The sequence below is a fragment of the Sus scrofa genome, chromosome 6 (genome assembly GCF_054392235.1).
Source record: "Sus scrofa isolate SSC_HxYL_T2T_F1_AM1 chromosome 6, Sscrofa_HxYL_maternal_Yorkshire_Landrace_v2.0, whole genome shotgun sequence".
NCBI lineage: Eukaryota > Metazoa > Chordata > Mammalia > Artiodactyla > Suidae > Sus > Sus scrofa.
In genome coordinates this window covers 100864220-101081765 of record NC_139388.1, presented here as the reverse complement: position 1 = coordinate 101081765, position 217546 = coordinate 100864220, and the positions used below count along the sequence as shown (strand labels likewise).

The following is a 217546-nucleotide window of genomic DNA, read 5'->3' as shown; positions in this document are numbered from 1 at the left end:
GGGTTTTTTCTCCATTATACAGTTTCGTTTTCTCGTGAGAAATTCCTTCTTTGTCTTTTGTCTCATCATCCAGAGAAGAAAGGGAAGCTTCCTTTCAAAGAAACTTTCTCCAGAGTAGGGACATCTCTGTGTTCTGTGCAGACATGTTGGAGAGGCTGAGGATGTATTTTCAGAGAGCATTTATTGAAATTAAGGCTGGACGGGCAAACTCCAGGGTCCAGTGTGAAGGCGTCACAGTCATGGCAGGTGGGGAGAGGGTGCTTAGCTAGGCCGAGCCCTCCTGTGCTGACACCTTGAGCTTTGGGAAGGTGGCACGTTCCCTGGCTTTACCAGGAGCCTGGCTGATAGCTCTTCTTTGGGGCAGCAGACCCCAGATTGTGCAGCAGTGTTGGGGGCACTGCTGGGTGTTGGGGATGCAGAAGGACCACAGGGCTGCTGGGGTGGTGCCAAACCCACCACCTTAAGAATCAAGACCTGAGCCTGAGCTGCACATCAGCCACATGGGTAAATAATCACAGGTGAAGAGTAGAGACTCCAATGACCATTAGTCCTTTGCGGCTAAAGCTGATCTCTTTCCATCTTAAAGTGGACATCATCCTGAGATGTTTAATTTTATGCCCAGGTTAAGATCTGGAGCTGTCTTATGAACTGAAGACCTGGAGACCAGTTTGCTGCTGGAGCCAGGCTCACTTTCTTCCCACCCCATCCTGGCCCCTTTCATGCACTTCCAGGGGCCTGCGCATCCCCAGTGTTAGCCCCCCAGCTCCTCCCCGGAACGAGCCCCTTGCTGACCCTTATCTGCTCCCTGCAGTGGACCAGCGGTGTCCTGAGGGCAGGGCCCAGACTGGTTCCCCTCTGAAGCCTCTGCGAAAAGTTCAGCCCAAGAACAAAGGGATGCATCACTCCTGGGCTTTCTGTATCTGTTTCCATGGAAATATCTAGAGCCTGTGGATACTGTCTTAGGAGTGGATGACACTTGTTTAACACAATTAGGAATTTATATCTCAAGTCAAAAGCAGATCCTGCACATGGAGGAACATGGGAAGGACTGAGTCAGGGACAGGCTGGGACCACTTTCCTCACAGCCACCATGAGGTAGGGCCCCAGGGCACCCTAGCAGCCTGCACAAGTAGACAAGGGGAGATGAGACAAGATAGCGACGTCATTGACCTGGGATTCCAAGAGAATTTCCTTTAGAAATCATGAGAATTAATGAGACTGATTCACAAAAATCAAGTCGCTCTATGTAAGAAAATAGGGATGGAAGAAGAGAGAAATATCCTGGGAATAAACATAAGAAATGTGTAAAGTTACATGAGGAAAACTAAAATCTCGCTGGAGGGCACAGCAGTTGGACGAGGAGTTCACCTGTTCCCATGTTGTCACTGGGTGCTTCTCTGCAGTGTGAATACCCAGGATGCTGCTGAGTCGTGTTTGGGCCTTCAGGTGCTAAGAATGGGAGTTGGAGATGCCAGGTGAGACCAGGTGGTATACAGAGCAGTGAGTAGAACGGACCGGGAAGACCCAACACTTAGGGAAATTCTGTGCAGGGTGAATGTACATCAGGAAAGTTCGGAATATCTTCCAGGTGAATCACATGGTAACAAAATCTCAGAAGAAAACACAGAAGATGATTGAAGTTATTAATTTCTAACTTAGAAATAAAATCTGTTGGATGACTGGCTCCAAAACAAAGACTATTCACCAAGTCACATAAGGAAGAGAACAGTTCAACCACAGAGAAATTAAAATGTTCTAGGTGGGGAGTTCCCGTTGTGGCGCAGTGGTTAACGAATACGACTAGGAACCATGAGATTGCGGGTTCGGTCCCTGCCCTTGCTCAGTGGGTTAACGATCCGGCGTTGCCGTGAGCTGTGGTGTAGGTTGCAGACGCGGCTTGGGAACCGCGTTGCTGTGGCTCTGGCGTAGGCTGGTGGCTACAGCTCCGATTCGACCCCTAGCCTGGGAACCTCCATATGCCGTGGGAGCGGCCCAAGAAATAGCAAAAAGACAAAAAATAATAATAATAATAATAAAATGTTCTAGGTGGAAGGCTCAGCGTTTTAACTGAGCTCCGGGCTCGTCCGTCCATCCCAACTTGGTGGTAGGGAGCTGAAGCTAAGGGTCTTTGTCCTCAGGGAGCTCACAGTTTCAAGAAAAAAAAATAAAAGACATGTAAATCAAATGTTCTAGGTGGAAAATCATAACCAAAAACAAATGCCAAACGGGAGAAACATGCAACGCTGAAGTAAAGGGACTGTAGTAAAGGTGACAACCCACAGAAAAGTAGGCAGGCTTGATCCAACAGTTGATAGAAAATACAAATAAGTTTCAGGAGTTCCCGTCGTGGCTCAGTGGTTAAGGAATACGCCTAGGAACCATGAGGTTGTGGGTTCGATCCCTGCCCTTGCTCAGTGGGTTAAGGATCCAAAAAAAAAAAAAAATTAAAAAGTAAGTTTTGCGTTTTTTGTTTTGTTTTTTGCTTTGTTTTGTTTTACTTTTTCAGCTGCACCCCAGCATATGGCATTCCTGCGTGAGGGATTGAATCCAAGCCATAGCTGCAACCTGCATTACAGCTGTGGCAATGCCGGATCTTTAACACACAGCACCAGGCGTATTTGTAAAGTGCTTGGAACAGTGTGTCTGACACAGAAATGATATGAAAGTGTTATATATGACACTATATTTGCTTTTTTTTTTTTTTTTCTTTTTCTTTTTCAGCCATACCTGTGGCATATGAAAGTTCCCAGCCTAGGGGTTGAATCTGCCTCCTCAGGAAGACAGCATCAGGTTCTTAATATGTTGAGCCATGGTGGGAATGCCTAATTTTTTTTTTTTTTAACTTAAAATTATTTCTTGGAGGGAGTTCCCATTGTGGCTCAGTGGTAACAAACCAAATATCCATGAGGACCCAGGTTCAATCCCTGGCCTCATTCAGTGGGTTAAGGATCCAGTCTTGCCATGAGCTGTGTTGTAGGTCGCAGATGTGGCTCGGATCTGGTGTTTCTGTGGCTTGGTGCAGGCCAGCAGCTGCAGCCCAATTTCAACCTCTAGCCAGGGAACTTCCATGTGTCTTGGGTTCGGCCCTAAAAGGCAAAAAAAAAAAAAAAAAAAAAAAATTAAAAATCTTAAGAGTTCCTTGGAAATCACTCAGTATCAGCACAGAGGAAACTCCCTGTTCAGCCTAGTGGTTCATCTCTGGCCGTTATTTAACAGTCTTTAGTTGATGGGCACATTGGGCATTTCAGTCTCTTTCTGCTACAAACAGTGCGGCTGAGACAGCCTTTTGCTACATATGTCCACCTGTAGGGTGAGACTTAGGGCCTGGGCTTGGGAGTGGGTGGGTGGGAGCAGCTGTAAACGGAAAAATGCCAGCTGCCCTCCTTAGCACTGTACAGGCTTTTCCTCTCACCATTTCTGCAGAGCACCTGTTGCTCTACATCCTTGTTCGAAAACACTTATTTTTCCCACTTGTTGACTAAAAAACCTGGAAGTTGAGAGTTAAGTTTTATTTGGGGTGAAATTAGGATTTAAGCCTGAGAGACAGCATCTCAGGGAGCCCTGAAAAACTGCTTTGAGGAGGTGGGAGGGGAAGCTAGGATACAAGAGTTTTTGCAACAAAAGGAAGGTAATAGGAACAGAAGATGTACAGATAACTGAATTTACAGAAGATTTATAGAAAACCCATGTCTGTGGGAAGGCCTAAGGGACTGGGCTTGCTGGCATCACTCCTGTGACAGGCACCGCAGCTGTGGGCCGGAGGTCTTGGTTTCTTCCCTGAGTTCCCTCCGGGCTCACTGGCCCACTCTTGGGAGTGGCTGTTCTCGCAAGTGACCATGACATCTTTTGTTTTGCCAACTAATTACGGCCCAGGAGGCAGTGTTTCAGAGCTGAAATACCGCTCCAAAGAGGAAAGGGGGAATATCAAGATACAAGTCACAAAGGCAAAGGGGGAAAATACACGCGTTTCACAGAAATTTGCTGCTGGTCTTGTGAAGGTCACTACTAGTCACAGACGTTAGTCATCATTGATGGATTTTTGTGTCTTTCTAGATATGAGGAGGTGCAAGAATTGGGCTCATAAAATCTTCTCCTAAAAATATCTGTCTGAAGACCTGTTCTTGCAGTTTTCCCAGAGCACAGAGGGCCTCGCTCCTGGTCTCCACCCTGAGCTCCACTCAGGGGTGCTGTGGGTCGGCAGCTGCAGCGGCTCATGTTTTACTCCATGTAGAGGCTGGTGGCAAGTTCCAGACTTCAGCTCACACACTCTTAATAGGTGAGTGATTGTGTCTGGTCTGATGTTCAGGACACTGACCTCTGGGAGCTGCCCCTTCTCCTCTCCTCCCACCAGGCGCCTCCAGCAAAGAGGCCTGACCAGACAGGACCTCTCCCTGTCCGTTTCTAGAGAGATGTACCTCCTTCTGCAGAACCTCATGGATGGACATCCCTTGGGGTCCTCAAGATGCCTCCACGGAAGCATGGAAGTTGGGGCCTCCTGTTGCCTTCCATTTTGTGTGGTGCCCTGGGGGTGGTGGTGGGGTTTGGGGCGGGGGCTGCCTGGGAGGGGTCTTGGGTGGTGCAGTGTAGGACAGGAAACAGGGCTCCCCCCCTCCAGTTTTTTGTTGGAGCAGGACACTGGCCTGAGAAGGTTTCCTGTCAACCTGGCCTGCAGGCTGGGAGGACACCTTCCACCACAGTTTGCCTGTCCCTTTGTTATTTAATGTCGCCCTTAAACCAGTTTCTGCTGTTGAACCCTAGAGGTGAGGAAAGCTCTGTGTCTGCAGGGGTTCGGGGCAGGGTTGTAGCCAGGCTGGTGCTGCTAGGGCTCCAGTGGGCTTCCCCTCAAACTGATAAAGATAAGCCCTGAAGACGACAGTCCATCTACAGAGATACCCGAGGGGTGAAGAGGGATGTGGGCCGTGACCCAGCTCCTTGCTACCCCTTTGCTGGGATGAGTTTCCGCTAACGTGGGGGTGCATGGGAGCGGGTACCTGTTCCATGACAAGCATGTATTCTTGGGGGGTTGCCAAGGAAAGTGGGGAACAGAGCACCATGGGCCGGTTCCCTGCGGTCCCTGCGTGAGTGGGGCTGGGCTCCTTCCCACCCAGGGCAGGGAGCAGGCGGGGTGATGGCTGGGGCCATGCCCTCCCTTCCTGGTGAACTTATCCCACAAAAGACACCTTCTCTCTGGGGGCCCTGCCACCAGCTGGAGCTCTCAGCTAGTCAGTCATGTCGCTTAGTGGCTGTGTCATCAGATAATTACGAGCCCTGACTGAGGTGGCAATTGCATTCAAGGGAAAAGGCTTTCCTTTCTCACAAGGCTGTGAAAGAAGTGACAGCTGGCTCTTGGGAGCTGGGATAAGACAACTGTCCTGACAGTCTGTGCTGATGAGGAACAGCAGATCCTCCGTGCGGTGTAGCACTGGACTCCACTCACGCCAGAGCATCCACAGGGCCTTCTGCAGAGTTTAAATCCAGTCCCTGTGGATCTCAACAAGCCAACCAACATCCTGGAGAGTGGCCACGTCCCTGAGTCCCCTCCCCACGAGGAGGTGCCTCCACTGCTCTCGCTTCCAGGAGGGAAGCTGGCCACGTGCAAGTCCATGGGCAGAGGGAACTGGTGGAGCGTGCAGACAAACCTGGGGAAAAGACAACCTCTTTCCTGGTGTGAAATGAGTCAGTTAAGTCACAGAAAGGTGCCCACGCTTTTTAGGAGTTCTTCCCGGGAGCGTCTCTCTCTTTTTTTTTTTTTTTGTCTTTTGTCTTTTTGCCATTTCTCGGGCTGCTCCCACAGCATGTGGAGGTTCCCAGGCTAGGGGTCCAGTCGGAGCTGTAGCCACTGGTCTACACCAGAGCCACAGCAACACGGGATCCTAGCCGTGTCTGCGACCTACACCACAGCTCACCTCATATTTCCAGTCGGATTCGTTAACCACTGAGCCATGATGGGAACTCCGGGAGCGTCTCATTTAGGACAGAATTTTCTATCCTTTTGAGTGAGGTCCAGGCAGAGGCCTGAGCAGATTGTTCTACTCCTGAGGCTGTTGGATGCCCAACTCCAAAACAAAGACTATTCACCAGACAGCTTGTTTGGCTGTTTGGTACATCTTACATCTGGACACATAGAGGGTTGACACGTTTTGTGGCTCACGTTTTCATCACAATCCTTATCAGTCCTTCAGACTTCCTCCCCCTTCCCTTCCCTCCCTCCTGTTCACAACTGCTGTGGCCCTGGAACTTCCACATGCCATGGGAGCCGCCAAAGTTCTCCTACCTCCCAAACACATGGAATTCTGTCATTGGCCTGGGGAGGCCTGACCCGCTTCACGGTTCTCCGGTGCTGATGGAGCAGAGTTACCACCCAGCCCTGTGTCAGGATCCTAAAGCAGAGGGACAGAGCCACGTTGGGGGGGTCCACGCTCCCTCACACTGTAAACTTGGGGGCATGAAGGCTGGAAGAACCCTAGGACTAGGGTCCAGGGCCAGAACAGTGTCCCCAGGAGGCATGAAGAGGGCATGGTAGGGACTCCACCTGGGGATTGGTGGGGAGAAAGAGCCCTTCCACCCTCCCCATGTGAGAAACACCTCAGCGGCTCCCCTCCTAGGAATTTGGAAGAAGGGATAGAAGGATACGCATCTTGTTACACACTGCAGCCCGTAGCTTCAGGTGGCTCTTACTGTAGGTGTCAGTCAGGCCAAGCACAAGAGAGAGGGTCATAGGTGCTCATGGGCCAGCTTCTGGAGCTGAGTGGGCACTGGGGCTGCCTGGGGCCCAGCTCTGCCCTAAACGGGGGAGGAGCCCGCCAGCTGCATCTCCAGCCGGCCCAGGGCTGAGGGTCAGCCTGCCTGCCTTCCAGGTGGACACCACCACCCAGCTTCCGCCCACCTTGCCTTTCAGCCTCCGACCCTCCGCCCTTGATCCTTTTCTCTGTCCTCCAAATCCTCCCGCAACTCCCCATCACCCGCACTAGCCCCCACCCCGTCCCCGCGCCTGTGTGTGCAGAGGACCACCCCCCAAGGGTCCGGCCCGTCCGACCAGGCCCAGGAGCCCCCACTCCGCCGCCGGGTTCCTCTCCCCGCAGCGGGGGCCACAGGGGCGGGGAGGGGGGCTCCCTCCTCCGGTTCCTCGTTTCCGCAGCGGTGTGGTTTTGCCCTTTTGCTTGTTCCAGGGGAGTTGGCTGGGGAGGCTGCTAGTTCGCTAGGGTGGGCGGGCTGTGCGGGGCGCCAGGGACCGAGTGGGGAAGGCAGGGGTCCCTGCGCCACCGGTCCGCGCTCCGCACTCTGCACGCCCGCCGGTTCCCCGACTCCGCGTCTGACACTGAGCGCGGGTCCACAGGACGTGGCGACTTGGTGGCCAGTCCCGGGCTCCCTGAAGCTGCCTCTCAGAGTGGGGAGGTGGATGTGCCGCAGTGTCCCAGGTGGAAACGCAGCACAGACGTCGGGAGGGGCAGAGGGACCGGACACAGTGCCACAGAGTGAATCCGTGTTGAAGACGGGGCATGAACCTCAGCACTTTAGCTCCAGATTCAAACAGACCACCTGCAAAAGACACTTTGAGACAAGAGAAATCGACAAATGGACGGGGATTTGACATTATGAAGGTATTGGTAATTTTATTGAGTGTGATCATGATAATTTAAAAAATGTTCCTTGTTAGTGGTGTAGACGGTAACATTCATTTATAAAATAATATAAATAACATCTGAGACGTTTTAAATACTCTAGCAAAGCCACAGACCAAGCCAAACTAGGAGAGTGAAGCAAAAACAATGTTGGTAAAATTACTGAAGTTGATGGAAGCACAGGAGCTGGTGTCTTCCATCCTTTCCATTTTTGCCTGTGTTTACAAATGTCTGGAATTAAATATGTAACATTGAAGAGTACATCAGAAAATTCTCTTTGGATGTAGCCACCTTCTCTTGCATGATGCCAAGCCATGTGCCCAGCGCCTGCCTTCCTTTAAAAGTGCTGCTAGGGGGAGTTCCCGTCGTGGCGCAGTGGTTAACGAATCCGACTAGGAACCATGAGGTTGCGGGTTCGATCCCTGGCCTTGCTCAGTGGGTTGACGATCCGGCGTTGCCGTGGGCTGTGGTGTAGGTTGCAGACGCGGCTCGGATCCCGCGTTGCTGTGGCTCTGGCGTGGGCTGGCGGCTACAGCTCCGACTGGACCCCTGGCCTGGGAACCTCCATATGCCACAGATGCGGCCTAAAGAAATAGCAAAAAGACCAAAAAAAAAAAAAAAAAGTGCTGCTAGAAGGGAGCCATCCGAGATGAACCTGCTGTGCACAGCACCTCGGAGGCTTGTAGTCGATCCACCTGCCACCAGTGGTGCCAGAGCTGGGCCAACACACCTACTCCTCCAGGCTCCAGCCCAGCTTTAGATTCTCCGGCAGAGCTGCAGGGGACTCTAGGTGCAAGGGGCACATGGCCACCAACTCAGGAGCAGGCCTGGCCAACCACCTAGGTTTCTGCATTTGCAGAAGCAAACCAAGCAGAGCAGCCAGCCCCTCCCTCATCACCAGGTGAGCTGCCTCTGTCATTATGTGGCTGCAGAAGGCCTCAGGGTGGGGCCTCCCTCTGCTGCTACTTCCGGCCCCACCAGAGATGTGGACCCAGAACGGCTTACCTCTCTTCTCACAGGGAGTTAACATGACACAGGTATGTGATAATATATATTATAATTTTAAAAATTAATTTTGGTTTTCATTCTACTTTATCACTTACATAAGATGATTATTTTTAGCACGTTGTATTTAGGCATAACTTTTTTTTTTTTGCTTTTTAGGGCTGCACCTGTGGCATATGGAGGTTCCCAGGCTAAGGGTCGAATCAGAGCTACTGGCCTACACCACAGCCACAGCCACACCAGATCCCTAACCTACTGAACGAAGCCAGGAATCAAACGTGCAACTTCATGGATACCAGTCTGTTTTGTTTCTGCTGAGCCACAACGGGACCTCCCTTGGAGTAACTTTTAGAAGTAGGTAAAATAGGAATTCCCCTGTGGGGCAGCAGGTTAAGAATCCGGTGTTGCTGAAGCTGTGATGTAGTTTGCACTTGTGGCTTGGATTTGATACAGAAACTTCCATGTCCCGTGTGTGTGGCTGAAAAAGGAAAATAACAAAAACACACCAAACCACCAAAAAACAAACAAACAAAAAACATAGAAGAAGAAGTAGGTAAAATAAAAGCAATAAGTGACCTGAAATGTAATAGAATCAGTCCTCGGGTGGGGCTCTTTTCACTCACCATGTTTCCCCAGGACCATGGAGGCCTTGTACTGATTTCATTATTTGTCACAGTTGAGAATAATGCTTCATATAAGGACATAGTTTAAAACAATAGTAAAGTTTACTTTGCTTTTGTTTTTACAAAGAGCTGATCTTTCTGCCTTTTATTTTACCCAAAACTCGGTCATAATCACTGAATTAAATATTGATTGTAATTTAAATGTAGAGACTCTGTTTGTCTCCAAAGTTCATGACAATGGTATTTAGATGATTCTCAAATGCATGTCAATCCACAAGATTTCTCCAAAATGTGTTATTCTCCAGCTTTCCAGAAGCAGGGAATATCCCTCAACTGAATATCCCTCAGCAAGGAGACAGGGACTTCAGGCATAAAAGCACAAGGCCCTGAGCTCCGCCAGCCACCAAATCAGTGAGGAAACACACTTCTGAGAAGGAAGGCAGCCTGCCTGCACCTCGATTTTAGCCAGTGAGACCCAAACGGGATTCTGACACCCAGAACTGTAGAATACATTTGTGCTGATCCAACTGTTAAGTTTGCGATGAATTTTTTCCCCAGGTAAATCATTTAATATTTTAGTACAAGTATGTACTAAATGTATATACACAGTCATTGCAAAAATCATCCTATGGATTTGATCTGTGACCTTAGAAAAATTATAAAATTGCTTTGGGTTTAGTTTTTTTTTTTTGTTTTTCCACTAAATGAACAGATGATAACAAATCTTCAAAATGGGACAGTATTACTACTTTAGAAAGAGAACATTCTATAATAAGAGCATAAAATTTAGAGCTTTGGAATTCATTAATTTATGCAGGACATATTTATTGAACAACTACTATATGTTAGCACTGTGGTAGACCCTGGGGATATGGGCAAGGTCTTCCTCATAGAATTTATCTTCTGTGTTTTTTTATTATTATTGTGGGAAAAAAACACATAAAATTCACCACTTTTAAGGGTACAGTACAATTGGAGCTCCCTTCGTGGCTCAGTGGTGAACAAACCCAACTAGGATCCATGAGGATGCTGGTTCAATCCCTGGCCTCACTTAGTGGGTTAAGGATCCAGCGTTGCTGTGAGCTGTGGTGTAAGTCACAGACTCCACTCGGATCTGGCGTTGCTATGGCTGTGGTGAAGGCCAACAGCTGTAGCTCTGATTCGACCCCTAGCCTGGGAACCTCCATATGCCATGGGTGCGGCCCTAAAAAACAACAACAACAAAAAAAGGGGGTACAGTACAATTGTGTTCATTATAACCACTGGTTGTGCAACAGATCTTTAGAAATTTTTCATACAGAACTGTACATCTTAGAGATATTGCAGGACCATTTCCAGACCACTGCAATAAAGCAAATATTGCAATAAAACAAGACACGAATTGTTGCTTTCCCAGTACATATAAAAGTTATGTTTACAATATACTGTGGGTTATTAAGTGTGCACTAGCATTATCTCTTTAAAAAATTAAAAATACTGTATTACTAAAAAATGCTAACTGTCATAAGACTTCAGTGAGTCTTAGTAGTAAAATCAAAGATCACTGATCACAGATCACCTTAATAACTATAATAATGAAAAAGTTTGAAATATTGTGAGAATCACCAAAATATGGCTTAAAGACATAAAGTGAGCAGATGCTATTGGAAAAATGGTGCCAATACATTTGTTTGACATGGGATTGCCACAAACTTCAATTTGTGAAAAATGTGGCATCTGCCAAATGCGATAAAGTGAGGTGAAAAAGAGATATGCCTGTATGGTGGCTTGGTAATATATTTTGAACTGGGGAAGCATGAGGCCTCCAGCTTTGTTTTTCTTAAAATTGCTTTGACTATTTGGGGTCCTCTGAGATTCCATATGAATTTTAGACTGTTTTTCTCTATTTCTAGAAAATATGCCATTGAGATTTTGATTCAATCTACATTGAATCTCTAGATCACCTTGCATAGTCTGAACATTTTAACATTAAGTTTTATAATCTGTGAATATGAGTGTCTTTCCATTTATTTGGTTTTTAATAATTTTTATTACAGTTGATTTACAATGTTCTGTCAATTTCTGCTGTACAGAAAAGTGACCCAGCCATTCATATATATACATATATGTTCTTTTTCTCACGTTATCCTCCATCAAGTTCTATCACAAGTGACTAGATACAGTTCACTCTGCCATACAGCAGGATCTCATTGCTTATCCACTCCAAATGCTGTAGTTTGCATGTACTAAACCCAAACTCCCACTTCCTTCCACAACCTCCCCCTTTCAATTTATTTGTATCTTCTTTAATTTCTTTGTTTTGTATTTTTCACTGAAATGTCTTTCACCTCCTTAAGTTTATTCTTTTTTATGCTATTGCAAGAGATTTTCTTAATTTCCTTTTCAGATTCTTCATTGTTGAAACACAAATGCTTTTTGTGTGTTGACTTTGTATCCTGCAACTTTGCTGAATTCATTTATTGTATCTGACAGCTTAATTTTTTGTGGAATCTGTAGGCTTTTCTACTTATAACATCATGTCATCTTCTAACAAAGATAGTTTTAATTCCATTCTGATTGTGATGCCTTTTATTTCTTTTTCTTGCCTAATTACTCTGGCTAGAACTTTTAGTACTATGTTGAATAGAAGTGGCAAAGGCAGGAATCCTTGCCTGGTTCCTAATCTTAGAGGAAACATTTAAGTCTTTCACCATCAGGTGTGATGTTCCCCGTCGGCTTTTAATGTACAGCTTTAATTATGTGGAGGTAGTTTCCCTCTATTCCAAAATTTTTAAGTGTTTTTATCATGAAAGGATATTGAATTTTGTCAAATGCTTTTACGGTACCAGTTGAGATAAATGTAATTGTTGTTTCTGGTAGTATTAATGTGTATTTCATTGATCGATTTCCTTATGTTGAACCATCCTTGCAATCCAGGAATAAACCCCACCTGGTTGAGATGTTGCTGAATTTGTTTTACTAGTAATTTGTTGAGGATAGTTGCATCAATGTTCATAAGAGATCTTGGGCTATGGTTTTCTTTTCCTAGAGTTTCTTTGTCTGACTTTGTTATCAAGTTAATTCTGACCTCATAGAATGAGTTTGTGGAAGTGTTCCCTCCTCTTTGACTTTTTGTATGAGTTTGAGAAGTACTGTTATGCATTCTTCTCTAAATGTTTGAGAGTATTCACCAATCCCTGGGCTGGGATGAGGAGGGGTGTGGCTTACCCTGCACTCCCCAGTTCACCCGCCTGGAGCCTTGACCTTACCTCCAATTTGGTCCCTGCTGGACCGGAATCCCCAGGGTTTTGCTCGGCTCTTCTTGAACCTTGAGGCTCCACGCTCCTTTTCTGCACAGTGAATAGCTGGGCGGATCTACCCTGTTCATTTGGCACATTTTAGGGCATTTCCCGCAGCTCAGGCTCTGTGCTGGGTGCCGAAAATGCTGATGAACTAGGCACTGTGTGGTGGGGAGGCTGACCCCACGTGGTGGTCAGATATAGCACCGTGGGAAAGTCCGAGGGTGTCGGGCGGAGTGGGAAGCAGATGCGGCAGTAGGTGTGGCGCATGCGCACTGCTGAGCCGGTGGCGGCCCGGCCCTTTTGGGCGCATGCGCAGTGGCGAGAGGGCACCCGGCCTCCCCACTCGGGTGCACGTGTAGCAGCGGGAACGCGGAGAGAGCGCCCGCAGCGGCGTGGCGTGAGGACCTGGCTCCTGCTGGGCGGCTCACACAAGTTTCATGGCCACTGGGGCATGTCTCGCACACCAGCCCATGGTTCTGGGCCCTCAGGACCGACGGAGCTTGCCGGAATGTCAGGATCCTCCTCCTCTCAGCCTCACTCGCCCGCAGCAGAGGCCCATCTTCGGCTGCTCTCCTGTGATGGGGAGCACGTCTGAGCGCTGGCTTAGTGCGTTAGTGAGGCCCCAGCAGGATGATAGAGCGGGTGACAGCGTGTTCGTCACTGAAAGGGGGTTGATGTAAAATTGCCAAATCACACACGAAACTGGCCAGTGTCCCGGGGCAGTCAGCCTGCAACCTTTCCTTGGACGTGACGCGTGTGTCATTGCACCTTGCAGGGCATAGCGAGTCAGCACCTGCTCTAGGAGGGCGGTGAGTTACCCCAGTCGGAGATATGTTGAGTGAAAACACCGGTGCGATGCTCCAGCATCGCCTTAGCCCTGGGCAGCCCGTTAGTGCCCCAGGATGACGGTGAAAAAGCAGGCTGCCCGCCTTTCCCCTGTCTCCACATTGGGTTTTTTTTGTGTATGTGTGAGGCAATTAAGTATTTATTTAAAGAGAGAAGAGAGAGAATAAGTGTGGGGGGAAAAATACAAACACAGGTGGGGTGGGGGGGAGAGGAGGGAGGGAAAAACAGACACAGGGAGGAAAAGAGAGGAAGAGCTCCTGTTTCCAGCTTTGATAGAGTTCTTCTGTTAACACTTTCCCCTTGTAATTGTAAATAGTCCCCCAGTAGTTTTCTTAACAAGGGCAGACTGGTCTCACTGTGGTTTTGATCTGTTTGCTTGGGTAGAACTGAGCCCTCAGTAAGCCAGGTGAGTCTCCTTGCAGCAAGGTCAGGGAGCTGCAGCCAAAGTAACAAGTGAGGCCTGAAAATTTGCATTGGTTTGAAGATTTCATAGGGAATCAAAGATTGCATTTTTCCAGAGTATGTACCATTCCATAGATTTTAAAACTTCTGTTATATGTTCTACTCTGAGGCTCGGACACAAAACCCAAGAGATGAATGAATCTTGACCCAGTTTTGCCTGCAGAACCTGAAAGAGGGTGAATCCCACTCTCCTCAGGCCCTGAAATCACTAAGATTGGCAACTCTTCTTCACTCCCTGTAATCAGAGGAGCACCAGGCCTTTTCCTCTGGAGGACTTAAAAGTATTAACACTGTGTGTGATGTCCAACCTCCATTCCTCAGGGATGGGTGTGTCATACCTGTTCAGACACAATTTATCCTCAACTATAACACTGCAGAAGATTCAGACAAGGTCATACTATCGATTTGTCCAATTATGTCATGATGAAAAGGACAGATTCCTATTGAACCTATGCAAATAATGCCATTCAGAACAAACTCAATAAAACATTTGTTTATGAATCCTAAGAAGTACTTACAAATAAGGTATTAAAGACTCTAGTTTTAGCTTGCAAAATCATAGTCTCTTAAAGCAAAGGTTAGAGATAGACTGAAAAGAAAAAGGATTTCATATACTGATCAGAAAACATAATTTCTTTCCTTCATCCATTCATTCCTCCTTAATTAAATCTTATTCCAAAGGATCTGTTATCTGAGGTTATCTGCCTCTGGGGGTCCCATAAACCCTGCTCAGCTCCCTGTACTGTCTGACAGTATCTAAGCAATGTCAGCTCAAAAGCCTGTATCCCTCACTGTTCCTTGACGTATCAATAGGCTGATCTACTTGCAGAGTCTTTTCCGGGAGCCTCACAGGCTTTTTCTGTTGAGGAAATAAATTCTTCCCTGGCTTGGCCTGGTGTCCACTGGTTTGGGCAGAACCGTATTTACCAGAATCCCTTTTCTGCATGACTGGGGGAGGCACCCAAAGAGAAAGGCAGGGAAGGCCAGGCTGGGTAGCAAGAGAAGCATGACACCTCACTGATCTAGCTGGTTTTTTTTTTTTTTTTTTTTTTTTTTTTGCTTGGTCCTGAAGCATATAGAAGTTCTGGGGTGGGGAATCCAACCCGCACCTACAGCAAAGACCCGAGCCACAGCAGTGACAATGCCGGAATGCTGGATCCTTACCCTTCTGCACCACTAGGGATCACTGATCTAACTCTTAAACCAGTTCTCCTTTCTGGGGGTCCCATGCATCCTTTTTTTTTTTTTTTTTTTTTTTTTTTTTTTTTTTTTTTGGCTGCCCCGCTGCATATAAAATTCCCAGGCCAGGAGTCAAATCTGAGCCACAGTTGCGACCCAAGCCACAGCTGTGGCAGCTCCTGATCCCCAACCTACTGTGCCAGGGATTGAACCCATGTCCTAGCGCTCCCAAGACACCACTGATCCCATTGTATGATGAGCTCCCACATCAAGCCACTGCTCACTCCAACCAAAAGAAAGAAAAAGAATAACCAGCAAGTTTCCTGGTGATGCAGTGGATTAAGGATCCGGAGTTATCACTGCTGTGGCACAGGTTTGAACTCTGGCCCTGGAACTTCCACCTGCCATGGTGCAGAAAAAAATTAAAAAAGGAGGAGTTCCTGTTGTGGCTCAGTGGGTTAAGAACTCAACTAGTATCCATGAGGATGCAGGTTAGATCCCTGGCCTCGTTCAGTGGGTCAAGGATCTGGCATTGTGGTGGGCTTCAATGTTGGCCTTGGATGTGGCTCAGATCCACATTGCTGTGGCTGTGGCTTAGGCCAGCAGCTACAGCTCCAATTCGAGCCCTAGCCCGGGAACTTCCATATGCTGTGGGTGTGGCCCTAAAAAGACCAAAAAGAAAAAAAAAAATGTGGTGAAGAAAATAAAAGCATAATGCCACTATTCAAGAATGATTATGTCGGAGTTCCCGTCGTGGCGCAGTGGTTAACGAATCCGACTAGGAACCATGAGGTTGCGGGTTCGGTCCCTGCCCTTGCTCAGCGGGTTAAGGATCCGGCGTTGCCGTGAGCTGTGGTGTAGGTTGCAGACGCGGCTCGGATCCCGCGTTGCTGTGGCTCTGGCGTAGGCTGGTGGCTACAGCTCCGATTCAACCCCTAGCCTGGGAACCTCCATATGCCATGGGAGCGGCCCAAGAAATAGCAACAACAACAACAACAACAACAAAAAAAAAAAGACAAAAGACAAAAAAAAAAAAAAAAAAGAATGATTATGTCATGTCTGCAATATAAAAATTGAACTGAATTTTTATAGTTGTTGTCAGTTTGTGAAAGTGAATAATTCAAGCCTTAACACATTTTGTTGTATCATTCATATTGATTAATTGCCAAATTTCAACTTCATTTTGGTTACATAAGTGCAGACTTTTAGCAAAATACTCTTAATTATATATTTAGAAGAGTAGGAGCTAATTATCTAAAGGATAACTTTATTGGGAATGACTTAATTTATACGTGTGTGTGTGTGTGTGTGTGTGTGTGTGTATTTAGTTAAGAAGAATAGAAGTGCTATCAACTATAGAAACATCACAGTCTGCTTAGAGAAAATAACTTGTGACATCAGTACAAAAACAGGCAGCAGAAATTTCTTTTCTTTCCCCCCACCCCCACACCCTCGGTGTATGGAATTTTCTGGGCCAGGGGTTGAATCTGAGCTGTAGCTGCAACCTACGCTACAACTGTGGCAATGCTGGATCCTTAACCCTCTGTGCCCCAGCAGAAACTCCCAGCAATCTCCTATGATTATGTTAAAATAAAGCCAGAAAACAGACCTAGTAATGGAAATAAAGAGAAATGTCAAGATGCTATACTTGACAAATGGCTGGAAAACCACTACCTCGTATCATATTTACATGTAAATTCCAAATGGATTGAAATTTTTAATGTAAAAAATAAAACTATGTGGAGTTCCTGCTGTGGTGCAGTTGGTTAAGAATCCAACCACAGAAGCTCCAGTTGCTGCAGAGGTGTGAGTTTGATCCCAAGCCCAGCACAGTGGGTTAAAGGATCCGGCATTGCCACAACTGTTCCCTGGTCCAGGAACTTCCATAGCTGTGGGGGGGGCCAAAAAACTAAAGTATTCATTTAACCTCTAGGAGAATATTTCTATAATTTTGGGTCAGAGAGAATTTCCTAAGCAGGAAAGGAAATCCAGAAGTTATAAGGAAAATCAGATGAATTTCTTTTAATGATTGTGAAATGCACAAAACATAGCATTTACCATCTTGGCATTTTTAGGGATAGTGTTCAGTGGCATTAAGTACATTCACATTGCTGTGCAGCCATCGCCAATGCCCATCTCCAGAACTTTCCATATTCCCAACAGATGTATCTTAACACATAAATCTAACACATTGGACAGAAAAAAGCATCAAAGACAAGAGACAAACCATATGTGAGTAAAAACATTTATAACACTTGATGTTTCTAGCACCCCAAGTGCTAGAAATCCTAAAAATTGATAAAGACATTCCAATAGAAATGTGGATGAAAGAACATAAACAGAAATTTTACAGAATGAAAATTTTAGATGGCTAGTAGACATGTGAAAATTGGTTGAGAAAGTGCAAATGAAGGCAAGAATGAAATACCATTTTTTTTTTTTTTTTGTCTTTTGGCCTTTTCTAGGGCCGCTCCTGCAGCATAAGGAGGTTCCCAGGCTAGGGGTTGAATTGGAGCTGCAGCCACCGGCCTACACCAGAGCCACAGCAACACGGGATCCAAGCTGCGTCTGCAACCTACACCACAGCTCACGGCAACGCCAGATTGTTAACCCACTGAGCAAGGCCAGGGATCGAACCTGCAACCTCATGGTTCCTAGTCAATTCGTTAACCACTGTGCCACGACGGGAACTCCTGAAATACCATTTTTTTAAACCCATGAGATTGAAAATTAAAATGCATCTACATCCCTACATTGCTGTTGAGTGTGAACTGCTGGAAATTGGCATGGGAAATGCAAATCAAAGCAATAATAAGATACCGTTTTATTTAATTCATCAACAAAAATTAAAAATGAATGAGAAGCATCCTTGCTTTGCTGGTAGGTGTATAATTGCTCAAACTTTTGGGGAATGTCATCTGAAAATATCTATTAAAAAATGAAAGCCCTGTGGGAGTTCCCCTGTGTGGTGCATCGGAAAGGAATCCGACTAGGATCCATGAGGATGTGGGTTAGATCCCTGGCCTCACTCAGTGGGTTGGGAATCTGGCATTTCCATGAGCTGTTGCGTAGGTCGAAGACTCAGCTCAGATCCCACGTTGCTGTGGCTGTGGTGTAGGCCAGCAGCTGTAGCTCCAATTCGACCCCCAACCTAGGAACTTCCATATGCTGCACCTATGGCCATTAAAAAAAAAGAAAGAAAGCCCTTTGACCCAGCAATCAGCCTTTGGGGGCCTATTTTATTTAAAAAAAAAAAAAGAAAGCACCATTATGTATAGCTGTACATGTGTATACATGTACATATATGTATATGTGTGTGTGTGAGAGATACCATGTAAGAAATGCAAATATCCTAAAAACATCCCACCATAAGAATCTCTAGAGGTGAAAAGTCGAGTGGGGAGAGAAGTGTGGGGTCGCAGGAGGAGGGCTGAGGGGCCAACAGGTGAGCAAAAAGCCATCTGGTCCTTGGGTCCTAGCCCTCCTCATCCCGGCTGAGCCCTTCCCGGGTTCCTGGTCCACAATCATGTGCATAAAATGAAGTGGCGCCTTTAAATTTCCAGCTCTAGGGAGCCCTGTCCTGCAAAAATCCCTGAGCACAGTGCACAGTAGCAGGCTTGGTTTTGTAGGGAAAAAGCCTCATTCCTTTATGTCCTCACACAATTCTTTTCCTTTTTATAGAACACATTAAGGTACTTTACTTCTGGGGTTTTTCTAAAACCAAAAATCTATCTCCATTCACGAATAGAGTCAAATAAGCAATTTACTTTAGGAAACAAAGGAAAAGAGTTGTTAAGTTGTATGTAAAAAGTATTACAGTATTGATATTTTGGGGAAAAAAAACCCTCATAACCAGAGGCAACAATTTTCTTTTTGCAAAATAAGCTACATGGCAGTACTTTGTAATTGCTTTGCTTTTATTATCTTTCTATATGTTTTAAAAGCAAAGCTTTATTAATACTGCTGAGGAGACGTTTTTCCTGCTTACTTGGCAGAGTTTGTGCTCTGAATAAAAAAATAAATAAATAAGGAAAAGTTGTGTTCAGTTTCCTCCTCTCTGCTCCCGTCTCTTGAGCCTCACTTCTTCCTCTTTCTTTTTTCCTCCTTCCCTCTTCGCTCCCCCCTTAATCTAGCAGCCAGAGTTCTCATGTGCCAGCAGCACCTGACCTGACCCCTGTGCTCTTTGCACGAGGGGACTTAACTGGCGCGTGTTCTCAGTGGTGGAGCAGAGCCAGGTTTGGACACAGAAGTGCCCGGGTGGGGGACGAGGGCGGGGGGCTGGGTGTGGGGGACACCGTGGGGGCTCTGCAGACCCACCCCTTCTGTGACGTGTTGGAAGTCCAATAGCTTCCGCCTCCTTGAACCCTGATGTAAGCCCTGTGAGAGCACCTGGTGGGCCCCGCCTGGGGTAAATGTCTCCCTGGAGTTTGGGGGCTGGGGTCAGGGGGAAGGACCTCCAGCAGGAAGCCCCTAAAATGGCACTTTGGATACAGTTGCAGTCATAAGTATTGGCTGAATGAGTGGCTGAATCGGTCACTCTGTCTTGCTGGCTTTAACACCAAGCCCCTCTCCCGGGCCTTGGCTTGGTGCCTGTGGTGCCACATCTCAGAGGATGAGCCTTGGTCTCTAAGGAGGAGCCGGAGGAGGACGCAGCTGCTCCAGGTGAGGAGGGGGCTGTGGGCCACACCACTCTCTCCACGCTCCCAGTTCACGCCTCTCTTGTCACCCCAGGTTCCTCCTGGTTCTTAGGGGCAAACCACCTACCCCCATCTGTACCTGCCCGCCCCCCCCAATCTGTACCTGTCCCCGCCAATGGGTACTTGTCCGCCCCAGTGTTCCATAAGCTCTGTCCCCTTCTAATCTCCGAGAACCCACTGGAATCTTGTGTGTGCAGCTGGTTCTATCTCCTGTTGTCTTTGATCATTTGGGTTCATACCTTTTCTGCCTTTTTACTATCATTTAGCAGGACTTTTGGGGGCAATAAACACAAGCTAAGCATGCTTAGCTGGAGGCCCATACACCTCTTTTTAAGGGCCTGTGTTACCAAGTTTGTGACAGGTTGAACTTGATAATCGAAGCAAGTGTGTAAACAATGAACCCAACATCCCAGTAAAATGACTACGAATCACAGTGACGGTCTTGGACCCACCTCTGTGTGTAGCCTGAGATGCCCGGGCATTCATCCTTTGAGTCCTCAGTGCCAGTGAGATCTGGATAAATGTCTCAGTTTCTGGACCACTCTTCACCCCCACTCACTCGTGTCTGGCTTAAGTCTCCTGTTGATCAATTTTGTGAGGTAGGTAGAAAAACTAGCAGTTTTATTTTAATGGATAAACTTTACTTTCTTGAGCAGTTTTGGGTTTACAGAAAAATTGAGGAGAAAGTATGGAGAATTCTGATATATGTAACCCTCCCTCCCAGTTTCCATGACTAATTCCTTACATTAGTGTAGTGACACTGTTACCACTGATGAGCCAATATTGATACTTTGTTAACTTCAGTCCATTGTTGCATCAAGGCTCATGCTTGGTGTTACACATTCCATGGATTTTGACAAATGTATGCTGATGTGTCACACAGAATAGTTTCACTGCCCTAAAGGCCGGAGTTCCGCCTGCCCCCACCCCCAGTCAACCACTGATCTTTTGACTTTCGCTATAGTGTTGCCTTTTCCAGAATGTCATAGAGTTGGGATCACACAGTGATAGACTTTTTAGACTGATTTCTTTCACTAAGAAACACATTTAAGTTTTCTCCATGTCTTTCCATTGCCTGATAGATTTTTTTTTTCTTCCTGGATAATGTTCCCTCCTCTGGGTGGACCACACTTTATCTCTTCAGCTACCAAAGCACATCTTGATTTCTCCCAAGTTTTGGCCGTTATGAATAAAGCTGCCACAAACATGCATGTGCCTTGCATTTACCAAAGAGTGTGATTGCTGGATGGTATGCTAAGAGCAGTTTGGCTTTTAAAATTGCTTGTGAAAGTTTCATTTAGCTACAATTTTGTATAATTGCCCTTACCTTAGTTTTTGGATAACTCTATCCCTAATTTTAATACATTTTACCTTAAAACTAACAAAGAAAATAAACAATGATTCTCACAGACCAGTGCGAGTTGCTTGTTTTATTTAGCAATACCTTCAACATTTTAGAAAGGACATTCTTTTTTTTTTTATAATTTTTTTAATTTTCCCACTGTATAGCAAGGGGGTCAGGTTATCCTTACATGTATACATTACAATTACAGTTTTCCCCCACCCTTTGTTCTGTTGCAACATGAGTATCTAGACAAAGTTCTCAATGCTATTCAGCAGGATCTCCTTGTAAATCTATTCTAAATTGTGTCTGATAAGCCCAAGCTCCCGATCCCTCCCACTCCCTCCCCCTCCCATCAGGCAGCCACAAGTCTTTTCTCCAAGTCCATGATTTTCTTTTCTGAGGAGATGTTCATTTGTGCTGGATATTAGATTCCAGTTATAAGTGATATCATATGGTATTTTTCTTTGTCTTTCTGGCTCATTTCACTCAGTATGAGATTCTCTAGTTCCATCCACGTTGCTGCAAATGGCATTATGTCATTCTTTTTTGTGGCTGAGTAGTATTCCATTGTGTATATATACCACATCTTCCGAATCCAATCATCTGTCGATGGACATTTGGGTTGTTTCCATGTCCTGGCTATTATGAATAGTGCTGCAATGAACATGTGGGTGCACGTGTCTCTTTTAAGTAGAGTTTGTCCGGATAGATGCCCAAGAGTGGGATTGCGGGGTCATATGGAAGTTCTATGTATAGATTTCTAAGGTATCTCCAAACTGTTCTCCATAGTGGCTGTACCAGTTTACATTCCCACCAACAATGCAGGAGGGTTCCCTTTTCTCCACAGCCCCTCCAGCACTTGTTATTTGTGGACTTATTAATGATGGCCATTCTGACTGGTGTGAGGTGATATCTCATGGTAGTTTTGATTTGCATTTTTCTTATAATCAGCGAAGTTGAGCATTTTTTCATGTGTTTGTTGGCCATCTGTATATCTTCTTTGGAGAAATGTCTATTCAGGTCTTTTGCCCATTTTTCCATTGATTGATTGGCTTTTTTGCTGTTGGGTTGTATAAGTTGTTTATATATTCTAGAGATTAAGCCCTTGTCAGTTGCATCATTTGAAACTATTTTCTCCCATTCTGTAAGTTGTCTTTTTGTTTTCTTTTGGGTTTCCTTTGCTGTGCCAAAGCTTTTCAGTTTGATGAGGTCCCATGGGTTTATTTTTGCTCTTATTTCTATTGCTTTTGGAGACTGACATGAGAAAATATTCATGATGTTGATGTCAGAGAGTATTTTGCCTATGTTTTCTTCTAGGAGTTTGATGGTGTCCTGTCGTATATTTAAGTCTTTCAGCCATTTGGAGTTTATTTTTGTGCATGGTGTGAGGGTGTGTTCTAGTTTCATTGCTTTGCATGCAGCTGTCCAGGTTTCCCAGCAATGCTTGCTGAATAGACTTTCTTTTTCCCATTTGATGTTCTTGCCTCCCTTGTCAAAGATTAATTGACCATAGGTGTCAGGGTTTATTTCCGGATTCTCTATTCTGTTCCATTGGTCTGTCTGTCTGTTTTGATACGAGTACCACACTGTTTTGATGACTGTGGCTTTGTAGTATTTCTTGAAGTCTGGGAGAGTGATGCCTCCTGCTTGGTTTTTGTTTCTCAGGATTGCTTTGGCGATTCTGGGTCTTTTGTTGTTCCATATAAATGTTTGGATTGTTTGTTCTAGTTCTGTGATAAATGTCATGGGTAATTTGATAGGGATTGCATTGAATCTGTAGATTGCTTTGGGTAGGATGGCCATTTTTACAATATTGATTTTCCCAATCCAGGAACATGGAATATCTTTCCATTTCTTTACATCTTCTTTGATTTCTTTGGTTAAAGTTTTATAGTTCTCGGCATATAGGTCCTTTACCTCCTTGGTCAGGTGTATTCCGAGGTATTTGATTTTGTGAGGTACAATTTTAAAAGGTATCGTATTTTTGTATTCCTTTTCTAATATTTCATTGCTGGTATACAGAAATGCAACTGACTTCTGAATGTTAATCTTATATCCTGCTACTTTGCTGAATTTATTAATCAGTTCAAGTAGTTTTGGGGTCGAGTCCTTAGGGTTTTCTATGTATAGTATCATGTCATCTGCATACAGTGACAGTTTGATCTCTTCTCTTCCTATATGGATGCCTTTTATTTCTTTTGTTTGTCTAATTGCTGTGGCTAGGACTTCCAAAACTATGTTGAAGAGCAGTGGTGAGAGTGGGCATCCCTGTCTTGTTCCCGATTTGAGTGAGAAGGCTTTCAGTTTTTCCCCATTGAGTATTATATTTGCTGTGGGTTTGTCATAAATGGCTTTGATTATATTCAGGAATGTTCCCTCTATACCCACTTTGGCGAGGGTCTTGATCATGAATGGATGTTGGACTTTGTCAAATGCTTTTTCTGCGTCTATTGAGATGATCATATGATTTTTGACTTTTTTTTTTGTTAATGTGGTATATGATGCTGATTGATTTGTGTATGTTGAACCATCCTTGTGAACCTGGGATGAACCCAACCTGGTCATGGTGTATAATTTTTTTGGTATGTTGTTGGATTCGGTTGGCTGAGATTTTGTTGAGAATTTTTGCATCTATATTCATCAATGATATTGGGCGATAGTTTTCTTTTTTGTTGGTATCTCTGTCTGGTTTTGGAATGAGGGTGATGGTGGCATCATAGAATGTCTTTGGGAGTATTCCTTCTTCTTCAAACTTTTGAAAGAGCTTAAGGAGGATGGGCACCAATTCCTCTTTATATGTTTGATAAAATTCACCTGTGAAGCCATCTGGTCCTGGACTTTTATTTGTAGGGAGTGATTTTATGACCTCTTCAATTTCATTTCTAGTGATCGGTCTGTTCAGTTGGTCTGTTTCTACTTGATTCAGTTTTAGAAAGGACATTCTTTGACAACCACAAGATGAGTTTCCCTCCTCATTGGGGACTTGGTGATTTTCCGAGGATTTCCGACTCTTCCAAGGTGGGGAGGGGGAGAATAATTGTTGGGCTGTTGCTCTAGGCCTTGGGTCTCTGAGTCCTGGCTCTGGGCAGTACTGGGGAAATGGGGGCCCACTGTGCCTGTGACGACAGAAGCAGAATCCCTTCAAAGTGCATGAGCTCATCCTGATGTTTCTCATTCAAGTCCAAATTTACTAAGCTACTTCATTTTGTTCTAAAGCTAGACTATTTAAAATTAAATTTTATCCTTCTTGGAGTTCCCTTCGTGGCTCAGCGGTTAACGAACCCGACTAGGATCCATGAGGTTCAATCCCTGGCCTCACTCAGTGGCTTAAGGATCCAGCGTTGCCATGACCTGTGGTGTAGGTTGAAGGTGCAGCTGTGATCCACTGTTGCTATGGCCGTGGTGTAGGCCAATGGCTACAGCTCTGATTCAACCCTGGGAACCTCCATATGCTGTGGGTGAGGCCCTAAAATGGCAATAAATAAATAAATAAATAATAATAATAATAAAAGAAAAAGAAAAAAAAATAAAATTCTATCCTTCTTGAACGCACATAGATTTTGTTTGCTGTTGCCTCTTCCAGAATAAATTTAGAGGAACTTCATACCAGTTAAGTGTTTTCAACCACCCTCTAAGAAGTTGCCTTTCCTAAGCCAACAGCCATTTCTAAGACCTGGAGACCTTCAAAGTCAATTTTTAAAGTTCAGTTAATTATAATACATTCATACAAATCACACAGCCTCAGGTCCCAGCTCACTGGCAGAAGGTACCCTTGTCTGTAAAAGCAGGGTCTTAACTCATGTACTGAAACAGAATTACTCTCAGGCAACACTGATAATGTTCAACCAGAGTGGCCGTTAAGATGGCATTTTCCTATAATTGGTCTCTCTTTTGTGGTATATGGGGAGGATTTGATCTCTGAAAATACGCCTTTTTCAGCTTTTCTCCTCCTCCCCTGTCTTCACCAAGGAGGATGCTCTCAGTCATTTTGCGCTGTAGGCAGCCCTCTGCAGCATCCTGGCTTCACGGAGGTGGATGCTGGACTGACCCACATGCTTGCACGGCACTCAGTGTCTGCTGCCCTGTGTGTGTCTCTGTTCTGGCCCCTCACCTCCCGGCTTTGTGAGACAGTGCTTGGCTTTCATCTTTCTTTCTCTCTTCCTTCCTTCCTTCCTTCCTTCCTTCCTTCCTTCCTTCCTTCCTCCCTCCCTTCCTTCCTTCCTTCCTTCCATCCTTTCTTTCTTTCTTCTTTTTGTCTTTTGTCTTTTTAGGGCTGCACCCGCAGCATGTGGAGGTTCCCAGGCTGGGGATCTAACCACAGCCACAGCAACACCAGATCCAAGCCGTGTCTTCAACCTACACCACAGCTCACAGCAATGCTGGATCCTTAACCCACTAAGCGAGGCCAGGGATTGAACCCTCACCCTCATGGTTCCTAGTTGGGTTCGTTTCTGCTGCACCACAATGGGAACTCCTTGGCTTTCATTTTCAATCTCTTTCCACATCCAGGGCAGCAAGTCTCGAGGACTGTGTGGTTTGACTGTGCTGAATTTTCTAGAAGCCCCAGGTTCCTGGGCCGCCAGATGTCAATGTCTCCATCAGGCTGTCTGCAGGACCTCGTCCTCCTTTACATCATTTCCAAAGCCCATCCAGCTGCCCCTGCCGTGAAGGTGCAGGGGACACAGCAAGGTTTGAATCTGTCAGAAAAGCCCTGCCTCCAGAGTTTAGAGAAAGAGAGGCTTTATTTTTTATTTTTATTTTTTTAAATTTTATTGGAGTATAGTTGACTTGCAGAGTTGTATTAGTAAATCAGTTATACATACACATGTATCCATTCCTTTTCAGATTCTTTTTTCATATATAGGTTACTACAAAGTATTGAGTAGATTTCCCTGTGCTGTCTGGTATGTCCTGGTCACCCATCTATTTTATACATAGTAGTGTGTGTATGTCAGTCCTAACCTCCTAATTTATTCCTCTCCTCCAGGTTTCCCCTTTGGTAGTTTGGTTTTGAAATCTTTGAGTCTGTTTCTGTTTTGTAAGTTCTATTGTATCATTTTGAACAGGTAGCATATATTAGTGATCTCATGTGATATTTGTCTTTGTCTGACTTACTTCACTTAGTATGATAATTTCTAGGTCCACCCATGTTGCTGCAAATGGCATTATTCCATGCTTTTTTATGGCTAAGTAATAGTCCCTTGTATACATGTACCACATCTTCTTCATCCATTCGTCTGTTGATGTGACATTTAGGTTGTTTCCATGTCTGGGCTGTTGTAAATATTACTACAGTGAACATTATGACGCATGTATCTTTTTTTTTTCCTTTTGTTTTTAGGGCAGTACCATGGCATGTGGAGGTTCCCAGGTTATGGGTCAAATTGGAGCTGTAGCCACTGGCTTATCCCATAGCCACAGCAACGCCAGATCCAAGCTGTATCTGCGACCTACACCACAGCTCACAGCAGCACCGGATCCTTAACCCACTGAGCAAGGCCAGGGATCGAACCCATGTCCTCATGGATACTAGTTGGGTTTGTTAACTGCTGAGACATGACGGAAGCTCCGCATGTATCTTTTTGATGGTTTTCTCTGGATATATGCTGAAGAGTGGGATTGCTGGGTCATATGGTAGTTCAACATTTCGTTTTTTTAAAGAGAAAAACTTTACTTTTTAAAATCTTTTAAGGCTGCACCTGCAGCATATGGAAGTTCCTGGGCCAGTGGTCAAACCAGGCTACAGCTCAGCCTATACACCAGCCATGTGGATCCTGGGCCACACAGGATCCTTAACCCACTGAGTGAGGTCAGGGATCGAACCTGCGTTCTCACAGAGACATCAGGTCTTTAACTTGCTGAGCCGCAATGGGAACTCCAGAGCAGCTTTACTTTTTAAAGGACACAGGGCATTGCTGAGCCAGCTGGCCAGTGGGGGCACCAGCTTCTCAGAGCGCCTCTTTCTTCTGAGTTCAGCAGTCTGAGGGTAGCAGGCTCACCAAGGGTGAAGATGTCTCTGGCTAATCCTCTCCATCTTTGCTGCTGGATGCAGGCAGGGCAGCTGCCAGGGTCCTGACATCACCCCTCTGTGGGGCTTCTCTCATGCCCCTTTCTCCAAACAGGAAGATCTCAGAGTGACGTTAGAAAGTTAATCAATATAGGAGTTCCCATCATGGCTCAGTGGTTAATGAATCCGACTAGGAACCATGAGGTTGAGGGTTCAATCCCTGGCCTTCCTCAGTGGGTTAAGGATCTGGCGTTACCATGAGCTGTGTTGTAGGTTGCAGATGCGGCTTGGATCCCACGTTGCTGTGGCTCTGGCGTAGGCCGGTGGCTACAGCTCCGATTCGACCCCTAGCCTGGGAACCTCCGTATGCTGCAGGAGTGATCCAAGAAATGGCAAAAAGACAAAAAAAAAAAAAAAAAAAAAAAAAAAAGAAAGAAAGAAAGAAAGAAAATTAATATAGCTCATGCTTCCTGCACATGTCCACCACCTGAACCTGAACTCATGGCCTAGGCAGGATAGGGAGCTCTTTTCAAGTGGGTGTCCTTTTTCTCCTCTGTCCCAAGGAGCAGGCAGTGGTCAGCTGCTGCTTGTCAGGTGAGGCCTCAGATGGTGAAAGACATCACAGCAGAAACATGTGTGGCCTCCCCACCCTGAATCCCCAAACACCCCAGAACTGTGCTGAAATCTGGGGAGAGGACACCCCCCAAGGACTGAGGGTAAGTTCACCACCAGGTCTGCAGAATGGAAGCATGGGGTCAGAAATTACACTGAGATGTAGAAAATAAGATTAAAATTATTGCTTATCTAGGTGTGGCCTGGGATTCCTGCTCCCTCTATGATAAAAAGAATGGGATGGCATTTCAGGGAAAATATATTAAAGATGATATGTAACACCTACAGATGTGATAAATTCATTTGAGTAGTAAAAAAAAAAGAATAAAAAAATAAAAGTTTTTTAAAAAAAGGTGATATATAGATGTGTAGATTCAGAAGGGTGTGTGTATGTGTGTCAGGAGTGTGGTCTTAATGCACATATACATGCATTATTATTGCATATATACTTTATACATATGCACTGTTAATGCACATATACACATATCAGTATATAACACACACTGATGTCAGCAGGGCTGTATTTAGTCCATGCATCCGTCTCTCCACCTCCATGCTGGTCCCATTCTGGGCATGGCCCTGTTCCTGAGTGACTCCACCTTCAAAGGTCCTCCAACATCCAATAAGTGCCTCCTTTTCTAAATTTTTCCGCATTAACATATAACACACGTAAAGTGCGCTGACTGTGAGTGCACAGCTAATGATTTTTGTGCATGCATGTACTCCTGTGACCAGACCCGCATTAAAATGTGAAACAGTTTCTACCCACTCCCAGTCCCAGGAGCTTCTTTCCCGCCTTTTCCCACTTGGAACCATCCAGAGGCAGCCGCTCTCATTGCCATCACTTCACTCAAGTAGCTTCTCCTGCTTTGAAATGCCACATAAGTGAAACCATACGTCATTATTATTATTATTATTATTTTTAGTGTTTTGGAGGGAACACGCCCTTAAAGAAGCTAGACTGGGGGTTGTGTTTTCCACATAGCTGATCTCTAGCCGAGCTGAGGACATACCTGGGCCCGTGGTGCTGGATCGCTCAGACATGGATCACAAAATCAGAATCTGTAAGTGACATGGTCGGCAATGGTGAACAGCCTGCAGGAGGCCATTGCATTAGGTCTGGTGGCCTGTCAGGTGGGCAGGAAAACTGGCTGTGAAGTGAGGACAGGGCCAGCCTGGGGCCCTCAGACCAGATGAGCCCCATCTGTCTGTCGTCCCTCCAACCTAAACAGCACAGGTGACCTGCGGAATAGCCTGGCATCCTTTGCCAGGGGATATGCATGCACCCCCAGCCAGGACGAGGGGACGAGGGCATGAGCGGTCGAGCAGGGCGCAGGTCAGACTGCTTGGTGCTTGGTACCCTGTGGGCCTGATAGGTCCTGGCCACTGCTCTGATGTCTCCTTTCATGATGCCCCCAACTTTTACTGTGGCATCCCTAACCTGTCTTAAAAAAAAATATTAAAGAAGACAATTTAGGAGTTCCCGTCGTGGCGCAGTGGTTAACGAATCCGACTAGGAACCATGAGGTTGCGGGTTTGGTCCCTGCCCTTGCTCAGTGGGTTAACGATCCGGCGTTGCCGTGAGCTGTGGTGTAGGTTGCAGACTTGGCTCGGATCCTGCGTTGCTGTGGCTCTGGCGTAGGCCGGCGGCTACAGCTCCGATTAGACCCCTAGCCTGGGAACCTCCATATGCCGCGGGAGCGGCCCAAAGAAATAGCAAAAAGACAAAAAAAAAAAAAAAAGAAGACAATTTAGGTGATACAGCCTTTGACATTTCATGAAGTGGACCTGACAAACTGCAAACTGAAGTGGAAAGCAGGGAGCTTTTCCTGGATTAAGAATAGAGAAAAGGAAGAGACAAGAAGAAGATACATGATTGGCTGGGGCCACAGAGTGAACCTGGCTTTGCCTTTGGGGAGGGCAGCCTGGATACACTGCATTTCTGGCTAGTGCTTATAGGGACACGAAAGTCCTCTACATTTTTGTATCTGACATGGCAGCCTGGGGTGGGAGTGGCTCTGTCTTAGGCCAAGAAAGTTATTTCAACAGCTGGAACCCACAGCAAGGGGGCTCTGGGGAGCCTGGACCCATGCCATGCTCAACCAGTACAATCACCAGAGAGCCTAATGCTGCTGGCAAAGATGAGAAGGGGTGGAAGGAAGCTAATATTTATTGAGGATGTTTTGGGCCAGGTTCTGTGCTGAACACTGAACCACTGATAATTCATACCCCAGCAGGTGCTGACAGACCATGTGTGGGCAGGCAGTGGGTTGGGGGGTGGCTGGAGCGGCCATTTTGCACCCGCTTGCTGGTCACTGCAGCAGAGAGCAAGCTCCATACTCAGGGAGGTCTCAGGGAGCCCTGATGTGCTCTGCTGGGCATGGGGAAAGTTGGGGTCACCTGGACACCAGAAGAGGCAGAAGCTGTGGCCTTAATAGACAGAGGAGATTTTTACTATTTGTAGATGGTTTGGAAATAATGCTCATTGCTCAGAAATGGCTCCATCTTTTTTTTTTTTTTTTTTTGTCTTTTGTCTTTTTAGGGCCACACTTACGGCATATGGAGATTCCCAGGCTAGGGGTCAAATCAAAGCTGTTGCTGCCGGACTATGCCCGAGCCACGGCAATGCGGGATCCAAACTGCATCTCTGACCTACACCACAGCTCATGGCAATGCCAGATCCTTAACCCACTGAGTGAGGCCAGGGATCGAACCTGCAACCTCATGATTCCTAGTCGGATTCGTTTCTGCCGTGCCACGACAGGAACTCCAGGCTCCATCATTTTTGATAACTAATGTATCGAACCCAGACCTGATGTGTGTGGATGGACAGTCTCTGAGGTAATCATTTATATCTTTTTCTTGCTTATTTTCTTCAAGGGGAGAGAGCAGATGCTGTTTCTGTTTTTGTTTTTGTTTTTGTTCTGCTCAAGGAGAGTGTTGTAGCAAGGCTGCAAGCAGAAGTTACCTGCAAGATACTTTCCTTTCTGTCTTTGGTAATTTAATCTCCACCCGTAGAAGGGGGTTGAGCTTTGTGGGTGCTAGAGTGGTGGGGGCAGCTGGACCCCGGATGGGGTGTTTGCATGGTGATAGGGACACGGCCAACCTCACAGCAGATCCCGTGAGGCAGGATTACTGTTTCCAGTTACAGGACAGACACTAGACAGTAGGACAGAGCCCAGTGATGTGATGAAATGTGCCCACGACTAGAGGCCCCTGTCCTCGCACTAAGTTCCTTGTGTTGTCCTTAGGTGTCATCCAGATAGGGCTCTCACTTCCCACAGACGTACCCTCAGGGTCAGCTTCTCTGGCTCCTTCAAGGTACAAAGAGTAGGGTGGATCTTTCTGGATGGCTTAAGTTTCACCCAAATGTTATCCATGAGATCCAAATAACTGAATTGTATTCTTTGATTCACATTCATCTTGTGGTCATTTGGGGCCCTCAGAATCTTTTCTCAACATTTGCTCATGTTTACCCTTCTGTTTTTGTCTCCTTCATGAGTGATCTTCTGTGGACTAAATTTGGTTGGGAGTCAGTGGACACCAGGAGAAGTCTATACTGAGAACACTTCTCACTTGCCATGCCTCAAAACCACTTTCAGCTGGAATTTCCGTCATGGCTCAGTGGTTAACAAAACTGACTAGGAACCATGAGGTTGCAGGTTTGATCCCTGGCCTTGCTCAGTGGGTTAAGGATCCAGAGTTGCTGTGGCTCTGGTGTAGGCTGGCGGCTACAGTTCCGATTGGACCCCTAGCCTGGGAATCTCCATATGCCTTGGGAAGCAGACCTAGAAAAGGCAAAAAGACAAAAACAAACAAACAAACAAAAAAACCAAAAAAACCCCCCCAAAACCCAACTACTTTCAGTTGATTTCCACCCAAGTTAGTGATGTTTTACCTCAATGTGATTTACTGGTCTATATACCACTGTGTTCTGTTCATCCTCCAACCTCTCTGGAACCCTTCATGTCAGGCAGGCACAGTCCTGTGTGCTTGGGACACACGTGCTCTGTCCTGAGTTAAAGGAAGTCCAGCTTTCCTGGTTTCCCCACAGCGTGAAGGAGAGGTTACTGATGGTCAGTAAGCCGAAATGTTGTGCTGGATTTGACAGAGAGCGAAGGTACATGGAAATGCCTCCGGCTCTGTCACTACTGTGATGAGTGTTTGTGCAGGGGTGGTGGGGGTGGCAGGGGAAAGCTGACATGAGAACAAACATGAGGACAGACGGAGGGGCAGGGGGGCTTCTTCCCGGGGTTCTTTTCCAGAAATAGGAACAGAAACCTGCAGTTTCTAGTTATAAATGAGGACAACGAATGACAACAACAGAAATTGGAATGTATGAATACGAGTCATTACAAATGGTAAAATGGATGCGATGATTTAAAATTAGGTCTCTCGGAGTTCCCATCATGGCACAGTGGTTGATGAATCTGACTAGTAACGATGGGGTTGCGGGTTCAATCCCTGGCCTTGCTCAGTGGGTTAAGGATCCGGCGTTGCCGTGAGCTGTGGTGTAGGTCTCAGATGTGGCTCAGATCCCGAGTTGCTGTGGCTGTGGCGGAACCTGGCGGCTACAGCTCTGATTAGACCCCTAGTCTAGGAACCTCCACATGCCATGGGTGTGGCCCTAGAAAAGGCAAAAAGACCAAAAAAAAAAAAAAAATTAAAATAAGGTCTCCATTGAAGAGGGTTAAACCACACATGAGGAAATTATTTACAAGTGAAATAGAAAGCAAACTGTTTCCTGTTCTTGAAAGGAGCATTTTCTTCACTGGCCATGGGCAGTTTCAAGGTTAGAAGGAAAAAGCCATTTCTATTCTGATCTCGGGAGGGGGAAGAACAGTTCCTTCAACCTGTGGCTGCTATTCCTGTGGCACATGAATCATCACTGCACAAGTGGATGCTTGTCAGGCTCAGGTGACCCGTGCTGAGCACCTGCCAGCTTATTGCTCCCTTAAAGACACGCTCCTGGTGAGCAGAATCACAGCTGTCCCAGGAGTCCAGAGACGCCTCTGTCCCTTGCTGAGGCCAGGTGGACTGCAGGCATGTCAGCGCTGCCTCACGCAGGCAGGTGGCAGTGTGGGCCAACTCCAGCTTCCTGTGCCGCCACTTAGGACTGCCAAACCCATCTCTGTAGTCTGGGGACTTAATCTTTCATGGCCTCGATTTTCTCATCTGTTAAACGGGAGAGTAATAGCTGCCACCGTCATTCTGAGCATTGCATTAGATACTCTCTGTAAAGGACTTAGCACAAGGCTTGGCTCCAGGCTTTCAGTAAGTGGTAGTTAGCATTGTATTACCTATAAGGACTCATCAAATCCGACGGAGCAGTTATCTTCACAGTTTCAGAGACCTGGGGACACTTTAAGGGAAGTTGAATTAGGCCAACATTTCACATACAAACAAGTTATTGACAAATTAAAGTAGATTACAAAAGATCATTTTCTCTGATACTATGGAAGTATGAGCTGGTCAGCTCTGGGTGGAGGTGTGAAAATCAGCTGCTTTAATTAGCTGCACCTCTGTTAGACTCTCCCTGAATCGCCAGGTTGGTATATTTTAGTGTGTCTGTCTGCTGGGGTCTTAATGTTGGCAGGGACACCTGTCTAATTGCGTGGCTGTAATACAGCTGGGTTAGAATGTCTGTACACCACGCAGTTACCAGCCCTATGGTCAGGTTGGCGGATGTGCGCGCTAGTATTTCTGACAACACGCTCATTGTCCGCTCTCAAGGGGACTTGGTGTCTGAACCCGCCTTCAGAGGAAGACAGAGGTGAGTCCTCCACGGAGAACGGGTCGCAGCGGGAAGAATCCAGCTGACCTTCCCACCTGGAGCCATTTCCCGTATAAAGGGCCGGGATCCTAAGGGGCTGATTGGGGGGGGTGCAGTCCTACTGTGCGTCTCGGGCGGTGCCGGAAGGCCGGTTGCCTGGGGCACTCGCAGCCGCGTGGTACTTGCGCGCAGACCCCCTCCCCGCCAGCCCTGCAGCGCCCCAGCCGCTGTCTCCCGGCTCCTGGATGGAGTTCCCCGTCCGGCCGGCGGTGGGCGCGCGCCCCGCAAGGCCCGAGCCGCGGCTTGTGCGCAGCCGGGGGTCCCGCGGCCTGGGCGCCCGCTCGCCCCGCTCGGTGCCCGCGGCCCACGGAGGTCGGCGGGGCCCGCGCGGGGTCCTGCCGGCCCACTCCGCCCCGCCCCGCCCGGCCGCCGCCGGTCCCGCTCGGAGGGGGATGGGGAGGGCGGAGAGACCGGCGGATTGCGAGGCAGGCGCTGCCGCGGCGAGCGGGCCGCCTGGAGACAGACGGCGCGGAGGCGGAGGCTGTACCCGCCGCACCGTCTCGCTTCCCCGCCCGGTGCTGCGAGCTGGCCGGCCGGGCCGGGGATCCCCTGCGAGCCGGCAAGAAGCCGCCGCCGTCACACCGGCTGCGCGTCCAGGGAGACTGGAAGGGGGCGGAGAGCGCGGGGAGCTCGGTCCGATCCCGGCCCTTAAAGCCGCCTGGCCGCGCCCCGCCACCCCCGCGCCACCGGCCGCTCGGGGGGCGCCGGCTGCCAGCGCTCCTGAACCGCAGACGCAGGTGAGTGCGACCCTGTGCTGCGGCGCTCGCGGCGTCGGGCCAAGTTCCGCGCCGCGCGGGCCAGGGGTGCGGGCGGGGGGGACAGGACGTCCGCGTATGGGCGCCGTCGGCAGGCCGCCCGCCCGAGAGTCGGGTCAGGGTGCGGGGTGGGCACGGCGGCGTCCCGGGCGCTCCTTGGGGGCGGGCGCCGCCCCCACAGCGTTGCCTGTTTCTCGGTGCCCCACGCGGTTTTGCCCCCCGCGGTTGTGCGCCGCCGCGGGTCGGGGACGCGCTGGGCGGGCAGATTGTGCGGGACCTGTCTGAGTTTGCGGGGAGGGAAGGGCGGAGGGGAGTACGCTGGACCTCGCGTCCCCCGGCACCCCGCGCACAGAGTCGGGCGTGGGCGGCAGGGAGCTCTCGGCGTTAGCTGGGAAGTCGTCGTCCCCGCGCCGCTGGCTCTCAGGCTGCGCCCCGAGCCCGCAGGAAGCGGGCGTGTACAGAATTTCTGTGACCCTCGCGGCGGAATAAACAGGAAGCGACGAGCACCCAGCCGGGCCGCCCCTGCCTGCCTTTGTTGTGCGGTCTGCCCGGCGCTGCCCTGAGGACACTTCTCGGACCCTCGCCGGCCGCCCCGGGTCTGGATTCGCCCGGTAAGTGCGCCGCGGGAGACCTGGGCTCGGTGCTGAGCAGCTAGCAGTGCCGGCCCCCACGGCATTGGCTTGTTTTCAAACTTTTTTTTTTTTTTTTTTTTTTTAACTGGAAAAGGAGGAGGACGGGGACCGTGGCGGGTGGGTGGCACCTGGAGAGGGCAGGTGGGCCGGGCCGCTTCCCGGGTGAGCGCGCGCGCGGGTTGGCACAGCCGGAAACTCACAACACGCAGGCACCCTGGCAGGCGCAGAAGTGACTACTGAGTGCGGGTGGACACAGAAACTAGCTCCTTTTTTGTTTTCTCTGGAGACTCTCTTAATTAGCTGAAATTGGATGATTTTGATTTGCTTCTTTTCTCTTCCCTTCGTGTCCCACTTATTCGCTTCTCTTTCTCCTTTCTTTCTGGTATCTTTTGGCGACTTCGCACCCCTGAACCCCTCTATAGTTGGCCGCTGCTGTCGAAATGTTGACTGTGATTGTGATAACTGGTTTTGATGAACCACTGTGTGTAGGTTTTGTAGGGGGGGGGGAGGTGAGGTAAGCTGTTGATTCCAGAGCTGCTGTTTGTAGCCTTCTTGAAGTGGAGGTGGGTGGCGGTGGTGAGTGCCCTGGCTCTTGGAAATATGTGGTCCTGTGGCTGCCACGGAGGTTGGCGCATCCCTGGAGGGTGGACCTGGGAGATTCCTTTTAAAGTGGCCCTCCACCTGTTTGGCAGCCAAGAAGGTATACTCCCAGGCTGCGGCCCTGGAGCCTCAGCACAGGAGGGGCTATAGGAAGGGTTCTAGAGGGTCTGCATAGAGACCCTGTCTTTGTGTCCAGCCCCATCTGCTTTTGCGTGAGTATTTCATCTTCTGTATTGTGTCTACTGTCATCTGCCCTTGTACTCTGCACAGTTCTCTTGGAACATGTTATATTCACTGAAGGGTCCTAGTGTCAAATTTGGGTCATTCCATGGACAAAGGAGTGGATCTGAGTATTATCCATGTACATTTAATGAATTATAATATTTGCTTTCCTGTCAACCCTTGGATGCCCTTTGATTGCCCTTGCAAAGAAGTGCTTTTTAAAACATGGCAGTATATTCCTCATGGTCTTTGAAAGCTTAATTCTTTTAAGAGCTTCAATTTGCTATTGACATTGAACACAGTTAGGAATTAGGGCCGAGACGTAAGTGCCAGTAAGGGGTTTGCTGCAGTGGACTTGCAGTTGCCTTCCTCCCTTGTTTTAAAAGCCCCTCTAATTTCTTAACATTCTCCTGTTACCCTTGGAAGAGTCTTGGCTGTGGTTCTGGATCATGGAGGCTTCTATTTACCATGGAGACGACTTTTCTGAACAGGGTTTAAGGCTGTCTCTCGAATCCACTGTGGGGCTCAGTGTGCACCACCACAGTCCCACAGAGGAACCCAGCCAGTGCCAGCTGCTTATTAAGAGATTTGGTGCCAATTTGCTGGCACATGATTTGAAAGTCAAAGTCTCCCGCTCCCACCCGCCAGTGTATATATATACATAGACAGATATTTGTTCCCCCCACTGCTGACAGTGTTCTAAGAATAGCTGTCTTGCCTGGCGCTGAGAGCAAACCCGCCCGCCTGCGGAGGTGTTTACAGTTTGGGCCTGTGCTGCAGTCTTGGTTGACTTAGCAGCCTGGCAGAGCAGCCGCAGTTCGCCGGGCGCTGTCTGCTTCTCTAGGCTGCAGGAGGGCCCCTCCCAGCCGGGCAGGAGAGTGCAGGGAGGTGAGGGTGGCCTGGGGCCCTGTGCCTGTTTCCTGGCCTGCCCCCTTGCTCTTCTGTGCCCCTGCACAGCCAGCCTGCAGTCTGGGCAGAAGGTGGTGGCTTTTTGTCCTCACATAAAACCCAAGCACTCAGGGCTCGGGGTAGGGATGCTGGCAACCGTGACTGGTCAGATCTTTCTGGAGGCCCTTGCCAAGCTTCTTCGCATCTTTCTTCTGAATCGAATCTTATGGAGTCTCTTTGATGTCTCTGTCCTTTTGAGTGAGAGGTAATACAGAAGAAAGAATAGAAAATCATGCCATGGGAACCTGGAAAATTTTTAGAAATGTTTGACATACTTCACATAGATGTACGGCTCTTAAATGTGAACCGCTCAGAATGCTGCCTCTCCCTTCTTCCTCCTTTTCTAAGTCTCAGAACACCCTCTGGGAAGCCAGCGTTTTCTGATGTCAAAGTGCCTTTCTGCCTGCATGGGATCCGTCAGTCTGGAGAGTTACACCGTGACCCAGGCTATGGGTGTGCGTGGATGGCGAATCTTGAGTTTTAAAATAGTGATGTATAGCTTCTGTCTCCATCTGAGGATTTAGGCCACAAGACCTGCCCTGTCTTGGGGAGGTTTTGTGGTGGCATCGTTAGCTTCTTTTTGAGGCAGCCAGAGGACAGAGGTGAACACCTGTACTATGCATTGCTGTAGAAATATTTGATCTGTATTTCTAATTCGTACTGTTTTTCTCTCAACCACAGGGGCACTTGAAAATGATGTTTGTGTTGTCTCCTATTCATGTGATTTGAGTATGGATTGCTTTTCTTTGAATTTCCACTAAAAATGGTACTTTGGCCTTTAAAGCTGTTTTTGTAAGGACTTTTCGTCCAACCCAGCTTGTTTTCCAGATAGATCTTGGAAATTACGAAGAACATAGCTATAATTTCTCCCTTGATTGGCAGCAGAGAGCTTTCCCGGACAAAAATAAGGCTGCTCTGTGCCAAATGGTTGACTTTTCTAGAATAAAAACTCTAAAGGGTTTGCAAAGAGTCCTCTGGTTAATATATTGGCATTCCCAGAACCCACTAAAACCCCGGCCGCCTGCCAGTCACCACTTAATGAGGACGCAGAGTGTCTGGCTCAAATCCCCCTGCGCAGAGTGGGGGGTGGGGGTTGATGTCCGCACCCTTTATTAATTTTTAATGACTGTACTTTTGTTTTGCACATTTTGCTCTGCACCTCCTCATGACCAACAGCCACCATGCCACCCCTCCCTCGTTCGTTTATTTACTCATTTACTTGGCATCAGAAAAAAAAAGTTGAGATTTTCAAGGTTAAGACTCCTGCTGAGGATCAATTCTGTTTGCATGAGTTCTCTCGTGGCTGGCTTTCTTTTTTTTTCTTATTCTTTCTTTTTCTACAGCTCTCTCCCCCCGCCCCCCTTTTTTTGGAAGAGGAAAAGAGAAAAGGAGCAGGAAAGGAGATGACAACTTTTTTTTTTTTTATAATGATGTTTTATTGTCTGCCAGAAAGGAGAAGCATTTATGAAACAAAGTTTGTCTGACAGTTTATATGACAGTGCAAGTTGGTGCTTGCCAAGCTCCAGACAGATTGCTAATGTTACAGGACAGGCATAAATAAATTACCTCTGTCGGCACCACGCCTGCCCTGCAAGCACACCCTGCGGCTGGTCGGCTGGGCGCGGGTACCCAGGAGCCTGCTGGTGTGCGTGTGTGGAAGACCTCTGCCTACTGCCTGGGATTCTGTGACTTGGCTCAGAAGCCAAAAGGGCGTGTCTCCTGCATTTATTTTTGGCAGGACTGCAGGGCACTTTCCCTGGCCCGTGACCCTGCCCCTTGCTGGCCCCTCGCACCCCCACATCCCACCCCCTGTGTCAGGGGACATGGCACCTCGTTTTCCTCCCAGGGTCTTGCTTCTGACGGACCCACACTTTGTTCTTAGCTGCTCAGGCTCTTGGGGTTCTCAGAGCCCAGTCTCAAGCCATTTAGGGCTGCGTTCTGTCTACAGGTGCAGACGTTGAGAACAAACACCCTGAGATAAGTGTGTGCTGCAGGGGGTGGGGGTTGGCACGCCGTGGGCACAGTGAACTTTCACCCCCGGCCGTTTGGCTAGTCAGCTGGCAGAGTGACAGGTGTCATGAACTTAATGGTCTTGCTCTAGTTGTTGGCAGACACGCTGCTCGTATTACAAAGCCACCTCCTAAGTTGGGCTGCTGCCAAGTGACTCGCAAGATCTTGGCTTTGCAGGCAGGATCTGGGGCCTGGATGGCTCGATTGACGGGAAGGTCAGGAATCGGGTGGGTGTGTATGACATCTGTGTCCCCTTATCCACATGGTCCCTAAGTGGGCCTGGAATTTCTCTTCAGAGTAGGGCTGTTCAGGTCCAGGTGCCACAGAAGGGAACCTGTCCCCAGCCCGCTCCGTCCCTGCGGTGGGGAGAGGCCAGGTGGGGACTCAGGTCCAGGGCCCCCTCCTTGGTTCTGCAGAAGCACCCCGCCAACCTCTGTGCAGAGATTGGGGGACACTTCCAGAGTGAAGCCCCCTGTTCAGAAGGGCACCTCCGGCAGGGGTCGCAGCAGCAGTACCACCTGGCACCAGACCACTCTTGGCATCTCGTGAACTGACTTAACCCTTCCAGTGGCCCTGGGTCAGGGATGCCACCACCACACTGACAGACGGCAGTGAGAGGCCTGAAACACCAAGTGAAGAGCCGCTGCCCTGTGAGCAGAGGTGGAGGCAGCTGTGTGCGCCGTCCTCTGGGGCCGGGCTGTAACCCTGGGGCTCGCCCCGAATTGGGGACCATGCACAGCGGGCGCTGGGTGGGGGCACCGTGGCGTGTCTCGCCCCATCCCCATGCAGGGTTTTAGACCCCTCCTCCCTGCCACCTCTGCTGGTGACTCTGATTTACACCCCTCACCCCTGCTTCTGCCCTCTGTTTGGTGCCTGGCCTGCCTGTGGGCCCAGCCTCGCATGGGAGGCTTGGGCTGTTGCTGGCTTGTGTTGTGCACGTAGAACCTCTCGCCCCTGGAAGGAATCCGAGGGGACGGTTGCCAGGGGTCCTCGGCTCCTGGGAAGCCCCTCGGCTGGTCCCTGGGTGTCGGGTGTTGGTCCCGACTTCTGGGAGGCAGGGGGTGGACCAGGCCTCCCTGCTCAGTGAGACCCGGCAAGGCCCGACCCTGGGGGGATGTGAAAAGATGAGCACGTCCGCAGGGTCTCTGTTTTGCTCATGGGCGTGGGTTCCCCTGTTCATCCTCACCAGACCCGAGTATCTGACGTCTGGCACCTGAGCAGAGGCCCCAGAGGTGCAAAAGTCCTGACCCTGCAGGATGGCCCCTCTCCGCCAACAGCTGCCAGGCAAATGTGAGCATGGCCAGTTGGGCAGACGAGGACCTGGGGCTGGCCTAGACCAGGCTCTGCCCTCTATTTGACCCTGACTTTTAATTCCAGAGTCTTTCAGGCCTGGCTGAAACCAGGGTCACAGAACTAGTCTCTGAAATCCTTTTTTCCCCTGATTATATGCTTATTGGAGATAATTAGGAAAACTAGGAAACAAAGACGAAAAAAGAAACAGGAAGAAAATAAAAATGACTAAATGGGAGTTCCTGTTGTGGCTCAGTGGTAACAAACCTGACTAGCATCCATGAGGACAAGGGTTTGATCCCTCGCCTCGCTCAGTGGGCTGAGGATCTGGCATTGCTGTGAGCTATGGCGTAGGTCACAGACATGGCTCAGATCTGGTGTTGCTGTGGTGTAGGCTTAAGCTGCAGCTCCCATTCCACCTGTAGCCTGGGAATTTCCATATGCCGCGGGTACGGCCCTAAAAACAAAAATAAATAACCTGTAATTCTACTACCTTTAGAGATGACGTATATAAACAGCTTTGTAGATCTTTCCAGGCTTATTTATTAATTATAACACTGTGCACGGAACTTATAGACGTTTCATAAACTTAGCCTTCCATCTGGAATATTTTCTCATGTGATTTAAATATTCTCCAAACATATCACTGCTGACGGCTGTAATATTCTATGATATGCTTATATTGTTTGTTTTTAACCCTGTTTTGGGCATTGAGGCCGTGAGCAATTTGTCCTGTTCTAAATAATGGTGCGTCCAACACTGATTACATCCTCTGGCAGATCCCTAGAGGAGAAGGTGGGTATAACTTTTAGCAGGTTCTCCAGAAGTATTGCCACTCACTTTGCAGAAAGGATAGGGCACTGGACACAGACCCGAGGGTGATGGCACTGCTGCCAGTGCTGGACGTTTTGCTGAGCAAGACCTGTGCGCCTTTGGCCATAAAGCGGTGTGATATTTACCCTTTCCTCCTTACCTCCTGTGGTGATGCTCAGGGTGCACCCCCACGTCACAGGTGCTGGAGTTCTGCTGTGGGCAGTTGCAACAGTGTTAGTGGACGCTTGTCACAGACATAAGACTTTGTGCTGTTTTACACTCCAGTTAAATCCTACTCAGATTGGTTAAGGACACAAAACAGTCTAATCATACATTTTGATTTTTTTATTTAAAAATATTTTTGTGCTTTTTAGAGCCACTCCTGCAGCATATGGAGGTTCCCAGGCTAGGGGTCAAATAGGAGCTGTAGCCACTGGCCTATGCCACAGCACAGCAGCGTAGGATCCAAGCCACGTCTGAGACCTATACCACAGCTCATAGCAATGCAGGATCCTTACCCCATTGAGTGAGGCCAGGGATCGAACCTGCAACCTCATAGTTCCTAGTTGGATTTGTTTCTGTTGTGCCACAATGGGAACTCCTAATCATACATTTTTAAAATTAAAAAAAAATTTTTATTGTTATTTCCCCAATACAATTAATTTTTTTTTCTATTGTACAGCATGGTGACCTAGTTACACATACATGTATACATTCTTTTTTCTCCCATTATCATGCTCCATCATAAGTGACTAGACATAGTTCTCGGTGCTACATAACAGGATCTCATTGCTAATCCATTCCAAAAGCAATAGTTTGCATCTATTAACCCCAAGCTCCCAATCCTTCCCACTCCCTCCCCCTCCCTTGGCAATCACAAGTCTCTTCTCCAAGTCCATGATTTTCTTTTCTGTGGAAAGGTTTATTTGTGTCGTATATTAGAGTCCAGATATACGTGATATCATATGGTATTTGTCTTTCTTTTTCTGACTTTCTTCACTTAGTATGAGAGTCTCTAGTTCTGTCCATATTGCTGCAAATGGCATGATTTTGTCCTTTTTTATGGCTGAGTAGTATCCCATTGTGTATATATACCACGTCATCCTAATCCAATCATCTGTCAATGGACATTTAGGTTGTTTCCATGTCTTGGCTATTGTGAATAGTGCTGCAATGAACATATGGGTGCAGGTGTTTTTTCAAGGCAAGTTTTGTCTGGATAGATGCCCAAGAGTAGAATTGCTGGGTCATATGGTAGTTCTAAGTATAGTTTTCTAAGGTACCTCCATACTGTTCTCCATAGTGGTTGTACCAGCTTACATTCCCACCAACATTGCAGGAGGGTTCCCTTTTCTCCACACCCCCTCCAGCATTTGCTATTTGTTGACTTATTAATGATGGCCATTCTGACTGGTGTGAGGTGGTATCTCATGGTAGTTTTGATTTGCATTTCTCTAATAATCAGGGATGTGGAGCATTTTTTCATATGTTTGTTGGCCATCTGTGTATCTTCCTTGGAGAAATGTCTTTTCAGGTCTTCTGCTCATTTTTCAATTGGGTTGTTGGTTTTTTTGCTGTTGAGTTGTGTAAGTTGTTTGTATATTTTAGAGATTAAGCCCTTGTCAGTTGTATCATTTGAAACTGTTTTCTCCCATTCTGTAAGTTGTCTTTTTGTTTTCTTTTTGGTTTCCTTTGCTGTGCAAAACTTGTCAGTTTGATTAGGTACCATTGGTTTATTTTATTTTTGCTTTTATTTCTGTTGCTTTGGGAGACTGAGTTGAGAAAACATCTGTAAGGTTGATGTCAGAGAATCTGTGTCTTGCCTTATGTTTAAGTCTTTAAGCCATTTTGAGTTTATTTGTGTGCATGGTGTGAGGGTGTGTTCTAGTTTCATTGATTGATATGCAGCTGTCCAGGTTTCCCAGCAATGCTGTCTTTTTCCTGTTTTATGTTCTTGCCTCCTTTGTCAAAGATTAATTGACCATAGGTGTCTGGGTTTATTTCTGGGTTCTCTATTTGGTTCTACTGGTCTGTCTGTCTGTCTGTTTCGGTACCAGTACCGCACTGTCTTGATGACTGTGGCTTTGTAATATTGCCTGAAGTCTGGGAGAGGTATGCCTCCTGCTTGGTTTTTGTTCCTCAGAATTGCTTTGGTGATTCTGGTTCTTTTGTGATTCCATATAAATTTTTGGATTATTTGTTCTAGTTCTGTAAAAAATGTCTTTGGTACTTTGATAGGGATTACATTGAATTTGTAGATTGCTTTGGGTCGTACAGCCATTTTCACGATATTAATTTTTCCAACCCAGGAGCATGGAGTATCTTTCCATTTCTTTACCTCTTCTTTAATTTCCTTGATTACTGTTTCATAGTTCTCAGCATATAAGTCTTTTACCTGCTTGGTCAGGTGTATTCCCGGGTATTTGATTGTTTGGGGTGATATTTTAAAAGGTATTGTATTTTTGTATTCCTTTTCTAATATTTCATTGTTAGTATACAGAAATCCAACTAATTTAGGAATGTTAATCTTATATCCTGCTACTTTGCTGAATTCGTTGATCAGCTTGAGTAGTTTTTGGGTTGAGTCCTTAGGGTTTTCTATATCTAGTATCATATCATCTGCATACAGTGACAATTTAACCTCTTCTCTTCCTATTTGGATGCCTTTTATTTCTTTTGTTTGTCTGATTGCTGTGGCTAGGACTTCCAGTACTATGGTGAATAACAGTGGTGAGAGTGGGCATCCTTATCTTGTTCCAGATTTTATGGGAAGGCTTTCAGCTTTTCTCCATTGAGTATTATATTTGCTGTGGGTTTGTCATAAATGGCTTTTATTATATTAAGGTATGTTCCCTCTATACCCACATTGGTAAGAATTTTTATCATGCAGGGATGTTGGACTTTGTCAAATGCTTTTTCTGCGTCTATTGAGATGATCATGTGGCTTTTGACTTTTCTTTTGTTAATGTGGTGTATGACATCGGTTGATTTGCATATGTTGAACCATCCTTGTACACCTGGGATGAATCCCACCTGGTCGTGGTATACAGTCTTTTTTATATGACGTTGGATTCGGTTGGCTAAAATTTTGTTGAGAATTTTTGCATCTATATTCATTGAAGATATTGGCCTATAGTTTTCTTTTTGGTGGTGTCTTTGGTTTTGGAATTAGGGTGATGGTGGAGTCATAGAATGTCTTTGGGAGTGTTCCTCCTTCTTCAAACTTTTGAAAAAGTTTAAGGAGGATGGGTATAAGTTCCTCATTGTATGTTTGGTAGAATTCACCTGTGAAGCCATCTGGACCTGGACTTTTATTTGTAGGGAGTGTTTTTATGATATATTCAATTTCATTTGTAGTGTTTGGTCTGTTCAGTTGATTTATTTCTTCTTGATTCAGTTTTGGCAGGCTGTAAGTCTCTAGAAAATTGTCCATTTCTTCTAGGTTGTCAAATTTGTTAGCATACAATTGTTCATAGTATTCTCTCATTTTTTTTTTTGTATTTCTGTAGTATCAGTTGTGACATTTTAAATATAAAATCACAGGATTTTTATGGCCAAGGATGTTCCTTGTCTTTCCCTGCCATCCTAGCCCTGACAGCTGGAGTAACATGGATTCGAGGCCAGGGGCTGATGCCAGGAGAGGGAGCAGGTGTGGTAGAGCTGCCTGAGGACCTGTGCAAACTCACTTGGTCACTTCTCTCTGTTTTGAACCATCGCTTTTTGAGATCAAACTCTTCTTTGGCCTTTCCCCTAAGGATGCCACCATGAAATTCATTCTCTTAGACTTAAAATTTCAATCAACTGAATCCAACAACACATAAAAAAGATCATACATCACTACGAAGTGGGATTCATCCCAGGTTCACAAGGATGTTTCAACATATGCAAATCAACCGATGTCATACACCACATCAACAAAAGAAAAGTCAAAAGCCACATGATCATCTCAGCAGATGCAGAAAAAGCATTTGACAGAATCCAACATCCATTCATGATAAAAACTTTTATCAAATTGGGTATAGAGGGAACATATCTTAGCATAATATAAGCCATTTATGACAAACCCATAGCCAATATAATACTTAACGGAGAAAAGCTGAAAGCCTTCCCACTAAAATTGGAACAAGACAAGGATGCCTACTCTCATAACTTCTGTGTAACATGGTATTGGAAATCTCATGGTATAGGAAAAGAAGAAGTAAAATTGTCACTATATGCAGATAACATGATACTATATATAGAAAATCCTAAGGACCCCACACAAAAACTGCTCATACTAATCAACGAATTCAGCAAAGTAGCAGGATACAAGACTAACATTCAGAAATCAGTTGGATTTCTGTATACTAACAACGAAATATTATAAAAGGCATATATATTGGAGTTCCCATCATGGCGAAGGGTAAACGAATCTGATTAGGAACGATGAGGTTGCCAGTTTGATCCCTGGCCTCGCTCATTGGGTTGAGGATCTGGCGTTGTCATGAGCTGTGGTGTAGGTTGCAGATGGGGCTCAGATCTGGTGTGGCTATGGCTGTGGCGTAGGCTGGCGGCTGTAGTTCTGATTGGACCCCTAGCCTGGGAACATCCATGTGCTGCAGGTGTAGCTATAAAAAGACAAAAAAGGAAAAGAAAAGGCATATAGAAAAAGTACCTTTTAAAATTGCATCCCCCAAAATTAAATACCTAGGAATAAACCTGACCAAGGGGATGAAAGACTTATATGCTGAGAACTATGAAACATTAATCAAGGAAATTAAAGAGGATTCAAAGGAATGGAAAGATATTCTATGCTCTTGGGTTGGGAGAATTAATATTGTTAAAATGGCCATACTACCCAAAGTAATTTACAGATTTAATGCGATCCCTATCAAATTACTGATGACATTTTTCACAGAACTAGAACAAACAATCTGAAAATTTATATGGAACCACAAAAGACCCAGAATTGCCAAAGCAAGCCTGAGGAACAAAAACCAAACAGGAGGTATAACTCTCCCAGACTTCAGAGAATATTACAAAGCTACAGTAATTAAGACAGTGTGGGACTGGTACAAAAACAGACATACAGACCAATGGGACAGAATAAAGAGCCCAGAAATAAACCCAGACACCTATGGTCAATTAATCTTCGACCAAGGAGGCAAGAACATAAAATGGGAAAAAACAGTCTCTTCAGCAAGTGGTGGTGAGAAAACTGGATGGCTGCATGTAAATCAGTGAAACTAGAACACACCTTCAGACCATGCACAAAAATAAACTCAAAATGGCTTAAAGACTTAAACATAAGGCAAGACACCCTAAAACCCTAGAAGAGAACATAGGCAAAACATTCTCTGACATCAGCCATACAGACGTTTTCTTAGGTCAGTCTCCCAAGGCAATAGAAATAAAAACAAAAATAAACCAATGGGACATACTCAAACTTAGAAGCTTTTGCACAGCAAAGGAAAACATAAAAAACAAAAAACAAAAAATGAAAAGACAACCTATGGAATGGGAGAAAATAGTTAACAAGTAATGGAACTGACAAGGGCTTAATCTCCAAAATATACAAACAACTCATACAACTCAACAACAAAAGAACAAACAACCCAATTGAAAAATGGGCAAAAGACCTAAATAGACATTCCTCCAAAGAAGATATACTGATGGCCAACATGTACATGAAAAAATGCTCAACATCACTAATTAGGGAAATACAGATCAAAACTACAATGAGGTACCACTGGCACACTGGTCAGAATGGCTATCATGAGTAAGTCTATAAATAACAAATGCTAGAGAGGTTGTGGAGAAAATGGAACCCTCTTCCACTGTTGGTCGGGCTGTGAATTGGTACAACCACTGTGGAAAACAGTATGGAGATTCCTCAGAAAACTAAATATAGACTGAGCATATCATCCAACAATCCCACTCCTGGACATATATCTGGACAGAACTTTCATTCAAAAATACACATGTTGGGAGTTCCTGTTGTGGCTCAGTGGTAATGAATCCGACTAGTATCCATGAGGATGAGGGTTCAATCCCTGGCCTTGCTCAGTGGGTTAAGGATGTGGCGTTGCCGTGAGATGTGGTGTAGGTCACAGACATGGCTGGGATCCCGAATTGTTGTGGCTGTGGCATAGGCTGGCAGTGATAGATCTGATTTGACCCCTAGCCTGGGAACTTTGATATGCCATGGGTGTGGCCCTAAAAAAGAAGACAAAAAGATACATGCACCCCTATATTCATTGCAGCATTATTCACAATAGCCAAGGCATGGGAACAATCTAAATGTCCATCCACTGGTGAGTGGATTAAGAAGGTATGGTACACATACACTATGGAATACTACTGAGCCATAAAGGAGAACAAAATAATGCTATTTGCAGCAACAGGGATGCAACTAGAGATTCTCATACTAGGTGAAGTCAGAAAGAGAAACACAAATGCCATATGATATCACATATATGTGGAATCTAAAATATGCACAAATGAACCTATCTACAGAACAGAAACAGACTCAGGGAACAGAGTTGTGGTTGCCAAGAGGGAGCGGGGGGAGTGGGGTTTGTAGATGCAAACTATTACATTTAGAATGAATAAGCATTGAGGTCCTGTTGCATAGCACAGGGAACTATAACCACTCACTTGTGATAGAACATGATGGAATATGAGAAAAAGAATGTATATGTATGTATGACTGGGTCACTTTGCTGTACAGCAGAAATTGACAAAACATTGTAAATCAACTATAGTAAAAACATAAAAAAACCCAAATATATATAAAAAGTTCATTCTCTTATTGCTTTACTGGACAGCTGAGGCCAGACCCCTGACCCAGGCACCTTGTGCTGAGGGCGCCTCTCCTCTCCCCTCCACTTTGTCAGATTTCTGCTCCCACTGAGGCCTCAGCGGGTCTTGAGTCCTTGCCACCCCTGGCAGTGTGGACCGCCCACCCTCTCTGCCCCTGAAATTCCGCAGAAGAAAACCATCTCAATAGGTTGCGGTTAACTAAAGCTGGTGATGTTTTCCTCGAAAGGCAGCCTTTTTGGTCAAAAGGTTGGGATCAGCTGGAGGGAGCAGAACATGACACCTGCGTCTGGGGGTAATTGGGTCCCAACTAGCTCATTCTGTTCACATGCAGCCGGGGGCATCGCTGCTCGGCAGGTGTGGGTGCTTACCGCGCCTGGGTGCCTGCTGCGCATGCGCTCTGCTCAGGGCGTGGCCTTGTGATCCCTGAGCACAGACCAGGGGACCAGATGGGGCAGCTCTCCCCCGCCTCCAGGCACAGCTTGTGGGGGGCCTGCATTGCCACCGTGTTGGCCACGTGGGTAGCTGCATCTTCAGCGTGGCTGGGGGGGCAGGCGGGGCGAAAACCTTGGAGATGGTGTGTGCAGAGGACCCAGCAGGTAGGCGGGCCAGCAGGTGGCCACCCAGGTGTCTGAGCTTGGCCCATATGGGTCTCTCCGCAGGACTGGTCGGAGGTTCCCAGGGGAGTTGATGCCAGCAGTATCATGGAACAGGTTGCTGGCACATGGTGCCTGAAAACACCTCTGTGTACCCTTTCCCATTTGCTCTTGGCTGATACATGCCGAGCTGACAGACTGGTTTCATCTGACCTGGCGTGTTCCTTCAGTGGGATGATTAAGTGCCAGAATCTTCTAGTTGCAACACAGGGCCCTTCTGGACATAATACAGCATCATTTCAAGGGTAGGTAATGTTTACAGTTGGATGGCTTGGTTGAATGATTGTATTTCAGTGACTTTGGCTATTAAGATAAATTTTGCGTCCTTACAGAACTTAGCTTTTTTTTTTTTATTTATTTTTTTTTAATGGCTACAGCCTCAGCCTATGGAAATTCTGAGGCTAGGGATTGAATCTGAGCTGCAGCTGTGGCAACGCCAGATGCTTAACTCATTGCGCTAAGCCAGAATTTAACTGATGCCTCTGTAGTGATCGGAGCTGCTGCAGTCAGATTCTCTTTCTTTGAAATCCTTCTTTGATCCTACTTGTGTGTCAATATGAGAACCATAGTCTTTTACTTCTAAGCTAGAGGTCCTGGGATTAAAATTTTTTTTTTCATCTGAAGAGTGATGTAAAAATAATAAATATTGTATGTGTGTGTGTGTATATGTATATATACACATGCAGTCATAACTACATATGTAGTAAATTTTGTCCAGAATGAAGTTGGGTGTTCCGAGGACTGGAGTGTTTGTTATTTGATGAAACTCTTAGTCATTGCTTGGTAATATGAATGCTCCCCCTTTTACTGTTGTAACATTCCTATACTGGATTTTAAGATTTGGGCACATTTATGTGCCTGAAGGAACAGCTTCCACGGTGTCCTTGGCTGTGGATGGGCCGCCTCACCTTGGCCGCCCAGCGTTGGGCTCACACCTGGGCTTGACGCCCAGGGACTTGCTGTCTGAGGCGCAGACACACCACCTCCGGGTTTTGAGGAAGGTTTTGCTGTAAAAGGTGGCTTTCATCTGCTGCTTCCAGCCCTTGCGCCTGGCCGTGCCCCTGGGAGGCTGTGTGACCTTGGGAAGGTCAGTGTGCCTTACCCTGAAACAGCCATTTGCCTGCCTCCGTGGTCTTGAAGGGGATGCAGACCACATGGGAGCCCCTCGCCCCACCCCCAGTGTACGCTTGATGGAAGGGCAGCTGTTTTAAGGCAAAGGGCTGAGGGGAGGCCCTTTCCAGCCTGTGTGGTGCAGACCCCACTCCTGCCTCGTGACTCCAGAATCACTGAGACGGCAGTCTGGGCACAGGGAGCGGCTAGCAAGGAAGTCCAGGTGGAGAGCTGAGCCCATCAAGGGAGACTACGTGTCTGGGTGAGTGGGGTGAGAAGCTGGACCTGCAGCTCTGATGGCCTCGTGCCCCCTTCCCTCTTCCTCTGCTCCACAGTCTTACGGGGCCCTCAGCCTGTGCCGGCCAACCCAGGAGGGCTTCGGGGAGAGGCTGGTTTTGGGCCGAGAGGTGGCTGGGGAGCAGTTTGTGTGCAGGCAACAGGGAGCGGGGTCTCTGTCTGTGGCTTCTCCAAGCCGTGTGTGCTGGGGTGAGAAGGCACAGGCCACCGCCTTAGACCTGTGTGTGTAGCGTGCAGTGTCGCCATAGTCACGTGTGTCATGCATAAGTAAGTGCATGGGGCCGAGCTTGGGGGTGTGAACATGTGTGCAGGACAGGGCGAGGGGACACACGTGGGCCTGAGATGCGAGTGGTCCTGGAGGTGAGGTTGGATGGGGCACAGAGACCCCGATGTGGCGTGTTGGTGTGTGAGAGCTGCCGCTCCATGTGCCATGTCTCCCCACTTGGCTGCCCTGGCTCTCAGCCCCTTTTCCTGAGTGTCCAGGCTGTGTTGGGGGCAAGGGGTGAATTCTGACATGGTTTAGGGAATGTGAAATGCCGGGCGGATGACTTTGTCAATCAAGAACTGTCTAGAAGGAGAGATTATTCATTCTGTCTAGTGGGAGTAGTGACGGTTGGTGAGTATTGGCGGAGGTCGCTGTGCTGGTGTGGAGGCTCCGGCTATGCTGGTGTGGAGGCTCCGGTGGTGCTGGGAAGGGGGCACGTGACCTCGAGGTGGGGAGGGAGGAAGGAATGCTGGATGGCTGGGAGCAGAGGCAACTCCAAGGTGAGGCCTGGCCACTAGCTGTTGTCATCCTGGCTCTTCGGTCCTGGCTCAGGGTTGAGGTCAGCCACCTGGTTCTGTCTTGGTGTTTCTGCCCATCTTTGCTGAAAACTGACTCAACCAGCTTATGACTGGGAAGAGGAACTGGTTGTTGGCCCTGGAGTCTCTGACTTGCCCTCACCTCTTCAGTAACTGGTACTTGTCCACATGGCACATGATACCCGTGCAGCTCACGCCAGCAGGCCAGGCTGAGCACTTTGACAAGGTGGCAGTAGCACCTTCAATTTGTAGAACACTTCTAACTTTTTAAAGCACTTCATAGACAGCCCCTAACAACGTGGGATTTCATGATCCTTGGCTTTAAGGAACAAATAGTGAAACGTGTGCAGATATGTAAGTGATCCAGATCAGAGGTTATTTTCATGTGCAGGACCTGATGGAAGAGGTGCCTAGCCATTGTCCAGGCCACGTGGCCAGTGGTTTTCTGGGGGGGTCTCTGGGCAGTACCCCGGGGGCATGCTTTTGAGAGGTGAGGGCTAAAGGCAATTTCGCCTTTTCTTTTTCTTTTTCTTTTTTTTTTTTTTTTTTTTTTGCTTTTTGGGGCCGTCCTTGAGGCATATGGAAGTTCCCAGGCCAGGGGTCTAATCGGAGCTACAGCTGCTGTCCTGTGCCACAGCCATAGCAGCACAGGATCTGAGACGCGTCTGTGACCTACACCATGGCTCGTGGCAACACCGGATCCTTAACCCACTGAGTGAGGCCAGGGATCGAACCCACAACCTCATGGTTCCTAGTCAGATTCGCTTCCACTGCACCACGATGGGAAATCCCTAAAGGCGACTTTGAAAGTACAAAGGTTGAAACAGCTCCTTGTGGGCTGGCCAGTGGGCATTTCCCCACAGTTGGTGGAGGCGTTGCAGGGCAGATGCGGGCTTGCCTTCCCTGTTGTTAGAGGACCGTTTGCTGGTGGCTTGTGGTGGCGCCTATACCTCAGCAAACCTGGAGTGTTGCCTGCTCAGCAAACCTAGTCGTGGTGGAGCGGGCGTCCAGCTGTGTGTCCGTGTCCTTCAACCCTGGCTCCTCTTCCCCAGTGGTTTGGCTGTTACAGTGCGAGTTCACCACAGTTCTGTCTCCCCGCTTCTAGCAGAATGTTTTTTGTGCGGTGTTGGGGCCGTGTTGGGTAGCCGGATACTCAACACAGCCCAGGCCTCCCAGTGGACCCCTCAGCCCTCCTCCCCCCTCCACTGCAGCTCCTCTTCCCGCTCATTTCACCCCTTCTGTGGGTGCCACGTGTCCCACCCCCTTCTTGGACCCCAGGCAGAAGTCACGCTTGCTCTGAAGTTTTCTGCTCCCTCCTCCTCGGAGCCCAGAGGTGCTGCATCTCCCTGGGTCTCGTGCCACCCAAGGTGGCCGAGGGGGCAGGGGCTGTGTGTCCTGCCTGGATGCCCACTAAACCATGAAGGCACATTTGGTGTCAAGTTTAGGGCCAAGGAAGTGCTTTCTGAACTGCGCAGGGCCGCTTGGAGCTCCTGGGGGTGACCCTGAAGGATAGTGTGCGTGAGACGCCCTTTGTGGCTGAGAAGGGAGCTCGTCTGTGTGCGTTCGGGTGTTTTCTGCTGTTGGACGGAATGATGGCTGGAGAGAAGAGGGAGGCGGTCAGTGGGCCTTCAGCGACCTCAGATGTGACCAGGATGGTGGTGTGGCCAGGAGGTGGGGTCAGCCTCAGAAGGGCCTCCGTGGAGTCTCACCTTCATTTGTCACTTCTGACCCCAGAACCTTCCATCCATGTCGGGAAGCTTAGAATTCTGTTGCCTGCATTGCAGTTGGTTCTGTATTTACACAGAGGCTCTGGCCCCTGACCTTTGACTCCACACTCATGCTTGACTGCCCAGTGGGCATCTCTGAGCCTGTGTCTGAAATCATGTCCTGACCCCTCCCCCTGGCTCCGCCCAGTGATTCGGTCCCACGTCCTGGAACCCTCCTGGACCCCACCTCACTCCACTAACAAAACCTATTTGTTTGGTCTTCAAAATCTTTCCCAAATCTGGTCACTTGTCACCATCACTAGTAGCTGGATATGTCCCTTCCCTGGGCTTACACAGGGGTCTTCTGACTGGCCACTCACCTCCCTTCCCCACAGTCTGGTTTCAGCCCGGTGGTCTGAGGTTAGGCTGCTCTGCCCGGCCTGGGGGTCTGGCTGCTGTCCCCAGCGGCTCCTCACTGTCCACTCTACCTCACAGGGCCTTGGGGTGGGTGCTGGGGTCCTCCCAACCCCCCAGGGGAATGCATCTGTCTTGCAGGCCTTGGTCATCTGCTGTCTTACCCAGACCCTGCCCTGTCTGGGGGGGAGGCACCAGGTGGAGAGTGTTGGACCAGAGCATGTGCCAGGGCTGAGATGCAGGAGGATGGTCCTGGGAGGCGGGGGTGGGTGCTGGGTCCTGCCGTAGTCGCCAGGGTCAGGCCAGGCCTCTGTGCAAACAGATGGTCCTGCCAGAAAGGCTGAAGCGTAGCTGCAGTCTGGAAAGGATATGGGGTGGGGATCTGGCACAGCTCAGCATCCACACGTCCCCCTCCCCTCACCCCTCAGGTGTTTCCTCATTTACATTAACTTTTTTTTTTTTTTGTCTTTTTGTCTTTTCTGGGGCTGCACCCACAGCATATGGAAGTTCCCAGGCTAGGGATCTAATCGGAACTGTAGCCACTGGCCTACGCCAGAGTCACAGCAACGCCAGATCTGAGCCACATCTGCAACCTACACCACAGCTCATAGCAACACTGGATCCTTAACCCACTGAGCAAGGCCAGGGATCGAACCCACAACCTCATGGTTCCTAGTCAGATTTGTTAACCACTGGGTCACGACAGGAACTCCTACGTTAACTTTTATTATACTGTTTTCCCCCAAAGGGACATGAGAGAAGCGATGGTTTCCTGACCCGCTCTTGCCCTCCATCCCCTCCCCCAATGTAACTCACTGGCCAAAGAAAGTGTGGACGATGAAATAGTATCTGTATTTTTCAAGCAAAGTAATCAAACTGGAAAGATTGTCAGATTTATTAACTTTATTAAAATCATCATTGTTAGAGATTTTCCATTTAGACAGTTTTTTTTTTTTTTTTTTTAATCTTAATCTTGGTTTTTCTTAGCTGTTTTCTTTTGTTCTTGGGATCAGGAAATGTTCAAAATAGTGAAAATTATGATCTGTGAGTCATTTTTCCTTTTTTTTTTTTTTTTTTTTTTGCTTTGCTTTTTAGGGCTGCATCCATGGCACATGGAAGTTCCCAGGCTAGGGGTTGAATCGGACCTGTAGCCCCTGGCCTACACCACAGGCACAGCAACACAGGAGCTAAGCTGCGTCTGCAAACTACACCACAGCTCATGGCAGCACCGGATCCTTAACCCACTGAAGGAGGCCAGGAATGGAACCCGCGTCCTCATGGATACTAGTCAGATTTGTTTCTGCTGAGCCACGATGGGAACTCTAGTTTTACCATCTTTTGAAAGAAGGCCAGGTCCGTGACAGGATTTTGGAGTCTGATCATCCTCCCAGCTCTGACTGTGCTTTTATTCTGGGGCTGACTCTGTCTTAAGTGTTATATTGTTGCCTTGGATTTAAAATCCATAAGGATGGGAAAAACTAAGTATTTAATGGAACGAGAGAAAAACCTGAATAAGACAAATTCCAGTTAGTGGCGAATAATACAGCAATTTGTTTCCACTGATGAATTTCAGACCATGTAAAGTATCACCACGCTTCTGGGTCTGCGGGTGGGGTCAGCATCTTGCCATGTCCAGGCACACATCTGCGGTCCTGCCCTGACAAGCGTGGGTGGTTTTCTCAAGGGCCAGGGTCTACCCTGCCTCTGTTAGGAATCTGGGTGGAATGACAGAAAAACAGACTGCGAGGAAATGCTCAAGAACCTTAAAGACACACACGTCCAGTGTAGCGCCGAGGGTGATTTTAAAATCCCATGTTTTAATCTTTTCCATACCTCCCACAATGATCATTTTTGTAATGAGAAAATTACCCATGAACTTGATTTTTTCAGGCTGTGGAACAGAAGAAACTCAGTTTCTGGAAAACAATGCGATGTGTCTTCTCAAGCGTTTTGGAAGCACAGAGGGAGTTGCTATGGGGATGGTGGGGTTTACTGTGCATGAAGGGTGGTTCCATCTGGCCTCACACCTGCCCGTGTGGCTGTGGACGCAGGCCTTCCTCTGGGATGTGGACGCAGTTACACACAGAGCAGTTTGTCCTTCCTTGTACATCAACCCTTGGCTTTGATCTCAGAGCATGAACAGGATCTGAACACTTTTTGCGGCCTCTGCCCTCTCGGTGCCTGCGGTCACCTGGGGTTACCTGTGAGGCCAAGTTGCTCACGTTCTGAGGTTCCGTCTTTGCTGGAGGAGCGTGCTGGCTGGGTGCATGGTGTCCTGCTTTGGTCACAGGTGGAGTTAGTTTCTTCTGCATGGGGGCTAGAGGTGCCTTGTCCCTCAGGCATATGCTGAGCCAACCTTGGTGAGAGGAAGCTTGTGTGGTTCTGACCTGGGCCTTGGTGGGGACCTAACACGGGCAGTGACGCTCATGTCACATTTGATGGAGAACAAGGCAAAGTGATTGGGACAAGCCCCGGGTTCTTCCGGCTACCGTGCAGGTGGATACGTGCTTGGTCACCCAGCAACCAGCAGGTTGCAGCCAGAGTGTCCTAGAGCCCTGGTAGGGACCCCGTGTAGGCACTATGCCTGCTGTCCATTCAGGCTGCAGTCTTAGGGCCCCCTGGGAAGATGGGGCAATTGTCGCTGTTGGGTGTCCGCATTGTGGGGCAAGGCCTGAGCTCCGGAGGTGTGTTGTCCCATGTCCTGCATGTCCATGGGCTCCTCCCCACTCTGCCCTGGTGGTACCCACACTCCCACATGGCCTATGGGCAGGGCAGGAACTGGCCAGCATGGCTTCACTCCTGCTTTGGAGATGAGACATCCCGGGCCAGGTGGAGCGAGCATGATGGGAGGAGCAGCTGGAAGACGTTCAGAAAACATAGATTCTGGCCCTGAGCATCCTTGTGTCCTGGGCCCCCAGTCCCTTCCTGTAATGGACACTCTTTCTTGACCACCTGGGGGAAACACCGGTCACTCCAGGCCCCTGGCCTCAGTTTCCCCACCAGGATCCGTGTGCCAGCATGTGCCTGCACTGCCCACATGCTATTTTTCTTAACCCATGTAGTTCATTTGCGGGGTTCTATTTTGTTATGTTTGTGCTCCTTTAACAGATGAGGTAACTGAGGTCTGGAGGCCTTGAGCAACTCGTCGGAGCTCACAGGTTGTTAATTTGAGTCTCCACAGTGAGTGACTGGCATGTAGCCTGGGTCCTTGGAAGCTGGGGTTCCCAGGCTGTTTGGGTTGGAATGGAGCTCCAGGAGTTATTCCTTCTTCCTCTCACTGGACCATGACTTCACAACCACCCTGGAGCTAGGACCTGCTGGGAGGTGTGAACACAACCTCACGGCCCTCATCAGAGGGCGTTGGTCACATTTGCATGCAAGCTCTGGGCTGGAGCCAGGATTTCTGTCACTTTCCAGGACAGAGAGCAGAGGCAGACCTCTGGCCAGTTCACAGCGAGGGCACCGCCTGTCTGCTCTGGAGATACCGCTCTTGGGCTGGTTCCCTGATGCGTCATGTCCTGGAAGTGCCCAGGGAGGACACTGGACTGGCCGCCCCTGCAGCCCTGTCTGTCTGTCGGGCTCCTCTGGGCAAGACTGAAGCTTCTTGCTTTGGCTGCTGGTTTTCACACAAAAGGAAGACCTCTGCATCTTTCTTTGTCCACTGAGTTTCTGTGATCAGCTGGGTTATTTCAGGGTTGTTGGGTAGTCGAGAGCAAAGGTGAAAAGAGAGACCTCGAGCTAGCCTGCAGCGTGTGTGTGTGTGTGGGGGGGGGCATGGAGCCCTGCAGCCAGGTTCCTGTTCTGCTGAAATGTGCACCCAAGTATTGTGCTGCTCAGGGCCCTGGAGAGACTGAGCAGAAAGATGCTAGAGGACTGACACGGCTCTGCTTGGAGTGTGTACATGTGGCTATGTCCCACTGCCCAGCGCAGAAGCTGCCAGGAGCTGCGCTGGGCAGTGAGACAGCGTTATAGGAAAGTCTTCACCCTTTAGTGTGGTCGCAGCACATCGGGCTGGGGATGCCTTGCTGTCCTTGGTGATCCTGGAGGGAATGCGGACCGTTGGTGGCTGGTGGGGCTCCAGTGTGCGCTGTACACCCCCAGACCTGTGGCGCAGGCCCTCCCCACGCTGTGCTGGGGGGCTGCTCCTAGTGGGCCCAGAAGGGGCTTGCAGGGTATCAGTATTTTTTCAGCTTCACCGTGCTCCAGACGGCCTTGCCCTGTGTTTACAAAGGCTTGTGTTTTGAAAGACCCAACCTAGACCTATTTTGGTGACGGAGACGAGTCACGGGCCTGGCCAGAGAAGGTGCTGTGGGAAGTCAGATTCATTTACGAGCAGAGCAGCAGGGCACCTGGCCTCCTGTGGTCCAGCTCATGGCTCGTCTGTGGATTTGTGAGTTCCACCAGCCTGCTCCTCAGGACTGAGCCCCCAGCAGGCACAGCATCTATTGTCACTCTGGAAAGCAAGTGTTTTTTTGTGTTTTAGTGGAAGGCAGATGCCACATTCGCCTGTATCTGGAGTCTTGGAAGCTTGACTGCCCTATGTTCTCCTACAGATGGACCTGAGAGCTTGTTGGGAGGTCCTAGCAGAGGGCGCAGCTAGTCATGCACCCTTGACTGAAGATCGGTCCTTCTGCCTCCAGAAAGGTCCTCTTGGTCTGAGCCTATAGCTCGGGAGGGACGTGCATGGAGTGCTGAAGGAGGAAGGGGGCACTGCCCTGCCAGCTGGGTCAGCAGAATCAGCCCTGCTGCTCAATGGGGACAGGTGTCACAGTGCGATCACCGTTGTATCTGGAAAGGACATTGGTACTTTGAGAATTGAGATGGGGCAGAGATCCCGCCCAGAAACAGAGATGAAGTCCACTCCCTGGTCAGACTGTGTCTCGGGACAGATTTTGGGACCAGAGGGAGTGGCTGGTGGATTCAGGCCCCGAGGTCTTCCTGCCAAGGGCTGCCGTTTGTGGGCCTTGATGGTCAGCCTGCCCACCCTGGCTAACTGATGGGCAGGTGCAGGGCCAGCCCTCTGAACCTGGGTGTCCCTGAAGTCGGTGCAGCCAAGGGCACTTCCTGCAGCTCCCACCACCCTCCCTACAGCCCATTTTCCTCAAGGTGGGGCCCCTGGGAGTCTGGTCCTGGGACGGTACTGAGCACTGCCTATGTTGTGAGCTCGCTCATGGGGCGCCCGGTTGCAGAGGCAACCGCCTGCCTGCACCTGCAGGAGACGGGTGTCTGGAGGCTCCTGCAGCCTTTGCCCTTTGCTGTGCCAGTAGGGCTCAGGCCCATGGTCTAGTTCCGTCTTGCTGGGGAGAAGCTCAGGCCCTTGCCTCCGCCAGAGATTCTGGGCTTGTTCCTCCTTCTGTTTATTTCCTTTTGCTTGCCAGCTTCCTTCCAGGAGGTATTTAAAGATAGCTACAAAATTACATATACTTTTAAAATAATGATAAAAGATTGGGGGTTTTAGGAGAGAGAAAATAGGAGTCTGCACAGGCTTTATTAAATCAGCAAAGTACTTCAGACACGTTGGCTTCCTAGAACCCTTTATTTACAAGCGTCTGGGAAACTCCACTGAAATAGTTTTGTTCAGGATTCTAATATTTCACGTTTTACCTGAAAGGAGGAAATTTCAAGTCCCCCCCCAGTGTCACCCTGTGGTCCCTTGCCCTCGAGGGCTGACTGCACTCGGCCTAACCCCAGGGTGGGAGCAAGCCTGATCCCACCCAGCCCAGCCCTGGTAGTCCCTGCTCAGTACCAGAATCACCAGGGAGGGTCTAGGTAAGACAGACCACGTGCTGGTCAGTTTGGGGACCACCTGCAGTTTTGGCTGAATTTAGCCTCGCAGGAAGTACCACCACCCCGATTTAATACTCACTCAGGACTTTGCCAAATGCTTGCTGCATGGACAGCATTGTGACCCTCGCTTTCCAGATGTGGAAGCTGAGACCAGGCTGAGTCCACCAGCTGGAGGTGCTGGAACTGCCCCCAGTGCACGTGCTGGTCCTGCCAGCCCTTCTGTCTTGCTTTGTAGAACTCCCAGCAGGCACAGTGCTGAAGGCAGGCCTCCCAGGTCCCCTGCCTCCTACAGGGCGAGGGGATGAGCCCTGATGGCGTGCGTGCGTGGGCTGCAGGGCCTGTGCCTGGTGGCATGTTCCCTGTGTGTCACCCCAGTCTCCCTCCTGAAGCTCCTGAAAGCAGTGTGGGTGAGAACCCAACCTGAACCTTCCCTGCTTTCTGCCAGTTTCCAGGAAAAATGCTCCAAACGCGAGGGGCCTGCAGTACTCGCTCCAGAGCCTCGCCCTGCTCTCAGTTCAGCTTTCTTGCTCAGCGTGAGCCCCTCCAGGTCTGGGTGACTCCGCTCTGTGGTGTGGTTGTAGGAGACAGACTGCAGCTTGGTGAAGCAGGAGCAGCACAGCCTGGCTTCTGAGCCCACCATCCCTAGCAGCAGGACTGCTGTGTCACCCTGGAGACTGGAGGACTGAGGACCCAGCCCTGGGCCTCCGGGGGCTCCTTCTTCCCAGGAGCATCTTCCTTGTGCTTTTTAGGTGTGACCTAGTAACTGTTTGTTGGGTGGATGAACCACCAGCCTAATAAATCAGTTTGCGGGTTTAACTGCTACACGGGCATCACGCCAGGCTGGTAACAGCCGAGCATGCACAGGGTTGACCCAACGTTTGGTCCTGCTCATGGCCCGGCGTCTGCAGGAAGCTGGCGCTTTTCTTACTGATCTTCAAGGCAGGTTTGTGCTTGTAGCAGCACTCAACTCTGGTGACCAAAGGAGGCAAGTTGAGAAGAATGTGACTCTTTTTTTGGTTCCGTGGGAATAGGGTGTCTGAAGGGGACTTGGGTCTTCCAGTGAGAAATGGTGCATGTTGCATGTCTCCTTGTGTTGGAATAAGTCTGCTGCCGTGAGTAAGGTTTTGAGAGCGGCCCATCACTGCTGAAGTTCAGATGCGGGCATGCGTTTGCTTCCCACCCACCCTCAGTTGTGTGCTGTGTTGGGAACCCAGGCAGTGCCCCAGCTCTGTGCTGACTGGTGGGCTGGCCTCGGGGCCTTTGACATCCACCATGCGCTTGTGTAGGCCCTGCCGATATTGCCATCATGGGCAGAAACCCACACAGTCCTGGGGTGGATGCCTGTGGGAACCTGGTGGGTCCCAGGGCATCAGGACAGGGGTGACTCGGGCCGGCTTCTGCACTCAGTCATCTGAAGCAGCAGGAGGTCATTGCAGGGAGATCCTATCACACAGGAGTGTGAGTCACACTGTCCTCCTGTGACCTGGTCCACACTGCTGGGGGAGGGGGAGCCTTGGGCGATCTGAGGCCTGTGGCAAGTCCCTGAGTTACATGGGGTGAGAAGCCGTGACGCCACTGGCCGGGATAGGAGCCAGGCTCACGTGAGATCTGGAAGCCACCGCCTCCTGTTTTCCCTGTGTCCACGGGTGTGCGTGGGGGTCTGCATGGGATGGGGTGGTCTCCTGCTGTTGTGTCTGTGTAGTCTTGTCAGGCTTTTCTTCTGCTTACTTTGTATCTTGGCATTTTGTTCATTTTCCAGACCGCTGCCTGGGGCACTAGCAGACGTATGCTGGGGGTGGGGCGATGATGAAGGGGAGCTGTGCAGTCAGGGTCTGGGGTCCAGGGTCCCAGCCTGGGAGCTCCTGGCCACCACCTCTCCTGGCCTGGACCCCATCCTGGGGGGTACCCTCTAGAGGCACCGCAGGAGAAGGAAGGAGGGAGGAAGAAGCGACAGGTGTCGGCCTTGAGGACATGGTGTGTGGGGGTGTTGCGTGCTGGGGAAGGGCTTCCTCTCTTGGGACCTGTGGTGCTTGCTGAGTCTTTTTCTCTCAATTGACTTCTGTGTGGAAACGGGCCAGGGCTGCAGAGAGGGTCTTCTGGGCACGGACGAGACTGAACCAGGCCTGGGACTCCAGCTACAGAGTTTGCTCCTGCAGAAACATCCAGAATTGTCTTTCTCCCGGCCATGGTGGAGCTGGACCTGTCCCTGCCCTGAGCCAGAGGGACCCTCAGCACACAAATGAGATGTGATGAGATGTCACACATGGTGATGAGATGCGGGTGGGACACTTAGAGGAAGTCCCTGGTTCTTTTACCGTAAACTCTACCATGAATACAAAGTGGGTTCCCAGGGCTGAGGGTCAGGGGCAGCCTCATCAGTGAGATGATGCTTAGCAGGGACCTGAACACAACCCAGCTGGGCGTTTGGGACGATTTCCAGGCAGAGGGAACTCTGTGCGAAGGCCTGGAGGCCTGAGTGCTCAAGGTTGTGCTGTGTGTGTGTGGTGGGGGGCGGGATGGCATGTGTGCATGGCGGGGCGCTGTGGAGAGAGCCCTGGGCCAGACCGGGGGCTGCAGTGTCTTGGCTCAGCATTCGTGGGGCCTCTGGGGTGATGGGTGTAGGGTGGGAGGCTGTCCCATCTGAAGTCCCTGGAGGCGAGGCTCCTGGCCGGGATTGGGTGTTGAGGGAACAGATCGGGACTTTCTGGGGGGCTGAACATCGGAGGCCCCGCCTGGGCAGTGGGTAGTGGGCAGTGTGTGTCAGGATCATGAGGAGGCAGTGGGCTGCCGGTCCTCGTGAGGACAATTCATGTGATTATTGCTGGTGGTGTCCTGGTGGTGGTGGTGGTATCATCAGTGTTTTTTGGTCAACTCTAGGGCTCTGCTCTTTGCTGTCATTTTGTTTCTTCCTGACCTTTGTGCTCAGACCTGTCTAGGAAACCACGTGCTCCTTACTTAGGACATCGTGCATGCCAGTCACTGTGCAGAAGGCAGATGAAGATTCTTTGTGAGAAAGAGCCATCAGAATGCACGCTGGGTCCCTGCGCAGCTCTGCTGCCCACTGTTCTGTCCTCATGTTCTGTCCGGATGTGGCAGTGGGCCGTGGGCTGAATTTGTTTCCTTCCTCTGAAAACATCCTCCTCTGCTGGAGGTGGTCCTTCTCTGGGGAAGTAGAAATTTCAGCCCCCTTTCCCACTTCTGTTATCTGAATGCACAGATGCTGTGATGCTGCCTGGAAATGCAGACGCGGCTCCACCCTGACCCTCGTGTCAGGAGCTGCCTCTTCCCAAGGTCCTGGGGGCCTGCAGGCCTTTCCGGCTACAAAGGACCTTTGGCTCCAGGGCAGGATCTCATCAGGGTCCTGGGATTAACGTCCTGGTCACCAGCGGGCCTGTGGCTCTGTGAGGCCCGGTGCTGTCTGCTGTCTTAGCGAGCCCTATAAGCTGGAGGGGGTACTGGCATGCAATAGGGAGCCCACTTTTCTAAGGAAAGGGCCCAAGGGGAGGTGGCTGGAGGGACCCCAGGTGTTGGCACTGGTGTTGCAGCCGCACCTGCTCAGGTTTGAAGGCATCGTTGAGTGAAGAAGCTGTTTGATGTACGTTGGTGGCACTTGTTTGGAAAATATCGCCCGTGGATCTCACAACTGTTGGTTGCATTTTCCTTAAACATTTCTCTTCTCAGAATGATGAGAAAATTGCCTGTGTGGGAACTCAGAGGTGCAAATTTGTTAGTCTCTCCTTTGACAGTGCTTTGTGTTCAGAGCTGTAGATGAGCTGCCCCGGATCATTTCCAGGTAAAACTGCCCTTATGAGGAGGAGAGTGGGAGAGTCCTGGAGAAGCTGCAGGGCCTGGGCCGCAGTGCCGCCCTGGCCTGGCATGCATCTGCCTTTGAATCCGTGACTTAGATTGTAAATGGTGAAATGGCCTGCTTCCTGTGGGAAAGCCCTGTTTTGAAAACCTTCCCCCTTTCAGGAGCCTGGGTGTGAAGGTGCGTGTTTGAGATGTAGCCCTTCTGACGGCCAGCACGGAGGAGCCTTGGCCACTGCTGTTTTCCTGTGGTGCTGGTTGTGCTGGTCGGGTTCGCCTTGGGTAGGACCTGCCCACTCGTGGTGGCGGCTTTGCCCTGACCCGTCCACCTGCTCATGGCTGGCATCTGCCAGATGGTGCACTGGTATCCAGGCTCATTCCAGGTCCCAGGCTGTGAGAAGGGAACAGTGTGGGGTGTTCTTCTGGTGCTGGGGGCGTTTCCAGCCCTGGTTCTCCGTGCAGGCGATTCTTTCTCCCAGGGCACGGTGGGCAGAGTCGGGAGACGTTCTTGGTTGTCACACTGGGAGGTATCTGGTGGGTAGAGACCAGGGTGCCCATGGTGTCCTACAGTGGCACCAGCAAGATCCAGCCCCGGGGTCAGTACTGCTGAGGCCGCAAAGCCCTGCTTTACAGCTGGTGGCGATTTTGATAGATGATCATGGTGGGCAAAGGCTAGAACTCTACCTTGGCCAGGTAGTGGTAGAAAAGATGTGCAATCTCCAGTGTCTGCTTCCATTCCTTATTGTTTACTTAGGATTAAACAAAAATTCCATTATCCCAAACCCACTTTATTTTTATTTTTTTGTCTTTTTAGGACCGCACCCAGGCATATGGAGGTTCCCAGGCTAGGGGTCCAATCCCAGCTGTAGCTGCCGGCCTACACCATAGCCACAGCAATTCAGGATCTGAGCCGCGTCTGTGACCTACACCACAGCTCACGGCAATGCCGGATCCTTAACCCACTGAGCAAGACCAGGGATCGAACCTGTGTCCTCATTGATGCTAGTCAGATTTGTTTCCACTGAGCCATGATAGGAGCTCCCCACTTTATCTTTTTAAAAATTAAAAAGAGGAGTTCCCCTTGTGGCTCATCAGGTTAAGAACCCAACATACTGCCTGCCCATGAGGATGTAGGTTTGATCCTTGGCCTCGCTCAGGGGGTTAAGGATCCCATGGCTTTGCTGTGAGCTATGGTGTAGGTCACAGATGTGGCTTGGATCTGGCATTTATATGGCTGTGGTGCAGGCCTCAGCTGCAGCTCTGATTCGACCCCTCGCCTGGGAACTTCTATATGCTGCAGGTATGGCCATCAAAACAAAAAATTTAAAAAGAAATTTTATAGGAGTTCCCGCTGTGGTACAACAGGATTAATTGATGGGGAATTTAGCGGCAGGGATTTGGGTTCAATCCCTGGCCAGTACTGTGGGTTAAGGATTTGGCATTGCTGCAAGCTATGGCATAAGTTGCAGATGCAGCTCATATCCTGTATTGCTATGGTTGTGGCATAGGCCTCAGCTGCAGCTCCAATTTAACCCCTAGTCTGGGAATTTCCATACGCTGCGGGTATGGCAAAAAAAAAAAAAAAAAAAAAAAAGAAAAAGAAGTTTTATGCAATTTAAAGGTTACATTCCTTTTGCAGTTATTATAAAATTTTGGCTATATTTCCTGTGTTGTACAGTACATCCTTGAGCCTGTCTCACACCTAGTAGTTTGTACCTCCCCCTCCTCTCCATTGAGAACCACCACTTTGTTTTCTGTGTCTGTGAGTCTGGTTCTTTTTTTCTTATATTCATTAGTTTGTTGTATTTTTAGATTCCACATGTAAGTGATATCATATAGTATTTATATTTCTCCGTCAGACTTATTTCACTTAGTATAGTACCCCCAAGTCCATCTGTATTGCTGCAAATGGCAGAATTTAATTCTTTTTCATGGCTGAGTAATATTCCATTGTATGTATGTACCACACCTTCTTTATCCATTTATCTGTTGATGGATATTTAAGTTGCTTCCATATCTTCGCTGTTGTAAATAGTGCTGCTGCGAACATTGGAGTGCATGTATCTTTTTGAATTAGTGTTTTTTTGGGAGTATATACCCAGGCATGAAATTGCTGGGTCATATGGTAGTTCTATTTTTAGATAGACAAATTCGGGATCCCAGCTGCATCTTTGACCTACACCACAGCTCACAGCAATGCCAGATCCTTAACCCACTGAACAAGGCCGGGGATCAAACCTGCATCCTCATGGATGCTAGTCAGATTTGTTTCTGTTGAGCCATGACAGGAATTCCCACTTGCAAATATCTATCACCATCAGTAGGTTGTCTTTTCATTTTGTTGATGGCTTCCTTTGCTGTGCAAAAGCTTTTACATTTAATTATTTCCCATTTTCTTTTTCTTTTTTTTTTTTTTTTTTTTTGTCTTTTTGTTGTTGTTGCTATTTCTTGGGCCGCTCCCGCGGCATATGGAGGTTCCCAGGCTAGGGGTTCAATCGGAGCTGTAGCCACCGGCCTACGCCAGAGCCACAGCAACGCGGGATCCGAGCCGCGTCTGCAACCTACACCACAGCTCACGGCAATGCTGGATCATTAACCCAGTGAGCAAGGGCAGGGATCAAACCCGCAACCTCATGGTTCCTAGTTGGATTTGTTAACCACTGCGCCACGACGGGAACTCCCCATTTTCTTATTTTTACTTTTATTTCCTTTGCTTTAGGAGATAGATCCAAAATAATATTGCTATGGTTTATGTCAAAGAGTGTTCTGCCTATGTTTTCCTCTAGGAATTTTATGGTTTCCAGTCTTACATGTAGGCTTTAATCCATTTTGAGTATATTTTTGTATGTGTATTTGAGAATGTTCTAATTCGTCTACATGTAGCTGTCCAGTTTTCCCAGCACCACTTAATTGAAGAGACTGTCTTTGCTCCGTTGTGTGTTCTTGCCTCCTTTATCATAGATTAACTGACCATGAGTACATGGGTTTATGTCTGGGCTCTCTATCCTGTTCCACTGATCTATGTGTCTGCCAAACCCAGTTTTCCCTGCTGGGGTCCAGATGAACAGACGCCTTTATCACAGGTCGCTCTATATCTCTGTGCTTCCAGAATGTCACAGTGAAGAAGCCAGGCCCCATGCTCACGTTAGTTGGCTGGATGCTGTTTCGAAGAGCAGGGCTGGTGGGGGATGAAAGTGGCTCTTACTTGTCCCATGCAACAGGGGACCCTGGTGACGATGGAGATGGGGCCTGAGAGTCCTGCTGCCAAGGGGAAGATGGGGCCCAGAGATTGGACAGCTGCCCAGCTCCCTGGCCTTGCATCCTGAGTGGGCCTTGCTGCTCTTTAAAAAGGGAATATTCTCAGAGTTCCCTGGTGGTCTAGAGGTTAAGGATCCGGTGTTGTTACTGCTGTGGCGCAGGTTTGATCCTTGGCCCAGCAACTTCCATATGTTGAGAGTGCGGCCCAAAAAATAAAATAAAGAATATACAGAGCATTAGACACATCGTATTTAACGAAAAGTATAAAAACATTTCACAAAGCCAGAACTGAATGATCTTTGAACTATTTGCCACTGTTCCGTTCCACAGTGTCCTTCATGAGTGTAGCTAATTAAGAATGGACTTTTCCATACATTTCCTGAGCCCAGTACCTTGGGTAAACGACCTTCGTGGCAGAGAAGTCTCTGTCGTGTGTGTTCTCTTGCACACTGTGCTGTCTCCTTAAGCACATTCGTGCTGCTCTCTGCAAATGGCTGTGTGAAGTAATTTCCCTATAGCCTTTCTCCTCTTCCAAGACCAAATTTGGCTTGGTTTTTGTGTTTAAAGCTTTCTGAGATCCTTGTTGGAGAAGGCACCTGAGTGCATTTCACACCTGTGCTGTTGTGTAAAAGTGTTTAAAAGCTCAGTCTTCCTGAATCTGGAGGCTCCCAAGGTGCCTTATAATCGGGCTTGTGTGTTTCCGGGTTGAGGCTGACGTTGGCAGGTTTGTCTGTGCCATGATGCAGAAGCGCTTCTCGTTTACCTGATGTAAAGCCGGGTACCTGGGCTGGAACCTGTGCTTCTGGGTCTGCCCCTCCTCCCTGCATGTGTGCGTGTGCGCCATCTCTGTGCTGTGGTTTACTTCTGAGCACTTGTCACCTGCCCATTTCCATTCCTGCGCATCACCACCGCCTTAGTTTCCTGCTTGGGCTTTTGCACAGCCTTGGGGCAGATTGCTGTGCCTTTGAGCTCTAATTTTTCTCTCCCTCCTTTAGTGTCCTTGTGTGCTTGAAAGAGAGGACCTCAGACTGTGCTGTGTCACAGTCACCTGGAGGGCTCGTTAAAGTGCTGTTTTGGACCTGGCATGTGGAGGGTAGAGCCTGAGCCCTTGTGTCCCCTGTGGTGCTGAGGTGCCTGAGCCACATGCAGCCTACCTGCCAGGCCTGTGGTCACAGTGGCCTGGCCGGGGCTCTGTCTCCAGACCCCTTTCCCACTGCTCCCTGTTCCTCTAGCGATACCCAGCAGACTACCCTCCTGGTCCCTCTGCCTGGAGGCCATGGAGCTGGCTGTCTGGGCTCCTCTTCATTTGCTGGAATGTGCAGCAGGGACCAGCTGCTCCAACCTTGGGGACAGGGACGCAGACCCCCCCCTCTTTCTCCAGAGCAATGGCATCAGTGGAGGAGGTCAGAGGCCTTCCCTGGGGATAGAGTGTGGACCTGCCTTGCATGTCCCTCCCCCTCCCACCTCCTGGGGCTCAGCTGGGCTTGGCGGGGGTCCCTCAGGCAGGGGCAGCCCACCTTCAGTGCCCTGACGCCATCCTCCTGGGACTCTGTCCTCCTGGAACCTTCTCTGCCTGCTCCCCACCTGTGTCTCCTGCAGCCTCTGACTGCTGAGCTGCCCTCCCTCCCTCAGGCACGCAGGTTTGAGTTGGGTTTAGACCCCCATTTTCCTAGTGCTGGTGTGCTGACTGGTTTGTGGAGCTTGTTAAAATGCAATTTCCAGACCCTACCCCTGGAGGTTCAGACTTGGAGAGCTGAGGTGGCGCCGGACGCATGTCCCGAGAGGCTGCTGGCACTTGGGCCGCAGTGGTCCTATGGGCCGGAGCGAATGGCACTTGCCCAGACCCCCCACCCCTTCTCCCTTTGGAGGCAGAAGCACAGAAGGCCCTTTGCTGCTGGCTCCCCAGGGCAGGACGTCTGCTTCATTCTTCTGCTGGGAACAGTTGTGGAGGCCAGAGGCCGCACCGGCTTCCCCCTTTGCTCCCGGCTGGAGGCTGCTGGGCCCGAAGTGGGGAGAGCGCCACGTCTCCAGCGGCGGTCTGCTTCTGCTGGGCAAGGCTGGGAATGACTTGTTTTTTGAGTTGGCAAAAGCATGGTCTTAGATGAAAGGAAAGCTGCCAAAGTGGCATTCCCAGGGAGGTGGTAGCTGGCCATAGTGTTTCCATGGAAGGAAGGGGGCGGGAGGTCCTGCGGGGAATGCTGGTCTTGTCCCTAGAGGCCTGGCCCCTCCTGGGGTTGCCCATGTGTGTCGGCTGAGGGTCACCACCTCCCCAAAGGGTGGGAGTCGCCGTGTAATTGAAATGCACAGAGTTCTGGGTAAGGGCACGACTGAAACTGCAGTGTTCAGTCCTGGTGAGATTGGAAATCTTCTGTGTTAGTGAGGGGCCCTCTTTCACCCGGAGTAACAGCAGTCAGCTCCTGAGTCCAGGGTCTTGGTTGGAATCAACAGGGTGTTTGTGGCGAGCAGGGTGGAGGGGGCGCTGGTAAAACCTCAGATGGCACTTCTGCGTTATGGAGGTGACCTCTAAAATTGAGTCTTCAGTTATACCTGTATTTGCAAAAAGACCCCATAATTAAATGTATTTGGAACATCTTCTGCATGCGTTCTTGCAGTCATGCATTTTTACATCAGAGAAATGTTTTACTTCTGAAAACTGTACTTGCAGCTCCCGGAGGCACATGTGCATGTATGAGTAAGTGCATGTGTGTGTGTGTGTGTGTGTGTGTGATGTATGCATGTATGAGTATGTGCAATGTATGTTATGTATGCATGTGCGTATGTGGTGTGTGCATATATGTGCTTGCATGTGCACACACACGTGTATTTGTATGTGCAGGCACACGTGTGTGGTGTGTATTTCTGTGCACGTGTATGTATTCATGCTTGTATGTGTGTGTGCATGCATGTATGCATGCACACACACAGGCCTGTGGCATGACAGCTACCAGAAGGTGGTGTGTCTGCTTGGTTTGAAGCAGCAGTGCCAGGGCCCCCTTGTCCGTTGCTGTGGTATCTGAGAAGAGCGAGGGCAGTTTTCTCAGGGTCGTGAGGGTTTCAGAGGGGGGGCTTACCCATGAGAATCCACTTTCTAAAAACAACCTGTGCTTATGCCTCTGTGCAGACCTGGCTCCTGCTGCCTCAGGCTTGAGGGGAGCCGCCCCCTCCAGACAAGGATGCCCTGAAGCCTCATGGCCCTGCGTCCTTCTTGTGGCTCTGGGAGGGCAAAGCCCAGGCTCGAGGGGCCTCCCTGGGACTGGGGACCACCTGCTTGGTGGTATCCAGCGGTGGTCCTGAGTCCCGGTGGCAGCTTGCTTTGGATTGTGAGTCACTAACTGTCCTTTTTTTTTTTTTTTTAACTGAAGCACAGCTGATTTACAATATTGTGTTAGTTTCAGGTGTGTATGGCATGGTGATCTGGGTTATGGTTTTTTTGCAGGTTATATTCCATTATAGGTTATTACAACACAGTGGCTATAAGGTCCATCCTTGTTACTTGTCTATTTTACATGCTATTGTTTGTAACAAATTGATGGTTAAGACGGGGGAGGGAGGTGGGGAAGGATACACTAGAAGTATGGGATTAACAAATACAAACTAACTCATGTTGCAACAGAAGAAAGGCTGGGGGAAAAATATAATTGTAATGTATACATGTAAGGATAACCTGACCCCCTTGCTGTACAGTGGGAAAAAAAAAAAATACAAACTAACTGGCCTTTCTGAGCTTGGCTTTAAGTCAGGTGCACATCAGACTTTTATTCGTGTGCTTTTCAAGCTGAGCCCACAGAGGTGATGTATGTCGCCTTGTCATCAGCGGCAAGGTTTTGTGCCCATCCATGGGCTGCAGATGAGGCTGACTCCTGGCCTTGATCTCAGCTGTTCCTTTCCCTGTGGCCCAGGTCCCTGCAGGGGGGCTGCCGGGCCCCTTCCTGTGGCTTTCTGCTCTGGGCTTGGTCCTCTCCATCCACTGCCCTCTCCCTCCTGGGCCTGGCAGCCACTGCAGTGGGGAATTTGGCTGATAGTTTTGTGTGTTAAGGTCTTGTGGTTGTAATGATTTTCCTTCTCGCAAAAATTCCAATGATTGGAATTTCTCAGCTGTTTGGGTTCTGGATAAGTGGGACTCAATTTCATCTAAGGACTTAAAAGCTTGGTTTTCTGAGGTTACTGTTGAAGATGCTGAGGAAGGAAGATATTTTGATAAGCCAGTGGACACAAGCTGTTATGCTTTCAAAACTCCTCCTCCTTCTGGTCCTTAGTAGCTAAGGTGTCTGCACACAGCACAGCCTTGCCCTTGGCTTGGTTCTCTGCCACTGGCGTTGCTGCAGTAATGGCATTTTCCGTCTCCCGAGTCCTTACCCACGTCGTTAACCTTAGCTTGTGCCGCTTTGTTACAGGCTAAGCGAATGCACAGAGTAAAATCCTAAAATGTGTCATGCAGTATTATATTGTAAACCTGTAAAAATTCTTAACAAAGTTAGTGGTTTGGAAAGATTTTCATGAGAACTCCTTCGGCTAAAAGGTAATAAATTCCTTAAAATAACTGAACTTTGGCTTATAACAAGGTCATGATTTGGCAGTGTCCATGTTTTTAAAACTTTCCAGAATGCAGAGGAGGAAATGATTCTGAGACAATGTAGTGATTTAAAAAATAAAGATAATAAATTAACATTTGCATTATTTGCCAGTAGTTGATTTCCTCTCTTCCAACTTTTTATCCCACATTCTGAATAAAGGAAGAACTAGAAGATTAGCTATACTTTTTTTTTTTTTTCCTGGTTGGAATTGATTTTGCAGAAGTGGAAATTTGGCAGCAGGGATGGAAACTAGCAAATCAGTTTACAGTGTTCTGTGCTTAGTTTAATGAAACCCGCAAGAATGAGGAAAGACTCTGTGACCTCAAATAAGAGAAGGCCAAACCGCGTAGGTTTTCTGGAATTTTATTTTTACCCTATTAATTCAGTAGCATGTAGAACAGCATGTCCAGACTGTAGTTGGTTAATAGTTGCCTCCAAGTGGGTAGAATTTCAACTTCAGGAGTTATTTTTTGATGATCTCATGGAGAAAATGCTGGGAAATATTTTCTAAGAATAGTGTAAAATGAAGAGGAATGTGGTAATTTTTAAAGTAAAAGCTGTGACCCAATGGAATATAAGTATTTGGCTGAGGACTGTCTTTACAACCAGACGCTGACCTCTCACGAACTTGACCTCTAATGAGGTAGTAGAACCATGTATCTGTTTTCAATTAAAATGATTGATTAACATGGGAAAATTGGAGCGTCTGTATTTCTTTCACGTGAAAAGGGCTGGAGGACTTTCTTTGAATGATGGTTTCCCGGGCTCCTGGCGCTCCCACTGACCTAACGTGGCTTGCATGTAGTGGATCAGAGCTTTAGTGGCCGAGTTACTTCCCCACAGAGGTTCTCGTCTCATCCTGGGCTGGCCCTGCCTTCAAGCCTGCCCCTGCCTATGTTCTTTCACTCCCCCACTGGGGGGCTGATCCCTGCTCTTCCCAGGTGGCCCTTCCCTCACCACCAGCGGTGGCTCCTGTCACCTGGACATGCTGTGGTTCACTTGAATGCCTGCCTTCAAGCAGGTGCTCTCTGCTGAGGGGTCTGCTGTGCACGGAACATACATCATTAGGGGGCTAGGTGTGACCTTGACCTGCCAACCACCAGGGCTGTCTAGTTCTTGGTTACTGGGGACCCCTGGGGGCTGGTTAGACGTGCAGACCAGCCATGTCTAAACCTGCCCTGCTCTGAAGTACAAGGTAGCTCTCATGCCAGGCCTATTGTCAAGACCATTTACAAGTTTATCGAAGCATTGAAAGCCAAGGGCAAAGGTCTTTCAGCAGTGGAATGTGTTTTCATTAAGTTATTTCAGGATACCGGGTCCTGGACTTTACGTGAAGAGTTTACACACAGATTGCGTAGACGGAGTGACTTCCATTAGCTGCTGCTCTCTGGTTTGTCTGCAGGGCTGTGTTGTGAAGGATGGTCCTTCAGGACGCCCTAAATCACGGGTAGCTCTGCAGGCTGGGAGGGTAGGGAACAACAGGGGAGACAGCTGATGTTGTGATGAACGTGGGGTTATTACTTCTTTTTTTTTTTTTTTTTTTGTCTTTTGTCTTTTTTTTTTTGTTGTTGTTGTTGTTGCTATTTCTTGGGCCGCTCCCACGGCATATGGAGGTTCCCAGGCTAGGGGTTGAATCAGAGCTGTAGCCACCGGCCTACGCCAGAGCCACAGCAACGCGGGATCCGAGCCGCGTCTGCAGCCTACACCACAGCTCACGGCAACGCCGGATCGTTAACCCACTGAGCAAGGGCAGGGATCAAACCCGCAACCTCATGGTTCCTAGTCGGATTCGTTAACCACTGCGCCACGACGGGAACTCCAAGGGTTATTACTTTTTAATAGTCATTCATTAAGTGCCTTAGTTAACGCCCAGACCAGGGTTTTAGAACCCCCGGTCGCAACTCATTGGTAGGTGGTGAAATTGTTTTTACTAGGTTATCACCAGCAGTGAAAAAGTGACTTGCAGCAGAGGAGACGGGGATGTAGGTCACATCATCAGGCTGAGTAGTTTTAGAAACTTTAAAAATGTTATACATGTGATAAGTATATATGAATATTTGCTGTTACAGCTCAGTGTATGTATATGTCCATCCATGCATATGCATGTTTATGTATTTATATATGTGTGCATGTGTGTAGGTGCATGTGTGCAAATACATGCACATGTATATTGCATTAAAAATGTTGGACAGTATAAAGCAGCTAATACCACGGAGGGGTTACAGAGGAAGGATTAAAAGACAGTGTGTGTAGCTTAACAGAGGAGAAAGACCAAGCATAGGTGTTTATTATTGGCTCAGTTTGCTGAAATGATTGCTGTGTCCCCAGATATCGGTGAACAGTGAACAGTTTGCTGGTCAGTACTGTTGGGAAGCAGGGTGTTAGGGTTTGAAATTGCCGTGGTTCCTTCAGAGCTGTCCTGCCCCTAATGGAGTCAGTATTCAGAGTCCAGTGAGGCCTAATCAAGACCCAAGTGACTTTGACCTGAACTCCATTCTGCACTGCGGAGGCCCCTTGGGAGCGCCTGTCGTGGTTGCCTTGGTGAACGGCCAGCGTCTGTGAAGCATGAGCGGAGCCCCAGCGCTGGTCCCATGTGACACTGGCAGAGCCTCTGCCCGTGGCTTCCGTTTCTGGCCGGACAGGTGGGCGGAGGGAAGCCTGTGGGGGTGGGGGGCGTGGTCTCCCCAACCTCACCTCTTGGTGCCCCTGGCAGCACCTGCGTGCTTGTCCTGGGACCTCTGTGCAGAGGCCCTGGCAGCTGCTGGCCTCCTTCCAGCTGGCGGGGTCCCGCTTGCCCACTCCCCCCTCTGCAGCAGTGTCTGGATCCCAGCCACGGTTTCCTAGGGGCTCCCCGACCCTCTGGTTGCAGATGCCAGTGGCCCGCATGTGCGGTCGCTTGTGTACCTGGTGGCTGATCACTGGCGTAGTGGGTTGGGGTAGATTTTGACGCCCTGGGTTTTTTCTTCCCGTTCCTGTGATTTGACGCCTCCCACAGCACCGCTCCCTCCCGGCCCGGGCTCAACCATAGAGGCAGCTCTCCACCCAGAACCGCGTCTGTATTTGAGGTTATCTGTTAATAGACGTCAGTCAGATAAGGAGAACAGTCTTTATCTTTGGCTTATGAAAAACGGTCTTGACATTTTATTATGATAGCACAGACTTGTTTGTGCCTGTCCTATTTCCCATGGTACATTTTGGGTTTTCCGGAAATGACAACCTAGGCCCTCCTTAATTTCTGATGGTACATGGCAGGAAGCTTGGGACATAACAGGTCTGTAGAATAATTCTGCTTCACCAACATGGGCCGAGCCTGCTGTGCCCCCTCCACCTCTAGCTGTTAGGGTCAGGACCCTTGTGAACCAACAAGGTCCACAGCATCTGCACTGTCCTTGCCTGTAGGATGTTGAGCGGAGTGGCTGGAAGGGTCGGAAATCTGCTTATAGTGAACAACTTGTTGCTGTTTCCAGAGTACTAGAGTGGGGTGGAACATAATAGGACAACAAAAATACACCTTAGTTTTCACAGGTATGCCCAAGAATAAAGCATCATTTTTGATGCCTCAGTTATGTCTTATTTCTTATTTATAACCATTTGATTTGATCGCTGTGTGGATCTGCCTGTAGGATGGAATAGGGTTCAAATCCTAGCTCTGCATCTCACTCTCTGTGTGACCTAGGACAAGTTACCTAAATGCTCCAGGCCCTGGTGTGCTCCTCTGTCAGTAAGAGCACTAGTAGCATGCACGCCAGGCTGCTGTGAGGGGTAAATGAGATGGCAGTGTAAGGTGCCAGGCTGGGTACCAGGCACATGTGAATTATTATTATGTAAAGATGAATGAGCAAGATGCCTGAGTATCTTGATGTGTTTGATTTTTTCTTGTAATGATTGTCCACACAGGAGGTTGGAAGCACGGCCCACTGCCATGTTGGCTATGAAGTGGCCTCACGATGCAGTGTTGGCCTGGCGGCTGCCCTGCTTCCCTCATAGGAGGTCCCTCATCTGACCTCTGTAAAGATGGAAGATGGAGCTTCTGAACTTTGCAAGGGGTTCAGCTGCCTGTGTAGTTTAGTGTAAGGCCTGGGCTCTGAGAGGGCAGGATGTTTCTCAGGAGGTGGTGGCCCAGCCCAGCTTGGCTGGGTTGGCTCCCCTTCCTCCTTGGCTCTGCTTCTCAGTTCTCAGGGCCCAAGACGGGGCACCTGGCAGGGCAGGCAGGCAGCACCCATCTAGCCCTGCAGAGGAGCTGTTGGTGGCCCTGCGTATGGTGCTGTCCTGTGGGGCCACCTCTGTGTTCCCAGAAGTGACAGGAAGCCAGGAAGGTTTAGGAGGAGACCTGGCATCTATTTCCTCTGATCTTTTTATGTAACTGAAGTCTGTACCTATGTCTGACACGGTGTCCGCCAGCGGCTGAGATTCTGTACTTGTCCAGGCGCTTGTGTTTCAGGGCCCTCCTCATAGGACTTGGACCCAGGACTGAGCTGACAGAGAAAGGACCCTGCAGTGGCCTGTCCCCTGACCTGTTGTCCTTCACCTCCGTGAGAAGGCAAGGCATTGGGAGGGTTAGGCTGAATATGCCTCACTCCCCTGGGACTTCAGTCCTCTACCAGGTGTGTGACCTTCCCTGCTCTGGTGCAAGGAGGTCCCCTCCCCTTTTCTTGCTCTGCTTCTCACCAGCTCCAGCCTCCCAGGCTACAGCCACTGAGGCCATGTGCTGTGCAGACTGCTGGACATGTGTCAGGAGGTGGCTTTGGGAGGTGGCTTGGGGCCGGTGACATTACCAGCCCTGAAGGACTGTCCTCAGGCGCCTGGAGCGCTGGCCTGGTTTGGAGGCCCTCTGCCTGTGCCATTTCATGGTTTCCCTGGTTGGGGTGCGGTCCTGATGTCCTGTCCCCTTTCTCAGAAGCGCGGGCTTGGGGCACAGCAGTGCTTGGTGAGGCAGTGGGCGGGTCTGAGGGTGCAGGGGCAGCGCGGACTCTCACTCTGGGGCTGTGTCTTGCTCTGCCTGCTCAGAGGTGGCCCCGGGACCCCTCCAGCTCCCTGCTGAGGCATTGCCTGTTTTCACACATAGGGTGCAGCCCAAGAGACTTGAAATTATGCTGAGGAGAAGGGGTGACTTTATTGAACTTGTCTGCTTCACATGTCGTGGGACTGGTGCTTTTAGTTTTTCTTGGCCTGCGGGGTAGCTTTCTGCTGCCCGCGAGGCTGAGCACAGGGCTGAAGCCTGGAGATAATGTTCAGGCTGTTGAGTGATTTATGAGGGAGGAGGAATTATAATAAGATCCTGGTATAGATTTCAGCAGAGTCTGATGTGTTTCTGTAATGAGCGAAGTTTTTATTTTGTACTCTCTTCAGTAATATAACAGATTTCAGTATTTTAAAATTTCCCTTTTATTATATCAGTCTTTTCAAATTCTAAAATAGACACAATTTGAGTCAAGATATTCTTTGAATAAAAAACAGTAATTTATCTCTCAAGGATAGCAGAAACTGAATGATTTATGCATTCAACTTTTATTTTAAACAGAGCTTAAATAAAATCTTGCTTAAAAGAATTACAGGACTTCCCTTTGTGGCTCAGTGGTTAACGAACCCTACTAGCATCCATGAGGACACCGGTTCGATCCCTGGCCTCGCTCAGTGGGTTAAGGATCTGGTGTTGCTGTGAGCTGTGGTGTAGGTCACAGATGTGGCTCGGATCCTGCGTTGCTGTGGCTCTGGCGATAGGCCGGAAGTTATAGCTCCGATTGGACCTCTAGTGTGCGAACCTTCATATGCTGCGGATGCAGCCCTAAAAAAAAAAAAAAAAAAAAAAAAAAAAGACAAAAATAAAAACATCTTAACCTTTGAAATAGATTGTCATAAAGCTGACATTAGCTTTTTGTTTCATAATTAGAGCCAGGTTATTTGACCTACACAGGTTTTTTTCCATTTTGATTTGGAATGGATTGTACAAATGAAAAATTAAGAATGATTCACAAATTCTTACTTTGGAAATTTTCTTAGGGATTTTTTGTATTACTCAATGAATTTTATTACATTTATAGTTGTACAGTGATCATCACAACCAAATTTTATAGCATTTCCATCCCAAACCCCAGCACATCCCCCCACCCCCCCAACCTGTATCCTTTGGAAACCATAAGTTTTTCAAAGTCTGTGAGTCAGCATCTGTTATGCAAAGAAATTCATTGTGACCTTCTTTTAAAATTCTACATGTACATGATAGCGTTTGGTGATGGTGGCTGTCTGACTGACTTCACTTATCATGATAATCTCTAGGTCCATCCATGTTGCTACAAATGCCGTTATTTCTTTCCTTTTAATGGCTGAATAATATTCCATTGTGTATATGTACCACATCTTCTTTACCCACTCCTCTGTCAGTGGACATTTAGGTTGTTTCCATATCTTGGCTATTGTATAGAGAGCTGCGGTGAACATTGGAGTACATTTGTCTTTTTGAGCCATGGTTTTCTCTGGATAGATGCCCAGAAGTGGGATTGCTGGATCAAAAGGTAATTCTATTTTTAGTTTTCTGAGCAGTCTCCATACTGTTTTCCACAGTGGTTGCACCAGTTTACATTCCCACCAACAGTGTAATAGAGTTCCCTTTTCTCCACACCCTCTCCAGCACTTATTGTTTGTAGACTTTTGGATGATGGCCATTCTGGCTGGTGTAAGGTGGTGCCTCCTAGTAGTTTTGATTTGCATTTCTCTAATAATGAGTGATGTTGAACATGTTTTCATGTGTTTTTTGGCCATCTGTATGTCTTCTTTGGAGAATTGTCTGTTTAGATCTTCTGCCCATTTTTTGATGTGGTTGGTTGTTTTTTTTGGTATTGAGTGGTAGGAGGTGTTTAAAAATGTTGGAGATTAATCCCTTGTCAGTTGATTCATTTGCAGATATTTTCTTCCATTCTGTGGTTGTCTTTTCATTTTGTTTAGAGTTTCCTTTGCTGTGTAGAAACTGTTAAGTTTAATTAAGTCCCATTTGTTTATTTTTGTTTTTACTGTCATGACTCTAAGAGGTGGATCTGAGAAGATATTGCTATTGTTTATGTCAGAGAGTGTTTGGCCTATGTTTTCCTCTAAGAGTTTTATAGTCTCTGATCTTACATCTAGGTCTTTAATCCACTTTGAGTTTATTTTTGTGTATGGTGTTAGGGAGTGTTCTAATTTCATTCTTTTCCATGTGGCTGTCCAATTTTCCCAGCACCACTTATTGAACAGGCTGTCTTTTCTCCATTGTATATTCTTGCCTCCTTTGTCATGGATTAGTTGACTGTAGGCCTGTGGGTTTAATTCCGGGCTTTCTCTCCTATTCCACTGATCTACATTTCTGTCTTGGTGCCAGTACCATATGATTTTGATGATTGTTGCTTTGTAGTATAGTCTGAAGTCTGGGAGCCTGATTCCTCCAGCTCCATTTCTCTTTCTCAGGATGGCTTTGGCTATTCTGGATCTTTCGTGCTTCCAAACAAACTTTAAAATATTTTGTTTGAGTTCCGTGAAAAATGTCCTTGGTAATTTGATAGGGATTGCATTGCATCTGTAGATTGCCTTGATATTGACTCTTCCAATCCAAGAGCATGGTATGTCTTTCCATCTATTTGTGTCATCTTTGATTTCTTTCATCAGTGTCTTATAGTTTTCAGAGTACAGGTCTTTTGTCTCTTTAGGTAGGTTTACTCCTAGGTATTTTATTCTTTTGGATGCGATGGGAAACAGGATTGCTTCCCTAATTTCTTTTTCTGCTCTTTCATTGTTTGTGTATAGAATGCTGTTGATTTCTGTGTATTAATTTTGTATCCTGCGACTTTGCCAAATTCGTGGATAAGCTCTAACAGTTTTCTGGTCGAGTCTTTAGGATTCTCTAGGTATAGTATCATGTCATCCGCAAATAGTGATAGTTTTACTTCTTCCTTTCCAATTTGGATTCCTTTTATTTCTTTTTCTTCTGATTACTGTGGCTAGGACTTCCAAAATTATGCTGAACTGTAGTGGCAAGAGCAGACAACCTTGTCTTGTTCCTGATCTCAGTGGGAATTGTTTCAGCTTTTCGCCATTGAAAATGATGTTAGCTCTGGATTTGTCATATATGGCCTTTATTATGTTGAGGTAGATTCCCTCTATGCCCACTTTCTGAAGGGTTTTTATCAGAAATGGGTGTTGGATTTTGTCAAAGGCTTTTTCTGCGACTATTGAGAGGATCATGGGGCTTCTATTCTTCAGTTTGTTAATGCGGTGTATCACATTGATTGATTTGCAGGTATGGAAGAACCCTTGCATCCCTGGGATAAATCCCACTTGATCATGATGTACAATCCTTTTAATGTATTGTTGGATTTGGTTGAGAATTTTTGCATCTATGTTCATCAGTCAGATTGGCCTGTAATTTTCTTTTTTTGTGGAATCTTTGTCTGGTTTTGGTATCAGGGTGATGGTGTCCTCATAGAATGAGTTTGGGAGTGTCCTTTCCTCTGCTATTTTTTGAAATAGTTTCAGAAGGGTAGGTGTTAGCTCTTGTCTAAATGATAGAATTTGCCTGTGAAGCCATCTGGTCCTGGACTTTTGTTTGTTGGAAGTTTTTTCACTATAGTTTCAATTTCAGTGCTTGTGATTGATCCGTTCATCTTTTCTATTTCACCTAGGTTTAGTCTTGGAAGATTTTACCTTTCTAAGAATTTGTCCATTTCTTCTAGGTTTTCCGTTTTATTGGTATATAGTTGCATATAGTAGTCTCTTATGATCCTTTGTGTTTCTGTGATGTCCGTTGTTACTTCTCCTTTTTCATTTCTAATTTCATCGATTTGAGTCCTCTCTCTTTTTTTCTTGATGAGTCTGGATAAGGGTTTATCAATTTTGTTGATCTTTTCAAAGAACCAGTTTTTCATTTCATTGATCTTTTCTATGGTTTTCTTTGTTTCTATTTCATTGATTTCTGCTCTGATCTTTATGATTTCTTTCCTTCTGCTAACTTTAGGTCTTGTCTATTCTTCTCTCTCTAGTTGCTTTAGATGTAAAGTTAGCTTGTCTGTTTGAGCTTTTTCTTGTTTCCTGAGGTGGGCTTGTATTGCTATAAACTTCCCTCTTAGAACTGCTTTTGCTGCATCCCATAGGTTTTGGAGTGTCACATTTTTGTTGTCATTGGTTCTAGGTATTTTTTAATTTCCTCTTCAATGTCTTCAGTGATCCACTGGTTATTTAGTAGCATGTTGTTTAGTGCCCACATGTTTGTGTTTGTTGCAGTTTTTTTTTTTCCTTGTTGTTGATTTCCAGTCATAGAGTGTTGTGGTCAGAAAAGATGCTTGATTTCAATCTTCTTAAAGTTAGCACGTCTTGATTTGTGCCCCTGAATGTCAGCAATCCTAGAGAATGTTCCATGTGCACTTGAGAAGAATGTGAATTCTGGTGCTTTTGGATGGAATGTCCTATAAATATCTATTAAGTCCATCTGGTCTAATGCTTCATTCAGGGCCTGTGTTTCCTTTTTGATTTTCTGTCTGGATGATCTGTCCATTGCTGTAAGTGGGGTGTTAAAGTCCCCCACTGTTATTGTGTTATTGTCAATTTCTCCTTTTAAGGTTGTTAGCAGTTGCCTTATGTATTGAGGTGCTCCTATGTTGGGTGCGTAGATATTTAAAATTGTTATATCTTCTTCTTGGATTGATCCTTTGATCATTATGTAATGTCCTTCCTTATCTCATATAATATTCTTCATTTTAAGGTCTATTTTGTCTGATATGAGTATTGCTACTCCAGCTTTCTTTTGATTCCCATTGGCATGGAATATTTTCTTCCATCCTCTCACTTTCAATTTGTCTGTGTCCCTAGAAGTGAAGTGGGTCTCTTGAGGACAGCAAATATGTGGGTCTTGTTTTTCTATCCATTCAGCCAGTCTGTGTCTTTTGGTTGGGGCACTTAGTCCATTTATAGTTAAAGTAATTATTGATATGTATGTTCTTATTGCCATTTTATTAACTGTTTTAGAGTTGGTTTTCTTGCTCTTTTTTCTTCCCTTCTTCTCCTGTTTTCTCCTCTTGTGGTTTGATCACTATCTTTAGTGCTGTATTTGAGTTGATTTTTCTTATTTATATGTGTATCTAGAGTAGATTTTTGGCTTGCAGTTACCCTGAAGTTTTGATATAGGAGTATATATATATATATATATATATATATATATATATATATATATATGAGATTGTTGTAAGTTGTTGGTCTCTTAATTGCAAGTGCATCTCCAGTGTCCTGCATCTGTACCCTTCTCTTCTCACGATTCCTGATTTTGGTAGCATATTTGTGTGTGGATGATTTCCTGCCTATACTGTGTATAGGTCTTTACTGGTGAGCCTTGTCTTTTGTGGGGTTTTTTTTGGTTTGTTTGTTTCTAGTTGCAGCCTTTTCTGCCTAGAGAAGTTCCTTTAGTGTTGTTGTAAAGCTTGTTTAGTGTTGCCGAATTCTCTTAGCTTTTTCTTATCTGTGGAGCTTTTGATTTCTCCTTAAAATCTGAATGAGAGCCTTGCTAATGTTGCTTGGTTGGAGGTTTTTTCCTTTCATCACATTAAGTAAATCATGCCACTCCCTTCTGGCCTGCAGAGTTGCTGCTGAAAAATCTGCTGATGACCTTATCGGGGTTCCCTTGTATGTTATTTGTTTCTTTTCCCTCACTGCTTTCAGTATTTTCTCATTGTATTTAATTTTGGTCAGTGTTTCAGGATGTTCCTCCTTGGGTTTATTTTATATGGTACTCATGTGCTTCTTGGATGTGAGTGAGTGGTTCCTTTCCCATACTAGGGAAGTTTTTGGCTATTATCTCTTCAAATATTTTTTCTGTCCCCTTCTCTCTCTCTTCTCTTTCTGGTACCCCTATAATACAGATGTTGGTGTGTTTAATATTGTCCCAGAGTTTTCTGAGACTCTCTTCATTTGTTTTCAATCTTTTTTCTCTTCTGTTCTGCATCAGTGATTTCCAGTAGTCTGTCTTCCACCCCGCTTATTCGTTCTTTTGCCTCTTACATTCTGCTGTTGGTTGCTTCTAATGAATTTTTTATTTCAGTTACTGTATTTTGCATCTCTGCTTGTTTAAGTTTTAAATCTTGTATTTCATTGCTCAGTGTTTGCTGTAAATTTGTCTCCAGTTCATTTCCAATGACTTGCATCATCTTCAGCATCATCAGTCTAAAATCTTTTTCCTGGAGGATGATAATCTCCAGATCATTTAGATGTTTTTTTTTTTTTATTGTTGTTGTTGTTGTTGTTGCTGCTATTTCTTGGGCCGCTCCCGCGGCATATGGAGATTCCCAGGCTAGGGGTTGAATCAGAGCTGTAGCCACCGGCCTACACCAGAGCCACAGCAACGCGGGATCCGAGCCGCGTCTGCAACCTACACCACAGCTCACGGCAACGCCGGATCGTTAACCCACTGAGCAAGGGCAGGGACCGAACCCGCAACCTCATGGTTCCTAGTCGGATTCGTTAACCACTGCGCCACGACGGGAACTCCCATTTAGATGTTTTACTGGGGTTTTCTCTTGCTCTCTTATCTGAGATATAGTTCTCTGCCTTTTCATTTTTATAGGTTTTTGGTGTGGTGTCCTTTTTGCAGGCAATGGAGTTGTAACCTCTCTTACTTCTGGTGTCTGCCCCCCTTGTGGCTGAAGTTGGTACAGAGGCTTGCTGTAGGCTTCCTGATGGGAGGGACTGATGCCTGCCCACTGGCAGGTGGGGCTGATTCCTCTCCCTCTGGTGGGTGGGGCTTTGTCTCTGGGTGAGATTAGAGGCAGGTGTGTGCCTGGGGGGTCTTTAGGCAGCCTGTTTACTGATGGGTAGGGCTGTGATCCCACCTGGATTATTGTTTGGCCTGGGGCTTCTCAGTGCTGATGGGTGGGGCCAGATTTTCTGAACTTGGCCACCTCTAGAGGAACACATGCTGATAAATATTCCTGAGAGCTTTGTCTCCAATGTCCTTCCCTACAAGTCACCCTGTTTTCCTTGGAGATCCTCCATGAACTGCAGTCAGGTCCAACCCAGATTCCTATGGAGCCTCTGCTTTGCCCTGAGACCTAGTGCACATGAAAGTTTGTGTGCACCCTTCAAGAATGGGGTCTCTGTTTCCCTGAGTCCCATGGAGCTCCTGTGCACAAGCACCACTGGCCTTCAATGCCAGATGCACTGGGGGCTCTTTCTTCCAATGCCAGGTGTGGGGATTGACGTGCGACTCAGAGCTCGCACTCCTGTAGGTGAGTCTCCATGATACAGTTACTTTCCAGTCTGTGGGCTTCCCACCTGGGAGGTATGGGGTTGCTTATACCATGTAATTGCTCCTCCTACCTCTTGATATGGCCTCCTCTTTGTCTTCTGGAGTAGGACATCTTTTTGAAAGTTTCCAGTCCATTTGGTTGAAGGTCGTTCAGCACTTGGTTGTAGTTTTGCTGTTTTTATGAGAGAAGGTGAGCCCCAGTCCTTCTGTTCTGCCATCTTATTCCTGTCTCTTAGGGATTTTTTTTTATTTGTTTTTTTACCTTCAGCTGGTAGCCCAGTGCCAGAGAAGTGGTAAGGCTATTTGGCCAAGTGGTAACTACCGAGCACCATTTCTAAGCACTGGCTCAGGTGCACAGGTAATATGAAATAAGCGGAAGTGGCCCAATTGTTCATCACTTAGGTGTTGAGCTTGAGGCTAAGTGTCTTCCACCCATTTTGAAATTGATTTTGAGGCTCTGAGCTCTGCTTTATTTTAAACTCTATTGCTTTGGTCTTATTGCTGATAACTAGAGATTAGCAAATCATAACTCTTTTGATTTGGCTTATTTTGAAAATATGTTAAGAGCCTCCCATGGGTTCATATTCTTCAATGTCTTGGCAATGGCAGGGTGATGGTGATGTTGGTTCTTGCCCCAAGGAGCTCATGGTCAAGTAGGAGAAATGAATTTTCGCTTTTGGATGGATGAGGCAGTTAGGAGGGCTGTTTTTACATGCTAGTTATGTGTGCATTCAATATATATGTATTTATTTTATATAACCCCATATTTAGTTAATTGCTAAATTAAATGTGTTTACTGTCGCTGCAAAACAAACCATAAACTCAATGGCTTAAACCAACATCCACATGCTATTCCACAGTTTCCACAGTTAGGAGTCTGGGGTGTGGCTTAGCTGGTTCTCTGCTCAGGATCTCAGAAGGCTGCACTCAGGCTGTCACTCAGCTGTGCTCTCTTCTGAACATATCAGTGGTAGAAGCGGCCACTGCTACACTCACCGAAGTTGTTGGCAGAATTCACTTCCTTGTGGCTGTGGGACTGCTGTTCTGTTTCCTGGTTGGCTGTCAGCTGGGGACCATTCTCAGCTCCTGGACGTGCCTGTGGCTCCTTCACGTCTTCAGAGCCAGGAAGGGAGTCCCTCACCTTCTACTGGGCCAAGATTGAGGCTCACTTTGTACAGTCTGATCAAAGGAATGATGTCCCATTATTCTTGTCATATTGTGCTGGTTTGAACCAAGTCATAGGTTCTGCCTGTGCCCAGAGGAGGGGATGATGCAAAGATTGGCCCCACTGAGGTCACCTTAGAGTTCCATCCACCACAAACGTTTTTGGTTATTCTACTGACTTCTGTTCCTAAGATTTTTGAATCCCGGGAAGGCAGACGAGAGTGGTCCCAGCCGAGGAATGATGCTGTCACCTGGACTCAGAAGTGGCTTGTTTTCTGAGGTTGCGGGTTCGATCCCTGGCCTCGCTCAGTGGGTTAAGGATCCGGCTTTGCCATGAGATGTGGTGTAGGTCGCAGATGCAGCTTGGATCTGGCATTGCTGTGGCTGTGGTGTAGGCCAGCAGCTGTAGCTTCGATTAGACCCCTAGCTTGGGAACCTTCATGTGCTGTGGGTGCAGCCCTAAAAAGCAAAAAAAAAAAAAAAAAAGAAGTGGGTTGTTTTCTTCTCTCAATAGGTAGAAAGCAGGAGGAAAAAGTAATGTGTGTAGGGCTGCATATCTGTAGGAAGGAGATACAGAAAACAGAGGCTGATGGCGCATGAGTTTGGGTGGCTGTCCACTGGCATCTCACAGGGTCATCTGGCCAGATGCAGTCATTTTTTTATCTAGCTGATCACCATGAGTGACATATGGTAGGAGCATGCTGTGGGGACAGGTCTCTTGGGGAGTGCACTGTGGCACACCAGCTAGACAGGTGGTGGCTCACTCAGCCTTGGACAGGTGTGTAAGCCTGCTCGCTGGCAGGCAGGGAGCTGGGAGCTGCGTTGTAAGGCCGACCTGACAGGAGCACTGTGTCATCCGCTTGGGAGGAGGAGCTGGCGACAGTGTGTGACCTGGAGCTGGGCTGTTTGCAAGCATGTTCTTCCTGCAGGAGGCTGGAGGGCAGGGGTCAACAGCCTTGCACACAGTGATGGATGTTGTCACCTTAGCTAGGTCTTTGCTAAGCGGGCGTCAGGTTGCTTCCACATAATTAGACGAGTTTCGGAGGAGGAAAAAGATGCTCCTGGGCCTGCCTCCCTTTACAGTGAAGGGTCAATGTGGTCAACACTTTTGGTTGTTAAGAAGGAAAATGGGGAGTTCCCGTCGTGGCGCAGTGGTTAACAAATCCAACTAGGAACCATGAGGTTGCGGGTTCGATCCCTGCCCTTGCTCAGTGGGTTAATGATCCAGCATTGCCGTGAGCTGTGGTGTAGGTCGCAGACACGGCTCATATCTCGCGTTGCTGTGGCTGTGGTGTAGGCTGGCAGCTGCAGCTCCGATTCAACCCCTAGCCTGGGAACCTCCATGTGCCGTGGGAGCAGCCCAAGAAATGGCAAAAAGACAAAAAAAAAAAAAAAAAAAAGAAAGAAAATGGTCTTTTCACAGCCATCCCTAGGATGCTTAGGATGTCTACAACTAACAAAACCTCTAATCCAATGAGGACATTGTCCAGTACACGTTCGTGGCCCCTCGTTGAAGGCTTTGATGCTTATGTTACTCATTTTGATATTTGTGCCTTTCACGGTGCCTGTCCTCAGATATTTTTTGGAGCCTGGGGAAGGGGTGGCACACTAAGAGATGGGGGAAATGGCTCAGCGGAATGGTTTACTTTTCCTTTCAGCAGTTCGAGTTCTGCATCTATAACCTCAAATCGCCGACTCCAGGTTGGGCCATTCTCCAGAACTGAGCCAGTTTTCAAACAGCTTAAAAGGTGAGTAGAACTAGACACTCTCCTCTTTGATAATGTTTGACAGGCACAGCTTGTCATGGATGAACCATTCAGAGATGGTTCCTCTCAAGAAAGTGGTCCCAACTCCTAGGTCCCCAAACCATCTAACCAGTGTAACTTTTTCTGATAGGAATGGCGTGATAACAGAGTAAATGTGACTTTTCTTCTTTAATACACAAGTATATTCACAGTGGACTGTGAATGTATGTAAAATGTATATTTCTCTTTTTCCAGCTTTATTAGGATATAATTGACATATAACATGTGTAAGCTTAAGTTGTATAGTGTGTTGATTTGCAATACCCATGTGTTTCAAAATGCTTGCCAGCAGAGCATTAGCTAATACCCCCATCACATCAGCTAATTATCATTTCTTCTTTGTGGTGAGAACGTGAAATAGGTATTTCTAGATTTTCGAGACTATCTGAAGACAAATAACCTTACTGTTCCATTTGTATTTATTGCTGAGCCTGAGTGTTTAAAACATCTAAGATGGGGGAGAAACAGGATGCTGTTTTTCTCCTTCTGGGTTTTTGTTCTGCTTGGCTCCCAGCCTCACGAGATGGGAGTCAGAGCAGGACTGCTGTGAGAGGCGAGGGGCACCCGTGCTTTGCAGGGCCCCTGGCATGGAGCACCCGGAATGGGCACCGGCTCCCCGCTCCTGCTGATGGAAGGGCGGGCAGCTGGCTTTTCTTTCACTGTTGGGAGCACAGCTGACCTGTGCTGTGAAGGGGTGTGACCTCCTGATAGGCTGCCTTCTTGTCCCTGTGTGTTTCTTCTTGGAGGGTGGGATATAAGTGGCCCGGCCTCAGGGCATCTGGGGTAGAAGCTTGGGTGGCAGTTGTGTGTGGTCACCTCTGCATGTCCTCAGACACAGAGCCCAGCTTAGAGCCACCCCAGTGTGGGTGGTCAGCGCAGGTGCCAGCCTAGAGCATCCCGCCGGCCTGGCTCGGAGCTGCCCAGAGAGACTTGTCAGGTGAAGTGACTGATGGAGGTCCCAGAGGCCTTTTTATTTATGGTGGTGGCAGGAACAGACAAGGCTCTTGGAGAGCCAGCAAGGGTGTAATGTGCTTCTTCACTGAGAGCCTTGAGTGTCCGTGGCCTCTGTGGAGGTTGGAAGCTTCCAGAAACCCCCAGAGGCAGGGCGGACCTCCCAGACCGCCCCGTGTCATGTTGGGTGGTCCACACAAAGCTCTTACCTGAGTAACTCTCACTGTCAAGTCTGCAGACTGGAGCCCATTTGCTCAGCTGTCACGGGGGTGCCGGGGGCCAGTAGTGGCTCTCAGGCTGCTTGGTGACCCACAAGACGTTCCCCCAGCTCCCCTGCCAGACAAGATGCTCCCGAAGTGGGAGCGGTGGTAATGAGTGCCGCTTTCCTCCCACCATTGGGTACACCTGCCGCTGGCAGCTGGTCTCCAGCAGAGCTGTGCGCTATCATCCTGCCATCGCCCTGTCCTTACCCCGCAAAGCCCGAAACTTCAAGTAGGATTTTACTGAGTACCTATGCACACCCCTGGGCCCTGTCCCTAAGTACCATGCAGCTGGATTTACCACATTTCCACAGAAGTAAAAATAATTCCTGCAAATTACCTATGTTAGCCGGCTTCCTCCCATATATGGAATCACCTCCTTCCCTCGGCTATTTTAAGCGACTTTTAAAATCGGTAATGGAAAACTTTGTCTTGACAATGTTACTGTATATAGATTTTAAATTAAAAGTTGGTCTGCATTGCTCCTTCTGAACGTGATTGCTGTTGAGAGGCCAGGTCCCCGTCGGCAGAGCCGCGTGCCGTGTTGTGCACTGTGGGTCATTTTCAAGCATACCTGGGTTCTCAGGTATTGTGAGAATTCTCACACCTCTAAACAGGTTCTGACAGCTGACTGTCCTGGAATTTATATTTGCTCCATTATCCATGAAGTTCTGTCCTAGCTCTCTTCTGGCTTCTTTCAAGCTCACAGCTGGACAGCATGGACTGGTGGCATTGCCACTCTGTCTGCTGGGCTGGGAGGCCCAGAGAGGTCTGGATTTTTTTGTTAACTGCAGAATGTGCCTGTCTTACTCTATGGTGGATTTTTTGGACTTGGTTTTAAAATCGGGTTGTGTCATGGGGGAAAATTTAAAAACATTGTCCTCCCTGATAAATCTGAAGACAGGTGCCTCTTTGCCGTAATGCACTTGTAAGGTGCATTTGGAAATAGGCTTTGACTTGAGGCTGTGCCGCTTTATCCACTTTGTTACTCTGGCCAGTCTCAGGTTGTCTCATCTTTAAGTGGGAAGTAACTGCTCTTTGGAGTTGCTGTTAAGATGCTTAACTCGGGGAGTTCCTGTCATGGCTCAGTGGTTAAAGAATCCGACTAGGAACCATGAGGTTGCGGGTTGGATCCCTGGCCTCGCTCAGTGGGTTAAGGATCCGGCATTGCTGTGAGCTGTGGTGTAGGTCGCAGACGTGGCTCGGATCCTGCGTGGCTGTGGCTATGGCTATGGTATAAGCCAGCAGCTGTAGCTCTGATTCAACCCCTAGCCTGGGAACCTTCATATGCTGTGGGTGCGGCCCTAGAAAAGACAAAAAAAAAAAAAAAAAAGATGCTTAACCCGGCATTTGGTGCTCAGGAGTACGACACGATGTCAGCTGTTATTTTCCTTCCACATTAGCTTTTACCCAAGGACCCCAGTGGCAGGGCCAGAGGAAGGGGCCAGACAGGTCTTTCCATCCTGTTTCAGGACTAAGGAGGTTTGCTGGGTGTGAGCCAGGTGTGTGGAGCTGTGCCCAGACTGAGCACAGGGCTGCTGGGGTAGAGGTGAAGAAGTCATTCCTTCCAGCCATTGCACCATTTCCTGTCTCCTCCTGAGGCTTAGGTCTGTGGCTCTCATCACAGGTGAGGAAGGTTCCCATGGGGAAGGTCCCAGCTCTCTTCTGGCTTCTTTCAAGGCCCAAAGGGATCAGAAGTAGACAGTGAGAACCAGGGGGCCCCTAAGGGATCAGAAGTGGATGTTGAGGACCAGGGGCCAGGTAAGAGTCCAGGTGAGACTGTGGTACCCATGGGTGAGGCTCCAGTGGTCCAGCGGTAACCTCAGGTACAGGTGGTGCAACCTGCCCTGAACTTTCTGTCTTCGTTTTCCCTTCCTAGAGAAATCCAGGTGAGTCAGCAGTGTTGGGAGAAACATCCCTTTTGAGTGTAGGTCTTACTGTCTACGTAGGATGCTTGCTTCCTCCAGATGTATTCTTGCCAGTGTACACTAAAGTAGATTAAGCCATGAAAGGTATGTGCGGAGGGCTCCCTCACTTGAAAGAGGATTTAAACTCTGCTTCACAGTGAGGTTCGGGTCATTCAGAGGCTGCACCCAGACATCCTGGCTGCATGCGAGGTGGACAGTGGTGAGTTGGTGCCTTTCTGGCCTTCCAGGTCATCCTTGGGGAAGTGACACCAAGGTTCCCCGTGGAGGCTTCCTGGGATAGGTCCCAGGTACCCTAGTTCCAGGGTTTCTCTTGGCTTGTGGAAGCATTTCTGGGTTCTCTAGTCCTCATTCAGGTCCCCCACCCCCGCTTCCTCTCCCCCTCCTCCCTCCCTCCTGCTCACCCCAGGTCCATGCAGCGTCAGGGCACTCCAGTCTGATTCCTTGGTCCTTCTGTTCTAAGGTAAGGGTGGCACTGAGGTGCGAGGAGGCCCAGACAGAACAGCACTGTCAGAGCCTGGGAAGAGTCACTTGTTACTTCTGTGGCCCTGGACTGGGGGGATTTTCCTGCTTGTGTGTTGGATGCTGTACTTCTATTGTTAGACTATATTATTCTCTTCCTAAGTAGACATTCAGTTTTGCTTGAAACTCAAACACCCAGCAGCTTCATCAGTTGATGCCTAGCACGGCGTCAAACTGCTAAAAAGCCAGCAAATTTTCCACCTAAAATTTTTGTGAGGGAGGCAAGCGTGGGGGTGTGTGGCGAAGAGTATAAAAATAAGTCTTTCGGGGATTCTGGGTTGCTTGGTGGCGTGTGTATTTTTCCATGGCGTGGGAGGTTAGAAATAGCATTGCTTTTTATGGGAATTCTCGGCAGCAGCTCAGAAATACAGGCTTCGTGGGCCGGGTCTCCGTGCGGGGGAGTCTGCTTGCACAGCCTGGGGTGGGTGCCCGCCTGTCCCCCCACCTATTCCGAGAGTGTTGCCTGGATGACCCACACTCACGTGTGAATGTGCTCAAGGTCAGGCTCTTGAGGACTGGCCTGTGGCAGCTGGCGCAGCTGGCACCTCCGTGGTCCCTGTCACACCAGCTCAACCTCCTGCGTCTGTGTGAGGTGGTCTCCCTGAGGCTCTCAGTACCAGCAGGGCGCTCAGGCCACCCCTTCCTGGAGGTTCATTACGGTCACCTAATCACATAATTCTTACAGACCGAGGGACTGCCTGGTGTTTCAGAATTCAGCCCAGAAAGGAGATAGAAGGAGGCAGACATGGTGACAGGCTTTGAAACCCTGGGGACCCAGGACCTGTGTGCGTTCCTTGAAGTTTTGTCTGTTCCCGCAGAGAAGGCCAGGGCTTTGCTGGGATTCTCAGGAAGACTTTGACCCAAAAGGTGACGAGCATTTACAGCAGACACGAGATTGGAAATTCATGTAACTTGGAAAAATCATTCTGGAAGTGTAGTGAGGGTGCGGGGAGAGGGGGATCTGTGGGATTGGGGACAGGCAGACTGATGAGAGGGTCCCTTTCTTAGCTGTGTAGTTACACAAAGGGGACCCTGGCCCCTGGGGCTTTTCCCTGGGCCTTTCTTGGGGAACTGCCTGCAGTGTGTTCCATGTGGGGCTGGTACCTGGCACAGGGGCTGCCATTCGCAGGTTGTCTGTGGTCTGTGCCTTCAGCTGCTCTTCCAGGGCCCTGCCGTGCTGAGGTTAACTCCGCTTTTTCTGGAGAATCACGCGGGTGGGAGGGGGGATCACGACAGGGAGGCGGTTGTCCAGAGGGCAGTGGATGGCACCTCCACGTGGTTCATGGCCCGCCATGGGCTTGGCCCTGCTCGGTGGTCTGGGTGGCCTTACAAGCCGCGGTACAGCTGCTGGGGGATCGGCTGGCGGTGCCCTCGCTGTGGGCTGCACTCCGCGGGGAGCAGGGCTGTTTCTCAGCACCCTCGGGGGAGCCTCTCTTCCAAGCAGGGGGCACGGTGGCCCTGGAGACAGGGCTGAAGTAGGGCAAGGAGGACTCACCCCAAATTTGACCTGCATCTACGTTTATTTTATTTTATTGTCTTTTTAAGGCCTCACTTCCGGCATATGGAGGTTCCCAGGCTAGGGGTCTAATCGGAGCTACAGTTGCCGGCCTACACCACAGCCACAAAGGCACCAGAGCCGAGTCTGTGACCTACACCACAGCTCATGGCAATGCCGGATCCTTAACCCACTGTTCGAGGCCAGGGATCGAACCTGCAACCTCATGGTTCCTAGTCAGATTAGTTTCTGCTGTGCTGCCATGGGAACTCCCTATGTTTATTTTAAAAGTTCCGAATCTGCTGCCACTCCTGCAGGTTCTGTTCTGCTCTCCTACTTTACATGTGCACTTCTAGTCCAAGAATAATGATGCAGTTGGCTTTCTTTATTTTGGGCTTGGGATGAGGCTCATTTGCCCAGCACAGTGGTCAGGTGGGGGTTCTGCTTCCTGTGCCTCTGGTCTGGCACATGCACACGTCCCGTCACCGTATGGCTTGCGTCTGCCCCCTTGGGCATCAGCATCAGAAGAGCACGTGAGAATATTCTTGTCACTTGAGAGAAAGTTGTTTCCTGGGTCCAGCTGGGTTTGTGAAGTGTTTTTTCAGTGCTTTGCAAGACCTGAGTGTTTTCGAGTCATCATTCAAAGAACTTGTTGCTGCTTAGTATTGTGATGTTTAAGGCAGTCAAGGGTTTTTTTTTTTTTTTTTAATTTTTTTCTGCTCCATGGAATATGGAGTTCCCAGGCCAGGAATCAGATCTGAGCCGCAGTATCGACCTCAGCTGCAGCTGTAGCAACCCCAGATCCTTAACCCACTGTGCCGGTTGAATCTGTCCCAGCACTCACAAGATGCTGCCGATCCCGTTGTGCCACGGTGGAACTACTATCTGTCACCTATTCTTTGACCTTTAATTGTTCTCAAGTATTCTCCTCCCTTTTTCCAAAAATTGTAGTAAAAAATGCACAACAGAATTTGGAACCCTTGTGCACTGCTGATGGGAATGAGGAATGTTACTGCTGCTGTGGAAAACAATACTTTTCTTTTTCTTTTCTTCTTTTTAGGAATGCACCTGCCGCATATGGAAGTTCCTAGGTAAGGGGTCAAATTGGAGCTGCAGCTGGCGGCCTACACCACAGCCATAGCAATACCAGATCCCTAACCCACGGAGCGAGGCCAGGGAATGAACCTGCAACCTCATGGTTCCTAATTGGATTCGTTAACCACTGAGCCATGACGAGAACTCCCTTTTTTTGATTGTTGAGACATGTGGGCATATTGATGGGGCCAGGATTCAGAGCAAAGCTAGAGATAGAGTGGGACCTATCCTGTTTGTAGGTGCTGACCAGGAGGCCCAGAGCAGGCACACTGTGGGCCCTGCCATGCAGGAGGCCTGGCAGAGCCCTGAGGAGCGGGAGCCAGGTGGCTGTGGAGGGCACCCTGCCACTGCTCAGGAGAGGACTCTGGCCCCAGGATGAGGGCGTGCGAGGGTGAGGGGTGGTTAGCTGGTTAGCAGGAAGTTGGCTTCCTGTCTGCTTGGCTAGGAACTCTAGGGAGCTTGGACAAAAACACTGATCAGAACAGCATTAGGCACAGCTGCCTGGCAGCAGAGGTGGGGGTGGCGGCACCAGCAGACCTTGCTGCTGAGATCAAAGCCCCCCTGCTTCAGCCGGACCCCGTGCTGGGGCCCCGGGCAGGCAGGACTTGGGGCATGGGCTTGTCCAAAATTATACCCTTCTTGGGAGTTCCCACTCTGGCTCAGCAGTAATGAACCTAGGCTGGGAACTTCCATGTGCCACAGGTGCAGCCCTAAAAAGCAAGCAAGCAAACAAACAAAATTAAGCCCTTCTCAAAATTCTAGGGCGATTTCCTTCTCACATTCTGGGATGGAGTGCTTACTTCGATGATTTGTATAGCATGTTGGCATTTTAAGGGATGTTTGTAGCTAAGAAAAAGGAGGGAGGTGATTTCCTCCGAAGAGTGAAGACTGGTTTTCCAAACCTACCCAGGTCAGTACAAGAGCATGGGCATGGCCCTGTGCCAGCCGCGTCCCCCGCTGTGGCTGTGGCTGTGCCTGTGTGTGAGAGACTGGAGAAGGTTAATGCCAGACAGTCTTTCTGGAAACGAAACACATTTCAATAGAAGTAATGGAGCTTTTCAAGTTTACCGTGTGCCCGTTTGCGCTCTCAAAGCAAAAGCGTTTACAGATCTTTCTTTAGCGTTTGCTTTGGGACCTGCTTCCTACTCACATGGAGTTAAGTGGGAAACGCCCCCACCCCAAACCTCCATGTTTAAGGGGACAAGAAATCCCCGCAATGGAAAGCACGGCTGAGAGGTGCGACCTGGGACTGTGCCTCCTGAATCTGTCCTGGACTTGAGACTAAAGCCCTTTGTGATACGGGTTTTAGTTAAGTGTCAGGGGCCAGGCATGACGATGACAAGTGGATTCCGGGGAGACATTCAGGCTTGTGGGTCTGCAGATGATATCTGTATGTTTTAGGTCTTTGTGTCCATGTAGAGACAGAGGGGGGGGGCCTGAGGAGGTGGCCTTCCTCAGGAGTGGGGTGGGTTGACAGGCTGCCTACCTGAGTGTACCTGGTTCCTCTGTCTGGGCAGAGGGGCTGCCCTGGGGGCTGTGCTGGACATAGGGACAGTGGGTCTAAGACTTTTGGCTCCGCCCCTGCCTGGGGGTCCTGCTTCTGAGGACCCCTGCCCTCCTGAGTCCTGGAGAGGTATGGTTTTAAGGCCAGCAGGTGCTTTCTTATGGGAAGGGGAGCTTGTCGAGGGTGCGGAGGAGAGGCAGCTGCTTCTCTTCCCACCCACCGCTGTCTGCCCAGCTTCTCTAGGTGGGCACCGGAAACGTGGTGTCCTCGGAGTCGGCCACGCCTCCATCCTAACGAGGCTGTGGCATGTGCTGTGCTCAGCTCAGCTCCTGCCTGTTCCAGGGACCGTGCCCAGAACCATCTCTGATTGTTTGGGTGCAGGTATGTGAGAACTGGCTGTGAGGTGAATGCTCGGGTGACGGCAGCTGTGCATTTATATTATCAACTGCTTTACCCTATGTTGGAAATTAAGATAACTCTGGCTCAGGTCGTCAGTGCTGGAAAGTGAGACACGTGGACAAGGAGAAATCTCGACAAGGCTTTTTATTTCTGTGGAAGGGTACGGGCTCTCCAAAAAGTGTGCGTGCTGAACAAGGGACCCTCGCCTATTTATCTCTAACGCAGGTGACCATGGGTCAGGTCAGGGTGCACATTCTTTCCGGTTGGCTAATTGAAACACATTGTTGCTGGGAAAAGAGATAAAAAGAGGAAGGGGGTTGCAGGGGCGTCTCAGCTGAAACTGGAGCAAAATGGAGTAACCAAGATTTCCTTTGATAGAAAAGACATTATGCTACTTTCCACACCTAGAATCCCCTCGTTGGTTCAGGATTGTTCAGGCAGGCAAAGCAGATGCATTGTGTCCTGCTTTCAGGGGGATCTTGCTGTAGACTTCTGCCTGGAGAGCCTTCTGAGCAGTTCCTGTGGCTGATCACCTCCTGCTGTCAGAGGCGGGTGTGGGGAGGGTGAGCAGGAACTAGCTGAGGCCCGTGTGTTGTCTGCATCTCTGCGTCCTCCATGGCAGCATGCGCCTGGCTGCAGTGGGTGCCTGGCGGGTGTTTGTCCCACAGTGAAGGGGCAGGCTGGGCCGGTGTGTGGCGCTCAGAGTCCAGGCCTCAGGAGGGGCCAGAGAGAAGGTTTCTACCCACCGCCACCGCCCCCCCCAAACGCCCCCGGTTTATAAATGCTGCCTGTTTGGTCCCCTTCCTGGAGATTCTTAGTGTGTCTCTGGTATGTTAGAAGCTTGGCAGCAAAGAAGAGTATAGTGTTTAATGCAGAATTTCCTAAACTTGTTGAGAACCTTCTTCCTATGGCTCTGTTAAGCAGATGCAGAGGGGTAGCGACGTGGTGGGGGTCAGGGTATGGGTGGTGGGTTGGCCTGGAAGCAGGGCTCAGAGCCCACACTCTGCAGGTCAGCTGGTGGCTCTGCGTGCCTGGCAGGAATGGGAGCCCAGGGCCCTGTGCACCCTCCAGCTGAGCTCACGGGGGAGGGGGGAGGACACACACACACACACACACACGCATCTTGTCCTTAGTGGGCAAGGCAGGGCTTGAATCCACCCTGTTTCTGTGCCTGCTCTTCTCTTCAGCAGTGTAAGCTTCTTGAGGGTAGGACTCTAATCCACTCTAAAACTGTGCTCTTGCTGCCCACACAGCCGCAGAGTTGTGGTAGTGGCTCCGTGTAGATTGTTTCTCCACAGGTCTGAGATGCACCACCAGGAGAGCAGCAGGCGGGTCCCCTGGTCAGCCACACAGCTGCTGGGCTCAGCAAGGCCGCTTGGCATCCCCTGGCACCACTGCTGTCTCTGGGACCCTGGGCCCGGCCCCTAGTCTCTCTCCACGTGCCCCTCCAGATAAGTACTTATACATGTGATTACGTTTAGAAGCTGAAGCATTTGAATAAAAATCAGATGCTTTTGCCTAGCCCTGGAATAAAGGCTGTAGTTATTTTAACAACAACTGCAAAGATCCTGCAGTCTTCAGCTATTTCTAGAAGTAGACTGGTAATTAGCATGCCATTTGTAATTCAGTGCCGGGCTCTCGGCTGTTTGTTTCCTTGTTCCAATGCAACCCAGTTTGGGAGACTGGATTTATTTCATTTGGAAATGCGATTTTGTGGAGACCTCTAAAATGCCATCAGGAGATGAATGGTTTTCTGGAGCGGGCTCCCAGCGGCCCTGTGGAGGGGAGTGACAGCTCGCTTGGACAGTATTGCCTTTCCAAGAAAACCATTAGAATCAACTGCGTCTGGATGGTTTGATGCCACTTGAGAAGAACAGGTAATTTGGAGACACATTCAAGAGGCTTATGTTGCTTTACTTGTCACAGTGTTGGTCACCGTTGGTGTTCGAGGAGGCCAAATGCAGATGAGGGCCTTTCAGGAATTTGGGCTGCCTGAGTTGGAACCGAACATGACCCTGGGGGGTTCCTGGACGCAAAAGCCTTTCTGTGTCCCCACTTACTGTTTTTAGGACATGGGCCTCATTCAGCCACCACAACCTTCCCTGAGTTCCTAGGGGCAGGTCCAGACAGTTGCTGATCAGTGAAGGGAGGGGATGCAGAGCTCAGGGAGGAGCAGTCAAGAGCAGCTTAGAGTCCTTCCTTGTCCTTCTCCTGACTTAGTTACACCCTGAATACAATCCCCTGTAAGGTAAAGATTAGGCAGCCTGAGCACAGTTGCCTGTGGGTTAAAGATGATTAGCACATGATGTTTTTCAGGAACTTTTCTAGTTTGTTCTGATCTATAGGCCCTTTTCGCAAGTACTGTTATTCTTTTTTTTTTTTTTTAATGGGGGAGCAGGACAATCGCCATCTCTCAGGGCTCTGGGGGCGGGGGGTGTAGGATTTTATTCTATTAAAAATCTACCCGTGGCACAACGTTGTAAATTAGCTGTATTTTATTCTTTATTTTATTTTTATTTTTTTGTCTTTTTAGGGCCGTACCTGCAGCATATGGAGGTTCCCAGGCTAGGGGTCAAATCAGAGCTGTAGCCGCCAGCCTACACCACAGCCACAGCAACGCAAGATCCAAGCCACATCTGCCACCTACATCACAACTCAGGGCAACGCCAGATCCTTAACCCACTGAGCAAGGCCAGAGATGGAACCCGCAACCTCATGGTTCCTAGTCGGATTCGTTAACCATTGAGCCACAACGAGGACTCCAAGTACTGTTATTCTAGGCAATAACCCAGAAGGCCACCGTCATGATCATACTGACACCTCCTGCCTCCAGCTTTGATGACTAAGATTCCCCAAAGAAAGAAGAATGTATGTCTGTCCCAATCCTGATTCTTACCAGAAAACCTGTTTTTCTCCTTTTTACTATCAAACTCCTTGCAATTCTTTCCAATGGGGAGCACAGTCTTTAGGGCATTAGCCTGCTGGTGATCCCCCTTTGCCTGGCAAAGCAATAAAGCTATTTTTTTCTCCTTTACCCGAAACTCTCTGTGTTTCCATTCACTACCAGCAGACAGAGGCCAAATTCCAGGGTCTAGGGTGAAAGGAAAATGTTTGCAGTGGCTCCTACAAAGGGGCAGGTGGGCAAGAGGCTCCTGGGGGCCCTGGAGGCCCCTCCCTCTGGACTTAGTGCTGGCTCTCAGCTGCAGAGGGAGAGGAGGAAACTACCAGCGACTATCTCTATTCTGGAGCACTGGGATCTGACTGTGGATAGAAACTTGGCCATGGTTCCAGAGGAGAGCTTTTGGTTTCTTCTTTCTAGATTTGCTGGAGGTGGTCTGAGGGATGCTGGGTTGTCTGGTCCCTCCAGGGGCTGTGCCTTCTCAGTCTGGCTGCTCAGCAGGATGCAGGTAGCAGGTGGGTGCAGTGCAGGGCAAGTATGCCTCAGGCTGCCACGTGCCTTCTCCTTTCCTCCTCGGGAAACGGAGCAGTTCTGCCCTCTGAGGACTTAATTCCTGTTTCCATTCATGAAAAGCTATTTTATGCATGTGCTAAATCTTTCTAGATGAGTCCTCCTCCCCTTACTCCCTAAGACTCTATAAAAGAGGAAGGAAGCCAAAAAAACAAAAACAAAACACAACTCTCTCTTGAATGGGGCATGCATGTATTGTTCTGTGGATCTCTTGATAAAGGGTTTAGATATATGGGTGCTAGGTTCTGTCAAAAAATGTACAAGCTACAACTTGACAGTGACGTTTTATTCGGTGGACAAAACCGAGGACTTAGCCCCTCTGAGGGGCTGCTCTGAAGAGGCAAGGGGCAGGGGGAGCCAGGGTATAAAGGAGTTTTTGCAGCAAAGACCAGGTGGTGGGAACATCAGAAGATTACTGTTAATTAAGGAAAAGCAGACATCACAGGTGACTGAATTTAGAGCTTTTCTATGTTTGGGAAGATGCGAAGTCTGGGCTCACTGCTGCAGTCATCCCTTTGATGTGCACCTCAGCCCTCTGGGGCTGATGTTTCTCATCCCCACTCTCCTCAGGGTGCACTGTGGGGGTGGGGGTCGGGCTGCAGCAGCTGAGGGTTTGATGGTGGGCATCCTGTTTCCATCCCGAGTCCCCTCTCGGGGCTCACTTCCAGTGGCTGGCATGTGATGGCTTGATGGCCGCAACATGACATGGCAGCAATTTTTTTTTTTTTTTTTGCCTTTTCTAGGGCCGCTCCCGTGGCATGTGGAGGTTTCTGCCTACGCCAGAGCCACAGCAACACAGGATCTGAGCCGCGTCTGCCACTTACACCACAGCTCACAGCAACGCCAGATCCTTAACCCACTGAGCAAGGCCAGGGATTGAACCTGCAACCTCATGGTTCCTAGTTGGATTCGTTAACCACTGCGCCACAATGGGAACTCCAGCAATTTTTTTTATTGACAGTCTAATAGTAAAAGAATTAAAATGCTCCTAACTGTTCGAGGAAAATCATGATAAGAAGGAACCGGCTTAAATCATACAGAGGCTCAGGACTTGTGCACAACCTGTGGCCTGATTCAGTGCTGCAGGCTGTCAGCAGGTGCCTCGTTCTGGATGGATAGCCGTGGGGGCCTGGGTGCAGCCCTGATCTGTAAAGGGTGATGGAGGCACCCGTGTCCAGTGGGTGTCGTGGCACCCATCACAGAGGCTCTCACCCCAGGTTGCCATGCTCAGCCCCTGTCCTGGTGGACATTGTTCAGGTCATCCTACCTGAGGCCCCCAGAGGTCTGGCCAGGTGCAGGCAGCTGGGGGAGTGCCGGGGAGCGGCCAGGCAGGTGCATGTCTTCCATGCCCACTCTGCGCAGATCAGCCTGTTCCTCTCATGAGGAACCTGAGAGGGTCCAGCCCTTTCAGGTCTACCGAGTGCAGGCTTAGGAAAAGGGATTCCATCGGTTTTAGTTTCAAGTCACGATATTCACGAATAATGTATGTTTTCTGAAACACCTTGTCGTAGAAAGAGAGTTGAGGATAGAGGCTCGGTGGGCTGGGCACTGTGAGGGGATGTTGAGGGCCCTCTGGCGGGTGTGGGGGTGAACTTGAGACAGAAGGACCATCGAGGGGGGTGGACCCCATCTTGTCATGTGCAGGTAATCCCCAGGCTGGGTTGAAAGATAGCCATCATGTCATGGTTAGAAACCTATTATTGCTATTGTTTTCGTTTTGATTAGGCAGTAGCATCACATGGTTCAAAAATAAAATTGGTTGTCAAAAGGTATTGATTCAAAGTCTGCTTCTGTCCACTCTGTGCCTGTCCTGTCCCACAACCACTGTCATTAGTTTCTTACATGATCTTTCTAGAATCTTCTCCATTCATGACAGATTTGAAAAGGTGTCAACCATCACCACCGCTGTGGGTCTAGAAAGTGTCACACCATTTTCCTGCACCACTGTTTACACTTGACATGGTCTGGAAATCTTCACATCCGCACATAGAAAGCTCCTTTCCTCTCCCTCCCACCCCTGACCTCCCCGCCCCTCCTATTTACAGCTGAATGGTGTCCCATTTAGTAGATGCAGTGAGGTAAAAATAATTTATTGAACCACTTCTCTATTGATGAACACTTGACTTATTTCCAAATTTTGCTTAAACAGAATACAGTGCATAACATATTTCATTTTGCTTAATTTCATTACACTTAATTACGTGCAGGTGCATCTTTAGGATAAATTCCCAGAATTGTAATTGTTGTGTCGAAGAGCATGTGCCTTTGTAGTTTTGGTCGACATTACCTAGGCGACCCCTCTGGGTGGCACCCGTTCACCCGTCAGTAGTGGGTGAGGTGCCTGTTTTACTGTAGCCACAGGAATAGACCTTGTCACCATGGCTTTGGAGTTTACCAACCTGACAAGTGGAAAATGGTATCTAAGTGTAGTTTTAGTTTACATTTCTGTTTTTATGAGTGAGGTCATACATCTTTCATATGAGTTTTAGAGCCGTTTGTGGATTGTGGCCCTTTTTTCTATCTTGGATTTCTAGGAGTACTTCATATGTTAGGGAAGTAGATTTTGTGATCAAACTTGCAAATACTGTTTCCAAGTTTTTGTCATTTGTCTTTTAACTTTGATTTTTGAATAGGCTTAAGTTTTGATGTTTATGTGGTTATTCTATATATATATTTTTTTTTTCTTTTTTTTTCTTGTGGCTTCTGGATTTTGAGCCATTGTTAGGAAGGAATTTCCAATACAGTGGTGGAACTACCCTGTTGTTTAGGGGATTAACAGTTTTAGGGATTGTCTTGGTTTCTGTTTCCAAAACTCAAAAATAACATGGTAGAGGTGTTCCCGTTGTGGCGCAGTGGTTAACGAATCCGACTAGGAACCATGAGGTTTCAGGTTTCGATCCCTGGCCTTGCTCAGTGGGTTAAGAATCTGGCGTTGCCATGAGCTGTGGTGTAGGTCGCAGACATGCCTCGGATCTGGCATTGCTGTGGCTCTGGTGTAGGCCGGCGGCTACAGCTCCGATTCGACCCCTACCCTGGGTACCTCTGTATGCCATGAGATTGGTCCTAGAAAAGGCAAAAAGACAAAAACAGAAAAACAAAAAAAACCCCAAAAAACCCCCACAGGTGGAGTTACCATTATGGCTCAGTGGGTTGAGAACCTGACTAGTATCCATGAGGGTGCAGGTTTGATCCCGGACCTCGCTCAGTGGCTTAAAGGATCCCGCATTCCTGTGGCTGTGGTGTACGCTGGGAACATTTTTCCACTTTGCATAACTGGAAGGAGACTGTAAGGGCACCCAGCATACTTGGCCTTGAGGCCTGTGGGTGATGCACCCTGCATTGCACATGCCCGTGATGTGGATGGTGCAGTGTCATGGGAACACCCAGTTCTGCCGGAAAGTGGGCTGAAGTTCACTCTGGGGCCTCAGGATGCGGGCCTCAGATACCGAGCAAGTGGCTTTGGGAATTCCTGAGCTGCATGAGGATGTTTTGCTGATGAAAATCTACTTACAAACAGGCAGTGCTCTGTGCAGCCTGGGGTGCATGCAGCCTGGGGTCCATGTAGCCAGGGACCATGCAGCCTGGGGTCCATTTAGCCTAGTGTCCATGCAGCCTGGAGTCCATGCAGCCCAGGGCCAGTTTCCTTTGCAAGTGATATTGGATGTGCCAAGTCTATTATTACTTAAATTTTACTTTTCTCTGTGAGTTTTTGGGAGCTTGGGCTTTGGTTTGTGGGGCCAGTGCCATAGGACACAGTGCCCGTCTCCAGCAGGCTCTCAGCACTTCCAATACCATGTATTAAATGTGTTAAGGACCTTGAAAACAAATCAGGGCCAGTCAGAAAACTGTTTGGCCCTTAACCACTTAGAATGAGATCTTAGGTATGACCTGTCCTTGTGGGGCGAGTGTTTTTTGCCACTTGGAAGATGTGACGAGAATGGAGTCTGGGGATATGGGTGATGCAGGAGAGATGGAAGGGGGACTTGGGATGATTGTGCTTGAGGCTGGAGAGCATTGGCGGGGGCGGGGATCCCCCACGCTGGCCTCCCTGATGATGCCCATCATTGCCGTGGCTCCTGTCAGCTGTGAGCCTCTCCCTGTACTTGGCTGTCAGCAGGTGGCCCTTTTAACTGTATTTCATTTAGGCAGATACAGTGACAGGGCAACTGAAGGCTATTTCTCAGCATCAGGCCCTGATTCCTGCCCAGAGCGGCCAGAACCAGCGCTGGAAGGTGGTTCTCAGTCTCTCCCTCCTAAGGGCGACCTCTCGCTGGGCAGCTTCGCAGGTGCAAGGCATCCTCCTTTGCTTCCTCCTCTCCCTTCCTTGTCCAACCATTGTCCTGAAGGCAGACTTTCCCCTTCCTCCGATGCAGAGCAGATGTATGGAAAGTAAACTGCAGCAAGTGAAGTAAGAGTTTCAACTAAAGAAACACCCCCCACCCCGCCCCCTCCCATGGCTGGGGAGGCAGCTATGCGCCTGACAGCAGCTTTGCTCACCCCATACCAGCCTTTTTGTATTTTTTTTTTTTTTCTTTTTTAGGGCATGTGGAGTTTCCCAGGCTAGGGGTCCAATCGGAGCTACAGCTGCTGGCCTACGTCACAGCCACAGCAATGCAGGATCCGAACCGAATCTGCAACCTACACCACAGCTCATGGCAACAATGGATCCTTTGTGTGTGTGTGTGTGTGTGTGTGTGTGTGTTTGCCATTTCTTGGGCCGCTCCTGGGGCATATGGAGGTTCCCAGGCTAGGGGTCTAATTGGAGCTGTAGCTGCCAGCCTATGCCAGAGCCACAGCAACGCCAGATCCGAGCCACGTCTGCAGACCACACCACAGCTCACGGCAATGCCGGATCGTTAACTCACTGAGCAAGGGCAGGGATCGAACTGCAACCTCATGGTTCTTAGTCAGATTCATTAACCGCTGCGCCACGATGGGAACTCCAAGCAACGCCGGATCCTTAACCCACTGAGTGGGGTCCAGGGATTGAACCTGCAACCTCATGGTTCCTAGTCGGATTCATTTCTGCTGCGCCACGATGGGAACTCCCCTTCTTGTAATCTTGTAGCAGCTACGTGCCTTATGTCCTTGCTAGCAGCTTTGCTAGCAGTGCTCCAAGCATTGCTTATCAGTTTCCTTTTTGTCATCTTGTTTACTCAGCTTCTTAGGCAGGAACTCTGTCTGCTCGGGGAAGGGAGAGGGCTGGGCTGCTTGCGTGGGAAAAACAAGTTGTATAAAAGCTCCCCAGAATGAAGACCTGGTGCTCCGACTCTGGAGGCGACTCCTCTGAGCCTGCACCAGTGCTGAATAAACCTGGCTATTCTGCACCTCCAAGTTCTGCTTGTCTCTGCTGCCATGGTTTCTTCAATGCAAGGACTGTTTGCTGAGCGTAGGGCTCCAGGCAGCAGCACATTTTAGGGGCTGGATAGTAAGTGGTGGCTGCCAGGGAGTTGGAGATGCGAGGGGTCAGAGGGATCCTGGAGCAGTCCTGGGGGCTGTGGAGGAAGCACACTTAGGCGCTTCTAAGCGTCATGTCGGGTGGGGCCTGCAGAGGCCACTGGACATGCGGGGAGCCCTACCGAGGCCTGGCTGGGGGATGGCTGGACACCCTGCTCAGTTCTGACCCCGAGACACTGTTGGACGGAAAGGCTGACCTGTGCGCGTGTCTGTGCCTCTAAACTGCTTGGGAAACTGTGGCAAAGTTGTCGCATCTGCTGATGTGAAGACAGTTCCCACGTGGAGTTAAAAGCAGTTTATAGGAGTTCCCGTTGTGGCTCAGCTAATGAATCTGACTAGTATCCATGAGGATGTGGGTTTGATCCCTGGCCTTGTTCAGTGGGATAAGGATCGGGCGTTGCTGTGGCTGTGGTGCAGGCTGGCAGCTGCAGCTCGGATTTGACCCGCAGCCTGGGAACTTCCACATGCCCTGGGTGCAACCTTAAAAAAACAAATAGAAACTTAAAAAAAGCATCTCTATCTGAGAGTTACGAGGACTCCCAGGAGGCCTTTGGGGCGTTATTGCCCTTCTTCACGACCAAAGCCTCCAAGCCTTCTTTCTATAGGACCGCCTTCTCCGGAGGATCCCGTCAGCAAACTGAAAACTGTTGACAGAAGGAGAACAGGAGGACTTAATTGTGCCTCAGGACAAATACAGAGCTTGATAAATGGCCAAGACGATAGACCGCAGGCTGGACACCCCCATCTTTCCCGTCGGAAGCAGTGTGGGAGTTGCTTGCGAGGGTTGCTGTCTTGGGAAGACACTTGCTCTGATCACCCAAAGCGCAGCCCCTTCTGCTGCCAGGGAACAACTGTACTTCTTTGGCCCTTTTACTTTTTTGATTTGCTTCCAGAGCAAATGTATTCTCATCCCTCATTTATTCTTTTCCTAATTCCAATCCAGCTGTGTTTGAGGCTTTGGGGCCCTTAGGGTAGGCTGGAGGTGGTCTCGCTGGCCCAGCTCCTTTCTCCTCACTAACCTACCCCTTCTCCTCCCAGACCCCAGGTCTTCCCCGGGCCTGAGCTTTCCAGGCCTCATTCGCGGTTTCATCTGGAACAGCAGCTTCTGGGTGGGTTTGCCCTTCAGTTCAGTTTTGTGGTTTGAGATATTTTGGTTTACATTCTTTACCGTGGACTAAATGGGAAACATTTGTAATTCTTTTTATACGGTGCTTGTTGCGCTTCCTGGATTTTAATGAGTGGTTCCTTTCCCACGTTTGGGAAGTTTTTGGCTATTATCTCTTCGAATATATTTTCTGTCCCTTTCTCTCTCTCTTCTTCTGGCACCCTCATAATACGGATGTTGGTGCGTTTAATGTCCCTGAGTTCTCTTAGACCGTCTTCATTTCTTTTCAGTCTTTTTTCTCTTTTCTGTTCTGCATCGGTGATTTCCACTAGTCTGTCCTCCACCTCACTTATTCATTCTTCTGCCTTCTGCCTTCTGCTTCTAATGTTGGTTGCTTCTAATGAATTTTTATTTCAGTTGTTGTATTTTGCATCTATGCTTAAGTTTTAAATCTTGTATTTCTTTGCTCAATGTTTGCTGTAAATTATCAGTCTTTTCTCCAGTTTATTTCCAATGTCTTGCATTATCTTCAGCATCAACAGTCTAAAATCTTTTTTTTGGAGGCTGAGAATCTCCAGATCACTTAGCTGTTTTACTGGGGTTTTTTCTTGCTCCCTTATCTGAGTTATAGTTCTCCGCCTTTTCATTTTTAAAGGTTTTTGATGTGGTGATCTTTTTGTAGACAAGAAAGTTGTAGCCTCTCTTACTTCTGGTGTCTGCCCCCCTTGTGGCTGAAGTTGGTACAGGGGCTCGCTATAGGCTTCCTGATGGGAGGTACTGGTCCACTGGTAGGTGGGGCTGATTCTTATCCCTCTGGTGGGTGGGGCTTTGTCTCTGGGTGAGATTAGAGGCAGCTGTGTGCCCGGGGGAGGGAGGGTGTCTTTAGGCAGCCTGTTTACTGGGTGGGGCTGTGATCCCACCTGGATTATTGTTTGGCCTGGGGCTTCTCAGTGCTGATGGGTGGGGCCTGATTTTCCGAACTTGGCCACCTCCAGAGGAATACATGCTGATGAATATTCCCAAGAGCTTTGCTTCCAATGTCCTTTCCCCACAATGAGCCACAGTTACCCCCTGTTTTCCTTGGAGATCCTCCATGAACTGCAGTCAGGTCCAACCCAGATTCTTATGGAGCCTCTGCTTTGCCCTGGAACCCAGTGCATATGAAAGCGTGTGTGCGCCTTTCAAGAATGGGGTCCCTGTTTCCCCCAGTTCCATGGAGCTCCTACGCACAGGCCCCACTGGCCTTCAATGCCAGATGCACTGGGGGCTCTTTCTCCCAGTGCCAGATCCTCAGGTGTGGGGATTTGACGTGGGGCTCAGAACTCTCACTCCTGTAGGTGAGTCTCCGTGATACAGTTACTTCCCAGTCTGTGGGCTTCCCACCCGGGAAGTGTGGAAGTGTGTTGCGTAATTGCCCCTCCTACCTCTTGATGTGGCCTCCTCTTTGTCTTCTGGAGTAGGACATCTCTTTGAAAGTTTCCAGTCCATCTGGTTGAAGGTTGTTCAGCATTTGTTTGTAATTTTGTTGTTTTTATGAGAGAAGGTGAGCTCCACTTCTTCTATTCCACCGTCTTAATCCTGTCTCTTGAAATATTTTTAATTCTGAAATTAACATATTTACTTTTGCTTATTCTTTTGCTTTACTTGGGAAACTTTGCAGAGTCAAAATGTCACTATGAAAATGATATGGGAGTTCCTGTCATGGCACAGTGGAAATGAATCTGACTAGGAACCATGAGGTTGCGGGTTCTATTCCCTGGTCTCGCTCTGTGGGTAAAGGATCCGTTGTTGCTGTGAGCTGTGGTGTAGGTTGAGGATGTGGCTTGGATCCTGTGTTGCTGTGGCTGTGGTGTAGGCCGGCAGCTGTAGCTCCTATTGAACCCCTAGCCTGGGAACCTCCATGTGCCGCAGGTATGGCCCTAAAAAGACAAAAACAAACAAACAAGCACAAACAAACAAACAAACAAAAGAGAAAATGATCTGGTGAGTTTGCGTTGTGGCTCAGCAGGTTAATAACCCGACATAATGTCCAGGAGGGTGCAGGTTTGATCCCAGGCCTCACTCAGTGGGTGAAAGATCTGGTGTTGGTGTGGTTGTGGCGTAGACCTCAGCTGCATTTCCGATTTGGCCCCTGGCTTGGGAATTTCCATTTGCTGTGGGTGTGGCTGTTAAAATAAGATTTGATATATTGAAAAGATGCAGGATTTGGAACCAGAGAGATAAATTCACACTTGTGTTCTGTGCCTTAACATTTCTGTGGCCTTAGACAAATTATTTAACTCACTGAGCCTCAGTCTCCTGGTCCACAAAATGGGAAGAGCAAGCAAGGGCTGCCTGGGCTGTTGTAAAGATCTGAACTAATGAAAAGCTCTAACTGTATTATTGCATATGAGCTTTCCCAACTTATACCTCAAATTCTTTCACTCATGTAATTGTTTTACTGTGGAGTCAGAGTTTATGGGGTGCTTCCTATGTGCCAGAACCTGATGGTGGGGCACAGTGCAGGCGAGAGTCCATCCCACTGTCAGAACGCCTCAGGGCCGACCTTGGTCTTGCTGGTCTCCCAGCCTCTCTGCCTGCAGACCATCCTTCACGGGAGAGCGCGTGTGTCCTGGTTGCCACACTGAGCAGGGCAGTGGCAGCAGGAAACTCCGATGTCGTTGAGTCTCTGTTGTTCTTCCTGTCAGAGGTGGCACCCCTTGCCTTGGCCAGCCGAGGTGACGCACTCCAGTGTCACCCTCAGGAAGGCAGACCACATGCAGTGGAACAAAGTTTTCTGTGTTCTCAGGAGATTCAGAATAACCTTTGTGCAGGTCTTTAGGAGCTGGCCGCATCTGCATGATGACAACTGGTAGTGCCTCTGGTTTACTTGTCCCCCTTGTGGGCAAGGGGGTGGATGAACCCGAGCTGGAAGAGGCTCTCACAGCCTCGAAGGAGTCCTGCATTTCCACGTTGTGCTGAGGACGTCCTGAGCCACTCAGGCACCTGTGGCTACTGTGAGAACCTGTCCCCGGGAGGAGCTGTGTACTGATAGGGACGGTAGCAAAGCACCATCGAGAACATCAGTTCAAGGGTAAGGATCATACTGCGTCATTTTCCTCCTGTATTTATGTGAAAGAGACATCGTAGATAGGGGAAAACCCTTCCTAAGGCTTGGTTGCATTATATGTTTTTTGACTGTTTTGCCTAGAGCTTGAAAAAGATATTAATGAAATAATATAAACATAATGTAAAGTTCTGTGTGTATTTTTCATTTTTTAAAAAATTTGCTTCCAGGTAAACATGATTTTTAAAAATTTTCTGTTATAGTTGATTTACAATGTTCTATCAATTTCTGCTGTACAGTGAAGTGACCTAGTCATATATATACATATATATATATACACACACACATATATATAATCATATATGTATGTATATATACATACATTCTTTTTCTCATATTATCTTCCATCATGTTCCATCACAAGTGACTAGATATAGTTCCCTGTGCTACACAGCATGATCTCATTGCTTATCCACTCCATATGCAATAGTTTGCATCTACTCACCCCAAATTCCCAGTCCATACCACTCCCTCCCCCTCTCCCTTGGCAACCACAAGTCTGTTCCCTAAGTCCATGAGTTAGTTTCTTTTCTGTAGATAGGTTCGTTTGTGCCATATACTAGACTCCAGATATTAGTGATATGGTATTTGTCTTTCTCTTTCCGACTTACTTCACTTAGTAAGAGAGTCTCTAGTTTCATCTGTGTTGCTGCAAATGGCATTATTTTGTTCTTTTTTATGGCTGAGTAGTATTCCATTGTGTATATGTACCACATCTTCTTAATCCATTTGTCTGTCATTGGACATTTAGGTTTTTTGCAGGTCTTGGCTATTACGAATAGTGCTGCAATGGACATAGTGGTGCATGTATTTTTGTGTGTGTGTGTGTCTTTTTAGGGCTGCACTGTATGGAGGGTCCCAGGGTAGGGGTCGAATTGGAACTACAGCTGTTGGCCTACACCATAGCCAGAGCAATGCAGGATCCGAGCCACATTTGCAACCTACACCACAGTTCATGGTGGGCACTCCGCATCCTTAACCCACTGAGGAAAGCCAGGAATCGAACCTGCGTCCTCATGGATGCTAGTCAGATTCGTTTCTGCTGAGCCATGACAGGACCTCACGCATGTAACTTTTTGAAAGAAAGTTTTGTCCAGATAGATGTCCAGGAGTGGGATTGCTGGATCATATGGTAGTTCTATATTTAGTTTTCTGTTCTCCATAGTGATTGTACCAATTGACATTCCCACCAACAGTGAAGGAGGGTTCCCTTTTCTCCACACCCTCTTCAGGATTTGTTGACCTATTAATAATGGCCACTCTGACAAGTATGAGGTGGTACCTCATTGGTAGTTTTGGTTTGCATTTCTCTAATAATTAGTGATGTTGAGCATGTTTTCATGTGCTTGTTGGCCATCTGTATGTCTGAAGAAATGTCTATTCAGGTCTTCTCATTTTTCAAATTTTTTTGTTTTTGTCTTTTTGGGAGCATAAGGAGGCTGCAGCATATGGAGGCTCCCAGGCTAGGGATCTAATCAGAGCTGTTGCTGCTGGCCACAGCCACAGCCACAGCAACACCAGATCCAAGCCATGTCTACAACCTACACCACAGCTCACGGCAATGCTTTATCCCTAACCCACTGCGTGAGGCGAGGGATGGAACCTGCAGCCTCATGGTTCCTAGTTGGATTCCTTTCCGCTGCGCCACAACAGGAACTCCCTGTTTTTCATTTTTATTCTTTACCCGTCATCTTTTTACTGACGTGGTTAGCAGTAGGAGGGGGTGGTCTACTTTGCATTCAGCTCTGAGGCTTGATCTACATATGGAAGGATTTTTGAGGGCCATGTGCCTCACAGAATTTGGATACTGGAAGGGGTCTTGTTGCATTCATTTTACCTCTGCTCTTTGGAAGGAAGGACAAGCTTGCAGTACTTTTTGTGTCCTTCTTTGCAGACCTGGGTGAGTCAGGGTGTGACGTTGGGCTGGCCTGCTGGGTTAGGGTTCGTGGCTAGGATGCAGAGGCTGGAGTCAGTTGCTCCCCATGCTGACTCTCTGAAGGCAGCCAGCAGACAGCTCAGTCCCCCTGCCCCCAGTGCAGAGAGGGACTCGGGCTGCAGGGACTATCAGATGTGCCCTGGAGCTTTCTTCATGAGTCAGAGTGCACGTTTGGGGGTATTTCCATCTTTGGGTGACCCTGGTTTCCCTGCGGTAAACGCCCTTTACAGGGCAGCCTTGCTCCCCACGGGGAGCACAGAAGTTGGTCTCCTTGGCGCTTGTGTATGTTTCGTTTCAATAAGAACATTTTGCACCCACTGATGTACTGCTTTTTAATTGTTCACAGCCGTTTTCTGTGAGTTTTTCCCTCTCCTAAGTCATGAGGCCTTTGGGGACAGTGACCGTTTCTGCTGGTGTTGCACCTGTCGGCGCAGCCCTGTTCTCAAAGCAGCTGCGTGCTGGGTTCTCCCCTTTTCTCCCCGAATCTTTCAGTGCTTCACTTAAGGAGCATTGTTTTTTTTTTTTTTTCCAGTTTTTATGTTTTAACAATCAGAAAGGGAGGAGGTCAGGAGAAATTACTCTTTTTTTGTGAGTTAAATGCAACCAAAAAATGTCTTTCCACTGATGTCCACCCAGGTTTTAGTAATGTCACCTGGAGAGATTGAGCACAAAGTCAGTGTGCTCAATCTGTTTCCAGGTAAAGAAGCAACATGTGCACGTCTTCTCAGTAATGAATTTGGGAATCAGTGAAACTGGAGGGGGAAATGCATGGGTACGATTTAGGTTGTTGCGTTGTGTTTTCTGATGGCCAGGGGTTTCTCAGGCGTCAGGTGCTTTATCAGAAGGGACACTTTGAGACTATTGACGTGACTCAGTGGAATGTATTATGAATTAGAGGTAGCAAAGGGCTATGAGTTGTTTTCTGGAAAAGTTGTAATTGTTTTGATATTGTTAAACCATGTCAGATAATTTATTTTATTTTAAAAATTTATTTATTTATTTACTTCTGTCTTTTTAGGGCCACACCTGCTGCATATGGAGGTTCCCAGGCTAGGGCTTGAACTGAAGCTGCAGCTGCTGGCCTACGCCAGAGCCACAGCCACACCAGATCCAAGCCGTGTCTGCGACCCACACCACAGCTCACGGCAATGCCGGATCCTTCACCCACTGAGCGAGGCCAGGGATGGAACCTGAATCCTCCTGAGTCCTGGTTGGGTTCATTACCACTGAGCCACAACAGGAAATCTGGTAGTTTATTTTAAAAGTGCTCTCTTGCTTTTAACACTTTTGTGACACAGCGGTTACCCTTGTAAGAATATGTGTGTGTATGAGGAATCAAAATGACTTAGCTGTATTTTAATAATTACCATAAAGCCCCACGCATTGGTAGAGAAAGCGTCATCAGCTTGCGTTAGTGGTCGCAGGGGCCCCTGTGTCCTGGAACTGCTCGTCAGTGCCAGGTCAGTGTCACGGAGGTGATGAGACCTGTTGTTTAATGCCTGTCGGTGCACATGTCTCCTAGCTGGAGGGTCATTGAGTCCCCACCACACAGAGGGTGACCTCGGGTTGTGTCCACTAATTTATAGAAAGTACGTGTCGTCTAGGCCTTAGGGATAGTGTTCTCAGAAACGTTTGGTAGGCAGAGATGTGTCCACAGTGATCAGAGGAGTGACACCTACTGAGCACAGCATGGCCTTGGACAGACCTGGAGCTGGAAGTCCCAGGAGGTTCTCAGTCTGCCTGAGCAGCCTGCCTTTGTGTTGGGTGTAAAGCAGGCTGAGCAGGTGTGTTGTCTATCCCAAGCTTTGCTTGTTAAATTTGTATCATGGTCTTTGGAGAAATAGGAAAGTATTTTCTTTTATTTTACCCAAACCTCAATCCATGGTTCCTAGCAAAATATCAACATACTCTGATCTTGGTTTTATTTTTTTTATTTTTATTTTTTGTCTTTTTGCCTTTTCTAGGGCCTCTTCCTGTGGCATATGGAGGTTCCCAGGCTAGGGGTCGAATCAGAGCTGTAGCCACCGGCCCACACCAGAGCCACGTCTGTGACCTACACCACAGCTCACGGCAACACCGGATCCTTAACCCACTGAGCAAGGCCAGGAATCGAACCCGCAACCTCATGGTTCCTAGTTGGATTTGTTAGCCACTGCGCCATGACGGGAACTCCGATCCTGGTTTTAAAGGTGTTTAAAGTGATCGAAGAGCTGAGTCAACCCGGGTAAACCTCCAGTCCCATGGCGGGGTGGCCTCGTTCATGATGAGGGCCTCTAGGGTGCACACCTGACGAGTAAGGGATTTCTCTTTGGTGTCAGACTGAGGTGCGGGTTGTCCCCGCCTCCTCCATTTTGGGTGGTGACAGGTCCCAGCGTTGCCGCAGAGAAAGGGAGAAGACGACCTGGGGTGGTTGGGAAGGACCAGTGCTAGGAATGTTTGCAAGTAAGATCCAGGGAGCTCATTCTGTCCTCCTTCCTTGGCCTCTGCCTGAACACACAGAAGCCCAAGGAGGGTACTCCTGGGGATCGTCCTTGCTGAAAGGGTCCCACGTCCCAGTGGCCACCTGTACATACTGGGCTGTGGTTGTGGCCATCTCATTGCAGCCAGCCTGACTGACAGAGGGGCCTGCACATCTGCCAGGAGTGGCAACGTGCTCCTGCACCTTAGGAGTTGACACCGTGTCACAGTGACTGGGGAGGTGCTCTGACAGAGGAGGGCCCTGTCCCCAGACAGCCATATAGCAGCGAGGACTAAAGCCAGCTGGTGCCCTGGGCTGGAGATATGGAAGTCAGTCCTCGGGTTACCCCACGTGTGCAAGTGCTGTGCTGTGGCCAAGGGCAGAGCAACTCTGAGGCCTGTGCTGCCCTGGGGTCCGTACCCTGGGCAGCTCAGGAGAAGAGCCTGAACGGGCAGCCTAGACAAGCCCAGAAAACGGCATAAACGCCTGTTGGATTTGGAAGGGAAAAGTTTGCAAATCTCAGAACAGTTGCTAAATAATATGTGGGTTAAAATGTTTTTGTACGTTAAATGTTACTGGTGCTAAACTCAGTGTTATTTAATAAGCATCAACTGTGCAGTATATTACACAAACTATGAAATCACATATTTTCTGGGCTCAAAAATGCCCTCATTCTTAAGATAAATGTATAAATATATTTGTTTTCATATTATATATTGTAGGGGGAAACAAGATTTTTTTATCTGGGTCTGGATTGCTCTTTTTTGTTTTTTGGGAAAGACTTAGTGACTTTTTTTAGTTTATAGTTAACATTAAAATTCTTTTTCTTTTATGCCCCAGTTATTGAGTCTTTTTTTTTTTTTTTTTTTTTTTTTTTTTTTTTTTTAAATGGCTGCACCCACAGCATAGGATGTCCTGGGCCAGGGATTGAATCTGGGACTTATGTCACAGCTGCAGCAACTGCCAGGTCCTTTAACCCACTGCACCGGCTGGGAATTCAACCTGCCCCTCTGCAGTGACCTGAGCTGCTGCAGAAGGATTCTTAACCCACTGTGCCACAGCGGAAGCTTAAAAACACACATCATCTTAAAGGGGCTATTATAAGACTGATGGCTAACGTTCCAAAAAAAAAAAAAAAAAAAAAAAAAAAAAGACCAGAAGACAGTGAAATGATAAATCTTAAAAAAATAATGTGTATTTGATTTAAAATATATTAGTTTCCATGTAAAACATAGGGATTTGCTGTTTTTACAGGTTAGGCGCCATGCGAGGTTAGGACAGTGCTATGGACTGTATCCCTGTGACCTGTTACTTTGTGACCTGTAGTTAGCACCTCTTAGTCCCATCTCCCTTCTACCTCCCCTCTGGAGAGCTCTGATTTGCTCTCTGTAGCTTTGAATCTCTGTTTTGTAATAGTTGTTCATTTGTTTTTGTTTTTTTTCCCTAATTCCACATTTAAAGTGAAAACACGTCATTTGTCTTTCTTTGGCTTAGCATAATATTCTCTAGGCCCATCCATCTTGCTGTAAATGGCATTGTTTCATTCTTTTTATGGCTGAGTAATACTCCATTTGTATACATGTACCACATCTTTATCCATTCATTTGTTGATGGGCACTTAGGTTGCTTCCATGTCTTGGCTATTGTGAATAGCGTTGCAGTGAACTATTGCGTGCAGTGGCATGTATTTTTTTGAATTAAAAATTTTTTTTTTGTCTTTTTTGCCATTTCTTGGGCCGCTCCTGCAGCATAGGGAGTTTCCCAGGCTAGGGGTCCAATCGGAGCTGTAGCCACCAGCCTACGCCACAGCCACAGCAATGCAGGATCCAAGTTGTGTCTGCAACCTACACCACAGCTCACGGCAACACCGGATCATTAACCCACTGAGCAAGGCCAGGGATCAAACCCCCAACTTCATAGTTCCTAGTCGGATTCGTTAACCACTGTGCCAAGACGGGAATTCCTTGAATTAAAATTTTTGTTTTTTTCCAGATATGTGGCCAGGAGGGATTGCTGGGTCATATGTTGGTTCTATTTTTAGTTTTTTAAGGAATCTCCATCCAGGCTGTTCTGCATAGTGGTTGTACCAATTTTTGTTCCCACCAACAGTGTAGGAGGGTTCCCTTTTCTCCACATCCTCCTCAGCATTTATTGTTTTTAGACCATTGATGCCATTCTGACCGATGTGAGGTGGCACCTCATTGTAGTTTTGACTTGCATTTCTCTGGTAATTAGCAATGATGAGCGTCTTTTCATGTGTCTGTTGGCTATCTGTATGCCTTCTTTGGAGGAATGTGTGTTTAGGTCTTCTGCCCATTTTTTGATTAGGTTGTTTGTTTGTTTGTTTGTTTGTTTGTCTTTTTGCCATTTCTTGGGCCGCTCCCGCGGCATATGGAGGTTCCCAGGCTAGGGGTCTAATCAGAGCTGCAGCCACCAGCCCATGCCAGAGCCACAGCAATGCGGGATCCAAGCCGCGTCTGCAACCTACACCACAGCTCACGGCAACGCCGGATCGTCAACCCACTGAGCAAGGGCAGGGACCAAACCCGCAACCTCGTGGTTCCTAGTCGGATTCATTAACCACTGCGCCCCGACAGGAACTCCCTTGTTTGTTATTTGATATTGAGCTGTTTGTAGCTCTTCATGTCTTATCTAGCCCAGTGGACAGGCTGGTTATGGAAGAACAGTTAGTTTTCTACCCCTGCACCCCTGAGTCTGGGAACTGCTTCTGCCACAGGAATCTGACAGTTGCTTGGCTGTCTAGCTTCCTTCTGGAAGTTCTCACGCCGTGATTTCAGACACAGTAGCAGACATTTTCAAAACATGTTCTAGGCCTGTGACTGGTGCAGCTTTTAAAAGTCACAGTTTGTGGATTGTGATGATCATTGTACAACTACAAATGTAATAAATTTGAGTAATAAAAAATAAAAAAATATTTTAAAAAGTCATAGTTTGTTTTTAGCTTTCAGTGGCTATTTAATGTACTCTATTAATCACCCTCATTTTAAGTGGTCAGTTATGGCTCTGAATTAGTTTCTGTGTGTCTTCTGTTTTGTAGTCTTTTCCATACAGTTTTACAGCTGTCCGGTTTGGATAATTATAATGATGGCTCTTTTCCCAAAAATAATGTATTAAGAGTAAACACAAAAATTTGAAAATCTTGGGGAATTCCTGTCGTGGCGAAAATCTTTGTGAAGAAAAGAGTGAAAGCCAATAATTTTATGTAGAATCAAAAAACTCCTAGCTGTGCTTATTGATTTATTATTTTTGTTGTTGTCATTTTAGGGCTGCACACGAGACACACAGACGTTCCCAGGCCAGGGATCAAATCGGACCTGTATCTGTCAGCTGGTGCCACAGCCATAGCAATGCCGATCCTCAACCCACTGAGTGGAGCCAGGGATCGAACCTCATTTCTTTTCAGTACTGAATAATATCACACTGTCTGGGTGGGCTGTAATTTATGGGTGTATCTAACTGAAGGACATCTTGGTGGCTTTCTCATTTGGTAATGTTGCATAAAGTGCTGTAAACATCCATGTGCAGGTTTTCATGTGGACATGAGACTTCAGCTCATTTGGGTAAATACTCAGGAGTGCAACCGCTGGATCATATGATACGAGTATGTTTAATTTCGCAAGAAACAAGTGTACCAAACTGTTTTCCTGGGAGGCTGTACCACTGACCATCCCCGTCAGCAATAAATGAGAGTTCCTATTGCTCCAAATCCTCAGCAGTGTTTGGTACTGTCGGTGTTTTGGGTTTTGACTGTTGTTACAGATGTGTAGTGCTGTCTCATTGTTGTTTTCATTTGCATTTCCCTAATGACAGAGGCTGTGGAGCATCTTTTCACATACTTATTTACCGTCTGTGTATTTTATTTGGTGAGGTGTCTGCTCATGTCTTCCGCCCATTTTTTTCATCCGGTGGTTCATTTCTTATTGTCAGGTTTTAAGAGTTCTTTGCATATTTTCGATAATAGTCCTTTAGCAGACATATCTTTTACAAATATCTTCTCCCAGTGTTTGGCTTGTCTTCTCTTTCTCTTCATGGTGTCTTTCAAAGAGCAGAAGTTTTAAATTTTAATGAAATCTAGCTTCATTTCTTTCATGGATTATGACTTCAGTGTCGTCTGTTAAAAAGTCATCACATACCCAAGGTCATTTAGATCGTCTCCTGTGTTATCTTGTAGGGGTTTTATAGTTTTGTGTTTTACGTTTAGGTCGCTGGGCCACTTTGAGCCAATTTTGGTGGAAGGTGTGAGTCTGTGTCTAGATTCATTCTCTGCCTGTGGGCGCTTCGTTGTTTCAGCACCATTTGTTGAAGAGTCTGTCTTCCCTCCATTATGTTGCCTTTGCTCTTTTGACAAAGAGCAGCTGAAGGTATTTCTCTGGGGCCGTCTGGGCTCTTCATTCTGTCCTGTTGGTCTGCCCGCTCTTGCATCAGTGTCACACTATCTTGGGCACTACAGCTTCATAGTGAGTCTTGGAGTCAGGTGCTGTCCACCCTCAGACTTTTCTTCTCCTTCAGTGTTGTGTTGGCTGTTCTGGTCTTTTCCTCTCCATAGAAACTGAAGAGTCAGTTTGTTGATGTCCGCAAAATAACTTGCTGGGCTTTTGATTAAGATTTGATTGAATCCATAGATGGAGTTGGAAAGAAGCGATATTTGGCAATATTGACTCTTCCTTTCTAGGAACGTGGAATATCTCTCCATTTATCTAGTTTTAAAAATTTCATTCATCAGAATTTTGTATTTTCCTCAGATAGGTGTTGTATGTATTTTGTTAGATTTATACCTAAAGTATTTCATGTTGGGGGATGCTAATCTAAATAATACTGTTTTTAATTTTGGATTCTGCTTATTTATTGAAGGTAATAGGAAAGTGATTGACTTTTATATATTAACCTTATATCCTGCCACATTGCTGTAATTGCTTATTGCTTTCAAGATTTTATCTTTTTTTTTTTTTTTTTTTCTTTTGGTCTTTTTGCCTTTGCTAGGGCTGATCCTGCAGCATATGGAGGTTCCCAGGCTAGGAGTCTAATTGTTGCTGTAGCTACCAGCCTATGCCAGAGCCACAGCAATGCCAGATCCAAGCCGCTGAGCGAGGCCAGGGATTGAACCCACAACCTCGTGGTTCCTAGTTGGATCTGTTAACCACTGAGCCACGACGGGAACTCCAAGATTTTATCTATTTTTTTTTAAAGACTTTCTGCATAGAAAACCAAGTCATCTACAAAGACAGTTTTATTTCTTCCTTCCCTATATGTATACTTTTTTTGTCTTAGTGAATTAGCTAGGACTCTCAGTACAGTGTTGAAATGATGAGAGAGGATCTCCTTGCCTTGTTCTTGGTCTCAGTAGGAAAGGTCCGTTTCTCACCATTAAGTATGATGTTGGCTGTAGGTCTTCTAGATGTTCTTTGTTATGTTGACAAAGTTCCCTTCTGTTTCTAGTTTGGTGACAGTGAGTTAAATTTTGCTTCATGGTCTCATCTGAAAAAATTTTCCTTGGTGAATTAAGTTTATTTACTTTGTATATAAGGTCGTTATTGATGTGATAGATATAGTTGGTCTAAATTCTGTTCCATTACATGTTTTTATGGTTTTCTCGAAGTCTTTTTTATTCTGTGACTTATTATTTATTTATCCGTATATGTTTGGCCGGAGTTCTATCATGCTATTTTAGGTTTTCGCTTTTAAAAGTTTTTAAGTCTCTTGTTGTGGGGTCTTTTTAAAATTTATGTTTTATGTTTGATTTTTATTTTTTGGATATTTACAATTGTTTGTATTTTTTCCTAGTAACTTTTGGGAGTATAACATACTTAAATCCCTTTGCTCCTCTTTGGTTAGAGAGAAACTCCTGCAGTGAGCAATGACGTGTAGCTCACATCTTCCCCCCACCTCCACTGTCCCCTCCCGTACTTGATGTTAGTCAATCGTATTATCTTATAGTTTTTATTTTCATGTTGTTACCTCTGCTTATATGTCTGCTATTTTTTCTGTCTCATTTTCAGTGATACCTGCTGATCCTCCATCACCAGACGGCGACTTACCTTGTTTCACACCATCTTTTACTCTCCTACACGGTCCCAGTTTTTGCTGGTTCCATCGTTTTATATTATCACACATAAAATTTACCTTCGCCTTATTCCTTTCCTCCTAGTTCTGCAGTGACATGAACTCAGTTGCCAGTTCTTTTGTTCCCCATTTGTCTTTCGGATTCAAGGGGACAGGAGTTGCCGAGCTCCAGTGTATTCAGCACGATTATGAATCTGTGGTCCACACCTGCGGGAACGCCAGGTGGCTATGAATCCTGGGCTCTTACTTTATTAGCTTATGTGTTATAAGAATTGTGAGGAGGAGTTCCCGTCATGGCGCAGTGGTTAACAAATCCAACTAGGAACCATGAGGTTGCGGGTTCGGTCCCTGCCCTTGCTCAGTGGGTTAACGATCCGGCGTTGCCGTGAGCTGTGGTGTAGGTTGCAGACGCGGCTCGGATCCCACGTTGCTGTGGCTCTGGCGTAGGCCAGTGGCTACAGCTCCGATTCGACCCCTAGCCTGGGAACCTCCATATGCCGCAGGAGCGGCCCAAAGAAACAGCAAAAAGACCCAAAAAAAAAAAAAAAAAAAAAAATTGTGAGGATTTGGTCTACTGATTTGTGACCTTGGCTCTTCCTGTGAGGAAATACAAGGCCAGATTAATGCATTTACCTCTGATAGTGACTTGATTTCTTTCTTTTTTGCCTAGCCACCCTCCAGGAGTTGTTTCTTATTTTGACAGTCCAAACTTACTAAGTCCCTTATTACTTGAACATGTCTGGATGCTGGCCATTCTGGGTCATTTTTCTTGTCCCAGGGTGGGGGGCTGTGTGCACCTTCATTACAGAGATTTAAGTCTTCCTCTGTACAGGGCATTTTTCTTTCTTTTTCTTTCTTTTTTTTTGCCTTTTTGCCTTTTCTTGGGCCGCTCCCACGGCATATGGAGGTTCCCAGGCTAGGGGTCTAATCAGAGCTGTAGCCGCCAGTCTACACCAGAGCCACAGCAATGCAGGATCTGAGTCGCGTCTGCAACCTACACCATAGCTCACGGCAACGCCGGATCGTTAACCCACTGAGCAAGGGCAGGGATCGAACCTGCAACCTCATGGTTCCTAGGCAGATTCGTTAACCACTGCGCCACGACGGGAACTCCCAGGGCATTTTTCTTAAATAATGTCTTTAAATATTTGTTTTCTTCCATTGTCTTTATAGTTCAGAAATTCCAATTGCGCATGTATTGCATCTCCTTTACTGTTCTTCAAATCTGTCATTTTTGTTCTGCCTGATGGCTCCATTCTGGGCAGTGTTCTTTTTCTCTCTGTAAATTTTACAGTTTTGCATTTTTTTCGTAAAGTATCTTTTGTTTGCTTTTCCAGTTCATTTTGCAGCATCACTGAGGGAATCGGGTTTTCCAAGACTTTTTTTTTTTTGCAGGAGGGGGACCCTTCCCCAGTAGCTTTGCAGGTGTCACAACCTCAAGCCTCCCCCACTTCTGCTCTGTCATAGACCGAACTGCTTTTTAAAATGTGGCTCAGCCATGAGATTTTATTTTTTAGCAGTCCCATCTTTTCTGAGCCTTTGAACCTATTTAGGTCCTGGAGAGCTTCTCATGTGGTCTCTTGAAGCTGTTGTTGTAACAACACTGTAGCTTGTGTTCTCAGGATGTGCTTTTCACCTTCAAGTACGTTTTTGCTTTGTGGTGCTTGGGATCTTCCAGCACAGAGTTCCTGCATCTTTGGGCCTCTCTGCCTTACTCTCCCCAGGCACTTTCTGCCTCCTCTCAGCCTCCTCTAGCAGCCCTTAGATAGTCGGAAGTGTGTGGATTGTGTCTGTCTCTGTGTCTCATGGAAAATGGAGATGAGGATTCCACCCAACTTTTTTTCATGTCTTTTTGAGTGTGTTTGATATTCAGAGGAGAAGGAAATAGTTCTGTTGTTTCTTTTATTGTGGATGAGGAAAGTAGTTTCACAAAGGTTAAGTAAGTTGATCATTTGCACCCAGCAAAAGGCAGAGTGAGGATTCAAAACTGAATTTTTTATTTTATTTTAATTTTTTTGGCTTTTTAGGGCCACACCTGTGGCATGTGGAGGTTCCCAGGCCAGGGGTCGAATAGAAGCTGCAACTGCTGGCCTGCACCACAGCCACAGCAACTTGGGATATGAGCGGTGTCTGCGACCTACACCACAGCTCGTGGCAACGCAGGATCCTTAACCCGCTGAGCGAGGCCAGGGATCAAACCCACATCCTCATAGGTACTAGTCAGGTCTGTCTGCTGAGCCACTACGGGAACTTCCTCAGAACTGAATTTAAAAGCGTCAACTCTGTTACTACACTGTGGTGTTTCTTCAGGACTGGAAATACAGTTGCAGGAAAGGAACCTTAATCTCATTGGATGCTTGTCACCGAGGAAGATAATCTAAATAGCAAGCGATGGTGCGGGAACATTTTTAAAACTTCAGTCAGTAGAACACGAAACTTCCTGATCTTCTGCAGCTTTCAAGGTTTTTGCCTCCCCCCACCCATGCCCCCTTCTTTCATTTTTCCTCTGTCTGTGACCCAAAAAGGAGGCTGTAGGCAGATAAGACTCTCTAGTTGTATTTTCTATTTTCTTTGGATTTTTTCCTGTTCAGAACTAGACTCATTAACATAATACATGTTCTTCCTTTTTTTTTTTTTTTTTGGTCTTTTCTAGGGCCGCACCCACAGCATATGGAGGTTCCCAGGCTAGGGGTCTAAGTGGAGCTACAGTTACTGGCCTAAGCCAGAGCCACAGCACCTCGGGATCCACCAGAACCACAGCAACTCAGGATCCGAATCGCATCTGCGACCTACACCACAGCCACAGCAATACCAGATCCTTAACCCACTGAGCAAGGCCAGGGATCGAATCCGCAAGCTCATGGTTCCCAGTTGGATTCGTTAACCACTGAGCCACGACAGGAACTCCTCCCTTTGTTTTGTTAGGGAGCCTCTAGTCAGACTTTCTGTGGAGCTGAGGGACGAGGGTAAAATCAGATTTCTTTTCTTGCCTTGTCTGGTTTCACAAGGGCACCGTGGTTGCGTTTCCTGAACCAGCGAGACCTACAGTCATGCTGCTGTTGACACTGGCAGGATCCTCAGCCCTGAGCAGTGCTTCTTGAACACAGCGTTGGTGGCTTTGTTTGTGAATGTTTCTGAGAGTGTAAAGGTTACCCTCACACATCTGTTTGCTCTGTAAAGATAAGGTTCTGGTGGAGACAGAACTGAGCTGTGCCATGTTCTCCACCTTTGCATTTCTGTGAAGAACAAATCTACTTTTCAGAGATTATTGGTGGTCGTTACTCTATTTAAAAAAAAAAGGCTTAATTGCTAACATTTAGTCATTGCAGCATCAGACCTAGTTGCTTGTACGTGCAGGTCCTGTGTACAGATCTGACTTGTGTGCTTTTGTGTTTTTAATGCGGCATTTTTCTGAGAGACTCAGGGTGCAGAATAGACAAGGAAGATGACAGGGTTTCAGGAGGATGCTCTCCACTGACTTTGTCTCCTCTGAAGAGAACAGCGGTGAGTCTAGGGGATTATTATCATTATTTTTGGTGGATGTGTGTCTGGGGGTTGGATGAGGGAAAAGACAATTTTTTTTCATTTTTAAAAAAGACAGTTTTTAAATAATTCAAAACATGTAAAATGTTGTTTTGCTTAATTTATAATACCTATGCCATTAGCTGTATATAGCGGTAGGGAGGAGGGAAGTATTTGATCGTTTTATTTCCCATTTTTTAGGGACTATCCATTGAAGCGGAGAATAACAGTCACTCGTTAAAATAATGGCTTTTTAAAAGTGAATATATTGTATGGTGAACTTACTATCTGTTTAAATCAGCTTTCCTGTTATGTATCTATTTCTTAAGTTTTGTGCTGTTTTTGATAAGTAAAGGTTAAAAAGTTAGCATAAAAATGTAAGTACAACCGATAATCCTTTTTAAAAATAATGAAACAAAAAGGATTTTCTTTTTATTATTAAGATAATAAAAGATTGTGAAAATAGAGATAAAACAAGTTTTTTTTTTTGTTTGTTTGTTTTGTTATTTTTAGGGCTGCACCTGAGGTGTATGGAAGTTCCCAGGCTAGGGGCTGAATCAGAGCTACACCTGCCAGCCTGTGCCACAGCCACAGCAATTCCAGATCCTTAACGCACTGAGCGAGGCCAGGGGTTGAAGCTGACACTATGTTGGGTTCTTAACCCAGTGAGCCACAACGGGAACTCCTAAAGTATTTTTAATTTGTGTGTTTTCTCACCATTGTTTTCCACAGTGAACATTGTTGCTTTTTTTTTTTTTTTTTTTTTTTTTTTTTTTTTTTTTTTTTTTTTTGTCTTTTTGTCTTTTTGCTATTTCTTTGGGCCACTCCCGCGGCATATGGAGGTTCCCAGGCCAGGGGTCGAATCGGAGCTGCAGTCACCGGCCTACGCCAGAGCCACAGCAACGCAGGATCTGAGCCGAGTCTGCCACCTACACCACAGCTCACGGCAATGCCAGATCATTAACCCACTGAGCAAGGGCAGGGACCGAACCTGCAACCTCATGGTTCCTAGTTGGATTCGTTAACCACAGCGCCACGACGGGAACTCCCATTGTTGCTTTTTTTTTTTAAAAAAAGTTCTTTAATAGTAGTTATTACTGATTTTTTGTGTGTGTATAGGGGTACATGGTCTACAAGTAGCAAGTCAGTTTTAAAAATCCTCAGCAGAGGCCCTTTGTTTCTACAGCCGTCAGTGCTTTGAACAGTATTATTGTGTAGGAGTGTGGCAGTAATTCTCAGCGGAGGAAGGAAGGAAGCAAGCAGCTGGCAGTGGGGCAGAATGACACAGTGTGTGCAAAGCGCCCTGGGGGAGCAGCCTCCAGGCACGTGGGCGGGACAGGGTCTTGGTCTGTAGGATGCTGCCGTGCTGGGGCAGCTCCTGCAGTTCTGCAGGTGGTGGCTGCAGAGGAGCTGGGGGTGGGGGTGCAGCCTCTGGAGGAGCACCAGTCCAGCCTGGGGGAGGTCTCCTGCCAGCTGACACCCTTGTGCCCTTCCCTCCAGTGTCGCTTCTGCAAGAGTGACTCTGGTGGAGGCAGAAGCTGGCCCTGGTCCTCGAGTGTCCTTGTCGCTGCCCCCTGGGTGGAGGGTGGCTGGGGGAAGCCAGCAGGCTGTTCCCCAGGCAGGCAGCTTTTGGTCCTTGGGTCTCTGTAGCAGAGCGGATCACTCTCAGCATCGCAGTGCCTGGGAGGGGGCGAGGCTCATTATAAAGAAGTTTCTCCACCTTTTACTCAGGAGAATAATTCAACCCTGTGACTTAAAGGGCAGCCTCTGCAGCCTTTCCACTGGCAGTTGCCTTTTCTGACAACACCCATTTGTGTCTCGACATGAGGACATGTCCTGAGACCACACTGGTCAATGGGACACCGATTTCTTGAAATTCACGTAAAAATCTGTTCCTCTAAGTCCTGAACTCATAGTCAATTTTGCGTGTATCCGAAAGCCAGTAAGTTTTCTGTAAGAGACCCTGGTTACCCTTGAGCAGCAGGAGAGAATCACCAGGGGTGGTTCCCTTCTCCAAGTGTCCCCAGGTCCCTTAATGGAATGACTCACACTGCCTTCGGGGGGGGGGGGGGAATCAGGCTTGTTGGACATGCAGCTAAAATTAAGTATTTGATTTTTAAAGATCAATATTTAGTTATGCCTGGATTGATCATATTATAAACTCTTAGCGATCAGGGTGTGTAATATATTCATTTGATATAGAAAACTTCAGTTGGAGAAAAATCCTTCTGAATGTGAGGTTTGTTTGATCCTTAAATCTGAATTCCGTCTCTGGTCTCATCCTTCTCAACACCAACAACCAAAACAGAAAACCACAAAACCTGTGATGTTCCTATAGCTTCTCGTAGCAAGCATCCTTGAGATTTAAGTTCCTTTTTTAAGGCAGAGCTGATGGATCCTGCCTCTGGATGGTGTGTATAATTGGCTGCACTGAGACTCTGAGGGAGGCTGGCCTTTGTGGCTGGTGTCCAGGGGAGCCACCTGTCCTTCTGGGGCATGTTTCTGAGGTCACCAAGCGAGATTATCCAAGTGGTAAGACGTATGGGCATTACTGTTTTTGTAAATCGCTCAAAGGTGGGCACACCCCTGAGCACACGCTGCTGGCGCCTCTGATCGGTGGTCAGCACTGTCGTCTTTGTCCCCATCTGCAGGGTGGGGGCCTATCTGCCTCATGATTCCAGTTTGCATGTTTCCAGATTATTAAGATTTGTCTCTTAATAATCTGCAGTCCCAGATCACACTAAGTGGCCGTAAGTCTGGCTGTTAGAGCCACGTGGAGGGTCCTGTTGCTGCTTCTGTCCTCACAGAAGTCCTGGGATACATGACGGAAGGTGTCAGCGCCCACCCCAGCCCCAGAGAAGCACAGCCTGTGCAGATGCAGCCTGAGGCCTACATTTCAAATAGCTCCCCAGGCTCTGAGAACCCTTGCCTGGTGGGGAAGGCAGGAGGGCTGGGGGAGGTCATGTGTCTGGCAGGCGGGGTGGGGTGTACACACTGAGATTAGGAGGGCCTTTTTAGGAGTTCCCGTCATGGCTCAGTGGAAACGCATCTGACTAGCATCCATGAGGATGCAGCTTCGATCCCTGGCCTCACCCAGTGGGTTAAGGATCCGGCGTTGCCATGAGCTGTGATGTAGGTCGCAGACATGGCTTGGATCCTGCATTGCTGTGGTTGTGGCGTAGGCCAGCAGCTACAGCTTCAATTTGACCCCTAGCCTGAGAACCTCCATATGCTGCAGGTGTGGCCCTAAAGAGACCAAAAACAACAACAACAACAAAAAGGACTTTCCAGGATACACTGGGACAGCAGGCAGGGCAGGAGTGAGGGGTCTCCTCCCAGGACTTTGAGGGTCAATGCTCAGGACAGGAGGAAGCTGGTGGGCTCAGGGGCCGCCTGGTGTGGATGCTGTACGGACCTGGGCAGAGGGCGGACCAGCAGTCTGGGAAGGTCCCACTCAGGAATTGCATGTTACACCCCAGACCTTGGGGACCTGGTGGCACCATCCCTCCAGGAAAGCCTGACCAGAGGTGTGTTCTCCGAGGGTGGCCCTGACAGGTGAGCGGCGGGGGCCGAAGGGGGGACAAGAGTGCATGTGACCTGCACGGAAGGTCCGGGGCAGGAAGAGGAGGAAGGACAGGTCTGGGAGGAAGAATTTGTTTTGATGTCTTAAATTTGGGTACACTGGGAAATTGCAAGGCTGCATCCCATTCCTGAGACTGTCCAGGAAGTGATGTGGCCTCAGGAAGTTTCCTGAGCTCAGTGGCTGGCTTGGACCAGGAGCGTAGATGGTTGTGGAGATGAGCCTCTCGTGGGAGGCAATGAGGGGCCTGAGGGTGGGACCACGGATGAGCTGAGGAGGAGACGCAGCAGAGGGAGGAGGGGACAGACACATCTGCAGAGACCTGAGAGGTAGGGCCTGGGCATCACCTGGTGCAGGAGGTTAGGGGGCTGCCACTTGGCCTAGATCCCTCTCAATTGTGGCTCCTTTCTGTTTAAGGAGCTGCAGTTACTAATAGCCTGCCCACACCAGAACTTAAGCTCCAAAGTCATATTTAACTTCGAAGGTCCCGCTGTGGCACAGTGGCCTAAGAATCTGACTGCAGCGGCTCAGGTTGCTGCAGAGGCACGGGTTTGATTCCTGGCCCGGGGCAGTGGGTTAAGGATCCATTGGAGGTTGCAGCTGTGGCTCAGATTGAGTCCTTGGCCCGGGAACTTGCATGTGCCGTGGGTGCAGCCCCCAAAAATTATGTTTAAGTTGAACAGATATTAAAGGCAACTCCATGTGTGTATATTGCATAAAGTTGGCTTTATGCAGCGTTGTCCGTGACCCGTGTTTCAGGCAGTCTTTGAGATGCTCCTGTGGCCTTGTTCTCCCTCCGTGCACTTGTTCTAGGTGTTTTGGGACCAGGTGGTTTAGGAACACCTCCAGCTTTGGAGGCCTGTTCACATTTCACAGAAAGGACTGAGGAGGAGCAGCTGAGTTTGCGCTGTGTGGGAATTTCTTCTTGCGTGCATTTGGGGTGGGAAGGGTTCTGACAGTCCTCCAGCTCTGCCTGTCGCTTTGCATGCACGCACTCTTGAGAGTGGAATGTTGGACATCCCGTTGGGGGTGGGGTGGGGAGAGCCCAGTCTGTCGCCCTGTCCTCTGCCCACGTTTGTTTGGCTCGCAAAGGCTAGGACTTTCTTCTGTGCTTCCTTTATGTCCTGTGTGTGTTTTCTGAACTGTTTAGTTGGGGGATAGAGGACAAGCTGCAAGGCTTTCTGCTTTTCTCTTACTGTCTGTTGCTGTGGGTGTCCTGGGCCGACAGGGCACGGAGGCCCGAGGGTGGGTGACTCCAGCAGGGAGGGGCTCTTCTTCTCTTTTGTTGGTGGGGGTGGGTGACGAGGTGCTATAGCCTCTGGGACTCAGGTCTTACTGTCTGTAAAGGAGGAGATGAAATTCTTTGATTGTGAATAAAGACCCGCAGTGTAATAGATTACAATGTAAAGAAATACGTGCATATACCATTATTTGGAACGATTACTTGAAGTGCCCATCAGAATTTAAAAATGACCCTAGGTCTTCTGTCAGATGAGCTTGAAGTTGGGGCATCTGTGTGTGTGTTGGGGGGAGTCTGGGGACAGGTGGCTGGACGTGGTCACCGTGGAGGTGGGGACCACACAGGTGATAAAGCAAGTTGTATGACTATTTCAGTTTCCCAGTGCATGTGACACTTACACTAGACTCTTGTCTGTCAAGTAAAGAAAACAGGGTATATACCTTAATTTAAGAATACTTTACTGCTGGGAGTTCTTGTCGAGGCTCAGTGGAAATGAATCTGACTAGTATCTATGAGGACGCAGGTTCGATCCCCGCCTGGAATCCCTCACTCAGTGGGTTTAGGATCCAGTGTGACCTTGAACTATGGTGTACGTGTTGCAGACGAGGCTCAGATCTGGCGTTGCTGTGGCTGTAGTGCAGGCCAGCAGCTGTAGCTCTGATTTGACTCCAAACCTGGGAACCTCCATATGCTGTGGGTGCAGCCCTAAAAAGACAAAACAAACAAACAACAAAAAAACAAAAACCCCAAAACAAAATCCCTTAATTGCTAAAAAAAAAATTGCTACCAATCACCTAAGCCTTCAGTGAGTCAGTATTTTTGCTGGTGGAGTGTCTTCCCTCTGTGTCAGTGCATCATCAGTGAGCAGTAATGTTTTGAAAAGAATCTTTTTTTCAACAGTGGACTTAAAATATTCAGTAGACCACGTCGTAAACACATTTGCTATCCTCTAGGCTTTGCTGTTCCATTTATAGAGCACAAGCAGAGTGGATTTAGCATAACCCTAAGGGCCCTAGGATTTTTGAAATGGTAGGTGAGCACTGGCTGCATTAGCCCCTACAAAAGGGAGTCAGCCTGTTTTTTGAAGCTGGGCACTGACTTCTCTCCAACTATGGAAGTCCTTGGTGGCATCTTCTTCCAGTGGAAGCCTGCTTCCTCTACATGGGAAATCCCGTTCCGTGCAGCCACCTTCACGAGTGATCTGAGCTAGGTGTTCCAGGTGAGTTCCTGCAGCTTCTCCATCAGCACGTGCTGCCTCACCCGGAACAGTAATGTCTTGGAGCCTCTGCCAGCTTCAAATTCTGCCGCCCCCTCACCTCTCAGCCTTCATAGACTTGAAGAGTCAGGGCCCTGCTCTGGTTTGAGGGCGTGTTATGGCTGCTCTGATGTTTTATCCAGGCCACTGAAGACTTTCTCCATATCAGCAACAAAGCTCTTTGGCTTCTTATCATCCATGTGTTTACTGGCAAGCTCTTTTAATTTCCCTCGAGAACTTTCCCTTTGCAGCCACAACTTGGCTGGCTGCTGCAAGAGGCCTGGCTTTCGGGCCCTCTCTGTCTTCCACACCTTCCTTGTTCAGTTTAATCATGTCTCACTTTTGAGCTAAAGTGAGAGACGTGTGCACCTCTTCCTTTTACTTGAGCACTGAGAGGCCATCGCAGGGGTGTTAATTGGCCCGATTCTAATCCTGTTGTGTCTCAGGAACTAGACTGAGGAGGGGGACAGAGCTGGGGTGGGAGGGGGGAGGGTAAGGGCAGGGTGGAGCCATGAAAATACACACATTCATCACTTAAGGTCACCCGCCCCGTCTCACATGGGTGTGGTTGGTGGTGCCTCAAACAGTTGTAATAGTAGCATCAAAGATCACAGATCACCTAACAACTATGATAATAAGGAAAAAGATAGAAACATTGTAAGAATTACCACGGTGTGACACACACACACACACACACACACACACACACACACACACACACGAAGTGAGCGAAAGCTGTTGGAACAATGGTGCCAGTAGACTTGCTCTATTCAGGGTTGCCCCAAACTTTCAATTTGTTTTATTTATTTATGTTTTTTATTGAAGTTAGTTGATCTCTAATGCTTCCGGTGTACAGCAAAGTGATTCACACATATGTATTCAGATTCTTTTCTATTACAGGTTATTACAAGATATTGAATATAGTTCCCTGTGCTATGCAATAGGTCCTTAGTGTTTATCTATTTTATGTATGGTAGTGTGTTAATCCCAAATTCCTAATTTGTCCTTCTCCCTCTTTTCCCCTTGGTAACCGCAAGTTTATTTTCTGTCTATGTGAGTCTAATTCTGTTTTGTGAATAGGTTCCTTTGTATCATTTCTTTAGATTCCACATGTAAGTGATATCATATGATGTTTGTCTTTCTCTGACTTAATTCACTTAGTATGATAATCTCTGGGTCCATCAGGGTTGCTGCAGATTGCGTTATTTCATTCTTTCCATGGCTGAGGAATATTCCACAAACTATCTATTTGTGAAAACACAATATCTGTGGAGGCGTAATAAAGCAGCGTGCAATAAAACAAGATAGGTGTGTGTAATGTTTCAGAGGGCATTAGATGTAGCCCAATTTTATCCTCTGTTCTAGACCCAGCTCTGCATGTTGTGTGGTGCTATCTGAGCTGTAACTGCTGTTTATATGGAGCGATGCGTTGAAGTAAATGATATCTTAGAGCATTTCCTGTCCCTAGATCTCACAGTTTTGTTCAAGGGTGAGGAATTAGGGGAATTAGTTGAGTTCTCCATGCAATTCATCACCTGTATATGTGTTACTGAGTTGATCACACGTCAATATGCTGTTGAGTTCTGGGCATGTCCCCTGGCCTAAGCCCGAGGGCCTTCCCGGACTGGACCTGGAAACAGTCCTCGGCCGGCCACCGTATGTAGGCAAACATAAAAGACGGTGGTGGGGTTTTTCCTGTTTAACCAATTTTCACCTTCCCTCTGAGAAGAAGGGAGGGTTTGTGATCTTTTGCTGCAGACTAAGCTACATTCTGGGGGAAATGCAAATAAAAGAGTCTTGCTTTGGGGATTGTTAGAATCAGCACAGGAGGTGGTGAGAAGGAGCACAGAGCCCAGCGCAGGACAGTGTGGGTTTGCCAGTGGCTGCGCCAGGCTGGGTCCAGTGCTGGGAAAGGCTGGGAGCCTCAGGCACCAGCCCCTCCTCCTGTAAGCTGTGGATGAGAGGTTGAATCAGAACCCCCCAGGGAAGGGTTGTGTGGTCCAGCCCAGTGCCTGGTGAGTTAGGGCTCAGGCCACGTGCTGGCTAGTGCCTGTTGGTGTAAATGAACTCTAACCATGACTCCTGTGCATGTTGTCTATGCTCTGAGGGCGGCAGTGGGGTAGGGATGAGACTGCCTGCCCAGCAAAGCCACCTGCCGCCTGGCCTTCGCAGGAAGTGTTACTTCTTCCTGTAACTGCGCAGTAAACACCCACCAGAGTCTCGGCAGGCAGGTCTCCGGCTAACAGACCTGAGGGGTGAGTGTGAGCACGTGTCTGCATTCAGTCTGTTACTCTTACCTTCTCAGGGCAGCCTTGGCCAGCTTGCAGCCCTGTGGCCCCTCTCCTGCAGCTGTTTATCACTTGCTTTGTGAGTGTGATTCCTGTCCTTTAAGCAGATGCAGAAATCCCCAATGCTGACTTCATTTTCTCATCCCAGCCCTTGGCTTCGTGGGCTTTGGGAAGCTAAAAAACAACTAGGTCTCGGAGTTGCCCTCGTGGTTCAGTGGGTAACAAATCCGACTAGGATCCATGAGGACACGGGTTCGATCCCTGGCCTTGCTCAGTGGGTTAAGGATCCGGCGTTGCTGTGAGTTGTGGTGTAGGTCGCAGACTCGGCTCGGCTCCTGTGTTGCTGTAGCTCTGGTGTAGGCCAGCAACTGTGGCTCCAGTTAGACCCCTAGCCTGGGAACCTCCATGTGCCGCGGGTGCAGCCCTAGAAAAGGCAAAAAGACAAAAACAAAAACAAACAAACAAAAAAACCAACTGGGTCTCAAAACTAACTCACGCGTTTGTTTTTTTGTTTTTTTTTTCAAGTTTGTGTGCAACCTCATACATGCATACATAAGCAAATACTGTGGATTTCCACCTCAGGAGGAGGAAGCTGTGTGTCACAGACCAGGTGGGATTTTGCTGGGCTGTCTGCAGTCAGAGGCTGCGCTCTCTCTGCTGCCTGTTTGCTGACTAATCAGAGAATTGACTTTTTCCCCTTTTATATTTATAGAATCAGAAGATTATTTTTCAAGTAAGCTTGAACATAATTCAGTGATTTATAGTTGAATTCTTTCTTTGTATTCTTGTGTTCAAAGATTGATATATGTGATGCTTTTTGAAGAAGGAGAAAAATGTATTTAATGAAACAAACTGAAATGGCTCCCTTTTTATATAGATGCAAAATGGAGATTTCTTAAAATAGAAAATCAGTAACTTGCTTTTGAATAACATGCTGGCATTTTATGTGGTTTAAAAAACTACTTGTGGGTTCCGTATTGAAATAAATATTACTTTTATACTACTTTGCACACTTTGGGCTGAAATGTGAAGTCTATTTATTCTGTACATTTTTTTAGCATAAGGACTTTGAGCCTGGCTGAGCTATTTCCTTATAATGATTGTGGAACTTTTCAAAATTCTCATTTCTTTTAAAACGATATGCAAACAGTTTCATTCTTCTTTGATAATACATCTATGTTTATAAGTATTCTAAACACTTACACATTTTCTGCCACTAGTTTAACCCTCAGCTGTGCAGGATTTGCTCTTACTGTTCTTATAGGACTCCAATTTGAAGGCTGCATTCCCTGATTACACGTTGAGTTGGACTCTTCCGTTACCTTCTTACCCACATGGGATTGTCTCGAGGCTGAGGAAGCATTCAGGGGAGGGAATATGATGCATCTTGACTCCTTTTCAGGCTCTGAACCCAGAGCTGCCTGCCTTGGAGGCCTGGCCCTGGGGACCTGATGGCTGGAGGTGGGAAGGGGCTGCCCTGTGACAGTGTTTGTGGCCTGCGTCTTGGGTCTGTGAGATGGTTCTAGAGCCACACCCGCTGGAGTTTAGACTCTCTTGGATGTGGTTTCAGGACCAGCAGCATCCATATCCTCTGGGAGCTGGTTAGAAATACAGAATCCCAGACCTGCCCCAGACCTTCTGCCCTGGTATCTGCATTTCACTGGCATCCCCTTGGGAAGCTGGGGTCCAGGTCACTGGTTTCCCAGACGATCAAACAATAGAACCACCTTTGGTCAGAAACCACAGAATCCTGGTCCCAGCCCCCTGAGATGTTGCTTCCCTTGGTCTGGTGTGACCCTGCTGTCTGACCAGATGTAGAAGTGCTGGTCTGAAGTGGATTAGCCCTAGCTGGGGAGGGGACCTTCGAGGGGTAAATCTCCTGCTACAGGTGTGTGTGGAGGCCCCCATCCGTGGCCTCCCTTGAGCCCCTTTCTCTGGGCCTCTGTCCCTGAGTGGACGTGTCACTCCTGGGGAGCCCTTGAGACCTGCAGGCCACCAGACTGGCATGCCAGCCTCCGTCAGCAGCTCCAGCTGATGGGAACAGAGATTTGCAGGCGGTCTAGCTACCTAGCTTCCACCCCCTTCTCTTCCAGTTCCCATGGAAACAGATTGCAGGGAAACTGGGCACGGGGCTATCTTTACCCTGTTTGGGGAGCTGAGGTCTGTTTGTTTCCATGGAAACCAGAAAGGAAAGGGATGTTTTTCAGCCTCAGCGGCCGCCTCCATCCTCACACACAGCCCTCTTCTGCCCAAGTGTATGTCTGGGCCCATGTGGCTCTGACTGTGGCTGTGACTTGGGATGGAAGGGGCAGGGAGGGACAGGGCCCTTGGCGTTCCCTCCAAGTGCCAGTACTTCCTTTCCTCCCAGGCCGCCATGTCTGAGTGATTGAAGTGTCTCCTGAGCTATTACTTCTTGTATGGCTCTGTATTTTTATGCAGAGGAAGAAAAGGGATGAGTCAGTGTGGTAGGAGTGGGTCTGATGGGGACTGGCCGAGAGGGAGTGACAGCCCCTGGGCTGTCAGAGGCTGGGCCTCCTGCCCCCACAGCCTCCGTCTGGAGGAGCATCTGAGGCTCCCCTGTGGAGAGGGAGTAAATAGCACTGATTTTGGAGCAAGAAATGGGAGAAGGTGCGGGTTTTAAAGGTGGAGAAAGTTGCTGGCACTTAGGTCCCTAGAGGCTCCCCCTCCGCGCTGGTGCTGGCGACAGAGCGGTGGTTTCAGGTCCCCAGTTGGTGCTTAGAGTGCCGCTTGCCACTGAGCCCTGGGTTTTCTTGGGTGGTTTCCTCAAAACTCTCCCATCAGGAGTTCCCGTCGTGGCGCAGTGGTTAACGAATCCGACTAGGAACCATGAGGTTGCGGGTTCGGTCCCTGCCCTTGCTCAGTGGGTTAACGATCCGGCGTTGCCGTGAGCTGTGGTGTAGGTTGCAGACGCGGCTCGGATCCCGCGTTGCTGTGGCTCTGGCGTAGGCCGGTGGCTACAGCTCCGATTCGACCCCTGGCCTGGGAACCTCCATATGCCGCGGAAGCAGCCCAAGAGATAGCAACAACAACAAACAACAACGACAAAAGACAAAAAAAAAAAAAAAAAAAAAACTCTCCCATCAGACTTGCCGCTGGACACGTGAGATGGCAACTTGCTGGGCGTCGGAGAATGAGAGATCGTAGCTGCCCTGGAGCAGCTCCTGCAGGACAGATGTGCTGCCCTGCCAGTCCTGCAGGGCGCCAGCTCCATCCATGTTTCCCTAGCAGGGGTGGATGTGGCTCTACTCCTCAGGTGGCCAGAGCCCTGGGGCCGTTGTGCTGTCCCCAACAGCCCCTGTGTCACCGGCCTGGTGCAGCTGCAGCAGTGACATCAGCTTCAGGCCAGCCTCAGCCTGCGCCATTCTGTGTGTGTCCTTGGCTGCCTGTTGTAATGTCTGTGTTCTTGGGCTTCTGTGATCAGAGGGAGTTGTTCCACCCGCGCTGACTGGGCTGAATGATTCTTGTTTCCAGAATTTGCTCTGGCTCAGGTGGCAGTTTTCTTGTTTGTATTCTGTGCCGTGGCTGAAAGGCTGGTGTAGGTGTGACCTGTGAGCTGCTCTCTGCGAGCCTGTGGTCTCAGTTACTGGGCTCCTGCAGGGCGCCCAGCCCTGGACTCGGTCACAGCGCTCCTGCAGGGCACCCAGCACGGCGCTTCTGCTTCCCTGACCAGCAGGGCAGCGCAGGGTGGCGAGTAAGGGCTGCTCCTAGGCCAGCCTGGGCCTGGATCTGGGCACACGCTGCCCACCTCCTCACTGTCTCCTGGCTTTGTCACACTGGGCATGTTCAGTCAGTGAGGATTCTCTGCCAGGGCACCGTCACCCGTCACCGAGCAGCCCCGTGTGTGAACCAAGAGTCACCTGCGTTAAACTGGCCGCTGGTACAGCCTCTTTGGCCCTGTAGTCAGGGGGTGGTGGGTGGGATGGGGAGCTGCCAGGTGTTCACAGCCCATGAGGCCCCATTTTCCTTGTCTGTCCCAGGACACGTGGACCTTTCTTTAGAAATCTCTAAACAAAATGTTGCTTGAGTATTTCAGTCCACCGCTCCCCGCCTCAAACAGGATAGGGAGTTGTGGTAGATATAAAGTGGGACGTTTTCTTTTTCCTAAAGGAATGTATTTTTCAGAAAAGGCGTATGACTCCTTACTGGATGCGTGGGCCTTCCTGGAGCACTTGATGAAGCAGCAGATATGGAGCTGGTCTGGGGCCTCGTTCACAGGGGACATTTAGGGAGACTTTGCTCACCCGAGTGATGGACATTGTGCAGTGTGTTCATTTCTACTGGAACCATTGGCTGTTTTCTTGCTGGTCCATTTTTGTGTTTCAGGCGTGGGTGGCTCCGTTCTGAGGCCTCCCGCTGTGAGGAGTGAGGAGGGTGCTGAACCTGTTAGGCTCTGGGAGGGGCTGGCAGGACCTCTCCTCTGTGCAGAATTTCATTCTCGAGGCTTTGGGAAAGCTTGAGAAACACACCTAAAACGGTTTTAAAAGTCAGCACTTTGAGAGTTCCCGTCGTGGCGCAGTGGTTAACCAATCTGACTAGGAACCATGAGGTTGTGGGTTTGATCCCTGGCCTTGTTCAATGGGTTAAGGATCCGGCGTTGCCCTGAGCTGTGGTGTAGGTCGCAGACATGGCTGGGATCCCACGTTGCTGTGGCTTTGGCGTAGGCTAATGTCTACAGTTCCGATTCAACCCCTAGGCTGGGAACCTCCATATGCCCCTGGAGCAGCCCTAGAAAAAGCAAAAGGACAAAAAGACAAAAAAAAAAAAAAAAAAAAAAAAAGTCAGCACTTTACAAAGGGTATATACCAAACCAAGAAGGATGGAAGAAAGGCAGATAGAACCTGTGTGGTTATTTTCTGGCAAGAAGATGTAAAACCTGGATTAAATTTATTTCCGAAGTCTATTGCTGTTTTGATAATGTGGTATTTTGATATGAAAACATGAAAAGAATTGAACACCAAAAGACTTTTTCCTTTTCAAGGGAAGTTTCTTCTTTGTCATTTTTTTCTTTTCTGTTATTCTACCACATTTCCTACCAAATACTTCACCCACACATTTTCTTTAATTTTGTCTTCTTTCCCATTTCTGTTATTGATTTTAGCTGACACAGAATACTTGTGAGCTTTAATTTCCATCTATCAAGAACTTAAAAAGTCAAGAAGAATCAGCTGAGGAAATAAGAGGCGGATGCCCTGTAGTCATGTTAGGTGAGGTGGGGCCCTCGTCCCACAGTCACCCTCCGTGGTCCCTGTGTCCTTCTCTGTAAGATGCAGGGGGCAGGTCGCGCCGTGGCCCTGCTCCTCGATGGTGTGAGGAGATGTGGTCCATGTGCTGACATAGGGACAGTTTGCCAGGAATGTGCTCCAGCCTTGGGGAGGGCTCAGACGGCAGAGCCTTGCAGTTTTATCTAGGGTTGGAGCTGCCGAGGTGACATCTTCTAGGACGGTCCAGTAGACTTGCCACTGTCCCTCTTTCGTCTTGTGTGCCTATGTGAAGCGTGTCCTAGATTCCGTATTTGCTGCCTGAAATGGTGACCCAAGTGCCCGGAGCCTGCTGACTGCCCAGGGCCCAGTGGCCTTGAGGTTGTTTTATAAAAGCCACAAGTCGTAGTGTGCCTCGAATCACAGACATTCAAAGCAGCGAGAAACATCGCCGCTGCGGTGCAGACAGGCGTTGTCACCCCTATTCGCAGACTTGGCTTCTCTGTAGATTTTATGTGCTTGTTTTCCGTGGCCTTTTCTTGCACATCTGTCCTGTCTCTTTTGGCCAAGGACACGGCCACTGGGGCGAGTTCAGATCAGAAGGGACCTGGGGCCCCAGGACCTCCTGGTGCGAGGATGTGTTGGCCTGGCTGTGAGCCTCGTGCCAGGGGCAGGGCTGTGAGGACGTCCTGAGACTGACCGGCCCGGCCAAGGTCTGCGTGTCGGTCCTCAGGGAAGAGGGCTCGTGTGGAGGCAGGAGCAGAGGCTCCGAGGCCTCTTTCTCACTGGCCCTCACCTGTCTTGCCAGGCATCCCCTGCTGCTGTGAACTCCAACAAACCAGGTAGTAGCAGAAGTTTCAGGTCAGCAGCACAGCACTCTCTTTGTGTGTTTGTCTTTCTTTTTTTTTTGAGTTGTGCCACAGGGCCTTGATTTGTGGAGGAGCAGCAGTCCTCCCCCAGGGCAGAGCAAAGAGTCAGTCCTCAGACCCACGTGGGGATCCTGTGGCTGGCCGTCACCCAGCTAACTGAGGCAGCCCACCAGGCTGCCCATGGAGGCAGGCGGTCGCAAGCATCACTGGGTGTTTATTCTTTTTTTTTTTTTTTTTAATTGTCTTTTTGCCTTTTCTAGGGCCGTGGGTATATAGAGGTTCCCAGGCTAGGGGTCTAACCGGAGCTGTAGCTGCCGGCCTACGCCACAGCCACAGCCACAGCAACGCGGGATCCGAGCCGCGTCTGCGACCTACACTGCAGCTCATGGCAATTCCAGATCCTTAACCCACTGAGCAGGGCCAGGGATCAAGCCCACATCCTCATGGTTATGAGTAGGATTCGTTAACCACTGCGCCACGACGGGAACTCCTGGGTGTTTATTCTTTATGCACTAGCCTTTGATGAACGTCACGGGGTTTGGAGAAAAGGTGGTTCACGTCCGTGTTGGGTTTTGGCCTCTGCGCTCAGTGTGACCCTAATGTTTCCTGAGCCGCGTGTCTGCCCCGCAGCACATGGTCATGAGAGCTGCGATATGCGGAATGCACTTGTCTTCACTCCCGGGTGAGTCTTGAGGACTAGGCTTTGCACGAGTGTTTGTGAACAAGTGGTAAAGCGAACACATTCCGCACCTGTTAGATCAGGGTTTGCAGGTGTTCACGTTCTTTAAGGATGTCCTTTACTGTGGGGAGGACCCTTCAGCTTGGTGTGCTGTGTTCCCTAGTAGCTCTTGCACTGTTATAGGGGGAGTTATGGCATTTTTTTCCCCCTTAAAAGTCCCTTTAAAACTATTCAACCCAGGTCCTTCCTGGTGAGCTGACCACAGTGCTTAGGAAATGGCCCAGAGTGGCCTGGGGAGGACATTTGAACCCACATGGCCTCAGTAACTATTCACAGGGTGGCTTGGAGCAGCTGGCGCTGGCCTTTCCCAGGGCATAAGTTGTCCTGGCTCTGCACTGCCCAGCGTAGTTCTGGCTGTGCCCCCCACTCCCACCTCCCAGAGTGGTCCAGGCAACGCACCCACCGCACAGTGTGACCCTGGCCACTCCCCTGCCTGTTGTGGTCCTGGCCACACCCCCACCGCCCAGCATGGTCCCTGCCATGCCCCCCCCCCCCCGCCACCATCCAGAGTGGTCCTGGCCATGCCCAACCACCGCCCAGCATGGTCCTGGCCTCGCCCCCCATCCAGCATGATCCTGACCATGCATCCCACTGCCCAGTATGGTCCTGGCCACGTGTTGCCCCCACTGCTCAGCATGGTCCTGGCCACGGCTCTGGGAGCTTTTTCTTCTTGGCCGCATGGGCCTTGTGTATTTGATGTTCTGCACGCCATTGGGAACGTGATCTCTTTCTTTTTGATTTCAGCAAGGGGAGCGGTGGAGCAGAGAGCTGCAGATCAGACCCCCCAGGCCTTGGAGGATGCCGCCTGCCAGGAGGCTCAGGGGGCACTCCCTCTGAGCTGGGCAGGCTGGTATTAGCGGGACCGCTTCACCATGGCCTCCACAGTCTGGCTGGACGGCTGACGTGACTGGTGTCCCAAGTGTGTTCGCTGCTGGTCCGGGTGCCGTCCCAGGTACTGCCTGCTCTCAGGGTCCGGGAGCAGGGCAGGTAGGCGTCGGATGCGCCTGAAGCCAGACAGGCAGAGCCATGGCCTCCGACAGACTGGGATGGAGGTGACCTGAGGCCTCCCGGACCTTCCTGGTGACGGGACAGCGACGGGTCGGAGCGCAGGCCTGCGGGGAAGCAGTATGCAGGAAGCTGGCCTTCAGGCCACCAGTGCTGTCACAGGTGAGAATCCTCCACATTGAGCTGAAAACTTGATTTCAGCCCTTAGGTGATAGGTAATAACGCACCAGACAATTGTATGGAATTGATGCACTTGTGCGTCTGGGAACCGAGGGCCACGCAGTGTCAAGGGGCTCAGGCTGCTGCAGCGACTAATTTGGCAAAATTTTAGTGTGTTCTCCTTCTCTGTAAAGAGGGCTTTGAAGCAGCATTTGGCGTGTCACTGCTTTTCTTGGCTGAGCCCTAGAGCAAGCAGGGGTCCCGCGAGCACCGTTGGCAGTGTGCCCGGGATGTCTGTGCAGAGTGGGGAAGGCTCTGAGGAGAGTCACTGCTGGCAGTGATTTCTCCATCCCCATTCTCAGTTTTCTGCCCGAGACCCGCTCCTGTGCACACAGTGCCGGGCGGGGGGTGCGACTCTTGAGACCTGCCTCGGGGAAGGACCGTGGCGAAGCCTGCGACACTTCCACGTGGCTCTGTCCCCAGCATGGTGCCTTCCCGGGGAACCACTCAGTCTGGCTGGTGTCCAGGCCTGAGCCACAGGGCTTTTGAACTTGTGTCCTGGTTTTTTTGTCGTATTCGTTTAACCTCCCAGGAAGCCACTCATCCTTCTGGGCATCTGGCTCTTCATTGATAAATGGGGTCCGGGAGGTTGAAGAGCCTTGTGGAGTGCAGGGAAAACAGTTTTATGTAACAAGAGGGCTTTTTCTGAAAAGGAAGGATGGTGGTAAAATTACAAGAAAGGACTGTGCTCTCTGGCCCCGTGAGTCCTGAATGTTTGCAGTTTTTCCAGTTTTGTGTGGTGGGCAGGCCAGGTGGTCGTGGGCCTGGAGAGAGCTGGGAGCCCAGCCTCCCCACTGGCTGGAGCTCTACTCCTGGACGGTCCCAGGTGCCTCTCCTGCTCCTCTGCACATTTGAAAACGACCATGGTCGTGCACAGCCCTCACGGAACGCGGGCTGGAGGAGCCAGGTGGCGCGTCCAGTCCTTGCTGCCCCATGTGCTCAAACCCTTGTGCCAGTCTTGAGCCCTCTTGGCACCTGCATCTGTGACAGGGGCACCCCACCTGGGGCTGTGCTGGGGAAGGTCACCAGGGGTCTTGCCCATGAGGAGCCAGCAGCTGCTGGAGAAGAGCAGGGGGCACAGCTTCTCCTGAGCCGCCCTCAGATGGCCAGCCTGCTGGATCCTGCCCTCTGCCCCCCCACCAGGGGGGGGGCACTTTTACCCAGCACCCGTTTGCAGAGCTCTCACCAGGTGTGTGTAAGGGGCCCCAGGCAGCCTTACTGTCCCCATGCCCCCCTCACCCCCAGTTCTGCCAGTTCTCGAAAGTGCAGCTTTAATGACACCTGCTCGTGCCCCAACCTTTCTGTGGCTTCTCTTTGCTTCCTAAAGAGTCTAGACTCCTTAGCCCCCTGGTGTTGTCCTCCTGGTGTGACTGAGGTTCTGGATGGACTGGCCCCATCGCCTATCCACAGACAGCTTCTGCACTTTGTGACACTCCATGGTGTGGCGATGCCCTCTCACCTAGGATGCTGTCCTCCACCCTTCTCTGTTCTCCCAGTCTGTCTCAGGTCCAGGAAATCTGTGATGTGTGTGGGAGAAGCCTGGAATATCTTCCTCCTGGCGGGTTAATAGATGTAAAGAGAGGGACAGGGGCCTCTGTAGATTCCTGCATGCTCTGGCTTGAGGGAAGTACCTTGCCGAGAGCTGTGGAGTGTGCTGGCGTGTGCCTGGTCTTAGGTGGCTCTGTGTAGCCTGGCATCTGGACCTCGATGACAGACCTACCCTTTTCCTGGTAGGAAAATGCATGATTTACATGCATAATTTACAGCCCCAAACACACCTCCGTGGCCTTCTCTGTCAAGCATTCCACGCTGTTTCCAGGGTTTCCCTACAGTGATGGGTGTGCTGCTTTTTTCAAGGGATTACGGTAGCCTAATGTCTGAGGAGTGTGCATGCCCATGTGAAATGAGGATAGGAAGTAATTTCAGTGTTGCCTGAAATCGTATTCATTTTAAGCTTTCTTAAATATGTACAACATAAAGATAGTTACAAACTCCTTATTTGTATGCCTCTTAAATAGCCATATCATTAAAATAAATATTATGGGAGTTGTTGTGTGGCTCAGCGCATTAAGGATCCAGGTTGTCACTGCCATGGAGCAGGTTCGATCCCTGGCCCCGAAACCTTTGCGTGTCTGTGCTCCAGGCAGCCTTGCCGGCTCCTGTGCTAGCAGTGTGCACAGTGTGTGGGAGGAGGCCTGGCGTGGGAACTGCCTGTCCACAGCAGGCTGGGCCCAACCGCAGATAAAGCAGCACACGTTGCCTCGTGCGTTCTTGCCACAGTAGAAACAGTTATGAGCAAAGAACCACTATTGTCCAGCCCCTTGGAAGAGCTCATGTTTGAGCGAGGGGCCTGCTGGAGGGGGAGGAGGAGGAAGACTCGGGGGAAGCGAGGGCCTCGATTGCCTTGGGACCAGCTGGGCGCTGCTGACATGGTGCCTCCAGCGCTGGTTTGGTGCCTTTGGGACAGGGGCTGGGGCCCAAGGGCCTGCTGGCTCTGGATACATGGATCCCACGGAGCTACGCAAGGGGGGCAGGTTGCAGTCCCTGCCCTGGAACGTGGTGCAACAAGGCTCCCAAACAGAAAGGAGCTCCAGGGACATTCAGACCCCCTGCTGTTGCTCCCACGAAGACATGGAGCTGGTGCCTCCCCAGGCCTGGTGTTTACAAAGGGTGTGTGCTTGGTGTAGATAAGCATTCTGGGTGGTGTGGCTGTGTGGGGGTGCTGTCGGGGAGATCTATGGATCAGTGGGAGGTAGAGGCAGGGAGTGTGACAGCTGGGGCAATGGGGGTGTGACAGTGTAGGTAATGGGAGTTTGACAGTCGGGGCAATGGGGGTGTGACAATGAAGGGTAATGGGAGTGTGACATCACTGGGGAGTGTGGCAGTGCAGGGTAATGGGAGTGTGACATCTGGGATAATGGGAGTGTGACAGCCGGGGTGATGTGGGGGGGTGGAGGAAGGGCTGAGGCTGAGGTGGGGGAGGTTGGGGAGCATGAGAGACTCTTCACAGAGGCGCCTCTGCAGGGAGCTCAGTGGCCATGGGCTGGAAAAACAACCCCTCATGGGGCTGGGGGCAGAGAACAAGCGGATTTGGGGAGTGACCAGGACCTGGAAGGCACGGTGGTTCTGCCCAGTACCACCTGAGGCCCAGAGCTCTTGGGCGGCTGGGGACCAGAGAGGGGTCGTGTGTGGGCCAGGTGACCCCTGGTGACTTTCGGGCAAGCAGAGAGCCGACAGCCCTTGTGTCTGGGCCCCATCCAGCACCCCCCAAGACCCTCAGGTGGGTCACGAGAACTCTTTTAGAAAACTGCTCAAAGTCTGCCCCTCTGCTCGGAATAGCTCAGAGAGGTTGTGTGTGGCCACGCGTGCTGGCCCTCTGGCCCATCCAGGCCAGCTCTGCTCTGTGCCCCCTCCACACTGGTTCCCTCTTGTCATCCACTGGTGGCTCCAGCTGAGGTTGACGGTGTCACCAGTAGTGGGACAACAAGGGTGTGACAGAGGGCAGTGGTGGGGTAGCTTTTTCTCTCTTTTGTGTTTTTTTTTTCTGAGCTATTTCATTATGTTTGAGGTGGTTTCCGATGGTGTTTATGGAAGAAGGGCATCCGGTCAATTCTTAGCACAGGTAGACGTCTCTTCCTCTCCCCACACCTGTTCTTTGTAGGGGTCCTGGGTGCTATCCTGACCCTGCCTGGTTCTGGATACCCGTCAGACATGGGCCCCAGGATTCGCTGAGGGGCAGATGCGCAGGATGGGGGAAGGTGGTTAGGCCTGGGCCATCTGGTGACAGCTCCCACCGTACGGGGTCACCACACAGGGTCACTACAGTGCTCATGCCTGTCTCTCCAGCTGCTGTACCAGAAGTTCACCCAGTCACCTTGCTTGTCCTGTCCTTTTTTGGTTTTTTTTTTTTTTTTAAGGGCTGTACCAGTGGCATATGGAGGTTCCCAGGCTAGGGGTCTAATCGGAGCTGTAGCTGCGGGCCTACACCATAGTCACAGCAACGCCAGATCCCAGCCACGTCTGTGGCCTACACCACAGCTTACAGCAATGCTAGGTCCTTAACCCACTGAGTGAGGCCAGGGATTGAACCTGCAACCTCATGGTTCCTAGTCAGATCCGCTTCCTCTGTGCCACCACAGGAACTCCTGCTCTTTTCTTTTTTCTGTGCCTTACTTAGCAAGAATTTATTACTGTTGCTTACAGCTAAAGAATACTGATATATGTATTATTAAGTTTCTTATATTTTTAAAAACTTTTATGGCCATACCTGGAGCATAAGGAGTTCCTGGGCCAGGAATCAGATCCGAGTCGCAGTTGTGACCTCCACCCCAGGAGCGGCGACGCCGGATCCTTTAACCCCCTGTGCTGGACCAGAGGTTGAACCTGCGTCGTGGTGCTGCAGAGATGCTGCAGATCCCGTTCCGCCATAGCAGGAACTCCTCTTCTTTGCTAAGATCACTTCCCTTTAGTGTTTCTTATCTACCTATGAGGTTGATCCTGTTAATTCTTGTAAAACCAGGATGAATCACCCACCAGCGAGGTGATGGCTGGCATTCTGGTGGCCTTCTCTGCAGTCTTGCTGTGAGCAGCCCCCCACCCCCAACCCCACCCCCATGGAGCGAAGAGCTCCCTCGGCCCCCTTGCCACCGAATCACACACAGCTCACTTCTGACCCTCTTCTAAGGCAGCTGAAACATTGGTATCCCCATCAGTGACGGTGTAAGTCATGGTTATCTTAAGTCACGCCATGTGTGTTTCTCTATGGAGAGAGTTAGGACAGCTTTGTGTGTCACCCCTGAATTCAAATCCCGGCTCTGCCTGGCCTGTGTGACATTGGGGGAGTAGCTGGAGCTCTCTGTGCCTCACTTTCCTCTTCATAACATGAGAACAGTGATAACAAAGTGTACTTTGGAGGGTTGTTTGGAACATGTGTGGTACGCATGCCATCGTTTCTTAGCACGTGACTGTGGCCACAAGCAGTTGTTGGTGTAGACTCACCTCCTTCGCTCAGCTCGCCCCGCCCCCTGCATGCTCTCGGCTTCTGAAACCTCAGCCCGCTGTCACCGGGGTTTGCCCATGGGATCTGAGGACATTTCCAGGACTTTACAGGATGGTGACAGTGTGGAAATGTGTGGTATAATGGCTGTGATGTGTACCTTTCTGTTCCTCTTCCAAACAAACCTCTTACCTTGGATAATCCAGGTGAATTGAACTTAATCTTTTCATGTGGTCAGTTGTCCTGAGCGTATTCAGGGAACGTGGATTCCCCCTGTGGTGAGAGTCTTTTTTTTTTTTTTTTTTTTTTCCATTTTTTTTTATTACTCAAATGAATTTATCACATCTGTAGTTGTATAATGATCATAACAATCTGATTTCACAGGATTTCCATCCCACAGCCCAAGCACATCCCCCCACCCCCCAAACTGTCTCCTCCAGAGACCTTAAGTTTTTCAATGTCTGTGAGTCAGCATCTGTTCTGCAAAGAAGTTCAGTCTGTCCTTTTTTCATATTCCACATGTCAGTGAAAGCATTGGATGTTGGTGTCTCATTGTCTGACTTCACTGAGCGTGATAGTTTCTAGGTCCATCCATGTTGCTAAAAATGCTGGTATTTCGTTCTTTTTAATGGCTGAGTAATATTCCATTGTGTATATGTACCACATCTTCTTGATCCACTTCTCTGTCGATGGACATTTAGGTTGTTTCCTTGTCTTGGTTATTGTAGACAGTGCTGCAATGAACATCGGAGTACATGTGTCTTTGCAAGTCGTGGTTTTCTCTGGGTAGATGCCCAGGAGTGGGATTGCTGGGTCAAATGGTAGTTCTATGTTTAATTTTCTGAGGAATCTCCATACTACTTTCCACAGTGGTTGCACCAATTTACAATCCCACCAACAGTGTACTAGTGTTCCTTTGTCTGCACACTCTCTCCAGCACTTATTGTTTGTAGACTTTTGGATGATGGCCATTCTGGCTGGTGTAAGGTGGTACCTTAGAGTGGTTTTGATTTGCATTTCTCTAATAATGAGTGACGTTGAACGTCTTTTCATGTGTTTCTTGGCCATCTGTGTGTCTTCTTTGGAGAACTGTCTGTTTAGATCTTCTGCCCATTTTTTGATAGGCTTGTTTGTTTTTTTGGTATGGAACTGCAGAAGTTGTTTATAAATGTTGGAGATTAATCCCTTGTCAGTTGATTCACTTGCAAAGATTTTCTCCCATTCTGTGGGCCGTCTTTTCGTTTTGTTTAGGGTTTCCTTTGCTGTGCAGAAACTTTGAAGTTTGATTAGGTCCCATTTGTTTATTTTTGTTTTTGTTGTCAATACTCTGAGAGGTGGATCTGAGAAGATGTTGCTGTCACTTATGTCAGAGAGTGTTTGGCCTATGTTTTCCTCTAGGAGTTTGATAGTGTCTGGTCTTATATTTAGGTCTTTAATCCATTTGGAGTTTTTTTTTGTGTGTATGGTGTTAGGGAGTGTTCTAATTTCATTCTTTTCCATGTGGCTGTCCAGTTTTCCCAGCACCACTTATTGAACAAGCTGTCCTTTCTCCATTGTGTATCCTTGCCTCCTTTGTCATAGACGAGTTGGCGGTAGGTGCATGGGTTTAATTCTGGGCTTTCTATTCTGTTCCACTGATCTATATTTCTGTCTTTGTGCCAGTACCATACGGTTTTGATGACTGTTGCTTTGTAGTATAGTCTGAAGTCTGGGAGCCTGATTCCTCCAGCTCCATTTTTCTTTTTCAGGATGTTTTTGGCTATTCTGGGTCATTTGTGCCTCCAAACAATCTTTAAAATATTTTGTTCGAGTTCTGTGAAAAATGTCCTTGGTAATTTGATAGGGATTGCATTGAATCTGTATATTGCCTTAGGTAGTATAGTCATTTTGGCAATATTAACTCTTCCAATCCACGAGCATGGTATATCTTTCCATCTATTTATGTCATCTTTGATTTCTTTCATCAGTGGCTTGTAATTTACAGAGTACAGGTCTTTTGTTTCTTTAGGTAGGTTTACTCCTAGGTATTTTATTCTTTTGGATGCGATGGTAAATGGGATTGCTTCCCTAATTTCCTTTTCTGTCGATTTCTGTGTATTGATTTTGTATCCTGCGACTTTGCCAAATTCGTGGATGAGCTCTAACAGTTTTCTGATAGAGTCTTTAGGATTCTCTAGGTATAGTATCATGTTGAGAGTCTTTATTACATGTTTGTCATTTCAGTACCTTTTCCTCTGTTTTATAATAGAGAAGTGATGTGGTGTAAGCACACATGCTCTAGGCAGCTTGGGTGTTTCTCTTCTTCCTGTCGTCCTGCTGGATGTGCAGAACATTCCGGGGTTGGGAGAGCCCACCAGCATTGCTTCTCTCCTTGATTTTCACTGAATTTCCCACCAGGTACTGGGAATATACTGGAGAAATGTCTTTAAAAGATTTTTACGGAATTTTATGCCAGGCACTAGGCTAGGTACTGGGAATATAGTGCCAAAATGACTTTAAAAATGAAATTGTTTTCTATAATAATAGCGCTGCATGGGTCACTTGGATGGCAGGCTTCTCGTGGGCAGCACACCTGTGTCATATATGTTTGTACATGAGCTTTGTACTGCACGAAAAGAGAGCGAGAGGGAAGCATGGAAGACCTGCTGGTTTTATTGCTGCATATTGAAAAAGTGCCATTGGGGTGTTTTATGTACCTTCCTATGTCCCTAAAGATCCCGGAGGCCTTGGGGAATTTCTGTTGGCAGCAGGATTTGGGGCCTGGGTCAGAGTCCAAATGGTGAAGCTGGGACCTGGCGCTTGGTGTGGAGCCCAGACTTGCTGGCACTGGCTGAGTCCTCCCCGCTTACGTTGCCCATTCACAGGTGAGCAGACAAGAGTCTTAAATGTTCACACAGGGAAGGAGACCCTCCAAGGCCATGGAAAGGGTATTTATGATGTGAGCCCAGGGCTTGCTGACAAAGCTGTTTGTGTCCGCATGCATTTTTATAAGTTGATTGGTATTGAGACCATGTGGGATCAGATCTGCCTTCTCTGAAGACACTTTGATCAGGAGGTAAGCAGGGTGAAGAGGTGTGGCTGTGGCTTGTTTATGGGTCCGTGACCTGAGGCTCACTCTTAGATTTGCCCACGTAATTATTGAGCCCTTGCTGTATGCCAGGCACCTTAGGAGCTGCTGGGGACACAGGGTGAACAAAACAGAGATGGATTTTGGGCGGCCGTCTAGTCTCAGGGACCATGAAATGGGGAGACGTGAGATGGGGGTGGCTGTCACTGATAGGGTGGCCGGGGACGGCGTTCTGGGTGGAGGGCTTACATATAGTTCTCTCCAAATCTGAGTGAGTGTCTGCGAGCTGTAGCTGCACTGCGTGCTGTCCATTTAGTACATTTAAATTATGGCTCGTTTGGAATCATTGTGGCTTAAAAACTGTCCTTCTCCCAACAGAGAAGGCTCAAAGGTCAGTTCTTAGACTTCTGTTTCTGCATTTTCCGGAGCTTGCCAGGCACATGGCTCCACAGTGGTGATGCAAGTGTGAGGGCAACAAAGGCGGGTCTTGGCTCAGCAGAGTCTCATGCTGCTCCCACAACGTGTGGGGGGAAGAGCTCGCCAGGCTGAGGAGATGCTGGGCGCGGTTCCTGCAGGGGCCTGGGCCCCAGCAGCTGCTTTGCCCAGCTTTGTCCCTCAGCGGCCCGCATGTTGTCTGGGGCCGGGCATGGGAGAATGGGGCATGCTTCCGGCCCTGGTCCTGGTCCCTTCCACACAGCCACCCCCCACGGCCACCAGTTCCTGGGGAGCTTGTCTCTTAGGTTTCTGCCCTGACCTCCAGGGGTGCTCCGTCCTGATCTGGGGCAACTGCACAAGAAAACAGTGACTGCAGTGCCCGTGGCACTTGGCCAAGTCAGCTTTTAATCTTGCCGTATTTTGCCTCTTCTTAACTTAAAATGAGAACATCTGAGACACTTTTCATGATATGTTTGGCATTAAACACTGTCTTTTAAAAAGATGAGAACCAGGGGGTGGGGGGATGTACTGGGATTGTGGGATGGAAATCCTATAAAATTGGATTGTGATGATCATTGTACACCTATAAATGTAATAAATTCATTGAGTAATAAAAAAAAACCAAAAATAAAAAGATGAGAACCGGGAGTTCCCATCATGGCTTGGTGGAAATGAATCTGACTAGCATCCATGAGGACACAGGTTTGATCCCCAGCCTCACTCAGTGGATTAAGGATCCGGAGTTGCCGTGAGCTATGGTGTAAGTCGCCAGATGTGAGTTCGGGTCTGGCATTGCAGTGGTTGTAGTGTAGGCCAGCAGCTATAGCTCTGATTTGACCCTTAGCCTGGGAACCTCCATATGCTGCAGGTGTGGCCCTAAAAAGACAAAAATTAGTAAATAAATAAATGAAACTAGAAAACATTTTTATTTTTCAAAAAAGATATGAACCAAAAATATCCCTTGTCTTTCTCATCTAATTCTTTTCTCGAGGCTCTTGGCAATTGGTTCCTTTTTGCTTATGACCACATGAGTTTCTTCAAAGAAGTCACTACAGGCTCTTTGTTGCCCTTTCTTCAAAACCAAAGCTGCTGATCTGGCTACAGGACCCTGCTTCTCTGGTCTGAATTCATGCTTTCATATAAACACCCATTTCCAGAACCTCATAGCCTAGCAATGGTAATTACCCAATAGCTAAATCTTGAATTATAAGATTTTTATCTCCAGTAACTCAAACAATTTTTAAAATCTAAGTGTGTTTCCAAAACAGTTTCCAACATTGCAGAGATTTTTTTAATTAAAAAGAAATTTATGAAAAAATTTAAAGTCTCTTAGATTTCTTCAGTAAAAAATATCATAACTTTTGGAATACCAAATATGGGTATATTTTTGTGAGCAAGAGTCATAAAATTCTCATTTCTTTAAGTATCTCTAACACTTTACACTTTACAGTCATTTTTTTTTTTTTTTTTGACTGTGCCCACAGCATGCAGAAGTTCATGCCAGGAATTGAACCTGCACCACAGCAGTGACAATGTGGATCCTTAACCTACTGAGCCATCAGGGAGCTCCATAAAGAAAAAGTGGTGTTTTTTTTTTTTGGCTCATAGCATGTGGAAATTCCCTGGCCAGGGATTGAACCTGAGCCACAGCAGTGACAGTGCTGGATCCATAACCTCTAGGCCACCAGGGAACTTCTTGCAAGCATCTTTATAGCTAATAGGTCAGTGCTGTTTATAGACAGCATTTGATATTTGGTGTTTCATTCACGTAGTGAAATATTCATTCATATCTGTGATGATTGGGCATTCTTGCATAACCTGAATTCCTAATTGCTGGTTTGATGAATGAGTGCTAGCAGGAGCTCTCCAGTGGCTGTGCCTTGGGGCTCTTGACAGGCATCTGGGTGAAGGCGATAAAAAAACATGTTTATCAAATCTGCAGATGACAGGAGACTAAGAAGAATTGCTGTCACAGGTGACAGAATTGAAATTTAGAAAGATAGCAATCTTAAAATATGAACCGGTTGCAGAGCAATACATGGTTAAGTAACAGTGGTACATTCTGTCAAATCCCCTGAAGCTACTGCAGACGGTGTGTGAGGAGAGTATTTTATGCCCTAAAGAAATGCTTATGGTATGTGTTTAAGCGGAAAAATATAAGTCAAAGCAACCCAATCAAAAAATGGGCAAAAGTGGACATTTCTCCAAAGACATCAAGATGGCCAGCAGGCACATGAAAAGATGCTCAACCCTGCTCATTAATTAGAGAAATGCAAGTCAAAGCTACAATGAGGTACCACCTCACACCAATCAGATTGCCCATCATCAAGAAGTCTGCAAAGAACAAATACTGAAGAAGGTGTGGAGAAAAGGGAACTCACCTACACTGTTGGTAGGAAGGTAAATTGAAACAACCGCTATGGAACACAGTATGAGATTCTTCAGGAAACTAAACAGAATTACCATATGATCAAGCAATCCCGCTCCTGGGCGTATATCTGGACAAAATTCTCATTTAAAGAGATACATGCACCCTTATGTTCATTGCGGCACTATTCACAATAGCCAAGACACGGAAACAACATAAATGTCATTGGCAGATGAATGGATTAAGAAGATGTGGTACATATATACAATGGAATACTACTCGGCCATAAAAAGAATGAAACAATGCCATTTGTAGCTACATGAATGGACTTAGAGACTCGCATACTAAGTGAAGTAAGTCAGAGAAAGATGAATATATGATATCACGTATATGTGGCATCTGAAAAAATAATACAAATGAAACTATTTACAAAACAGAAATAGACTCACTAACATAGAACAAACTTATGGTTGCCTAAGGGGAAAGGGGGGTGGCCAGGGTAAATTAGGAATTCAGGATTAATGTACATATATGACTATGTATAGAACAGATAAACAACAAGGACCTACTATATAGCAAGGGAACTATATTCACTATGTTGTAATAACTTTAAGGGAAAAGAATCTGAAAAAGGATATATAATATGTGTGTGTGTGTGTGTGTGTGTGTGTGTGTAGCTGAATCATACTTGAAATTAACGTGATATTATACATCAACTACTTCAATAAGAATATTTTTTAATTAAAAAGTAGGTCAGGGAGTTCCCGTCCTGGCGCAGCAGAAATGAATCCAACTAGGAACCGTAAGGTTCTGGGTTCGATCCCTGGTCTCACTCAGTGGGTTAAGGATCTGGTGTTGCTGCGAGCTGTGGTGTAGGTTGCAGACATGGCTTGGATCCTGCATTGCTGTGGCTGTGGTGTAGGCCAGCGGCTATAGCTCTGACTTGACCCCTAGCCTGGGAACTTCCATATGCCATGGGCACGGACCTAAAAAAACAAAGGAAAAAAAAAAAAAAAGTAGATCAGAAAACAATATAAGAAGGATAATCCTTTTATTTTTATTTTTGTTTTTTCATTTCATTTTCTAGATTTATTTTATTGACGCAGATGATTTCCATTTATTTTTTATACTCAAAGAACAAAGACAGTATAGATGAATACACACCAAAATATTTGTAGTGATTGCCTCTGAGAGATAGTATTAGATGTGATTTTTTTTTTACTATCTTATACTTACTTATTCATATCTTCCAAATTTCTTTTTTCAAATAAAAATGAAAATATTTTATAAAAATAATGGGCCAGTAATAACTGTTCTTTTATGGTTTAAAAAAGCACAAAATCATTAGCTCATGTCCAGGATAGTTTAGTATTATTGCTTCATAATATTATTAATAAAGGATTACATCTGAGAACAGATGCTACATTCCTGGCCGTTTGCCTGGGGACCAAAGTTATTCTGTGGTGTGTGAGGGGGTGAGCTCCCTGGCTTCTCTGGGCCTCAGTTTCTCTGTGAAATCAGGAATCACTGTGACGTCTGAGACCCTGTGTGATCGTGACTATGATTTGATGGTTGTATCCCCCTTTCTCAGTTGTGTTGGGCAGTGGCTTAAGACCCAGGGTGTACACAATTCAGGTTGGTCCTAGTGTATCTTAGCTCCACAAAGAGGGGCCCAGGAGTCTTTGGCCTTAAAGCAGGTTTTCCTGTCGTGTGTAAATCCCAGGATGGCAGAGAGTGACAGGGCCTGGCCTGAGGACGTCTGGTGAAGAGTGAGGCCAGCTCTGCCTGCCGGCGAGTTGCACAGGGAGCCGCAGCCACTGTGCTGGGTCGGGGAGGCCGCAGGTGAGAACCAGGGTGCTTGTTTATAAAGGAAAGCCTCTTGTTTTCCTTGTCGATGTGCAACACACACTTCTGGCCCCCAGACGTGTGAGTGCTTCCCACGCCTAGCAACTCTGCAAGTGGCTGGATGTCCTGCGGTTTGTGGGCTCCAGCATCTGGGGAGTGTGGGCCCAGACATCCGTCACAGGTTCAGGGTGGCGTCACTTGTGCTTGAACCAACCGGTTATAACCAGCCGTAAACTGGAGGTGCCCATGATCCTCCTCAGATATGAGAAATCTGCCCAAGTGGCTTGCAGGGCTCAGGGAAACGATTTACTTATTAGATCACAGGTTTGTCTTAAAGGATGGAACTCGAGAAGGGCAGGGCAGTATAAGGAAAGGCTCGGGGCTTTGCGCGCCTCCAAGCACTGCCTCTGTAGGGCTCCCGTGGTCCCCAGCTCACCATGAACCGCCCTCATGGGTCTGGTTACACAGCAGGAGCTCAGGGCGGGGCTGAGGTCCAACCCTCTGATCACCTTGCTGGCTCCCCAGGCAACAGCCTGTCCTAGGGCCTTCCCCAAAGTCTCCCCCTTAACCAGGGGCTGGTGATGAGTAACACCCAGAGACTTTTGAGGGTGTACATCTCTTCCTACAGCAGGAAGTCTGTCTCTGCAGCAGGTGGGTGTTATTCCTGTGAGGGTGCAAGCCTGTCTCTGCAGCAGGGAGGGTTGCTCTCTAACAGCACCGTGTCATGAGCATAGCTGTGAAGTCGTGTGTGCTGATGCCCAGCCTTTACTATTTTTTGAATAATGGGATTTTAGAGTGGAAGGACCTTGGCCATGACCTGGGCCTGCCCGCCATGTTCTAGAAGACAGTCGAGGAGGAATGAGGGGGCATTGATGGGGGCCCGGGGACACTTTTCCTGAGGTTTGTTCCTGGCAGCTGCCCACTGAGCGCGACGTCCTGAGTGCATCCGCCAGCGTCTCAAGGTGCTCCTGGGGAGATGCTCGGTCCGAACCAGGTGATAGTCACTGGAAGGCATCCAGAGATGTTTCTGTGCCCGTGTGTGTGGAGTTGGGCAATTCCCTTTATCCTCAGTTGCTTAAATTGATAGTGATGTATTAAGTTCACAAATTTATCTTAAAGTCTTATCAAAGTACATTCCATTTTCAGATACTGGTTTGCATGGGTCTCAGGGACCCCGTGTTTACTGCCACCTGCAGAGATGAGGGTCGGGCTCTGCCCTGTTGATTTTTTTTCTTTTTCTTGGTCTTTTTGCCATTTCTTGGGCCACTTCCACGGCATATGGAGGTTCCCAGGCTGGGGGTCTAATCGGAGCTGTAGCCGCCAGCCTATGCCAGAGCCACAGCAACGCAGGATCCGAGCTGCGTCTGCGACCTACACCACAGCTCATGGCAGTGCCAGATCCTTAACCCACTGAGCAAGGGCAGGGATTGAACCCGCAACCTCATGGTTCCTAGTCGGATTCGTTAACCACTGCGCCACGACGGGAACTCCTGTCCTGTTTACATCACTCCTGTGGCCCTTGGCAGGTGCCCTCATGTAGCAGGGAGACATGTGTTTTCCCAGGTTTTATGTGGTGCAGACCGTGCTTGGCGTGCAGCCTGCTGCTGCTTAGGCATGAGCTAAATGAACACTGCAGAGCTTCAGTGTTGCCCAGACCAGAGCCTCAGACGTCTGGGACAAGTGGGAAGCAGAACATATGGCTTCCTTTGGTCAGGCCCTTGGTCCCGTGTCCCCTGACCCTTGCCTGCTGTGTACCCGCCCCCTTCTGCTGGTGATGGGAACTGCCAGGCACATTTTCAGGCCGAGTAGGAGTCCTGTGGCTGTGACCTTTGCCAGGCACTTTGCAGAAGGAAAGCTCCTATGTTCCTGTTTTGCGGGTTAGTGACGTGGGTTGAGTGACGCCTGGCAGGCCCTGAGCGCCCTGGGCACCATCCTAAGCTTTCACTGAGGAAAGTCCTGACCAGGCAGCCCTGGGGCCCCAGGCCTCCCCAGGTGGGTAGACATCCTGAGCATCGAGGGGACGGAAAATAGCACCTCGGGGGCATCAGGCTCACGCTGACTGTGCCGTTTCATGTTGGACTTTTTCAGAGTGCACGTTCACCTGCACCAGCGGCCAGTGCTTGTATCTCGGTTCCCTGGTCTGTAACCAGCAGAACGACTGTGGGGACAACAGCGATGAAGAAAACTGCCTCCTGGTGACTGAGCACCCACCGCCGGGTATCTTCAGCTGTAAGTCTCTCCTGCTGGCCGTGCCTTTGTCACGTGCAGTGGTGTTTGGGGCGGTTAGGAGCAGGGTCCTGGGGAGGTGCGGAGGGTGGTTTGCATTTTCACAAAGGGAACTTTTTTGGGCTTGGAAAGATGATGTGTCTGAGGGTCAGAATTTCATTCTGCTTTCACAGGCAGCAGCAGCAGCACTGTGGCTCGAAAGAGGCTTTTTGCTACTGTCTTAGAAGCACCACCTGATGCCAAGAAATAAAATATTGATTTAGTATTCTTCATACAGGCTTTCTAGAATTTTTAGCATAAGCAAAGAAAAGTACATAATGAGCCCACAATTAATCATGTAATTAATATATGAAAGTAGAAAAGGTTTATGAGACTTTAACAAAAGGTTGTAGTCACGTGTTTCTCTATGGGATGCCGAAGGGAAAGCAGCCTGAGTGCCATGTTGCGTGTGTGACTCCCCAGGCTGGGGCCACAGGCATTTCTTGAGCTGGAAAGAGGTGAAATCGGTGTAGGAAGTTCACTAACTTTTGATCTTGTGGCTTCAATGAAGAGGAAGGAGAAAGGAGGCAGCTTTGAAGCAGTGCGAACATCCTGGGATATGGCCGGCTGCCTCCAGTATTTCCTGGGCTGAGGGACGTGGGTCGAGGTGGAGGATGTTTTTGCAGTATCAGTACCATTAGATGCCCTTCCTGAGATCAACTCCTGTCACCTCGGGTGTCGTCCCCCGCCCCCCCACAGGCGTGCTGACATTGTGAGCTGTTATATTTGCTTTTATTTTTAGATTCTAAAATATTTGTTCTGGAGATCAGACTACGTCATACTGATCCTATAATATGGAATGGGAAGGGATTGTGTGTGTGTGTGTGTGTTGTTTTTAGGGCCACACCCATGGCATATGGAGGTTCTCAGGCTAGGGGTCAAATCGGAGTCGTAGCCACCGGCCTACACCACAGCCATAGCAATGCAGGATCCAAGTGGCGTCTGCAGCCTACACCACAGCTCATGGCAATGCCAATCCTTAACCCACTGAGTGAGGCCAGGGATCAAACCTGTGTCCTCATGGATATTAGATTCATTTCTGCTAAGCCACAACGGGAACTCCTGGGAGGACATTTTTAAAGAGAAACAGTTTTCTCTGTTCCTGCTGTGTTTTTGTTGGGGGAAGCCCAGCAAGAGCCTGAGTGTCTTCTGCCACATATGCTTACTAGAGGCGCTAACCATGTCCTTGTCCCCAAGCTTCTCTGTTGCATCGTTTGTGTTTCTGATGCTGAGCAGGCTGTGCTATGTGCTTTTGTGGTGGTTGCTCCGTGTGTTTCCTCTGGCGACCTTCTCTGTAGTAGCCTTTTCATCGTCAGTGCTGTGATGTGCACAGCGCGTGCCTGGACATGGCCGTGAGTCATGCCACCTCAGCCTAGCCACCGGGTCTAGGTCCTGACCAAGCCCTAGCCTGCAGCTCTGGGGTCTTGGAGCACCACAGGCTTGAGGACTGAGTGCAGCAGTCCACGTGAGGCACTTAGAATCTTGTGGCACTAGCACCTGACAGGTCAGTGGCACTCAAGCCAGGGGTCTTGGGAGGAGAGTGTTGTGGAGGCAGTTGCTGCTTTGTTTTCTCAGCAGACGCTGATGGCATTGGGGAGGGGGGCACGTGGTACAGTACACCCTGTGTGGGACCATGTCTGGCCCCCTGGCCCTAGTTCTGGGTGACAAGCAGGCAGGACACACCTTTGCCCTCCATCTGGGGCGCATCCCAAACCTCTGCATCTGGAAGGTGCTTCTCCTTCGCCTGGGCCTCGCCTTGGCTGCACCCTTGCTTTCCCATCCCTTCCTCCCTGCCGCCCTCCTTTCTTACCATTATTTCCTGGATGTTAAAGCTGACTAATAGCTTTTCCATTCATTTTAAAAACGTGAACTTTTTCATTTTGCTTAGAAGCCAAGTGAGGCAGCTCTATTGGTACATGGCTGGATGTTGCCCAGGAAGGTCCAGGAGTTTGTCATAAGAGACGAATCTCAAGGACCCTGTTGGCAAACTCTTGGTCCCCACTGTTCCGATGTAAGCAGGCCTGGGCCCTTGGAGCCCAAATGGGAGAGTATTTATGCTGTGCGTTCTTTTAAAAAGATTGGAGAGCCAGACAGAATGACAAAGGGCAAGTCAGACGAGGGCTGTGGCTTCAGTTACTCTGGTGCACGTTCCAGCTTCTGAACCCTGGGAAGCCTTAGTTTCTCTGTGAAATGGGGATAACTCCTGCCAGGTGTGGTTGCTCTGAGGGTTTATGTGAAATAATTCACATGAAAAGTGGTGCCTGTAGGCTCAGCGGAAATGAATCTAACTAGTATCCATAAGGATGCAGGTTCGATCCCTGGGCTTGCTCAAAGGCTCAGGGATCGGGCGCTGTTGTGAGCTGTGGTATAGGTTGTAGATGCGGCTCTGATCTGGCATTGATGTGGCTGTGGTGTAGGCCGGTAGCTCCGATTCGATCCCTAGCCTGGGAACTTCCATATGCTGAGGGTATGGCCCTAAATGCAAACAAACAAACGAAGTGGTGCTTGCATCGTCTCATTACTGTCTTCATCACCATACCCTGTGGCCACGTCTCTCAGTGGGACCTCGGTGATGGCTGTCGCCTGTCTGTGCTGCCAGCTTGGGCTCCAGGCCTGCAGAGGTGAGAACATGCACAGAGGTTCTGCCCCTGGGAGGACTGCTGGGGGGCTGCCAGCCGCAGGGGGCTTGCCTGACCTGGCTGGCAGCTCCTGGCTTCTCTGCCAGCACCGGGGGAGCTGGGCTCACCTGTCCCATCTGGGTTTGCCGTGGCCTGTCTGTCCTCTGGGGCCCAAAGCCGTGTCGGTGTTGGAGGCTGATCTAATATTGAACAACTACACTTTCCTCCCCTGCCCCGGTCTGTTAGGAGGAACACAGATACAGGCTTCCCTGCTTCTGCTGCAGCTGTGGAATGAGGCTCAGAGGCTGGCCACTTGTAAGGGGTTCCCAGGGCCACTAGCCTGGGTTCCTGCGGCAGGCAGACCGTATGCCTTCCAAGGAGGTGCCTGGTGAGGGCTGCTACCTCCTCTCCACCTTCAAACTTGGAAGATTACAGGAATTCTTGTCCATCCTGTTGCATTCCAGAAAAGCCAATGGCTTTCTCCTCATTCCTATTTAAGAGCAAGAGTAACTTCCTTGATCTGCTTTGTGCCTGCTCAGGGGGCCTGTTCAGTGTCCTCCTTTGATGGCACCTAGGCTGACACAGGGCGGAGTCAGTTTCCTCCCTGTGTGGTTGGCCGTGGGTGTGCACGTGGCTCACATGTCTTGGCCATCTCTGTCATTTCATATTTGCTAAAATTTGGCATGAATTAAGGTTGGAAAGAAAATGTCACTGTCATTTGTGAGGGTAGCACTGCTAATGTTAATGGAAGCCCTTATTGTAGCCATGAGAAATTCTCTGACTCCCAGAATATTTTTGGACCCTAGATTGAGTAGTTTCATCTGCTCCTCTACCCTGCCAGTCCACGGCTGAGGCCCATCGTGTCCCCCATGACATGCTGTGCCACATGGAGCACTGGGCTGCACTGAGGTCCCCGGGGTGGTGGGGCGGGGGGGTAGCATTTTGTTGGATGTGTCCATTTACAAAAGAAGGAAATGCCAGTAGTTCCCGTTGTGGCTCAGTGGTTAACGAATCTGACTAGGAACCATGAGGTTGCGGGTTCAATCCCTGGCCTTGCTCAGTGGGTTAAGGATCCGGTGTTGCTGTGAGCTGTGGTGTAGGTTGAAGACACAACTTGGATCCCATGCTGCTGTGGCTCTGGTGTAGGCCGGTGGCTATAGCTCCAATTCGACCCCTAGCCTGGGAACCTCCATATGCCGTGGTCACGGCCCTAGAAAGGGCAAAAAGACCAAAAAAAAAAAAAAAAAAAAAAAAAGAAGGAAATACTATTGACCTAAACGCTAGCTTTCTTTGTGTTTTCTCTTCTTCCACTAAACAGTGCACTTCTGAGCACCAAAAATACAATGTTACAGAAAAAATTATTATTTATAAAAATCAAATTATTTGTATACAGGTATTTACAGATAAAATTACTGAGTGCCTTCTTTGGTCTTTGGACCAGGCGTGCTGGGGAGGGGAGGAAGGCAGATCCTGTGCTCAGGGGCTGACAGGTTGGGGACAAAGACTGTCCTGCAGAGATGACTGACATGAACAAGGGCGCTGAGCCAAGTGGCCGCAACTCATGATTCAGGCGCCTACGGGGGGATGACATCCGTGGGATGCAGTCACGGCCACAGTGGCTTCCAGGAGATGGACGCTGGCTGTCAGAGCCCAGGAGGCTTCGTTTGGGAGGGCGAGGCCTGGCCGGTGCGGGCAGCCCAGAGCAGGAGGATGTGCCCTGCGCCTGGAGTCCACGCCTGCATCGGGAGCGGGCGCATCTTCTGGCTGCCAAGAGGAAGCCACCAACAGCCCTGGAAGCGCTGGGGCTGAGGGGGCTGCTGGCAGGACAGACCTCCCCTACCAGGGTCTTCCTGCCTCTAGGCTCAGCCTGCAGAGCCATCTATGGTGATGGCCTTCCCCGCCAGCTGCTGCGCAGTTCCTTCTGAACAGAGAGGGTCCGATTCAGGGCAGGTGGCTGCATGGCACTCCCGCCCCTGCTGGGGTCTTTGCTTCTGTCTTGGCTGGTGGCCGTAAACCTGTACTTCAGTCAAGGGAGCTGGCACTCACGCAGGCAGGGTTTGAGCTTCAGGACTTCCGAGCCACTTGGGGTGATAACAGCTGAATAAGATAAACTGATGGCCGACATCTGGGCCTAGTGGCTTCTTCCCAGCCACTCCATGTTCCTCAGCTTGTCTCCGAAGGGCCCGGCCGCCTTTCATCCCCAGCCTCACCGCCCTCACGCTTGCTGTGGCTCCTTACCTCCCATGGATGCCGTCCACTCATTCACTCAATGTCAGAGGATGCAGTTGACACAGCGTGTGTGACAGTGTCTTGACTCGTGTCCAGGGTTGGTGAATGGCCAGGTTCACAGCCATGCAGAAAGCCTCTGGGCATGCAGGCTTCACCAAGATTGGACTTCTGTGTTTTTCTGTAATGATTTCAGCAGCATTAACAGTAATGCCTGAGTATCACCCGGTTTCCTGTTGGAATTCATATTCTTCCAGTCGTCTCGGAAGCATGTGTTGTGTTTGTAGTGCGTGTGTTTGAAGCGGGGTGCAGAGGGGCCCTTGGTGTTGTCCCAGGTGCTTTCACGGGCCCCAACGGAGACCCCGTGTCCCTCTCACTTGCTGTCACTTGGGTGGCAGGTTGGACCGTCCCATGGCGACTTCACTTCCTCCCCAGGACGTCACTGTCTGTGCTCACCGCCCCTAGACTCCCTGTCAGCTGGTGGTGGGGTCTCCAGCTTTGGGGAGGGGGTGCAAATGCCACATGTGAAGCCGCTTTGAGGTGCTGCTCCCTATCAGGAGGCTCGTCCTGCCTGGCCGTCTTCTTGTCGTGTGATCACCGTCAGTCACCAGCGTGTGCAAAGCAGTCGTGACCTAATTGTCCACTTACTGGTGGTGGGTCTGTCTCTGGAGGAAGCACCCTTAGCTCTGCGATGCCAGCAAGTAGATCTCTTGTTGGATCAGCTTTCTTAGCATGAGAGGCTCCCTCGGGCCCCTCACTAAGATTTTCTTTACCCACCACTGCAATCCAATGAATTACATGGTACGCCTGCTGCCCTTGAGGACCAGCCCCTGTGGTTTTTTGAGGGGTCTGACTCCCCGTGGCCCATTCAGCTTTAGGAAGTGAGGCTCAGGATCGCAGGGTCCTGCCCCCATGCCGAGGACTCACCTGGCCCATCCCTCCCTCTCCTCCTGGCCTCTGGCTCTCACCTTCCTCCCTCCGCTCCTGAAGCGCTTCCTGTTGTATCCACCCTGCAGACCCAGGGGCAGCCTCGCTTCAGGGCCCCAGCAGCCCTGAGAGTCCCTGAGGCCCCTGGCACCTCTCCTGCCTTCTCCTCCCGCGCCGCCCATCCCTCTCTCCCCTCCTGAGCTCTGAGCCTGCCCCTTCTTACTGAGCAACAACTGCGCTCTCCTGCTGCTTTTGCTGGGTTGCCTGTCTGTTGCCAAATCCCATGGCCTTTTCTCTATTTCTTCTCTTTCTGGTCTTTTCCCTGCAGTTGGGAAGGCCAGTCACCCCTCTCTGAGATTCTCTGTTCCCTTAGGGTCTGGTCTCTGGGCACCTCCAGTTTTCCGTCTCGGTGGCATTCCTCTGACCCCCAGGCTCCAGCCTGGCCCACGGTTCTCCCTTCTGGCCCTTGTCTGTGCAGCTTGGACACCACTGGGTGTCAGAGCCGTGCTGTATTCTCACCTCCAATGCAGATGATATGTCCCACTGCTTGTCAGGCTTCTTTCAAGCCTCTCCAGCCCCTGAGCATTCAAAGCTGAACCAGCTATTTCTCCCCCACCCCACCCCAGACCAGCCAGTTCTTCTTTTGGTATTTTCTGCTGTAGTGTTTTGACCATCTGCTGCTTTCATCATGTTGGTCACCGTTGCTGACCCCCATTCCCCAGCCAGGAAGAATTCCTCCTCCTGGGACCTGCAGCATCTTGGGTGCCTCCTAAGGGGCTGATTGCTGTTGGATCCTTACATATGGACAAGAATAATTCCCAGTAGATACTGTGCTCCCAGAAGACAAATGCTCTGCTTATGTCTGTGGATGCCTTGACGCTCCTAACAGCATGCACTGGACATGTGGATACTTGCAAAGTATGGAATTGAATTAAAAACCATTTATCCTTCTCCTGCTGCTTCCCTACATCTTGTCAGCATACCCAGATGCAGCAGAGTATATCCCCCCTAATTAGGGTTCACTCTGTGCCACCATGTGGCAGGAGGCTCTGTACTTTGCTGGAGTCCAGGTCACAGTGCAGAGCCCCGAGGAGGCCAGCCAGTGAGGCCCAGAGGAGACCTGTCTAGAGGTGTGCCTGTGTGCAGGCATGTGTGCATGTGTGTGGCCATGTGTGGGCCTGCGCACATGTGCAGGTGCATGCGGGCATGTGCAGGTGTGTGAGCAGGAGTGTGTGGGTGTGTGCGGCATGTGCACATGTGTGGGGTGTGTGGGAGTGTGCGGGTGTGCTTCCTGGGGCAGATCCTGCCTCCTGCCAGCATTTCCCTGGGCTGGGCTGACTGGGCTGTAACAGCCCTGGACAGTGTGCTGGTCCTACTGTATGTTCCAGCTACAAAGTACAAGACGAAGCCCTGAGTTCAGTCCGGAGTGACCGCTCACTGACCGAGGCCTCGGGAGTGTTGATTAACTTCCTAATCCTGATTTTCTTTGTGGAACGAGGACGGAAATAGTATCAGTTTCTCCCTCAAAGGGTTGATTTAATAAAATAGTTTAGGTAAAGCAATTAGAGTAATGCCTGGCACGTAGTAAATGCTCAATTAATATTATTGCGTTTACAGCCCTGTTTCTCTGCTCTCTTTTAAAATTTGTTTTGAAATAATTTTCAAACTTAAGGTTACAGATTTCATCCTTTTAAATCATTTTGTCTCTATATATTTACATTTTACTTTTCCCTGAACTGGTTCTGAATAAGGTGCAGGCACCGTGTCTCTCTACCTGCAAATACTTCACTGTATTTCCTAAGAGACCTTCTCTTCCATAACTACAGTCTGGTCACCAAAAGGCAGACAAAGTCACGCTGATGCAGTGCTGTCTTCTCTTAGACAGCCATCACCTTGGTCTGGTCTTGCCCAGTAGCTCATGTTTCTGGACAAATGGCTGAAACGCTGCTGGGAGGAGGATTAAATTTTGTAGGCCAGGTGCCCACACCAGGACTCACCAGCCTGGGCCCTTGCCCTGCTGCTTCCCTTGTGTCTCACATTCATGTGTCCAGAGGGGAAGCTGCAGCACGACTGCGTTCTCCAATGGTGAGCACTGCGTGGCCTTTATCTGAAGGCCTGCAGCTTCTTAGGATGGGGCTGAGATGGGCCGAGGGCTGCCCTTTGCTGAGTGCCAGCTGTTGATAAGCATTGTCGCATTTATCTCTTGAAATCTAGGAAGGTTGCCTAGGAGACAGTGCTCAGAGAGGTTAAGTAATTTATCCAGGGTCACACAGCTAGAATATGTTGGAAGGAGAAGCTGGACTTGGGCTGTGGATGGGATTTTGCTTTTAGGTCCTGCTGTTTTTTTTCCATGATATATTTGGGAAAAGTAAGGATTTACTCATCACTTTTTAAAGGTGTATAGCGTGGAGATCAAAGAAACAAATCTATTGTCATGAAGGCCCACAGAACCGAGTGCTCCAAGAGCAACTGTTTATGTGACGGTTTTAATTGATACAGAGATGATGATAAGCTTGGTTTCATCATGGATTACCAAACAGATTCCACAACATTAACTCAGGGGACCCAGTGTGTCAGGGATCATTGGTTTCTCAGAGTTCTCTCGGGTTTCCGCTGCTAATGGGTTAGTGGTTAATCCCTTCTTCAGCTCTGCTGGCTGTGGACCGTTTCTGTGACCTAGAGGAAGGTGAGAGTGCAAACAGGGTGTTGGGGGGCCCAGTGAACAGATCCCCCCCCCACCTGGCACCTTCAGAGGGTCAGAACTTCGGTCAGGGGGCCCAGGTGGCTCTGTGCTGCTTCTGCCGCCTTGGTCAAGTCCATGGCTGAAGCCAGTCAGTGAAGCAAGCACTGTAGTGTGTGTTCTTTTGACAGGGCTGCCCTTTTTCAATTTAAGGAAAGAATCCATGGCCAGACATGTACTGGCTTGTGTGATGGCCTTTAAACAGGTTTGGGGGCAGGGTGTCACTGCAGCAGCCCCCACCACCCAGAGGGGCCAGCTCACCCCTCCTTCATGACTGCAGGCCTGTTGGGTTTGTGCCTCTGTTTCTCCAAGATGGTTTCTGATCAATTAAAATCTTGTAAGTTCTTGAAAGACAGCTCTGCCTTTTCAAATAAACAAAGGCAGGAACAAACGGGAGGGAGTTTAGTAAACCCTGGGGTTCTTTCCTCCTGCTGGGACACTAAATTTACGTGGATAAAAACAACCTCTTAGATTTACATTTTGATTCTGTTACTGTTTTCCTGTGTGTGGGACTGTCCCACTTCAGATGAAATTTATCCACTTCTTGAAATATTTAGCAGTCTAGTGTGGATGTTAATGAGAGTCTGGCAGTGCTATTTTGAGAAGGCAACAATGATAGTAATTTTCAGTGTCAGATTCCTGCTTTGCAAGGCAAGCGGAGCGGGGCGGGGGTGGGAGGAGGCAGCTTCGTCCTAATAGCGCTGGCCTGCCAGGCAGACGGTCATGAATACTGTCTAGACAGCCTGCCTGCAAGCTTGGTCTCTGAGGACCCCTGAGCCACCGGCTGAAGTACCCGGGAGGGTCAGGGCAGGCTCTTCTGCTGGCGGAGTGAGGTCCATGCCCCCCTGTCCCTGGGGAGTGGGGGTGCATGTTACTCATCAGTCTCGGTGCCCCCTCCTTGCCCCGGGCATCAGGGAGAGATCTGTACCCCAGAATGCAGGGTCCTTCCACCCAGACAGCCAGGCCCTGGACGGATGGACGCAGACCGCTGGCCAGGTTGGGCACCGGTGCTGCTGCTGCTGCTGCAGTTGACACTGGCTGAGAGGTTGGTTCCAGGGTTTCTTACTTAGGGCGGCTTTTCAAGCCTCTGCTGGCCATCCTTTCTGATGAATTTCTGGGAACTTTCCCCTCTGCTCACAGTGCTGAGGGGGTGGAGAGCTCTCCCAGAAGCTGGCTTGGCTGCACCCCGGGACGCGGACTCAGGCACCTGCCGATGGTGGCCCTACTCAGTGCTTCCTCGGTGCGGGGAGCCAGTTTCTGCCCTTGAGACCTCAGTCTGAGGGAGGGGGAGGGGAACCACTCTCAGGATGGGGGTGGGGGGAGGGAGCATTCAGGTCAGGAAGGGCCTCCTCGCTAGATGTGACGTCATTGTCATGGATTTGCCTCAGAAAACTTACCCGAAAGCCTGGAAGGGACCCTGTCTTTGAGGAAGTGCAGAAATAAAGCTGGAATTCACTTGTCGCCGGAAGCTCCCTATCCTGCAGTGACCTCGGAATCTGCCACCAGTGCTCCAGTCCTTTCAGTGGAAAGGCCAGATAGGCCTTTGATTTGGAAAAAACTGCCAACAACTAAACTTAGCAATCATTTTTTCACTCCTTCATCCGTTCTTGTTAGGTCCTAAGAGCCAACAGCAGAGAGAAAGCTAGAGGGTATTTGATTTTTCCTTCCCCGGGGAGAAAAAGGCAATCAAAGATGGAAAATATTCTTTCAGTCCCTGGAGAAGAGAGTTCTCGTGTCCAAGGGCTGGAGCCATGGGCAACGAGGAGTCCAGCCTCCCAGATCTTCGTCTGGAGCATAGGGGCTTCCAAGGCATCGTTGAAACTGGCCTGCCACCCGGCAGCACCCACGTGGCCTCAAGGCATGAAGCCAACTTAGGACGGCCTCGGGCATCTGTAGCTCAACCCCGCCCCCCAGCCCCTCCCGCCTTGTGGCCCTGCTTGGTTACCATCAGAGAAGCAGAGTCATCTGCCTATGGCAGTGACCCCTGAGATTTCTGGGGTCCTGTGGGTGCGAGCCTTGGCCAGGACAGAGACACAGGCAGTGGAGCCTGTGGCCATCCAGCTTTTCAGGGCCTGTGCAAATATTAGATACCTGGAGAAAATGACACCGCTTCTGTGATAGGCAAAGAAACTGCACAATCAGAATGAACACAAATCCTTAAAAGTTGGCAGGACTTAGCAACATAGCGCCCAGTCGGCCTATCACCGTCTCCCGTGGTGAGTGCACCTTTGGTTTAGGACATGTCTGTGTAGCTGCAGGTGCCCATGTGGCCGGGTACAGACACAGGCAGCCTGCATCCTGGTGAGGGCGGGGCCGAGCTGGCCCCCAGGAAGCCCTCCTGTGCAGTCAGGGTGGCAGAAGGCGGTGGGGAAGCTCAGGAGCAGCGATGCTGGGCTGCCAGTGGCAGGAGCTGCGTCTCAGAACATCTTGACAGCGGCCCTTCCGCCTTCTGGAAAATACTGCAGCTGAGAATCGCATGCTGCAGTCAGACAAAAGGAGGCAAAATCTCTTTTTAAAAGTGTTTTTCTTCACTTGTTCTCTGGCATAATGTCTGCATTTATGGACAGCGCCTCTCAGCCATTCATGAAATGACTGCCTCTTACACATGAAAAAACCTGGCTATTCTAAATTAGAAAGGCAAGCTTTAATCTAGTTCAAGGAACTGGGGAAATGGACTTCTTTTCTCACTTTCAGCCCCATTTCCCTACTTAATATTAACTGTGGCTGTTTCTCCTGATTTAGGGGGTTTTCTCTGGGAATACGAGTGAGCTACTCACAGGGTAAGGAAAAGACAAGCCTTTCAAGTGCAGGTGGAGCTTCCGAGGTCTCCTAGTTTGAAGATCTCTGATAAACACAGCAGTTTGTCCACGTAGCTGGGGACCCTACATCTAGCTGTTGGGCTGTATTTTCTAATACGGTTTTTGTAATAGGAAACCTCTCAGCAGAGAAGTGTCCCTCCCAGTGGCACGAGGGAGGTGTTTACATTGTCTCATCTGCGCTGAGGGGTAGAGAAAGGTCATTTTCCATAGAACTGCTCTAAACTGATAAATGAAATCAGACATTGCATATGTTCATCCCCTGCATTTTTCTGAGCTCGTGTCAGACGGTAGACCCTTGTCAGTGTTTTGGTTTCCTTACTAAATGTCTGATTATACCTGCTGCCTTTTAGGCTCAAACTCTTACAGCAAGGCTTCCTGTCTTTCTGCGTCAGTGGATGATATAACGGAGACTGCCTGCCTCAGGGAGGGCCTGGCGGTCACGGTGCACCCAGGCTTTCCACTGGGAAGTGATGGGGCTTTGGAGGGAGGGGGCCACTGCTTTCAGAAGCACTTGGGGCCCTCAGAGCCTGGCTGTTTGAGTTGTATGCCCCGTAGGTGGGGCATACAAAGCTCTCCTTCCTTTCACCCCCCCCCCCAGGGGTTTAGGGCACAGCTGGTTTAGTGAATTCATGCCTGATGGACAGCACTTCTTGTCCACATGCACCTGCCCTGGCAGTGCCTGCTGCTGGGTTGGCCTGGCCTCAGGGCTGGCACATGCGGTTTCCTGTTGCTCAGGGCCGGTCCTGCTCTCTGTGCTGGGACAAAGGGAGTGAACATGGTGGCTGCAGGAAATGACGCCCTGCCCAGGATGGTGCCTTTGGACCTGAAGTCAGGTGACTTTTCTCCCAGAAGCTCCCTGGTAAAAATCTGCCCAGCTGTTAGCAAGTACGGTGCTGTTTTCTCATTTGTCAGGTCATGTTTACCCTGTATAATATCTACCTTTCAAAAGCTGGATATATTTTCTGTCCCTGATTTACTTAAGTAGTGCTCAGGTACAGCATCCATGGGAAATCAGCTAATCAAATAGCATGCCCACTTTTCATTCGCCTCCTGCATTTTCATTTACCCGGAAGGTTGGATGAATATATTCAAATTCTGTTAGCATAGTGAAGTCAGAAACGAAAAGGTCACTTCACCTTTGACACCTTCTTAAAGAATCGGAGTTCTCGTTGTTCGTGGCTCAGTGGTTAACAAATCCGACTGGGAACCATGAAGTTGTGGGTTTGATCCCTGGCCTTGCTCAGTGGGTTGGGGATCCAGCATTGCCGTGAGCTGTGGATCCCTGCGGCTTGGATCCTGCGTTGCCGCAGCTCTGGCGTAGGCTGGCGGCTATGACTCCAATTAGACCCCTAGCCTGGGAACCTCCATATGCAGCGGGAGCAGCCCAAGAAATGGCAAAAAGACAAAATAAATAAATAAATAAGAATCATACAGTGTGAGGACACTCGCCTATGAGTTAGGGACAGATGCACAGTCCTGAATGTTTGAAGCTGCCGAAAGTAAGTGACGGGGTGACAGAGGGATGGGTTATGCTTTTGGAGACCTTCTCATTCATTGCTTGATGGATTCGGCAGTTATTGGCATCGGGGTCTGCATTTGTTGGTGGAGGACATGGAGCCAAAAGGAAATGGGGTTTCCTAATAGGGCTTGTGGCTTGGCAGAAGATTGCTGTGGGAGGGACGCTACATCCATCACAGCAATTTCCTCCTCTTCACTGAGAGCGTTTTTCTCTATTTCTAAAGCAATTATAAGTTATGGAAAACTATAATGCTGCAAGTCAGGCCACTATCTAAAATCTCAACCTCTTCATACTCTCTGCCTGCTTTGTTGCTTTTTCCTTACCACTTGTCATTAATTAACATACTGCACTTTTTTTTTTTTTTGCTTATTTAGGGCCACACCCACAGCATATGGAAGGTCCCAGGCTAGGGGTTGAATCGGAGCTACAGCTCCTGGCCTACACCACAGCCACAGCAATGCCAGATCCGAGCTGTGTCTATGATCTATACCACAGCTCATGGCAACACTGGATCCTTAACCCACTGAGCAAGGCCAGGGATCGAACCCACATCTTCATGGATCCTAGTTGAGTTCCTTAACCACTGAGCCATGAAGGGAACTCCCACATTTTACTTATCTTTTTTATTTTCTGTCCCAGAAAGTTACTCTGTGAGAGTAAGTGTGTCTGGTGTGAAATACACTTTGGACTTAGAGCATTGTCAGGGACTATGGTTAATATGTGCTGAATGAAGTAATGATGCTCAGAGCATAGTTTTTATATAGTAACACATCTTTTGCAATTAGTTATCTTTTTTTTTTTTTTGGCCATGCCTGTGCCATGTGGAAGTTCCCAGGCCAGGGACTGAACCCGCGCCACAGTAGCAACCCAAGCCACTGAGGTAACAATGCCAGATCCTTAACCCATTAAGACCCAAGAGAAAGCCTATCTTTTTAGCAAATAATGAAATTGGAATTCAACATAAAAGAGTCAACCAGGAGTTCCCATTGTGGCGCAGCAGAAATGAATCCGACTAGGAACCACGAGGTTGCGGGTTCGATCCCTGGCCTTGCTAGTGGATTAAGGATCTGGCATTGCTGTGAGCTGTGGTGTAGGCTGGCAGCTTAGCTCCAATTTGACCCCTAGCCTGGGAACCTCCATATGCCGTGGGCGCGGCCCTAAAAAGACAAAAAAAAAAAAAAAAAAAAAAAAAAAAAAAAAAAAAAAGAGTCAACCAGTGTAATACACCACATTAATAGAATGAAAGGGAAAATCATGGTCATCTCAGTAGACAACAAAAAAGACATTTGACAAAATTTAACATCCTTTCATGATAAAAAAAAAAAAAACACTTAAGCACTTGAGTAGAAAGGCTCTTTCTCAGCGAAATAAAGAGCATTTATTAAAACCCCACAGTTAACATCATACTCTATGGTGAAAATCTGAAACTTTTCCCCCTAAAATCAGGAACAAGACACGGATACCACTTTTGCCATGGCAATTCAATATCACACTAGAAATTCTAGTCAGAGCTCTTAAACAAGAAAAGGAAATAGCAGTCACCCAAATTACAAAGAAGGAGATGAAACTATCCCTATTTGCTGATGACACGATCCTGTTGTAGAAAATCCCAAAGAATCTGCACAAGAGGTCCTTGAGCTACAGACAAACTCAGCAGACTTGCAGGAAGAAGAGAAACACAGAGGTTTGCAGGGCACGAACCAGTGTGTGGCCGTCGGGATAGAAGAGTTGCTTCTTATTTAGGGCTGCGTGCTTCAGAGCTCTGTTTTGGAAATTAGTCTGTTTGCAAAAGGCCAAGTTACTCTCCATAAATGCTGAAAATTTGAGATCCTGTCAAAACAATTGGAACTGCTATTTTTAATTTCAATTAAGCCAAATAAGCTGCCCCTCGAGTAGTAAGTGTTCTTCTGCTTTGAAATCACCGAAGGGGAATTTCTGGCAAAGCCTGCAGGTCTTCTGAGTTCTTTCCTATGGTTCAGCTTTAACATCTCTTCAAATCACAAGAATCAGGCTACTTGGCAATAAAGAGTGAGTTTTAGATAACCCTGTGTGGTTTTGCACACTGTTGGACCAAGCTCCTCTCTTTTTCTGTGTGTGTGTGTGTGTGTGTGTAAAACCAAATACAGAGTTCCTGTTGTGGGTCAGCATATTAAGAACCCAACATAGTTTCTGTGAGGATGTGGGTTTGATCCCTGGCCTCACTCAGTGGGTTAAGGATCCAGCATTGCCACAAGATGCAGTGCAGGTCACAGACGCACCTCAGATCCTACACTGCTGTGGCTGCAGAGCAGGCTGGTGGCTGCAGCTCTGATTCGACCCCTCGCCTGGGAACTTCCATAGACTGCGGGTGCAACCCTAAACACACACACACACACACAAAAAAACCCTAATACATATCTTTAAGACTCATATAAAGAGAAATAGTTCTGAAAAGCTGTATTCAGTAGCTGTATGAGAGCTCCCTGTCTGTCTTCTGGAACAGCTGTAAGTGTGCCCGCCTATCACAGAAAGCAGTATTGGCCTTGCACATGCTCACAAACTGAAGAGGTGATGCTGGGGGTTGATGGAGGGTCTGGCACCGGGTAGGACTGGAGTCAGGAAAGGCGGGCTCCTCCTCAGGAAGATGCTGTAAGGAGGGAGGCTGGTGCAGAGAAAGGGAGTCAAGTCTTACCTTTGTCACCATAAGAAACCTTGGGCTGGCGCTTGCTCTTGAGGTGAAAGTTGGGCTTGGGGAGAAATCTGGAAGTAGACATTTGATGTAACACCATACGAGCCCTGTATGGAGACTTCAGGTGAAGATACTCTTTATTCATTCAGCAAATACTGGGCACCTCCTGTATGCCTGGCACTGTGAGCAAGGCAGCCGGTTTCTGACCTCACAGACCTTGTTTGTGTGCCAGAAAAGAGCCAGTGAATGACATTAATGACCTGGATGGTGTAGGGGAAGGTGATGCCTGCTTTGGAGGAAAGTGAATCAAGGAATGGGGACTAGAATTGTTGGGGTGTCAGGCAGGGCCTCATTGGAGGGGGTGACTCTGCCTGGTGACCCTGCAGACCCAGTGGGAAAGGCCCCTCTGTGCGCAGGCCCTGGGGCCGAGCCTGCTGGTGTCATTGAGAGACATCGCTGGAGCAGCAGCCTGGCAGGAGGGCATCCTGGAAGTGAGGTGGACTCGAGCAGAGGGGGTGCCTGCTGTGACCCGTGTCAGGCTCCGGGTGGAACGACACGAGGGTGAGGAGTGGCAGGTGTGTGTCAGTGCCAAGTGGTCAGGTTGGCAGGGGTCGAGGTCAGCTGAGGCTGTGAGAGCCTCAGGGGAGGCAAGGGGTTGTGAGCTGCCAGGCAGGTGCAGTGGGCATCATGTGGCTCCAGTGTGACAGGGCGGAACCCAGGGCACCAGGCTGGACAGTGACACGGTGGGGGGAGCCCAGTGTGTGCTAAAAGGGGAAGGGGAGTGAGGGAAGCTGATATATATATATATATTTTTTTTTGGTCTTTTTGCCTTTTCTAGGGCTGCTTCCCGCAGCATCTGGAGGTTCCCAGGCTAGGGGTCCAATTGGAGCTGTGGCTGCCACAGCCACAGCAATGTGGGATCCGAGTCGCGTCTTCGACCTATACCACAGCTCACGGCAGCGCCAGATCCTTAAGCCACTGAGCAAGGCCAGGGATCGAACCCGCAACCCCATGGTTCCTAGTCAGGTTCGTTAACCACTGAGCCACGAAGGGAACTCCGGGAAGCTGATATTCTGTGTAGTTTGGAAGTTTTCAGTTATTTCTCTTGTAATAACATACAGACCTTTAAAGTTGCTCACAGTTTTTATCCAGAAGGTTCTGATTTTCTTTGATAGACATCCTATTTCTTTATTTCCAGTGATACCCTTTAATGCAGGTGGATGGAAAAACACACCTCTGAGGCCCTAACCCATTTCTGTCCAGGCACTCTATTACCCCTGTGTCCCAGAGGGAGCAGTGCTAAGAAAGGGCCTTCTCTGGAAGACCAAGGACTGCCCTTTTCCTTGCAGCGGGGCTTTGCAGCTCATCGTGTGCCTTCAGACCCCATTCTGAGGATAAAATAAAACCAGGAAAGGTTCAAGGTGTGTTCTCTGGGAGGAGGGAGGCCTGTGTGGGTTACAAGTCAATACTGATTTGATTTTCTTAGAAATCGGTGTTTAGTCTAAATTGCAGTGTTCCCCCCGCCCCGCTCCCAGCTTACGCTTGATCTCTCCATGTCTGTAGCTGGTCTGCTGGAGAAAATGATCAGGTAAGAGCCTGGGACTGGGAGGAAATGGTCAAATTGCTGGGCACACCAGCCAGGTGGCACAGCCAGTCCCTTCCTCTCTGATGCCATTGGGAAGGGTGACAACATGGCAGGCTCAGAACCGAGATGCTGCCTCAGGCTCCATGTTCCCCGGGCGCCCTGCCCCCCTCTGGTGCAGATCCAGGCGCAGGGCACTGTGGGCTTTTCTTGAGTCTTGAGTGATCCCTGTGTGTCGTCCCAGCTGGGGGCCTCCTCTTGGCCTCGTGAGGCAGCAAGGGCCAGTTCTGGACAGATAGAGAGATGCTGCTGTCTGACACAAGTGGGCTTTGGCAGCGGGGCAAGGAGGGCTTGCCCACGGGTGTTGGGGGCCTTTGCTGGGAGATGCTGGATCCACTGGTTGGGGCAAAAAGTCAGAGTGAGCAAAATATGTATTTTTGGAGTCATTTTAGAGAATGAGTTTTAAGCTCTGGTTTTTATGGTACCTTGGAGAATGTTGGAGACACTCTGTCTCACAGATGAGCATTCTCAGGAGCCTTTTCTCTGTCAGAATTGGATGGAACCATCTCCCAGGAAGGACAGCTGGTAATACACATAGCAGCGCAGGTGCCTGGGGTCCCTTTGCTTTTCCAGATGAGTGTTTTGGGGGTGGACTTAAATGTCCTTCATCATTCTTTAAAGTGGCTCAAGCTCAGCCTTGGATATGGCAATATTATTACACATATTTTAACATTTATGGTAGAGAATTGTTCTAAAAATTTAGAATCTAGTTTTTACTTCTGCAGCTCTTCTATGGATTGTGGAAAAGCATATTACATGGTGGCTGTGATGTCTGGTGATACCAGCTACGTGCTGTAGAAATCCTTGGAAGTGCGTTGTCAGCTACCATTCACTGAACACCTGCTATTTGCTGAGACTGCGCCAGGGGTTGGGCCTCAAGGATGAAGACAGACCCCTGTCCCCCCAGAAGGGAGCTCAGTGGTGGGAGAAGTCATGAGAACGGCGGGGCCCAGGGGGAGCATTGCTACCACTGGGACATGTGAGATCCCACCCATGCCTGAGCTTGCTTCCGAGAGCCAAGAGGGCTTCCTAGAGGAGGTGACAAAAACTTACTTTAGGTGATAGAGCATCGCCTGCCTGGCCTAGATGTCACCCTTGAGTCCTCCTGAGTTGGGGACCAAACCAGCTCACTCTGGTCTCACTCACTTTGCATCCTTTGGCTGCTGGGGATCTGCTCCTTCAGCCTCCCCGGAACCACGATGGAGAGGGGCTGACAGGGCCCGCCTTCCCACACCTGGCGGAGCCCCTGGGGGTGGCGGGGGTGACCTCTGCCTTTTGCTCCAGCTTTGTGCTTTGCTGTGAGGCAGTGTGTCTTAGGCGCTTGGTTGGGCACAGATCTGGGGGTCAGGAAGGCCTGAGTCTGACTCTCGGCCCAGCAGCCCTGGCCCGGAAATGGCATCACAGCCTGCACTGGGTACAGGTGGTGGGGGGGGTCCCCGGAGAAGGTGGCACCGAGCGTGGGAGCCATCCGCATGGGGCACAAGGAACAGCAGGTTGGAGGCCCAAGTGGCCGGAGCAGTCAGAGGTCAGAGGCCCTGGTGGGGCCTCGTGGTCCTGGGTGAGGAGTTTGACTTTAACTAGGGGTGAGGGGAGTGCAGTATAGGCCCGCGGGCTGGACGCGTATGAGCTGACTTGAGTTTTTAAAGGATGGCCTTGACCACACCAGGGAAAGGAAGCCATCTGCTCCCTGGGTCCAACTCACCTGCCCCAGATCCAGAGACACAGCCCCTGCCTTGCGGGTCGTCATACACACCTGCTCTGGGCTCCACTGGGGTCCTTGTTCCTCCATCCACAGCCCAGGGCAGCCGTGCCTTCCACACTCTGCCACCTTGGAGGGGTGGGGCCACGTGGCACCGGGCCTGAGTGTGTTGGGGAATCACGTGTCTGCCCTTGTCCCCGCCTCCCTTCTAGGTACCTCTGGGCACAACCTCTGACATTCACGGGGCGCCTGAGGGGTGAGGCCTCTGGGCCTTTTCAGTTATGACAGACACGTCTTGTCCCATTGCTGCATCTGGTGGGCACGCTTCTGCTCCTGTGGCCTGTGTCTCCTGCTGTCAGACCACATGTGCCGCCCCCATGGGGACACCCCAACACAACAGGTCCCCAGGCTCAGTGGGGACTCTGTCCTTAGCTGCTGAAGCCCAGGCCTGGTGCCCCGGCTGCCTGCACAGGTGGGTGGGTGATGGCATCTCACAGCCCCTTCCTGGTGGCGGAGATGCCTCTGCTACAGCCTTTGCTGCTGTGCTGCAGCCCGGCCACCTGTGCGCCGCGATGTCTAGAGATGAGGGAGCCAAGCGCCCCTTCCCTTTCTGCCAGGACTTGTGGTCAGAGCAGGCAACGTTAGTATCCTCTGTGCAGAGGGGCTGTTGTCCGGAGGCTGGCATGGGGCTCGGCCCATGCCTGTGGCCTGGGGTCTGGCACTTGTTTCCAGCACCGTGAAGTGATAGCAAGTGCATTACATTGACCTTGAATGTTTTTTTTCACATCATAATATTACCGCACAAGTTCACATTTTCCATGGCTTTGTTCAGTGTCTGAAAACTGTTACTTGTGATTTGTGTGCTTTTCTGTATGTTTGTTATGCCAGTAAAACACTGAAAAACTATAGCCCCAAACCCTCACCTCAACTTGTGGTTTATACAAGTTTCCATGGGAAGATTTTATGTTTTCCAGCAAGGAAAAAGAAGGATATTAAAAGTAAAAAGTGAGCTTTCTGCCGCCTCCTGGCAGGTGTGGTCTTGGTGCCAAGGTGCTTGGCCACCTGCACAGTGGCCCTTGGAGGCTCTGTTGGGGTGGGGGGGTAGTCTGCATTGTGAGCCCACGTGACAGGCCTGCTGTGTGTCCTGAGCCGAATATTCTCCTCCAGCGGAGCATGAAATCGCCTTGGTTCTTCAGACGTGGCCTTTGCTGCAGCACTGCCTGTTGTCTGGTGACAGTTCTGTTTCTGCCTGGCCTCCCAGAGGTTGGGAACCAGCAGCAGAATGAGTCCTTGGGCTGTGGGAGGGGCGTAGTTGGACAAGGGGTAGTGCATCTCTGTTCCTCTCCACGGAGGAGGGGGCCACCTAGACCCCCCCATGAAAGGCATCGACTCTGCCCAGCCTGCTGCATGCTGTTGGGATGTGCTGCATTGATATGAGTGTTTTGTAAATAGTTGATAACAAATGTCTACCTGTAAGGCACCTGGGATAATTAAAAACTCCCAAGAACTATCTTTTCTGTCTGAGCTGATAACCTCTGGCCCCCACCTGGTGGTGGCGGTCACAGGCTCTCACAGGCGCATCCACCATGCTGATGTACAGATGTGCATGTGTCCAGCTTGAAGACAGAGGCTTTGGACAGACACCCTAAGAGGGACACATTTAAAGCTGAATAAGTGCTTTGGGTTTGAAAAGCCACTGAATCTAATTCGGGGCTGTTTCCTTTAAAGATAGCTGGTGGTATGAGTATAATTTAATGACCCAGAGTGAAGCTGCTAACCTTAGATTTTGTAGCAAAAGAAGCATTCGAGGGTAGCAAGGTTTGTGTGTAAGCAGTAAAAGTGTTAGTGTCACATGGCCCAGAGGTGAGTGTTCACCCATTTTACAGAGCTAGAATTAAAGGTCAAGAAAACAGATCCCTTCTTTCTCAGTCCAGCTCTTGGGGACTGTGTGAAGGTCTGTGTCTTGTCGGGCCAAAGTCTGCTGGCACATTGGTGCTCCTGGATGACAGTTGGCAGAGCTCCACGGAGGCTCGTGTGAGTCACTGGAGAAGAAGCGTTTCTGCCATTGTTTCCGGCTGGCCAGAAGCTTGCTTCACGGAGTCTAGCCCCGCGGGACCACCTGTTACGGATGTCCCTAGGCCATGGAGACAGTGTCTGTGCCATCCCTGTCACAGTTGTGCCCCCGATTCCCTGCTGGTCCCCCGCAGGGCTGGCGCAGGCGGACAGGCATCCAGGCAGAGTCCGATGGGCAGTGGCCATCCTGTAAGGCCCGTGACATGTGGCCCGTCTGACAGAACCAGGTTGCACTGTGTTCCATGAATGGTGGGGTGACACTCTGTGTTTCTCCCGTGCCTTCCTGGCTCCTGACGGGAGCGCCTTCCTCCAGCCCCAGGTGGTTCTGCCCCAGGAGCTTCTGCTGCCTGAGTCCTGCGTGTGCGATGCTGCCCTGGGAGGGTGAAAGCCGCGTGGAGGTTACCCCTTCCCCCCGTGTCCTGTCCAGTCCCTCTTCAGGACGAAGCGGCTGCTTAGGTCCCACCCAGCAGGACAGGCACCTCCCTGGAGAGGACAAGGGTGGCTGAGGCCTCATCTGCCTTTGCCCAGGTGTGTGGGCTCCACAGACCAGGTCTGGAGCAGGTGATCCCGGCATGGTGGGCTGGCCACCCTGAGGCCCCTGATCTGCACTGAGACTGGAGGTGCCTGCAGGGGTCTCGTTGCCCAGCAGACAGTGCTCTCTGGCCGACGGGCAAGAACCTGGGCCTTTAGATGTCCCATGGGAGCGCCAGCCAGGGCTGCCCCACACCCTCATCCCCATGGCTCCTGAGGCCGGCTTCCCTGAATGTAAACAGAGAGGGTCCTCAAAGGTGACCCCGTCTTCTCAACACCTTGACCTGTTGCCCATGACCAGCGCCTTTAATTGTTGCCAATAAAAGTCCCTTTGCTACGAGTCCATGACCCCTGTGGTGCACCTGCCCTTCTCAAGGCCACTCCCGACACTCTGCTCCTCCTTCGCCATTGGTGGCATCTTTTTCTGCTTTGTTTTTTCCACAAAAGTGTAGTTCAGTGGAAAGGGTGATGACTTTTCCTTTTGCATTTTTGTTAGACCACGGAGTCAGCTTTTGGGCTAGACAAATCAAGAGAAATGTAGATCTTGGAAGTATTGATCACTGAAAGTAAGTTACGTTAAAACAAATCATTTTTCCTTTTCACTGCGCACGCCCTATTGCTTCTGTCTTTGGTGGCCCTAATGATCTGAGAGACAGGGAGTCTTAGTTGGGAATTGCTCCAAAAACTCTGGGGTCTTTTCCAATATTTGAACAGTATCTTTGAATCTTCTGAACCATCGTCAGACATGTTATCCATTGCGCCACTGGCCCTCCTGAGTATCCTCTAAGTCCTGCCTGGCTCATAACATCACAGCTTTTCTTCTTCAAGCCAGAAACTGGGGGGGGGGGGGGGCGAGATTTGGCAGTTTTCCATGAGCCGCCCCAGGAAACCCCAGCACAGGCTCAGGGCGGAATGGTCCCTTGACCATCCGGCACCTGTCTTCACTCCTACAGAGACAAGCTCAGGGAACAGTGAAGGAGGCTGAGCTGCTGGTCACATCGCTCGTCCCTCAGTGCCCAGGGCCCTGCCTCTGCCATCTGTGCAGCTGCCCCAGGGCCGGTGTCCTGAGGTTCTGAGATGGTGCTGGCCACCCAGAGGCCCTGCTCCCCTGCTGGGAGCCAGCAGACCTCGGATGTTACCTGGCTACGGAAAGGGCTGGAGTCAGTCGGGGAGAAGAGGGACAGGTGAAAAACCAATGCCACTATCTTAGAACTGTGGTAGCTTTTGGCTCCTCTGACTAGAGAGCATCTATTCACTGAAGGGGAAGTGAAATCTTCACCTGACTTCTGCCTCTGGGGGCTGCCCCTGAAAATAAGGTTCATTTCCAGCCTGGCCCCAGTGGAAAGCCCGGTGACTGGTCTTTTTCCTCCTGTGCCCACTGAGAGTAGTTCTCGCTCGGGACTTTTGTCAAGTCCAAGCCTCAGTTTTATAAAACAAGTGAAATGTATCTTCTCCGATGATGCATATTGATGACGTGCACGTACTCTGGAAAATACACCCTAAATAAATGACCCTGATGATGGGAACTGGAGGGAGAACAGTAACCACAGGGGGTTCCCCACTACCTCCTAGGATACTGGCTTTGTCAATGAATTATTGTTATTATTTAAAAAAATTTTTATTGTTATTTCCCCAGTACAATTTTTTTTTCTACTCTATAGCATGGTGACCCAGTTACACATACATGTATACGTTCTTTTTTTTCCCATCAGTGAATTATTAATGGTAATTAAACGAGTCTTGTCAAATGGTAATTTGTGGTTTGGTGTCTTCTCTCTGAACATGTCGTCCTTCAAGGCCACTTTCCCGTTGTTGCAGTGAGTGGTGTCAGTGAGACAGGGACCCTAGTATCTGGGGCTCGGTTCAGGATATGACCCAACCCTGTCCCCTGGACCCTAGTGTCCCTGCCTCCTGTCGCTGTGGTTATGGCCCCCCTGGCCTGACTTGGCCTTGAGAGTTTTCCAGTTTCACCCAGTGAGATCCTTATCTTCAGGTCAGTTTAGGGGACTGTCCACAAGGGCTCCGTGGGGCTTCTGACAGTTACAGCTCCAGCCCACGTCCCTGAGTCATCATAGACAGAAATCACTGGGCCGACTGGCCTCGTTTTGTAAGTCGGGGAACAGTTTCAGTGTTGAAAATGTGATATGGACTGGGGGGGAGGGAATCTGGAACTGAGAAGGGGGTGGAGCCCAGATCTCCTCTGTCTTTGTGTGTGTGTGCGTGTGTGTGTGTGTGTGTGTGTCTTTTTTCCTTTTCTAGGGCTGCTTCCCAGGGCATATGGAGGTTCCCAGGCTAGGGGTCTAACCGGAGCTGTAGCTGCTGGCCTACGCCAGAGCCACAGCAATGCCAGATCTGAGCCTCGTCTGCAACCTACACCACAGCTCACGGCAACGCCAGATCCTTAACCCACTGAGCAAGACCAGGGATCAAACCCGCAACCTCATGTTTCCTAGTCGGTTTCCTTAACCACTGTGCCATGACAGGAACTCCTCCTCTGTCCTTTAGTCGGCAGATCGCAGGCCTTACAATTCTGCTGACAAACAGGCTGTAACCATGTCCCCTCCAATTCTGCGTTTAGTCAGCAGGTGTTTCCTCTTCTATCTTTTAGAGGAAACACAGGGGGTGTTTTTCTCCTTTGCTGAATACAAGGTGTTCTTGGAAGGGGGTTGTTGCTGATAGTGTGGCTCAGTGAAGAGGAAAGAAATGCTCCGGAGTTCTTAAATCTTCCTTAGCTGTGTCTCGTGGTTGGGTCAGCAACCTTTAGAGTAGCTAAGAGGGGGCAGAAATAGGTGAATAAAATTACAAGGCATTTTGGGAGCAAGAAAGGACCTCTAAGGTCCACAGGCCCGGCCTCCTGTCTTTAGGCAGTGAAGTTATTAACTCTGCGCTGAGCTGCTTCGGACTCTCAGCAGGTGCAGGCCCCGCCTGTTCACAGAGGAAAACTGCCACACACCTCCTGGCTGTCACAGTGCCTTTGCCTTCAACTGCCACCCTTGCTGTGGAACGTTTTACAGTTGACTTTTGCTCCCTCCCCGCTTTCCAGGCTGCGGTAAACCCAGGCTCTCCTGCCACCGCCCGCCTCCCTTCCTGGCCTGGCGGAGACGTGGCTGGTTACCGTGTGGAGGACAGGCCCCAGCTGCCCTGCTTGGTCCAGGGGGTGGTGGCAGGGGCAGCAGGGAGCTTTGGAGGCTGGGGTGAAGCCAAGGGAAATGAGTCTGGGGCTCCAGGACTGTCAGGACCAAGAGGAGGCTGAGACGGTGGGGAAGCAGCAGCCTTAAGACCCTTGGCCCCTGGCCCGGGGGGTGGTAGTGGGGTCTTGCCTGCTGCCCCCACCCACACTCTTGATTCTGTAGCTTGGCCTAACACTCGCCTGGTCTGCTGCTGCAGATACTGGTCCATCTTTCCATCCAACCTAAATCTTACCGTGGATGTTGAGCCATGTTCCTCTTGGAGATGAAGAGCCCAGGAGAGCAGAGTTCAGCCTTTAAAGTATCCAGTCACCCTGAGGGCGTTTGCAGTCAGGGGACTCGAGTCGCACTGAACTGGGTTGAATCATGTGATGGTCTCAGAGGGAGGATGATTCAGAAATTTGGCTCTGGTTTTGGTCTCTGTGCTGAGGTTGGCAAGGGCGTTGGGAGGTGGGCGCAGAGTGTGATTTTGAGGTTTGTGGCCATTACGGCCCAACTACTGTGTTGCCGTCAGCCTGCGCTAAGGTCCGTGGTGTAGACCCTCAGGTGCACATGGCCACCTGCTTCAGCGCGTCCACAGGGGCCCCACAGGGCTGGGAGAGGTCGCCAGGCAGCGGGGTCCAGCCTCCTCATTAATGAGGTCAAGATTGGGTTTTTATTTGTTTAAGAGACATTGAAAATGTGCATGTGTGCACGAGATGCGGTAAGTGTGATGAATTGATGAGTTTAAAGCCAGAAGGTCCCTGCCTCGGGTGTGGCTTCTGGCTTACCTCCTGTGCGGCTGCATAGTGAGGTCAGTCCGATGGGGGGCAGCTTGGGTATTCATTCCTGCCCCCCCCCACAACTCTGCCTTCAGGTACCCTTGAGGAAGGCTCGGTCTTGGTCTCACACCTCCACACCCCCTTCTGGAATAAAGCCTGTGGGAGGAGAGCCTTATTTCCAGCTCCCTGCTGAGTGAGTGAGATGGTGAAGGTTTGACCTTGAGCTGCCCTGCAGGTGGTCCTTCCTGAACCCCATGAAGATGGACACTCAGGTGCTAGCGCCCAGAGCAAAAGTCCTGGCTCTTTGACTGGGTAAAGGCTGATGTCAGAGGCCTCACCCAGTAATGACAGGGAACATTTAAATTAAAGGAGCCTTGAACATTTCTGTAAATGCTTCTGTAGATGAAATGCTGGCGCAGGAGTGTCTGCTATTGACGGTAACCACGGAGACAGACAGACCATCAGGGGAGCGGCCCTGAGACCTGTGGGTGTCTGCACTGTTGTGCCCATAATTTGTCAGGCCTTAAGACAGGTCGTCAAAAATGGATAGGGTAGCACATTTGGAATTGCTTTGCAGAAGGGAGGAGGCTGGCGATCTACCACATTTCCAAACAGTACAGCTACCAAGGCAGCTTGAAGTAGGCCTCAGGCCCCCCCCCCCCCTTTCTCTGTGGGAGGAGGAAACCCCAGCTCTTTCCAGATTTATAACCACCGGGGGCTCCACTCGGTTGTATGCGAAAGGGACTGCGCCCTCTGTTTGGGAGGCTGGAGTGGGGAGCGGAGGGAGAGGCTGGCTCCTTTCCTTCTGTGCCTGCTAACGTGATTGCAGCAAAACCCCGACTTCCCCATTCTCGGTCTTAACCAGGTACGATGGCTAAGTATTAATATTAATGAGCAAAATAACAATAATCAAACTGGCAGCCGCGTGGAATGAATGTGGTCTCCTGGAGGAGAAATATTTAACTGTTGTGTCCTGCCAGTTAGAGAGATTCTGGCATTAAACCTAGACATTACCTCATCCTCCTGGGCAGACAGCCGATTTCGATGCTAAGCAAGTCTGCAGAGCGAGGAGCTGCGGATACCTGCCTGATTGGCTGCATGGCCCGTTCCCTGGTTGGAAGCGATGTCTCTGAGGGTCCCTGTCTGTCTGGGTCTGCCCCTCGGTTCCTTGCTCTCTCTAGCCTTCACAGGGTTGTCGTTGTCTGTTTTCCAATTGCGGATTTTTTTTTTTTTCCCTAATCTTGAAGGGCACATTGTGAAACGGTCTGCCAGCCAGGTGGGCAGGTTAGTTAATACACACAGACCTGGAAGATGAGAATGATGGGGAGGGACAGTGAAGGGAGCCTATGTGTACGGGTGTCTAAGCATCCCCACACTCAGGCACACGCACCCCTCCCACTTTGTAAGAATCAGGGATCAGTGAGTGAAACAGGTTTCTTGGTTGGTTGGTTGAATTCATGATAAACACAGGGGCATTCCATAATGAAGGGGGTGTTATTTCAAGATTTTTAGCGGGGCACTTCCTGTTGTGGCCCAGATATTAACGAACCCAACTAGGATCCATGAGGATGCAGGTTCGAGCCCTGGCCTCGCTCAGTGGTCAGGGATCCGCCATTGCTGTGAACTGTGGTGTGGCTTTCAGATGTGGCTTGGATCCTGCTCGGCTGTGGCTGTGGCTGGCAGCTGTAGCTCTGATTGACCCCTAGCCTGGGAACTTTCATATGCTGCGTGTACAGTCCTAAAAAAGCAAGCAAGCAAAAAAAAAAAAGTTTTTTAGCAACTAAAATTATATATATATACACACACACATACACACATATATATGTGTGTATGTGTGTGTGTGTGTGTGTGTGTGTGTGTGTGTGTGTGTGTGTATCTGTACCCGTGGCATATGGAAGTTCCCCGGCCAGGGATTGAATCCGAGCCACAGCTGCATCCTTTAACCCACTGCGCCGTGGCGGGAACTCCAAGCAACTAAAATAATATGTTGAAACATTCGAAATTGTACTAAAAGTGTGTTTTTGATGCTTCTAACCTAAGAAAACACTTAGAATCATTTTGTTCTACTGGCCTCACACCTCTTTGATATTAGTGCTATAGACAGTAGAGAAGTCATGGCTAGGCACAACAGACACATCTGGGTTAGAAAGTACAATCTTTGGGTTTTGTTGAGAATATTGATAACACTTTGAATTATCACTAAGGTACCCAGTGTTCATTCCTTAAGTTTTCTGAGTAGCGTTTGGAAAACCACACCACCTGCCTCAGGACCAGCTTCCTTTTGTCTCATATCACGTAGGTTTTGTGCTGTTCCTCTAGGTAATATGTTTTCTCAGTGGGTGTCACACCTTCTACACGTCCGAAAATAGCCTCCGTGTTGCCCTGATTTTTAACCAGCTCTTAGGACTGTCTTGAAATGCATTCTGTGGTCATTTTTTTCTAAAATGCTTTTATTAGTGAATACTAATTAGTGGCCTGAATGTTATCACATTTTTGTGTATGAAGTTCATTCCAGCCACCAAGTCATTAAAAAAAACACGCTAATCCTGAAAGTGTTAAGCTCATGGGTGTGTGCAATGATGGCCATCTAGTAAGTTCTCAGCTGTTAATTAGCTCTTTCTGGAAGACGAGTACCCCCTTCATCTTCCCGCTGGTGGCCCTGCGTCTTACTGCTCACGGGGGCAGGGACTGCCCGCTGGGAGGGTCACGGGCCCAGCTGTGAGGTGATCACCTAAGGAAAGCTCTCCCTGACCTTCGGGCAGATCCCGACTTCCCCAATGGCCTCTGGGCTCATCCCTGGAGCAGCCCCGTGTCCACAGCTCCCCGTGACCATGTGGGGTGCGTCTTTTCCCGTCTGCAGGGGCTTCCCATCCACAGGTGGTTGTCGGTCGGTGGACGCACATGTCTGCTGCCCTCGGAAGGAAATGCATGAGGACAGAGGGTGACAGCAGTCTGCTGTGCTCGTGATTAACACAAGGGTATTACACGAAGCTTTACGTTTTGACTGCGTGTGTGAATTCTGTCCCTTGTAGTTTATCTGTGACCCCTATCAACTGATGATGTGTGGGAAATGTTTCTAATTTATAAACTGGAAAGTGGAAATGGACACTAAGGGTTGTTTTTTTAAAATCTTACTTCATGGCTTTTCCCCTCGGTGACAGGGAAGATGCCCAAATATTCTTACACATGGTATCGCTGCAGAACGCAGAACCGTAGACCCAGCATTGTCTTGGTCCTGTGCAGCCTTTAGAAGCCCCTTCCTACAGATGCCCGGCAGCGTGAGTCCCACATCAGGTACCAGAACTCGAGCTGACATGTGTGAGGTTCCCTCTCTAAGTAAAACTATCTCAAAGACTTTAAATGGGAGATGAGGCTTTTAAAACTCTTGGGTATTTTTCTTCCTTAAACCTCAGATAAGGGAAGCACATGAAAAGGAAGGGAGGAGAAAGGATGAGACCAGGGGTTCAGCCTAAAGCAACTCAGCGTAGACAGAAGGAGGGCAGGCCTGGGGGATCCGGGTGGGCTGGAGCTGCACTGAAGTGGGCTTTGTTTTATTCTGAGTGGGGAAATCAGTGACCCTCTGTCAGCAGAAGCTGAAAAAGGCAAGGCCATGCTTTCATGAAGAATGTCCATGGTCTCGGGGTGAGAAGGTGCATGAGGATAAATCAGTGTAGATGCCCAGTGTCTGCTTCTGAGAGACAAGAACATGACCAGCGTCCTGCCCGTGGTTATTAATCGGTGCCGACATTCCTGCCAGGGTGCCGCTTTATGCCGTTGCTGTTGGTGATGGATCCTGACTTGGGAATGTCCATCCTTCCCTCCAGAGGACTGGCTAGCTGCAAGGAAAGAACGTAGAAACAGAATGAAGGATTTAACTCTAGCTCACCATCTCAATTTTTCACTTTTTTTTTTTGCACAAGCCAGAGCGTTTCCCCACTCCATCTGTACGGCACCCCTGCTGCCTGTTGCGTTGACCGTTTGAAAGTGGTAGTGGTGCGACCCTCACCATGAAGTACTGTTCCGTGTATCTGCGTTTGCGTAACGGAGACTCCGACACGTCTGTGTGTGTCGAGGGAGGGAGGGATAGGATTTTCGAATTGAGTTGAATGAGTCACCTCAGTGGGTAAGTGACGTTCCACGTTGGGAATAAAGGGACATCGCAGGTGTCTTTCTTGAATGCGATGTGCCTCTCACTGAACCAAGGGTGGTCTGGGGCAACCTGCACCATGCGCTTACTTGACACAAGACAAAACAGAATGAAAACTAAGTTTTTATTTTAATGGCCACATCCATGGTCCTCAGCCGGGGATTGAACCAGAGCCGCAGCTGCGGGAACACCCATCCTTCAACCCACTGTGCCACGGTGGGAACTCCTGAAATGCAGCCATGTGACATGCACTTTTAAGGTGAATTTAATCTGGTGGGGCCACCGGCCTTGGCTTCCTGTCTGTCTGTCTTGGGCCCTGGGATGACGTCAGATGTGCCCTTCCCCCGCCCCCCATCCCTCTTGCCTCCTTCCTTCTTGCGCCCTGGGGCTGTTGGGACCCACCAGGTCTCTGAAACTCCTAGGATTTCATACTGTGCTGCTTTCCTTAGATTTCACCGAGGATTATTTCTTATCCGTACTGCGCTACAATGCTCTTTTCTTTCGTCCACATGAATATATCAACACTTTGTAAAACCAGAGGAAACTGTCTTATGCAAGTCTGGGTATGTTTGGTATCGCGGCTTCTGGGTGTCAAATTTTATTTTCGGAAAGCTGGTTAAATTTTTAATGGGACCTGTAGTTAAATCCCTCTATAAACAGAAACCTTCGCTCTTTTTTGTAAAGACAGATGCTATTTACATTTTAAAAATAAGTCAAAAATAAAAATAAAATAAAATAAAACGAAGCCAATGAGAAGGTCTGCTAATATCCCTTGGCAGTTTAGAGGAAAATCCTTTGGGAGAGAGAAGATTTCAAGAAAGAGGACTTGCCAGTTTGACAGTCTCTCTTGAGTGGTAGCAGAAACCCTCCAGCGCTACCCCCGAAGGTGCAGGCTGCAGGCTGGTCCAGCCTGCTCCGCTGCCTCACGTGGGTTGTGCCAGGGAACAGCAGCACCAGGCCCCGCTCCCGCTCCCATGGATGGAGAGAGAGAGAAAGAAAAAGATAGTTAATTACATGTTCAAATGACTTAATTGACGTAGGGCTCTTCACTTTTTCTGTTCTTTCGTGTATTCATATGTCCTTCAAGGAATTTGTCCCTTTTCATCTAAAGTGTCAGATTTATTGGCACAGAATTGTTCATAATATTCTATATTATCCTTTTAATATGCATAGGATCTGTTAGTGGTATTTCTTCTTGAATTCCAAATATTGGTAATCGGTGTCTTCTGTCTTTGCTTCTTGACTAGTCCAGCTGGAGATTTATCAGTTTTATTGATCATGTCGAGTGACCAGCTTTTCTCCTCATAATTTTCTCTATTACTTTTATTTCACTGATTCATGTTCTTATCTCCTTCCATTTACTTACTTTGAATATAGCTTGCTTTTCTTCTGATTTCTTAAAATATGAACTCAGATTATTGTGTGTATATCTTCTTTTCTAATATAAGCATTTGAAGCAATAGACAATGCCCTGAAGTACTGCTTTAGCTGTACCCCACACATTTTGAAGTTTTATTTTTATTACTCATTTCAAAATATCTTCTAATTTCCCTTATGATCTCTTTGACCCATAGATTATTTAGAAGTAAATTAGTCAATTTCCAAATATTTGGGGCTTTACTTTCTTTACTTTACTTTCTCACTTAATCCCATTGTAGTCAGACAGTGCACTTTGTATGCTTTCAGTCTTTCAAATGACTTGCTACTAGCATGTGGCCTTTCCACATAAACTTGAATATCTATTATGCAGTTGTAATGTCTTTCAAAATCCTGGAGGTTGATAGTGTTTTTCAAATCTTTTATGTCTTTTCGGTTTGTTTGTTTGTTTATTATCATTATTAGTTTAGGGGTCAGCACACTACAGTTTGTGAGCTACATCTCTCTTGCTGCTTATTTTTATAAAGTTTTATTGGAACCCATTTGTTTGCGTATTACCTCCATCTGCTTTTGCACTGTCAAAGCAGAGTTAAATAGTTGTGACAGGAGTTCCCGTCGTGGCGCAGTGGTTAACGAATCCGACTAGGAACCATGAGGTTGCGGGTTCGATCCCTGGCCTTGCTCAGTGGGTTAAAGATCTGATGTTGCCGTGAGCTGTGGTGTAGGTTGCAGACGCAGCTTGGATCCCGCGTTGCTGTGGCTCTGGTGTAGGCCAGCAGCTACGGCTCCGATTAGACCCCTAGCCTAGGAATCTCCATATGCCGTGGGAAGCGGCCCTAGAAAAGGCAAAAAGACAAAGAAATAAATAAATAAAAATAAAAATAAAAACAAATAGTTATGACAGAGATCCCACAGCCCAGAAAGCCTCTGAAATGTGCTATCTGGTCCTTTATAGACAAAGCTTGCTGTTCTCCCATCAAATCCCAGTGTGCTGAGCGGGAGGATTAAAATCTTATTTTGATAGTTGGAATCCTCTATCTCTCGCATTGATTCTGTCTTTTCAGGTACATATACACCTTCATGATGAATCGACCCTTTCATCATAGTGAAATGTCCCTTTTTAACTCTGGTGATACTTTTTTTTTTTTTTTTTTTTGACTTTTTGCCTTTTCTAGGGCCACTCTCGTGGCATATGGAGGTTCCCAGGCTAGGGGTCTAATCAGAGCTGTAGCTGCCAGCCTATGCCAGAGCCACAGCAACGCCAGATCCTTAACCCACTGAGCAAGGCCTGGGATCGAATGCACAACCTTATGGTTCCTAGTTGGATTCGTTAACCACTGAGCCACGACGGGAACTCCTTCTGGTGATACTTTTTGTCATGAAGTCCAAATATTTGATATGAACGTTGCCTTCCCGCCTTCTGACTCTTTATGTGAGGTATCTTTTCAGTTGATTTGCTTGAAGCTGTTTGTTTATTTAGTGAAAGCTAGTTAGAGGACTGGACGTTAGGTTTGGCATTTTGGTCAGGGGCTTCTGGACCAAGTTCCTCAGGGCCCTGGGTTGCTGGCATCCAGGAAGAATATCACGTGTATAAGCTTGACCATGGTATTGATTCTTGTTTCTGCATCTGTGAAATGGGGACAAGAATACTTTTGCATTCATCTGATAGTTGTGCTTATGACCAAGCACCATGAAAGAATTATTATTATTATTATTATTTGCTTTTTAGGGCTGCATCCGTGGCAAATGGAAGTTCCGAGGCTAGGGGTCGAATCGGAGCTCCAGCTGCCAGCCTACAGCACAGCCACAGCAGGGCCGGATCTGAGCCACATCTGTGATTTACACCACAGCTCATGGCAACCCTGGATCCTCAGCTCACTGAGCGAGGCCAGGAATCGAACCTGAGTCCTCATAGATACTTGCTGAATTCATTTCTGCTGCGCCCAAACAGGAACTCCCAGCATTATTTTCAAGAGTAGGACAGTATAGTGTAACTGGGAACAAAAGGCAGCTTTCCATTCACAGATTTTGTTAACGTGAAATTTCTGATTTCTTTCTGTGACTCTCACTGTCACTGTGCAAAGCTGTCTTTCAGGCAAGCGGCTCTGTTTGAGGTTCACAGCCATGGACTTTTTGCATTAATGAGGGCTTTGAAGGAGTGAGGGCTCCCTTTCCTTTTTTGTCCCTAGAAGGGACTCTGAGGTTCTGAGAGGGAATTTCAGTTTCCTTTGGTGTAAGTTTGCTCTTGGTTTTCACTGTCCTCCGCTCATTCCAAAGGGGAAGAAGCTCCAGTGGTTCCTGCCGAGTTCTTTTTCTCCAGGTGGACTGATGCTCTTCAGCCTGTTGGGCAGGAAACGGCTTCGTAAGGTGCTCTCCGTAGCCCTTGATCCCGGGGCCCCTTGGAGTGGGTTTGCCTGCAAAGGAATGACTCGCTAAGGAGGAGGTTAGGGATTTTTCAGGCACTGAATGCAGTTCAGTTTCATCATGTTTTATTGGTGAGCTACTCAAGGGAGGGACCAGAACTTGAGGAAGCTTGAGTTTTGCCGACAGGAAGCGGCGATGGGCGTGCTGCTGACTCCGCATCCTTTACCGTGGGGCGCCTAGAGTGTGTGTTGAGGATAACAGATTGTTTTCCACCCTGTTTGCCTCTTTAAAGACAATCGAGGAGTTCCCGTTGTGGCGCAGTGGTTAACGAATCCGACTAGGAACCATGAGGTTGCGGGTTCGGTCCCTGCCCTTGCTCAGTGGGTTAACGATCCGGCATTGCTGTGACCTGTGGTGTAGGTCGCAGACGCGGCTCGGATCCCGCGTTGCTGTGGCTCTGGCAGAGGCTGGCAGCTACAGCTCCGATTCAACCCCTAGCCTGGGAACCTCCATATGCCTTGGGAGCGGCCCAAGAAAAGGCAAAAAGACAAAAAAAAAAAAAAAGACAATCGACATGCCTCCCTGCTTCAGTGTTCATTACCGTTACAGTGTTTGCATTAGCTTTGTTTTGCCCAAGAGTCACACACGAATTAGGCGTCATGATGGCTGTCTTGGTTGGAGGAAAGAAGTTACATCAGAAATCTATGGGACTTGGAGTTCCCATCGTGGCTCAGTGGTTAACGAATCCGACTAGGAACCATGAGGTTACAGGTTTCGATCCCTGGCCTTGCTCAGTGGGTTAAGGATCTGGCGTTGCCATGAGCTGTGGTGTAGGTTGCAGATGTGGCTCAGATCCCGCGTTGCTGTGGCTCTGGCGTAGGCCGGCAGCTACAGCTCCGATTCAACCCCTAGCCTGGGAACCTCCATATGCCGAGGGAGCAACCCTAGAAAAGGCAAAAAGACAAAAAAAAAAAAAAAAAGAAATCTATGGGACCAACCTAAGGATTGATATTTGCATGTTTACTCAGTTACATCCTGGACTTAAGTACAGGCAGCAGATCAGGAGTACACTATCTAAATATAATTCTTATTTCAGAAAGAAAACCTTTTTGAGGTACAACCAGTACCTCAAAAGGAGGTACAACCAGTGTCATCCTGGGAGAAGAGCAGGTGCCAAGCTGACAGGAGCCCAGTGGCAGTGCCCTGGGCTTGCTGTGACCGACTGGGCCCTTGAAAACCAGGGTCAGGCCCCCAGGACAGCCCTGGAGGCCCTGATGTCCCTGCCCTGATGTCCCTGGGGGCTATGGGAAGACTGACCACCACCAACATCCTTGGGCCAGCTGAGAGTTACACGACCAGCTGCCCGTGGAGGTTACGGAAAACAGTTGCGTTGGGTTTGGTTTGGTTTGATATTTTTTAGTTTTTTCACTAGATATTTCCAATTTATCTGTATTTATCTTTTGTTAAAAGATATAAATTAGGGAGTTCCCATTGTGACTCTGTGGTAATGAACCTGACTGGTGTCCACCAGGACATGGGTTCAATCCCTGGCCTTGATCACTGGGTTAAGGACCCTATGTTGCCGTGAGCTGTGGTGTAGGTTGCACACTCAGCTCAGATCTGGTGTTACTGTGGCTGTGGTGTAGGCTGGCAGCTGGAGCTCCGATTCAACCCCTAACATGGGAACTTCCATATACTGCATGTGCGGCCCTAAAATATAAAAAACAGATGAACTGGTTAAGATGTGGGCCAAGAAACTGAGAACTTCATAATCCTTTGTTTAGTCTCTAAAGCAAAGCAGATCTGTATCTAAAATTGAATGGCTGTAAAATGAACCCAGTGTGTATGTAAAGACTCTCCCATTGCAGGTGTCTGCTGCCGGTAAGGGCAGGGTGGGGAACCAGAAGTGCTGGGACTCATAGTTTTCCTGGAAGAAATAAGTGTTTCAAGCATGTCTTAGAGCCTTTTTTCCTTTCATTTATGTTCGTAACAGTTTCTGGAAGAGCTTCCATCCTGGTGGGGGCTGAAGGCGTGTTCATGCTAGGTTAGATGCATTTACTGGAGAGTTCAGTGGGTCCTGCAGGCATATTTCTTGGTCGCTTCAGCAGTGGCAGCTGGAATTGGAGACGGCAGTGTACCTGGAGCGAGTCTTCACATGTTGTGAGGCACCGATGACAAGGGGAAGTGGGAAGGCAGCCTGGAGGAAGAGGTGCTTTCCCATCAACGGTGCCAGTCATGTATTGGGAGAAAGAGCCCAGCTGAGCCCTGGCTCAGCGGGGTTTTGCCTCAGCTCCTCCTGCGGCTGCAGGAGGTGTGCCCTCAGAGTGTCCCCTGCTCTGTTCCCAGAGGCTGCTGATGCCTCTCTGACCCGTGAGCCTGGGACACGCTCTCTGAGAGTGAGTTGCAGACAGGTCGAGGGGACATGCCAGGAGGCAGGAGGCTCACCGCCAGCAGGGCATCCTGTGCAGTGTAACACTGCCATCTGGGAAGAGGTGGGGATGGTGGCAGGTGTACTGAGCTCTCCACCCGGTGGGGGGCGGGTGGTGGTGTCAGTGCACTCAGGGCTGTGACAGGTGCAAGGGTGGTGGTTCATAATGGCTGCCTATAGATTCCTGAGGACGGACTCACACACAGTGCCAACAGGGGGGACTTGGTTTAGGAAATGTCAGAAGAGTCAGCACGGATGGATGAGGGAGGAAAAGGCAGCGAGAGCCCTTATGTAAGGTGTGCACTCACATGGCACAGTCTGAGGAAGGACCAGCAGAAGGTGATGGTGGCCTTCTCAGGTGCAGAGGCCTGGCTCTCTCTGAGCAGGTTGGCTGGGACCTGTGTGGGGGTTTGTCCCTGGAAGGCGGTGCAGGGCCAGTGGCTTGCGTGTCCCAGTTGAGCTGCCTGGCGATGCCGCCCACTCTGTGCTCTCCATCTGTAATGTGCGAGGTACCTTGGTGGCATCTGCCAAGGGTTAGCCCTGGAGGGCAGCAGATGAGAGCCCAGTTCGTGGCGTCCCGCCTCCGGAAGCAGTGGAGCTCTTCACGGGACTGACAGGTGCTCCACGTGGGGATTCAGTAGTGGATTAAGAAGTGTGGGAATCAGGATGTAAGCCAGTGTATTTTGTGGATAAGTTATTTATGTATTTGTCCTTTAGGCTCGTACCCACGGCATCTGGAGGTTCCCAGGCTAGGGGTCGAATCGGAGCTGTAGCCACCAGCCTACACCACAGCCACCGCAAAGCCAGATCCGAGCCATGTTTGCGACCTACACCACAGCTCACGGTAACGCTGCATCCTTAATCCACTGAGTGGGGCCAGGGACAGGACCAACGTCCTCATGGATACTAGTCGGGTTCACTACTGCTGAGCCACAACGGGAACTCCACTGTGATTATTGTTCTCTCTTCTGAACTTGAAGCTGTGACATTCTTGTGACACAGGCTGAATCTCCCCACTTGACCATTGAGGTCTCCAAGAGTGTCTTTATTCTAACCAGCCACATACTTGAGGCAGTTTATAGTCTCCAGGCCTCACTGCCTCGTGTCTGTAGGATTGGGGATAGAAGTTGCTGGCCTTGAGGAACATCTAGCATCTTACAAGTGTCCCATAGCCATCAATGAAGAGGAGGACACCCCCAAGGCTGTGTCCCCATAGCCCCTGCCCAGGAGGACAGGGCATTGCTCCTGTGCCACAAGAGGATGGCAGGAATGTGGGAGGGCGGCCTGTGACAGCTGCCGTGGGTGGGGTGGGGTCGGCATGCCCACATTGTGACCTCACTGTGTTCTGTGTGAAACCTGCTCTGAAGGTGGCCGAGGTGCCCACCTGGCCTGGGGCAAGGAGGCGTCAAGGAGGGGCCTGGTGCCACTGTGTCTTCAGGTCTATGAGGACGCAGACTGTAGGTGTGGAGCTTCAAGTAGCGAAATGTGCGGGATGCTGGTTCATGCCGGCGGGGCTGGCCCTCCCACGGACACCAGCCAGTGTATAGAGGTGCCCACACCACCGCCAGCCAGGTCTGCCCAGCTCCTCGCTAGACCCCTGGGCCTCTGTGTCTGGATTCCCTGCGCAGCTTGGCATTTCTTAGAGATGTTTCTGTAAAACTAGTGTCATCACTGTTGCTGGAGGTTTATCAGTTTTATGGATCATGTGAAGTAACCAGCTTTTCTCTGTTACATTTATTTCATTCATTCATGTTCTTTTTTTTTTTTTTTTTTTTTTTGTCTTTTGTCTTTTGTCTTTTTAGGGCTGCACCTGCCACATATGGAGGTTCCCAGGCTAGGGGTCCAATCGGAGCTGTAACCACCAGCCTGCACCACAGCCATAGCAACGCGGGATCTGAGCTGCATCTGTGACCTACAGCATGGCTCACGGCAACGCCGGATCCTCAACCCACTGAGCGAGGCCAGGGATCGAACCCGCCACCTCATGGTTCCTAGTCGGATTCGTTTCCACTGCGCCACGACGTGCACTCCTGATTCATGTTCTTATCTTTATTACCTCCGTCCATTTACTTACTTTGGATTCAGTTTGCTCTTTTCCTGATTTCTTAAAGTGTGAACTCAGACTATGGTTTGTGTGTGCTGTGGGTAGTTGTAAGGCTCCCGGCTGGGCTGCAGTGGCTGCTCATCACGGTGTCATGAGCCTTCAGCAGGAAACAGGATGTGTGTGTATTGGACTTTGGCCTCAAGTTCTTTCCTGGTGGCCTGCATTTGGTGTCTTCTGCTGCTGCTATCAGGAGCTGTGGGAATTGAGGAGTAAATGACCAGAGGCCTGTGTTCAGACTCCCCGCTAGACACAGGAAGTGTTGGAAACCTCAAGTATCCTATTATTTGCTCAGAATGCTACTGTGTCCATAGGGGGTTTAAAGCTTGTTTGAAAAGCTCTTCCAGCGTTCATTCTCTTCTCTGCCTAGCCTGCCACCCCCCACCTCACACCCCCCCACCCCCACCCCTGCTGCTTCCCGGGCTCCAGGCTGGGTGCCCCTCAGGCTCAGAAGCAGCACGTGTTTGCCTCTTTGGGGCCTCTTGGCCCCTGTGAGCAGGCAACAGGCTGACTGCCTTCTGTTGCGCCAGGCACAGACTCTCACCCTGGGCCCCAGGGTGGCTAGGTGTGGGCCCGCCTGGGGAAAGTGCTCCTGGGGCCACTTCACAGAAAGCAGGTGCCCCAACTGCAGTACAGGGAGCTGCTGGACGAGGCCCAGAAGCCCCCAAAACATCTGTGGTTGAGATCAGAAGTGAGAAATCTCAGAGCTGGACGCCTTAAGAACAGGTGTGCTGAATTTCACCTGATATGCGCATCTAGACATGGGAATGCAGGGTTTTGCTTTGTTTCTGTTGTTTGTTTTCTAGAGCTTCTTTTACTTGTCCTGTGAAAGTTATTTTCTTGAGTAGGTGTGCAGTCAGGCCATTGGCCACAGAACCATATCCAGGAGCTGGTAAGAGCTCTGGGGACCTGCCAGCCTCTGAGCAGTGTCCACCACTCGTGTGGGCTTTGGGGTGAGGAATTGTCAAGGGGGAGCCCGAGTCACTTATCAGTCACAGTGACTTCAAAAAGCTTTGAGGGGAGGCAGCTGGCTCATCTCCCCTCACACATCCTACCATGCTGTTCTCTGTACTTAATTTGCCTTTTATGAGGCATTTTTAGTAGGATGTTCCTGTTTAAAGTGAGAGGCTATAGGAAGGTGGGTACGGAGGTGCCCATGCCCCCACCCGAGCTTGAAGGGCGGGGTTCTGTGGCACAGGACTGGGGGTTGGAAGACATCATGCTTGTCCCTAAGAACCCTCTCTGTTCCCTGCAGTTTGCACTCTGGACCCCTCTGGGGGGAGTGCTTATACCCCCAAGAGTGAAGCCTCGTACGTCCCCGTCGTTAGTGCTCCAGAACGCAGTCTGTTTTCCTTGACTGGTCAGCCCAGAGATGAGAGCGAAGGCGGCCTGCATGCTGGTCTCTGCTGCCAGGCTTGCCATTCCCACATCCAATCAGGACTTGGTTGTCAGGATGGTGACCTCTGGGACCTGGGCCCATCTCCAAAAGTGACAGACCAGGAGCAAATATTTGCAACACATGTAGCAGATTTGAGACTTGTAGCCGTAATGTGTAAAGACTGCTTGCAAATTTAAGAACTGAGAAAACTACAAATAAATGAATGTGAACTAATGTGATTATGGAAAAAAAAATACAAATTACCAATACTTGGGAAAGATTGAGTACTCATAACTGGACTTCCCATCGTGACTTAGCGGGTTAAGAACCCAGCTAGTATCCATGAGGATGTGGGTTTGATCCCCAGCCTCAGTCAGTGGGTTGAGTATCCGGCATTGCCATGAGCTGTGGCATAGGCTGGCAGCTGCAGCTCTGACTTGACCCCAAGCCTGGGAACTTCCGTGTGCTGCACCTGTGGCCCTAAAAGGAAAAAGAAAAACGAAAACAAAAAAAGATTACTTGTAACTGGGGAAATAGATTAAACCAGACGCATGTTTTTGGCCATCAGCTTGGTCCAGGTGAGAAGTGAGAGTGTTGGGACCATGAAGAGGAGATGCCCTGTCCTCTCCTTGACAAGAACAGCATTTATTTACAAGGTTATGTCCTTGACCCAGAAATTTCAGTTTGAGAAACCTTTCCAAAGGGATGCTTACAAATGTAGGTCACATGCAATCTTCTGATCATGTAGAAAAAAGGAAAAACCAATCGGCCAAAACTCCATCACTGAAGAAAGCAAGTCCCAGCTTCTGTGTCAGGGCGGGCAGTGGCACCACAGAGGGTGAGGTCAGTGTACATATATTCTTTTTTCTTTTCTTTCTTCTTCTTTTTTTTTTGGCTTTTCTAGGGCTGCACCTGCAGCATACAGAGGTTCCCAGGCTAGGGGTCTAATCGGAGCTGTAGCCGCCGGCCTACGCCAGAGCCACAGCAACATGGGATCTGAGCCACATCTGTGACCTACACCATAGCTCATGGCAACACCGGATCCTTAACCCACTGACCAAGGCCAGGGATCGAACCCGCAACCTCATGGTTCCTAGTCGGATTTGTTAACCACCATGACGGGAACTCCTTTCCCCCCCTGCCCCCATATATTCTTGTTTAAAGACGTAGTAAGTGGAAAAGAGCATGACAAACTTGTACAAGGATTCCATTGGCTAAAAAGAAGAAAGGCCTCATTCAGCAGGCAAGACACAGATGCCCACAGCGGGTGACCTGAGCTGGGGGTGTGGGTGCTGGGAGTCACAGTGGGTGCTGCCTGCCAGAGCAGCAGAACTTGAACGCTACAGGCCGTGTCCATCTGATTTCTTTATGTTTTAAAGCAGCCTTCATTATTTTTATAATATAGATGCTTTTCAGAGGAAACACATATCTACCCTGCAATGGCCATAGAATTAGGGAAGGATAACTGGATTGTTTTGCTGCCGGTCATCCACATAGCTTTCCATACGCAGGAAAAGATGGCTTAGAATGACCTCCACGTGAAAATGTGTGGGGGCCACACTGAAGCCATCCGTAGAGCAATGCGGTGGCGGTTTTCTCGACAAGAGGAAACCTGTCAATTCCAGGGCGTGATTTAACCTGAAAGGTGCGCTTTGAATACTCGGCTGTTCACCTCCAAAGTCAAAATACAAGTTGGGAAAACAAGGCCTTGTTCTGGGTCAGTTATTGTGCTATGTTGGTGGCCCTGGGTTCCCCAGCTTCTGTCTCGTCCCCAAGCAGGGATCTGTGGGCTGGTGGCTCGCTCTCTACACTGCTCCTCCAAAAAGCCCCCTTGTGCTGGGCCACCCGCGCGCCTCAACCCTGCCTGTGGGAGCCACCCTCCAGCCAGGCACTGTGCTGATGGTCATCCCAGAACCCACGCTTGGGCTCCAGGGTCTGTCCTCAGTGTGCCTCTTAGTGATGCAGCTAGGCCCCCGTGCCTGATGCCAGGAACAGCAAGCACTGGGGCAGGGGCACAGTCTCTGTCTCTCACGCACATACGCACACGCACACGGGCTCATCTTGTAAGTGGTGACGTTTGGGTTGAGCCGTGTGGCCCCCGTGTATATCTTACATGTGTCTGTGCATGCATGTGTACGCATGTGTATCCATGTGCGTGTTCATGCATGTGTGTACACTTGTATATCCTTGTTTCTGTGCACATGTGTGCACCCCTGTGCATGGGTGTTTGTGCACACACATGCACATGGGTGTGTGGTTGCAAGTCGCAAGCAGAACCGCCATGGACAGAACCCCCGGCCCTGCCTAAGGTCTCCCTGCCGCCCCACAGAGTCGAGCACTGTCCTCTTCTCCTGGAGCCTTGCTCTTCAGTTGCCACCCCTGCACTGTGGCTTCCTCTTAGGGTGGGGGGCAGCTGGAAGCCACAGGCAGGAGGGCTGAGCCCCCCTGATCCCTAGTGTGCACAGGCGGAGTGCTGGGGACGATTTGGGGGCAGTGGGTGCAGACGGGCCTTCTCAGTTGCTTCCCAGGGTGGAGCCTTTGCAGGCCTCTCTCCTCCAGGGCGCTGTGCAGGCCCTGGGCAGAGGCACTTTGGGAATCATGGTTCTTCCACTTTGTCACTGTGGGCAGATCTGGCGGGACGGGGCGTAGGGGACAGGCAGATGCTGTCAGGCTCCAGGGGATGGCACCCAAGGGTCTGCCCGGGGAAGAGGGGTGTCCCTGTGCAGCGTCCAGGTGTGATGTCCGTCACACCACAGCCCCCCCCCCCCACCCGGGAAGTCCTATGGGGCCAACGGGACACAGGACTGTAAGGACAAGGGAGGGTTCTGCCCCTGGGGGCCAATGCGCCCCTCAGGCCGACACTGTCCTCTTCTGTCACAGCGGAGCTGGAGCTGGCCCAGGTGCTGGTCGTCGTGGTGGTGGTCACCGTGATGGTCGTGGTCATCGTCTGCCTGCTGCACCGCTACAGAGTCTCCAGCCGCTCCTTCATTCAGCGCCAGAGGCCGGAGGCCGGGCTGCAGCCGGTACGTGTGCCCTGGGTGTTGGCGGGGAGGTGGGTGGGCGGGCCAGCCCTTGGGTGCCACCTCTGTCCCTGGACCACCTGCTGGCACCTGTTTTGAACTTGCGGAGCTTGGCGGTATGGGGGTTCTTCCCCAGTGTCACACATGAGTCCCATCTGCGCTGGAACTCAGTCCGGGACCACTGATGCGTCCTGCATCCGGGCGGGATGCCGGCCCAGGTGCGGCAAGCTGGGGACAGCAGCAGGGCAGTGAGAGTCCAGGGTCTCCAGGGGGATGAGGGCAGTGGGTTCCATTGGCCTCATGGAACAGCGAGTCTCTTTAGCTTGGTTTTAAGGCTCCTGCAGACTTCTTGGCCTGAATCTGTGGTGTGACGGACATCACACCTGGACGCTGCACAGGGACATAAAACACTGGTACTGGGAAATAAAACACTGGTACTCAGTTAAACTGCTCTGTGATCTCTGCCTGGGACCCAGGGCCACACGAGGCTGTTCCAAGCTGTGCTTCTGGACCTTCAGAGGAGCCTGGGAACACTGCTTCCAAGGCGCATGACGCCGAGGCTTCCTTGGTGGGCGGAGGGGGCCCACCCTGAGTGCGTCAGGACCAGGGCTGTCTGGGGACCAGCTTGGGAGGCCGCCGTGAGTGTGGTGCACTGTTCTGCTGGGACCCAGAGTTGGGGGGCACACTGCATGGGCACAGTTGCTCAGTGAACCGTCAGTCTGTCCCTGTGGTTCTGTGTCTGGCTGCCGAGCAAAAGGGAATGGTGGGGCTGTGCAGGGGGACCGGCTGTGCTGCGGGGCTTCAGGTTGGTCCTGAGGAAGAACCTCTTTCCCTCCTGCATTTCCTGGCCCTCTGCTGTCTCCTCCATCATCCCCAGGTCCCCAGTCAGGCCCACAAGCCCCCTGGCCCTGTGAACCTGGCCCTTTGTCATCCCAGCAGTGTGGTTCTCTCAGGTCCTGGGGCCGAGGACCCCTGCTGTTGAGTAGCTCTGTCACCTGCAGGAGGGGACCATTCTTCTCAAGTTTGGGACACAAAATACCACTGTATCCTTGGGGCACTGGCTCCCAACATCCCCAGACACCAAACCTGGATGCTCCAGTCCCTGATACTAAACACTGCGGTGTTTGCGTGTGACCCACATGCTTTATGTTACGTCTGGGTCACTGAACAATTCTTCACATGATGTAGTTGCTGAAGTGTGGTAGAGTCAAGTTTTGCTTTTTGGGGTTTTCTGGAAATTTTTTTTTTTCCCCCAAAGATCGTCTATCTCGGGTCAGTTGAATCATGGATGCAGAAGGCCAGCGTACGTGTGATTCTTCTGGGTTTAAAGAGAGAGCCCAGAGAAAACCTTGTCATGGCAGCAGTGGCAGAAACAGCATGGCCAGCCTTCGTGCTCAGCTGTGAGACAGGCCTGCCGGCCCCGCCGGGCCCCTGCCAGGAGCTGATCCCAGCTCCGTGTTACACCTTCTGCTGGGGTCAGTGACAGAAGGCCTGGGTCCCACCCTCCCTGCAGTGCAGACAGCACACCTGGCACGCCTGCCCCAGCCGGAGCAGAGGCAGCAGGGGGTCTTCTGTTCACTTGGAAGTGGGTCCCCAGGCCCCTTCTGGGGCAGCAGTTTGGCCCCAGGGGCTGCACGTCCATTTCTTCAGATGGAGAAGGTAGCAACATGACTCTTCGAGGCCCCTTAGGGGCTGCCTACATAGGCAGCTGAGGACACTCAGGGCCCAGCCCGGCTTGGTTAGTGGATGCTTGAAGGTTTGCCTGGAGCTGCATTCTCTTCTGAGCCAGGGATGGAGGTCAGGTCTGGAGCCTCAGCTTCTGTGGCCGCTGCTACCTGGTGTTTCACACTCAGGATGCATTTTCACACTGACCAGAGACACTCGAGGCCCTACCTGCACCTCCCAGTTCACGTCTTCTCCCAGCCTTAGGTCCAGACCCAGGGAGCACGGTGGGTGTGGCCCAGTAGGCTTCCTGTCCCTGCACTGCCTGCTTCTCCCCTCATCTCACCCAGGGCGAGCCGCTGCTCACTCACTGCTCCAACTAGGGCCTCTGGCCACTGGAGGTGTGTTTGGCTGTCGCTGCTCGAGGAGGGGGCCGCAGGGACACTCTAAAGCCCACCAGGGCCCAGGGCAGCCCCCCAGATGACGGAGGCCTCCCCATCAGCAGAGACCCTGATGGTCCCGCAGACCATTGGGCAAGTGGGGGTGGTGGCTGATGCTGTGATGCTTGTGGGTCTCGTGGCTGGTTGGGAGGTGTGGCCAGAGTGGAGACTGCTGCTGGTCCTGCCCCATCAGGGGCTCTTGGTCTGAGCTCTGCCTTTCCTTTGTCCACTTGGTCATTCAGTGCCCGTGGGCCAGCACTGACCAGTCCAGAAGGAGATGCTGCAGAGCCCCAGCCTTGAGTCAGTGGCACCCACCTGGCTCCTGCTGTTTCACAATCTTGGGGGCAGCCAGGGGGGTCTCCAGAGGGTCTTCTGTGTGTGGGGAGGGTGCACCAGGTACTGTAACTGTGCGAAGGGTGTGATGGGCATGACGATTGGCCTGGGGCAGCTGCGAGCACCTCCCTTCCTGGGGGCCGTGTGCAGGCTGTGCCTGGGAGGGAAGCCATGAGCTCGGAGCTGCTCGGGTGTTGAGGTCTGAGTGCTTCTGTGTTTGTCGTCAGAGCTCCAAGGGCCTCTCCTTTTGCTCAGGAGCCACTGCGTCCTCTGGTGCGCAGCTTATAGGTGTGGGGCGCCACCTGCTGGCCTCACTGTGGGTGCACGTCCAAGGCTCAGCCTGTGCAGAGCTGGGACCCCTCAGCTGGTGGCCTTTTGGCCCATTTGTTCTAGAACTGAGTGAGGTCTCATGGCCGTGTTGCTAAGAAGTGTGTTTAGTTTAAGCTGGTGTGAGAAGGGCTGGGTATCTAGTTCATCAGCTTTCAGGGGTTTGGTGTTAACACTTGGTTAAGTTTATTTTTACTTCTCTCTTGGGGAAGCCTTGAGAATCAGGGCAGAAACAGAAAGGAACATGTTGGGCTTTGTGTCTGAGGAGGACACTCTGATTTGGTTGAGGAAACCTGAGCCCTGGGGTGAGCCAGGGGCTTCCCTTTGTCCAGGAGGGCTTCCAGGAACTTGGAACCACCCCTGAGCTTCTCAGGGAGCATCCTCTGGAAACAGGGGTTGGACCAGCGGCTTCCTTGGGCCAAGCCTCCCTGATTCGGAAGGTGTGCTTTGTGCAAAGCCCTTCCTCACGTGGCCCCTGGCGCCTCTACCCACGCCCGTGGGAGGCCACAGACCTGTGCAGCTTGTCCCTGGCCATGGGAGGACAGAGGGAGACCGTGGTGGCCGAGGCCCCTCAGCTTGTGGCACCACAGTGTCCCTGAGACACTGTGCCAGGGAGCAGGGGCACAGGGTGGTCTGGCCCTGAATTCGGTGCAAGCAGCCATTTCTGGATGAAAATGGAGAGTGAGCTGACTTCCATGAAGTTATAAGCAAAGCAGGTGCTTACGTAGCAGCGGCTGCAGTTGTGTTGGGTTTGCGACAAAAGCCGGATGTGTTCTTGCTGAGTTGGCCTTGCCTTAGTGCTTGGAGCCTGGTTTATGTGATTCAGGAGTTTTGAGACTTGTCTCGATTTCATTATCTTGGACCGCTAAGTAATGGGAAAACAGTAGAAGGGCCTCAGTCTTCCAGACACATCTCTGGCTGGCCCTGAAAGATGTTTGCACCTGTCGCTGGAGCCTCTCCAGAGCTAGGAGAGGCCTTTCTGAAGCCTACCCTGTAGCCCAGCCCTCAGGGCCAGCCAGCCTGCCTGGATGAGGTGGAGGTAGCTGGCCACCGACTAGGAACAGCGGAGGGACAGGAACATTTTCTTCGCTTCGAACCACGTGAATTCTGCTTGTGCAGCCATTTTGACCTGTAAAACCAGCAATTTCAATTAACAAAATAACTAAAGGAGTTGTGTCGGGCATGTCTTCATTACCAGCTGCTGCAGGGATTAAATCAACTATGAAGTACGGTGCATGGCCTCCCTGGAGCCAAAGCAGCGCCAGGCCGGCAGTTGGGGCCCCAGCCTCACCAGCCCTGCCAGCTCTGTGGTCCCCCCACAGGCTGCCTTGACAAAAGTTGCTCCGTCTTGTAAGAACGGGGAAATTTCACGTAAAAGTGGAAATTTACACCTTTCCTTGAAAAGCGAGCATATCGGCCACACTGGCTTGTACTCCTGCTTTACTCCCCAGGCTGGGGCCGACCTCTGGCTGGGGTCCCACCCCTGCATGGGGCCTCAGCTGCAGGCAGCTTTGCCTGGTGATTGCTTTTAGAGAAAACAATTTCTTCTGCCCTCATGTCTCCACTGTAAAGCTGAAAACAAAGATGGATGAAGAGGGCCATTGGCTCTCAGAAAAATGAGAGGACTTCCTTGTGGAAGTAAGATCATTCTCACTAGATGGGCTGTTCAGCCAGGTGAGTCTGGGCAGGATAGCTGCCCAGGCCCGTGCTTGGGGCAGGGCCACAGTCTGTGGGCTCCTCTCCATCCCTGGATGCCTCGAGAAGCCACTCCGGCTACACTGCAGGTATGGCCAGGTCCAGGGAAGGGCAGGCCCACAGCCCATTCTGGCCCCTGTGCCTCAGCCTTAGCTCATCCCTGCCTACGTCAGCCTGCATTAGGAAAGCATTTCTAAAATGATAGATGTGAACCATTTTCAGTGCAAAAAACGAGCGCCTGATGGTGAAGTGTAGCGGGCGAGGCTCTGACCGCTGGCTGGCCAGGGCACAGGCTCCCCACGCTGGATTCCTGCCACCCCGTTTCAGGCACTGGATCCTACCGTCTGCCTCCTGTTTGTCTCTGCAGGAACATGCCTTTTGCAGACCAGCTATTTAAAAGGTTCCTCCTTGAAGCATTAGGAGATTAAACAATTTTAAGAGCTTCAAATGAGAATGTCTCCTTCAAGTAAGAGAAAGGAGGCCAAGTTGCTGGCAGAAATTGGATAAGGACGCTGGGCCATGGGTATAACACAGTGAGTCCCCAAGACGTGTCTTTAAAGCAAGCGAGTAACTCAGATCATCTTTATGCTGGTGAGCTTGTTCCGAACGGTTCTAACGTTACCTTCAGAGCTTACAGGTTATTATTAGTAACATTTTCAAGAGGCTTTTTAAAGAACTTCTCAATGATGGCAAGTCTTCCTTTTTCTTACCTGTTCTCTGAGGATGGATTTGATTTTTGGTACCAGCCAAACTTTGTTTAGAGTCTTCAGATGTTGCTGATGAAGTTCATGATATCGTTTTGGTGTACAGCCCAGGGCGACAATGAGTAAGGCTGGTGTTAGCTGAGCTGCAAGCTGGCCCTGTAGAGAAAGGTCGAAAGGACACAGGGAGTGGCGGTGGACAGAGGGAGGGCCTGGCCTGTGTTAAGACTCCTGCGAGGAGACGTGTCTGTGTGGTGCTTTTACAGTGAGAACACACCCTCTGCTCACGTAGGCTGATGCTCGAGACTGTCCCAGACTGTTCTGAGCATCTGTAGCCTACGGCCTCCCAAGGGAGTGCATTTGAACATGGTCTGTATTGTGACAAACAGGCTATCCTCAGAGTTTTAACTAAAATTGATAAAAATTTTTATGAACCAGTTTTAGCAGCCTTCTAAATAGGCATTATCATTAATAATCTAAGTTTGTTTCGTCTCTTTTTACTTTGTTCCTAAAAATTGGTGTGGTTTGTTCTGGGGGAAAAAAATCCTCTAATTCTAATTCCGAGTGGCCCTTGTTGGGGAGGCTCCCAGGGCTGTCAGAGACACCAAGGGAGGTGGCCGGGGCCTGGCTTTGTCCCCCCACCAGCTCTGTGGCTGCAGGGAAGCACTCGCTCTGTGCCTCTCACATGCGACAGGAGGCTCACGCGTGTGGGTCCCCCTGGCGCCCACGCTTGCTGCTCACTCTCCCAGCCGAGCCCAGGAGGCACTGCACACTCCTTTGCTGCCTGCTTCCTAGTGGCCTCACTGATCTGTTCGGTGTTCTGCACATGGAAGGGTTCGCTTTCTTCTCTTCCCAGCAGAGCTTCCTTCGAGATTTGTCTTTCTCTCAAGGGCCGAGCCCTGGGTGGAGTGGAGTTGGGAGGGAGAGGTAGCTGGAGAGTCTGGTTCAGGGAGGACACTGACGTCATGAGGAGCTGCCCTCACACCTGAGCAGTTACTGCCGTCCTCGGGCACAGTGGTGGGAGAGGCAGCAGCCCTGAAGCCTTGGCTGCTGGAGAGGCTGCCCGGGGAAAGGAAGAACAGAGAAAACTGATTTTATCAGAAGGCAAAGGTGTTGCTGCAGATGCAATCATTTTTGCCGATGCTTTGAAAGTCTCACCCTAGGACAGGGAGAAAAACAGATTTTCAAATATTTAAGGCCATGTGATATGTTCATTCACTGGGAAGGGGGAACCTTTGAGTAGAAGCCAAAATATTCAGCAGGGGCCTTGCTTTGCACAAACTGTGTCACCACAAAGGGATTTACACATACTGCTGTCTGAGGTCACATCACAGCAGCTCAAGGCCACTTGCCCTCACAGACCCACACCTGGGTGGATGTTAGGGGTTGTCTGTCTGGTAATACGAAGTTGTCACCACCTTTGTTCTGGGAAAAACCAGAGAGTGAAGAGGGGGCCTGCTCACACACAGGACGTGGGGCCCACTTCCTTCTCCCCATAGCTGGATGCCCTTCTAAGTGTCCTGGGGCTGGAGGGATAGCCTGGTGCATTCTGCTCCGTTCCAGTGTCTCCAGTAACCTTACTAGGAACAGGTACACCAGACCTGGCTTGAGAACGAGGCCAGTAAGAAAGCAAACTGGAGTGCGCTGAGCAGCCAGAGGGGGCAGGCCAACTTGCTTGTGTCCCAGCAGCTTCGCTGAGGTGACAGAGGGTGGGGTGGCCCAGAACCTTCAGCCTGTGGCGGATGAAGATGAGGATGAACTGGGTGGCCGTGAAGTGACAGTGGACAGTCCCCACAGGAGACAGCTGGGACAGAGGGAGTGCATTCGGGTGAAGGTACAGGCAAGGTCTTGTTCCCATGGCACCACGATCTCACTTCATGGCTTGCCTGAGTGTAATGAAAGGTGACTGTGTGGGTGTGAGCACCTGTACCCTTGAGACAGGAGATGGTTCCTGAAGGAGCAGACAGGGAAAACTCCTCCTATCTGCAGATGAAGAAATGGGCTCTCAGCTCAAGGTTCCAGCCCAGGGGACAAGGTGGCATGTGTCGTTCTCATGAGGGGCCGTGGGCACTGGGCACAGGTGCTGAGAGGCCCTGCGGGGATCCTGGCAGCAGAGGGGAGGCCAGGGTGGTGCTGCGGGATGAGGTCTGTGGCGGGATCCACAAGGGGCCATGTGAGCCTGGAGGGAGAGTGTGGCCCCTGAGGCATCCCCCCCCACTGCCCACCAGGAGCAGGCCAAGGGGCCAGAGGGGTGGGGGGACCAGGAGGGGTGCCACCAGCAGGAGGGGCTCCAGACTGCCAGAGGCCAAGAAGCATGTGGGGATCTGGGAACAGGGAGGCAGATGAGAATTTGCTGAAATACGAGTATGTGGAAGGCTTGGGGGCCTCGGCTGGGCACTTTTCCAGTTTTGCTCATTTCTAGGGAAATAAGTCATTGAAGATGGTCATTCCATTTTGAGAAAATGTGCCACCCCCTCCGGGGGCCTCCCTGCCCAGTTCACCTGGCCGCCACACTGTGCACTGAGCGTCTACCTGCTGTTGCGGTTGCAGGGGTGGAACACTGAAGGATGTTCTGTGTAGCTCTCAATGAGAGTGACTGTGCCCCTGGATGCAGAGGAGCAGGCCCGAGGCTCAGACACTTGTCCCTCTGTCATTGTTACAGAGTTGTTTGTATACTCAGGCAGGCAATTAGCCCAAACTTGCTCTGAACGCAGCTGCCCTGTGGTTAACCCAGGGGGACACACCTGCTTGCAGTGAGGGGTGCCCTGCTGGATGTGGCCCACATGGTCTCAGGGGAGATGGCGTTTGCCTCTGAGACCTGGGGCTGTTCACACCACAGGAGGCCATGAAGGCACAAGGTCGTATTCACATATTCCTGGGGACCTAGAAAGGCAGGCACCTGTTAGTCACAACCCAGCAGATGCTAATAGCCAACAACTTGGGTTCAACAGGGGTACTATACGGAAATGCTCTGCAAAGTTTATGGCATTAGAAGTGACCTTTATCATGCCTTCTGTTTGTCACCTTGTCAGTCTGGCCAAACCTTTTTTATTTTTTGCTTTTTGCTTTTTTAGGGCTGCGCCCATGGCATATGTAAGTTCCCAGGCTAGGGGTCGAATTGGAACTGCAGCTGCCGGCCTACACCACAGGCACAGCACCAGATCTGAGTTGCATCTGCGACCTACATCTCAGCTCACAGCATTGCCAGATCGTTAACCCACAGAGCAAGGCCAGGGATGGAACCTGCATCCTCATGGATCCTAGTCGGGTTTGTTACCGCTGAGCTATGACGGGAACTCCTGGATGAACTTTTTTGAAAAAAAGCTATTGAGCAGTTAGCTGTCAGGGTTCGCCTGCCTTGTAAGCATTTGTACTGAAGAATCAACTTACCAGAAGATGCCCAGGGGGCTCTCACGCTTGGGGATCTGACCCTCTGTGGCCAAAATCCTCCATCAAGGTGTGGGTGACACAGGACTTGGGCCTCTTCGGTTCTGGGTGGTAACAGCCCGCTCGCCTTGGAGGGTGAGCTCTTGGCTTTGGGTGCAGCTGTGCAGACTAATGACCTTCCTGTGCTATCGTTCCCCTACCCTCCATTCTGCCAGGAAGGACGCCTGTGGCCTTTAGACGGCTCTGGACCTCGGCCTGCCTCAGAGGTAAGGGGCTGGACATGGGGGGCGGTGGCAGGAGAGGGGAATGAATCAGGTCAGTGGAAGGATTGAACCTGTCAGCACAGATGAAGGTCAAACGCCTGCCTATAACTTGACTTAGGAGGTAGGGGAGGGGCTTTCCTAGCAGCCCCCAGGCCTGTGATTCTCTGGCCAAAGCACCTCAGAAAATCTGGGATGTTCACTTGATGCCTTAAGCTGCCAAGGATGAGATGATGGGTGTGGTGCAGCTTGTAAACATCATGCCACCATTCATCCCATCTCCCAGTTGAAAGCATATGACTAAAAATAAGTTAAACCACGGTGCGAAAGAAGTTGATGGATGAACATACATCTTTACATACATATATATATCCTTCTTCTAGAAGAAGTCTGGGTGGTGGGGTGGCAGTGGGGTAAGAAACAGAGTGCCTCGATTCTCTTGGGGGGAAAAACTACCTATAATCCTATTTACTTTGGAATATAAAAATTTTCATGTCAGTAACCAAAAATAACTGCAGGAAAGAAATAACTGGAAAAATCGGGGGAGTTCCCGTCCTGGCACAGTGGTTAATGAACCCAACTAGGAACCATGAGGTTGCGGGTTCGATACCTGGCCTTTCTCAGTTGGTTAAGGATCCAGCATTGCTATGAGCTGTGGTGTAGGTCACAGACGTGGCTCAGATCCCGCGTTGCTGTGGCTCTGGTGAAGGCTGGTGGCTACAGCTCCCATTAGACCCCTAGCCTGGGAACCTCCATATGCTGCAAGTATGGCCTTCAGAAAGACAAAACAAACAAAATCTGGGAACCAGAAAGAAAAGCAGTCCCTTGTTACCTATTTTTAAAGGAATACCTTGGAAAGGGCACCAAGTTCCTATAAATGATTCATACTTGACCCAGTGCCTCGTGCCTGCTCCAGGGACATCCCGGGAGAGGTTACAACTTAAATTTACAGTGGAAACCCTGCCCACTCCCCAGCGCTCTGAATCGCAGGCACAGATGCAGGCAGGGGCTGTGTGCCTGAAGCAGGCCCCAAGGAGGTGGGCAGGCAGGGGGGCTCCTGCTTTCCCGTGACCCGGTGGGACGCATGTAAGCACAGTGACTCCATTAATCCCACCTTTTCAGTACCAGTTATCCAGAGTGAACCATCGTGGCTTGGGAAGGTAATGGAAGTCATGAGAAGACGACCCTTCCTCGAATGAATAGTCTTTTCCTGGTTTTGTCGGGGAAGAAGTTTTCAGCCGGGTGGGAACAGACCAGGCGTGAACTTCCCTTTCTGTCCGTGCAGCTCATGTTCGGCCCGCGGTTCAGGGACGGGGTGCCCGGCCCGGCCTTCCTCCAGAGGGAGCGGGACAGGTTCGGCGGCTTCCAGCCCACCTACCCCTTCGTGCAGCGCGACATCGATCTCCCCCCCACCATCTCCCTGTCGGATGGGGAGGAGCCGCCCCCGTACCAGGGGCCCTGTGCCCTGCAGCTCCGGGACCCTGAGCAGCAGCTGGAGCTCAACCGCGAGTCTGTGCGGGCCCCGCCCAACCGGACCATATTCGACAGCGACGGGCTGGCGTCGGTGCGCAGCGGAGGCCCGTGCCCGCCCAGCAGCCACTCAGGCATCAGCGCCAGCACCTGCAGCAGCCACGGGCGAATGGAAGGGCCGCCCCCACCCTACAGCGAGGCCATGGGCTGTCCCCGCGGCTCCGCCCCCGTGCCCCCCAGGGCACCCGGGAGCATGGTGCCGCCCGCCCAGGGCAAGGACAGGAAGGCTGGGGACCTCGCCTGACCCGCCGGGCACAGGTGCCAGAGGGAGTCGCCCCTCCGCTCCGGCCAGCGCAACGAGCGGTCTTTTCTGATCCCTCTCAGGGTAGCGGCAGACAGACCAGACGGGAACAAACCTCCAGTCTGGCTGCAGTGTTCATGGAGGCAGTGTGGGGACAGGGCTGGTTGTGGCAAAGGGTGTGCATGGGGACCCAGGAAAAGGGGTGCTTGGAAGACAGTGGGGGCGTTTGATTTATGAAAGCTGAGTTGGCAGAGGAAGAGGCCAGAGTGCCCTGTTTTTACAGTTAACCCGAGTACAGAGGAAAGTGCTATACATTACAGGGGTGAAGCCTCGGTTTGCCTCCCCCCGCCCCAAACTGTGGAACTTTTGTTCTTAAAATATGATTCTAAGTTCCTGTTTTGTGTGCCAAGGTATAAAGTGAAGTCAGATGAATGCAAGGAGTTAATTTGTGTTGTGATGCTGCGTTTTTAAAAGTTGCACTGTCTTCGTGTTTAAGATAACGAGGAAGCTTTACTTGAAGTTCTGTATGTTTTTTCACCTGTGGATGGTTGTTACCTCACAGCCATGCAAAAAAGGACGTAGCCCCACATTCACCAAGAAGTTCATCACATCTCAGTGGATGCGTCACTGAAACATCTGCAACTTCTGGATGGACGAGGCAAACCTCAGCATTCCCCTCTTGATCTCAGGCTGTGTGTTTTAACAATGACCGACACCTGCACTTACACACCCAGGGCCACACGGTGCTGCCCTGGTCCGCCAGCAGCGCAGTTTCTTCCATCATTCAGATTTTTTTTTCACTGTAGCATGAAACATACTCAGATACACACGTTATTTTATGCAATAAATCGTTCAAAATGCAAGGTGGTTATTTGTATACTGTTGAAACCTGTGACTGCTCAGCGTGTTCCTGTGTTTGCCCCTTTCCTGGAAAACTGAGCTCAGGCCGGGATGGCTGGTTAGTACGACAGTTGGCAGTCCTCCCGCACAGCACGCTGGCCCGCACAGGAAGCCTTGTGTGAGGGAGGCTAGACTCTGCACAGGACAAAAAGCACAAGCTGCAGCCAAAATGCAACTGGAAAACTAACCTGAAATGCTGTTAGTCTGAGTTGGCTACTGTGGACATTTACAAACATTTCTCCAGTAAACCAGGAGACTTGCTACTTGCTCACTCCCTTTGGTGCACCCAGGGTGAGGGTGGGGGCTCTTCTACAGCTCCCTGACTGCTCTCACAGGGATTCTGAGCTGCAGTTTGAGTGTCCCATGTCCTGGTCTTAGAGGTGGCTGCCCGGTGGGGGACCTTGTACTGCCACTGCTAGTCCCACCCACCACTCCTCTCCTAGGCTCCCCCTGCTCGGTAGGTCCCTGGGTTGGGTCTGGTTTGGAGGACACCTCTCTCAGGAACATCACTAGCACTAGCCAGACTCCAGGAGAGAAGGTGGTCAGTGGCTGTCACTACACTCCAGCCCTGCTGGGCAGCGAGCTCAGTGAGGGCTGTGGTGAGATCCCCAGGACACACAGAGATGGCCCCTGACAGGTCAGCTGAGGGCCATGGGAACCTTGCCTGAGGGAGGTGGACTCGAGGGGCGTGAGACTTCCTTTCACACCACCATTGAAGATGCCTGTCAAGCTAGGACCCCCTGGGGGGCTTGGGCAGATTATTGGCCAGGCATCCCCTCTGACGCAGCATGAGGAGGAGCGCTGATGGTGTCTTGGTTCCAAAGCTACACTTTGCTGGAGCGGGTAGGTGAAGCACAGGGAGCCTGTAGTCACTTGTAAGTGCGTGGATGTTTGGCAGGTGTCCACAGGCCTGGCCAAACACTGAATTCAAGTAACATCAGTTATCCTTCAGGACAGAGGTTGCTCCCTTCACCACCCTAGAGAACTGCCTCTGATGGAAATTGTTGTTTGAAGCTGCAGATGCATCAGACCAGGGCTCGAATGGTCTCTGAGGCTGGACCTCCATAATGAATTAGTTTAAAAGCCAGGGTCATAAATTGGACCGTCAATTCTCAGACACACAGGGAGAAGGTGCTTTGGACCTCTGTTCCTTCGAAGGCTGCAGCCAGCCTGCTGCAGAAGGAAGAGCAACGGTGAAGACACACGTTGGTCATTGCGGCCTAACGTTCAGGATGATGGTGGAGCCTACGGGTCCAGTTTAGAAACCAGGGTTTTAGGCCATTGGTGAGCAGTGGGTGGGAGTGGGGCTCCGTGACTTCTTTGTCCTAGCAACTCACAGGGCATGAAGCCCAGGCACACTGAGTCCTGTTTACAGGAACATCCAGCACCTACTGGCTTTTTCAGAAAGCCTTGTTCCTCAGACACTAAGGCCACCCTTTAGTACAGAGAATATTCTGCTAAACAAATTATGCATTTACAAAGTTGATCTCTTCCATGACCAAAATTCATTATTAAAAAAACCTTGACAAGCATACCTTCTGACCACTGCACCACAGATATGCTTGGACACACAGCCCGAGTACAGCCGAGGGGCAGAGCTTAGGAAGGTTTGTCATGAGGACGACACTTAAACCCAGTCACCCTTGCTGGGCGAGAACATGGGCTAGCAGGAAACTGGGGACCTTCCTCATGAGCAAGGAGACCTGCAATCAGATGAGTGCGTCTTGAGCTTCAGGTTATCACCTCCATCCTCACTTACCTGGATCTTCTTGTCCAGGTGCATGAGACGGCCTCAGAGGCAAAGCACTGTCAGAAAGCTGCTCAGGGTGGACAGAGTCCATTTCCATCTCCACCTTCCATAGCAGCTCCCCCTGCCATGGCCACAGGCTGCCATGCTGGTGGATCCTGCCGCAGGCAGGGGCTGGGGGATGCTCCCCACACCTCCGTGTCTGTGAAGGAAAAACTGGGAAGGATACTTGGTTTTTGTTAGTGTTTGGATCTTGTCTATACATTGAAACCAGAAATGCACCAGTGCTGGATGTGGGCCTTACCACCCCCATACCCCCAACCTTGACAGAAGAGCAGGAACCAGGCTCCCCCTCTGCTCAGCCTGTTCCCCAGTCACGACAGCCTTGGCAATGTGCAGACGCATTTCCAAGTCCCTGCAGTGTGAGGACAGTGTCTCTAAAGGGACATAGCAAATGCAGATGAAGGAATTGCTCTCACCCAGGTCTCATGCAGGTCCCAGAGACGTGGGTGGCTGTGGACATCCTTGCCAGCCCTTTATAGGAGTTAGGATTTTAGCTTAGGTGGTTTCACCTTCCACATGGCTGCATCTTGCACAGTTCAAGTTCACATTCACGGCTGGGATCACCTGCTGCCACTGCTGCTATCTTCCAGGTCAGCCGAGTGAGAAAGCTCACTCACAGAGAGGGAGCTGTACAGGCAGCACTGTTCTCAGTGTGTGTGACACATGGTGAGGTGTGTGTGTGTGTGTGTGTGTGCGCGCGCGCGTGCATGTGAAGTGCTGGGGTGGGAGCCATAGAGGCCAGGCAGCACTGTTCTCAGTGTGTGTGACACATGCTCTGTGTGGGGGCAGGGGGAAGTGCTGGGGTGGGAGCCACAGAGGCCAGGTAGCACTGTTCTCAGTGTGGGTGACATATGGTGGGTGTGGGGCACGTGCTGGGGTGGGAGCCCTAGAGGCCGGCTATGTAGAACAGTCCTTTAAAGAGCTCGGGGAGGTAGTAGTTTTAAGTGGTCCAGGTGTCTTCAGCAGATGTGGGAACCAGGCCCCACCTCTGTGTGCCTGACCTACAATGGTGCTTTTCGGGGCCTGTCTTAGGTTTTCATGTGTAAGGTGCTGAATGCCAAGTGAAAACATTATACTCATTTCCTACCCAATGGGTAGAATAAACATTTCTTTACACTGCAATCTAATGTATAGATACCAATTTTAACAGAAATGGCATAGAATTTTTAAATGCCTATATGCTTTGTCCTCTTTTGTAAGGAATTTGCAAAAGGATGCACACAGATAAAAAAGCCTATGTAGTTCATTTTCCTACTAAGCATCAATATTATAACACACGGGCAATAAGTCCGAACAAGCAAGACACAGCCTATGGCCAGCAAATATATAGCAATCAGACTTGAATCTGCATTGTGAAAATACTTCTAATGAAATAATTTAAAAAAATCCCACAGCTTTTTAGTCCCATCAGATGCTTATTTTAATCCCTTCAGTAAATGCTCAGTTGGACCAGTATTAATTAGGAAAAAATACTGATTTTTCAACTTGAAGGGACCTTATATCCCATGTTGTAGAATGAAAGGGCAGGTCCCATGGCAGAACCTCTCAGGGCAAGCACACTGGCTGGCAGCCCAGATGCCTTTGTGACCATCTGTCTCTGTGCCTTTCTGACAAACTGAAGCTGTGGAACCAATGGACAAGCAGTAGCATTTGCAGGAAAAATAACTCAGGACAAATCAGTGCACTTGACAGAAGCCTCACTCTCAGAAACATCTTTGTTACCGGTTCTAATTAGCTGGCTGGCTCTCAGGCCAAGTCTTCCCTTTTGGGGTCTCCAGGTGATCACGACCCCAGAACCAAAGTAGGTTTTGCTGCCAACTGGGGACCACGTTGCATGTCACAGACATCCTCTGACACACCATCTGCTTCCAACTCCGTTTTCAGTGTCTCACTGTGGCCTCTGCATTTGTCTTCAAACATTTTAATATTAAAAACAGAAAAGCCCATGACAGTGTTCGCTCTGTCGACCAGTGAATCGTGGGTACGAGCATGGAGCTTCCCAGTGCTGTCCACAGAGGCCATCAGTCAAGTTCCGCCCATCCGATGTCTCCAGTCTACTCTGTCATCAGAGGATGTTAACTCCAGTGAATTCTGTGATTTGCTCTGTGCTGTACGTGCACAATGGACTCATACCCTTGTCCTCCAGAAAACAAGTTACTGACTGTTCTTAAACTGAAAACATCTCTGCAACTGTTGATGCGAACGGAGCAGAAGTCAGGCCTTCTTGGATCGACTTTTCATGGGAAGATGCAGATCTGTGTGTGCAGTGGCCCTGGTGGTTCAGCTCAAGGGCCAAGGACCCGGCTTGTCAAATACTGCCCCAGGTCCCACCTCTCGGGAGGACGGCCAAACAGAGTGGATGTTTGAGACTCCGGACATCTGTCACCACACCATTGCTTCCTTTCCACAGAACTGATGGAGGCTGAAACTTTACTGTTAATGTCACTGGTTCATTTTCATGTGCTTGCTGGTATATTGCTATTTTTCATTTTATGGCTTTCCAATATCTCACTTTCTGGTGTAAAAGCTGTTTTCAAATATGTACAATATTATCCATAGCATTTAGTTCAATTTTCAGTAGACTGCTTTATAATGAAAAAGCACAGCTGCATTTGAACTTTTTAGTTGTTCACATGAGCTATGATAATCCACTTACTTTTCAACATGATTCCCAGTTCTACACAGAAAAAGACTCCCAATTGTTGTGCCTGTTATCTGAGCAATGGTGATGTCTTTCTTAGACCCAAGTCTGTTATCTTTAAAGAAAGATGTTGCTCTAAGTGCTTTGTGTTATGAAATCAGCCTTTCCTGCTTGTACTTAATGCTGTGGTCAAACCATAGCTCAAAAATCATTAAAAATAATCAGTGCTACACGTCTCCTTTTTTTCAACTTTCACAAAGTACACAATGGGGAGGGGTACTACATGTGTTTCAAAACCTGTTTCAAAAATGGTTCTTATGGTTCCCCAGCTAACCTTCCCATTCAGCTCTTACTCACTCTGACTTTAGAAATCCTTATAGTCTGCTATAAACCCTGGTCAGATCACATCACAGTGCCGGGTCCTACAAACAACATTCAGGAATCGTCATCTGAGATGAGATGAGGTATTTCCTTCAGGATCTGGACGCTGTCACAAAGAAACTGGAGTCACCTTAGCCCACAACTAGAAGGAGGAGTCTAAGAAGCATTCCACACAGGGCAGGTGCTCTCAAGGCTCAGGTCCTGGGTGTCAGAGGTTTTCAGTCCATTATAATGTAGCAAAAGGAACCTAAATTTCCTTCACTGACAGATGAGATATTATCTCTAAGCTCTAAATAAAGATTCAGAGATGACTGAACACACAAAATCTTCATACAATCTACCAAACTACTTAGAATAAGCTGAGTTTAGCTTGGTTACAGGAAGTAAATTCCTTTTTTTTTTTTTCCAGGGCTGCACCTGCAGCACATGGAAGTTCCCAGGCGAAGGGGTTGAATCAGAGCTGCATGTGTAAACTGTGCCGCAGCTTGTGGCAACACTGGATCCTTAACCCAATCAGCAAGTTCAGGGATTGAACCCCCATCCTCATGGATACCAGTCAGATTCTTAACCTGCTGAGCCACAACAGGGACTTCTACTTCTATTTCCCCCCCGCCTCCTTAGGGCAGCCCATGGCATATGGAGGTTCCCAGGCTAGGGGTCCAGTTGGGGCTACAGCTACCGGCCTATGCCACAGCCACAGGAACGCCAGATCCGAGCTGCGCCTGCAACCCACACCACAGCTCACGGCTACACCAGATCATTAACCCACTGAGCGAGGCCAGGGATCAAACCCACAACCTCGTGGTTCCTAGTCAGATTCGTTTCCAATGCACGACAACAGGAACTCCTACTTTTGAATTTCTATATGTAAGGAACCTTAAAGTAAAACCTTAAAGTTCATTTAAATAACTGTATGGACCCAAAACTCTCATGAGTTTTAACTCTATGAGTTATAACACTTATTTGATTTTTTTAAAGATTGTTTCGGAAAGGGGATTAGTAAGCTATGAAGAAGAAAATGGCTATAAAAAAAAGGATTTCTCTCCCTTAAAACAGCAAATAGTCACTGATAAATCACACTATGCTCTGGAATAAATTCTATAATCTCTTATTCAGCAGATATTTGAGAAGTATGACAGAATATTCCCCAAACTTCCATCCCGCAGTGAAGGTAAGATGGGTATAAGCCTTCCTCACAGAGAAAGTTCCACACAGGAGGGGAGATTCCTCCCTGACTGGGCTCAGTAAACACTGAGGAGTCCACATGAGGTTGAAGGTCTGGGTGCAGGGAGGTTACCTGGAGCTGTCCTGGAGGAGGCAGCAGGAGACGGTCAGTGGTCCCACTGGTATCCACCCTGGGCAGCGGGGCTCAGCATGGCACTGAGAGATGACAGGAGGTGGGATGTCTCCATTGATGAGGCCTGTGGGACCCCGTCCTGTGCCCTGGCTGTGTGTGCTGGGCAGTCTCCGGAGGCTGCTGATGACCCAGGGAGCTGTCCATCAGGCTGGAGCTGAAGTGACGGGGATCAAGGAGCCTGGCATGAGCCTCGAGAGCCCAGGCACTGCCAGCCAGGGAGGTGTCCAGACCCACATCCTCCACACAGGCCACACTCTGCATAGGACAGAACAGCCCCAGAGCCCTCTCCACAGCCTGGTATTTGAGGAGCTCCCACTGCACTTTGGGGCCTCCCTGGACCCCAGACCCTGCCACTCTTTTTTGGACTGACATCTGTTTTCTGGCTTGTCTGTGAAAGAGCAGAGCTACCAACTGCTAACAGATGGACAAGGAAGCGCTCAGGCAGCCCTCTTCAAGCCATCAAGGGGACATGTAGAAAAACAAGGTGTGCGTGAAAGAAACCTCCAGAACCTTTCAGAGATCCACTCATAGTGGCCTTGGAATAAACACTTTGACTCTCTATACGACACCTGAATTTATAATCAGCCTGTTACTTAAAACATCATAATCAGATTTCTGTCATTACACTGTTTTTTGTTTTTTGTTTTTGTCTTTTTGCCTTTTCTAGGGCCGCTTCCGCAGCATATGGAAACTCCCAGGCTAGGGGTCTAATCGGAGCTGTAGCCCCCGGCCTACGCCAGAGCCACAGCAACTCGGGATCTGAGCTGCGTCTGCAACCTACACCACAGCTCATGGCAATGCCGGATCCTTAACCCACTGAGCAAGGCCAGGGATCGAACCCACAACCTTATGGTTCCTAGTCAGATACGTTAACCACTGAGCCATGACAGGAACTCCATCATTACAGTTTCGATGTTTTGCTTTGAATGGATTCTAATTAAAATGCATGTTTTAGAAGAGCCCAATAGTAAAAACAAACAAACACACAAACAAAAAAACCCCCCCAAACTTTACATTTGGAAAGTTCATTGTTTTGATGTCATGTTTCTGTCCAGACTTTGGGCTTTTGCCCTAATGCAAACCTCATTCATTTTTATAGGCTCACTTTTCTTTTTTGCTTTTTAGGGCCACACATGTGGCATATGGAAGTTTCTAGGCTAGGGGTTGAATCAGAGCTGCAGCTGATGGCCTACACCACAGCTCACGGCAAGGACAGAATCTAAGGCCAGGGACTGAACCCGAATCCACATGGATACTAGTCGTGTTCGTAACCCCCCATGCCACAAGGGGAGCTCCCATACACAAACTTTTGAAAATCGGAAGAGCAAAAGCTACAGTTCCAGTCATTTGAACACAGTGGTAACTGAAATAGACTTTCAAAGGCCCTACCAGGAAGCAGTATATGTATTTATGCACACCTGTGTACAGCTGCTCCTCTGTGATGTAATGTGTTGGGAGGCCAGTCGAATTTCGTGTGTACCCTGGTAGTGCTGTAAGGATCTGGAGTAAGCAGCTTTACACCACAGTGCAGACTCTGATCTCGCAAATGGTAGGCCAGACACCCACCCCTTGGCCTGCTCTCGGGCCCCAAGCCAGGCTGGGTCCAGCCCCAGCTTTTGTGTGGGAGCCTGAGGTCCCACTTCTGTGAGATTTCCTGCTTACTGGTCAAGGGCGGCATAGGCTTTGGAGCTTACAGACTGGGGGGCTCAAGTATCAGCTCCATTGCTACATGTCACGTGGACAACAGGGCACTGGCGGGAAGGCTGGAGGGTGTCCTGCCACGCACAGCCCCAGCACAGGGAGCTACTATTGCAGCCTTCCTTGCTAAACAAGCCCAGTCCCTGTGGGCTGGGAGCAAGCACTGCCATGACACTGGCTCTACGCCCTCAGTGGTGACAGGTGCGGCTGCCACTCTTCCCGCTGCAGCAGTTCTGGCCTCAGGAGCTGGGGCAGCCCTGCCACAATGGAGACGGTGGCCCCGGGCCCAGGACCTCCTCCCCACAGGTTATGTAAAATATATCTGCTTTGTTTCTCATTACTCTAAGTGTGTATAGTCTTTGTAGTTAAATGTTCTGTGTGTTGGGGGGGTATTCTTACAGTCTTAGTAATAAACTGTGACAATCCCAAGGGATAATAGTTAAAATAATTTCCCGCCTTGGCCCCCATTTTGTCCTCCTCTGGCTTCCTTTCTGTGAGGGGCAGGGGAGCTGTTCCTAATCTGAGACTGTCCTGGCCCCCATGCCACATGTGAACCCTCTTACTAACCCGATCTGCCCAGGAGCAAGTGGGCTTGCCTCACTGTCAATCTCCTGTTACGTCAACCTCCGCTCCTGGGGAGGCAGCCTAATGGTTCTTAATCAGGGGCACACTGTGCACTTGGTGCTAAAAGTTGCCACCAATGCCAGCTTCTGATGCCTCGACATTCTGGTGATTGTCCCAAAGTAAGTGGAAAATTCCAATTGGAGCTGCTCGAGTGTCACAAATACAGGCTCAGATGCTGAGGCCACTGCTGAGCCCCTCAACAGAAAAGCAGTAGGAAAAGCAAACACACTATTTTTTAACCAAGGAGGAATGGGGTATTTCCTGAGATCAAATCCTCTTGGACAATGAAATATTAAACATGTTTTGATGCCTAAAAACTAGGTCTAATCACCAGTTTGGATACCTGCTCTCAAGTATGGATGTGGGTGTCTGAAAATAGCTAATAACCCTGTGCTGCCAAGTCAAGCTGGACAGTGACAGGGCTTCAGCAAACGTTCCCCAGCTGTCAGGCTGTGGGACGAAGGAAGCAGAAGCACAGGCAGGAAAGAATGCCCCTTTTCTGTGATCATAAAGGTCCAAAGCAAGGACTTCACCTTAGTTCCTGGCATGACTGGAAAAGTGCTAAACCAGCAGCTGGGATCCAAATGTCAGGTTCAGCTCTCCTGCTCGCCCTTCCTCAGCTGAAATATTCTAAAGTGACCCACTAGAGACAAAATTCTATATAAGTTCTCTGTAAGCCTCGGGTTTATGACTCTGAAAACTCTTATCTAAAATGCTTCCAAAATAATGCAGTTATTACTAAATGGCCTGGATTTCTCAACAAAAATTGACTAGATTTTGTAGACAAGTGTTTGATAGTTCTTCCATCATCTCTAGCAGGAGAATAAAAAGAAAATGACGGCAGAGCACCATGGCAATCCCACCCTGTGCCACCATCTCCAGACCAAGCTTGAGGGGAGGGGATGCAAGGGGAGGACACGGCGGTTGGTGTCTGAGGACCTCACAGTCCCACCTTTCAGGGGCGCATGCTCAGAGAGAACACAAGTAGCCACCATTCTTAGGGAAGTAAAGCACTAACCACAAGTCACCACATGTCCAAAGAAAATACCAACTCAAATGCAACAAAAGACAAACTAGTAAAAATGTGCTTCAAATCCTTGTAGCATCTCAAATCTTGTACTTAGAGGTGCATTACAAGGTAACAGATTAAATATTTGTGTATATACAGGAAATCCTCTAAGTTCTTTTCCTTAAAAAAAAAAAAACCCAAAAAAACCCTAGTTTTAAGGGGTTAAAACATCCCACTGGCTTACCCCAATTAGATTATATTAGGTAGGTTTCATACAGATGATATTAGATATATTTCATATACCTTATACTTAAGAGTAACCTTGTGAAATTATCCACACGGGATAAAAGGCTGCCTTTCACTGAGGATCTGATTAGAAGGTCAGGAAACACCTGCAAGCTTTCTGTCCCGCTCTTACTGAAGAGGGACAGAGAGAGGAAGCACGCTCTGGCCAGTGTGGGACAGCCAGGCCTGCTCTGCACACAAACTTGCCTTTTTTGTTTTGCACTTCAGAGAGTTCTCTAACATTTGCATTGGTCAAAATCTAAAGCAGAAAGAGCTGGAGAGAGGGAAGGGGGGAGGGAGAAGGAAGGAAAGAAGGAAGAAAGGTTCATGTGATCCTCACTTTCGGGAAGAATGAGGATATATTCTGGCAGCAGGTGGAACACCTGTGAACTGCTCTACAACTTCTGCTCCTATGGATGATGTTGGCCCAGAGAAAACACAATGTTCACCCTGGATTCCACCAGCACTTTTACCTGTAAGGAGAAACCACATGTGCTGAGAAGGACTCCTGAGGCTTTGCACTTGCCCAGGATGACTGTGCAATTGAGTTACCGGAATAACTCTGCCCTGATAGCTTCTGGAATCAAGAATGTGTACTCTCTGCTCAGAGTAAACAGATAACTTTACAAATAAACAGATAACTTCCACAAGACAATAGTGTTGGTTCTGCCAGTCCAGTGCACCAGGAAGAATACAGCTTGGCTTTCAAAGCCTAACGCTGAAGAAGCCTGACAATCAAAAATGTGTTTTGACAAGCTAAGATGAACCAGCTCGACACAGAAGTCACAAAGGAAAGGACCTCAAAGAGGGAAAACTACACTTGCCACAACTCAGCATTTCTGAGATATAAGTTCCATATTCAAAATGCAGGACAAAGATCTTTCAAGAATCAGAGGACCAGGCCAAAATTCACGGCTGAAGATAAATTCTGACCGTTCAAGTGTCTAAGGTAAGAATTCTTGCCTGAATTGTTCCTTTGGGCCAATGAGGCAAAAATCTTTAGGGTTCTATGTACCACATAGGTGGGCCAAGTGAAGATAAAACAAAACTCTTTGCAGAATGAATAATTAAAAGCACCCACTTCTGGTTCTACAGATTTCTGGTTTAGTTCCCAAGGCATAGAGAGCCCCACACTTTTCTATCTGAACACTCTTGAGTTGTGCAACTCTGGCTTCTTGGCCAAGGTGATTTGACCCACTGTAGACCATAGCTTGGAAAAAGCCAATCAAGTAAGCTTTTAAAAGCTACCAAAGCTACTTAAAACCAACACTGGTAACAATCTATCCTTTACTAATTCAGAAATGTATATCTCACAAATATCACCTGAAAAGATATCAGGAAAGATACACACACTCTTTCTGCCTCATTTACTAACATACTCTGTTTCATTGTCACCATAGTCTACAATCTTGTTGCTTTGTTCCCAATATCTGAACTGGTTAAGAAACCCTGAAGATGAACTAAGTGGGAAGAACACAGGAAAGATATGGATGTGTCTAATGTATAACTTACTTCTTCAAACACTTCATCTGCCTAAACTGTTAAGATCTTTTTTTTTTGGTCTTTTTGCCATTTCTTGGGCTGCTCCCGCGGCATATGGAGGTTCCCAGGCTAGGGGTCGAATCGGAGCTGTAGCCCCCGGCCTACGCCAGAGCCACAGCAACGCGGGATCCGAGCCGCGTCTGTGACCTACACCACAGCTCACAGCAACGCCGGATCGTTAACCCACTGAGCAAGGGCAGGGATCGAACCCACAACCTCATGGTTCCTAGTCAGATTCGTTAACCACTGCGCCATGACGGGAACTCCATAAACTGTTAAGATCTTTATAAAATTCCTGGAATGATAAGATCACTGCAATAAGACAAGCCAGTAGCTCCATTTCCTCCTAGAGCATAAAGGACTACAGTAGTATCATCCATAAATGGATGGTAGATTCTGTAACAAACTGAAGATTTTATTTGAAAGCAGAGCTTTACGATTTTCACCAGTGGCAGGAAGGTAACCTCAATATAGGTACTGTGTACTCTCTCTCCTTTGCTGGACGCTCAATATAGGTACTGTGTACTCTCTCTCCTTTGCAGGACGCTGTTGTACGTGAAGCAGTAAAAGACATCTTTTGGTACTTTAAAAGACTGGTTTGGTTATT

The 217546-nt window shown here is 49.2% G+C and overlaps 2 protein-coding genes and 5 long non-coding RNA genes across 7 annotated transcripts; 5 read left to right on the top strand and 2 right to left on the bottom strand.

The window, feature by feature from the left end:
* The first annotated feature begins 4053 nt into the window (after positions 1-4053).
* LOC146402705 (uncharacterized) lies at positions 4054-7881 on the top strand. Its single transcript, XR_014807601.1, has 2 exons — positions 4054-4276; positions 7337-7881. It is a non-coding gene; the product is annotated as an uncharacterized LOC146402705 (long non-coding RNA).
* A 25467-nt stretch (positions 7882-33348) lies between these two features.
* LDLRAD4 (low density lipoprotein receptor class A domain containing 4) lies at positions 33349-210273 on the top strand. The gene is made up of 8 exons (XM_084965707.1): positions 33349-33452; positions 33569-34249; positions 34570-34696; positions 34761-34878; positions 151714-151854; positions 193977-194119; positions 202877-202927; positions 204207-210273. The coding sequence occupies exons 1-8, from the start codon at positions 33349-33351 to the stop codon at positions 204693-204695; spliced, it is 1854 nt and encodes a 617-aa protein (XP_084821833.1). The 3' UTR covers positions 204696-210273.
* Positions 80529-83944, top strand: LOC146402704 (uncharacterized). Its single transcript, XR_014807597.1, has 2 exons — positions 80529-81211; positions 81498-83944. It is a non-coding gene; the product is annotated as an uncharacterized LOC146402704 (long non-coding RNA).
* LOC146402703 (uncharacterized) lies at positions 134943-146046 on the top strand. The gene is made up of 2 exons (XR_014807607.1): positions 134943-135244; positions 140868-146046. It is a non-coding gene; the product is annotated as an uncharacterized LOC146402703 (long non-coding RNA).
* LOC146402702 (uncharacterized) lies at positions 136435-148141 on the top strand. The gene is made up of 2 exons (XM_084964147.1): positions 136435-138960; positions 146257-148141. Exon 1 carries the CDS (start codon positions 137573-137575, stop codon positions 138479-138481), a length of 909 nt encoding a protein of 302 aa, XP_084820273.1. The 5' UTR covers positions 136435-137572; the 3' UTR covers positions 138482-138960; positions 146257-148141.
* LOC146402701 (uncharacterized) lies at positions 174955-176867 on the bottom strand. Its single transcript, XR_014807602.1, has 2 exons — positions 176776-176867; positions 174955-176121 (listed from the first exon to the last, which is right to left on the bottom strand). It is a non-coding gene; the product is annotated as an uncharacterized LOC146402701 (long non-coding RNA).
* On the bottom strand, positions 197041-200333 carry LOC146402700 (uncharacterized). Its single transcript, XR_014807599.1, has 2 exons — positions 199284-200333; positions 197041-198007 (listed from the first exon to the last, which is right to left on the bottom strand). It is a non-coding gene; the product is annotated as an uncharacterized LOC146402700 (long non-coding RNA).
* Positions 210274-217546: the final 7273 nt, after the last annotated feature.

Excerpts from the sequence above, each read along its gene's own strand:
- LDLRAD4 (XM_084965707.1), top strand. The coding sequence starts at position 33,349 with ATGGTCAGGTTGGCGGATGTGCGCGCTAGTATTTCTGACAACACGCTC. Across the intron at positions 34,250-34,569 it reads CTCCTGAACCGCAGACGCAG|GGCGGAGGGGAGTACGCTGG; the intron begins GTGAGTGCGACC and ends CGGGGAGGGAAG. Across the intron at positions 151,855-193,976 it reads ACCGCCGGGTATCTTCAGCT|CGGAGCTGGAGCTGGCCCAG; the intron begins GTAAGTCTCTCC and ends CTTCTGTCACAG.
- LOC146402702 (XM_084964147.1), top strand. The coding sequence starts at position 137,573 with ATGGTGGTAAAATTACAAGAAAGGACTGTGCTCTCTGGCCCCGTGAGT.